We start from the raw sequence: 265,451 nt of genomic DNA on the forward strand, positions 1-265,451 counted from the left end.
GAAACTGTCTTGAGGTGAGCCACTTCAAAGTTACCAAACCAGACAAAGTGTTAACCTAAGCAATGGCAGAAATTGCTGGTGACAAAGTGTAGTAGAAGGCCTTTTAATGACAGTGTAGAACTTGTATTTTTAATCACGCTATCCTGATCAAGAATGCTTTTGAATACCCTCTTCCTGTCCTTCTATTGTGAGAAACAAGGTGGTGGCAATGGAGAAACTACAAATTCCAAACGATTTCTTTATTCAAGCTATAACATAATTTCCCTACTATCATCCATTGACAACTTGAAATAATAAGTTTTTGACTGAACTGCAAACAGGCACTGAAAAGGTTATTTCATAAAGAAGTCAGAAGCGTGGCCTATACGGTGCCTGCATAGAAGGCCAAGGAGAGGGCACATCACCTAACACAACACTGAGTTGGACACACAGTAATCAAACTCTTGTACTAAACTTCTTGGGTTTCAATGCATCTCCAAACCCCAATACAGTGCGCCAGTGCTTCTAGAACAAATTTGAATGTATTTTGAAAAATGCCATTCATGATTTTTCCTTAAATCAGATCACACAAACTCGGTGGAGAATAACATTCCACTCATCTCTCCTGGCCAAGCCCTGCTCTAACTCTGCAATCATTACTCTTCAGCCAGCACCATCTTGGTTCACAGTCAGTACAATGTGCAGTTTAACAAAGAACTATTACTACAAATGGAAAAATCACAAATTCCCAGAGGCACGTGCAATGTGTGTCTCACAGACCACACCCTTACTGACACAGTACACTGCGTTCAAAGGCTCACAACTTCCTCAAACACCATTTCCCCTCAGAGCACGCCAAAATGCTAATCCCAAAAAAGCCAACACCCACATGAACTTTTAAACTGTCTTTTTAAAAAGAGCATATTTACTACTAAGTTTTTTGTCTTGCCTATTTCTAATGACTGAAAAAATACTGAATTAAACCAGAATGCGAGAAGCATGACAAACAGGAACTATATTAACTGCATTACAAGTTTAAATACATAAGGTAAAACTGAACACCACTAATATCAAATTGAAATATTTAATACCTCAACACCTGCTTTTACCTATTTAGAGAATGTTACCTGTAAAAGTCTGCCCATCTTTTTTCCAAGTTAAACATCCAGATATATGGCTCTTCAAAGTAGTCTAAGGAAACTAGAAGAACCTTTCTGCTAAAAAAAAAAAAAAGGGCAACAAATGGGAACAATGTGGGTTGGTTGGGTTTTTATTTTACAGGGGAAGAAAGTAATTAATTTACCATATGCATCTACCTGTCCTTACCTTGTGTTGCTCAAAATAGAGACATAGGAGCTTGGGGAAAAAAAAAAAGAGACAAACAGCAATGAAACAAAGTGTGCTGATGACCTAGTTACACAAATCAGCAGAAAAGAGGGTTGAATAAGTAAAAAACATTAGGAAAGAAACAGCAAAAAGATTATCATTGTGCTGCTGGATAAAGCCAGAGTGTAACTGACACAACTGTGTACAGTTCAGGTCCCTACCCCACATCCCAAACTCATTAAAAAGATGGTAGAACTGAAAAGGTAAAGAAAAAAGCAACAGTGGCCAAGGTTAAGAATTATATTCTACATGAACAACAATAAATATTTTTTTTTTAAAAAAAGGGCAAAAAACCCTCAAAAACACTCACAAAACTTTACAGCATGGGAAAGAGCCACTGAAGATTCCTACAGTAAAGTTATATAAGTCACCAGTGGAATAGAAAAAGTGAATGGGAAGCAATTGTTTCCTGTTTCCCCAAACATAAGGCCAGAAAGTATTAAACTAAAGACAGCAGAAATAAAGCATATCACTTGTTTCTTTTTCCTCCTAAAATATGTCTTTTAAAAAAACATGTGGGATTCAAAGACATAGGACGTATATAGCATTTTCTCTCTATCAGTCCTTCCTTCTCACACTTTTCCTCTGTTCCAGCAGGAGTTTCCCTGAGTCCACAGTTCTTTGGGAAAAAAAAACAAACCCTGCTCCAGCATATGACTCTCCACTGGCCACAGTTCCTTCAGGAGCACCCACCTGCTCCTGCCTGAGTCCTCCACAACAGAGCACACCTTCCCCACATCCTTCGACCTTGGGAGTTCCTTTTTGGTTTGTTACTTTGGGATTATTTTCCCCTCTCCTCTACATTTCTGGCGTGTTCTGCCCTTCTTTAAATACGTTTTTGCAGAAGCACCCCACCTGTGGCTGTGGGGCTCAGCTGTGCCCGGTTTGGGGCAGCCCCCACCTCTCCTCACAGGGGGCACCCTGCAGCCCCCCCTCCCCCAGCACCTGCACACCTGTGCCAGGTACATGATGTGCCAGGAAACACAGACGTGTGCCTAATACTGATGATTTCAGTAACATTTTCACTAGAAATCTTAAAACCAGTAATAATTATTTGTGTAAGATACATGCATAGTTTTGAATTAGTCCTTACTTTTTTTGAAGTTTATAAATTAATCTATGTCATCCTTCCTTAAAAGTAATTTCTGTTTTAACAAATGCACATTCTTAATAGAAAAGGAAATTTTCCAATATTCCTGAGAAAGTCTGGATAAAAGATTAGAGCATTGCATATCAAAGAAGGGACAGTAGAAAGCAGCTTTAGTAAAAGCAGTACTTTCTATGGGAGATTCACAGAAAAGCAGTGATGAAAGCTTAAACAGAATGCAGAGCCTACTGTTACCTACATATGAAGGTCTTTAGAGAAGGGAAACACAAAGACAGCAAATTCTTTGATTCCCCAAATGAAAAAGCAAACTGTTACATAACCAGGACAACAACATGTACCAATAACAAAAGAACATGCTATACCCAGTTGCTGCTTATGAATACAACACGCTTGTCATAAATGGCAGAGAATTTTCAGAAGACATCACAGTTTCTTATTTACACACATAGGAAAAACTTACTTGAGGCTAGTGACAAGAACACTTGCCAAAAGTGGATCACAAATGGAAGTAATTTTGAATCAGACTGAGATTATGAGCTCATCAAAAATATCTCACTTTATAATTGTACTTTAACTCATTCATGAATCATGAAGTTAACATTTGAAGGCTGCTCATCTATGCAGCAATCAGATACTTAAATGAATAGAATAAACACTCAAAGATGCCTACCACCATCTTACACAGTACCTCCTGTCTAAAATTTTACATAAAAATCCTCTTAATTGCATAAAGGGAATTTGATTGTAGAGAAGAATACATCGGCAACCACTACAGAGTTATTAACTAACAGATTTCATGTTCATAACCTTAGATTGACGAAACTACCAAGGACAAGTCAATTCTATATGCAAATTACTGCTAATTATAGTTTACTATTTATACCTTCCATTTTTATAGACAATCTGTTTCATGACAGTTAATCATTCTTGAAAGAAATACTCACAGTTGCATTGTTTCCTCCAAAACCATTTTTAACTGCATTTCTTCCATCCCACACAAGGGCTCCCTAGACAGTTGGAAAAAAAGCCCAGTTATACAAACCATGTAAATGTCATCCTCAAATTTTTAATTCTCTTAAATCTTATGAACCTTCTCTCTTACTGAGCATCATGAATGGAAAATTACCGATATCTCTAATTTTATAACTGGTACATATATTCAATTGCAACATCTGTATTTTTACACACTCTCCAGGCCAAATTAGTACAGCAGAGGACTGTGACAGTGGTATTTGGTATTAATTACTGTGGAACCCTGGCTTTATTAAGTATCTGGAAGAACCTACACAACAAGAAACACTGTTGATCTTATGAGTGCATTTCACCTCTGAAAGATCATACTAATCATTCTGCCTACCCTGGAAAACAGCTCCAATCAAGTTAATCTCTCATGAGGCAAAAATGAAAATCAAAAGAGGTAACAAAAGAGGATGTTACAAGTAAGGGAAGAGTGCTGGTGAAGAGAGATGGGCCACAGCAGAGAAATTTTGACTATGGAAACGGCAATGATTCCAAAGCAGAATGAACATTCTTTAACTAGAGGAGGGTGCAAGGACAAAGCACCCTTTCTACCCGGCATGTATGGACAAGAAAATGACTCCACATGCAGTCCTGCATGTACACACACAAGAGCAACAGTAAAGCAACCCAAGAAGCAAATGCTGAAGTGGAAAACACTGCAGTTGAACAGACAACTGCACTTCCAAAACTGTCAGCTGCAAATCCAAGCCAGTTGCTAAAGCAAGCAGGTAAACCTCAAACAATAGATGCTAATGAACCAGAGAGAAGGACCTGAGAACGACTCATTTGCCTTCCTTTGCCACCTGTCAACCTCCAAAATCTCCCCAAAATACATGCATGCAATCAGTGCTAATTCACATACCTTAACCATTCAAAAATGCTTTTCTCCCTTCTGCTTCCCCTTAAAAGACTAAAAGATAAATTCTGTTCCAGAGGACATTCTCCAGCAGCATAGTTAACAGAGATGGGCACTCCATGGGAGTGGAGACCTCCTGTAACAACCTATTTTGTCAATGCTCAATAGTAACAAGCATTTCCTCCACTTCATTCGAATGGGCATTACTCCCACTTGCATATCTGCCTTAGCAGCAGCACAGCTATACCAGAGCTTGCTTAGATAATAATTTTCACAATACCAGCAAAGTTCTCCACCCTATGCTAAAGAAGTTCTAGCTGTAAATTTCAATTAAGCAACATATTGCACCATGACAAAGAGAAGCAGATACTCCTGAATAATAATGATCTACTCTCAGTTGAAGCACCAGTTATTTTGCCTCAAGATCTCAGTAATCTAAGCATTTAAGGAGAATATATGGGTTAATCAATGACCAGTATTTCCACAAATATTTTTGAGTTCAAAACTTATCATAAATTTCTCTACTCTACAAATTGCAGCCTGCTGAGGAAAATGGTTATGTATCAAAACAGTTTCAGTTCTGGGGAACTGCTAAACTGAATACAGGGCTTTATGGATTCTTCTTAAATAGTTACAATTGCGTGGGAATTGAGGAAGAAACAGGGCTCATGGACAGAGAACAGGGGCAAGCAAGACCACAGAGAAGCTCCTAGTCACTTCCTTTTTCCAGAGATGATAAAACTCTTCTGGTTGCATACACTAAGATGACAGGAAGTTAAAAATACATCTACATGCATTTTTCAAAATGCAATAACAAACATATTGTAGGTTACGTCTAAACAAGGAAAACCAGAAACAGTGTTTTGCCATCTTTCATGCAAGTTTAATGCTTTACCCCCTTTCTGAGCATGCTTTCAGGTTGGAATTAAGGTGTGACAAATCGCATTATACTTAAGGCATTACAAACTGGATTTGTAAACCAAAAATTGAATTAACTCTTCTTCTGTTCAGACTTGATAAAGATCAAGTTAGCCTTATGAGGAGAAGATTTAACAATATGCAATATTAAACTAAAGAAATTTCATGTTAGTGATCTCTTTTTTTTCAACCTCTATTGATACCGTAAAAGTCGGTCAGAGAAGAACTCTCTAAAACTCAGAAGTCAGAGTGTTAGAAAGCAGGCATTCTTTATTTCAGCGCTGGGTGCATGGGGGATCTCTCCACCAAACATGCACACCTTAAGCCAGTGAAACCCCGACCTAAATGCAGGTATCTCATACATATTCACAAGGTCTTACAATACAAACATATGTATTCATAATGATGTGTAATTAGTCCTGGAATTTCTGTATCAACAGTCTCTTCCGTAGGCCATAAATGTATCAACATTGTCATGCTTTCCTCCATCTTATCGAAACGTGATATGATGCACATCCTTGATCGGTGCCATCTTCCTTGGTTCTCGGTTTGATGTGTGATGCATATCCTTGAATGGGGAGTCATCCTTTGGGTTGCAAATCACAGGTGCCCCTTGTCTGCAGGGGGGGTGGGTGCAGGTGTCCTCCATCTCCAGGTATGCAGATCTCCTCCATCTCCAGGTGTCAGAGGCCCCAGTCCTTTGTCCTTGTTTTACAATTCAGAAATGCCTTGCTTTTACAGCTCAGAGATGCCTTGCTTTTACAGCTTAAAGGAATTTTAGTTTAAAGTATAATTTAAGTTTACTATAGCTAACTATTTTACAGTTATGCTTAACTTTCTTAATATACCTATATCACTATGAAATGCATGATTGCTTGGATCCTAGTAGCCAATCCAGATCATTCCACAAAACAATCTGAACAGAACTATGGATTAGAAAGCCACTTTTAAAGAAATACAGATATGAGAGTCAAGGGAAGAAAAAAACCTACCTCCCCCACCCCCCCCCCCCCCCCCAAAAAAAAACCAAAACAAAAATGCAAATATATTATAGGACCTAGTGGTCATACACAAACTAGACAGGAGGCAGACCTCACAGCAATCCAGTAAAAATAGAGAGAACAGGAAATGACAACAGTGTATGATTGTAAACAGATTTCACGTGGAAAATTATCTCTGCTCACTTTTATGTAAACAGGATTCTTTAAAAAAACAAGGAAAAAAGAAGAACATACTTCACTGTTCCCCATATGTGATATCCAGCAAAATAATATTGTCAACATTATTTTTAGGAGCAATCATTAAACCAATTTGGTACCTGGCAAAAACTGCCATATGGATAGGATTTTTACAGTACGTTCAGAGCCCTCAGACACAAAAGTCAAGTTGCATGGTAGGATTTGTATATGTTTGTAAGCATCCTTAGAGATTAACTGAATACATTACATTGTGGATTAATTTTGTACCTAAGAGTGATATTTTTATATACTCGATCTTCCAAATAAATAATCCTAATAACCTAAGGGCCATATTGCTTCTAATGTAAAAGGTAGTTGATACCCACAACAAAATGTAACCTGTGGCTCCTGGTTCTTTCCTAGCATCTGGAAACCAGATGCTAAGTTTAGAGATGAATGCAGACAAGAAACCAGTGCAAGTCATTTCACACTGTGAGACAGATCTATTTTAGTAAAACATCCATTACTGAGGAGTCTGGAGATTTTTTCAATCTGACACCAGGAGCAAAGACCCAAAAGACAAGTTCTTGGAGGATGCCAAAGTTGTAAAATAGAGTAAGCTATGTCAGACAGAGTGAAACTAGCTGTGGATTACATCCACAATATTTTAAAAGGAAATGAATTATTGAAGACCTAGGCCATAAAAAGGAAAAAAAAAATATATATAGTAGTCAATTGCAAAGAATATCTACTAGTGCTACACATAACCATTGCATTTTTTCCTCACTAGATGTACCAATATACATTCAAGATAAGCAGATGAATCAATACCAGTTTTTATTTCAGAACATCTAAGCCCCCAAATAGGTTTCTTGTTTACAAATAATGGTTACAAACATAACATGGCCTTACTACAGTGGACAGCATTGTCCAAAAAAGGAAAAGTTAGAATTGACACATGTAATAACAGAAAAACAGAAGACAGAGGAAGCTTTGCCCCAAAGAAAAATTAAGTATAAAGAACACCCAGATTAATCTCAACAAAACCAGATGCTGATAAAAATGAGGATCACAAAGGTTTCAGACTGATAAGTAATACAAATGTGAAACTCAACATCACATCAAAATAATTATCATCTATTTTTGAATCAAATAAGAACACATCCATCCACCTCTCTTTTTGAAATTAAGATAAAAAATTTTATTTACTCAACAGCAAATCAACTCAGCAGAAATTCCCTGGGGAAAACTTAATCAGACCTTTCTTGCGCATCAGAGGCTGTTATGCATTAACACTCACAGTGACTGGTAAAACTAGATACCAGCAATAATCAGCTTAACTCATCTGGAATTAAGAGGAACATATTATTGTTCTAATTATTATGTGGCTGTTGCATGACACGATCTGTAAGAAGGAATAAGGCTGCTCAGAAAAGCTGTCTATTCACAAGAAAAACAGGGATTTCAGATCTCAAAGTTCTGCTGTCCCCAAACGTACTCTTTAATTCATTGATCCAAGCATTTACACAGACTACATCCCTTCTTTCCACCTTCCTGGTAACACAAGCCTTTGAAAGTTAAAAAAAAAGGAAATTCTCAGTTTGGTTTTATCTGAAGAGATGCTTTTAGGAACTCAGAAGTATGGCTTGATATATGTAGTCTTTTATAGCTTTTTAATGAGGGATTGCAGACAATGGAGGACTAAGACAGCAACCTAAAGATATTATTTTTCATAATATTTTACAAATTTTTTATCTTTATAGGCCATGTTTGTAAATGGACATTATAAGCATATACCAAAATTACTTGCTGTTTCAGTCTAAAGACTAAAAACAATTGGTCTGCATATCAAAATCTGTAACAGATTGCTGGCACCCTCCTCAAAATCTGGGGCAGTGCAAGGGGAGAACAATACAGCCTTCTCAACTTGTGACTGAGATTCATGTGTTCAGCAGCACTAACTGCATAAGCTATCCTGATCAGTACAAAAATAACCAAAATAACTATCAAAGAGGAGAAAAAACGATGGTCCCTGTCACCTGTCATTACAATCTGCCAATGTTGATAACTCAGTTCACTTCTAAATTTAAACTTATTTATTACACAAACTGATTATTTCACTTCCTACACAGGAACATACACACTAGCTAATTTTTTTTTTTACATGTAATTAGCTAAGTCAGTAGACAAAGTCAATATACTTTATACTTTTATATTAAAGATTTCACTTATCAAATCAGAGAGGTGAAATACCTCGCTCTACTCATATCACCCTGCAGGAAAATAAGCAGAAGCAAAGAATTTAAACATTTTTTTTTTTGGACAGCAGTCCAAACATAGGTAAAAAACAAATAAATAAATAAATCCACACCAAAAAACCCCACTGTGCCAAAGCAGAGCTTCTAGACTCTTGAAAGCCACCTTTTGCACAATTTCCCACGAAAAGAATCACAATTTCTACAGTTGTCCCAATTCAGGATTAAAATAATTCTCAGAATACAGAAAATGTAGGCTTTGATCCACTTGATGGCAGATATAAAACAATAAACATATACTTTAATAACTAAACTACCAATAGATCAAGCACAACCATGTTTCAGTCCTTGGCCATGCACTTCATTTAAAAGATCTGTTAAATTTACATTATGCAGGACTGTCAGATTGCTGGTGGAATCCGCCAGAGTACATGGATTAGCTTCATTTTCCATTAATATGTTTTGCTGACTATGGCATTTGCAAGAAGATAGATGTGCATGAAGGTACACAGGACCTGTGAGAAGATACAGCAGAGAAGCTGATATAGAAAGAACAAATACAGTGTTAGTACAAGCTCTTCGCAGCACTACCTGTTTCACAGGTGAGCCAAGTTTACTGCCCAAACCAATTCAGCTCTTGATTACTTGGGAAAAGCTGCCAACAAAGATATCAGCACCATCAGCAGTAGTTATTTGTGCAGTTTGGAAAGCTGCCCACTGGGAGCAGAACTGATGCACATAGACATCACACAGACTATGAAACAACCATCAGTAGGCAGTTCTAAATATGAATCAGTATTTGCATGGGGGTACACGTATTTTAACGTGTACCCCCATGCAAATAAGTGCTACGAATGGGATTCCAACACTCCAAGGTGCAGTAAAGCAAACATTAATAGTTTATGGAAGTTCACCAGATATAAGCCAGTAACTGAGGAGGTTTAATTAGTCCAGTCTTCAATTTACAGCCATTAATTGTATATGAACTTCTGTGTTCTCCAGTTAATGTACTCTCTGTATCTATTGATCACGTCTCATTTGCTCTCATTAAAATAGATGTAGTTAACAATGTATGAATCAACTGTTAAGTTATTTTAACATTGTCTCAAAAACAGTGCACAAGCACTTGCATGCAAGCACAACACATAATCTGACTTTTACATGACAAAGTGGGGAAAAAAAGGATTACTGCCAAGGTTAGCCTGCAGAAAACTGCAAGTCTCTCAAAAGTTAAAGTCATCAAGGTCTTCAAAGACTCAAGAAGTTTTGACCATTGCTGGCACCATATTAGACTGTATCAGAGGAGTTAACCAGGACAGCCCTATCTGGGGAGTAAACTAGCTACTACAAAGCCGATTTAGAAAGGAACAAGTCATAAGAGAAGCAGAGAGAGAGGAAGCTTGCCATTAGGTGGTGAGCCAACAACTCTCAGCAGTCAGACATTCCACTTTGGGCTGATCTCTCGTCTTTCTTAAGGCTGCAACTTATTCCTTCAGGACTTTTTTCTATCAGTTCAGCATGTCAACAGAACAAAGTTTAGAGCAGTAAGAAATGGCCATCAAGCCTTGGAACCTTGAGTCCCTCCCAAAAGAAACAAGACCTCTATGTTATTTTAGGATTGCTTTTATAATCAAATGATTATGCAGCGCTAAAACAAAATTCAAAGACATACCTTAAAATTAAGGGAGCAAAACCAAACATAAAATGAATAATTTCTTCATTAGTTCAAACAATTCATAAAGGAAGTAGTTATGGTGACAAGGACAGTGTCCAAAAATCAAAAATGATACCCGATATGCATAAATCCATCTGACACCAATTCCTTCTCCTACCCATAATATCACAGTATTTCCAAATCACTGTTCATCACCATACCATAATTTCACTGAAAATTGAGTTATTACCTAAAATTGAGCATAAAGGTTTTGAAGCTATTTGAAAGCAAGTTGGAAAATAGAAAAGATGTCACCTCTTACTCTATTTGGAGCAGCACATTAAAAACTCGAGTCTACAAAGAATGGCAAATGTTATCATTCCCATGTGGGGCTTTTTTAGTGTTAACATCCATCAATTTCTTTGCCACAGTATGGCCCCAATTCTCTTATTCATATATTACAGCCAAAAATATTACAGGAGAGCCATGGTTCAATGGTTAGGGCTTCTTGAGGTGGAGTAACATGTTCCAAAATTCACCCTCAAAAGCACAAACTAAATAACATGCAGACTCTATAAAAGAGTAAGTTTTCTGTAAATTCAGCTTTACCATTCAATTCCAGCCAAAGGCACCAACTCTTAACAGAAAGAGGCAAAACCTATTTCTGTTTCTACAGAAATATTTCTGTTTCTACCATCTTTTTTCCTTCATTCTTTTTGTACTTCTAAACCCTGGAGAGAAGTCATTAATAAAATGAACTTTCTTTAATTGCACGTTTGTCAGCATCTTGCTCAGATGACAGTAATGTATGTACTGCTTTACAGAATGTCATTTGGTTAAAAGGGAATCCAAATGTAAACATAGCTTAGAGTAAATCTAACTACTGATTTTAAATAAAGGAAAGAAGGGAGAAAACCTAGTCCTTTGTCACCACAGTTTATATTTTGCCCCAAACATCATACACCATCTTTAGGTAAGAGGTATCAATACTGTTAAGTTTTTGATGTCCAAATGCCTTCTTACAAGAGACAGCAGCTGGTGAATTCAGCTCAAGTGTATTAAAACCATGAGGGTGCCAGTGTGCAGGATATTCTCAGAAGCAAGACAAAGCTCAGCAAAAGCATTAAAAAGAATCTTAAGATGACTTGGCTCTTTAACTATCTTCTCTATCAACAACTAGGACACGCCAAAGACATCAGATTAATCATCTGTACTATATTTGTACAAAAATGACTTCCCAGAGAACAGATGTTCTCTGTATTTGGCGCAAACTTTCTTTTCTGAATTGGCCACGTTATGTGTCAACAGATAAGCTGAAAGAGTTGTTAGAACAGCATAGAAGCAAGAAGGGCCCTTAGGTGTTCCTCATCTCTCCTGCTATTAATCCTTACAGCTTTTTAGAATATTGGATTTTAAAAAAAAAAGGAAAATAATAGTTAACTGGGCAAGATTTGTTTCCTCAGCAGCTCACAAAGGTTGTTTTACCATCTCTACAGAGGTTACAAAGCAAAATAAGTCAAAACTCTGAATAGTCACTAGAACAACAGAGACTGATCATCCCCTCATCACCCAACAGCATGTCTCCCCATCAAAAATTCATCATGTTGTAGGTATGCCACTATGTTGCATTTCTGTTGAAGCGCTTCTTGCAGACACTACTTATCATTTGAAGATCCTGGAAGCATGCTGCAGGCATTGAAAATCTAGTCAAGGTAGGCAGAGGGATCTTAACTGCAGTCTGCCACTGTACCACACTCTTGAAGAAAGCATGTTACATCATCTTAAGTGTAGCAACAGCTGCATTTGCACAGTTGTTTCTGTATTACTTCAGTCAGTGAAGCAAGATGACAGAAAAAGTAAAATCATGATCAACTTTTCAAAGATTTCCATTAGTTGAATCACTGCTGCTGGCTCTGCCTCAAAGCAGAGTGCCAAATGTAGAAAGTGTCCTAGACAGCATTGAAAATATTGTAATGCTGCCCTTACAAAACCTCCTTGCAAGCCATGCTAGATCAATTCTTCCATTTTAGAGCCATTTTAGAACTATCACAAACCACCTTCAGCTCTTTAAATGAATCTATTATAACGTTGTCTTGAGTATTATTTAAAGAAGGCATTCTGGCAGTCCTGTGATCATTTTTAGATCCCTGTAATTGCCTTCACTGACCTTATCATGTTGCTGCTAATAAATATAAGTGATCATCTTTCAAATTTCATCCAAGAAAGCATACCACAAACATCCTGAAACATCACTGATTAGTTTTAAGCAAGTGCAATGACATCTAGCAGTCTCCAGTTTCTTCCTGATGAGTAACTGAATAGACAACTCCACCAGTAACATAACCCAACTCCATGCCAGTCTCGAGCATCACTGTGCTCTGCCTGAATATATGGGCTAGAGGGTGAGCTCTTTCTCTTGGCTTCTTGCTAGTAGTTTTAATGGCTTTCTTGATGATCAGGGCAGCTAGAGAAACTACAGTAAAAAAGGCAGGAATGGGTCTAAGAGTGGTTAAATATACAACTTTATACCCATCTCAAAGGGGCAAGAAAAAAAAATGTTATAAAATTCTGAAAGTGTGGAGAAAGGACTATAATCTACCACACTGCATGGTGATTTTATGCTGGATCCATAGGAGCAACTGCTTAAAAGGGTATTGCACTGGAGGCCACATCTGCTTCTCCCACATATCACTAACCAACATAAACATGCTTGGTTTCACAACTGCATGGTAGCATTTCCGAGGTCAATTAAGAGCAAAAACCTTCCAATATTTTTAAAAGTACCCCAAAAGGCTCTAAACTCAGTTGGGCACTTTTTTTTGACAACTTTTGCAAATTTTCCAAAAATGAATATTCAGGATACAGTATGAGAGATGAGTTGATAAATTTAGAAAGTTTTCCCATTAAATTTGACTAGAATTTCTTTTTCTCTATAGCTTAGACACAGTTGTGAGACTGTTCAAGAAATAACTACGCTCAAATTATAAACCAGGAAGTGCAAAGTAGTTATGTCAGTGATGCACACAAAAATATACGCTGCTAGAGTAGGTATAAGATAGAAAAAAAAAAAAAAAAGACTAGTAAACAACAACAACTACAAAATTAAATATGAAAACTGTCAACCAAGAAGCCACCTCCTTTCATAGGATATCAGTCAGACCTGACTATTAATAAACAGCAAGTGTCCAGTGCCTCTTGCCAGCTGGAAAATAAAGGCCAGCATTATCCCACATTCTAGCTCTTAAAAAAAAAAAAAAAATAGAGAAGGGGTACAACACAACTTGAGTTGTTGCCCAATTAAAAAATTAATTCGGCTGACACTTTATGAAAATAATTTCACTTCACAAAGTTTCCTGGAGCAGCAAGCACATGTTCAGAGAAATCCTCTAAAGGTTAGAGATGCTAAATGCTGTGTAACTGTATCAGTTTACAAATGATAAGATTTCTTTCTACCATATACATCCTCAGGGTTATTACATTGTCACTGACAAGCACTTCATAGTAATTTTCTATGAACTGAGGAGGTCAGAAGAACACATCAGGCTTGGTGAGTTTTGCTTGGCTTCAAACCCAGCACACACACGCACAAAGCACCCAACAAGATTCCCATTAGGTCAGGAGACCTGTACTATAAACAGAGATTTAATTTAGTTTTAATCACCTTAGAACATATAATGTTCCTCAATACTAAGAGCAAAGAATACTAAGAAAAAAGATCTGTAGAAATTGCTCTTGCATGCTCCCCACTGGGAAAATATGTATTTAGTATATCTCAGGGACTTCATCATTCTTCATATAGAAAAATCTGCTGAAAAAACAGCTGCAGAAATTACAAGAATCAGTCTATCTTGTACGTTTAGAAGCAGCCCTTCAATAGCTGATTACCTTAAGGTAAGCCTTACTTCTGAAGCCCCAGTATTGTACTTCCTCGACCTGCAAAGGAATCTTGCTATTACAGGACAGTATTCATTTCAGCTTTACTTTTTAAAATAGATACAACTTATTGGCAATGACAGCTCATGCAATATTCCTGGAAAAAGAACTTATGACAACACGAAAAGATCACCTAATCTTGGATCTAAACCTGCTTTTTCAGAGTTTAGGTTTAACTCTGTCTAGTGATATTTGAAACATCAATACTTTCATTTCAAATCACAGTACATAAATTCAAGAAATTTTCCCTCTTGCAAGATCATTACTACTTATGATTTAGGAGGTACGTTAAAGCTATTCCAGCCATATTTCCTATTTTTGGCACCCATATTTCACCCTCCTGTATTATAACCTGTGCTGTAGGGATTTTCCTAATTTTTTTTTCTCCTTAGTGAAGCTGAGCAAGAAATAGATTGCTCATGTAAAGATGGATAAAGATCTTAGTATGTAGGGAATGTCACAGTTGCCCGAAACAAAGTGAGAGGAAGAAATTAAAGGTTTAAAATGGCTTTTTATTAAGACTGAGTTTTCATGTAATTAATATATTCTCAGAACATAATTCATATATTCTCAGAACATAAAACCAGGCCATAGCCTGTACATACTGAATATTCTGAGTATCACTGTGTATACTGAGTATGTATATTTCAAGCACATAATTATATCCTTACTTTTAATCTGAAAATTTTCTATCTGTGCTTGCCACCTAGAACCTAACTGTGGCCAGGTACCTTTCAGTTCCAAGAAAATTATAAAGAACATATGGAACTCTATATTCAGCAGCATATAACTCCTCAATATTCTTCTAGGTTTTTTCTCACCAATGATCCCAGTCTTGATTTGGTGCTGGCATATCTATGTAAGTTATAAAGTACACTAGGCCAAATTATACAATTTAGTTATTTTTTTTCTTACTCACTGTAAGGGACTGAAATGTCCTATGACTGCCTCAAAGCTTGCTTGTGTCTGTGCAAACCTCCAGGACAAGCTGCTGCGGCCTCTGGATTGGTCTGGGGAGCGTCCCCCAGCAAAGCGAGAGTGTATTGAAGGATGCATCCCCCCACTTCTTTACGGTTGCATGGTCCGGACTCTTTAGACAAGCCTCAAAGGGGCAGACGTGTACTGAGCTGGCCCCATAGTGTAGCCATTTGTGGCTCTATTGTGTAGGCCAGACACCATACATGCATTGCTAATGAACTGACAAGAGGCAAAGGTTTCTGCCCAGAAGCCCCATGCAACAAAACCTGTTGGACCAGAGCAAAAAAACCTAAAGGTGAGCAGATATGCTAATCAGCGGATACAATGAACTAAAAAGGCAACAGAAAACTTTGCTCGGTGTGCATCTACCATCGAAGCCAGATCCGTGTGCACCCACCACTGAAGAACTGAAGACTGAGGACCAATGGGACGCCACTGGATCCGTGGTGGTGACTATTCTTGCAGCCCTATCCTGCCTCCTTGCTTTATTTCTGCCTTTTCCTTCCATTCTGTCCTATTGCTACCCCTCTTCACTTTTTTTTAATAATAAAAACCTGTTTTGGGTATATGGCATTTGACCTCATTTGTGTCTTAATCTCGCTCTTGGGATCATCTCAAAACCTCCCCCGACATTGGATCAGGACACTCACCAACATTAGGAGCTCCTTCTACTCCACAGCTGTATCCCTGCCTTACAAGGAAGGTATTATTCACATCAGATTCTGGAATTGGGAAGAGAGATGGGAAGGGAAAAAAAAAAAAAAAAAAGGAAAAAAAAAGAGATTAAAGTACAAGACTTCCCTTAGAGCTTGGGAGCAATGGCACTAGCTGTAAAATCCTTAGATAAAGTTAAAAGATATGAATTAGACCCTTCACTCCTTTAGTAAACCAGATATTCTGGAAGCAAGGCAATTCCTCTTCCGGAAGACATTCTTGTTCTCTTCCTTGCTCTAACAAGGAAACAGCCCAGAAGAGAACCCAGCTTTTATTATTTTCATGGCAGAGACAGGACCACTTCTGCCTGTGTAAAACAGAAAGCCCCACCCTCTTCTCCAGATTCTGTCAGTCATTCTCCTTCCACTCCCCCAACCAAAAGTTCCCTTCAGAGATGGTGAAAATAGTGAGCTTGTGAGCAGTGTAGAATTAGAGAGACCATAGATTCAGAAAGAAAAATAATTTACAAGCTTCTCCCAACAAACATTAAGCTTGTTATATAGAATATGTGTCTGTTGCACTTTCTCATCAACAATGTCGTCTTGTGTTATTAGGTACTATACAGCAATTGATCACCATCAAAATGTCAAAAGTATTATAAGGCTGATACTGGCCAGAGGCCTGGGACACTAGACTCTTCTCTAGCTTGAATTCTGGTCACTGGAACAAAACGATGTTAAAATATGAATGTGGAACGTTATTCAGAGGAGGCTTCTAGAAGACCTGTGTTCTGTACTCACACAAGCTCTGGTCCATATACATAACTCCTGGAATATTACTTAACTGCCCCACTAACATTTTACAGTATTTCTGTAGAGGAAGTTACCAGACAGCCTATCGCATCATGCCACTACATACAATCCTGAGCAAAATAACTTCAAAGTTGGCTGTGTTCTGAGTGAGAGGTTGAATCAGATGGCTTCACTAAGGACACTTCTAGCATAAATTATTATATGATTCAGCATTTAGATGCAAAAGAGTCAAGAGGCAGCAGTGGCACAATTTCACGGAGTAAAAATAGTAGTAGTAAGTGGTACTAACACAAAATCAGCTGCTCAAGTAAAGCCATGTCCAAACTATCATTTGTCACTTGCACATCTCTGGCAAATAGTGTATTTCCCATAGATTACATAGCTGGTTTAGGTCATATTTTGCCAATAAATAGGGAAACAAAGCTTTGGAAGTTTATTCATTATCTTTCAGCCCATTTTCACAACTGGTAACTATAATGAAGTATTTGGACTGTCATCTTTCTGGAACAGGAAAGTGCACTTAAGTATACTATACCTTTTTTTCTGATAAACAGATTAAATGCAATTTGAGACAGAAATGAAATTTATCACTACTTCCTGGCAATTAAATGGAATTTATCAAACGGTTTGATGGCCCCTCAGATTTTTATCTACAATTAACAATGCTAATAATATTCGACCTCTATCACCCAAAGCTAAGAATTATCAATACACAACATTTGACCCAGCACTTCTACCAGTCCGGTGTGGAAATGGCAGATAGAACTCAGAATTAACTGCACAATATTTGAAAGATTTGATCAGTGACAACTTGTTAAAACCCAACTGTTTCAACGTGTTTAATAGCTCAACTGGCCAAACTACCAAATAAAAATACATTTATGGTGTTTGTTTTAAATGCTCTCATGAAATATTTTAAGGCAGAGGCCTAAGGGTTTATTTAGTCTATTTACAAGATTATCATGCTATAAACAAATTAACATTTGTATCCAGCATGACTTCTTCAGTAGTTGATAGCCTAAGACTGTGTTTATAAGCAATTTTATATGAAAATGCCTTTTTTTTTTAGGAGGTATGCCTCCTCAAATCCAATTGCATGCTTTGTATTCATTATAGTTACATTAACACTGGCCAGAAACCAACACCTATAACAACAGTGAAAGTAAAGAGCAACCTAGATTTAATTGCATGAGTCCATGGTTGCTTACTAATTAACTTCTGAGTAAGTATTTTATTAAAACACGTTTTACAGAATTACACTATGTGCTACACAACTTTCATCACAGTGTCAACTTTATTAGGTACACAAGGCTGTTAAACAGTGGGCTCACCTCTGACCCAAGAACTCCATGTTTTCCACGTGACAAAATAACTTGCAAAGAATGCCACAAAAAGGATAAACAGAAACCAAGAAGGGAAAAAAAAACCCCAACTTTTATTAACAAAAGTGCTATGTGCACCTTTATAAATAAGTACATAATTCTAAGTTAAAATACTGTGAATCATGTTCATTCAGTACCCTATTGTTAGAGCCAACAGCACAATGGGAAAACTCAACATCCCCTAGGACGTTGACTCAAAAGTAGAGACATGAATGGAGGAACAGATGAGTAGGATACATAGAGATGCCTAAACCAATAAACAGCAGCTGTTTTACAGTAAAGTAGAACTTTCATACACCTAACACTAAATTGCAGCAGTTCAGGCATGGCACTTACCCCAGTTAGTCATCCCTTCCACGTAAAAAGCATTTTCCAGAAAATGGGCGGGGCAGTGACCCCTTCAGCTGTTCATGCAGCACTGGAATAGATACTATTGGGAAACTAACAAAAACACATAATCCTAGATGATGTCTTTCAATGATTCAACAACAAAAAAAGAGGCCTAATTTGCAAGATGCTGTTCCTAGATATAGAATCAAAAGCCCATATAAACATGAGAAAAAGGGAGAGATATTTGAAGTAAGAGTAAATGAGAAGAGAAATACAGCCCTATAAACAAAACTGATGAGATGCTCAACTTTAGAAACCATAACTCAAATAGCCAGTAAAGAAGGAGACACAAGGCAGCTTAGGGATATGCTATATTACAGACTACCCATTATCAAGATAAACTGAATAAACTCTTGGCATACTCTAGCAGACAGAAAACACACCACTGAGTTCAGTATTTCTATCAAATTTCCTTACAAGAACTGTATGCAAACACAAAAGAACAACACTTTCTGCCTTTTTATTTCCTTCACCAGCCAGAATACCAAAACCACTCTCTTAGAACCAGAATCACTCCCACTTTTCACGCCAAAGCCTTTGAATTCTTTTAAGCTCTGTCATACATTCATTTTATACTTTTTCTCTTCTTTTCTATGACATTACTTTCATCTCATACTTGAGGAAATCTTGGATCAGGGAAATCTTGGATTCAGGAAAGTCTTGGATCCTCACAGTATAACAAGATCAAATTTTGTATTTACAGTTTAGTTTTACAATTTTTTCCAGACAGCCAGCTTTTGAGACCAAATACAGACTTCTATACTGAAATAATTTACTAAAACAATCAGAGAGATTTTATAGACTCTTTACAAATATTGCTATCCCCACACGCAATCATTGACTAATTTCATTCTCATTAGAGAAAATAGGAACCTGAAGCACAGGCATATTAAATCAGAACCTAAAGATACACTACAGTCTATGCTAAGACTGCCAACAGGCACACACACTCTTCTGCTAAAAAACGAATCAGGAAAAAAAATTTATGAAAAACACTACTGTTTTGGTCCCCAACCCCCTCCCCCCCCCCCCCCCCCCCCCATTCCCTTAATATCTCTGTATTAATAATAGTATTATATTCACTGCACTCATGAAGAAAATAATTTATTGGGATATGCATAAGTAAAGCCACTTAAGATCCAGCGTTCTGTGCTGTGATTAGTGGTTTTGAAGCAACTAGTTTTGCAATAGAGAAATCTAAGCCAGGTCATATGGAACTGCCACGAGGAAGACTGGATCTGGGAAAACAGCAAGATCATACAAGCTTTTATAAGCAAGCTTCTGTCAGAAACACCATGAAAACTCAGAGAACAGGGAGACTCCCAGTTAAACAACTGTAGAAAATCACCTTGAATATTTAAATAATTTTCAACTCATTTAATAGGATTGTTTCTACTGTTCGTTGTGTTTTGTCTGTATGTAGTATAGCTACAGGTACATTTTCTATTGATGTAATAATTCAAATAGAAAAACCTTTTCAAGAATTGCGTCAGTAGGTGCTTATAGTATACTTGGGAAATTCTGAACCCACTTGTTTTATTCCATATAGCTAAGTATTATTTATATTCAACTTTCTGAATTTCCTCTACTTTGAAATGCTTTTTTTCTTTCTGTTTTCAATGGTACTGAAGCCAAACTGTTCTTATTCCCAGTAGTGGCGGCTCTCTACGTTCTTTTTAGGACCACAGTTAATTTCCATTATGTTCCTTGTAGATAGAAATCAGGTTGAGTTTGAGATCTGAGCTTGTTGCTTAATAGCTGCTTGGGCTGGAGCAGAGCCTGGGGGATTTGGAAAACCCAACCACATTGTATGAGAGGTGAAGGGAGAAGGAAAATCAAAAAGAAAGAATAAAACCAGAGGTAGGGATAGAGGGAGGCTTATCATACTGGTTTGAAGAAGGAGAAAGAAAGATGATGCCAGGAGAGGAGACTTAAGTTTTGGGAAGAGCGAACTAAGTAAGAAACTAGAAGATGTGCCCTATGTGCCACCTGTTAGAGGAGTTGCTTTCTCATCACCTACTTGAGAGGCCTCTTTTCTTTTTAAGGTGTTTCAGGCTGTATTTTAAATTTGAATGCATATATGTACTTTTGCGATTGAAATATAAAGGCATATTTCTGTTGTACGTATAAAAAAACCCATAGATTTTTTTAAACTGTATTTTTCTTTTCCTGCCTGTAAAATATTTATCCAGGTTCAGTAGAAACTGTTACAAGAGTCTTTGAAAATAAGCTGTTACTCTATGATACATATTGCAGATCTTAGTTGGAATGCAGGTTCTTTGCTTGAATGCCTAAACAGGTAGTGTTTTAAAAAGTTGAAATATTGCTGTACACAGTGTTTAGAGAGTCTTACTTAAGTCTCATGCAGGTCACCCACATACCTGAGCTATTTTCTACATTTTTCTTTATTCGAGACCTATAGGGTTTTAAGAGTAATTGGGGGTTTATGAATTAGCAGTGCATTCTTTACAAAATCTAGTGAGTAAAGAGCATGTAGTTCTTTATTTAAATATTAATATACTGTCTTTTATTGCTATTCAAATTACTTAGAATATTTTATGTATTCTAAAAAAGATAAATTTGCTGAAAATATTTTCAAGTAATATATATTTAAATTTTATATTAAAATCAGTTTTATTCCAGCATCTTATGTGGAGAGTTAATGGTCTCTTCAAGTAAATTTTATGACAATTCACAATATGTAAAACCATTTCAAGTAGCTTTCTGTAATGAAAATTAAGATCATATGGAAGTAATCAAGATTTTATTTAGGTACTGTAGCGGTAAGGTGAAAGACTTGTGGTGTTCTATAGAAATTCTTCCTAGTGTATTTAAAAGCTCCACTGGCAGTATCTAAAGATAGTTTGATCTAATTACCACTGAGAGGCTGTAAACTGCAGGAAATTCTATTCAGCATCCCAAGTGGTATGGTCTCTGCCAAAAGAACTCCAGGCATAAATCAATAAATATTTTCTAGGACCAGTTTGGCATTTCCATGCCACCAGATTACTGTATCAGTATCTTGCTTAGAATTATTACCTTACCCAGTAAAAAATCATGGATTTCCTGGCTTTATGTTGCTACCCTATTATATTGTAACAAGATGCTTCTGACCCACGAAAAAGGAATGTGCGTGCAAGTTGCCCTGCTGAGATTAGCACTACGGTCAGGAAAAAGTCCAGCCAGAATTCTTGAAAGCCAGCCACACTTTCCAAGAAGTTAAAGTAGAAGTGAATAGCACATTTGCGCTTTTAAAAATCAAAACTTTGTTTTGCTTTTTAATATTCCTGTCTTACCTGAGCTGTAGATCACTTACATTCTTGAATGTGTCTTTTCTTTTATGCATCCTTTCTCTGCTATATATGTTCCCAAATGGCAAACCAATGAATGCATGGTGTCTGGTCCAGTATAAGACCAGAAACCTTCACTCTTGCGTGTATTGAGTTAAATTCTGATTATGCAGCTCTTTGAAGCCCCAAACTCTTATGATGCAAACTTATGCCTATAGTATAACAATTATAATTAGCCTCATTGTGCTTAATATACATAGATTTTGTCCATTGGGAAGAACAGAACTGATTGTCAATCTTCAGCATAGAAGTAATACTCCATAAATGTGATTTGCCTACCAAGTGTTAGAATTTTGCACATGCATTATAATTTTGCAAAGTTAGAATTTACTGTGATACCATATCACTGCAATCTTTGAATGAGGTTTGGTGTTAATATTCAAAAAAATAAGCTCTATTGGAGGCTTCAAATCTGTCTCTAGAATGCCCAAGTGTTAATACTTAGACTGGCAGGAGCAATCAACATACAAATTTGCAAACTGCTGATGATTTATGGTGAATGAAATACATTTTAGAGCAGAACAGCTAATGAAATTTACATTTTGGCTTTGTTACGAGTGCACTATGGTTGTTTTGTTTGAATTATTATTTTAAAGTTTTTCAGCTGTGAATCAAAACTGCACACAATGAACCAACATGGGGAGTTTGCAGATGTCTGCAAATGCTGATTCATTATGTATGAGCTCAAATAACCAATTTTGTATTTCTCTGAGCTTGTTCCTGTGCAAACTAAAAAGAATTCCCAAATGGGTGCAAGCAATTAAAATATCCCATGATGACAAACAGGTTAGGTGGCTTAACCACTCCAGCAATGAAGCTAATTCCCTTACCTGGAATTCTGAGAAAACTTCAGGGCTGAGCAGTTTCAGAGAGTTATTCACACAGAAGAATACTAGACAAATGGCCTACACAGCTTGAATATATCTACCCTCTATATGTCTGAGAGCCATTCGGATGCTTGAGTGTGAAGGTTTGCTCATTACTTGTCAAACTTGATGGTAAAACTCCAGAGCAAGGGGAGATTTGGGTCCAGTCTCACTTTGCTGTGACTTTCAACATGTCGCTAACCTGCTGTTCTGCAGTTCTTTCCCTTATAATATGAGAAAAGGATCACCACTGTAGAAGTGCTCTGTCGTCTCTATATAAACTGCTGCTGGATGCTTTTTTCTTCTCTTTTTTAATATGGCAGGTAAGCCTTTTCATTTGCATCCTGCTTTTCAACCACTTTGTCACATGCGTTAGTTTGTATCACAGTTCTGTTGGGGGATAAAACTTAGCCCATCTAATTCAGTGCAGGTTTTGGGAGGCCTCTTATTCACATGAATGCTTATGTTTTCACTGTTCTGTTTCTTCACTGTGATTTGACTGCTGAATGGTATTCTGAAAATGATTTGATAAGACAATGAGGTAATTGTCATAGTCCATTACTTTTCTGTGTCATGACACCAGCAAGAATTCCCTTTAAAATGTCCTAGAGTAAATCTACAGCCTGCCTAACATATTGATGTCTTACTGTAATCCTGAAGTGTTTTGAGAAAGTATGTATTTATAAGCTTCGTTTATGTTCTGAAGTGTCCTATTAGATTCTTTCTTTTGATCTAGAAGATGGTGCTCAGTATTTATTTCACGGAAACAAACATTGTGGTTACTCATCATTCTAACTTATGTTCTGATTTTAAATAGAGCAAAATATAACCTGAGAAATCACATTAACTTCTTAGAAGTTAGGCTTCTAATTTTATTTTTTTCCTAATCTCTTTCTTAGCTGTTAGGAATCTACATGCCCAAACTATCACCAAATATGTTTAGCAGAGAATGATGAGGAGAATGATTAAATACTGGTTTGATCTGAACAGTTTTCTGGCCATACAATGGTAGATGAACATCAGGTTGAAAAAGGCAATGTGGAAAGATTCCTCTGTCACTGTTTGCTGTTCCCATTTAGGTCTTTATGTGAAGGAAACGGACTACAATAGTGACTTAGGAGATTTATGGAAAGCTGTGTAACTTCAAAGGTAATTTAAAAAAAAAATTAAAAAAAACACTTTCTGAAAGTCAAACAATAATGTTTGCCCAAAAGTGTTAAGTAGAATCCTTCTTTAATGAACTGTTAACTACCAGTAGAGGCAACTGAGGGCATTTCCTTGAGAAGGGCAAACTGTCACTCAGTGAGAGTGAGGGTCTCATTGCAAAGGAATCAGTAGCACAGAGACTCCTGTGGTTTCCAAAGTAATAGTCACAGGGTCATAGCAAGTATGACTAAAGAAATCTGAAAAATATGTTCTCTCTTCTTACCACAATGTAGTGACATGACTGTATACTTGAGATACGTTCTCAGGTACATGTTCACCCTTAATGCTGCATGGAAATCCGTAAGAGGCAAAAATTGGGATTAGTACTCTGTTCTTCATGAATAAGGTCTTGTATTAATAGTATATAACCAATTGGTGTGAGATGAGACAAGAAAGAAAGGAAAAGAAGGGAAGAAACCAGCAAAAAGTTTGTTTTTGTTCTTGAAATGAGTGAGCAATACTGGCCTTTGAAGCTTGGGGTAAATATCCTAAAGAAAAAAACATTACAGTGTTATTTTGTTTAGTTTCAAACATTTTAGCAACATGTTCCTGTACTATATTAATGAGAATGCTTGAAAACTCAGTCCAAGTATGATAAAATACACAAGCTTGTTCAGTATCATTGGAGACAGCTGTCTTTAAAGACATATAAGGACAAATGTATTATGGTTAATAATTTTCTTTGGAAAGTTACCTAAATTGTACTAGTAAGTTTATTTAAAAAAAAAAAAAACAACTTACATCTGGGGATTTTGGATATTTGGCCACCATTTATTTTGCTGTTACTGCTTCCCTGTGCTCTTACATATCTGATCAGCCTTGCCCTGTTTTACATAACAATTGCTTTTCTCTGTTGGGCAAAACCCAGTGGAACTCTGTTCAACTTCTGCTTTACTTCACAGATGTTACCCCTAGAGAACTGATTTTTATATTTACTTATGTTTATATTCTGGGCTTAATGTCTTTTTCTCTACAGCAGGTAGCTTCTAAATAAGTTAGTAGAATAGCGTGAGTGTAATAAAGCAGAATCCAACCTTGTGCAATAGACCCAGCAGCTGTTCTCTGTCTACCTGCTATACGTGGTATCCACCACCTCCGAAGCACTGCTAAATGGAGTGATGCAGTACTTCCAATGTAAGGGCTGGAAACAACAGCAGCAAAAAGAGATTCTTTATAGGGAGAGTGTGCACGCCTGGCTGCTTTTTGTAGTCCTTTCCCTTTTACTCTGTCAGCATCAACAATTGTTGTATTAGGGATGTTGGAAGATAAATTCTTGCTTGATCCCTTTTGTATCTATTTATGAACGTATTTTCCATTAATCTGTGTAAGCTTTCTTGAATTTCCTGATACTGTTCACAGCTGTCTGTGTCAGTAAGTTCCAGAAGGTGACCATCTGCTACATAAAAAAGTACTCTTCATCCCTTGCCCCTATCTTACACCAGTCTTATTTCATTAAGTGCCTTCTACTAACGTATAGTGGGATTTGTTGAACAACAATTTTTCATTCACTCTATCTGCTGCCTTAATGGCATCTGCAAACCTCTATCATATTCCTCTCTGCCTAATCCTCTCCCAGCTGGGGTGTTCCAGCCATTTTAAGCCATCCTCTTAAGGTAGCTGCTCCATTCTGATTATTTTAGTTACCCTTCTCTAATTTCTCAATGTCCTTCTTGAACTATGGCAACGCAAAGTACACTCAGTATTGAAGATGTGGCCATGCTATGGTCATATAAAGAAGCAAAATGGCACACCATGAATTTTCCTAAAATACTATGGAAGTTACAAGGCAAAAAGGAAAGCACCTAGGGAAATTGAGCTTCCTGGACAGTTACAGCATTTGGATGTCTTTTGTCAGCTTAAGCTCTTACTCTGTCAGCTTAAGGTCCGAGAGTCAGGGTGTAGGTCTTGGTATTTCAGGCATCATAAGGTGCAGATCATGCATGTGAAGACTTACCTTGCTATGAAGGAACTAAGTGTACAGTTGGTGTAATGACTGTATCTGATGGTCATCTTTAGCATATGTCTCATTATTTTTCGATCTGTATCCTTACCTAAAATGAAGAAGAAAGAATTACTTTAAGTTTACTTACCAGTACTTATTCTTGGCAGATGACTTTGTTACATTCCACTAGACTTCTTTAAGTTTTATAAATCGTTTTTATTTTCCAAATTAATGCTCTGACACCAGTGATGTCTAGCACCAGTTTAGTCTAACAACTGTGTGGTTTAGAATTTAGACAAATTCCTCAATATTAAATCAGTTCAGAATTACTGAATTCAAAATGTTCCTGGAGGTGAGTTTTGCTGCTGTGTAAACTTGCCCCACTGACACCAGATCACCATTTAAATTTCAAATATAATTAGGCAATAAATAGTTTTCTTTTTCTTCCCGATTTCATTACTTTTCAGCTTCCTAATAAGCTTCCAAGCCAAACTCACCCCAAGTGGTAGAATCCTTAGTTTACAACTGAGTTCAAAGTTTATCTAAGATCATGTCAGTTCTCTTGAGCTGAAGCTACCTGGTATCTCAGCTAAACATAAATATAAATCACATCAAGCTAAATATTTATCTTCGGTATCTTTTAGTCTTCACATATTTGATACTAACATATTCTGGTTATGAGCAAGGATAACAAACTTGTAATCAGTTTGGGTTTTTTTTCCCTTCAGCATTGTCAATATATTGAGTGCACTTTTAATTTATGCGCTTCCTTCAATAAAAGAGCTAATGAAATATAACTGCCTTAATTCCTTGCCAAGTTTAGACTGGGCTAGTTAGACATGCTTGTGATTTTTAGCAAAGATGGGAAATGCTGTTGGGTATGACCCACTTTCACTTCTCTTGGGGTTCTCATTACTTTTATTTACAGAATGGAAAATAGTAAAATGATCATACATCAGTGTATAGGGCTTGCAGTTTGATAAGCCATAGAACTTGGGTTTTGCAGAATTGCTTAATAGTTGAGTAAACTTTATCTCAATTTTTTGACAGCCATGTAAATATGCAAGTAAAACAATGCAACCACAAAGAAACTGCAGTCAGATGGAAACTAGCTAAACTATACGGACCTAAGAAAATGTTAATATACTTATTATGTATACACACACATATGCTTTGAATTGTTATACTGTGTTGTGAGTTAGCTCACAACAAGTTTCTCTCACATTTTAGTTGCCATGCAATTGTTTCTTAAATAGCTTTTCCACATGGTCACTGTGTGTAGTTTGAGAGAAAAAATTAGAAAAGAATTTATACCATTCTCGCCACAGGTTCTGTTATAAAATAACTATCACCTTTTGGGAATAAGGAGAGTAATAAGTAGAAGCTTTCCAAAAACTGAAATATGCAGTGTGCAAAGCCAGTTTTCAGTTTTAAGTAGCTGCGTGTGTCGCATAAGATTCCAAGCTAATATGTGTCAAAGCAGATTTAGATTGTTATAGCAGCTGGAAAGACAGAGAAGATGGTAACTGTAAATAAACTGATCATACTTCCAGCCCAAATAGTACCTTCTAAAAATTTTAATTCAGGCATCAGTCTCCAGTGAAAAGACTTATTTACTAAAGGTCTTAAAATAAAATACCATTACGAAATCTTTTCCATTGCACTGTGATAGGCACTTTTGTAAGTATGATTGTAATGATCAGGAGTTTGAAGAAGCAGGTAGGGGGACTTGTTTTTTAAAACCATCTGACAATCTCAAGAATATGGTACTATTTGGCTTTAAAACACTGGTCAGACATTCATGGAACTACAGAGATTGTATATACGTTTTAAATCCTTCCCCAAATCCTTAGGTCTCTAAAATAGAAGCTCAGATTGCATATGAAAACAAAAGTACTCATGTTCCTCTCTTAGAAGCTTATCCTCATTTGCTTCGATGTACCAAGACAAGATTTGCAGAGATGTCAGCCACCTAAAGTGCTTTCACAGGGTTTCTCTGCATCACGCCACTGTGATGTGGGCTCTGAGTCTGCATCAGAGGAAAGAACAGCTGTCATAAAGAAATGGAAGTAGTGATGAGAACAGTGATGAGATACAAATGAAGATGCAAAGAACAAGGAATCACTGAACCTGGAACAAAATTGTTTGAGAAAGAAACTCATGACAGGAGAAAGAGCAAGAAAAACTAGTAGGAAAAAAGAAATAATGTGTATACTTAAACAATAATGTTTGACCTCCAGAATGCTTGGACAAAATACAAAGGTAAGCTGTAAAATAAAAACAGCACCTTTCTTAAAAAAGAAAAAAAAAAAAACAAACAAAAAAACAAACCAGAATTCTATATACTTATAGCATAGCTGAACAGCGAAACAGGCAAATTAAAGACATGTGCCCTGTTTGTCAGAGCAACACCAGACAGCTTCAGTAACTTGATGAGGCCCCCTCTTATTGCTTAAAAGCACAGTGCTTATAAAACAACTCAGTCAATTCCAGTATATGAGCTAATGTACTTTAAAAAAAAAAGTGTATGAAAGCAATACTACTGTTTATATTAAATGTAGTAACTACTTCTTAATATCCATTTAACATGTGTGGGTTTTTTCCAGCATTCTGCAAGGATGGTTTCAATCTGTCCACAAACCATTTTTTTTTCCTCTTGATTCTTGTATGCTTGATAATAGTATACTTGAAATTATCTCTTCTATCTATGGGACATCAACTATTGCCATCTATTGCATACAGTTAAGAACAGAGAACACACTCTGCTGAGAGGGAAGGAGAATGGAAAGGGAGGAACTAAGAGGGAAAATGACTGTTGCTGTATGAATGGGGAACCACAGTTAATAGAGGTTGTATTGAAATACTACCTAACTTAGTTTTTATGCTAATAATGAGAGCTTGAAAATTAGTGAAATAATACACGTTATTAACCATTAGATCTTGCAGGTTCAGTTACAGTAACTATAACCAGAGTATAGCTAGCTATGTGAGTGCTGCACAGGGGCAGATAGATACCAGAGGCAGTGTGCTCCAGAGCACAGGTTGCTGGAATGCTTTTGGCGTTTGTAAGTGTGACAGTGGTAATGATGCACTATTCAGCAGGTAAATCTATCTACAAGGCTCCCTTTGAGGGGATGAATCTAGAGAATCATTTGAAGAATTTATGCTTGTGTATATCTACTTACATAGATTTGTAGTGGGGGAGGAAGAGACACAATGGGGATTGTCTCTGCTTTTGAATCCCTTTGACTTTTGCCTTGTATGCTTCTGTAGCACATCCTGTCCTGATATGTTCTACTTCTGCCTACCTCAGCCCATAAGTGAAGCTTTGGGTTGCTTTCCCGTTCTGGCCCAGGTACAAGAAAGCTCTCCCTCGTATTAACAGTACTGTGCAGTAAACTCACAGTGGAGCTTGGCAAGCACTTTTAGTGGGCACCTGGTTATCTATCTGTCTTGTCATGGTCTGACAGGTAGTAGTGTGCTGTGAAAAGCTTAGAAATGTCATTCTGTAGATTTCAATTCCGTGACTGGCTCCAGGATTTAAAAGCAGCTGCATCTCAGATTGTCGTGATTTTTTTTTTAAATGCGGTTATAACTGAGTGACTTTCCAAATATAGGTCTCTAAACTTGTAATTAGGAAAAGTTATTTTTTTGTCTGTATGACTGGCAACCAGTAAAGAATTGCTGAATTAATATTGGTTCAAGAAAAGGTCTGTTTAACTAAGCCACCATAATTAAAATGTGCCATTGTAGGTGCTTATTGCAGTAACTTTTTTTAACAATGTCTAATTCACCCGTTTTCTTTATCAATGTATTTATGTATAGTACTGCCCTCTACAAGCATCAGTCAGCACTGCTCACATGTTTATGGTTAGCTCTCCCATAGGAGGCTGTAGATCCTAGGGCTAATAACTAATAAATACTTTGAGTCTGTTTATGGAAGTATTTTTGGTTCTGATATCCACAGGGAGCTGTAAAATGCAACCGACAGTGCTAATGTTTGTTTATGGGAAGATAATTTAGAGAAGATTAATCTGATTCCCTCTACTCAACCCTTAGATTAATAAATTGGAGGTCTTGCTGGATATACAGGCTGAAGATGTTGCAAATACTTGAAGGGAAACATTTTGAGCAATATTATTAAGTCTTCTGACCCTAATAAGCACTCTTTAGATAAATGTTTAGCAAAACTGTAATGGCTAAACATTTATTGATAATGAAAATTTATTTAAATACTGCCTATTTTTCTGTAGTGATACTTAACTAGTTTATAAAGGAACTAAAAGCAGAACTTGCAATTAGTTGACCTTGCAGAAATCTATTCCAAAATGGTTTAACAATCAACAGTTTATGTAAAATTGAGCTTAGTTACAACAGGAGAATAGACGAAGGAAGAGAAGACTTGGCCATGTACATATCTGGAAAAAAGTCTTGCACTAAACCTTATTGTTTTGGACAAAGGCAGTAAATGAGCATCCCATCTGGTATAGTTTTAAAGAAAAGCAAGCCCTATCTTTCCTGAGCAGCTGTACTCTTGTACTCAGTGGCAGGCACAAAAGGAAAGGAAGCAAACAAATGCAGTACTGGCAGGATTTTGGAAGAAGTAATGGAGATTCCAACATCTGCAGGATTTATTGAACCCATTAGGAATATGTATACTGTGCTTGTGTTGTCCTTTCACCTTCACTATCCTCTGCTACAGCCCTTTGTGTTCATTTGCCCTGACAAGTTGTTCACAGAAAGATGGCTGTGTGTGATCAAACCAGAAAAAGTGTTAGAAAGTACTTTCATTAGAAGACAGTATGATGATGGTAAATTTGGAAGACTAAGTATTTACCTTAGTACTGCTTTAAGTTTCCCCCACTGTCTGAGAAAGCCATTGTAATTAGGAAGTTTTAAGTCCTTGTTTTAAGCCAGTGACACTTTTGTGCCCATACAGAACATATTATCAAGTGTAAGCGTACTTACAAGACCAGTAGCCAATACTTGTGTTTTAACTAGCCTATTTAAGAAGGTTGATTTTATATGATGATAGTACCATAATTATATGATTAAGGATCTGACAGACTGTCAGAAGTGGATGGCCAAGTCCCAAGAATGGTGGTGAATGGAGTTAAATCCAGCTGGCAGCCAGTCACAAGTGGTGTTCCCCAGGGCTCAGTATTGGGTCCAGTTCTGTTTAGTATCTGTATTAATTATCTGGCTGGAGGGGATTGAGTGCACCCTCAATAAGTCTGCAGACAACACCAAGTTGGGTGGGAGTGTCGATCTGCTTAAGGGCTGGAAGGCTCCACAGAGGGATCTGGACAGGCTGGATTGATGGGCCGAGGCCAATTGTATGAGATTCAACAAGGCCAAGTGCCAGGTCTTGCACTTGGGTTGCAACAATCCCCTGCAATGCTACAGGCTTGGGGAAGAGTGGCTGGAAAGATGCCGGGCAGAAAAGGACCTGGGGGTGTTGGTCAAGAGCTAGCTGAGTATGAGCCAGCAGTGTGCCCAGGTGGCCAAGAAGGCCAACAGCATCCTGGATTGTATCAGAAATAGTGTTGCCAGCAGGACTAGGGAAGTGATCATCCCCCTGTATTTGGCACTGGTGAGGCCGCACCTCAATGACTGTGTTCAGTTTTGGGCCCCTCTCTACAAAAAGGACATTGAATGACTCGAGCGTGTCCAGAGAAGGGCAACGAAGCTGGTGCAGGGTCTGGAGCACATGTCGTACGAGGAGCAGCTGAGGGAACTGAGGTTGTTTAGTCTGGAGAAGAGGAGGCTGAGGGGAGACCTCATCCCCATCTGCAGCTACCTGGAAGGAGGTTGTAGCAAGGTGGGTGTCGGTCTCTTCTCCCAAGTAACAAGCAATAGGACAAGAGGAAATGGTCCCAAGTTGCGCCAGGGGAGGTTTAGATTGGATATTAGGAAAAATTTCTTCACAGAAAGGGTTGTCAAGCATTGGAAGTGGTTGAGTCACCATCTCTGGAGGTGTTTAAAAGACATGTAGATGTGACACTTAGGGACATGGTTTAGTGGTGGACTTGGCAATCTTAGGTTTACAGTTGGACTCAATTATCTTAAAGGTCTTTTCCAACCTAAATGATTCTATGATTCTAAGTGGGTTAAAATCAGACAGCTAAAAGGTATCTGACCCTGAAATACTTGTTCTAACAATCACTGCCAGATGCGAATAGTTTATCTTCCCATGTTAGGCTGAAAACTGTGGCAATTCAGGAGCATATCTATGACCCTCCATTAGCCTGAGGCTGACACCCAGGGACAATGGCAGCTTCAGACAATTCATTTTCTTTTGCTGCTGAGGGTCTGTTTGGAGTTTCAGGCTGTGGACAGATATCCTAATCCATTTGCTTCTATATTGGCTGAAGAGTTTGTTTTGTCCATAATGAGTTAAAGAGACATCTGACAAGCCATTCATTCAGCAGATTTGAGAGGACAGTGAAATGGAGTGGGAGTCTCATAATGAGAAGCTGGGGACAGTAATTTAGTTCTTACTGCATCTCGGCCAACAAAGACATGCCTAAAACATATGTGAGATGGAGAAGGGTTAGCACTGCCTCTGTTATTTCATCAAATATTATTCGAACACCTAGTAATTCAATAAATGTATTTTATTTTACATTAATAGCTAAGAGTAAAGGATAGTTCAGTCACCCATTGTGACCAGTATTCTTTCCAACTAACAGTACTTGGGCTATCCAGTGACTGATCTCGGCCAATATGCCATGAAAGTTTTGCAAAAGTGACAGTGGACAACTACAGAAATCTGTCTTGATTTGCTCATTAGATGAGTGATAATTCTTATATAGCTTTCAAACTGTAAGTACACAGTATATGTACTGTGGGTGAAGTCATCAGCCATTCTTGATGCAAGTTCCTAACTACATATTTGAAATACAGTGAAAAATACAAAACCTATTCCTGATGCCCCATGCAGGACTGTCAAAAGGACAGTTTAGTCCTTTCTAAAATGCTTAGTATCATAATGAATGATTTTGTCTTCATGACCTGTTTTCCTAATGTACTTCAGATTTCTCTCCTAGCAGTGGATTTGTTTTGCGGATGTAAGGTAAAATCATCTACCTGTTTTTCCCTTAAATCTGTTTTATCTTCTAAGACTTTATCCATTGTTTCTTTGACAGGAATATCCAGGAATGTAAAGACTAAATATAAAAACCCAAGGGCACAACATATATATATATATATATATATAACTTTTGGATCTGCAACTGTGAGCAGGGGTATGAAATTTTATTTTTGGTATCAGCAATTATTAGTCTATCTACAGGAGGGCTTTAGGTATTGCTCATATTTTACTCTTAGCACGGGTTAACTCTAGCAGTAAGATTGTCACTGACAGACTGCTAATATGTTGTTGCCTACTTAATACCTTGTCCATGCCAGAAAGGCAAATGCTAAGGCTAATTTAGATCCTGATTTTGTTAAATGAAGCTTAACTGGGCATCACCATACCTGGCAGGTGGATTTTATACATTTTGTAAAGTCATTTTCAGACCTGCAGTCCTATTCATCTTAAAAGAGAGATGTTTTGAAGCAGGCCAACAGGTTGCCAAACCCAGACTTTAGGCCTAAGCAGGAGATGAGGTCTGAAAACTAAAAATATCATTATGTAATACTGTGGGGAAGCTGTTTGGTCCAGCTTTTCAAATAACAGTAATTCCTTCAGTGTCTCACAGTAACTATTATCTTCAGTCTGTCTTTTAATCTTTTATGGCTTCAGTCAGACCTTCAATATGTGGGGTTTTTATTGGGATGATCAGAAGCTGCCTGATTTGTGTGGAGATTGGGACAATTATTTAAAATATAATTTCTAGATTGGATTAGAGAATAGATACACATAAATTGATACGATATTAATTTGTCTCTTAATAAGGTCTGCTTAACAGCTTTCTGGTCGTTTACAATAAATAGCTCAGAAAGTTTATGAAAAGTCATCTTTCAGTATCCATGTCTTTCCAGAAAGATTGTAGGATTTGAGCATGGGGATGTTGCACTTTGTTAGATGAACTATGCAGCGCTGACCCTGAATGAAAAAATTATTCCTGGCTACACAGAGCAATGACCAAACCATTCAAAATGTATAAACTGGGTCAGCCTAATTCAGAGGTTTTTTGTCTTTTTTTACTTACTAAAAGCCATTTTATGGAAATAGCTTTATTGACAGAAAAGGCTGTCCTTGTGAAAGTGTTGACTGCTTGGAATTTAATCTGGAAAGCCAGAAAATAACATTGTCAAGTGTAGGCTCAGCAACATGGTTTCAATAAAATGTTTGTACTAATCAAGCTAACAGCTACACAGGAAATTAATTTGAAAATTCCTTTGAGGCACACTTATGTATATGAGTAATAATGTGATTTAGTTCTCTTCAGGCTTACTTTTAAAACTATTTCAAGCCCGAAGTCAGGTAAACACTGACAGTCTGTGTGTTGGGTTTGTGTGTGGTGGGGGAGGGGGCTACAGCAGTGGCCCCCTGTGAGAAGCTTCTTGAAGTTGCCCTGGTGCCAAGTTGGCCCTGCCTTTGCACCAAGGCCAGGCCAATTAAGTGATGGTGGCAGTGCCGCTGTGATAACATATTTAAAAAGGGGAACCAGAAGAGGAGGAGTTGTCAGGCAGACATCTATGAAGACACTGAGGTCAGTTGAAGGAAGGAGAGGGGAGGGGGGTGTGCCAAAGCAGAGACCCCCCTGCAGCCGGTGGTAAAGGGCAGGCTGTGCCCTGCAGCCCATGAAAGTCACCGGTGAAGCAGATGCCACCTGCAGCCCGTGGAGGACCCCAGGCCGGGACTCTGAGGGAAGCCTGTGCTGTGGGAGGACTGCAGCCCATCGAAGGAACCCACGCTGAAGCAGTTTGTGAAGAGCTGCAGCCCGTGGGAAGGACTCATCTCAGAGGAAGTTCATGGAGGACTGTCTCCTGTGGGAGGGACATGCTGGAGCAGGGGAGGAGTGTGAGGAGTCCTCCCCCTGAGGAAGAAGGAGCTGCGGAAACAATGGGTGACAAACTTGCCACAACCCCCATCCCCTGCCCCCCTGCACTGCTGGAGGGGAGGAAGTAAATAAAGTGGGAGCAAAGCTGAGCCCAGGAAGAAGGGAGGGATGGGGGGAAGGTGTTTTTATGATATGGTTGTATTTCTCACTGCCCTACTCTGTTTTGATTGGTAAATTAGTGGTGATGGTGGTTTTCAAATTAAATTGATGTTCTTTTTCTTCCCCAATCTCTGAGGCTGATTTTGCCTGTGACCATAATGGGTGAATCATCCCTCCCTGTCCTTGTCTCAATCTCTGAGCCTTTTGTTTTTTTTTTAAATCCTCATCCCTGAGGGGGAAGGAGCGAGCAAGCAGCTGCATGGTGCTCAGTTTCTCTCTGGGCTTAAACCATGACAGTCTGTTACATCTAGACTTGGAATTGCACAGAAGACTGAGAGTACAATTCTGGATCTATTGGGTCCATTCTGGATGCATTGCATCCTCTCTAAATAAGGAGAGTAATGCCCATTGCTCTAGGCTGACTGTTGATACCTGTTGACTGTTAAGGCATCTTAACCAAAGTCACCATGCTGAAAAAATCTAGATTCTGGCTAAGTGAAACAAAACCTCAATATTGGAGTTGTGTTATTTGAAACCTTTGCAAAGACCATCTGTTTATTTTCTTTAGTGAAAATATAACTATGGAAAAGCTGTTTGCAATCTAAAATGACCTCAAGAGGATGCTTTAAGCATCTGAAATACCTTGAGTTGGCCAGGAATGGACTGCAGCCAGTGGACCCCTTAGTCCCAGTGCAGTGAAGGGGTAACAGATAGATAAATACATGGCTGTGCACAGCAATGATGCTGAATAGGCCAAAAAAATATGTTGGAATCTACTGATACCAAGGGAATTTTGAGATGCATTTATCATAGCTTTATCCAAAATCAGAAGTCACAGTCATTTCCTTCCTTGTCTCGTGGAAGAAAATTGGGTTAACTTGATATCTGGCTGTTCAAAAGGGATTACATAACCCCTATTGCTAGTGTTTTATAAGCAAACTCAGTATTAACTGCTTGAACTCTTGCATACTTCTAAACTTTAACTTCCTGCACCCACTCTTAAGAGTATTTCTATAGAAAGGACATAATGGTGTCTTAACTTTGGAGCTCAATGCCATCAGATAGTCATTATTATCTACAGGAATCTATGATATTTCCTTTTGGTTGCTTTAAAAATGACCAGGAATCACATCTTCAGGTATTACAAAGGTGTTTCGGAACAGTATAGTTCCACATCAGACCAAAATCTTTTGACAAGCTCTGTGTTTCAGCCATGTCTCCTGTCAATAACAATTAGAGGCATCTGTGTAAAAATAGAACTGAACTGAAGGTGCAGAGAATTTAAAATAATTGTTGTTTTAATCACAAGTTTATTTCAGAGAGAGCAAGTAGTGCTCTCTAAGAAATAATGTTTGGTGTCTGATGGATGATCAAAGTGCTCTAGAATCAGTCATGAGTCCTGTTGCAGTTTTACTTAACAGGTAATAGGAGTGTAACAAATAGATAACAGTTAAGAGTGTAACAGGCTTGCATTTTTATGTATTAAATTGAGGTGGATTTCAAAGCTGGTAAGCTGTAAAATCATGTATGTTGACAGAGTAGTTGCGTGCATGCACAGCCAGGTGAATGAGAATTAGTATTCATATTGGACATGCAAAGACTTGATATGTACAAAGGTGTGCATGGTAAAAAGTCTGGCCACTTGGGCTGGATCACAGATTTACTGACAAATATGTTTCTCTTAGTAATTTCTTACTGGAGACTGTGGGCATGTGCTCCCACTTTTATTATTGTTAGATAAGTTCTAGTTGCAGATTTCTTTTTGTGACTTTTAAGAGATGAGTGAAAAAGATCATAGCTTGACTTTCAGGGTCCTCTGCTGTAATTTTAGGACTGAGAGTTTAAAAAACTTGTAAACTGATCTAGTAAAAAAAGCCATTAAGCAGGGAAGAGTAATGCATTCCAGGACATTGTTCCAACTATCTTAGTAAAACCCCCTCAACTTGGTGAGGAGGAAGCAAGAAATAGCAGATGGGTTGCAGATGGGTTGCCAAACACTCCCAGATGATGCCAGCTCTGACTAATATCAGTCCTTCTTATCTTCCTAAAACACCCAATTGTCCTCGCAAACAATTAATTGTTTCATCTGTGACTGTAGCCATTTAATTATGTATTCATAAACTTTGGAGGTCACGAAACAAGTAAGTGGAAACTCTGAGAAATGAAAATAGGATTATACAGAGGGACTGTGTTTCAGTATGGAGATCACTTTTCACAGATGCTGTGCGGTAAGCTGTGGAACTTCACTTCAGTAACTAATGACAAGTCGAATACAGCCCGGTGTGGTGGTTTAGCCCCTGCCGGGGTCTGAGACCACGCGGCAGCTGCCCCTCCCCCACAAAGGGAGTGAAATACAAAGCCCCAAGACTGAAATAAGGAAAGGTTTAATACAACAATGCAATAGCAACACAACAAACAACAGCAATAACAGTAACAGTAATAGTGATAGCAATTAACAGAGCAAAATAGCTACCAAATACAGCAGTGGGAAGCACGATGTACAAAACCACGAGTGCACCGCGCTCCCGCGCCAGGAAAAATGTGACCTGCCAGGATGTGATGTCCGCATGGTATCTGAATAACCCGGCTAGAGCTCCCCCCCACTGCTGGGGAAACTTAACCCTATCCTGGTTAAACCAGGACATAATCCACCCCTTTATTCTATACCATGTGCGTCACATCCAGCTGCCACTTAGCAATTAGCACTGACAAAGAAAAAATTAACAAAAGCACAGTATAACTCACGGTGTGTTTTCACCCACAATCAAGTCCCCTTGTGGCACGCATCGGACCTCTCCATCCTTCTGCATCACCCACCAGGTGCACCCAGGTCCTTGAGCAAAAACAATCCCGTGGATGGGTTTGCCTTTGCCCGGCGCAGGACTAACCCAGACCATTTTTCCCAGCAGGTCCCTCATGCACACCACAGGGACTCTATCCCCGTCCACAACACGTGGGAGTTTTGACTGAGCCGGGCCAGCTCAATTGGCAGATCCTCTTGTGTTCACTAACCAAGTGGCCTTTGTCAGATGTGTGTCCCAGTGTTTGAAGGTTCCACCCCCCATTGCTCTCAATGTAGTTTTTAACAGCCCATTGTAGCGCTCGATCTTCCCGGAGGCTGGTGCGTGGTAGGGGATGTGGTAGACCCACTCGATGCCGTGTTCTTCTGCCCAGGCATCTATGAGGTTATTTCGGAAGTGAGTCCCATTGTCTGACTCAATCCTCTCTGGGGTGCCGTGTCGCCACAGGACTCGCTCTTCAAGGCCCAGGATGGTGTTTCGGGCGGTGGTGTGGGACACTGGATAAGTTTCGAGCCACCCAGTGGTTGCTTCCACCATTGTGAGCACGTGGCGCTTGCCACAGCGGGTCTGTGGCAGTGTGATGTAGTCGATCTGCCAGGCCTCTCCATATTTATCTTTCATCCATCGATCTTCATTCCGCTGGGGCTTCACCCGTTTGGCTTGTTTGATTGCAGCACACGTCTCACATCTGTGGATGATCTCTGCGATGGTGTCAATGGTGAGGTCCACCCCTCGATCTCGAGCCCACCTATACGTTGCATCTCTGCCTTGGTGGCCCGAGGTCTCATGGGCCCACCGGGCTATGAACAGTTCACCTTTACGCTGCCAGTCCAAGTCCACCTGAGCCACCTCAATCTTAGCAGCTTGGTCCCCCTGCTGGTTATGCTGATGTTCATCAGTGGCTCGACTCTTGGGTATATGGGCGTCCACATGGCGCACCTTCACAACGAGGTTCTCCACCCGGGCTGCAATATCCTGCCATACTTCAGCGGCCCAGATGGGTTTGCCCTTGCGTTGCCAGTTGTTCTGTTTCCATTGCTGCAACCACATCCACAGGGCACTTGCCATCACCCACGAGTCAGTGTAGATATAGAGCCTCGGCCACTTTTCTCGCTCAGCAATCTCCAAAGCCAATTGGATGGCTTTCACCTCTGCGAACTGGCTCGATTCACCTTGTCCCTCAACAGCTTCAGTGGTTTCTCGTGTGGGACGCCACACTGCAGCCTTCCATCGTCGATGTTTTCCCACAATGCGACAAGACCCATCAGTGAACAGGGCATATTGTTTTTCTTCCTCTGGCAGCTCGTTATATGGTGGGGCCTCCTCAGCACATTTCACCTCTTGTTCTGGTGACATCTCAGCATCCTTGCTCTCTGGCCAGTTCATGATCATTTCCACTAATCCTGGGGGGTCGAGGTTCCCTATTCGAGCCCGTTGTGTTATCAACGCAACCCATTTACTCCACGTGGCATCTGTTGCATGATGTGTGGAGGGAGCCTTTCCTTTGAACATCCATCCCAGCACCGGCAGTCGAGGTGCCAGGAGGAGCTGTGTCTCAGTGCCGACCACTTCTGAGGCAGCTCGAATTCCTTCATACGCTGCCAGTATCTCCTTCTCAGTCAGGGTATAGTTAGCTTCAGAGCCTTTGTATCCCCGGCTCCAAAAGCCTAGAGGTCGGCCTCGGGATTCCCCATGTGCTCTCTGCCAAAGGCTCCAGGAAGGGCCATTCTCCCCGGCTGCGGTGTAGAGCACGTTCTTAATCTCCTGCCCTGTCTGGACTGGCCCGAGAGCCACTGCCTGGGTAATCTCCTGCTTAATTTGTTCAAAGGCTTGTTGTTGCTCTGGGCCCCATTTAAAATCGTTCTTCTTGCGGGTTACGTGGTAGAGAGGGCTCACAATCAGGCTGTAGTTTGAGATGTGCATCCTCCAGAACCCCACAGCGCCCAGGAAAGACTGAGTCTTCTTTTTGGTGGTTGGTGGGGCCATGGCTGTTATCTTGTTTATGACCTCCATTGGGATGTGGCGACGCCCATCTTGCCATTTTATTCCTAGGAACTGAATCTCCCTTCCAGGCCCCTTAACCTTCTGTTGCTTGATGGCAAAACCAGCCTTCAGAAGGATTTCAATTACCTTCTTTCCTTTCTCAAAGACTTCCTCAGCTGTGTCCCCCCATACAATGATATCATCAATGAACTGCAGGTGTTCTGGAGCCCCACCTTTCTCCAGTGCAGTATGGACCAGTCTATGGCAAATGGTGGAGCTGTGTTTCCACCCCTGGGGCAATCGATTCCAGGTGTACTGGATACCCCTCCAAGTGAATGCAAACTGTGGCCTGCACTCTGGTGCTATTGGAATGGAGAAAAACGCGTTAGCGATGTCAATCGTGGCGTACCACTTGGCTGCCTTTGACTCCAGCTCATACTGGAGCTCTAGCATGTCCGGCACTGCAGCACTCATCGCTGGCGTAACTTCATTCAGGCCACGGTAGTCCACAGTCAGTCTCCATTCGCCATTAGGTTTTCTCACTGGCCATATAGGGCTGTTGAAAGGTGAGTGAGTCTTGCTGATCACCTCCTGGCTTTCTAGTTGACGGATCAGCTGATGGATGGGGACCAGGGAATCTCGGTTAGTGCGGTACTGCCGCCGGTGCACCGTCTTGGTAGCAATTGGCACTCGCTGCTCTTCAACCTTAAGCGACCCCACCACCGAGGGGTCCTCTGAGAGGCCGGGTAAGGTGGACAATTGCTCAACCTCCTCCAGGGCAGCTATACCAAAGGCCCACCAGTACCCTTTTGGGTCTTTAAAGTACCCTCTCCTGAGGTAGCCTATACCTAGGATGCACGGGGCATCTGGGCCAGTCACAATGGGGTGCTTATGCCAGTCCTTCCCAGTTAAGCTCACTTCAGCCTCTAATAGGGTCAGCTGTTGGGACCCCCCTGTCACTCCAGAGATGCAGATGGATTCAACCCCACTGTGGCTTGATGGCATCAAGGTGCACTGTGCGCCAGTGTCTACCAAGGCCTTATATTCTTGTGGTTCTGATGTGCCAGGCCATCGGATCCACACCTTCCAGTAAATCCGATTATCCCCTTCCTCCACCTGGCTGGAGGCAGGGCCCCTCTAATCCTGCTCACCATCACTCACTTGATCTAAGAGTGACTCCTGCAGGAATGATTTCCTGGTCCCCTCAAGAGGGTCAAGCATACTGTTGGCCATTCTATTCTGTCTGGGGGCTTTCTGACTAGACACTGGAGCTGCATCTCTCTTGGAAGACTCCCCTTTCATGGTGGTCTTCCCTTTCAGTTGCTGTACTCGTGCAGCTAGGGCGGAAGTGGGCTGTCCATGCCACCTTCTCATGTTCTCCCCACTGTCGCGGAGGAAGAACCACAGGGTGCCCCGTGGTGTGTACCTTCTACCGCCCTTCTCTTGGGTGGGGAAACGCCTGCTTCTAATGGCTGAGACATCGGCCCGTGCAGGCGGAACATAGGACATGTCCTGTTCCATTTTTTGGAGCCTCTGAGACAGTTCCTCTACGGCTGAAACCAAAGCATGTTGGGAGGAAGGGAGACTTCCCTCATAGTGCCAGAGCTGCATAGTCACTTCATCCACTGTCTGATTGTCTCACCACCAGGATGCTGCTGCTAATGCTTTGGAATGTCCCTCTGGTCCACTTTGCAGGAACTTCCGCCACATCAGCTGTGTGCAAGGGACCTGATCTGGATCCAATGGTGACTGCTCATCATTCAGATCACCATAGATCATATCAAACACAGCCATTTCCCTGAGGTTTTGGATGCCTTTCTCCATGTCGGTCCATTTGCCTAACCGACATAGAGAATCATCCTTGTAGGGGTACCTCTCCCTCACAGCGAGCAGGAGTCGCTTCCAAAGGCTGAGGGTTTGAGCCTATTTCCCTATTGCCTTGTCAATACCAACCTGCTTGGCTAAATGTCCCACCTGCTTGGCCTCTCTCCCCTCCAATTCCAAACCAGCAGCTCCAGTATCCCAGCACCGGAGCAACCAGGTGCAAATTTGCTCGCCTGGACTGCGGCTGTAATCCTTCCGCATATCTCGCAACTCACTGAGGGATAGAGATCGGATGATTACCTCCGGCTCTTCCTCCTGCTCTCGTGATGGGCCTGGTTCATTATCACCCTGTACATTGCGAGGGGATTTTTTGGTATGTTTGGTTTTCCGTATCGGGGCAACTGATACTGGTACTGCTTGTCCCTCCGGCTCAGCTGCTGTGCTGGTGGAGGCGACCGGTACTGGCGCTGCCTGTCCCCCTGGCCCAGCTGCTGTACCAGCAGGCTCACTTTCAGACCCTGCAGCTCTTTCGCCCCCTTGGGGGCAGTGAACAGTGTTAAAGATGACACGGTAAGCATGGGCAAGCCCCCAGCACATCGCAAGGATTTGTGTCTCCCGGGATTTGTCAGATTGGCAGCACACCTTTTCCAAACACTCCACCAGTTTATCAGGACTCTGCACTTGTTCGACAGTGAGATCCCAAAGCATTGGGGGTGACCACTCACTCAGGTACTTGCCCATCTTCTCCCACACACCTTGCCATTTATAACTATCTGCCCCCGGGGCAGGTTTCCGGGTGGTGCTATTGTTGGAGAAGTACCGCATGGCCCAAAACAAGATCTGGCAGACATTTAGAAAGCATTGTGCCGCGAACACAGTGGCCAGGAGGCTCCAGGGATAGCTGAAACTCTCAAAAACCGAGAGAATCTCCTCCCCTGGCTCACCCATAGAGGAGGTGAGACCCCAAACAAAAGACCAGGCAGCAAACAGGTAGCGGTGCACCCCCACAAGCAGCGAAACGAGGCCATTATAAGCAGACAGTAACCAGTAGAGCAAAATACAGCCCTTGACACGTTTTCCACCGACAATAAATGCCACTACTAGGAGCACAGAGTGGATATGAGGATTAATCCAGCCCCACCACGCAAGCAAATTGCCCAGCATTGCAAACATTTCTTATCAAATAATACAAGTAAAACAGAAAAATTACACCTAACAGATTGCTCTAACACACTTCTCCTTTTGTCCTTATTTCAGTCTTCTCCAGCCTCACGTTGGAGCGCCAAAGTTGTGGTGGTTTAGCCCCTGCCGGGGTCTGAGACCACGCGGCCGCTGCCCCTCCCCCACAAAGGGAGTGAAATACAAAGCCCCAAGACTGAAATAAGGAAAGGTTTAATACAACAGTGCAATAGCAACACAACAAACAACAGCAATAACAGTAACAGTAATAGTGATAGCAATTAACAGAGCAAAATAGCTACCAAATACAGCAGTGGGAAGCACGATGTACAAAACCACGAGTGCACCGGAAAAATGTGACCTGCCAGGATGTGATGTCCGCATGGTATCTGAATAACCCGGCTAGAGCTCCCCCCCACTGCTGGGGAAACTTAACCCTATCCTGGTTAAACCAGGACACCCGGTTACACTAAGTTGATGGTAGCGTGGTGAAAGACAGGAACAGTCAGTTGTGATAGTGGGTAAATTGAAAGGCAGCTCTGGAAAGTGTTCTCACCTTTCTCTCAGTTGGGTGCTCTTGTTACCCATCTGGTGCCAAACTAGTTAAAAGGCAGTGTGCACTTAATGGTAGTAAGCCAGTGGCAGCTGGTGCAAGCAGCTCAGCACTCAGCCTTTATCTATTTGTCTAGAAAGTCTGTGGCTGTTGCATGAAGGCAGTACCTTCCCAATGTTGTCAGGACTCTGAAGAGACTTGAAGATGGAGGACTACTTATGGCCCCAGACTTGTTTTCTTTCTGTCACAGATAGGTTCTAAATAAAAACAATGCATTTTTCAATATTGTCAGAAGTACAGGAGGAAGGCAAGTGTGCAACTCTTTGGTAGATGGAAAGACCAGAATCTTCTTTACTTGCTTATCCCTGTGGTTTAGTGCTTTAGTGCTCTGGAAACATGTAAGATAAAGATGAGATTCTGAAGGTTTCTTAAAAACCTTTGCTTGCATGAGTGGATGCAGGACTGTAGTCTTAGTGGCGGTTTCTCTGAAGCATGTGTGTGGTGAGGTTAGTTGCAATGTGCTAATAACAACCCAGAATTTCCCTTCATGTGCCACTTAATTTTCCTTTCCAATCTAGTGGGTGTTCACTTGTTACCTCAAAGGAAGTGCAAAATAAATTAAAATAATACAGATATACTTTTCAGTATGCCTGTGATGCTCGCTACTGAATCTGTATTGAGTTCATAGAAACAGCAGTAGTACAGAGCAATACTATACAAATAATGATTCTTCCCAGTAGCTTCTTCATGAGTAACAAAAGAGTAAGCACTACTTGCTCCTGTTCGATTCATTCATTCTATCGAATGGAGATACATTGTGAGATATGTTTGTTGCATCTTCCCTGTTCTTCCCCATCTGTCTTGATGAATTAGGTGCTGTCCTGGACAAATTACAGCTAATCTCTCTGTATAAATACAGCACATAGCACTTTGTGGCATGTAATAGGAAGCATAAAACAGTATATAGAAGGCTGTGAAGGCTTAACGTGGGTGAGTCTGTGAAATACATTTATACTATATTCTGAATTGGAAGAGCAAAATAGTTTAAAAACATGATCATGTTAAGCCTTATAACTATTCAGAGATTTGTTGTTGTTGTTGTTGTTTTGCCCAATTTAAGGGTTCCTTTTAAGGGCTGAGTAGTTTATCTCAGTACCCCCTCCTAACAAGGGGTTTATTTTACCTCCTTAAAGAGTACCAGGACTTCCTTAGAACAAAACCATTGCTGCCTTTTGGTAAAACTTAACCACAGAGTGGGGGTTTTTTGCCTCAAGTTTAGCATTATTAGTATTCTATAACAGCTTGTGCTACATAATGTTTTAGTCTCATAATTTTCAATTTAGGATAATGATACTAAATACAACTTTTTTTTCTATGTATTACAGGCCTATTCCATTGGGGTATGTCTGATTTTTGTTCGTGACTTACACGATTCCAGTTTTCACATCACTTTCTTGTCATGAATTGTTGTATAAGGATAAAAAAATCTCTTGTGTTTCATGCATATTTTTTGCATTTCATGCATTTCCTGTTACCGTCTAGTTTTGGTAGGCATCTCCTGTTACTTCTTTTGGTTTAAGTATCTGTTTTTAAACAGTAATGTTAACATGAGATGTTGAATGAAGAAAAAACTGAAGAATTAGGTTGATATTGCAGTGGGATTGGAGCACATCTTCTGTTTTTACTAAAGAAAAAATGGTCTTAAATTTCTATTACTGCTAAGTAAAAAGATTTCTAAACCTCTTGATGGAAAATTGGGTTTCTCAGATGAGAAAATGTTGGACAGTGTGATTATTATTTTGTTTTGTCAAACTCAAAACTTCTCAGGAAAAAAACCCTTGTTTTGAAAGGGTCTGATCCAATGGTATTGGTCTTTTGATAATAAACCGGGTAGCATAAAATGGCCATCTGCATTGTGAGATTTTTATTCAAGGTATCTCATGCCCGTATTTCCTTTTGGATTCTCAGCCAACTTGTGAGTTTATTTTGAGGCAGTCATTTCTGGGGGTTTTGCTTTTTTTGTCAAAGAAGTTGGTGAACAGAACGACAGGATTATTTGTGGTTTATAGTATCAAATTCCTGATGACTTCATGTCTGATCTCTGCTGTCTGTTTACATAGTGCTTTATACCCCAGAAGGCTACTATGGAATCCCTTCTATCATTGGAAGCAGTGTTTATCCACAGTTTTGACATGTGGATATTTTTGTTCATTTACTCTGTCTTGAGTCTTTCTGGATGTTACCTGTATCTCTTCTGTTTGATACCTGTCTGAGGTCTGAGATTCTGCTGTTAGCCACTCTCTTTCCTTCTCTGCTTCTGGCTCTTGCAGAATATTTTCTGCTTTCTTTCCTCACTACTTCAGCAAGAATTAGTTCTTTATGTTTTCCTTTCTTGCGTTCCCTTCAAAACAACACAAATTCTTTTGAGGTCTGCCAATACCTGGTTATCAAAAGTTTTCCTTCTAGAGAATATGCAGAGGTGATTAATATTTTTTAAGACAGCAAATGTCTTTTTACTTCAATATAAATGGTGGCTTGTATTTCATGTGCAGGAATTCTCTTTGAATAGGAAATTGAATATGGAATATCCTCTGATCAACTGTTTCTGAGCATCATGGCTGGCTATACAGAGCTGTATTAGCTGGCCTGCAGGAATTCATCTTCTGTCTTTCTATATACCCAGTGCCACTGGTTATGACTGTTCCAATCTGTTGTCTTCCCTTAGTGTTGCTGAAACAACTCTCAGAGAGTTTCCCATTATGTTTTCCAAGTCAAAATTCAAAAGCAGTGTTTTACTTTTCTCCTTTTCCTCTTCTGCTTTTAATACTGTCAGCATAGTGTTCCTGAAATGTCATGTTCATTCTCTTGGCTTATATGACTGTGCTGCTTGAATTTCTACATCTCTAATCACTCTTCCATCAGAGAATTGTTTTTTCTCTGACTAGTCTCACTTTCCAGTACAAATTTAGCTTCACCCTCTGATGACAAGTCATTACCTTTAGACCAGAGGTCTGTGTCCTTGTCAATACGGCAATCTTAACCCATGACTTTGTTAGTTTCTCATGAATGGGCTCCAGAAACATGCATAAAACCTGAGGTCTTTCATCCACCACCTCTCTGCTTACTTTAGGGTATCTGTGCTGTCATTCTGCCTGTCATTCACTTTCACAGTCAAGGTATTTTTCTTTAGTGAGAGCCTTTCCCCAGGACCTCATAACTAGGTGACATCTAAGAATTACTTTTTTTTTTTTTTTTTTTGTCTTCACAGCTGGCTACTAGCTATCTAGACCAATAGTGTCTGGCCTGCAGAAATTTGTCATCTGTCTTTTTATATACCCAGTCCCACTTTTTTGCGAGAGGCGAGCAATTACATAATTAGTTTGGACTGAAAGCCAAAATTGTTGTCTACTTGACATTTAAACACTGTCAGTTCTTTCTGTTATGATACAGCTTTCCTAATTAATCTGCACAGATCTGCTCTTCTCTAGGCTATTTTGTCTTAGTTAGAACATCCATTTTGCAGGCTCTGAGAGATGGGAGTCTTTTTGTGCTTATATTAATGGAAAATGCATCTTTAAAAACAATTCCTGAGGCCACTGTTTGATCCCATCATCCTTTTATTAGTGTTCTTCCACTTGTTCCCACTCTATAGTCATACCCAGGTTGCATGTTTTGGTTTTCATAGCCCTTTCTAGCTGGTTCTTTTGTGTTTCATTTAGTTTTTGAAGTTTCTGTTTCCTCCTATTGGAGGTGAGCTAGCATAAAAATACAGTGATACAAACCTAAATGTTCCTACTGGAGAAAGTACACCTAATAACTGTGCTAGTTAAACTTTTAAAAATGTAGACTAAGCTTAGGACAGAGTGGATTTGGGGAGGTGGAGGGAAACACAGGGAAGCAATTAGGCAGCACTGGTCAGCATGATCTCAGCATATTAGCTGCTGACTTGAGATGCCAGACACCTTATAATTCTTGTTGTTGTTGATTGTGGATTGGGTGTTTTGGCTTCATCATACAGACTTTTAAGGGGGTGCTTGGGTTTGGATATTTGTGATACACGAGTATGTGTTTTGGTTTTGCTGCATAGGTGATTGATACATTTCCAACAGAAAAGTTTCCTAGGCATAACTTTCATTTTCACAATATTGAGAATTGGCTTAAGGATTCCAGTAAGCTTTAATGCAAAGCATGAACTTGGTCCTGAGTTAGTTTTTTATACATCTGAGCTGGATTGGCCATGACTTCTACTGGAACAGCGATACTAACAGATGTTATCCCTTGTGTAATTTCCAAAGACAGCCACACTGGTTGACACTTGCAAATAATAAAAACAAAACCAGTCATGCTAAGATATTAGCCATCTTAAAATTGAGTGTAACACAGATATGTAGAGGGAGAGGGGTTTTCTTTAAGTGTGCTTGTAGAAACTAATGGGGAGTTATTACAGCAGTAAATTGCTTTGGGAACAATAATAATGTTTGCTGTCAGATGTACGGAATGACATAATAGAAGGTTGTTCTCAGTAGTCATTCCTGTTTATCTGGCAGAAATAAATAAATTATATTCTCATTCTATATAGCAGCTGCCTTACACTTCTACAGCTGTGAATGTACTTCTGACAGTAGATTTTTCTTTTTTCTGCCATAGTGATGATCTGTTACGACTCAGAGTAACCAGGGATCTGTGTCTATGTTGTAGAGTTTTTGCTGTTTTTTACTGTTAGGTCCAAATTTTACTGAAATATTGCCCAGATTTGATCTCCAAAATGTGAGGTTTCTATTGTCTTTTGCTAATTTTCTGATGCTAGCCATTGTCAGCCAAGATTCCAGATTAAATAGCCCATTTCTATATTTATTTGACTGCATTTGGTGTGGTATGTCGATCAGAAAGTAGTTTGGCTTCCAAAATACTATTCTAGCTTAGAAAAGAAACTGATCCTGTTCAGAGCAGACAGGATTTTATTTTTTTTTAAACACCAAGATTTATATATTTTTTTTTGTTTTGTTTGGCTGCATTACTTATCCATTGCACTTCTCTCTCCAAGCCACCACCTCAAGAACTTTAATGTGAACTAAATTCAAATTTTAGAGTTCACATTTTAATTCTTATCTACAAGGAAGAGAATGATTTAAATGCCAAGATCAAACATAGCAGTCTTGCCCTGCTTCCTATTGTGGGGCACACGACTTGGAGATCATTGCACATAAAGCACTGTGATTAGTGAGAATTGCATTTGAACAGAATAAACCTTGCAGAAAACTTATTATTCTGAAGTATTGCAGTAACTGGACTTGAGATTTCTCTGCAGTTGCTTTCTTAACATCTGTAGAAGAGGGGAAAGAGAGTAGTACATCCAAATGGCATGCCTAAGAAAGGAATGTAAATCATCCTTTCTGTTTATGTGCCTTTAAAGCCTGTCTGCTAAAGTTCTTAGCATTCAGATACCACTGTGAGAGGTGCATTATAAATAATATAATACCTTTTCACAGTTTTAGTCAAAATAGAATGTGTCCTCACTTACCCTTTCCAAATTTGTCCAAATGCTATTATTATATAGAAGCATAAAAGACCTAATTAACAAGAAAGACTTGGAAAGCTGTTGACTTTATCCATTTTTAATGAAAAGGTGGAGTTTTGTGTTTAGTAAAGCCCATTCCTTCTGAGCAAATGACATAGACAAAATCAAATTCAGAGGAAGAGCCTGGCTGCTGCTATAAAATATAGGTGGAGAATTTCCAGTTCATACTTACACTGATGCCCTCTGCATCTTGCCAGGCTACATGTGTTGCACTGGAAAAGGTTTATAATGGTTAATACAGGAACACTTTATCCACATGTCCCGATCCAATATCGGGGCAGGTTCTTAAATGATCCCAAGAGCGAGATTAATACACAAACGAGGTCAGATTCTGTACAACCTTGTGAACTTTATTTGCTGTAACAATTAATAATAGCGATAGGACAGAGAGAAAAAGAAAGTCAGAATCCCTAAGCAAGAAAACGGTAGGGATGCAGCTAATTACCACCACCACCAGGGATCCAGCGATGTTCCGTTGGCTTGGGCTCGGTGCAGGTGATGGTGCTCCAAGCTCCAAACTCCACCGAGGTCCCAGCTCCAAGTAACAAGTATAACAAGCGTTGAAGAAAGGTGCCCCCCGAGGGAGGAGTACGCAGTCCTTTTATTGTCCCAGTCCCCTCGACCTTTCCAAAGAGTCCGCCCATTTCGTGCCAGCCTGCACGTCTTACCCCGATCATGGGGCTCATGGTCCCGTGGTCCTCCATGCGCAGATGCCCAGGCGTTCGCGCTGGTCATGCTGGCCCGCATGTCTTCCACACCCCGATTTAGCTTCGAGCGGATGTCGTGGTTTCATCGGGGACCCTTCATCTCCTTCAGAATGTACTCCTCCATGGCAACAGGGTGCCGAGGCCAGGAAGTGGTGGTGGTGCAACAGCAATGTTGAGACAGATGCGGTCCAACACAGTCCCTTACACCACGGAAGTTGGACTTGCATTGATGTTGGCATAGTATACTCAAGCACACGTTGAATAAACTTAGCTGTGCCATTTTAACAAGCTACTGTCTTTAGATTAGCAAGAAATTAGCTACTTGACCTTGCTCGAATTGCTTTGCTATTCCTGTTTTTTCTAGTTTTGGAATGGAAAGAATACTGTTTGTCCATAAATCTTACAATATTCTGAAAGCTGGTAAATACAGTTATGCAGAACGACTCTTGTGGCCAACATACAATAGCTAGACATGAGATGAAGCGAAATACTGTATTATTCAAAGAGCCCGATTCCTCAGTTTTCCAACTCTTTGATACAGGCAACAAACTCAAACTCTGAGACAACCTGTGTTCCATTTGGGAGTGTAAGATAGCCCTCTGGCCACCTACCTCAACAGCAGGTCATATGGAAGTGAATGATTCATTGAGGGGTTTTATTGTGTGTGTAGTGGATTATTTCTTTTTGCAGAAAAGATGGCTAGTCCTTGGTATTGAATGTTTTTCTATCTGACTTGGCCCTTGTCAACATACACAAGTTTGTTCCTCTTGTGTTATAAATTTAAGTGGGATAGACCTCCCTCACCCCAGCACTGGTATAGTTACACAGCAATGGTGTATGTCCTACAGCTTATCTTTGCAGAGGAAGAGAAACAAGCAATGTCTTGAGGCGCTTGAGCTGTGATGATTGGCAGCTTCAGTCAGGAAAGGGGAACAGTCCCTGCAGTGACTCTAGTAGTACTTTCAGTAAGGATGGCAACCTTGACTGGCACCCGGTGTGTCTCTAAAGAGCCAGCACAGACTCTTCAGAGTGAGGAGGATAAGCGATAGGACTCTCAAGACTGTACCCTGAACTGGGCAAGGGAATAACTTTGTTGAACAGAGGAGTGGCAATTTAGTAAGGTATCCTTATTGGCCAAACTCGTGAAGTAATCTCTGACTGGTAATTAAGGATATCCGTTAGAGCACTTATCTATGAGAATATTTGTGTCTGGGTTGGTAACTGTTTTGTCATGGAGGGAGAGAACTATATCTCTCATGTGAGTTCTTCAACCACTACAGAAAAAAATACAAGTGCAGTGTTTTTGTCAACTCCTTATTGCTCACTTGGCTTTCTGCTCTATCCCTGACCAGTCTGAAAAAAGAACTAGTCTTGTAAAATCTGGAAAATAGCATCAGCCTACTGTCCAGGAAAGCAGCTCTTGTTTTGTTTGTGGGTTTTTTTGGTTGGGCTGGTTTGGGGGGTTGTGGGGAAAAGGAAAGAGGAGAAAGTTGCAGGTTTTCAAGGTTCTTAAGACAGACTTCCTCTATAAAACTGAGAAGGTGAAGACCCAAAGACTAAACTGTTTGTATGTTCAAAGTGGGATACAGTTACTGATTGTTGTAAGGTGCAAGCTGACTCTGCACAGTTTTCAACACAGTTACCATTTGAGTTAAAACTCTGCATACCTGTGGAAAATATGAGAGGTTACTAATATAGATTAATGAACCAAAATGTTAAACACAATCCACAGCAATTTGTCTTTCTCCTTACTCTTAGCTGGGGAGCAGCTAATGAAATGGAAGAGTGTTTACATCTGAAGCTGCACTGTATGCATGCTAATGGAGTTGATATTTTCCACGAAGTACGGAATGTTGGTCAGATTCTAGGAACCTGCCAGCATGCTAGGCAAGTGCATGGCTTTAGTTAGTTCCCAAACATCATCGCTCATAGTTTAAGTGTCTAAGCCTCTAAATTCTGGTCAACCACAGGTACCACAGGCAAATAGTTGCAGTTTATGTAGAGGTTAGGTCTCATTATAGTAGCAAGTTTCTAAAATTTCAACTGGAGTCTGTCCTAACATTGTACAATGTAATAGTAGGATAACATGTATTCTAATCTGTATTCCTTTCAGTCCACCAGCAGGAATGCAGTTCAGCTGATATGTATTGGCTCTCTTGAAATCTCTACCTATATTCTTTTTATGTTTACTCTGTAATTATATTCTGTTCCTCGTGTGTCTTGGACAGTGTAGTCCCTTTCATACCAGAACTGTAAAGTAAGGGGTCATTTGCATGGTATTTAGCAGGCAGACACAAGCTTGCTCTTGCCTGTGCCTTGTGCCAGGTGGATGCTGGCCAGCTCTGAGCAGAAGCCACGCAATGCAGAGATGACCCTCAGCTGGCACACTCTTCTGAGAAACAGGTGATAGCATCTTGGGCCATACAGGCACAGGAGGGTGATGCTGGCTTACAGCACGGGCCTGCAAACGCATGATGTGCTGTGCATAAAATCCAAGGTCTGAACTTAAATAACTCCTTTTTCTAGTGTTGGGGCAAGGCTAGTACACAAAGCAAATTCCTGCTCTGCCTCGTTTCAATAGATGTTAATCTTTGAGCATCCTCCCCTCCCTATTATAAATTCTTTCCTGGTTAAGTGACACTGTTGCTAATTTGAACTGATGTGACTAAGGTTCTTATCCAAGATTTAACATGTAGAATGAGTGTTAAGTATGGAAAACATAGCCTGTAAGTGACCAGCTTTCCAAAAGAGAGGTAGTGCAAGAACTATTAGAAAGTCTAGCTCAATTGCTTTGTGTTGTGTCCAGCCATCCTAATGCAGCTGTTTCTTCAGGTAAAGTGACAAAAGCCACCTTCAGTTCTTTCAATGCTGTCACAGGTGCAGACACAAGTGACTTGAGTCCCTTCACCAAATGAAGTTTCACAAGCAACTCAGTTTTAATTAAATATTTTCCATTTTATGAAAGAGTGTACATATAGCCCATGCACTCATCTGTGCGCACTGAGCTGCGGTGCTTTGTGTGCCTTTTGCAGAGCAAATTTTGTAGAACAAATGAAATAGAATTCTGTCCCAGACACAGAGCAACAAAGGTGATTAAATAGTGGTGACAGGAATATCATGAGGCTTGGAAGATTGAAAATACTGCAGAGAAGCAGGAATACAACCTTTCCAGAGTTGGGCAACAGAGAAGAGTGTGTGCAATTAGTGACCATTGAAAGGAGAGAGGAAATGTGTTTGCATGTCTCTATGTTGCAAAGACTTTTAGTCAAACACAAGAAGCAGACCTTGTGTTGATTTACTTTTTACCAAGTTCAGGTAACCTCTGGAGTTCAGTGCCATAAAACACTTGGTGTCAAAAGAGTTTCCTGGAAAAAAACTTTGCTCTGGAGCAGATGATACTGCCAGTTGACAGGCACGATAGGGAGTTCAGCGGGTTGATGCTTTGACTCCTATGAAAGCGTGATTTCATAGGAAATTATTAATTTCATACTAGTATTGCACAGTTAGGTGCAAAGGTTTATGAGAAGGTGTTTCAATACGTAGTTACTGTGCAAGCATTGCTGGTATTACCTTACTTCCATCAGGCAGTAGGTGCGGTACTTTCCATGGGAACGGATCGTTCAGCCCTGCGGCCGGGCAGGTGGCGCTCCCCGGCTGGCGCTGCGCCCTTCCCTGTGCCGTGCTGCCGGACCGGGACCCCTGGGCGGCCGGGCCGCAGCCCGGGGAGGGTCGGGAGGGGATCGGGGGGGTCGGGACGGGTCGCGGAGCGGAGCAGCCCCGCGGCGGCGGGTCGGGTGCGCCGACGCGGCCGCGTGCGCGCGCCCGGGCCTCTGCCGCCCTCTGGCGGCCCGAGCGCGGCACCGCAGGACGGTTCCGGCGGGCGCCGCCCCGGGGCCGGGCCGGACCCCCCCCGGGTGGGGTTTCCCCGTGGGCACACTGCTCCATTGCTTGGCCGAGGGAGGTGGCCGCTGCGGGGCCACTACCCCCCGCCCGGGGCGGGGCTGTTCCTGCCGGACAGCGCTGCAGCCGGCAGGCTGAGACTACCAGGGGGCCACAGCTTTGGTTCTGGCTCCGCCATTTGCCGGCGCACCTCGGGCTCGGTCTCCCATTCCGAGGACGCCACGCTGTTGCCCCAGCTTTGTGTGCGTAATGTTTCTGTTCCAAAGATAACCGAAGCAACAGTAATGAGGCATGCGCTTAGGTGATGAAAAGTTACATGAGGCAAAGGTTCCTCGCTGGGAGGGCGGTTGGTCACTGGAACAGGCTCCCCAGGGAGGTGGTCATGGCACCAAGCCTGTCAGAGTTCAGGGAGCGTCTGGATGATGCTCTTAGTCATATGGTTTAGTTTTAGGTAGTGCTGCGAGGAGCAGGGAGTTGGACTCCCTGATCCTAATGGGTCCCTTCCAACCTGAGGTACTCTGATTCCATTCCTAGTTGAAGTCAAAGGTGATTGTCCCCTCTTACAGCAGAATCGGAAAGAGCGCAATCACAAATGTAGCAGAGGTAACTTAGAGAAGGTTCCAGTGTTGGATGTGACTGGTGTAACCACAAATGAGTGGAGAGGTCAGATAAACTAGAAGGTTTTTGCATGGTTTTTGCATGATTTTTGCATGGCTGCCAGGTGTGCATTTGTTCTAACAAACACGTTTTTACCTGATAGCCTTGTGCATATGTGCCACTGCTCCATATAGAACATGATGAGAAGGCAAGCAGTAACTGGAACAGAAATTTTGCCAAAAGCAAACCAGTAGCCAGTGATACAATAACAGGGCAACAATACACACATATATTAGTATCAGAATCCCCAAGCACTTGTCACTCCAGCCTTTCTTAATCTTAAATTAAAGGAGGAAAAGAGGAAAACCAAGTTTAAAAGACTTGTTTAAGCTGTTGAGCTAGAAAGAGTAATCCAGGAGTCTCCTACCCAAGATTTTCTGGTGATGTCACTCACAGGAATGTTATGGCTGGGCAAGGGAGTCTGCTCAGCAGTCACAGTTCATTTGAGACTTTGTAGGTCAAAACTGCTAAGGACTTTGTAGGTCAAAACCATGTTGCACTGGTACTACATCTGACAATACTGTGGTAAAGCAACACTGTCCTTTTGACTTACGTGAAAGTTACAGTGGTTTGTGCTTCTATGCTGTGTACATGTTGGCTGAATCTCTCTCCTGAAATACTTAGGATGCACAGCTGACTTCATACGGCAATGTGAAGAGTGTTTCTTGGTTCTGTGCTTGCAAGTTGCCAGACATGTTGTCCTTAACTAGCTTACCGTTAAGGTGAGCCTTACTCAGTGAAGAACCTTGGTGAAAACAAAACAGGGATTCCCTGAAGTTCCGTTTGTTGGGTTTGGGTTTGGTGGGGTTTTTTAACAGAGGAAATGAAACTCGATCCATGCAGTATTTGTACCAACACACAGAGAATATTTTCATGAATGCAGGCAAAGTGAGAGAGTGATGGGTAATTCAGCTAATTTTAAGGGACGAAAACAGATGGCAAAGGCAAATGCTTTCTTTTATGGGGAGAACATGTTTGTGGTAAAATGGACTGTCAAAAATGCTACATCTGGTTGGGCTTAGTGCACTTCAAAAAGTTGTAGGGAGAACAAGATGCTGCTTGCTGAAGTGTGTGTTGAACACTTTTGGGTTGTTTTTTTTTTTTAAACAACTATACAACTATGGCATAATTAAGATCAATTAATACGAAGGAAAAGCACTTCATTTTATTGTGGGAGATGTTAGAGCTTTGAGTCTGCAGAAGACAGAAGCTGCGCCAATAAAGCCTGGAAAACAATTTGAAGCAAAGGCGTTTAACCTGCTTAACAGTCTTGGAAGCATAGAGAAAGTAGTGAGAACAGTGGTAGTTTTGAGAGTTGTAACACATCCCTACACTGTAGGGAGGGGAGTTAGTTGAAGGGTGGAACTGCAGGGAGCAAAAAGAGATGAGAGACTTTAATAGAGGTGGCAGGAGTGGACTTTGTCCCATTCTTACCATATGCTCTGTGATGTAGGTATTTCTGAAGTCTTAGCCCCTGTGTGCAACTGGATGCAGGTGGCAAGAACAAGTATGGGTTTGTTTGTTCTTCATGTGAAGTTTTAATTCGCCAGAACAGATTGTTTGCTTTTTCCCTGGAAAGCCTGTGCTTTTAATCCCTAATCCCAGGATCGGATTAAGACCTGAAGCAGGAGGTTTCTGTTCTTTCTGGTGCTTTGTTGCCGCAGGCTTTTAGCCGTGGGTACGACAGATATTTGGCGAGTTGGACCACAGCTTTTGAGTGCTGAGGCACTTTGTTTGCCTGGCACTCCAGCAGGAAAGAGTGTATCATGCCATGGGGGCACAGCGTACCTGCCCAGGCAGAGGCTGTACCCATTTTGGAGCTGGATGCACTGTGTCAGCACGCCATTAGCAAACCCCAGGTGGTACAGCTTGCTGGTGTGCAGCTCCAGGCTGTCTCTGTGTTTGGAGCAGCAGTCTGGCTGTGGTACAACCCCACTTTGTCCAGAAGTACCACCCCAGGTGTTTCTGCATTGGGCTTTGTTGGGCAGTACAGGCATAGTGAATAGTCCAGCAAATAGAAATCCTTTTATTACACTTGAGTACATAAAAATATAATTTAAGATTGGAAAAATGTCTTGGATCAATAAAAATGGGTGAAGCTTAAAGATGGGAGTAATTTTTAAGTGACAAAAAGGCGTTATGGAATCCTTTGTCATACTAGGATTTCTTGTTCTTTTAACTGGGATGTGCCAGCAAGATTTCTTGGTTAGGTTTTTTTTATGTTGTGTGTTTTTTAAATTATTTTTTAATTATTTGTGTGTGTGTGTCAGTTACAAGAACAATTTGGCTGCCAGAATCTTCAAGAAAAACAGCAGAAATATAACCAGAACGAGGTTGTAGAGCAGTGGTTGCACTGCTGTGTAATGACGTAGGAGCTAGGTGCTATTTCTGAGGTAATACTGGCTGTGCATGACCCACAGACATGTAGAACTTCTTGGAAAGTAAAGTAAGCCTTCCAGTTATCATCAGAAGCAGATCTGTGGGTCAACAAGGCATTATCTCAAGTACTACTTGCTTCAAACACATACTTTTGAAATAATGGCAAGTTTACCAATGGATTTTTTTTTTTTTTTTAAGCTGTATGTTATTTAATCAGGGGCTTATACATTGCCAGGATGCCACTTAGGCCTCCTAGGCAATTCTGTAGCGAAAGTTACTGAACTTCAGTTTCTTGCGTGAAATCTATAGCACCTCACAGAACGACCCAGGCTGACTACAGGAGGTGTTCCTTGTAATAGACCTTTTTGTCCAGCCACTACATTATGGTCACTCAAACTGAGGGGAAGAATGTTGGTGGCCAGTCAGTCCTAGAAGCTCGGCTTTGCATGAATAGGATAAAGCTCTCTGAATTGTTATTACTTGTACGGCCATCAGACACCCACTTTCCCCTCTCCTCTCAGTTGACTCAAGGCATATTGATGAGTGCAGCTTTGAGAGCTGATGGAAAGCACATCCCCCCAAAAACAGGTGCTGGAAAGCTCGCCTCCCCCCCAAAAAATAGGTGCTAGAAGAAAAAAGAAGAATCAGCAGTAGGACATGCTCTTTTTGCTCATGCTGCTGAAAGATGAGAACGTGTTAAGTCAACCACTCACATACCCTGTCGTCTTGGGCTAGAGACAGTTATGGCTCAAGTTCTTATGCCAGCATTTGCATTGCAGTAAATCATTCCAATTTATACTTGTGCAGGTTTACTCACATCACTTGTTTAAGTCCAGCATGCCAGCTCTCATCTCCCCCGCCATGCACACACTCAGCCCCTGCTATAATTAGCTCAGTGGCTACAGGTTTTTTGACCCTACATGTTCATTTGATCCTTGTCAGCACAAATGCAATAATTTAGTTTGACTGCATGCAGCGCCACAACTAGGATGAATAGTCCTTGCTGCAGTTAAAAGGAAAAGCAGCATATGGGTGAGCAGGAGGCTCCCAGCTAATGAAAAGTGTATACTATAATAATCCCAAAATTACCTTCCTTCTAACAGATTATTGTTTGGAGAAATGGGGAGCTCCCATTTTTGCTGTGATATGAGTGTCTCTTGCTCTTTACAGACTTTCCTCTTCTAGGCAGCAAAATGTGATTCTTGGAAGAAAATGATTGAGACTCTCCTTTTTTGTATCCGAATGTAAAAAAACGCATATGTGGACCAAGAACTAATCACCATATTTAAAAGGAAGTAAGTTCAAACTTTGCCTGTCTGCACTGGGATCTAAGGGCATATCCTCTGCAAGATCTGAAACATTCATCACTCAATAAAATGACATGGGGAGCAGGCAGAGTAGGGAGAATTTAAATTTAATATTTGTATCACACTGATCACTAGCAATTTGTTTGCAAAAGAATGTTATTGTTAGTTTTTAAAAAGCAGACAAGCAAACAAAACTTCCTGCATGGTGGCAAATGGGTTGTGCAAAGTAATTTAGCTTTTCTCAGTTGCAAAATTGTAAACAGCTTTGTCTGCCTTCTAGCATTCAAAGGATCAGTCAGTGATGCGGTTTCCAGTCATAATTTTTGTGTTGTGAAGTTTGAGTAGAAAGTGGCAGCTTTCCCTAAACTAATTTTGTTACATCTTGGAGATGTTTTTCTCTCCTCAAAGGCTTCAGTAGAGGACTGAGAGAGGCGTATTTTCTTTTATTATTCACATTGCTCTGAGAAACTATAAATACATGGTAGTTTTCTAGAGATGTGTCAGATTAGTCTTGTTGAGGACCATGACGTGTCTTTAAGAAATTCTAGTAATAATGGAGTGGGTGTTAGTAAAAGGAACTTTCTTCTTTTCACTCTTCCCTTCAGTGGGGATCATCATGTGACATAAATGAATTAAATGAATACTGCATCTCCACATTTCACTGGAAAACTAGCTTTTTCTCTCATATCTAATACAGCATTTGTTTACATTTTTCTTGAAAGTTATTGAAGTGGAGTCTTCCATAGTAATTTAGAGGTAGCAGTCTAGAGGTAACAGTCTAGTCTGTGGTCTGTCCTTAAGGCACTAGATAGTGACTACTTCCCTGACTTTTTTCTTCCCTGATATATCCAAGCTGTGCTATTTCCTAACTAAAATAATATGCTGGTTCTTTGAAGTGCAGGCACCCTGTCTAATGCACTTCTAGGGCACAATGATAACACTCAAAAATATAATACTTTTTACTATTATTTATAGAAGTATAGAAGTAAATTACTTGAAGCAGCATGAACAAAAGAATATTGCAATTTCTCAGTTAAGTACTACAAATTCCAGCAGAGAAAATTGTGTGCTGTAGGTTATCTGCTAAATACATTTGACATTGAAGGAATAGAAGCAGTGTTGGAAAGGCAGGTGAGTGTTTCTCTGTGGTCCAGAATGTGAAGTTCGGATAGTGAAGCATAACCTTTGTGAGTTATGCTCTGTGTATATGCATCAAAAATTTCTCGGAGATTATGCTTTAAAACTGTTAGAATTTGATAGTTGTAAAGTCGTGTTATTCTGAGCTATCACAGATTTTTTGTTCAACCTGACATAATAGAATAGATTCAAACTTCATGTCAGCAGAGTTGTTCTCACTTAACGTTTTTCCTCAGGGTTACTCAATTCAAAAGACTAAACTGATGAAGTATGTGTTGACCAGAAAGGAAGAGTCTCTTTCACTTCAGTTACTTTAGTACTCTTCCTAGCTTGTCTTAGTGACTGATTCAAATTATTTTTTTAATTTGTTTTAGACGTTTCTGTCAGTAAAACAAAAATACTCTTAATACTGTTAGGGTACCATAAAATATTTTACTAAAGACTTATCCGTATTTGTCCTATTACCTTCCTAATAGCCAACAGCAGTCATTCCCCTGTGCCAAACTGGTGGACTGGTATGCGTTACGTCAAACAGTCTTTACGTAGAAGTCTTTTAGGCCTCCTGAACTGTGTTTGCTTTTGAGATTGTTATTTTTCCCTTCTGTCCCAAAAAGTGAAAGGGGAGAGAGAAGCACAACACGTGAAAAGAAAATGCCATGAGACTTACTACACAGAACTCATGGAGAAGGCTCAAGTTAACAAGCTGTCTTTAAAATAGGGGAGCTGGAGTACAGCCACTCCAAACAAAAAAACAAACCAAACCCAAACCCAACAATGCTTGCTTTAATTTATTAAGTCCATTATTGAAAGAAGTCTCATGTACTTTCCCAGCAGCCCTAAGGTGTTGCTGGAAAGGCATCATCTGATTAACTAATATTCAGATCAGTCGCATTCCAGCGTATGTCTTTCAGTCTCACGGTTGCTTAGTCAGATGGCAGTCTATTTTTATCCAAGGTTTGTCGCCAAATGGGATAAAGGGGCTCATCTGACTGACAGGAAAGCTTAAATTTTTTCCAGGCCTGTCAGGAAAGCATTCTTGTAATAAGGGGAAACCTTGCAATATGCCATTTCCCAAATGCTGGGCTGACAGGAGATAAGAGTCTTAAGCTCTCTCTACTCAGAAGCAGTGCAAGAATGATAAAACATCTGCTCTCCTGACTGTCCTTAAAGGATAAATGAAAACTGAAGAGAATTTTGGTCAGGTTTTCTTGTTTATTCTTTCTAATGAGCTCCATTCCTGGTAGTTCAGCATGCAGTTTTTAAGATAACAATTATTAGTTATGCCACTTGACAGCTTGCTAGACGCTGACATCATGGTTAATGAGACACAAGGTGAACAGTATAAATGCAGAGAATTTTCTAGATATAACTTGGAGGAGAGGTAATACATGTCTAGTAGCTGACAGGATCTTTTGTAAATCTTTATTTGTCCTCCACAATTAGGGTTTGAGGTGTTTCTCTGCTTTGTTTTATGTTTATTGTTGGCCAGATTTGTTGGGTTTTGCTGGGTTTTAGTTTTGCTTTTTTACTGCAATTCATTTGTACAACTGTTGTGAACATTCCCAAGTGCTTATTTGCCCTCTTCAGCACCCAGATGAGGCACTAACATTATCCCTGTCTAATTATTAGAGGAGCAGAATTAATAGATTGGGAAACAGGCGTACAGATCAAAATTGTTTGCCTTATCATGAATCTGAAAGAGCTGAGTACTTATGTTGATTCTAGTGGAGAGGAACCAGGTGCTCCAGACTTACAGATATTTAGTAACTTAGTAACTTGACTAAGATAATATAGAAAACCTGTGACAGAGCTAGGACTGTGGCCCAGAGCAGAGAAAACTTTGAATGATTCTGAAAACTAAACGTACAAGGCCAGAGGTAATTTCAGAATATAAGAATGGTGTGTTTGTGTGTGTTGTGTATATTTATATATTCATATGTACTGGGAATGGGGTTTAGTTCCCTGTGTTTTTACAAAGAAGTTAAATTTCCTTTTCTTGCCTTCTCAGTGGTTTTCTTGGTTTTTGCTGAGTTTGGATTGGTGGGGGTTTTTTTAAGTTAGTAGCACTAATTGGATAGGTCTGGGGAGGTTTCCTACTGAGGAAGCATGTCTGTTTGTGGGGTTGGGGAATCACGATTAAAAGTGGTTTAAAGAGCAGATTGGAAGGAGGATAGGGAAATCTCTACAGACAGTTGTGGGCAAGAGTTTTCTACTGGGGGTAGCGCAGACAGTGGGGCAGCAGAGGATGGTGGCACAACATGGGCTGGAGGTGCAGTGAAGTAGTAAAAGGGAATAGCAAGTATGTATGTTCCTGGAGACAGAGGATGTGCCCCGATAGAGCTGCGAAGCTTGCGAGGGTGGCAGATCAGTGAAGGAAGCATAACTGAAGCTACCAGCTGGGGTAATTATCTACATAGTACTACACTGAATAGCTCTGAGGAAATGAGTTGTGTATAGAAAGGTCAGTGGTGACTTTAGCATCTGTCACAGTCAAGAGTGGTACAGGGTTGGAAGAAAAACCGATCAGGCTGATGAGAGAGATCACATTCTATCTGGGGAAAGAAATAGCAGGCATGGGCTGGAGAGGAGGGAGAGAGAGAGAGAGAAAAAGAAGATGTCACAAGTGTGGTATCTCTACAGAAGAAGAATCTGAGCTAGTTTGGGGCCATGTTGTATCTAAAACCATTACAGAATGTCTGAAAAAAAAATGTAGAAGTCAGGTAAGGATACAGGACTTGATAAGAGATTAATGAAAACCCAATTAATTCCTTTGTGTACAGTTTGTGTAATTCATATTTGAGCCATGTGAGTAGATACAATTTCTGAGGGAAGAAGCCCCCTTTGGACCTAACAGAAGTAAGAACCTGAGCCATTGGAGAAAATTCCAGTGTAACATGTGAATATGTATATGCATTAACTTTCAGTAGCTTTGTCCACTTTGGTCCTTGTTTTCATCTTTATTTCAGAGAACATGATAGTGCAAACTTGCTGGCTGGAATAGGTCTGTGTGTATACAAAGTTGTGCTTTTGTACATGTATTACACAGATATCCTGATTTTTATGCCTAGTAAACCCAGTTCCATGTAAGTGTTTCTGCACCCTGAGGTTCATCTATATCATGGTAGTCATGTATAGAATGTAAGGCAGAATTGCCAAAAGCAGGTGATGACAGATGGTGAAGGCTGAAGCACTGTATTAATTTTGTGTGGTCAGCTGCATTGCGGGTGCAGATGAGGACAAGGATGAAGTACATGCGTTCATGCCAAAAGGTATTGCTGTCAGATGCCTTCAAGAGTGGCCATCATATTTTTCTCTTGGAAGTTAAGTTCAGGTGTCCCTTTTTAGAAAGCTGGGAGGCAGAGTATCTGGGTTTGAGAACTCCAAGTGGGAGTGAGTCCAGGATCTGAGCAACCCCTCCAGAACAACTGTGTGATTAAACACAGGAATACTGCTTCTCATTAGTTGTCCAGTTCACCATCAGGTCACTGGATCTTGTTAAATGCCTTTGTAGGCAAGATGAAGATGCCTTCAGTTTGAGACAGCTTTTCTTATTACAGGTGAATAGCAAGCTGGCCACCTTTTTGTCATAGAATCATCACAGAATGGTTTGGGTTGGAAGGGACCTTAAAGATCATTTAGTTCCAACCCCCCTGCCATGGGCAGGGACACCTTCCACTAGACCAGGTTGCTCAAAGCCCCGTCCAACCTGGCCTTGAACACTGACAGGGAGGGGGCAGCCACAGCTTCTCTGGGCAACCTGTGCCAGTGTCTCACCACACTCACAGTAAAGAACTTCTTCCTTACATCTAACCTAAATCTACCCTCTTTCAGTTTAAAGACATTACCCCTTGTCCTATCACTACATACCCTTGTAGTACCTCCCCATCTTTCCTGTAGCCCCCTTTAAGTACTGGAAGGCCGCTATAAGGTCTCCCCAGAGCCTTCTCTTCTCCAGGCTGAACAACCCCAACTCTCTCAGCCTGTCCTCACAGGGGAGGTGCTCCAGTCCCCTGATCATCTTCGTGGCCTCCTCTGGACCCGCTCGAGCAGGTCTGTGTCCTTCTTCTGTTGGTGTCCCCAGAGCTGGACCCAGCACTGCAGGTGGGGTCTCACAAGAGTGGAGTAGAGAGGAAGAATCCCCTCCCCCGCCCTGCTGGCCACACTTCTCTTGATGCAGCCTAGGATACTGTTGGCTTTCTGGGCTGTGAGCGCACATTGCTGGCTCATAGTCAATTTTCCATTCACTAACACCCCCAAGTCCTTCTCCGCAGGGCTGCTCTCAGTCCACTCATTGCCCAACCTGTATTTGTATTTTAGTCCTTCTTTTCAATTATTAGCTCATGCTGTAGAACTTAGGGCATAACAATGCGATCAAGGAAAGACAACTGGATATAAGGGGACACAAAGTAGTGTTTAAAGTTGAGACAGCTGAGATGGGACATGAGAAAATCACATCAGGTGCCATTCAGTGTGCAAGGCTCATTCAAGTCCCACTTTCTGAATGGAGAAAATGAAAGGTTATACTCATACTGTAAGGAAGTTAGCTAAGGAGTGGGAGAAATTGAGAAAATTAAAGGAGAGAGCAAAGAATCAAAACCAAAGAGAAACTGGGGCAGGGAAAATGACAAAAAATGGAAAATATCCTGTTAGCACACACACCATTTTTCTGTCAGGGTTTTCTGGTATATCTAATAGCACTGCAGTCCGCAGTTGGTTGGTTGGTAGCTGTGTGTCATTTACAAAAAAAATCTGCATTTGAAGTTTTATTTTTTTTATTTATTTATTTATTTTCCCCTCCTCACCTGGAGACTGGGCTAAAAGGGTTAACTGGACATGTAAAGTCTAGGCATGCTTGTATCCATATTTTTGAGTGATTAATGACTGAAAAGATTTTGCCATCCTTCAGACTTTGTCTTCAATAACTAATAAGGAGGACGTCCCAGCCTCAAACTGTACATGAGCATGTGTGTGTGAAAGTATTTTTATTCCTTGCACTTCCTCTTCTCTGCAGAAAAGGAGAACACTGGATTTGGAAGTCTGATTGCTTTCCTCAGATATTCTGATAGTTTGTGGTAGGAATCCCATTTAGAGGGCTGGAAGGGAATATTGTAAGAAGCAAATGGGCAAATGGTAGTAGAGTTCGTACAGAAGGTTGGCTGTGTGGTTTGCTGGTCAGGTACCAAGCACCCACTGTGACTTATGCTGATTATGAAACTGCACCTTAAACATGTAGGTTGCTGCCAAAAGGAGAAGTCTCACCATCCCTTGTCCTCAGAAAGCATTCCTTGCCCCCTTCCCAGCATTGGCACCAAGGAGGCCAGATGGGCAACCAATTGATATGATACAGCTAAAATGCTTGTTAGGGCTTGGGCTTTTTGCTGCCTTGGGCTCCCTGCTTCAGCTGAGTACATAGCTATGTAGCCTCTAGCCATGACACACTGGCAGCAGAACCACCCAGGGGACACAGGAAGAAAGTGCAAAGCAGCACTTTTAGGTAGGTTTGGCCACCTCTGCAGTTTCACCTGTGTTACCCAGAGTGTCCAGGGTGGAGGGTATGGAACACTTGGGTGATCTGTTTTGCCTGAAGTCTCCACCTTAGCTTTGCTGAGGTGTCTTTTGTTGCATGGGTGCTTCTAAAGGCTGAGAATCTTCCTCTGAAAGTGAAGGTCCAAAAAGCTAGCATCTGGACCTCCCTGATTACAAAGTTAGAGTCAGTTTTCCTTGCCTATCAAGGTAAATCGAGTGATCAGCACCTGGGTCTGAAATCTGGGTTTAAGCTTGCCCAGAAGAGTGTTACTGCATCCATGGTTATGATGATGGATGCTCCTACACGGACCACAAGGCTTATGAGGGTTTACTGCAGGGGTCTTTGCAGTGTGCAGATGATCCAATGATGAGTTCTCAGTGAATTGTAAGAGCATCTCTCTGCCTTTTGGGAATCATGGTCCCAGAGGAGCTGGAAATTGTGGGAAGGCACTGGTAGCTTCGACTGTGCCCTTTTTGTGAGATGACAGCTTACCAGACCTCTTGGGAGCTTTGCTCTGGTTTTACGCAGCCTCCAGTAAGTCATCCTTGCCTTGCGAATGCCAGTGCACTCTGGTTTGACCTTGTTTTGTGGTAATGACGCAGAGTCCCTGGTACCTCCTGTAGCTCCTGGTTTACTTTTTGTAAGAGCAGCGTAAGCTTGTGGTGATGTTTTGTGGTCCCTTTCAAAGCAGACTTTGTCCCTTTATCTCTTTTCAGGAGTCTGTCTAGTTTCAGCCAGCTTGTAATTGCAATTAAACATGCGTCAAATGGCTGACTTTTTGGGGTTTTTTTTATGGTTTTCCTGGGAAGGCATGCTACAGTAGTGCACCAGCTGACAAAGAGAAGCCATTCATTTTGACGAGACAGGAAACCTGTCAGGGCTGACAAGAAAGGTGTCTGAAAGTCTCAAATTAAGCAGTCTTGCCTTCTGTCTGTGCCACAAATACGTAGAAGAATCTGAAGGACAAAGGCTGTGGATTAAAATCTTAAATGGATAAGTGCCAAGCAAATCCTAAAATGGGTTAAGCCCTTTTAGCAGGCAGTGGCTGACATGACAGCATCTGGGCCCCTGCACTTTCTGGTCCTTTGGAAATCAGTGAGGAACTATTTATGCATTGCACTTTAGTTTTGGGGAGAGCGCCCCTTAAAACCTTGTGTGTTAATTCTCTCAGGACTTCCACTGTGGTTCAGCAGCTGTATAATCAATAGCATACAAGAACTGGAAGTGAATGGAGAAGTTGTTACAGAGACCTAGGTGCACGCTGTGTTTAAACTAGAGCCTGGACCTTGGTCATTTTGAAGTAATGCAAACTGTTCTCTGTTGTACAGGGCCACTTCTGGCCCTGAATATTTAGCAACTTAGTAGTCACTGATGCTTTATTTTAGTATGTGTGTGTTTGGCAGAGTAAGGATAAAAGCTCAGAGATACCTGGAAAAGTCTAGCAGATGCATGAACATTTTCTGTGGGGAGTCCTGCCAGACAGTGCATCCAGACACAGGTGGTCAGACCAGGGAGCTAGTGTGACTGGTGTATGAAGAGACAAAATATGATTTGTAGGATGATGTTTCTGGCAGATCTTTGGTTTAACAAATCCTAGCTATTTCTAGCTTTGTCTAGCTTTGATGTGTGTTAATCATACTGATAAAACAGTCAAAGGAGGAATAATAGAAAATCTCTGGTCTGCATTACCATGCCTTTGATCTGTAGTGTTCAAAGTGTACATGGGGTAATGAAGTAAGAATACTTACTGGGTTTTTTTGATTAAGAGGCTACAAAACAACAGGTGCAGTTTTGCCAAGGAAACTTAAGAGATTTCGCTGATATGATTTGTGCTCCTCGTCATTATATGACGTGAAAGTAGCTGCATTCAGCCTTAACCAAAAAAACCACTGCTTGTTCCAAGATAAAAATAGAGCTTTAAAGAAGACAAACAAATTATTTTCTGACTATTCCAGTCCCGAGTTACTCAGAGAAGCTCCCATATGCCACTAACAAAGATAAGTTGTATTAAACAGCCAGTAAATTCTGCTATACAAAAAGTGATTTCCACATAAATTGAGAAGAGGAAACTCAGAGGATATTTATATATCTGTTGCTATTAAGTTTAATAGTAACTGCATGCATGTTTCATACAATAATAATTTTTTTAAGAAAACCCCTTTCTAATTGATGGGGAGAAGTTGGAACATGGGAGAGCAAATTTACAAACAAACCAGGTAACTCAAACTTGGACAGTACTCTTGAATCAAAAGGGTAATGTTCAAATGAGCTCACTGAGGTATGGATGGTGATTATTTCAGCCTTCCTTGTTAAGGCTGATATGAGGGCTGCTAAATGTGAAATATTTTATGGTAGTGCTGTCATAGCAGTGTTGGTCTAAAAATACAAGCAAGATAAAGCTTGTAGGGAAGGAGAATGTTGTCACACCTGCTGCTTCAGGAGGTGTGTGGGGAGGAAGGCAGCAGATGAGATTTCAGTTTGAAAGCCAGAAGTCCTCCTGTTCCCTGAAAAAGACTGTTGCTGGAAACACAGTAGATCATACTTTAATTTCTGATAGTGGGTGGTAGTAGTATTTGGCATTCAGCTGTCCTCACTTTGCACGTAAATAGACTAGTTGTACTGGGGAAAAGACTTTTCTGGCCCTCTTTGATCTCTCTACTGAGAAAACCAACAAGACTTCCAGTTATGGTGGTGGATTTTGTGTGTATGTGAGATATAAACACCTGTTTATTTTCCATAAAGTAGTAAGTCACCAGATGGTAAAGGTTTTTATCCATGCTGCTCTAGCTGGATTTGTACCAGTAAGTTGGAGGTGAAAGGTACCATATGGTACTGTTAATCCCTGAAGCATTCGTTATTCCTAAAATAATTTTCAACACTTTTTAGTGTTGACATCTCTCTTTCATTAATGTCTGTGCTTATTTATGTGGACAATGTCCAGATGAAGTATAATGTAGAGTATCTGGGTTTGTGTTCTTTTTATGTGAGTGTTCCTGACATTCAGTACCAACTAGAAAATTAATTGTCCTTGGATAGCAGGTTGGGGGCTTACATGAAATGAGGTGGTTGTCTCACTGCAGTCTCCAGTGGATATGGACTGTCACTGGCAGCCTCAGCAGAGAGACAAACTGCAAATAAGTGTGATAACTTGGGAAGTGATAGGTGTTCTGTTGGATAACATCTAATTATTACTACAAAACATGTTTTATTGTGAATGATGGCCAGTGCTTATTGTCACTGCTGGCAAGAATCTACCAGACTGGGATGAAACTGTTCTGAGGTTCTGGGAGCTGGGCTTATTTAAGATACAGGGAGGATATTAAAGATTGGACCTTGGTGACTGGGTGGGTGGGTGCCAGTTTTAGAAGGAGATGCTAAGGAAAAGATCAGTGTTGAAGGAGTTTACCTAGACCACAAGATTTTGAGACTGGCCCGTGATCAACTCTGGAGCTGTAGGACACACTTAGGGATTCAGTGGCTGGATGTTCTTCAGGCTGGTAAGTGTCCAGAGGGGGATGTTCAGGCAGCTTCCCGCAGAGAGCACCCTGATTGCATCACACTGCCTCTAGAATGGGACTGAAGCATGTTTAATTTGATCGTAATGAGGAAATAGGTTTAACATGACTACATCACCACTGAAAGAGCTTCTGCTTCAGTACAGATATTGCAATGGTAGGTGCAAAACACTAGTGCTTGAATTAAGGCTGTTTGGCCAAACAGCTCTGTCTTCTGAGAAATGTTTTATATTATAAAAGCATGTCAGTAAATACCATTTATGTATAAAGAAACAGAACCAGAAGCTTTTAACCTTCAGAAACACCTTGCAGCAGATTTTTCAGAAATGTGTCAATATCTGAGCTGACAAGTTGCTTATTAAAAGTGATAGGTTTAAGCATTCCAGCATGATTTAAATAAATAATTTCAGAGCAAGAAAAGTGTCAAAGCTTGTGCTTACACTTTGAATAGGACTGCATTTATTCAGTCTTCCTTTAAGAAGCAAAGACTGTACCAGTAGTTAATGTCTTCTGCAGAGCAGTCATTCATGGAACCAGTTTCTGTAGTAAGCTATAAGGAGAGCTGCCCTCAGACCACTTTTCTCTTTGTGCTTCTGTCTGCTCAGGAGGCACTGGAAAATGTCAGCTTGCAGCTGCTTTACCATCCTTGGAAGTGAGCAGTGCCCAGCACCCCTCCAGCCTGCCCTGTCTGGAGAACAGCGCAGCGCTGTGTGTATGCCAGGAGTGAGTACGCGCAGATACATAGCACCCACCAAAGCTAGCACACCACTTCTCAGCAAAACTGAACTGTCCTGTGGTCCCTGGAGGAGCGGTCCGTGCAAAATAGCTTGCCCAGGAAGGCAAATTAACCTACACTGAACTTCCGTCTGCACTACCCTGCACAGCAGCTTTACCTGTAGACCACTGGCTTGAATCCAAGCTAAGCTAATAGTCTTCCATTTTAGCATGATGTTGACTGTGGTCCACATATTTTATGGCAGCTTTTCTGAACTGACAGTTGCTTGGCAGGCTGTGATTGCTTTTGGCTTTCTTACTGATGCTCAGGGGAACCACGTGTGTCCATATGGTATTTTGAAGGCAGCTGCAAATGAGCTTTAGTCAGTTGGAGTCAACCAAAAAACTTGTAACTAGAGTAGGCTGATACATCTCTTCTTGCTTCTTGGGATGGAGAATGAGATTCCAGACATGACTATTTGGTCACCTTTTGGTGCGACAAAAAGTGGAGAAAGTGTAGTATCTCTGCCCTGCATCAACAAGGTATAGAGGTGCAGACCGTCAGCCATGCCCTTGAATTGGCATGAATATGAGAAGGGCTTTATACATCTGGCATCGTAAATAGTTATCAATAAAACAATCCTGTATCATAGGGAGATCCTCTGCTGCATTTTGATTTTAAAAACAAAACAAAACCCACTACAACTTGCTTTGGAAAAAAGCGCTTGCAATATTTAATTACAGAAAGATTGAAAATGCTGACATGACTGGAGTGATAGGAGGACATGCTGTTCTCAGCCTCTGAATAAAGGAAGTTTAGAGTTGGAGTGGTATCTGGAAGCTGCTACACATAAAAGTTTTGCCATAGTGGCATGCAGGATTGAAGTTTGGGGCTAGGTGTCTGAGTATGCAGTAATTGTGGATAAGGGATAATAAAAATAGAAAAGTTCATTTGTAAAGTTAAGGAAGGACAGCCTATGTTTTGAAAAAAACTGAAACAGTGTTTGCTTTTTCTTTATACATTGGTGGAAAATATGGGGGAAAGTAGAGAGATTTCAAATTGTGAGTTTTGGAAGGAACTCAAGTTCTCATCCCCTCAGCCGTTCCTCCCCCAGTTTGAAGGTATTCTTTGCCTTGGCTGTAGTTCATTGCACAGTTCATTTCAGAGGTTAGATTTTTAACTCTGGTTTTACCATGCTCTGTGTGTGGAAAAACAGAGCAGATGTTTCAGTGCACATACCAAACAGACACAAAATTGAAATGAGTATTTCCTAGAGTGTCTCATGTCCCTCCAGGCTTCCTCCAGAGCTCAATGAATTCTGCTCCTTTCACTCCTGTTGTGAAAATACATCTGTCCTTTGTCCTGCCCTTAGGAAGGAAAAGCCTTTAAAACCAGAGGTGGACAGGACTGTTTGCTTTCCGTTGCTACAGTTTCACTTAGAATTTTGTTTCTGACTTGTTGTTGCTGACCCAGCCTGTAGCCAAACTTTGTCTTTTGTCTGTTTTCCTTCCCTTCTTTTGCCTCTTCCTCCCACCCCTAGAAGCATCCTGAAGTGGAATCCAGTTGACACAGCAGTTATTGCTGTTGCTAGTGGGCTGGGCTGAATGCTTCTTTAATTTGAACCAAGTTCTAATTAGGCCCTTCTAAGCTGAAACCCTCTGATACTGTTTCCACTAACTAGAGGGTAGAAAGCTCAAAGTGGCAGGGTTTTGAGGAAAATACCATGTAGATCAGCAGAAGTCCTGAAAGGTCAAGTAACTCCAGCTGCGTGAGACAGCTGACGATCTTAGAAAATCCCATCAAAGAGCAAGTAATTGTATTTTGCTGTACCAGGTCTGTTTTTCAGAATTAATTGCATGTGGATTTTTGCATGGTCTGACATTTAAACTGGTTTTCAAATTTGGTCCCTGAATGCATTGTCAGTTTTCTGACAGATCTTTGCTAGATTTGAGGTTTCCCATTTCCCAGAGCAGAACAGAGACTGTGCACAACCATTTTGACATCATACGTCAAGAGGCTTAGTTAACTAGAGCTGGTTTTAAAACTGTTCATGAGAGATTCACATGAGGGTGAAAGAATTCACATATTTGGTTTTCTATATTACAGGGCTGAATAGCACTCCTATTTTTGCTGGGTTTTCTTGTGTTATTTTTCCCCATGATCTGCCAGCTCAAGTTTTTCATGTTATAAAATCATCTGCTTTTTGCACACAAATAATTAAACAGTGGGAAGTTTTGTTTTATGTTTATGGAACATACTGGTCAGCACAGCTACTCAGGTTTTTATATCATGACGTGGGACACTGTGCAATGCTCCATCTGGAGAGAGGAACGGTTGATGGTTTACAAGCTTGTTCACAAACAGCTGAGGGTACTTGATATAAGACCGTTCTCAAACAGGTGCTGAGCAGTGAAGCTGCAGAACCTCAGCTATACTTGGTCACGCACATCCATCAATAATATTTCAGAAGTAAAATGTTCCAATTAACCTGCTTTGCTAGATGCATATGCTGTAGTTAATCCTTCCTCCCTGATTATCTCTGGCTGCGGCAGCAGCAGGTTGCAGAGGGCCTGATGGGGCAAGACAGTCAGAGTTCTGCCCTCCCCTTTGCAAAGCAATATTAAGGATATCTGGCCAGGATCAGCTTATTGAATTGAAGGGGTATCAAACCATAGTGATTATGGGATGTTTCTCTCTTCCTTATATAGAAAAAAAACCCTAAAAATAATAACCTGTTCATTTACTTTGTTTCTCCTAGCATGACTTTCTTCCTTCCAGGCTAAATGATCCCTTTTTGGAGACTGGTTTGTGCTGCCTGCAGGCCGTGGACTGGTTCTCTGCTTCAAATGCCTCACCAGCAGCTTCCATTTCCTTTTCTTCTTGGCAGGAAGTGTAAAGCTCTTCTGTACTTTGCCCTTTGAAAAATCGTGTGGTGTGCTGAGAGATGGCCCCAAAACACTTACCAGCAGCCTTACTCTTAAGTCATCTACGCAGCGATTCTGCTTTCCACTAGCTTGGTGTATTCAGTGTTGCATTAGACATGATGTGTCCCATCAGGAGCCATATGCATAATGCAGAAGGTTTGACTCTCTTGAAAGGTCAATCTCTGCCATGTACGAGGCTCCCAGTGGTGTTCACTGCAAGCCTTGGGGGGGATATTTCAGTGTGGGGTTGGTTTTTGTGATGTTTTTACAGTGGGTACACGAGCTAACATTATAAATGCTGGTGTGGTGGGGAGAGGGCAAAGTGAGAACTCCTTATGGAGGAGCTCTGTAGAATCACACTGCCTTCTCACCATGGCTGTGGGTTTCCATCTATGCCTAAGGGGAGCAGGTAGAAAGCAAACCCTGAAAAAGTAAGTGTGAGAAGGTTTTTCTGATTATTTTTTTTGGTGGTGGTTGTTTTCTTTCGGTCTTTTTAAACAAAACTTTAAATAAGAAATAACAAAAGAAAAAAACAAAAGCGATGTAGTGGTCTCTGGTTTACTGGAGAGCTGTATAAAGCATTTTTGTGGATCAAAACCCTCTGATCTTCCCATCTGAAAATAGGGATGGGAACAACAGCCACTCCCTTAACTGAGCAGATGACTGGAACTGTGAAGAAGGAATCTCAGCCAGCAGTTACCTGTAGGTCATGCTAGGAGACTCCAGCCCTGCGCTGCTGCTAGAAGAGCTTTGCACCCCCCTTCCTTTCCGGGAGAGAGATCAGGTAATCACTGTGTAATCCTCTGTAGGTGGAGCTGAGTGAATTTCCTGGTAGCCCTCTCCTGTGAGTAGATGAAGGTCTTTCACACGTGGGATTGCTTGTATGCTCACTGCTGAGAGTCTGCATCTTCCCTTGCCCTCTTTTATCCAGCCACATGCCCATGAAAAGTTTTGATGTATGGCCGTATCCATTATTGTTCCTGCTTTTATTTCTGTTCAAGCTACGTCAGCCTTTCCAGAAAGGCATAGTTTCCCCATCTGGTAATCAGCTGTGGAGATGCAATTGCAACTCCAGTCAACACTAACTCTGACTTGTGTTTAATATGAGACTTTTGAATAACATTTCAACCTCCAGTGATTCAGGACAGAGAGTATTTTTCTGTTGTTTAGGTTGTATAAATGAGAGCTGGTGAGGGGGGTCCCCTTATAAAAGGTCAGGCTTTAAGTGTAGTTTACTCCAACTTATATATTTAATACAGAAACATAGTCCTCAGATGTGCTGACAATAGAATTGTTTTTTAAAAAAATAATTATAATTTGGGATGTGTCCCACAAAATTCCAGTACCGAGGGTATTTTTCATCCTGAAACAAGTAAGAGTCAAAATCTGGTTTTGTGTTGAATTGGAAACACTGGAAGACAAAAAGTACAGGTTCTGAGGTGGTGTTCAGCTGGCTCCTTCTGAACAGCTGTAGCACCTCAAGCAAACTGTCATTTTAGTCCTGCAACCTGCTGTCATCCTCCAAGCAGAGCTGCCTCTGGGGCGTGTGGTTCCCACTGCAGTGCAGGGGGTGATCCAGCAAGGAGGGTGAGAAGCAGCACAGGCAGGAGCCCAGGAACTCAGCTAAAACTCCTGGGGATCATTAATAATCTGGAATAGGAGAGCCAACTAGTGTGGAAGGTGGCAAAACCAAAACTTTCCTGCTTGGACTGACAAACAAAAAAATTTCCTTTCCTGGCCCAGTGATAGCTTTGGCCTTTTGTTGGTTTTTTTTTCAGTTGAGAAACCAAAGCAAATGGAAGGATGCTATGTAGAACATAAAGCGTCTGTTCCCAGACTTGATCCGGTAGTGCAAAGACAGAAATGCTGCTGGTGTTATTATACACTTCAAGTAAACAAAGTATTTAAAATAGTGACAATGTGCCATCACATTTCCTATGCTATACAAAGTCAGTCTGTGTCTGTCCTACAGTGCTTACAGATAGAGAAATTGGGTTTTGCTTTGTGTTCTAATAGGATGACTGTCCCTGCGCTGGAGTTCTAGCACCTGAGCATGCCTGCTGTCCCCAGACTCCACGTGGAAGAGTGCTCAGAGTCCTCTCATGCTCCTTCTGCAGCCTTTCACAAGGACCAATCCAGTCTGTGAGTGAAAGTCTTGATTTTAAAGGCTTTTTCCATTTTAGCAATTAAGCTGTAAGTTCTTAAAAATCTAAACTTTATCCATGCTTCCCTCTTTTGGAGGAGATAGGAGAAACTTGTAGTTTCAGCTGTCTCTGAGGACCTGAAGAACTCAGTTTTCTGTGACCAAATTGTCTGTCCTTTGCTAAAAAGCTACCAAATAAAAGGCAGGCACACACTTCCTGAAATGCCGTGAGCCTTGCACCTCTGAATGCTTGTTCTCTGTTTGAATTTCCAGCCCTGGTAGAATTTAGTATAGGCAGAATAGACCAGAAACAGTATAGGCAGAACTTAGACCCAGTGGTTTTCACAGTACATGGCACTGTGGTCCGAAATGGGTTGCTGTATGTTTGAGATCCTCTGTTACAGGGGCAGCTGGCAGAGTCCTGCAGGGCCTCATTTTCATCTGTGTTTCAAGCCTTGAGGGGTGTCTGTGGTGGTGCAATTCTCAGCCCTCCCTGCCCCTCCTTGTTGGGCTGCTTGGTGCTAGGTGTGATTCCGCCCACATCCCCCAAGCTATAACGTTAAGGTGCCCCCTTAAGGAGCCTGGCTCCTGCCCCTCCCGATTGCTCAGAAACTGTTAAAACGGCCCATCATCTCCTAAGGGCCTGGCACACCTGTGCCTAGGATTTGGTCAAATGGGAACAATAACAGAGTTGCACATTCATCAAATTCTTGTGCAACTGCTGGAAGGCACCAGAAGGTATCTGACAAAAGTCAATTATCTTGGACCCTATAAATGGCGACCACAAGGGAGACCCTTTGAGCTCTCCTGGATCGCAGTGGGCCTGTGACCAGCACCTCCCCTGAGCTGGGACGCCTCTCAGGTACCAAAACCCTTCAGGTGTTGTCTGCTGCCAGAGCTGACGGAAGGCCGGGGCAAAGTCCACCCTCTCGAGTCTCAATTATCGCCCGTTGAGGAATGCCAAGGCATTGTGAGTATTTGCTCTAAACTTGAGAAGAGGGAAATTTTCTTTGAGCTAGCTTCTCTTTCACCCGTTCTGTCTCTGTTTATTGGTGTGTGGGTATGTACTTCATTCTACTGGATCCAAATACTTTTGCTTCTGTGTGTGTGTTTGTATGTTTTGTGTATGCACATGTATATATGTATAAATTAAGGTACCGTTAAGTAAGTTAGTGTGAATCTTGTCATTTCAGAATCTGTAAATAAGTCACTTTTCTTTCTTTCAACATTTCTGAATTATTTTGTAACGATAAATTGCTGTTAGTTATTAATAAATCTAGATTTCCTGCTAAATCATTACCGTGTCAATACTTTCATCCACAACAGGGTCACAGAAGCTGATAGACCTGTCAGTGTTCAGGAAACAATAACTGATTTTTGTCCATGTTCTTAAATCAAGCCAAGTCATTCAAACCCACACTTTTTACTTCTGGCAAGTGAAAAACTGCATGTTAACTGATAAAAAGTACTGGTAGATTTGTACACAGAGCTGGTTTGGATTTTGGTTTGGGGTTTTTTTTGTTAGGCTATTGGGAGTTCTGTGTCTCTGCCTTGGATTGGGAAGGTATCAAAGAAAGGAAGTTCATTATTAAGTCCTTCTTGGGGTGTTGTAAGATACATCATTAAACAGTTTAGATGAAGAGGCTTGAAGGGGAGGGTGAGTGTTTGTTTTTAAGACTTCAGGATCACCTAAGTAAGAACACATTTTGGCTCTTTGATTAGAGACAAAACATCTTCAAAATGGGCAGAAAGCTTAATGGAAAGCAAAGCACTCATGTGCCTTCCAGCATGAATTTTCAGAATATAGCCTTGCATACAATAACGAACTACATTTGGCATACTTGTTAGCAAAGGAGTTTAACGATTCAGTCAACTCTGTTTAAAAAAAACACCCAAGCTTTCTGATCCTACATGCACAAATCATCATGGCTAAGATACTTTCTCTCTTCATATCAATCTCATAGTCTCTACATTAATTTTACAGAAAAAATATTTTGGAAATAATTTTTTATTGTAGTGAAAGTAAGATACCATTATGTTCATATGTATACACACACACAAAGAAAAGACTCACTATATATACACTGAAAAACCTCATACTCAGTGTAACCAAGACTCTCCTCAGCTTGTGCACAGCAAATAGCAGAATACCTTCAAAACGTGCCTGATCCCAGCTGCCATCCACTGCTACGCTGAGCCAGAGCAGCACCAAAGCTCCCAGGGCTGGCAGCCCAGCTGCACACAAACAACTCCCAAGCTGATGCCTGCCCTGAGCCCAGTACTTCTCTGCATTGTACAGCTACCATGATCCCAAGGCCCTGGTGTAACAGGATGGCTCAGCCGTGCTGCTGCCAGGGCAGGAGGGAGGGGGCTGTGCAGGAATAAACATGGTAGAGTGCTAGCACCATGTCTTCTCCTACAAGCTCTTAAGAAAATGTAAATCATCACAGCCAATGTTTTGACAGTCCTGCTCAGCTCCCACTGAAGTTGGGGACTTTCACCACTGACTGTCAGGAGCAGAGCCTCTCCTGTGTGTAAACTTCACTGAAGGGAGGGTATGTTGAAAGCTCTACAAGTGTCTCTGTCTCTTTTTCTACTCTATAGGCAACTGGTAGCCTTTCCCTTTGAGCTGTATGGACACGTAGCACTGATGAGAGTCCCCAGGGATCAGTGGTTATGCCCTAGTATTATGCAGCATACAGAGCCAAAACCTCTAGTCCCTCTCTTCTGTGTAACATGTAAAAAAAAGAAAACCCAAAACTGCAGAGAAACAGATTAGTCCTTTCTTCTACTCCATTTTCTATTTTCACCTGGCTATGTGGACAGCCTACTGAGAGAGGGAAAAAATAACTGAAACCTTCAAGAACTGGTTTCAGACTCTGGACCAGCGGCTCTGAGAGCCCTTGGGTCACCCAGCAGGATGGGGCCTCTGTCTTGTCACACCTGGTCACAACAGTATTCAGCAGCACCATATTATTTCCTTCTGTCTTGTGTTCCTTGGGCTTACAGTGGTTTATGTAAGCATTTCTTTGATGGATATGTGGCTCTGATACCCATTCCCTGCCACTCACGGCAAGAAGATACTACGCACATGATCCAGTGAGGTTCTCCAGAACATGTAGAAGAATTGCATTGAAACATTCACTTGTGTAGCTAAGCTGCCTATAGACAAGTAAGTAATTCTCACTCTCACTTAACTCTAAAAAAAATATCAGGTGGCTGTTGGCACATGTGGGCCGAGAACTGCAGACTTTGTAGAAATAACAAATAACTTGGCCTTGTTTGCTAGCAGAAGCTAATGTGAGACTATTAGTGCCCTAACACTGACAGCCATGTTAATGCCTTAAACAAGAGACACTGGCTGACCCAACAGAGCCCCAGCACACGTTAACACGTAGTCAGAACTTTCTTCATCACTTGGAGATAAAACTCCATTTCTGTACCTTGGATGTCCCCATCTCAATTCAGCTATTTTAAAATGCTTCAGGCTGACGACTTCTGTTTAAGGAATTCTACACTGTCTTCTACTAAGCCAAGAATACTCTCATTTTTTCCCTTTCCCAGAGGAAAGTGCTGCCATCTACCAAATACGCATGCACTTAAGTACCACAGCCTGACTTTGAAACAGAGCTGATGGCAGGCTATCGCCCAGTTCAGTAAAGAAAATTCAAATATTGTTGGCTGAATTCAACATTGAGTAAACACTAACTCTTTTTTTAAAAAGGATGGGCACAAATGCCACGGTAGTATTTCATCATTAAACTATTCATCTTTCTATTTCAACAATTAAATCCATTATGAAAATAAGCTGGTAGGGAAATACACAACAAATAAATAATGCATATTAACTTATAAAATATCAAAACAAATTATCTACATACCAAAACAGTCAATGTTAGTCACTTAAGCTTCACAGAACGTTTATATGATAGAAGCCCTTGTGTGTCTGCCAGGAACAGCTGGAGACCCAACCATCCTGGCTTTACAAACACTGTACTGCACTGCAGAAACGCTGCCCTGCCTTGCCAAGGCGCCCCGGGGGCGGACTGACAGGCAGGGGTGATGCTTCGTGTTGGGGAGAGCTTTCAGGAGGCCTGCAGGCTCAGGGCTGTGTTCTGTTTTGCTAATGCTAGGTGACAAAATGTACATCAGGCAGCTGTACAAAAGAACAAGTTTTCCAGCAGGGTTATGTTTGCATTTACAATAAGAATGCTTTAAAATAATGCTAACATAATTTTAGCGCAGTAGTTCTCCCCTACAAATCATTTGCATGCAAAGCAAATATTTGTTTCCACTAGTGCCTGTGAAATCACTACAGTAGCCCCCAGTGAGGGGATAAATGCCAGACAGGGATTTTAAATGTGCATTTTAATTTGGTTGTGCATGTATAGTCTCTTACCTGAGGAGATTTTTTGCCTTGCTATACAAACTTTCACTGTCTGTTTCAGAGTTAATGAAAAATGAACTTTCATAACCCCTGCCACTTCTGATCACCTCTTAAAAATGTCACAGAAAAGCCAGAAGTAATTGAGATAAACAGACATCTGTACATTTTAGCCAGTCATTTAGAAAACATCTGTATCCATCCATGCAATGTTAAGACTATAAGTAACTTTGCAGTTACATCTGAGCCCATTGCTATGGCAACAAGGTAGTCTTTATCTCCCACATGCATTCTACTAATTTCTTTTTTTCTTAAAGCAGCTTCCTGAAATGAAAAACAGAGAAGCAATGATTAAGTTAGTCTCTTTCAAACATTGGATTCAAGGCTTATATGAGGCAGCCCTTACTACTTTCCAGCTGTGGAAAATTCAGGCGCTGATCCTTTTCAAAATGAAAAAATGAACAACTGACATGGAAAAATGTGAACTGCTGTTATTTTCAATTTAAAAAAAAGAAGGATAGTTGATGATCTCTGACCACAAGATTTTTGCTACTGTAGCTGTTTTTAATAGGGTCCCAAGGAATAGTACTACAGTATCTTTCAAACAAACCCAGCTAGCTGTAATTTGCTGCTTGCCATAGTGAGAGTACAGTTCGTAGGAGTGTGTATGCTAATAACGAATTCCTTGATGGCCTTTCTCGTGGTTAGCTTTCATCAAAGCACACAACTCAGCCTGGTCAATTGTTTGGAATTGTAAGCTTTCTATTATGGTAGGTGCCCACCACACCAGACAGGATTGTACTAGTGATCTCTTAGGTTTTGGTTAGTTGCCAAGTCTTGACAACTCAAGACAAACTAACATGCTTTTTAAATTTCTATTTTAAATAGAACACTAGGCCATAGTAACTACACTAGAAGAGTTAAGAAGGTTCTCTCTGTGCTTTCAGATGTCAGTGCTAAACTGATGTCAGTGCTTCTCTGGCACCCATAAACTTTGGGATTCCTCTTCACTGCTTTTAACATACCTTCTGGGGCTGTCTACTTTTGACACTGATTATTTTAAGTACTTAAAAGGGTTGAATCTCTTCAGAAATAATCTTAACCTCTAGTGTCCCAGCATTTCTAGACCCTTTATATGAAAAATACAGTAATATAGTAAAGGCCACATGAGAAAATATCAAAGGAGTTAGTTATGCAGACAAGACATTTCACTCACATTTGATGCTGCCTAACAAACTCGGCAAACTGACGGTCTTTAGCGTAGAGCTCTATAATTCGAATTCTGTCCTGAATTTCCTAGAATACAAGAAACACAATTGTAAGTACATAACAGAAATTAGAATAGTACTGAAATAATTGATTTCTGTTTTTTGGAAAATAAAACTCCTATGCTTTGCTATTTTGAGGAGTAGAGCTTGAAATTGGGCACTCCAATACTTAAATTTATTTATGCCTTTTTTTTTTTTTTTTTTTTCAGCATTTCATTGGAATCCAGTAATACTTTACTTTTTAATCAAAACCAGGGTTTGGACAGACTGTGGTATTACAGCAGGCTTTAACAAAACCATTTATCTGTCATAGATACTTTGCGTATAAGCCCAGCTACAGGCTGGATTCACACCTCTCACAGTTGTTCCTGGATGTAAATCCCTTCTCTTTCCCCTTAGAGTGTAAACCCTGGATACCATGCATACAGGAAGAAAGGAGAAGGATATGATCTAACTTGCACATTAGAGAAAGACCGGAACTTTAAAAAAAAAAACCAACCCTGTTAAAAGGCCTGGATGTGCCAGGCTTTCACTGTATAACTACTCTTACATAAGGTAGTTGGCATTAAAAGCTAAGGGCTGTGTCAAGCAATATAGCAAACCTCCCCAACTCCCGTGAAGTCACTTAAGCAGTCAGCTCCTTTATCATGTGAAATTCATTATAGGTCAGAACACACCCAGTCCTTTCTCTATGCCTAAGAGCAAGCAGGGAGAGAAATCCTTTCCCACTTCTCTTAAGCAGTTGCAGCAGCCACAGTTGCAACTTGTTTATCTAGAGCACAGACACTGAGGAAAGTTTGCGCCCACCCTCTCAGGTTACCAGTGTGGAGTAAAGTTATTGTTTATGTGATCTTTTCCGTCCCACTGTGAAAACAAGGTCGTTTACCTCCTTAGTAAGCTCACTGTTTTCATAAATGTGCCTGATCTCTTCGCTGCTGTAGTCCGTGGATGTCTCCGCACTGGTAGAACTGTAGGACGTTAGCTGAGGGTATCTCCGATAATAATGGCTGTAGCCAGTTGTATCACTTTCATACATGGGGTTGTATTTAACTGCATTCTCAATGGATGAGAGGCTGCCACCCTGCCTGGGGAGCAATAAACAAACTGTGAGCTTCTCTGCAGCCTGTAAGGGATTAAGGAAGCCTGGCATTTGGAGGCGCCTGTACATCCTCTTGCTCGCCAACTGCGTGATACAGGACTTGTGACAGAATTATCCTTATTGTAGCAGATGTGCTTTAAAATATTAGATGGTGTCACTTACCCCTGTGAGTACTCGGTGTCACTCTTTGTGTACTGGTCTCGAAGGGTCCTGGCCAAGAAGAAGATGACAGCAGATGCCACAAGAAGGAATCCCGCCACAGAAGCAATTGCAATACCCACTACCAGTGGCTCAGACACATATTCTTCACAGTGCTCCCCTCTGTACCACCAGTTCTCTCCTACACGACACCTGCAACAAAGAAACACGGGGAAATCAAACACCAGCAAAAGCTCTGCTTACTGTAAATGTGTTTAACTTCCTGTAGTGATGTGCCCTCAGTTAAATCACCTCAATATATACCTTTGCATGTTAAAACACCAGCTTTCTTTTGTTATTATTATTGTGAACAGCCTTTTTGGTATAGAATCACAGAATGGTTTGGGTTGGAAGGGACCTTAAAGACCATCTAGTTCCAACCCCCCTGCCCTGGGCAGGGACACCTTCCACTAGACCAGGTTGCCCAAAGCCCCGTCCAACCTGGCCTTGAACCCTTCCAGGGAGGGGGCAGCCACAGCTTCTCTGGGCAATCTGTGCCAGTGTCTCATCACCCTCATCATAAAAAAAATTTCTTCCTTATATCTAGTGTGAATCTACCCTGGTTTTGTTTAAAACCATTACCCCTTGTTCTGCCGCAACAGGCCCTGCTAAAAAGTCTGTCCCCATCTTTCTTATAAGCCCCCTTCAAGTATTGAAAGGCCACAGCAAGGTCTCCCCAGAGCCTTCTCTTCTCCAGGCTGAACAACCCCAATTATTGAATTGAGTGAAGATAGGTAAAATAATAAAAGAACAATGCATTTGTGATGGAAGAAGCCTATGGTTTTTGCAATTTAGAGTATCCTGTGATGCGTTAAAGCTGGAAGGTGTTAGACTAAGTAAAAATTTATGCCTCGATTGAACCTTGCACATGACATATCAAACACTGTAAAAGGTAGAAAGCAGTTGTCTCAATTATATTGTAATGAACAAATGAAGGTGTGTTAAACGAGTAGAATGTTTATAGCATAGTGAACTCCACAATGGTTAGTTAAACAAATACATAAAATAAATTACTAGAAAGAAGTATGTGTCCAAGATTATATCTTTGGAAAGGTTGCTCAAACCAGCATTCAATATTTCTGCCTTGCTGTGGTTCTGAACATGAGAACTTTAATGTTAATACTGACTTTAAATATACCAGTAAAGATAATATATTTGCGGTATATGTGTTTGGGAGTTCTTGCTGTAAAAACCCAAGGAATTGTAAGGTTCACTCAAAGCAGTGAACCTTATTAATAAGAAACATCAGTAAATTAAGTCTTCTAACATAAATCTCTGAAATAGTTTCTGAAGGTAGTAAGCAATACTTTAAATTTTTCAAGAAGTTCTTAATAAATACTGACCAAATCATGCCTGAAACAGATACTTGCCTGTTTCTAGTTAACGCTATTATACAACTATGATAAAATTTATACTACATCTGTGATAGTATCCATTTTTGTAGCTTTAAAAACATTTTTATTTCTCCTGTTGACTCCTAGGAGTCTAAGTTTGACTTCAGAGACATTCTAGGTAAGCTTTTTTTTAAAAAAAAAAAATCACTTGAAATAACATAAATAATAACTACTAGTAGTCATATTCTTTTTTGCAATAAGTGTCCTTTTGTTGATAGGTATATTTTGTTTTTAAAGATAGACTGTTACGTTGCTTGAAAAGGGAAAAACTAAGTGCAGTGTCAGAGGGAGCATCAGTTTGTCTATCTTGTACTAAGTCTTTCCCATTGCCTGTAAAATACAGAGATCCTGTTCAAATGCATCCTTATCTTTTTAAAAGCAAAAATTTGAACCAGGGGGCCTGTGCCTTGATCTCTTTATGAACTACACATGATTATTCCCATATGACCAATGATTTATGACTTTTTCTTAACCAAAAGTACTATTTTTAATATATTTATGCTCTATGAATATGCCTTTCAGATACAAGTTTTTGTGATGGAATTAATTATCTCATATGTTTTATGACATTATTTAACACTTTTCTACTTGAGAAAATCCCTGGAGATCAAATCACCTTCATTGACCTCTGGGGACAGAATTTAACAACTGAGTAAGTTCCATTACTACTATTTTTCCTTATTAGTTTTATTTTCTGATGTTTCTATTTTATTACAGAAATTTGTTCCTGTCTGATTTCTTATATTTACAAAGGAAAACTGATGTTAATATTGAGACTTCCACTCAGCAGCATAACATGAATGATAATCACTTGTAACACATTATCTTACAGAATTTTGCACAAATCTCATTGAATGCTACAACAGAGGAGACAAGGGTTTCTCATAGAGGAAGCCTATGCTTCAAACAGCAGGATGACCTACCTACAGATGGCCCCTTGCCCAGGGCTTACGTCGCACTTCCCGTCATTCAGGCAAAAGTTTGGTTGCAGATCACAAATGCTATTGCACGGCAGCCCATCGATGCTGAGGTAGCCAGGATTGCAGACGCACTCGGCTTCCCCGCTCCAGCGATTTACTAAGCATTCGGAGAACTCATTGCAGGCCTGGAACTTGCAGGGATCTGCTTGCTCACCTGAGAATACACAGAGCAGAAAATATTCATGATGGGGGAGAACCTTAACTGAGGCAAAGTGCTGGCTGTCTGCTGCCATTTTCTCTAATGGTCTCTTAGTTAAAATAATCCACAAAAATCCAGCATGCATCTTTCCTGAGTAACAAAAGGTTCTGCTGAGGTGAATAAGCACTAGGGAGTGTTCCTCTGCACAGTGCATTTCAGTGCTATGGCTAAGACCACCCAACAAGCCAATCGAAAAAGCAAGTATGAAGTGTTCTTTTTCTTACTGGAACGTGCAGTACCTCAGATTTCTCTTGCCTATTGGAACTATGTTTTGCAAATGAGTAAAACACAGCTATCTCCAGTATTTCTTGTTGTAGAAAATCTAGGCAGTGTACAGGGGAGGGCAAGGGGACTTCGGGCACTCAGCACCTGCTGTGAGGTGATTTGCCCCTCTCTGCAAGGAACACAAGCTTGTAGCATTTGAGATATCTCACCTGTATCGAGCTTAAGAGGGCTGCTGTACAGTTAAATAATCAATATCTGATTTGTAATGCTAATTAGACCATCTTTATAAGAGAGCTACCTCAGAAGAACAGCTACCATTTGCCAACCGGTCATTTTTCTCTAACCTTTAACAGGAAATATTTCCAAGTTGCTTCTATGGTAAACTACTGGCTAACCTGGACAGGGAGAAAACTTTCTCCCTGTACCAGAGGATTGAACTAAGGCAGCCTGTAACTTTTTAGTGCAACCAAGACCTTACCACAAGAGTGAAACAGCAGTTGTTACCTGTGCAGATACCTACCTGGCAGCTAAACTGGCTACCTACCACCTGTGGAACAATCACATGCACCCCGTTCTTGCCTCCCCCCTCACTCCCCTCACTGAAAGTGCAGTGGCATTATATAGACTATTACATTAGCCAGTTTTGTCCCCATATTTCTATATAGGCCCTATATAGTTTGCTCAGTCTGGGTCCCACTTTGATTTTCATCTCTTTAGTCCCTTAACAGACTTTTGTTTGTTTGAATTCTGTGAAAGACTGCCCTTCTAAAGCCCAGCCTGTGAAAAGCACGGGGCAGTCTCTGAGCTGCTGGGATCCTTAAATAAGTTCTTAAAGTTGCTCTAAATTCCTTGCTCTAAACTGCATTTCCCTGCCATTCTTACCCGATTCCACGTCGAGGGAGTATTTATCGATGGCCAGGTTCATGGTGTGATATGCAGTGTTGCAGAAGTCTTCTAGGATCACATACACGGCGTTGGTGACATTCCGAGGCACGGGTTTGGCAAATTTCATTCGACTGTTCACCACGATGCTGCCATTTCTGAAGTTCAGGATTTCCAGATTCTGGAAGCCTGTCAAATTTGACTGGAGGTAGGGCACCAGCTGCAACACAGGGGACATGACAGAAAAGTTGATTCTTTGAATCTCTACTCAAGCCAGTTGCACTGTTACTGCATCAGACAGTGGGAGTCTGAATTATTTTATCCAAATCCCACAGCAAGAGCATTAAAACTTTACCCAGCTGGGGCCCATGCTGACAGCCTCCCAGGAGCCTGAGTACTTCAGGCAGTTGTTAAGAGTATACCAATTTGCAGACAGTTTGCAAAAATCTGTGATGCAGAAACGCAATTCTTGGGACATACCAGATGCTCTCCCTTGATCTAAGCACCAGGCATACTCACCATTTCACAGGGGATTTCCTTCAAGAATGTCCCCCCTTCCCTCTCTCGCCTTTGCTCCCTTCATCTCCCACAACAAAATGGTCATTTCAGTCAGGAGAGGGGAATTTCCTGGTTAAAATTTGGCAGTTCTTGCTCTATACCTCCCGTGAGGCTTTGCTAGCCATCAGTCAGTTTAGGGACAGCTTAGTTCCCTGAACTACCTCTTTCTTAGAATGGGTTGAACATGTTGCAGAAAAGTTACCTCATCACAGCCCAGATTTATTTATTTCTCTCTCCCTATAGACTAAATACAGAGCACTCTGGAAGCAAGTAAGGGGAGTGTCGTAGTGACTTCAGCTATACTGATACATTTATTGACACCAGCAGAGCATTTGGCCCATTAGCCTAAAAAGTTACACTTCAGAGAGACTACTGACTGAAAGACAAATGTTTAACACACCCCACCCACCCCCATTTCCAGACAGAGTTTTCCCAGGGAGAGACAATATCTATAAACACCAGTCCTGAGTTGCTCTCTGCAAAGGAGAGCCGACAAACTATTATTTACCAACAATTTTTGTGTATCTAGTGGTGGACATTTAGCACAGAAGTGATTCTTACCAGTTCCAAGAATCGCTGCTCCAACGCTTTGTATTCAGGAGAGTTTTTATTAAACAGGTCCTCTGAAAACATCATGTTGGTAACCCGAAGGCTGAAAAACACAACTAGAGCTCGTGATGGGACAAGACTATTACTGCGATTGTCATGTGTGGCCCAAGCCACACTGGCCATCTCTGTGGACTGGACACGAGTTGTTAGGTCCACGTGACTTTCAGTCATGCTCCTCCCCTCCTCAGTCAGCTCAGGAGGAAAGTGGACAGTGCTCACATCATCCAGGTCCACTGAAACATCCAGGGTTCTCGTTTCAACTCCCACCCTTGTTGAGGTAGCCACAGACGATGACGCCGTGGATCCCGCAGGAGGGAAATGGGATGGAAGCTCAACAGTGCTTGTTGTTACGCTCACCGTTACATAAGAGTTCATAAGAGTGCTGAAGCTCATGGGAACATGCATGTCATGGTCTGTACCACCCTGATCAGTGAAGGCCTCTAGAACAGTGGTCTGATCCATTACAGAAGGAACTGCAGTTGAAACCTGAGTGGCAGTTGGCATTGCTGATTGCACTGTCTGATCTAATGAGTTTTCTAGTGCTCTGTCAGTGGGCCAAACATCAGCTGGTTTCATCACTGCTGATCCAGTAGCGTCTTGGCCTGCCAATGATGAATCGAGGGTTTGCTTCTCTTCTGTGGAAGCATCAGGGTTTACTGTGGAAGCAGAAGTATCAGAGTGTATCATGGAAACATCAGGGTTTAATGTGGAAGCGTCAGAGTGTACTGTGGAAGCATCAGAGTTTACCACGGAAGTGTCAGAGTGTGCTGTGGAAGCATCAGGGTTTACTGTGGAAGCAGAAACATCAGAGTGTACTGAGGAAGCATCAGGGTTTACCGTGGAAGTGTCAGAATGTACCGTGGAAGCATCAGGATTTACTGTGGAAGCAGAAGTATCAGAGTGTACCATGGAAACGTCAAGGTTTAATGTGGAAGCATCAGAGTGTACTGTGGAAGTGTCAGGGTTTACCATGGAAGTGTCAGAGTGTGCTATGGAAGCATCAGGGTTTACTGTGGAAGCAGAAGTATCAGAGTGTACCATGGAAACATCAGGGTTTAATGTGGAAGCGTCAGAGTGTACTGTGGAAGTGTCAGGGTTTACCATGGAAGTGTCAGAATGTACCGTGGAAGCATCAGGGTTTACTGTGGCAGCAGAAGTATCAGGGTGTACTGTGGAAGCATCAGGGTGTACCGTGGAAGCATCAGGGTTTAGGGTGGAAACATGAGAGTGTACCATGGAAACGTCAGGGTTTACTGTGGAAGCATCAGAATGTACCGTGGAAGAGTCAGAGTGTGCTATGGAAGCATCAGGGTTTACTATGGAAGCAGATGCATCAGGGTGTACCGTGGAAGCATCAGCATGTACCGTGAAAGTGTCAGCATCAGGGTGTACCGTGGAAAGATCAGGGTGTACCATGGAAAGATCAGGGTGCACCGTGGAAGGATCTGCAGCCAGAATACTTTCTGAAGAGCTTGTGTCCAAACCACCTATTGTAGCAGTTTCAGTTACATCCAACTGCTCCACTGTGAATAGTTCTTCTATCATAGTCCTGTCTTCATTTTGGTATTCAACTGCTTCAGAAATGATGTTCTGACCTACACTGGACTCTTCAGGTTGCTCCATACTGACGGTCCCTGTAGATGTAAGGAGACTGTCATCCACAGACAGACCTGTATTGTGTGGTGAGACAGGGGCCTCTCCAGTTGGCACGTCTACGAAAGAATGATCCACTGAAGGCTCCAAAACCAACGGTGGTTTAACAAAAGAAGAATTGTACACGCCTGATGTTTCTGTCTGTGTAGATGGTTCCACGGATGATGGTTCTTCTGTCTGTAACAGAGACACCTGCTGAGTTGTAGTCTCCGGAAAGACAAATATTTCAGACTCATCGAGGAAATCTTCTTTTGTGTTGGCCATACCTTCATTCCCATCTTTAGAAGGATCATCATCTAATTTATTCCTAGAGTTAAGAATATAGTCTAAGATCATGCCTTCAGGAATGTCCTCAGTTCTGATTAACAAAGACTCATTGTGATCTTCAAGCCAGCTATCAGGACCAGGGTATAAAACCGGTTCCAGTGTTGCTTCTTCCCAAGGCCAAATACTTGATTCCATTGCTTTTCCTGAACCATCAAAAGCTGAACCAGACCCATCATCATATATAACTCTGTCTCCAAGGTATATATCAGTTTCATCTTCCATATGGTGTACTTCGAAGGGAAAAGGAAATTCTTCCATAGACTCATGCAACACAGAGTCTGCATCATTACCGCCTGCAGGACTACCTGGAGTTACTTCTTCCTTCTCTGCAGATACTATTTCTGTAACATCAGTCTCTATGACTGATGAAGAGGCCACTGTTAGTGCAGAAAGCAGAGGAACTGCATAATCATCTGTAGCTGGAGGTTCTTCAGGCACAAGGTGAGAAGGACTTGAAGGCAAAATGTCTTCAGATAGTCTAGTATCTTCAAACACTAAAAATAAAAATAAATTTCCAGTTAGTTGTTGTTTATGATAAAAAGTGTCAAATTACATTCATTTTATTGTCTGGAGATCTGTATTCAGCATGTTTCCCATGATATATCCTGGCCTTTGTATGCCAAAGTCAGAAGGACCCCTGTTGACCTCTCCCACTTTTCATTCAAGATATTCTACGGGTCAAGTCAAGATGTACAAAAATACTTCTGTGCAATTAAACAAGTATCGTGTGTGGACCATTTCCTGAAGGGATAAACAAGTAGTATGAGCCGTTACAAGCATTTTACCTTAGCATATTGTTCTTGGATACATGCACACAGGAAAGGTAAAAACTGTCAGAGAAGGATATCCAATTTTTTAGACCTTTCTGAAAAGTCATTTTAGTGAATTATACCTTCGGTGAGTATCAGGAAACACTGGCATCCAAATTTAAGCTTCAGTCAATGGCATTAACTTACCATCTAAAGAATTTGAGGCTGAAAGTCGTTCCAGATAGTCCACAGAATCACGTGCTGACACTGGTGCAGTGACCAAATGAGGAGTCCAATTCCCGTCCTCAAAATTCAGCCCATCAGGCAAAGAAGTGACATCAGCCTCTGAGAAGAGCGGAGCTTCAGGTGCCAAACTGACGTCAGAGTTCAGATTTTCTGGTCTTGGCTGGATTTCATTGTCATTGGACTGTTCAGTATCTGAAGTGGAATCTGGTTTGGTGAAATCAAAGGGCAAGGTATTGCTGACAGTTGACTCATCTGCTGAAGGCCGTTCAGCTAAAAAGGTGCTGTCCTGGAACATAAACCCACTATTAATATTTCCACTATTGCAGGGGAAGCATTGGCTGTCCACGTCGGGCTGAACACATAGAGGGTGTTAACAGCAGCCAACAATAAAATCTGGTACTGCTGCCTCTGTGAGGCAGTAATGCAGCAGGGGCCACACTGGGAGGGCTGGAAAATATATACCCTTTGCTACTCATGTGCACTCTACATGTAAAATGCACATCCTTGTGACATACATTTCATGTCCAGCTGTGTCCACTAAAAAGGGAAAGAAGCCATTCAGATGGTTTGGAGTGCAGCTTCACTTATGGTATTGGGAAATTTACTGACTATACCCACCCAGTCTCCTTTCCTTTACTGAAAAAATGGATCTGTCCATTTCTAATTAAATCAAAGATAAATGTGCACAGTACTGCCTGCCTTCCTGAAGCATGAAGAGGTCTTAACAGCTGTTAATCATCAGCTACATAATCAATACAGTAATTATATTATCATCATTACTATGATACATAAAGCAGTGTAGAAACTGAACTTGAATGCATGCATGCCCTATGGTCATTTATTGCTGTATTTTAGTATGTGGGCAGGAGAACCCAGGAGGGAAACAAAGACCATAATGTGAAGAAGAGCGTTTAGAACCTGGGATAACTTTAATCTCAAAGCCAAGATGCCTGTGCAGGGTTTAAAAAAAAAAAAAAAAAAAAAAAAAAATCTATCAGCAGTAATGATGTACAACAAAGAGTATGCACAATGAATTTGCAAATTGTTTGAAATGTGAAGAAAAAAAATTGGGTTTAAATCTCCAATTTGCACACCACTTGCTTACTACTTCATACCCCAATCATTATTTGGTTTACAGTTAGAATACTTAGCCCATTTCATCTTTGAATATTAATCTACTACCACGGTGTCTCATGAGGTAAATATATTGGGAAAAGCCAACAAAGAGATTAAGTTATTTGGTCAAGGCTACAAAAGCAAGTTGACTGCCTAAACCCCAGAAATTAGTGCTTCACCCACATATCAATGCTGTGCAATAGTCTGATATGGACAAAAAAGCCCTGGGGGTATGAATAACTGCCAAACAATTTCAAGAAGAAGCAATTTACTAAGAACTAACCAATTGCTGATGGTGACTAGTAAAGGTAAGTGGGCAGTGAACACAGGTTTCTGTAACACATATTACGGTTCAAAACCATTTAACCATTTCTGTAGCTCACCACTCCTGCCTAATCTCTTCCTTTTACTTGACCAGCATGAATAACAGGAAGATTCTAAATACTTTTCGTATTGAAATTTTACTCCTGGTTGAAACGTGGGTGAATTAAATTTTCAACTTCATTCAAACTGCATTTGAATGCTTTGGAAACAAGCCAGTTAAGGTATTTTTATTAAATTATTTGTCTACCTGTATTGATCACATTTTTATAGCCAGTTGTTATACCACAGTCTCCTCATATTTTTTAATTTATATGGTAACGATCAGTTGAAAAGTATATATACCATAGACATGCGCTCCAGCAATTATATTTTTTGGCAGAATTGACCACTATAAATAAAGCTGTAGAAAAAAAGTTACTGTGCAAGATTAGAAACAAATTACACATACAAATTCCATAAAGAACGAATAAGGACTACCAGCAATAGCCTCTCAATACTTTCTTTTTTTATGTGAGCATTTAGTTGCCAGGGATTGCACTTCATCATTTATATGAATGTGGATAGATGTTCCTATGACAACTAATATTATTCAAAGATTCTTGTTACAGTGCAATATATAATATTAACAAGTTTAATATCATATTGGCAAGTTCTGGTTTTCACTAACGGCTTTTGAAAGCCTTACAAATATGACAGATGACTGCAAACACAGAACCTCCTCCCTGATTTTCCATTTCCTGCTGCCAGAAAGGCACTGTATTCAGTAAGCCAGAGCATTCTACCTGTTACAACTCAACAGAAATAACAAGAAAATACAGGTTTTAAAAACTAGACTTGATTTTTTTTTCTTCACTTAAGAGAGCTGTAAAACTCAAAGAAAAGAATGACTGATTAGTTGGTACCATCTGCTAGCAATTAGATGGTGAAGTCATGGTAGTCCCACATGATGTCATGAGTATGGATGATAATACAAATCCAATTTATTTTCAAATCAGCTAGGAAAAATAGCAGCAAAATTCTTTTTCATAGGTAACAGTTCTACTTAACAGTATCTACTTGAACCATATAAAGCTTTGACATCTGTGGAAGTAATTGACTAATTGTTTCAGCCTTGTTTACTGTTTAAGCATGTTTATGATTTTCTTAAATTTATCTGAAGTTAATTCCCAAATTATCTGTGTATTGCAGATTGTACTCAGCTGGTTTTTGGATATAGTCAATATCCTTTACATAATTAGAGGTTTTGACTGAAGACATAGATGACATTATTATTCATAGTCCATGATTAGAGAAATCTAACTTCCAGAATTTTTTCTTGTATATACTATTCCCTAAAACTGGTTTAAAATTTATTATTGCAAAGCTACCTCTACTCTAAAATCTTCTTGCCTGCACATCTGTCAGGGTGTCTACAGATAGAATGTAAAGATGGCAGAATTCTTTGTCTTAACTAAAATAAGCATCTGCAACATTTTAATCTAGTTAGATAGTTCTAGTAAAGGAAAGCCCTTTCCTGAAAGTTAACTTCAGTTCATGTTTGTGCACACCTTGTTTAAGGCATTTATGGCAAATCCATTTGCATTTTAGACATCAATGATTAGTTTTTAAAACTCAGGGAAAACTGGCATGAAATGAAGGATATTATCCCTGTGACTGTTCTAACAATAATATTTGGGTTCTGTGAAGTGACTACAAATTTTGCTTCTGTAAAGATTTCAGAAGTTGGCCTGAAATTAAATGTGTCTGTGTTCAGAACACTATCTCATAATGCACTTAGTGAAAACCTACCGTCAAGCATAGGCGGACCTGGATTTTGTGGCACAAACTGAGCTCATTTCTTCTTGGAAGGCACATCTGCGTTACACAACAGAGTGCAGAGCAGAAGCTACTGGATAAATCCTTAAGCCCACACAATGCTCCACCATTCAGAAATTGTATCTGCCGGCAGAACTAACTGACTTAATCTCAGTGCCGCTGGCACCTGACTTGGGATCTCTCCTTAAAGCCCCTTTGCACTGTACAGACATGGGCCAACAGGGAACTTCAGTCTGTGTTCTGGGTTGTTCCAGAAGTAATCAGAGAAGATAATTACAATTTCAAGAGGGAAAAAAAAGAAACCACTGCCTATTATTTTTCTGTGTTTCCTTTGCTGGCATTAAGGGGATGGACATCATTTTAAAACTGAGAATTTTCAGTGAAAGAATTTTCAGTAACAAAAGGAGCACATGAAACTTACCATTTTCTCCCTTCTAGCAGCCAGCTTTAGTGCTCACATCTATTTCTTGCTTTCCAAAGAAAGATAGTTTTGTGGGAAGAATCACGTCTTTAGAGCAATTTACAGTCTAAACGTTATGAAAAAACAGACAAAGGAAACCTAAGAAGCAAGGCCTGACTGTACAGCCAGGAACACGGTACTGCCATGCAATATAAGATGATCACAGAAAACTTGTGCAACAGATACCAAACCATCAGATGAGAGATTTCACCAGGTATAAGGTGTGCCTTCATTACTACTTATTCTGCATGAAAAACAGGATAGAGAAGCTCTGGATGCTGGTTGCAATTCCACCTTGCTGAGTTAAGTTGTTCAGATGTGCCTAAAGGCCACCACTCAGAACCATACTCACATCAAACTCTGGGTGCTCCAGCACAACTGGATGCTCAGTAATCCAGGATGGGTCTTCTGGTGTAGGGCGTAGTAATGCTTTCACTGTGGAAATAGAAATACTTGGGATCTAAAGGCTGCAGTAGCAGTGTGAGGAAGTTGTTTGGAAGACTGAAAACCCCTCCCTCATCTCAGATTTGTGAGCAAAATCTTTTCAAAAAGTGTGCCAGAGAGATTTTGTTTCTGGAAATGCCCCCAGATCACTGACAGGAAGCACAGAGGAAAGATGAGAACAGAGGAGTGGACAGCACTCCTTGCCACCTCTAGCGGGACTGTTAAATGTTCCACAATAAACCAGGTATTTCCTTTGTGCTGCTCAAGGGCAACACAGGGCTACTAAGCTGAAAGTCATCTTGGTGCAATGTGTCTCATGTGAACCCCACTCCCCCTTCTATTCCTGTTAATTTTTGGAAGTATTACTGAAATTGCACACCACAAACCTCTGTGTCAAAGGAAAAAAAGAGGCTAATCTAATGGATTAAGAATGGGATACTACTGCTAATGACTTGGTTAAAATCAGAGCAAAACAACCTACAACACAGTTGTTCTTGTTTCTTTTTAATTATTCAGAGGGCAGCTGAATAATTCACTCATCTGAGATTTATTTTTTAAAACTTCAGATGTGTGGACCACAGATGCATCATAATTAATACCCACCATTAGTAAGCTGGAGAGAGTTAGGGTCTAAAGACAAGGAATTGTTTTCAAGCAAGGCATTTTTCTGAAGGATTTCAGCAATATAATCTCGGAAATCACTGATGGTGTACACCACTGTTGGATTATCCTCTATGCCTGTAAAAGAGTTGTCCTCCACCTTGTTGGAATGAAGGTTAATCAGGTCCCAGGTGGCATTGCTGATGGCTTTTCCATCAAATGTGACAGCATAGTGAACTTCCACCCCACTTCAGTTGTACAAAGAGAAAGAGAACACGGATGAGAGATGCAAGGTTCTCCAATGTATACCAAACACTGCGATATTTTTTTCCCAAGAAACTCTGTCAAACCCTTTTTTAATATAAAAATATATTGTTTTCAAGGATTCTAAATAAAACCAATTTAATTCTTTTCACACTTGTATCTGCCTGCCTGTGTTTTCCACCTCTGCAAAGTTCTCAAGAAAAAGGCTACCAGAACCTGACATCTGGGCCCAGACCTGTATTGCTACTAGTGAATGGTAGACAGACCATGAGCAGACCAAAACATTGGCTTTCTACCATCGTTATTAATGGGCCCACCAGCATGCAGTGGTGTGAGTGATGACTTTAAGATCATGCCAGTGATGGGAATGGCTCTGAGGTACAAAAACAGCCAGGAAAAACAGGCTGTATATAGTAGCAATCTGCAGTAGCAACAGGGAGCCCTGATCACTGTCACTGTGCAGCATCAATATGCTTGAAATAATGTCTTTAATAGCAATAAAATGGTATTGAATACATCTTACAATTGGGAATACTTTTCTAGACTCATTTATCATTTATTCTTTAACTAAGCTTTGAATCAGTGTACAGTTGAGCTTTTTTCATATTAACTCTCCTCCATTTTCTTAATTTTCTTTTCCTGAATATGTCTGGATGTCCTTTCCCACGTGACAGCATAGGCAGCAATCAGATTTACGTACAGCGGGCATAAGCACAAGGGAACTTTAGAAAATATAGCATATTTTGGCTGTACACAGGGCCCAGCAAGAAAGTGAAGTAATCTATGAAGTGTTAGAAGAATGTGCTCCAGAGACAGGTTTTCCTCAATCCACAGAGCTGGGCTGGATTGCTAAAGTAATGGCTCTGTTCAGAGAAGTCTCTAAAACCCCCGCGCCAGATAGGACAGAGACGTAAACACACTGACTAAAACCAGGAGCCTGCTGGAGTTCCGCTGCTGACTCTATCATTGACATGAGCCTGCCGTAGGCTCACCATGGGCACTCGCTGTCAGCAGAGGAAATAAAACAGGACACCAGTAGTGAAAAGGCACAGCAAAGATGGAATACAGTATGCTCCTCAAAAGTAACATTTAGATTTAATACAACTGTGCTGTCAGTTGCAGTTAATAATTCCTAACTAATAACTACGACACCATCATCTGGAAAGGGCTAAAACATCTGGTGCTTGGAACACAGCCTTTGTGAATAGTTGCATGCATCTTAGCCTGCAGAAGTGCAGAGTAGTAGAGGATGGCTTTAAGTCACTATTGTTTGTAAAGAGATTTGTGTTTTCTAACCTTTCTTCTAAAATTAAAATGTTTATTCTCTGTAAAACTGCTCGTAGAAACTGGTTACGCCTTTGCTGAGAAACAAAAGAAAGTAATAAATCTAGTAAGTTAAAGGCTGCAGTTCATTTTCTGTCTTGTGAAATTCTTAAAATATGAAAGGAGGAAAATTTTGGATGCCTAACCTGCGTATGCCTGATGAAAACCAAGTCCAGACTGATCCCATCTTCTGCTAAGGAACATTTATAAAACTACTGATAAGATGTGCAGCACCTCTGGCCTTGAAGCAGCTAAGGCAGCTGCCTTTGCTGAAGAACTATGGTTTTCTTACCTACTTTAATTTCTATAATAACAATCATCCCATATCTATGCAAGACTTTCTGCAAAGTATAAAAACCTTGAGTCATCATTAAGCAATTTTGTTTTCTTCACAAAAGAGATTCCTATACACAAGTTAGCCCAGTAGCTGACTTGTGTTTAGGAAGATTTTCCCCAAAGTAGATTTTTATGATTAGGACTTAAATAAGAAAATTGGGTTTATCTGTAACCAAAACAGATCAGTTACTTGCAGTTTCTGGTAAAACCCCCCTCACATGATATTTATGCTGGATAACTATCTCGTTCTGGAGCCAAAACTACAAATCCCCAAAACAGTGTCCTCCAGCTAAACAAGTCTTTCCATCTGTACTATGACAATATCTATCAAATTGTCTTTACCTGTCCTCCTCAGGAAAGCTGAATATAGAAACAAAACAAAACACAACAGCAAAACCTGTTAAATCACTGTTATCATTTCCTTTAAGTCTCCTAACTTTAACAAATTTGCTCTGGTATTCTACAGGGCACACAGATTTGAAAAAGCATACAGCAAAATAGTTATAGTTACTCTGCTACATAGCAAACTGTTCTGCTTTTACTGAACTGAGATATTGATCACAAGGAATCAGTAAAGCAGAGCCATCTCACCTTATTGCAAATAATGCAGTTAAATTGCTGTCAGTACCAAGAAAATCAAGACTCATGAAATTCTACCTAAAGGTTTAGTTTACAAACATGGTTTTTTGTCATGCACAGCAGAGCACAGAGCTCTGGTGCTTTGCCAGAAATACCAACCTTTTATTTGTCTTCTCAAATGAACCAAGAGCTTTCAAACATATTAGACTGGAAGGTTTTGCTGCCTTCCAGGCTGGAAACTGAACACAGTCTAGGGTTCCAACCATAAAACCTTTCTCACTATAGCTGCTTTGTTACCTGCATGCATTCTAGCTAGAATATTCCAGCCAATAAATTCTAAGAAACACAGCTTACAAAGTCTCAAAAAACCCACAATTTAGATTAACTCATGAATAGTCTTATTTGATTCTGAAAGTTATATCCAGTCCATTCAAGAAAAATGGTAATTTGTGATCCATGTACCCCAAAACTCAGACATCAGATGTTTGATTCATAATACGCAGGATCCCCTTTTTCCTCAAATTAACTTAAAACGTCATTCCGAAGCACAAATTGATTTGAGGAAACTAGTCTTTAAAGAAAAAAAAGAATAGAGTTAAAACATTGCATATCATTTATCAAACTATTCACCCACCTTTGCTGTGATCAAAGGGAGAAAGACTTCTTCTTTACATATCTCAAACACCAAACTTTAGAGTCATCCCAAATTAACATTAAGAAGTTGAAAAAAAGAATTTAAATACACCACATTTTTCCAAAAAGGTTTCTGTGTTCTTCCTTGTTTCATACTAGGACATGTCAACAGTACTGAAGAAGTATCAGATAATAATTTTAAATTAGAAAAGATATCTTATAATTTTAGAACAGAATTTTGAATAAGAATGCCTTGTCTTAAAATCAAGGCAAGTATATCATGTGAGATTCTCTGGTGGATGCCAGGAGCAAAGAGATGATTACATTTACATACAGTTCTGTATTTCTATTTCAAGCTCTGTGTATAGAGGTACCAAATATGAAAGCACTTGTCCTTTGGTTACTACATCCTAGGAACTCCCACGCACATGCCCGACAGTCTTCCAAATGTGGTGCTGGCACGTAGCACCAAACATCATCAGTTTCAATCACCACATACACATCAGTATCTTTTTACCTGTAATCCAGGACATGGATGCTTTTGTATCCAGGTAGTCCTTCAAATACACTTTTGATCTATTTTGAGGGGAAAACAAAAAATTAACACAGATTTACTCCACCCTCCTCATTTAGTGAAAAATCAGGAAATATTTTCAACATTTTCTAAAAATGTATCTGAGCTGTTATATCTAATAGGAGAAAAATGATTGAATATTCTCTTTCTTTATGGAAGAGTTTTAGTGACATTGTTTCATTATTAGAAAAGAAAAAGTATGAAGAACAACATCCAGCATTCCCCAAGAACTGTACAGAAACATTCAAAGGGGGAAAAATTCAAACAGACTCTGTAGAGATCTGCACTGCCCATAGCAGACTACATTCTTTCTCTTATTTATGCAGCACAAACCCTTCTCTGCCCAAAAGGCTTCCATTACTTCCCAAGCCTATCTGGATTAAAAAGAATTCTGAAAAATGCTTTGGACCTCAGCAACTTAAACAAGAGGAGCAGCGGCCACTGTAGGAACAGTCTTAGCCTCCGAAGTGGCACTAATGCATTACATAGTGCAAAACATGGCTCATCTCCACTGCCCTCAACATACAAAGGGCTCAGGAGTGATTGACAGTGCTACTCAAAAAAAAAATAACTGAGAGCAGCAAAATAGCAGCACATCCAGGCCTAATTCAATAGTCAACTGCATTACACGAGACAAAAACAAGAAATAGAATATTGAAAGTTCATGACAGTTTGGGGCTTTTTTTCTTCCCAAAAGATCCTTGCCATTTGAGGATTATTTTTACTCCTCAAATTCTTCTCCTCCCCAATCTCCCTATTTTTAAACTGTCTCTGGTGAGACTTAAACAATCGAAGTGCTGCCGACTTTCTTTCTTTCAAGAGCTTCTTTATCCAAGCACAGAGAAAACCAGGCAAGGGATCAAAGGAGTGGAACATCTATGTGCCAGGTGGACCCTGTCCCATCTGACATTTCTTCCACACACACACACACTATGGCATTGCTACTTGGCCAAACAACTAGGAAAATTAAGATGTCTAGCCTACGCTAGCAACTTGTGACAGTTGTGGTGATGCTTTCTGGCTGCAGTGAAGAGTACATCTCTTTCCAATCTGGCACAGGATCTGGCACAGGGTTAGCCCCGGTAAAAGGGATTCAACAGAGAACCCCAACTAAATGGGACTAAGGAGGAAGCAAAGCTAGAGAAAAGATAAGCCTCACACTGCGCTGCTGAATGGCACCCTAGATGTCTCTCCCAAGAGAAAGGAAAGAAAACTCTCTGCCCCAAGAAAATGATGGCAACAAAGTTACCATCATTATAGACAAGAAAAAATATTGTAAACAACAGGGAGAGGAAGCTTAGGAGACAGCAGTATGATCATATTTCAAATATGCATTTGTATATTGGTCGGCCAGTAACTTTATTTGTAGCATACAAATTAAAACATTAAATTAACTTGAAATCAAGTTTTAATAAATCATGCATATATGTGTATATTTATATGTATATGCACACATGTGTTTCTCCTTTGAAGTAGGTGCCTAACAGTCTAAATCATGGTTCACTCCCACTGACTCCAATGGGATTTAAGCATGTGTTTAAGAACTAGCTGGAGGGTTTTAAAATGTGCTCACGTGCACTGCTGATTCTGGGCATAAATGAGGAGCACGAGTCGTCTTGGCAGCCTCGATTTCAGAGTATCTCACTGCAGTGCACAACGATTCATTCAAAGAAATGTCGCTCCTGAGCAGAAATAATGAATGAGTTCTGCTCTTTGAGACTTGTTCCGATTTCCCCATCTATCACCTACTCTGCATAGACAGATTCTCTAGACTGATGCCAGAGTTTCTGCTACAGTCCAAAATCTGGACACTGTGTAATTGTTACGATATTCTATATCCCATTTCACTGCTCAGCCTCTTTAGGAGGCCCGGAGCATGCCCACGTAGGCAGATGCTGAGGGACCTGCACGCCGTCTGCCTGCACTCCACGTTAGTGCTGTGCTACACCCCAATTACTGGGGCTGCCTTCCAGCACTGCCTCAGCACAGGTTGATGGCTCTGAACTGCAGTTGATTCATGTCCTGCTATTTGAGAGGGCAGGTAGGCTGGTTTGCCAAGACCCTCTATTTATCTTTTTCACTCCCCAGTTTCAAACCAGCTACATTATGGAAGAATTCAAACTGGACGCTGAGATCAGTAAGCACTGAAATAAACTCTAGGCAAATCGGTCACTAGAGAAATGTTAAATGTATCTTTAAGATTTTCAAGTCCTAAAACTCTAAGAACTAATGAAGTTGCATCAAGAGGCAAACAAGAATCTTGTCACTTCTCTAAGAGTTTAAAAGCTCTACTGCAGTGACACTGACAGGGAGAAGTACTGAAAAATTCTGAAAGGGTGGTAAGGCCAAAGTTAGCCCTAGTGGAAACAGTCTTTTAAGGGACTAAAATAAGTGGAAATGCTTTTCATTTATTAATAACATCTGGCTTAGTTTCTTTTGCTAACGTAAGGCAAAGTAAATTAAGGAAATCAGAAAATGGGGGGAGAGAGAGCAGTCCCTCAAAAAGGTCCTGTTTAGAGTATGTCCCCATTCAAGGGTTCAGCATAATTTTATGATCCTCCCGAAAGCACACTTTCACCTCTTTTGCCTGCAAAAATGATCGCAGGCTACTTCATGAGAAACACAAAAAGAAAACTAGAGTAAGTGGTCTTTGGCAACCAGTATGCTACACACACTGTATGACACTCTGCTGCTTCAAAAAGGCAGCACGTCCAACAGAAGAGTGTATTCTCATGGTGGGTGAACACTTTCCAGCCTGTCTCAGGCAACAAAAGCCCGAAGCTGGTTCTGCAGAGCTCGCAAGAAAAAGGCAGCCCCAACACAGGTGCCAGGTGCTACTATTGCTTTGCAGAGCCAGCAAAACGAGAAAGGAAGTGAGGGAAGGTAATCACCTGAGAAATGAATTGTTCAGAGAGCAGCTGACGCTTCACAGCAGCTGGGTCACTCAGCTCCTCACTGTACTTTTCACCAACAATCAAAATGCGGAACTCGATCATCTGCTCAGTTACAGGCTTCATTAGCTTCTCATCCTCCTTCTTTATCTCATTATTGATCTGGAAGGGAAGGAAGAAGGGAGGAAAAAAAAAAGAGATGATTTAATGCCTTTTTTTTTTTATGTTTTGCCCTTTGGGTTTTTTCCAAGAAATAAATCCTTGTTACTCACCACAGACCAGATTCCCTATCCTGCATTTACTCCATGTAAAAAGCATCCCTAGATACGTATATGTACATATGGTCTGCCATCTGTCAATGACACACTATATTCCTCAGCTTGGGTCCAAACATCCTTCTTATGTGGGTCAAAAACTCCTCCAGCTGCTGCAAACTTTGAGGTTTCTCTGGCTCGTGATGGGGCAGAAAACCCAAGCCCTCTCCATAAAATGCTGTATGGACAGGAACCCATCAGGGCACTGTTGGTGGGCCACGCAGACGGTCACGGACATGCTTAACGACATGTGAAAACTGCAGCCCAAAGCACAACTTGCTCACTCGAGCCATCAGCATACCTGTTTGCCGTGCACTGTAACAGAGTGCTCATGGAGCCTCCAGGGACAGAGGCGGCAACTAATGAGGCAATCTACTCAGCAAGAACATTTTTTGAGAACTGTTGTATTGCAGATAATTCTATTCTCCTTTTGCACATCTTTACTCTAGTGCAAGGCCATCTAGTTGACCTCAGCTACAAACAGAAATCCAGTTGCGTGGGATGTTCACGAGGCAATTTAAAGTGCAACCATGGATACACAAACAGCTCACTTGAGCCCAGTCACCGGTTGGCTGATTTACCCAAGATCTACTCATTTTTCACAGGGCTCCTACTAACTATGTCACCTGGAAGACAAATTACCTTTGCCAAGTTCTACGTTCACCCTGTGTTGTTCAGCCTCAGTAAGCGAAGGATCCTCACAGATAAACAGTGGGCACTGGGAGATCTGCAGGGACCCCTGGGGAGCTAAAGTGGTGGGCCCAAGAAGGCCCACAGCAGTGGCTGTGCAATGCATCAGGGAAGTGTGCAGCTATCATGGCTGCCACGGGCAGCAGTGAATTCCAAGTTTAATCTAACCTGAATGACTGAGCAACACAGGAAGAACACTTTCTGCTTAGTTCCCTAGTATTTTACAACCAGCATAGTATCCCTTGTGGTATACTGAAAGACCAGATCTTGTTTCATGATTCTGTTCTAAAATAAAAAATAGAGATTTGTGGGGGAGGGAAGGGAAGGCTAGGCTGGGTTAAGTTACCTTTAACCAAGTAGCCAAATGTCTTTGGCTATTTACATGCAGTTGTTGCTTTTTCCCCATTAAAAAGGAAAAAAGAGAGCCAACAAAACAGACTTTCCAGCAAAACTGCAGCCTGTGTTATATACGGTGCAGGAAATGGAAAAATCTTTCTCCAGAATGTTTAGCTGCCACCAGCGTGCAACTTATACATTGTTTAGGGACCCTCTAAAAATTTTTAGTTAAATTCTCTTCTTCCTCTCCATCTCTTTTTTACTAGATAACTTTGTTAAGGACCATAATGACTGGTACGCTAGTTAGCATTTGAGATAACACATACCTAGCAGGCATATATGTGCTGCTACTATATGGCTGTTTACAACACCATGTAGTTTCAATCATTTATCAGTCCCCCAAAACCAAAAGTACAGTCAACATCTGAGTGCAGAAGATGGGCTTTGCTCACTCTTGTTCTTGTAATCTGTGATGAGTTTTGGCTGCACAGAGCAATGATGAGGTGTGATGTAACTGTATAGAGTGAAAACACTGTGGCAGCAGCAATCTAACCCTGGTTTCTTTCTGATTTACTGAGAGGTCCTATTCTCTGCTCAGGCAAAAATGCTTCAGGCAGTTCTGTTTCAAAAAAGAATAATGGTGTATATGGGACCAAGCCACAAGTGTTCCTGGTACATAATATAAAGTCAGACCCTAGATTTGAGTCAGAAGCTGTCTGCCTATGTCATATTCAGTATTTATTCTTGGAAGCACAATATCAGAGCTCCACAGTCAGCCCTGAAAGCTCTAGAAGAAAGTACAGCTTGGCCCAGGTTTGTTTCACGGCCATACTAGGTTACAGCACAGTGCACAGTTAAACCCAGTACCAGAAATCAGCTTCTACTTATATGGAGCATGTGCAACTCTGTAAGCTTCTCAGTAAATCCACTGAGAGTTTCATTTATAAGAAAACAAAAGCCAGCTGATTCATACGCAGAATTTTCTTCAGTCATGTAGGCCCATGAATACTGCACTTGTATTCTAGACTTTGGGCTTAAATTTTAATCCAGAGGAGCTGTTTCCTGGAAGCAAATACCTCCCTGGGACCTATGTGATGGTCAGCTCTTCTGAAAGCCATCTTGCTTTTACAGAGACATTTTAAGTATTTGATGTAGGCTTCCCTGTGTCCGGAGTTTTGTTTAAGGATCAAGGTAAGGGTGACTGTAAAATGATAAATAAAAGTTCATCTATGTCAGCAGAGGAAAAGGAGCAGAGAATCAGAAGGGATCTTCAAGATTACCCAGGCCACCTCTCTGCTGTCCTACACAACTGTACCTCGAAACACTACTACAGCAGTTTAAGGTGTATTGTGTTTCCGTAGGAATAATAATGCTCCACATTCTTCTTGGAGCTCTCAGAAGCCCTTGGCATTCCCTGTCTAGTCCTATGTCACCAGCAAAATCCTGACCTGATAGCTCAGCTGATCTGTTCTCTCTCACTGTCAGGGAAGTGGCACTGCAAAGCTTCTGCAAATGAAAAAATACCTATCCAGGAAATTATTTTAAAACTTTCTAAAGCTCATGCCCTGTTTTTATGAAATCTTAATTTCATAAAAATAATTTCACTGTGCTAACACCACCTTTAAGTACTAGAAAATGCAAATGACCACAAACAATATTATTTAGGAAAGGCATCAGAATGCTGAACCAAATGAAAACCACCACTCACAGTAATGTCTGCTTCTTCAATCTCATGGGTGGTACCACCTGCAGGACTCTCAATGGAGATCTCATGAGGGGGAGGTACATTGGCAGCTGCATCTGAGTTTGAAAGAGAGCAGTATTATTTTGTTTGGGTTTTGGGTTTTTTTTTTAATAGCCATGTAGATGTAGATACACACAGAAGCAGTTCAGCAAGTATAAACCAACAGTAAAATTTGATTCCTATTCCCATCATGATGACAGAAACAACACAGGAAACACCTGAAGAGCCTGAGGAGATGTATCAAATACACTAATCAGAATAAAATGCTAATGTTCTGTCTAAACAGATGTATTTTGGGGAACATGAAGTTAAGTGCAGTAAAAAGTGCAGAGAACTAATTTCTCAAGTAGAATTTTCATGTTTCATACAATAACAAAATAATGTCAGCCTATAACATGATCTCCAGATCTCAAACAGCATTATTCGAGATGCAAAAATTCAGAGTTCTTTCTGAAATCCAAACACCATTGAATTTCTCAATTTTCTAGTAATTCAGAATCAGCCTTGACAGGAGTTAGATGAAAACTGACCTCTCAATGTGGTGACATCAGCATCTGGAGCTGGAGTTGGAGTTCCACTACTGCTAAATAAAAATAAAACCAAAAATTGAAGTTGGAGATGGTGAGATAGATTTATTAGTTTTTGAGTTATCTGTGATTCTGCTGCCACACCAAAAAGTATGTTTGCAGAAGAAATTTCTCATGATACTACTTTGCTGATAACTTCATAAAAATTAGGCTTTGCAATATTTCAGTTATCTTTTGCAACTTAGATATTGGGTCAGTTGCATCACACAATGCATTGGGTGCCTTTCCAGATGGCTAACCTCCTTATATTCCAACTGACTTGGAGTCCCGCCCAAAAATACATTTTGCCTTCTAGCAGCTCTGTAAAGGAAGTGTGAAGACCAAAGATAAAACACAAAGATAACCTGTAATATTTTATAAATGCTCAGTTTTTGAAATATTCTTCAGTGCACTAAAACATTATAACTGTACTGAAATCACTGCAAGAAGATGGGTTCTCTTCACCATGACTTTTACTCTGCTTATTTGGAAATCTTCAAAAGGCATCAGTTTCCAAATCCAATTATTGCATTCACACACACATAAAACAACTCTAGGCCAAATGTGAAAAAGAAAAACATTTCAGATAAAAATCAGATTAAGACTGTCAGTCTGAATTAAAACTAACAACTTTGACATGCCTCTTACAGTAAACCCAACGTCCTTGGGGCCAATTCTGTAAGACCTGAGCAACTGTCAAGTTACCAAGAGTGGAAGACATGCTCTGACAGAAAGAAGTCTTTCCTGAATGAAGAAAATTTTTTTCAGGTTTGACATATTTTTAATATATACAGCCCAATCTGTAAGATTGGAAGTTTAAGTGCTGGAGAGAAACTGAATTTCAGACTTCAAAAAAATCATTGAAGTTCATTGCATTGAGATATTTCTCTCACTTCTAAAGGAACTCATTTTTTATTGGTGGTCATACTTGTGCCATAAAATAAGCACTGCATCAAGGAGTCTTCATTGTAATATATGCAAGCACTGATACTATGTAAGCCACGGTTCCTAGCCTTGCCAAGTTTGATTTTTGATTCACATACTAGATCACTGGTCTTGCCGTCTGTCCTCAAGCAAAACTTCTCTCAAAGTTGATGGATATTTTCCCTCCTTCAGGACATATAATCCGTCTCTGTATCACTCAAAAAAACAAAGGCTTCCAGCACCAGCCAGGTAACCAGATCCAAAGTTACATACTAAAGATACTGAGGCACAAGCATATGATCAAATATATGATTAGTTTCACAGAGTTAACATCTCAAACACTGTTTCTCCCTCTGCCTCTCACAGACACATAACACTCACCAATAAACAGACCTGAAAACAAATCTGTTGAATTTGTAAGTTCAAGAAATGTTAAACTGAGAGGGTGAGATATACATAACAATTAGAAAATATTAATGAAAAACAGAAAAATCTCCAGATGAACAAAGCAGAAAAATACTTATTTAAGAGTTTAAACAGTACCTTCATGTATTTTCTTGAACAACTAAAGTAGATGAGCAATATGCAGGCTTTGATATATACAGTTATTTGTGTCTGCTTCCATCTTGTGGACACTGGTACCTGTTCTCAGCCACCACGGTGCAAGATAACTGTACTGATTCTTTGACAACCTCAATAAATCTTGGAATGATTGCTAAGACTGGAAAGCCAAATTTTAGTAGCAAGTATAATTTAGACAAGCTATCCTCTATTATTCTCTCCGCCATTGCCATCACACATATAAAGAGCCACAAGTAACTTATTCAAAAACATCAACTTCTTTCTGCTAAAAAACAAACAACAAAAACTCACATTAAAAGGATTTAGATTTTCTTAAGAATGCTGGTTATATTTTAGAGGGATTTAGTTTCCTTACTTGTTTATCATCTTAGAACTGAAATAAAAACTATTGCTTAATTGGTCAGATGAAATATTTTCCAATTAAATTCACCTAACTCCAAGGATGTATTACTCTTACCAATTTCAATAGGCATTAGATTACATCTACAGCAGAGTCTCACCAAATTACAGCATCAGTAACTAAAGCATTTTAGTGCATCATGTTTAATGATGGTATGTTCAGGAACAAATATGATTCTACTTTTCAGGAGAGGTGAAATATGGGATTTTACTTATTACAGACTGTTTAGTGTAACTAAGGCCAGAATAAAAACTCAACAAAAGCCAAGTGATGCGCAGTGGAACAACTCTGCTACAGGATTTGTAATGTTCTGTTCAGCTGAAGTGCTCAAATCCATATATAAACATTAGCTAAGCCTTGTATCACTCCCCTTTTCTTTAGAAGGGGACAGCGAGAAACATGACTTGCTGTGGTAGGCTCTGAGCTCAAACTGAGACTCCCAGGACTCAATCCAGCTGCCCACGGGTGGGTGCCTAATATTTTTCAAGGGGCCTCCAGCACTCCTGACCTCCAGCTGCTGCCCCAGGAGGCACAGGTCACCCAGGGGTCCCACATCATCCCTGCCAGCCTTCTGCAGGTGTGTGCTGTAACTTAGGGCACCTCAAAAGGACCTAAATGACTATCCAACCAACTGAATTGAGCACCCAATTCTGCAGCGGGTTAGCCTCAGCTAAGGGCCAAACGCACGCCCGCTTGCTCTCTTACTCCCCCTTCTCTATGAGAGGAGAGAAAATAAGATGAAAAAGCTTCTGAGTCAAGCCAAAGACAGGAAGATCACTTACCAACTACCTCCACAGGCAAAATAGACTCAGCTTGGGGAAAATTAATTTATTGCATATTTAAATAGGTTTGGGTAGTGAGAAACAGACAAACGCTAAACCATCACCGATCCTCCACCCTTTCCCAGGCTCAACTTATCTCCTGAGTCCTCTACCTGGTGTGGGCTCTCCAGGGGCAGCAGTTCCTTCAGAAAATGTCTACCTGCTCCAGCATGAGTCCTCCCTGGGCTGCAGGGAATACCTGCTCTGCCGTGGAGTGCCTCCTCGCCCTTGGACCTTGGTGTTCCCTATCCCGCCACTTCTCTTTTTTTTTTTTGTTCCCTCCGCCTCTCCCTGTGCAGTGTTTTTACCCTTTCTTACACACAAGGCACCACCGCCATGACCGAGGGGCTCAGCTGTGCCCTGCGGTGGGTCCATCAGAGCTGTCTGGAACCAGCTGTACCCAGTTTGGGGCAGCCTTGGCCTCTCCTCACAGAGGCCACCCTGCAGCCCCCGCCCCAGCACCTGGGCACCCACACCCAGTACAGTTGTGTTTGCCAACAAGATCAATTTAAACTAAGTTGCTTGAGTTTTAAAGGAAAAATCCTCAAAGTAGACAAGAAAAACCAGAGAGAATGATATGGTACAAACCACACTTTCAAAAGAGGAGCAGTTCACAAGTGGAAAAGCCTAAAATTAGCGTTCTAGACTAGAGTACTAATTCTAGATTAGATTACCATGATAGACGTATCAAAATAAAATTCTCCAAGTTTCAAAGGTCCCAGAGGACTCTCTCGGTCACTGACTCACATGAGTGGCAGCTCTCCAACAGGGCGTTTTGCTTAGTAACATCAGCTTAGGCACCAGGTTAGCCATGTGTTGGCAACCACAGACCAAACCGGGCCACGGGGCAACCGTGAGAATGCTGAAAAGCGAGGTGAGAATAAGGTCGCTGTCATTTACAGCGTAGCAAACCCGTCACCTTAAGCAGCAACAGGCCACACTCTTTGTCAAGGCCAGGTAATGCATTCTTACTGGCACTAAAGGGCTTTTAAATACAAGCCCCCAAGAGTTAACTGATTTTCTGACAAAATTCTAGCTCACATCTGGCTGAAAATTAAAAGCTAAGGGCTTAAATAACACCTAGTGAAACCCTAATCAATCTAACCAAACAAGACCAGTCAAGTACTGAATTTGTTCAAATTAATTGTTCCCACTTTTTCTCAGGAGGATAAAAATACTGTTTTAGGAAACTTCTATAATCAACCTCACTTAATGCACAACATTGTTTTTTTCATTGCTTTACCAGAACAGTAAGGTTTGCTTTCTTTTTGCATCCATTTCTTTTTGCCTTCTACTCCCCTTAACATTTTAATTTTTCAAAATGCCCACTTTATTAATGACCTAAAAAGGCAGCAATAGTGCTAGGTACCTCTAAGGAAGTCACTCAAAATGCACAGGACAATGCATATACTGATTTGCCTGAACACACTGCTTTTCAAGATAAACACAGATTCAAATTTGCCTTCAGTAACACCATTTAAAATATAAGTGATTTTTCTTTTTTTTTCCCCAGGATTAATCCAGGGCCCAGGCTTTATTTTTAACTATGCCTACACAAGAAAGCCACTCCAGGTGGAGGGACTGTATTCTGGCAAGAGCTTTTTGTGAATGAGACACATATATATGAAATGTCATTTCTATTGTCCTACCTGCATAAGTGATGCTCTGGACCACCTTGGCTGAGCAGTAAGCAAAATATAAAAACATACACATGTGTATGGAGAGGCAGGAAGGAATATACACAAGCAGATGTCTAAGCAGCAGAACGAACAACACTGCACTGTGTTTCCTTGGCAGAAACAACCCGTTTCAGATCACACAGCTCTGTTAGACACCAGGATCTAGGCAGGTGTAAGACAAGACCCATAAAGGCCTCAGAAGTTGATCTGAAACAAACAGTGCTTATGAACAACCTATATATATTAATACAGCAAACACAGCTCACAAATACAGCCTATGTTCCCCTTTTTCAAACCCCATGGTACGTACTTCTGTGTGATATCAGTCATGTCAGGAAAAGACTCGATAGGTTCCAGTCCACCAAAGCATATACAGAGTCCCATTGACTCATAGGCAACTGTAGAGCCTAAGCAAGTTCTTTATGTGCAGCCATACTGTGTTATTAAGGAGAAATACCACACAGGACCTGTCAAATGGGGCATTGGTGATACCATTTCACACACACCCCACCACCTCCCTCTGAAATTTTATAGAGGTATTATTTGCATTTTTCTCTACGTTGCTCCTCAAGGTTTAACACAAACTCAACTTTGTGGTTGAAGAAGGTAACATCTTCAGATTTGTACTACACATTCTAGACATCCATCAGTTTATCAATGATTGATATCATTGTTTATCAGTTTGAATGTCCTTACATTATTTCAATGGTCTTATTGCACAATGAAGGGAAAATCATTTTATGGCCTGATTTTCTCCTTTTTAAATATTTTAATCACACATTGTTGAACTATGCAAGACTGAGCCTTGTATTAAGATTCTTTTCCTTTTAAATTGTTCTTGCATTTATCCTAATTTTCATTTAGGTAGTTCTTGAATTCTGACTTCTTTTGGTTTTAATTAAAGCACGACAATCCTTTCATATTTGCTACCTGACAGTAGGGAGCACAAAAAAAAATACACAACTGAAAAGGAGCAGTGTGGAACTCTTCACATGGGGTGCAGATGCTCAAAAATTTTCTGAAACGAGCGATATCATTGCCAAGTCCACATGCAGACAGTAAAGGAGCTCAGGTATGTTTCTACTTCACTGCAGGCAGAAATGCTGAACTGTTGAATCCCAGCACAGAAGACAAACTCTTTTTCTTTCATGAAGCACATTTAGATAAAAGGTACAAAATCTGAGTGGATACATCACCAACCATTGCTGCCACCACTGATGAAATATGGATCCTAAATTTGCCAATGTAGTTCGAAGCAGAGAACATTGACAGAACAGAGGTCCAGACATAATTTATTGTGACTAATTTCAGCAAGTACCAGTCAGAAAGGACACATGCTTCTATTTATTTCATTTGACATTAATAGCCATTTCTGAAGAAGTGAAAAAGTAGTGCATTATACTCATCCTTTTCAACTATCCCATACTCCTTATCTTTTCTTCAGTATGTTATTGTGTATGCATGACTCAAGCAAGGCTATGACCTAAAAGCTCTAGTTTTCTACTGCAGCGATTTTGTGCTTACTCCTTTGTCTTCATTTGCGTCTCAAGATCTGACTTTTGACCCTCCAGGAATTAGATAAAATGACTGTGTTATTGTCATGAGACATACTCCATAATATTAAGAGAGCATCATGCAAAGTCCCAATGGCCTACTGAATAAAGCAATCATTAAAAGTCTTTAGCTAATGTAGTGCTTCCACACTTCCAACTGGTGCAAAACTCTACAATGTCCAGTGGGCTGCTCTATACACATCTGGATTATGTCCCATATATTACTTTTCCTTTGAGGTTTTCTCCTCAGTGGTACTTAGTTTAATCCCTCAGTTCCTTAAAAGGCCGGTCTAGCTGAGCATTTAACCTACATGAACGCATGCACGAGCCTTACAGGAACAAACTTTCATCCCGCTGTTACGCAAGTGTCAGTAAGGCCAGATTGCGAGTTATTCTGGGAAGTAAATCACACAAGTATAAGCCACCTTTCTGTAGGATACACAAAAACTATCCTAGCATTAACTAGCTGAAACCAGCTTTTTCCAGCTAGACAGAGAGACACAGTATTGACATCTATGTAGGATTATGAGATGCATTAAATTATTTAAGTCACAGCTTCAATTCTACAGCTGTTCATAGTTCAGCACAGTTTTGCTTTAATCTAGAAAGGTAGTGTAGTTAAAACTACCAACAGATATCAAGGTCCTGTCTTCCACTCCAGATCAGCCCCAAATTAAAAAATCATTGCACAGAAACAATTGTTGCACAGCAAAAAAAGATTGGCCAAAGCTCGTAAAAAGAAAATACTTTTTTAGTTTCTTGTGCCTGGGCTATGCTCTAGAAAACAAACTTACAGCAAAATTTTCTATGGTCTTATCAGTGGGAAAACAGACAAAACAGGCCTAATGCTAGGCCTCCAGCTGAAATGACCGCTTCTGCACATTCATCAGAGAAACTGGAGTTCACCAGAGGACGAGTCAGAGCACCCCTGCTAGATCCCTGCCTCAAGGCATCCTCTGGAGAAGCCTGTTCCTTCTCTGGCAACGTGGGAGCCTCACCTGATCATCTAGATACCCAAAGCTGGTGCTTTAGTGTAGCCCTGCCATCCCTTGAGACATGAGAAACAGTTCCCCGTCCTGACACAGATGGCACAGCGGGGAGGTGAGACAGCCACATTCAAATCATGGCATCACCCTGCACTGGATCAGCCTCACCCTGCACGACAACAGCTCTGCCCAGGAAACGGCAGAACCCGCTCACATCTCCTGTGCAGGAGGGATGTGACGCTGGGTTTCCCACACTGGGCCTTAGGGACTGGAGGTGATCCTGAGTTGGGTACTTTGTCTTCTTACGGAACATTTTAAAAGGTCTTCATTTTATTCTGATGTGTACTGGGAGGTCTAGTATATTTTTGCAGGAAATAATGACCTTGCCTGTTGGCAATACTGAGATGGCTTGCTCACTCCTCTTGATGGAAGATGTCTGAAGTTAGATGAGACTTCTTCTACCCATGGCAGCCAATCATGGCTGTGTTTTTATATGACTCTTGCTTACAGACTTCACATCTTTAACTACGAATACTCTAAGATGTCCAGAACACTCTTAGAATAATTTTGGGGTTTTTTATATTGCCAGAATAATTTATATTAATTTATTGCTGATGCTCCGTTATCCAGAGCAAATCTGCTTGCTTCTGTCTCATTGATTCAGTCCCATATCACTCTCTTCATGCTATAAAACACTATCATATCCAAGCACAAGACAACTTTTAGAGGAAAAGATACAGTAAAACCAAAGTTTAAACTGACTGTGATAACAAAGATCCCCTCCTAAAGCTATGAACAATCTGAAGTAATATATACTGGGATAAAAGCAGTGTATTTTTGAGACAGATGCAATAACAGCCCCACAGTGAATTAAGTTGGATGAAGTTTGCCAGTTGTTGACTGGAACCCCTTTAATGCCTGTCACAAAGCACTTGATAAGATAGCTTTTGTACAGAAGTACAACACTAATCACTTCGATCCACCTCTCAAACAAATGTTGAGCTTTTTGCATCGTTAGGTTGTTTAGTCCAGTGCATGCAGTGACTCTAGATTAATTAGTGTTTACTCTAATTCCTCTCTACATTTACTAGATTTCCTGAATGATCACATAGAGGGATACAATAGGTTTTCAAACCCAAACTTCTTCAGAAAGATTAATTTTTTCAGTCTTCAACATTCAAACTGAGATAACTGTATCTCTGAATTCACACTTTCTAATAAATAAGATGTGGTTCCATTTGTGTAAAGAGCCATTCTAGAGAATGACCGGTGCTAACAAGAAAGAATCAGACCCACAAAGTTTACAGGGACAAGATTTTTATCATTTGTTTTAATTTTCTCTTTGAAAAGAAAAGCATATAAAAGTTTAGTCAACGCTCTATTCTCAACAGAGAAAGTTCTGAACAGATGTACACTACCCAGTTGACCAGAAGGCTTTGGGGAGTGCTTTTGTTCAGCTCAACAGGACAGAGAGAAACAGTCTCTTAGGAATCATTTTTGCCCTTATTGTCTCAACATTATTAATTTTAACATACAATGTTGTGGTTATGAAATCATTATGAGCATACCTAATTTGGGAAGTTGGGGGGGTTTTTAAGGTCTGTTAAGTGATTACTCTTCCCTGTAAATGAATTACTCATATTTATCATAGCTTTATGTGGCCTGTAATGCAGGGAATTGAACCTGCCAATTTTTCAGATGAGTTCAGCACTCGGTTGTTTGGGTTTGAATTGCTCTAAAAATAACAGCTTAGATTAAGTTCTGAGTAGGAATGGAATAATAATAATTTGAACTGGTTTTCATTTCAAGTCAAAGACATGAAAATAACAGGTCAAGTTCAGGTTTGCTTTGGTAAAAAGAAGCCACAATTCAGACCAGTTTTCATTTTTATTGCCTTGTTAGAACTGTGAGGAGCCCAAGCAGCCAACTCCCTTGTAGCTGTTTTTAGAACACCTCTCTCAAAAAGTTTTTTTAAAAAGCACTTCAAAAACATTCCACTTTTTTGATTTTTGTAACAATGACCAGGACTACCTTAAAGCCTTTGGGTAAGGTTCTCAGGATAACCAGAAGACAAGTAACTATGGACATATCTCTCTCCCAAAATAGATTTCCCCTCTAAACCTGTTCAGGTAAACAGCTTGCATCTGTGCCTAATGGCCAACAAGGTGGTGACATAAGCAAAAGTACAAGCCCCAGACTTGCTGAGATATTTTGAGCATGCCAAGCATGCCAGGACAGAGGTTCCCATGCTAGAAGCACAGGATCTCTTCACCACACTCTTCTATATGCCCTTTTGCACAAAGGTGAATTTTGTTCATCTTAGGTGCATGAATCAACTCCAGCAGCAGCAAGAAGTGGAGAAAAGACCTATCAGGAGCCTTTAAAAAGGAAAAATTACTTACCCACATGACCAATCAGCACAGGAGCTGACAAGAAAAAGAGAGAAAAGGTTACAAAATGTCACAACTCAGCCCTGTTGTTCTCTCCAGAGAGAATAAAAGGCAAGGCAAACACAGATACTCACCTGCCCATTGCTTCCTTTGTATAGGACTGTTTCTAGAAAACAAACAAACAAATCCTAAGTATATTTGAGTATCATAAGGTGAAAGGAATTAAAATGCAGTTTATACCAGTTTGCTTCCTCCCCTGTGACAAAACAATTTTTTGTTCTATGTACATTTGTTAAGTTCAAAATTTATTAACAAAGTCCCTGCTGAAAAGAAAGTGTGTCCTGCATTTCCCAAATACAACTAAAACTCAGTAACAGGTGCTTGTAAAGAGCACTAGGTTTCTCAGAAAATGCTCTGCATTTCTGCATTTTCCTGCATTGTTCTGCAGGAACAATGTTCTCTCACCTTAGAGGAGGCTAGCAAAGATCCTTTTAATCAAGTGGTCTTAAGAAATAGAATATTACTTCTGCTACTTGTCTATAGATTTAAAACAATCTTTTTGAAAGTACAGTTGCAGCTTAAAGTAACATAGCAGGATTAGTCTGATGACTTTGTTTAGGGTTATATAAGTGACAGGGATGACATTTTTTCATTTATTGGTGTATAAAGGCTAAGGCAGGGCTACACAGTTCATGTTTTTTCATCAAGATTCTTGTGATATTAGTGCTATTGGTTCTCGAGAGGAGTCACGGGAGCTTCTGTGAGGAACCCCACAAGAAGTAGAGAATAAACTGAGCAGTTTGCAGCATGATAGCTGTTGAGGAATAATGATGTATCCTGCTGCTGTACCAATGCAAACAGAGTATAAAATATTTGTAGATTATTGACCAGCCACAACATTTCTGTTTCTCTCTGGTTTGGGGAGAAAGGGATTATTTGGTAGTTTGTTTAATGGCCTGGCTTTCTTTACATAATCAAGGCAGATATATTTTTCGGTAGAAACACAAAGTAGATCAACTCAAATATCTTTGAAGTTAGATTACAATAAACTTAACACACACTATTTCCACTTTGAAAGTTTCTCTGCAAAACACCCACATGTATTTAGTGACCTAAGGGTTGTCACTCTAAGCTATCCTGGTTATTCTTTTTGTAAAGGCGGGGTAAAAAGGCAAAAGAGACTTTTTGAGCAGGTTAGCCTGCTCATTCTCTTCACCTGTGTTTCTAAGAAAGTGTAGAAGTTCGGTCTTTATTGATTTGGACCCACGTCAATGACCACCTTTCTCTTCTTTCCAGGACATCTGTGGACAGTAAGTGTGATCACAGTTAGAACAGCAGGCAGCCTGGATATCAGCCTGAGGAGGGCTTGCCAAAATACTAATTTCAGTCAGTTTGCTTTTCAGCATGTCCTTTGGCCAACCTTTATTGTACAAATCTATTAAATGAAGTATTTGGAGATACTTTAGTATGAAAAACTAAGACACAGTGAGACCCGTTTTAAATGACAAAGAAACTAGTAAGACTAGGTAGTCTACAGCGAAAAGTCTAACCCAGGGCTGCTAAAACTGTACTGGAGTTTGGGGGGGGCGTGTTTTAGGGACTCATTACACTGCTCTATACTGTGCTTGTACTTAGGTTTAGTACTCTGGGATCTGCAAGGAACAGAGAGCAATTCCATCTCTACAAGCTTTTGGAAAGTTCTATGTAAGTAGTAGACCACATAGGAAAAGTTGCTTGCTCATTAGAAAAAGAGACTTTCTTCCCTATTCAGTCAGTCAAGGCAGTTTGTACATGCTATTAAAAACAAACACAGTTATTAGGGGCCCCACACATCTTTTTAGTACCACCTGGTAGTTCATACCAAGCAGCTTTACTCACTGGTCCACAAAGGCCATTAACAGCAGAGGTCAGCATAGTCCTGATCATTTCACAGAGCAAGGAAACAAGGATGCCCCAGCGAGGAGTGCCTTGGCCAAAGCTCTGTTGCAGGGCAGCCTGAGGAGCTGGTGGCATGCAGCTGTCCCCAGCCTGGGTCCCAGGACTTAATCAATGTGCCTTGCTATTTCCAAGTCTTCTATTCAATAAATTACAAGAAGAACTTATAAGAACCAAACCTGAAATGCCAAATTATTATTTTAATGGCCACATGACACAGTCTCCATATCTACATTTCAAAAAAAAAAAAAAGCATCAAATTACTAAGTACTCATCCAATTTTGTAGTAAACTAGCAAAGCCTAACACTGTATAATTAGTTTTGAATGACAGCCTCTGCGTAGGGTAGCTGTATTATTCCTTAATTCACTACTTCGGGACAGAATATTCTCTCTTCATTGCAAACCACATCTGTTGTGAAATAAAATTATTTTAACAGATTACATGTTTTAAATGACTGCTTAAGTGACCTGACTCTTCACCATGCTTTCTCAGACAAAATCTCCCACTGGATTCAACAGCAGCTTTGAGAAATAATGGTAAAGATTGTCACCCTTACATTTGCTTGCTATACAATGCTGCGAAGCTATTGCAAAAACAACAACAAAAAGCATGAACAGTAAATTACAAATGAGTTGATGAAAGAATTATCAGTCATCCATTAAAACCCATATGCCAATGCAAAGCTTGCACAGAGATGATTAGCATCTTGCAGCTTTATGTCACAGGTAAAATTTTAGGTTTTACAGTAAATTCAGAAGGAAAGTATGATCTTCATACCCAGTCTTCAGTTTCTTACAGTCTACAGAGGGCTGAAAAACAGACTCACACATTTTGGATCAGTCCTACAGACTGAAATATGTGACTTGGATTTTATAATGCTGAACGTGTGGGGTTTTTTCAACTGAGGATGTGAAAACGAAGCATCCCGCTATTGCTGAGCTGACACAGTCTGCAATAGTTTGTAGTGTGATTGCCTTCCTCTCTCTTAAATGTCTAATTTGCATTGCTGTCTGGGGTGAGGGCAAGCACTGACATATTTGAATTTCATGGCAAACAAGCACCTTTTCGCTCTAATTAGAAGCCAAGGGCTCTAGAGTTCTAATACTAGCTTGGTTTCTCATTTAGTACAGAACAGCATTTGCCAGATCACCTCACCTCCTTGGCTTGGTTCCTTCATTAACAAGATGGAGTTATAAACATACCTACCGCACAAGGATCTGCAAGGATTAATTAACATCGTTACCCTTTGAATACTTGATCTATAAATAGTTCTACATAGCAGCAGCAGCAGCCACACCAAAGCTCAAGGGGATGGCTTTTATTCAGTGAAGCTACCTCTGGCAGATGCTTTGTATAAAATTAGTTTTCTTGAAGCAAGACCTTCATAACATTATTATACCAATTCTTCTACAGCCAGGAGCTGAATTTTGTGTCCATTGCACTAGCGCTTCCTGTTGTTAACAGGATGCAGTTAGTTTTATATAGTGCAAAATTATCACAAATTAATAAGAGTCCATAGCATTAAATACAGGTTACCACAATACCACAAATCACATAAAGTACCAACTGGAGAGATGAGCTGCTGTCAACTCATGAGCTTGCAGAAAAGCAATTATATAGGATACTCTTGTCTGATCCTGAGAGACTATCGTTATACACAGAAGACAAAATATCTTGGAGATAATTCCAGGCAGGAGAAAAAGGTGGAGGAAATGTCAAGGAGATCTTAAATAATCTCATATTAGGTTAATCCCATCTGTGAAGGACTGTACCAAGCATGTTTGACTTAACCCACCTGTACACATCATTTCCAACAGGAAAGTTGTACTGAGAAATGATTCTCTCTCTGCTTGTCCTGATTCCCCACCCTGGTGCATGACAGAACAATGCTCTCATGGAGGCAAGGTCAAAGCACTGGGGGGAATTCAAGGAAACAGATGACAATGTCTGGAACTGAAGCTGGAGGGAAAGGCCAGGATGGAGAGCAGTGCTCTGAGGCACAGCTCTGACAGGTAAGGTGAAAATATGGTCTACAGTGAGTAAGAGGAGAGACAGCAGGGAAAGCTTAGTGTAACAGAAATTGTTTTAACCATGTTCCACTTGAAATGAAGGCTAGAGATCCATGGAAAGGTGTCAGAAACAAACTCAGGGTCCAGTCTGTCCAGGAGGAATCAGCCCCACAGCAGAGGTGAACTCATAACATAGAAGTGATTCTTCAGGGCATGTTAGGCAGTACTATCTAGAAACAAGGTGCAAAACAGGGAAAACAAGGAAGAACTACAGGTTTGCAAAGTAAAGGAGCTAATCAGACAAGGATGATGAGGATGAAGCATTGGTTCTGAGCTCTGGCTGGAAAGAGATGAGCACAGGCTTCACAGATGACAGTTTCTGTGCTGTGTCAGGTGTCAAAGAGAGACTGAAAAGGAAGATTTTGGCTCAAATTGGAGGAGAGTGACCAGAGAGAATTAACACAAAGAGCTTAAGAGATGAAAAGGAGATGAGAAGCAACTGGACCTAATTAATCTACTTGCATATATGTGGTGAAGGTTTGGTTTTTTTTTTTCCGAGTCAGAGGAGGCTAAAACTTGCAATGCAAAAAGAAAGAGCCAAAGTCAATAGAAGAATACTAGGTGTGGGGGTAAGAAAGGGAGTGAAGGAAATCTGACATAACGGCTCAAAGGAGAACAACAGAAGACATTTTTTTTGCATCCATAAGGGGGAATGGGGTATATGAAAGAACAGACAAGATCTGCTTTTTTCCCAGATTTAGAAGAAACCAGAGATGTTTCTATGCAAAGAAAAAAAAAATGTTAAGGTGTCTAAGTCAGCAATCAAAAAGATACTGGAAACTGTGATTAGGACATTTGATTAAACAAAGAAACACAATGGTTAGTAAGGAAGATCACAGAACAGGAAGAGGAAAGACAGCAGAAGAGGTCTTTCTGCCTCGGGAACCTTAGGAAGACAAAACCATCTACTTTGTGACGTGGTCCGAAACTACAGCACCAGGAGTAAGTGGTTACAAATGACTCACACCATTGGGGTGCTACATCCTACCTTTAAACACAGCTCAGAATTCAGGCAAAGTCATGTATTTTACATCGCTCAGTGCCCATTTCAGCATGCTAAGGAGGTGTTTTTTATGCTACCCATTAAGGCATCCTAAAACAGGGTTGCCTTCTGCCCCTGTTATGCTGGTCTCTGTCACTAAGCAGTTAGTCTGTGCTCTAAACACACTGAAACAGATAGAGCTGCTGATGGGTTGAAAAGTCAATACTAAACAAAAGTACTGCTGAGTCAACACACCTGCAGGTTTTGTATCTTGCCCCAAAAGCTTTTCAAGTTGAGTTTTGGTAGGTAAGCACCTCCTGTCACAGTTTTGGGGATTCCTGGGGAAACTGTCTGCCATTTGGTTCTCAAAGCTGTACTACAAACTCCTTTCCATGGCTAACTCTCAGCTTAACTCTTGGCTCTCAGCCCCACAAAAAGGCACGCACAGCAGAAATCTCCCTCTCACCAGCAACCAACAATCACACGGACCTGCTTACTTTGGAAAGGATTCATGACCTAATCCATGCTGTCATGTCTCATTTGCCCAACACTGTCCAGATATGCTTTGTTATACACACGGGGCTGTATACGAGCCCTCAACAGCTATAGCTGAGTAGATACTCAGTGACTTAAGGTACACGAGCTCCCTTAATTCTTCATTTCTCACAACAGCTTTTCTCAATATACCTTGTTGTTGTAGATTGTCATCAGATCTACAGGGAACAACAACCCATTAAAACTTTGTCTAAAATTTGATTGGAGAAATAGAGATTGGGACATGTAATCTGCCATAAAGGATGGATTTGCCCTATATTACATGCCCACACTGGAAATGCGGGATGCAGACAGAATTTTACAATGGAGCACTGCCGTATCATGCTTTAAGCTGCATTTTGCTATGGACTCGGGAAGGAGATTCTACTTGTATTGGAAAGATGAGGGTCTACCTCCTCCAACTTCCATTAGAGTCTCTTGGTAAAAGCTCAATTTCCTGAATTCTCCAGGAACTGTAAAACATCAAGTTTCAGGATTTTGATGAATTAAAAAATGGCCCCAAATTAACTGACCAACAGAACAATGACAAAGCCATGCAAGTTGGTGGGCCTCTTTCCTTGCTTTAAGCACTTTGATGAACAGAAAGGTCACAACCGTTATCTCAGCCCACCATGACGTAAGGGATGTGTGGTAGTTAAACAGGTAAGTATGACCATTAGTATTTTAGGTGCTTTCCATCCATCAAGGAATGCTATCAGACCTATTTCATGATATCCACTGAACTAATAATTCTTACAGACTATCTCCTGCAGCTCTTTGTGGTGGCAGGTACTGCTGAGGCACTGTGCTTCGTTACGACATGGGAAGAAGCCCTGTGCAAACAGAAAGCAGGGTTAAGCAGCAGGCACGGCCCTGACTCGTGTCTCTTGCTCCAGCAGGAAATTATCTCTTCACCATTATCTACACTTTCCATTTGCTTAGGTCTTTTCTCTCTTTTGGAAATAAGGTTTTCGAGACTGCCACAAATAATAAATGTTCAAATGCTGGGGAATCATGGAGTTTGGAGATCCTCACGTGCCAGCAGAACTTGGCAGCTACACAGCAATACCCGATGTATTCTACATCTTGTTTGTCACTTTTTTATTCCTCTAGACTATACACACAGCAGCCTATCTACTTGTTTTGCTGAATAAAATATATTGTTTGATAGACACACCAGCATGGGTTAGGCTCAGAGCACACTGACAATCAAAATGGTATTAAACAAGAGGCTGTAAAATTGCTCAAATTAATCACACAAGAAAATCACCAACACTTCTTTTTTCTCCCACAGCCAAAGGCCACCTTCAAAATGTCAGCATGTGCTGAAGCTTAATGTTATAATACAGTTTCTATTAAAAAAACAGCAGAAGTCCTACTTTCAAGATGCACGTGTGTCCTATTCCCTTGTTTTCTGTTATATGATGTCAGGTTAATTAAAAAAAAAAAAAAAAAAAGAAAGTAAAAACATTTATAAACATTAAAGATTTTTTTTATTCCATAGAAAAGAAATGTATTTTTTTCCTCCCCCTCTAATCACAGTACATCTATGGATTATATTCATAACAAGACCTGACATTATTTCTTTTTATATGAACATACATACTACTAGTCAATGTGGAATCACCTGAGGCTCCATAAAAAAATGTAAGCAATCAAGGTATTTGCAAGGTAGCTATAAGGTAAAGAGTACTCACTCTAGTATCTTTCAGCAGAAGCTGAATGTTTACAGTGTATTCTGCACATTGTGGTTTTGGGGGTTTTTTTGTTTGTTTTAAGGAACCACAGACTATATAAGGATGTGCTTGACTTTACATCTACTTTTTCAAACCTCTTGAAAATATCTTTGTTCTTAATACCACTCCACATTTTTCACACCTTTATTTTTTTTAACTTTGTTCCTTCACAGTTAAACATTCAGTGCAGCATCTTCTGATGTAATTTGTACAAAACATTGCTCACAGGATAGCAGATGTCAAAACAGCTCAAGCAACTACTTCAGATCTGCTGCATTATTTCAGTAATTTATAGTCAAAAAATGTGCCCAGCAGCTATGTGGGCATCTTACAAAGAAGATCATATGCCAGCTGTAAATACTCCCACAAACAGCACAGATTGCACTGGTTTGACAGCAGCACTTCAATCTCATAGCAAGAAGTTCAAGGGTCCTGGGAAATCAACAGTTACTTTTGCTTGTGTTTCTTCCCTCTCGGATTTTTAAAAAATTATCTAGCACAAGTGTGAACGCAGCCACAGTCACAGGGTAGAGGCAGGGCACGTTCCAGCAATATCAGAATCCTCGACACACATGTCCCAATGTGTAGAACGACCGCATGAATGGAATGAATGAGGACATTCTACATAATAGAGTTATACTCCCCCTGAAACACAGCTACACAGTAAGAAACTCAAGCTATGTTAATTTATATGAAGGAAGGTTTTTATGAAGAAATATACGGCAAGCAAATCTTCCCTTTGGACTAGAATTTCCTTTTCCATTTCTGACAAGATTTGAAAAGTGATGGAGAGATAACATAATCCCACACTTTGTAAATCAACTTAATATGCAAAGAAATTAGTTAGGCTAGTATTCTTCCTATGTAAAGTACTTTCATTTAACATGATCAGATGGAAAGTAAAATTAAAGAATTTGGGGGAAAAAGAAGAATATTTAAAATTATTTTTTATGGTTGGCATAAATCTGTTCATCTGCTCCTTCTGAAAATCTGTGATTTTCATCACATCTTAAAGTGATTCACTTTAAGAATTTGATGAAAAATTAATATGTGTATTATATCTTACTGTAGAACATGCATATATATACACACACATGTACAGGCAATCACACGGAGGCAGGCCTCAGTTCTCCAAAATAGCATATGGTGCATAGCTTGCTTACCCCACAGCAGCAAAAGCACTGCCCTCTGATGCACACCTCCTGTACCAGTAGAAGCCATGTGATGGCAAAAGAGAAAATTCCAGCTATGTATGCCTTCACCTCCACCAAATCAGTTAAGTGTTTTTGACAGACTATTACAGACTGAACAACATTTTTCCCGAAGAAAAAAGTAAGAGAGCTGGGACCAAAGCTGGTCTAAGCTCCATTTGATATCCAGTAAGAAAGTGTGTCAAAAGCAAGAGAAATAGATTTTTTTTCTTTACATGAACTAAGCCATGCTGGAGCAGACATTGCAACAGGTGTGTCACAGTGATTACCAGGGATTAGAGGAAAGGGTAAGAAATAAAACCAGGAAGGAAGGTTAATAAAAGTGTCATTTAATTACACTGCTCAAAAGAGAAACTCCACACTACAACAAAAGAAGCATGAAAGCAATCATGCTGTTATTTTTTACTGAAAGCAAACCCCACAGATTTATTTTGCCTAATTTTCAGATATGCTGAACTTCTTTTGAGAGACGGAAAAATTCATGGCATGCAGCATTTCTAAAAATTGAATTTCATGTTGCTATCTACCAAAAAGTAATACAGAAAGGTACTCTAGAGTAAGACTGCCAGAAACTGCCAACACGCACAAAAGAAGTGGTAGATCACCGCTATGGCAGTAATAGCCAATATATACCAAAAGAAAAGCAGAAATACTTTGATCAGCTGCAGGCTCTAAACTAAACTCTTGAAATTAATCACAGATGATTCACAAACACTGGAGGGCAGAGGAAGACTGGAAACAAGTGGTATTTAACGAAGCATGTCATGGCCAAAGAACTACTGCCAACCATACAGGCTGCTTTTCTACAGTGCCAGGCAGAAGTGAGTCTTCCTTTTAAGCAAGTAAGAGTGTGGACTATTTACATGTATCACACATGCACACTACAGAGTATTGTGCATGCTGTGAAATGATGGCAGCCCTTTGCTACGAAGTGCTCAGCACTTTATAGATCAAACCTAAGGAATGAAAACAAAATATATGGCAACAGCTGACCATGAACAAATGAATGAACATGCTGTAACGAGAGAAAAAAAAAACAAAACACAAGGGAAAGGCTTAGCATGCAACTCAGTCAACTTAGCTGGTGAAGGTGGAAAGAACAAGAGGACAGGACACAGTGCTTTAGAAAGTGTGCTCGGTCCCACAGGCTGAGCTCCAGGTCTTACCACCACATTAGACTGGAGCAAGTAACTAGCAGGAGGAAGGATGTTCTTAAAAGCGGAGTCGTAATCGCTGCATCTGTTTGGACTTAATGTTCTCAGAGCTGCTTTAAAGAGGTTTCACACTCTGACAAGCATTTTGTGCGTGAGCACATAAGAGAAAGAGTGAGTCAGTACTAGAGTTAGCAATTAAATCCACACTCTGACCTATATTCAAAAAAACAAGCTGGCTGATTGTGGGATGGGATACAGTGCTCTTGACTTCAGTCTTTGGCTCAAATTTAAATTGAGTTCAGGCTTGTATTTCAGAAGACGACACCTGATAGATTCATGCCCTTTTATGGGAGCACAGTGGTGACAGCATTCAATCCCCTTTAACACAGACTACTCTCCCATCAAATCAGCCCAACAACTGTCACCTTTTACCAACTGTGCTGAAAGCAAATGGAAGGATGAACAGTCTTTTTCCATTGCAATGCTGAAGGGAATATATCCATCTACAGGAGAGAGGAAACCCAAATTACACATAAACCGTCTGAATAAATCATCAAACACAGAGCACTTTATCTGACCCTATTGTAATGCCGAAGAGCTATACCCAAAAAAGTAAAGCAGCAGTGGGAAGTTAGATGCATCATCCCGCTTCCAAGAATCATCTTGATTTATTTTAATAAGCTCCCACTATAGATCATCTCACTGCCAAAATCTTACATAAAGCAATGATACATTCACTGCACACATAAAAAGTTCACGTTAATTTCATTTGTCTCCACCTTTTTGCAAAGTCTTCCAAGGACAACAGTACCATCAGACATCACAGAGGCAAACTCTGGCTAGCATCCACCTGTGAAGACTAACATGCAGGCTCAGAAAACACCCATCTCTATTATCCACAACAGTTTTCATACTCACATTTCCTAATGCACATTCCTAGCACAGGAGTCCATAAAGCAGAAAGGAAAAATGTCAGCATATCCATACTAGCGGAACATTACTGATTCTACAGGGTGATACATTTAAGACATGATAAGTTTCATAAAACTACTCATCCATTAGCTTGCAAAAATAGAAGACATTGTAATCTTAAAGAAGATCCATAAACCACCATACATTTTAAGACAGCCTTTTATCCAGAGAAATGAAGATATCTACTGTATCTTAGATGCATACAAAGCACTTAATTTTAAAATTCACAAGCTCCTGAAAAGACATCTTCATTTTTCATTTGAGATAGGCTTCTTTAGTTGAGCTTAATGCTCCTTATATTTGCTTTAAGCTAAAATAAGCTTGCTTCAACTGAAATAACGGCAAATATACTAAGATTTTCAGCAATTTTTTATTAAATTGTTTCACACTCATACTCTGATTTTAACCTCTGCAACTTCCCATGGTGACAATGTTATCAATCGCCTTCATAGGACACCAAAACATTTTATATTTACAGCCACACTCATTTCAGTCAGGCTGCAGTGCACAGACATCACAAACCTACAGCAACATAAAACATCAGACTGGTCATTTTGCCATACGCCTTGAGAGCATCAGAAATACAGCTCAGAACTTCACGCTTTGAAGTGCCACTCGCACCGAAGGCATCTCCATGTGGCAGCGGGAAGGCTGCTGCACACCACAGGGGGCAATGAGCCACAGCCTGCCATGCTGCTTTTTCAGACAAGGGGTCTTAGACATCACCTACTGTCAGGAACATACCTATTTGTCCTGGTTTAACCAGGATAGGGTTAAGTTTCCCCAGCAGTGCCGGGGGAGCTCTAGCCGGGTTATTCAGATACCATGCGGACGTCACATCCTGGCAGGTCACATTTTTCCTGGCGCGGAGCGCGGTGCACTCGTGGTTTTGTACATCGTGCTTCAAACTGCTGTATTTGGTAGCTATTTTGCTCTGTTCATTGCTATCACTATTACTGTTATTGTTGTTGTTGGTTGTGTTGCTATTGCACTGTTGTATTAAACCTTTCCTTATTTCAGTCTTGGGGCTTTGTATTTCACTCCCTTTGTGGGGGAGGGGCAGCGGCCGCTTGGTCTCAGACCCCGGCAGGGGCTAAACCACCACACTATTGAAGACAATGTTCTCTTTGTCATCATTGCTTTTCCCTCCATCAGATCAGCTACAACTTTGGTTTTGGAACTGATCTCAGACCTATGGATCCAAGAGCTGGGATACTCATGCCTGTCCATTTTAAGGGCTGCACTCCTGTGATATGCCAAGCTGTGTGTTGCAGTGGGACATTATGCCCTTGCTCATGAGAAAACACCAACCGGGAGCTGCACACTCACCTTTACAATCAGACTCCGGTGTTCCTCAGACTGACTGAAGTTCGTGCCTATTTCAAAGATACTCATCATTCCTTCCTCACACAGGTTCATCCAGGTGCGATATTCTTCACGCTCTGGAAGCCTATCCCAGAATATCTTGAAGACCTCCCAGACTGTTTCCTGACACACTGTAGGCACAAGAAAGGTCTGGTGTTAGTACAATAGGAGTGCTTCCATGGCATGGGTGGCCAGGATAGTATTGTCCATATATTGTATGCTTTTCAGTAGATTAATATATAGAACACAATGACTAGACACCAACATGTAAATGTGTAAGGCATCAGAGAGGCTGACAATGAAGATCTGGTGGATCTTCCACACTCACAGTACTTCCCTCCCTGCTTTTTTCTCACTGAAGTAATTAATTGCTTCATTAAAGAGAAAAAGAAGAGAGCAAGAGAGATCGCACCTGTCTCCTAACAACCATTAAGAACAACAGTATTTTCACTGAGTGAAACTGCACTTGATCAGCGGGTCAAATTTTCAGAAAATTTAGAAAACCAAAATAGTATGGCAAATGTCCTCACAGAAAGTAGAGCTGGAGCTTCATTTGTAAGAATGATGGTGACACTGATCAAAGTTTTCGAGGCTCAGTCTGTAACAATTCCTTTAGACTCACCTTTACATGTAATTTAAAGTAAGTTTCAGAAATTATAATTGCATTAATAATTTGAAAAACAAGGCAGGATGATGACAACTTAATATGCCAAGAAATAAGTCAATCTCTAACCCTACTGTAATTATGCACTCAGAAAGAACTGGACAACTCTGACTGAACAGACAGTCTGCGAATTAAAGGTTAAATTATTCTTTACTACACCAGCTGCTTTAACCTCCCAGTCTTGCATGTGCTTTTTCCCAATCAGAGCAGTGTGTCACCTAATGTTCAAGCAAGAACCTCTCTGTGACCCGGGTTATCTGGAAGAGAGGAAGATTTATAGGATTCTTCTTGTGTCCTGGAAGAGAACAACGTTAAAAGGAGAACAACTCTAAAAATCACTCGCAGCAGATACCAGCCTGGAATAGTAGCAGACAAACCTGCTTTTGGGCCTTAATTGGATTTCACTACTTATATAGACACAGTTCAGCAGAGGAACGCTTTGCATTCAAGGGAAGGCCTTGACATCATAAGCAAGACCCAACAGGAGACTGACCATGAATCTATCTTCAGAAAGTAATTTTCTTCAGTCAGCTTAAAAATAAGCTCCAGGCTGCCAAAACCATTACCTTACTGCTATTTCTTCTTGATGCTCTGTATTCTGAATTCCAAAATCATTTAAATGTACTTGTGTAAAACTTAACACACAGATCACATACAGAAAGATATCTTCATTCAATAGAGAGATGGGCATTTTTCTTAAATGCAGAGGCTTTATAAATAAGAGCCTTAAGGAACTGTTTCACATTCAGTTAGCACTCTTAAAGCTTCACTGATTCTGGCATGCTGGATGGTACCATGCAGAAACAGCTCTTTTCTCCACCCCAAATTTCAGTTTATCAGAGCAGTTGAGACCATTTCTTCATTGTGGAACTCTACAGATACACAGATAGCTCTCATTTCCATGCCACACTGCTTACTGATACCCTACACAGAGATTAGCCTTAGCTCATTGATATGTATGACTAGAGAAGAGTCCTCAAACTCTGCATTATTAACTGTCAGTAGTACATGACTGCTCTAGCACCCCTCCAGCTTCCATGTTGTTATCTGTAAGACACAGTAATTGGGTAAGGAGTATTGGAGATGCTTCCAATCATTTTTGCTTATGCATCTTTATTAATCAGAAATAAACAGCCAAATTTACAAGCATCCACGCACCCTCTCAGGTTTCCCCTCAAGCTGTGCTCGCTTCCTCAGTGGCTGAGGAAGCAAACTCTTTGAGGCAGGGACCACTTTTCTATATGACCTCTGCACAGACCTCAGGCAATGAAGCCATAATCCTGCTCTGGGATTTCTGCTGTAGTACTAATAAGCTTCCTGAAGCAGAATGACATCTGTAGTATCCTCTCTACCATCCTACTCAGAAGAGTTGGGTATCCAGGAAAAGACCAAAGTCCAGTGTCAAATCCAGACACCTACACTAAGGAATACGCTTGCTATCATTTCTTTTGGCAGTACTTGTATCCTGCATTCTGACTAATGGATCTTTCACTCCAGGTGCAACATTCTACAGCAACGATCCTGCAATGAAATTATTCCCTGTGGCTGGGATAAGTCTTCAGCAGGCTGAAGGTAGGAGCTGAAGCTATGGCAATAGCGTGCAAATACATTGCAGTGACACTGTCTAATTCTACAGTTTTCAAATGGCAACAAGCAAAGGACTGGCTTTCCAGTTGCAAGTAATAATTGGCAGTAATAATTGAAGGCAGTTTTCCTTAATGCTCTTAAATAAGTTTAATCTCTTTTTAAAATAAATGTGATGAGACAGTGTCTTGCCTGAATACAAGCTGCTACTGTATGAACAGTTGTCCCAGTCACCTCCCAGTAGATCAAGGATTTGTTGTGTGTCCTTTCATTTGGAATTAGACATCCCACGGAATTCTAGTCCCAAAGGTTTCGTGCCATCTGTGGGTTCCAAGCCCATTAATGAGACCTAAGCTGTCAGAACAGGGTCACATTTTCTGTGGAAGGAGGAAAGGGGATGCAGATAAGGAGTCACATTCTGTTCTCTCTAGCCTGTGTCCTATCTCGCCATTTCCACTGCAGTGAGCAGTAACAACTTGGACAACATGGTACAAATTGCTTCCTCATTCAGAAAGAAAAGGCTGGCCCATGTCTTCCTCCTGGGTAGTCTGAGAGATGTTAGTTCTGACACACAGGGAGGGATGAAAAACTCCAGGCAAAAATCTACCAAAACTGCCCTTTAAACACCTCTGTCAGCCTTGCCCAGGAAACTGCATCCTCAGCCACGGTGAGCTGCTTGCCACACACAGTCACCCCGCAACCTTGTTGACACGCAGTCTGTCTTGTCATTGTCCTGCTTATTCCAACTAGCCAGTTTGTAAAGCAGGGGATTGCTCTACAGGATAACCCAGGCTGTAAGGGCTCAGCCTGAGAACCAACCCCAGGCATGCTTACCTATACGGTGTTCAATTCATAGCCTGGCTAAGAAAAGGAGCAATTTTGTTTCAGTCTTTATTTCTCATACACCTTTTCAATATTTTGTAGTTAGATGAGAGTTGCCACTCCAAGCACAGAAAAAGAACAGCACAGTCTCTTCAGTGTGGTTCACATCATGCTCATGTAAACAAAGAGAGAAGCATGACTATCTCCCATCTCTCCTTCAGGTATGTCAAAGAGGGAGCCAGTTCTTACCATGGCTTCATTGATGTGGCCACCCAGAGAACTGGAGAGACACCACCTTCACAGTGCACTCAAGTTCTCTAATAAATGTGATTAACCTTCCTTTAACTCGAAGGTGGAGCCCAACCCTGTGGCGGGTTTTCGACTATCTGCTGGCAAGGGAGGTTTTTCAAAGTTTCTTGTTTCTTATCAACAATTCCCGTATAAGAAAAACATGTTTTTCATAACTAGATTATAAGCATTCTGGCACTCTGTAGACAACAATTGGAGACATAAAAATGTAAACAAAGTTGAACAGGACTTAACTGGCAGCTTCAGTAAATGACTGTATTTTACTGTATAAAAATAATTCACTATCTTTCCTTTCTGACCTTCCAGCAATTTACCAGTGTCTGTGTCACATATACTATCTATATATGCTGACAATAAATGAAGAAACTTTTGACTAATAATTAAAATAGCAGCTCCTTGAAACCAAAATAGAAAATAAAGGAAAATGAGGGAGTGAGGGGGTGGAGAACATGACAGGGCAACACCAAACAGTTTTACCAGTAAGCTGTTTGACTAGCAATGTAACTTCGAATTTTAAATATAAAATGTTCAATGTAGATAAGGAATGGAAAAAAATTGTAGCATCAGAGCTTACAATAAATTGACAGTTCAGAGTTATGACTGAAGCTGCTTACTTAATACAATATGCTGTGTTAACATACTCCATCTATTAAGTAAAATAAATCTGCTGTACAGGCTTTGCGTTATGATCTCTTCCAGGAATTTGGTTTCTAAGGCTAGCTACAAAACCCTTAAAAACCAACCAACCAAGCAGCCAGCGCTGCCAGGATCTGGAAGGAACTGCTGAGCAGACCCAGCAGGGCTGCCACATGCCACCCGAGTGGCAGATCAGCCCTCAGGGCATGTGAAAAGAGCCTGTCTTTATGGCTACATCTCATGGCAGACTTTCACTAGCCTGCTACAGGGGTAGCCACAGGCACAGATATATGGGACAGCATTAGCAACACCAGGCCCGGGAGGAGACAGGATTTGCGATGAGGCCTCTAATCCCTGGCAAACAATGCTGATTAAAAGCATCATAAAATCGAGATCAAGCTTTTAAGGCAGCAAGCTAAGAGCCTTGAAGGTACACGTGGGTAGGAAGGTAAGCTCCTCTAGAAAATTACTTCCTTCATCCCATGGCTGCAGTAATAAATAACTTGTATTTTAATGTTAACTGATCTCTTGGCTACTTTGCAGTTTTCCTCTGAAGAATTCAAATGTTGGGAAAATCAAGACTTATGAGATAGAAAGGCTCCCTGCTACAGAGATGTGATCATTCCAGCTGTCTACAGGAAACGAAGGAGGTATACAGAAGACATATAACTGACTGACACCAGAATTCAAACCAAGAATGCGACCCAGATGGCTTATTCTGTAGTTTTTCTCCAAAGCACATTTTGCATGCATATACTACATTTTGCATGTAGTCAATCCTGAAATGCTTCAGAAATTAAAGTCACTTAACTCATCCTTGAGATAATCATCTTCAAGGTGAGAGAGGAGATAGGAAAAATTGGAAGATCAGCATGTTGGGCCCATGCCCTTGTGCGAACTTCCACTTGAGCAATGTATCATAGGCACTTAGAGTAGGCAAGTCTTGACTTTTCAAGGCCGTAACAGGTATCAAAGGCTGCCTCAGAAAGCCAGACATGTAGTGGGACTGTATGAATCCCAGCATATCTATCCAGAAGCCAAGAAGCCCAGCCCTTGGGAGCTTACCTGCTTTAAATGCAGCGTTTACACTCGATACTTGATGATAATAATAATAATAATAATGGAGAATATCCTGAAAAGCTTAAAATAAATCTTTTCAGCCAAAAGAAATCCACACAGGCAGGCACAAGTTCTTTTCAGTCCTATAAATCTGCAGGAAGGGGTGAAGTAAAAGTTTATTTGAAGCTTCCTTTCCTAAAGATTTCTTCATTGTTTTTAAAACCTCCAGCTAAGATTTGTGATGAGATGATACCTCTCCCTCGCTCTGTCTCTCAGAAATTCTCCTGTATGGCTTCCTCTCATGCACCTGGGTAGGATACAGCATCTCTGTGGCTCCAGCTTTACCATTCAGGATGCATTTATCTCTCAAATGGGAGACAATTAGCCTATTGCACTCAGTCTGTACTCAGGGATTTCTCAGGTTAACAGAAGGGGCACCACATGACAGCACTGGGCACCTAAGTAGGGGGTAGGGTGGCTTTCTGGTCATTTGTAGGCAGTGCTGGACTTTAATCCCAGCTAAATCCCATTAGTGCTTCTCAGGAGTTGAATTGTGTACGGTGGCTAGGAGCACTGAATCAGGCTGAATATTCTATTTTGAGGCAACATGAGGCCAATTCCTTCTCCTCTCTAACAACTTCTGCACAGCTGAATGGCTTAATTGCAGTGAGTTTTGATAAGGGAGACTGACAGACACCTCCTAAGAGATCTTTCCTGGAAAGACTTCCTTAGCACTCACTAAACAAATTAATATACACACGAGCAGAAAATCACCTATTGCTGAAATGCTGCTGTGTATGGCCTATAATATAGCAACCCTTGAACAATACACACAACAATCAGGATTTTAAATTAAAATATTTGAATGTCAGTTAGCTAATCCACATGAAAGACTTTTTCTTTGAACACTAACATACTAAACTCTAGCACATAAACTACTCTCACCAGTAATATTTCAGTAACTGCCAAGGAATGTCTTTCATGTGAAAAGTCAAACTTTTTAGAAGCATATGCTGACAGCTAAAAATTCAAATGTAGAGGGACATAGAACTAGACCTTCTACAAACACACTTCAAAAATTTATTGGCTGAGTATGAGCAATGCATATTATGTGTCAGGGATGAAGGGGAAACATCACTCAGCCAGACATGTTATTTATTGTAAGCTTGTTTAGCCAGATACTTTTTATGACTTCTGACTGTTTGCTTTCATCATTATTCAGCAAGATTTGAATTCCTTGTAACATTTAGGATTTCAGCATCAAATTAATTCTGTGTGCAGAACATAGCATCAATATTTCTAACGCTTCAGTAAACAGAGTTGAAATTACCCAAGAAAGGGGAAAATGAGAAAGCTCAGTGCTATGACCAAGATTACCAAATCTAGGGATTATAATCATGCATGGAACTTCATTCCTGAGAAATACCTTTTTTTCTTCCCAAAGTTCCAAAATGTCTTTGTCTCTCATCAGCTATGACACACTAGAATACAGTCTACTTCCTTCTTTGGTCAGTACCTTTAAACACCCTCTTTAGATTTGCAGCTTTATCTGAAGCTCTGGCTGACAAAAACAGTTCTGGCAGAGAGACTATCTGATCTACTGCTGTGAAAAGAAGATGTACTCACTGATGAGCATACACTGAATTGTTTAAGACAGTGGATGACAGTAGGAAAAAATGTAAACAGAATTTAGGAAAGGTAGCCACCAGAGTAATTACATCTCGGAGGTGGCAAAGAGCAGCAGTATTAATCCTGAGCCATGCTGTCAAAATCCAGCAGCCTTTGTTTTACCCAATTAACAGGCAAAGGATAGGGAAATGGTGCAAGCCACACTACCTTGCAATCCTTATCTTGTTTCTCTTTTACTGGCTAATTCAACTTCCAAGTCTACTACCCTTCTGTACCTCTATCACGGATAACTGAGGGGTGACTGCAGTTAAAGCACATACTATGGATTCGTTTTGAGCAAAACAAAGAACAATTGAGTGTTACTGGGTGGATATAAACAAGAAGCTTGCAACGCCTGTCAAAACTGTCTGCATGACCATCAATGTTGACATCCATCACAAGCTGGGTACAATTCATACTTGAACGAGGCTCTGATCCCATATAATTCCACTTTTTTCTCCAAATACCGTCTTTTATGTTTACTTTTATGCAGACACTCAGCAACTCCCAGTTTTAATTGTTTTTCACTGCTTTAAGTGAATAAATTGAGTTACCAGTGGGAGTTTCTTCTATAGGCAATCCAAAAAGTCTCATTAAACATGAGTCTCTGAACACCTTTCCTTCTCCTTTAAGTGACAGCAGCTCTTTCCCATTTTTACCAATTATGTGCAAAAATGTTAAGACACTATTGTTTGAATGCTACAATACAGAGACACAAAAACACCAGAAAGTGCTGCATGACCTTGGATGCCCCATTCCAATGGTGTCAGACAGAAAGGTTTGAAATACATCATATAGCTGTAATATTTCATCACATGAAAGAAGCCCTTACTGGGAATATTTCAGCTTTTCAGAGAAAGCTCTGTCACACCAACATCTACACCTTAAAAGAAAGGCTTCATCTCTATTGTACTACAGCCTGATACACAGAGATTGGCTTTCTAGACAGAAGACACAATGCTTTGCACAACAAGCCATAGCTAAAAGTCACATGGCTGAGACACCAATGTCTCAGACTTTAATCTTTTCTGAAAGATCCCTCACTGAATTCTACTAGAATTTGAAGAACACTAAACAAAACCAGTAAGCTCTGTCATTTAGCTAACCTGTACATAACACCTATTTTTCTTAGCATTCAAATTTTTCTATGAGAAAGGATTAGTAATTATTAAACACTAACTGTGGTTTTAGGGACTGAGAGTTTTTATGATATACGAGTGTAACCAGAAGGTGTTTTTTTAGTTCAGAACAGCTCTCATAAGGAAGATTATCATAGAAAACTAAGTTTCTTGGGTGATAGTGTATTTCCTATGGCCTAATACTTACGTTTAAAAGCTTAATCTATTTTTTTTCATAAATAGGTGTTCTTTGTCAATTACGCATGAGATGTACATTCACTTACCTCTGAGTCTGAAATATTTCAGATGGTTGGCAATAGCCTGTTCAACAGATTCATCAGGGCAGATCTTAACTCCAGTGGGAAACAGAATGGACCGCTTCCTTCGTAACAGCAAAGGCTTGTTGACCTGTTCAGCCTTCACGATGCCATTAAGCTTTTTCAAATCAGGAGGCAGAGAAGGGTTTGCTAACTGCCAGCTACTGAGCTGAGGGGTTGGTGAACCACCTTTAGCCTGTCCTCCTTCTGTAGCTGAATAACCTTCTGCTGTAAAATTAAAACCACACATAAATTTCTCAGATGAGATAGTGATGCAGTCATATGTATCTTAATACCATTGCTCTGGTCTCTTAAGGATGTAACTGTGCTTTTTTCTGTTGTCTATATGACTGTATTATTATAAACAACCTTAAGGTCTTTACAGCATCCCATCAAATGGTAAAACAACCTAAAGCTCTAACCCTTTGAATGCTAATATTTTGTGTTTAACTTCCCTTCTGTGATTTGGCTTAAGTCAGCAGGACTGTATTTGTGAATAAGCATGTATTTAGAAACTTTCAGGGCCAGAAATTAAATAAGTAATTAATTAAGAACTCCCCTTATTCCATACTTTCTTTCCACAAGAAACAATTATATCCCTTGCAAAAGGAAAAAAAAAGGCTCATCAGCTTTAGTTTTTTTTAAAATTCCCTCTTAAGTTAGTTGTCCCACATGACTCCAGAGGAAATGTTACAGCTAAGGGGAGAATGTGTCTATTTGGTTTTAGTCTGACAGTCTAATTCTCTATCCTCCACAGTCAGCAGTCAGCTAATCTGAAATTAGTTAATTCAACTTTCTTCTTTTACTTTTTCCCCAGAAAACACGCCTGAAGAAGAATCACAATGAACCATTTATTAGAGAAAAAACAGTAATAAGTATTTGTCATTTTTCATCCCACAGATTATGATCTTACTCTGAAACTTCAAAGTCAATAGCACCTTTTGACTTTGATGACTGAAAGACAAAGAACGTGGCTATTTTCATGGTATATTAATAGTCATCTCTAGTGTAGAAGACCACCATCAGAGGGAGAAAAGAACATTAAAAAAGGTCAGTAAGGCAAAAGCCCCATCTTTACCCAAACTGACCCATCTTCAGTGTCCATAAGCAAGAGACAGAACTTCACTTTTTAAGATTTAATACAAAATTATTAAGGAAAAAAGTACCAAGTAAAAAACTTATCAGTATTTAATGTCTCTCAAAGTGGGAGAAACTTGCCTCCTGTAGCTACATTCTACACTTAAACCAGCATAAATGTACAGTAATACCTCCTAGAAATCACACTAAGTATTCCATATTTACACGGATATCATGGCACAGATTTGACCAAACATTTCTCTGTATTAGCTCCCTTTGTTATAATTAAAGCAGAGAGGTACTTTTATTTCTACACACTGCCATAGGTAAACTTTGAAAACAAGAATATAAACAAGATTTCTGCATTACCTGCAACTATTTGAAGATCGCTTTTAATCATTCCCAAAACCAGAAGGCAAAGAAAGATTTTCCAAATGAAACCAAACATACTTATTAGTGTCAAAAAAAACAACATGCAAGGGAAAAAAAATAAAAGAAAATCCCTTTTAGCAAGAGAGCTGTTGTCTTTAAGGTATCCTTGAACCAACCAAGAGCATTGTCCTTCTTGAAAATATCTTGACGTCACATATAATTATCTTTGGAAAAAACATTAGGTAAAAAAAATCAACCAAGACATCCTAGGAATGTTCTTTTCAAAGGCAGTATTCTGCTTTAGTGAAGAAACAAGAAAAGGTGATGGAAGTAAATTCCTTGGAGCTAGCAGATGGACTGACACAATTTTTTAATTTTAATCTGGCCAGTTAAGCTCTTTACCAGAGCTGGTCATACCATTAACAGACTCCAAACAAGGACAGCACCTTTCACATTTAATTAACCATGTTTTTTCACTGGCCTTTCAATTTCTGCCCTTTTTTAAAATCATGCTGACCATAAAACATCACAGGGAGCATGCTAGTCTCCAGTGGAAGGTCTCAGTGTGTTTTATCTTCTGCTTGTACAAATATACGTATCTAAAAATGCACCGACTCACTTAAAACACCAATGCATATGTAGATAACATCAAAGCAACCTTTCTGTAGGACTGTTTCTTCTGGTGACAGACCTAATATAGCCCTTCTGCATGAGTTTGTGCTAAAGGAAAATTTCTTGTGCTGTTACACCACTGTCCCTCACATCCCAGAAGCGGTGCTGCCCCCAAAGGTAAAGCCAGGGAAAGTTGAGATTCTTTCATCTCTGTTCAGGTATTATCTAAACGTGAGCAGTAGGAACAAATTAGTACAGATACCTGAAGAGATGACCAGCTAAGAACAACTGCAGAAAGAACAAAGTGCAGGGGAAAGCAGGAGCACTCTCAGCTCCCCTCCTGTCCAGGGTCAGCTCATTGTGGAAACGTGTATGGAAGCTGTCTTGCAATGGCAGACTGCATCCAGACCACTAAAAAACCCCGCTCCTGGGTGGTGTTACTCAGGACTTGCTGGTTACTGCGTTGAGATCAATCTGAGCAAACTGCTGGTTTGTCTGGAGTGACTATTTTTGGGAGTGGTTTTGCATGAGTATTTCAAAGCTGGATTCCCAAGGCTTCTCAGATGATGGTCTGCAGAGTGTTTGCACAGAGCTCCTTAGGTATACAGACACCTCTCTTCTAGCTGCTCTGCTGAACTCCCAGCAATTCAGATAACACTGGTAATTCCTGATATTACACAGAGGACACTCACAGAAATCAAAATCACCTTTGTTTTTAGGCTCTGTCTTCTGACATCTAACAGACTCTAGTTGTTATTTTTCAGAACAACAACATATTTTCCTTGTTTTTTTCCCCACAAAACTACTCAATTACACTTTAAGTTAAACCACTGAGCTGCTCTAACACTCCCAGTTTTCTTAGAATCAGATATTTTGGATCTATCAAACCAGCACTGTTCACCCAGGCTGGCTCTGTCAAGCTAACTACAATACTGGCAGCAGCACCAAGTGCGGTACACCACAGTGGAGCTGTAAAGTGAACAGTCCTGATGATCCGAGGTACAGGAACAACACTACACTGGTGCCCATAAACTGTTTCAAAAGTTCTATTCAGCATCTCTAGGTAGACAGAGCAACTTTTGAGGCTGGATTGTGATCCCGGATTCAAAACAGCCCAGCCTTTTTTTTTAAATCCTCTGCAGAGACTGGTGCTTTCAATGTTGTGAACGTTTTTGATTGCATTACCCTGCAAAAATGCAACTGAATCAAGATTAGAAATACTATACATGCTTATAAAGGCAATGGCTAACTTACCTCAAGAATCATGACAACTAATCCTTTTAGAGAAAATTCTCAGAATACACGTGCTTCAATAAGAGCATGAAACCCAGTTAGAAGTTTTCCTGGAGTGTCTTCATTTTATGGCATTGCTGTTTTTTTCATCAGCAAACTACTCAGGGGCACTCAAAGTGAATAGCATAAAAACTACCTGCTTTATATCTCTGTCAAAATTTGTTTTCTATGGTATAGCTATGTCAGCTTCCGTGTGATAAAATATTTTAAACATTTAAATTCAGTTCTATTAATATTAGTCTAAGCTATCAATTTTAAATTCAACACTGATTTCAGCACTAAAATTTAGACTTGCAACAGCTGAAAATCTCCTACTTTACAATAACAAAAGGCATAACTAAAAGCACAATCGTCATTTAAAGTTTCCTAAAACAAGCAAAACAACTCTCACAATAGATTTAAAAAACAACTTTGGAAAGTTAACTCCTCTCTTGATTTGACTAAAAGCCTTTACAATAATACTTTGCATCAGAAGAGGCATAATTTTTCATTTCCAGCAGCCAAATTGTATCTGTTGTATTCAGGAAAAATATATTCTTGCTGGGGAAAAAAAAGGTGACGTAACACGCCAAGCTCACATCAGTACCTCCAAAAAAAAAAAAAAAGGACAATTTTCTTCCAATTTGTCTTTCTGAAAAGAAAGGACATGCACTTTCATATAACAAATGTGATAACCTGAATTATGGTTCTCTACAAGGGTAATGGTCGCTGAAATTCTGCTACAGCACACATACTGTTCTAAATAACTGTTTTTCAAATGTAATTTGTTCAAAAAGCTAAATCCATTCATCTGTAACTAAGAAAAATGCAAAATAAAGGTATACTTTAATGAAAATGTCTCTAATGAAGAACCACATGATGGCAGGCACTCCCTGTCTCCAAGCTCACACAGCTTAATACCACCGTTATAAATTGTCTCCTGCGACCGGACTACCGCAACTGACTTTATGGCATTTGACAGGATTCACCAATAAAATTCCCTATCAGTTTAACTGAGACGATTAGGTTAGACAAAGCCTTTCCACATGTTCAGTTTCTGTGGCTGCTGTTCCCAACCATTTCACCATTACCACTTCTTCCCTGTGCTCCTGGAGAGTTCTCTGGTGAACCTTCTGCCAAGAACAAGCAAGGTCTGAGGCTGTTCAGCCTTTCCGCTGAGCAAATTCAGCCCACCATAGCCTGTTGTACTGCCATCTCTTCCATCATGCAGTATTGTAAAGTATTCGGAGAAAAAAAATCAGGAAGTGAGGTCAACCCAATTAATCTAACATTTCATTATCTACTCTGTCCATGTAACAAACCTGTTCTCAGCATTCCTCCTTTTCTGAACTGTTGATCAGAGAAGTATCTCTTACCTTGTTCAATGGCCAAAGATGATCCCGGTGCACGTGCTTCATCTTTAAACAGTGCTTCCAACAGTGTTCCAACTTCAGTTTGGTTGGACAGAATTATTGCTATTGATCGTGGTTTTATTCAACCATTAACAGAAACATTTTCAATCCTGAGACCTTTCAAGTCTGATTCTACAATTCCTGCTTTTCCATCTGGAAACCAGAGTCTTTTTTGGGGTCAGGGTTGCCAGAAGCAATATTCTGCTTCCCTGCCATCATCAAGATAAAAGTGTTACTATTGTGGCTTTTAAGTCTTTATTATTTTGTAAATTGTAGTACTTGCTGAGTACTGCAAGCTCATTTCACGGTCAAAATCGAGGAGGTAAGTCCCACAAAAGGACAGATGGACTGCAATGAATCTATGCCTGCAATTTCAGAGGAAAAACACAGTCCACAGATACTTTTAAAAAAGCTCACTTGGAGTTTCATGATTCACTTCTCCAGCTCTTGATGAAAACTAGGGGTTTTTTATATTTATCCTTGAAGATTTACTTCCTACAAGTTACTTCTCTTCCACCATGCTGCTTGTGTCATGCTTCCCAACAGTACCTGAAATGGATCTCCATGACTCAGATTTCTTTATAGAAACCAGTTTCTGGTCCCACACAGCCAGAATGTAGCAGTTTCTTTTAAAGAAACTGAGAGCTACATTTAACTCTTTTAGTATAACTCATTGCCTTGAAACCAAAGTTACAGTGTAGGGTAAAGAGCCTCACAAAGATTGATTTGCTTTGAAGTATCACACCACTCCACCATTTCAACTAAACAGGGATTAATACAGGAAATGGAGATGCAGGAGATGTGCAAAAAGGTCCCTGAGTCAGTCTGGTGCCTTATAGATGTTAAAAGTTATCTTGGGGTAGTTCTAGCAACTAAAAAGGAAGCATGAGGGTACCTGGCTCATCACTTTATCCACAGACACTTCCTAGCATTCACCACATATCTGCTAAATGCAAATGGATGGAATGGGGTGGGTTGTGGCTAGTGGTCTAAGGTATTTCCCAGCCTAGTCAAGACTCTTAGCCTAACTACAGAAAATAGTAACTGTAAGGCTCTTGAGTCAAAAAGCAGCATTGCTTGCCACAAGAAGCTGTGAATTAACTGCATGCAGAGTTTACAAGGACTGGAGAACAAATAATCACTTTGATACAAATTTGGGTTAAGAGCCATATACTGTGTATATACCTTAAAAGCAGTAAGGTGGCCTATCTTACGTTTAGCTCACTGGCTACTTGTGACAGCTGGGAAAAGAATGGTAATAATCACATTCAGCAACTTCTGGAGATAATTTTAATATCAAATGTATTGGCATTCTCATAGCACATGTCTAACAATTCTACAAAGGCAATCCTTTAACCTTATAAAACCAATTTAGAAAAGTTTATACATAACTTTTGCTTTTAAATATCTATAAACTAATCTAAAAAAAAGAACAAATTACTTTATGATAAAAACTATCTTTACCATAAGAAAAAGACCAAGCTATTTTTCATAAGGGAACACTGAAAATATTCATCACTTAAAAAGGTGTAGAGAAAGGGCACATATTTCCACATTTTATCTTTCATCTGTCTTACAATAAATACAGAGAATATCCCTGTAAGTAATGCTGATGATGTGATTTAGGTGAAGAAAGCCACAAAATCTCTGGGATGAGGGGGACAGATGGCGAGGGGGTAGTGACAAACTACAGAATTAAAGTAGCAACAAAAGAGAAAAAAAACATACAGTAATTGTACTAGGCTGCTCACAGCTATACAGAAGGTAACTGTGTTACAGCGAATTATTTTGTTTTAAAATTGCCTCCCTTCTCCAGAAAGAATGCTTCCTGGTTTGAGAAACAATGGTGGGTTCTTTTTTTTTTTTTAATGACTGTACAGAACCTGAAGTAATAACTGGACTTTCCAAATGCTAGGTTTCAGAGTTGTCCTGAGGGAAGGGGCCCTGAGAATTCTGCAATGACATTAAAATGTTCGCATCTTTAGGTTGCCCTAAGTTTTTATTTAAACTCTCTAGCCTAGTTCCAGCTTTAAAGGCTCTGGTTTTGTAGATATGTTTATGACACAGGTGGTTTTGGTGGTTATCTGACACATGGTCCCTTCTGAAGGGTGGGATGACACTTAAGTTTACTTATGGTGGGGACCAGGAGAAAGCATCCTCTTAAAACAGTCACCTTCTATTGTGCAGCAAGTACAGAAAAAAAGTCTGCACATGTTAAAATGTTATTAAAGTTTTATGTGATCACTGTTTGAGGAAAAACTACATAAATACATACTAAGACAACGATAGACTTGTGCTTGTTTATCAAATCAAGTCTGAGTTCATACACTCAAATTCAGGCATCTTTACTCAATTCTCCTAAGCAAAGTATAAATCCTGTTTGTCTTATATGCAAATTACATATCTTAAAGACATATTATATATAACATAATGACCTTTTTGAATTAAAATGGCCTTATTTTTCAGTAAAACACCTCAAACTTTTGAGGTTGTTGAGACACAACCTGCTTGCTTTTCTAATGCAAGTGATGCCGTAAGATTCACAGGAATAACTCCCAAAAATAAGGCAAATAGGATTCAAAATCTACTGTCTACATGTATTGTATTGGCATGTACTTTGACAGCAAGATTTCTTCTAAAATCTGGTAAGAAAAAAAAAAATCATAGAAAATACTTTAAAAATATCCACTCTTGACTTTAAAGGATTTCAATGGTCACTCTCAAGCAAATGTCTTCCACTCGTGGAAATAAATTTTATGATGAAAATGCTAGGGAGGGGAAAAAAATTAAAGAAATCAAAACTCAGTAGCCTCAAAACTTGGCAGAATTTTCTGACACATGCAGACTACTTCTGTATATAATCAGAAACAAAACAAAAAATACATCTCTAAAGAGAGTCAATATTAGATCTTAAATTAAAACAATACATAGTATTCATTCTATCTGTATGAGCTGCAAAATCAAGAGACATAGTATAGGGTCAAAATCCTGTTTCAGGCATGACTCCTACGTGATCATCTGTGTTTATGTAGAATTGTAAAGAACAGGATCCAAATATTTTTATATCCCTGTGGCACATACCTGTACGCAGCTTTCATATTCCAAGTAAAGAATCCATTAGCGATCCATATGTATTAACTTTAACTTACATATTTACACTTTATCTACAACCTTCTCCTTTCCTCCCCACAACTGCATTCTATGACTACACAACCCAAATGAAAAAAAAATTCTTTGAATAAATACAAACTGAACAAACAAAATACTTCTTGTGGGGTTTTTTGTTGGTTGTTTTTTGGTGTTTTTTTTTTCTTCCTTGCAAGGCAGAAAGAGCCCAAATGCTGCTAGGCAGAGTTCCAGTTACTTTATACAGCAGTGTTCTTTGCCAGGTCTCATTTATTAGATCTATTAGCTGCTGCTGCCACTATGCTGTTGAAAGTGCAGTTGCAAGATCAGGTCTCGAATTTCTTCTCTTTTGGTTCTGATCACCTGACGAGGGAACCAATTCTCCAGATGCAGTGGCTGTTCAAAGTTAACTATGGGATTCTGGTAATAGAAAAAAGAACATTGACAACATGAATTTCCTAAAGTAACCTTCAAAAAGAGTTTCAAACCCTTCCATTACTGTTGAGATCAAGGAAGCACAAACAAGTTTCCATGAGACAGTGACAGGCTTCAAAGTCAAATTCCAGTTCTGCTATGGTCATCACGTATATACATACCCACAAGCTACTCATGGTAAACACCAAACAGGTTATCATCACTTCTCTTAAAGATACATCAGTACAAACACATATTCAAGGCAGATTCCATGAGTTCTGATACAATTAGTCATACTCTTGATATCTACCACGGGACAGACGCACTTTGGTCACAAAACACACAGGTACAGTCACACTACAGGGAAGGATCAAGTATATAGCAGTTAAGCATGCTGAGGTTTTGTTGCTTCAGGCATGTGTGTTTATGTCATGAGCTGGTCAGTCTGATAGAAGACAACGAAAAAGCAAGAACACTGCTAGCAGTTTTAGCAGGACATGAGAAGGGGAGAATTCAGAACAAAAGAAGATAGCAAATTGAAATGGCTGAGAGATGCCGGCAGCTTTGGCAGTAAGACCACATATCCACATCTGATTTGCCAAAGCCAATTTTTTCCCCTTTCCCTCTTCATTCTTTTGCCATGCATATATTTCACCTTCTCCTTCCTTTGAATAAAGCAGTATATAATAAATTGAAAAAGCAAAGTGAAAAACACATCATGATTTGTGGTCTGTGAGCCCTGGTATGTTCAGGACAAATTACAACCACCATGTGCTGGCCTTGCTTCTACAAGCAGAACATGACCCCAGTGTTAAGAGAATGGGCAGTTCAACAACATTGGTAAAGAATTTCATTTTCCACCTACACAAGAGCGCAACCCGTCTACCACAGAATCACAGAATGTTTGACAACTGAAGGAACTTCTGGAGGTCATCTGGTCCAACCCCCCTGCTCAAGTAGGGCCACCTAGAGCCAGTTGCCGGGACCACGTCCAGACAGCTTTTGAACATCTCCAAGGAGGGACACTCCACAAACTCTCTGGCCAAACTGTACTAGCATTTGGCCACCCTCACAGTAGTAAAAAAAAAAAAAAAAAGGCATTTCCTTATGTTCAGAGGGAACCTCCTGTGTTTTGGTTTGCACCTACTGCCTCTTGTCCTGTCACTGGGCACCTCTGAAAAGAGAGGGCTCTGTCCATTTTGCACCCTCCCTTTAGGTATTTGTACACATTGATAGGATCCCCACCGAGCGAAGCTTCCTCAGTCTGAGCTTTCTCAAACTTTCCTCACAGGAGAGATGCTCCAGTACCTTAATCATCCTTGTGACACTGCTGGACTTGCTCCAACAGCGCCAACTCTCTCTCGTACTGAGGAGACCAGAATTGAACACAGTACTGAGGAGAGGGGAAGGGGAAGGATCACCTCCCTCGAACTGCTGGCAACATTCCTCCCAACACAGACCAGCATACCATTAGCCTTCTTCACTGCAAGGACACACTGCTGGCACTTGTTCAACTTGGTGTCCACCAGGACCCTTAGGTCCTTTTCAGCAAAGCTTCTTTCCAGCTGGGTGACACCCAGCATATACTGGTGCCTGAAGTTGTTACTCCCTGGGCGTAGGACTCTACACTTCTTATTGGAGTTCAGGAGGTTCCTGTCAGCCCGTTCTCCAGTGTCTTGAGGTCCCTCTGGATGGCAGCACGACCCTCTGGTATCAACCACTCCTCCCATTTTTGTGTCATCTGTGAACTTGCTGAGGGTGCACTCTGCCCCAACACCGAGATCATTAATGAAGATGTTAAACAGAACTGGAGCCAGTATTGAATCCTGGGGTACGCTGCTAGTTACTGGCTGCCAACTAGACTACTTGCCTCTGAACCCCGCCTCAGGACCCATCCAGTCAGCCAGTTTTCAATTCAATTCACTGTCTGCTCATCCAGCCCATACTCCACCAGCTTCTCCGTAAGGATCTTACGGGAGACAGTGTCAAAGGCGTTGCTGAAAACCAAGTAGACAATATTCACTGCTCTCCCCTCATCTACCAGGCCAGTCATTTCATCATAGAAGGTTATCAGGTTGGTCAAGCATGACTCCCTCCCGCCTTTGTGAATCCATGCTGACTACTCTCAATCCCCTTCCTGTCCTTCACATGTCTGGGAATGGTTTCCAGGATTAGTTGCTTCATCATGTTCCCAGGGATCAAGTTGAGGCTGACCAGCTTGTCACTCCCCAGGTCCTCCTTCCCGCCTTTTCTAAAGATAGGCATGAGACTTGCTTTCCTCCAGTCCTCTCCCGATTGCCACGACCGCTCAAAGATCATCAAGAGTGGTCTCACAATGATATCAGCCAGCTCCCTCAACACTCATGGGAGCATCTCACTAGGGCCCACAGATTTATGAATGTCCAGTTTTAAGCATTCTGTAGCCTGATCCTCTTCCAGCAGGGGTATGTCTTCCTTGCTTTTCCTTTTCCCTCTTCCTTCCTTTTCTCCTGTCTCTGGGGCCCAGGACTCCTGAAAGCCAATCTTGTCAGTAAAGATTGAGATGAAGAAGGCATTCAGAAGCTCAGCCTTTTCCATGTCTCTGTCATCAGGGCCCCAGAGCATTCAGCAATCAGTCCACATCTTCCCTAGTCTTCCTTTTGCTGCTTACAAAATTATAGAAGCCTTCCTTGTTGCCTTTGACATCCCTCACCAGATTAAACTCCAGTTGGGTTTGGCCTTCCAAATGATGTTTCTGTATGCTTGGACAGTGTCTCTATATTCCTCCTAGGTTACTTGTCCCTGCTTCTGTCTTCTGTATACTTCCTTTCATGTCTGAGTTTTGCCAGGAGCTGCTCCTCTATCCATGCAGGCCTCCTGGCATCTTTGCCTTACTTCCTGCTTGCTTGGATGAACTGTTCTTTAGCTTGGAGGTGGTGTTCCTTGAATATCAACCAGGCTTCTTGGACCCCTCCTTCCACCAGGGCCTCATCCCATGGAACTCTTCCAAGAAGATCCCTGAAGAGGCCAAAATCCAGGCTTGTGATCTTGCTTTTTGCCCTGCTCCTCCCTTTCATGATCCTGAACTCTACAATCTTATGGTCACTGCAGCCAAGGCTGCCTTTGACCTTTACACCCCCAACCAGACCTTCCTTGCTTGTGAGTATGCGGTCTAGCAGAACACCTTTCCTCACTGGCTCCTCCATCACTTGGGTCAGGAAGCTGTCATCAATGCTCTCCAGGAACGTCCTGATTGCTTATGTCCTTCTGTGTTGTCCCTCCAGCAGATGTCAGGGCGGTTACACTCCCCCACAGGGACCAGGGTAGGTGAACATGAGGCTGCTTGTAGCTGTCTGTAGAAGGCCTCTTGTTCTTCCTGATCAGATAGCCAACAGCAGATGCCCACTACTACGTCACTTGTGTTAGTCTGTTCTTTAACCACTGCCCATACACTCTCAGTTGGCTCCTCATCGAGCCCTAGACAGAGCCCCATGCATTCCAGATGCTCTCTCACATCAAGGGCAACTCTACCTTGTCGTCTGCCCAGCCTGTCCTTTCTAAAGACCCTGTATCCATCCATCACAGCACTCCGGTCATGCGAGCTATCCCACCACGTTCCTGGGATCTCAACAAGATCATAGCCCTGCAACAGCACACAGATTCCTCACATTTATTCCCCATACTATGTGCATTAGTGTACCCTTTAGAATGGCAATCTGTTCTACTACAGAAGAAAAATCTGTCCACTGCCTAAGGCCCCAAGACTTTCCATGCACAGGACTCTCAGAGAGAACATGGACAGCACGTATAAGCATCAAACAAGCAGAGACATTCAAAGGACAGAGCAATAGGCCACTGCACTGATCAGGAGTAGGAAGAGTTGGGACACCCTAGAAGACAGTGCCCGAGGCCCAGCATTTGCAAGTGTTTAAACATATGTGCTGAACAGGAAAGAGAGGCTCCCTTAGCTCTGGGCATTTCCTGTCAAGGATTTCCCCTCCCTCTCTCTGCAGAAGCTGCTGCCTGCAGAGCCCCTGAAAGACCAATGCACAGGCTGACCAAAGTTTTAGAGGCTACAAGAAGAGACACGCAGAAAAGATGCCTCTGTAACATCTGAGGACAGAAATGTGTAAACTAAGTACATCTGAATAGTTAGAGATATTGAATGTGTCAATATAAAAGCAACATTAAATTACAAGGTCAGAAATGTCTGCGAACAAACACAGATGAGAGACTGTCTGTGCTCCAGATACAAAGACCCCTGACACTACTTGAAGAATGGGTTTTATCTCCTCTTTTTCAAATGGCTTTGACACTTTTGAGGCTGAATATCACAGGCTTTTGTGTCTGGCTATTTCCCTCAGAAACAGTTTTTTGGGGTTTAAGGTGATTTTGGGGAAAGGGGAAGGTAGTTCCCATTTGTACCTGGAAGAAGCTTTCCACATATTGCAGCAAATAGACCCCACAATCACTACTGTTATCTTGTTTAGGCACTCTGGGACACAGGTCAGTCATTGTTGATTTATTGAATTCTCGATGAGTTTTTCGTTTAGCTTCCCATTCCACTTCAAGGTACCTACAAAAGAAAGCAAATAAATTAGATACTTGAGAAATAACTCCCAAGCTCAATGCATTTTGGGATACTACTAAACATAGTTCTGGAGCTGGCCAAAAAGCTAAAATAGCTTTAACCAATTTCTTTCACATGATCTGTTAAACAACACAATTTCCACTGCCCAATATTCTATCACGCTCAGAGGCATCTCTACCACATGATATGCAATATACAAAGCAGAAAGATGCATGATGTTATTTAAAAAGTTATTTGTGCTGAGTTTCTTCAAGCTATTAGGATACCAGGACATTTTCAAACCTTAACCAAAGGAAGCACTCAAGTAATCTTTCCTGGCTATCACACAGATTTTTCCTGCCTTTATCCTAAGAGGCCAGCAGTGTTTTTTTAACCTAAAACTTAGAATTCACCTTACAAACAACTTCAGTTACAACTCCACCAATATAACCCTTGCAACCTACTAGTGTAGAAGTATATAAAGACTTATTAAAAACCTTAAGGGATCACTTCTTTAATGGTTATGACTTACTTGTTATCAGGCTTTTCTATTGTTCTTGTGCTTCAGTAGCTACTCACTGACCCCACATTCTGGGCTGGCCACTGATTTTGAAGATGGGATTGAAAGTATAAGGGTCTGACTTTCAAAGGCAACAGTTACCTATACTTTTCTGCTGACTTTAGTCAGAGTTGCGAAGGCTCAGAGCTTGTGAAAATCAAACACAGGGTCTGACAATGTATATAATTTTTATTCCCTAAAGTCACACCTTGCGTTTGATTTCTAAAAGCCCCAAGTCCTTTCAATTCTGAGAATAAAAATGGATATAAACCACCCAACAGCTTTTGAGAAAAACGGCAACTGTGAAAAGAAGGCAAACATGAGGCAATTCAAAGATGAAGACGGTTCAATGAGGCACCTTCCCTAGAAACTGCAAGAATCTATGACTTTATAATTAATTTGTTCGAGCCTGACCACTGCCCAAAACACAACAAAAATGAACCCAAGGAAAGAAGGGGTCATGGAACCCCTGCACTGGTTTCCTTAAACTTCTGCTTTCAGGGTGTAACTGCAAATTGAAGGAATAAGAGGTGGGCTTCCCAAACTTCCCTGATCTCACAATTCCATAGATCACCTCTTTTTTTTCTGACTTTCATGACATCTCTCTGAACTCCAAGAAACGAGCCTCTCTGGAATTTCAACCCCCACAGTAGCTCAAAGCATAGAGTACTATACATCCTATAGAGATTTAAAAAATAAATAAAAATTGCTATTTCATTCTTCCTCCCAAGACACACATGGTGAGGAGGCCTTTCTACCTAGGGAAGAGATGGTTTCACAAAAGTTTCAAATTCTCATCTAACCCTCACATAGTATTTTGAAGAATTTACTTTTACAAGGTACTATTTGGTTTACAGATTTCTGTTCCTTTCAGTGAAGTACAAGGTATATAAAGACTTGTTAAAAACCTTAAGGGATCACTTCTTTAATGATTATGACTTATTTGTTATCAGGTTTTTCCATTGTTCTTGTGCTTCAGTAGCAACTCACTGAACTGGCCACAGATTTTGAAGATGGGATTGAAAGCATAAGGGTCTGATTTTTACAACACAGAACAATACAACAGAGATCAAAAAGAACAATTCTGTTTAGCTTCAAATATTTAATATTAGCAATAAAAAGTTGGTGATAGATGTTAAAGTCATTGGGAATGTGTAAAAATAGTGACAGTTTGAAGATGTTCTTCCAACACTAACATACTTACCACACAGAAGACTGAATATATTTTTACTCTAACTTTTCAAAATAATACCATTCTAATATAACTATACTGACACATCAAGCTTTTAGACAGCTTCAGTCTAGTTTCTACTTTTTTGCACACAGATAGGAGAGGATTTACCACTGTAATTCTGTAAGCTCCACCAAAAAAAAAAATTAAGATCAGCCCTTTGGAAAGTTAAACATTTAAATTTCAAGCTATTAAGAATCTGGTTTTGTACCCTTAAAAACACCCTCCATTACTGAATTGGAGGGGATAAAAAAACCAAAACACCCTCTAATTAACTTTTTTCCAGTTTCAAAAAGACCATCCACTTTACAATTTATGCAATACATGTGGGCTGCAGAACAAAGACAGTCTTTTCACACAAGCCTCTGTATTGCTACTGCAATTTTCTTCGTCGTGACTCTTTATGGGTTTTCCTTTAGTATTAGAAACATACACCTTTATAGAGAAAAGTATTTTGAACACAGAAATATGACCAGCAGAATCTCTTGCTAATAAACAGAAACTGTAGTTACTTACTCTCTTAAAACCTGAACTGTTTTCTGCACGGAACCAGCTTTCAAAGAATCTAAGATGAGTATACAAGGCCTGTACACAACAAAAACAAACAAATTATTGTAGTCTTTCATTACCAACACTACTGAAGCTAATTTTTGTTTGATTACAGCTTAACAAGAGCATCAATATCTGAACAAACATGGAAAAAATGGACAAGTCCCTACAGCTGTGGCTTTATAACAAATAACTGAATTACTGCAGAATTTCTTAATATAATGACATAATATTAGTATGAAAACAGAAACATACCTTTTACAAATCTGCCTTTTGGAATTACTTAGGGAAATCTGCGAGAAGAGAAAATAAAAGTAACCTTAAAAAAACCCTAAAGCAATTATGAACTCAAATGTCTTCACAGATTTAAAGGTAAAGCCAGAGGCGCTCCCATTTCAGAAAGGGAGAAACAGACAAATATTTTTTTGAAAACATGAAAGCACAGCATAGACAACATAGGTTGGCAAAGGAGGACTTTAGGCTAATTCAAAGTGCCTTGCACATGCTGCAGGCTACACAAACATCAACAGCTGCTGCAACAAAGATGATGCAAAATCACTTGGTCAAGTCTCAGAGCCTTCAGACAGAGTAATACGTGTTCCCTCTGTCAGTACAAAAAGGCACTTACTTTAGAAAGACATGAATCCAGGACTGAAGCAGAAGCAGCAATTTCACTGCCACCTTCTACAAAAGAACAAATTAACAAGTCTTAAGAAAGTATTTCCTAACTGAAATATTTTCATTTTCAAATTGATCATTATTAGTATATGATACTGAAGTATATTTGCTTCCCTTCTGAATGTTCAAATAGCAGAGTTACTGAGGGCCTTCAATCCTGATAAAATTCCTACTGAAATCCAAGAACTTTCCACTCATGATGGGATTTGAGTCACTGATTTTACATGTCCCCTCCAGTATTTTCCAGAGTTGCAGACAAGAATGCAGTGCAGTCCTTGCCATGCATGGTAATATAAAAACATATTACATCAATCTTGATGTGAAAGGTACTTTTTAAGACATCATATCCCTCCTTCAAGTATTATGACACTATTAAAACTGAACATGGCGTGCCATAATTTTCTTCTAGATTACCTACCTTTTGAGAATAAACTGCTGTTAGCATCCATTTCTTCTTCATCCTTACAGTTGCCAGGAAAGGCCAACACTGAACCAGGTCTAGTGTTCTCACTCTCTGACCAAAGTGAAGACTCTTGAGGCTGGTGATATAATGAGTTCTGATGGGGACAGTCCTCATACATAGCTTCTTCTAACCAAGGAAAACAGACAACTGCAATGTACCAATGAGACCTGCCCAGCAGCGGGGAGAGGGGGGGGAAAAACGTCAAAACTACGTAACATTTGGTTCTGAAAAGGATATGAAAAGTTTTTATAACATCGAGAGCTCACAGACAACTGTTCTGTGGCACATAACCACCATTCCCATGTTTCTTCATGGCATCTCATACTAACCCTCTCATTCATTTTTCACTTTGCATTGTGGCATAACAGCAAAAGTATCAATTCCTTTAAAAACAACCCAAGAAACCCACCACAGAAATATATCAGTGTCTCACCACCCATTCCACGCTGTAAAAAAAAAAAAAAAAATAATTATAAAATAAAATAATCTGTGATGGTGATCCCAGATTTAAATATAGCTGAAGGTATGGCATGCCTCTAGCCTCATCTCTTTCTACAGCTGTTTTGCATACGTAACTCTCAATGACTATTCAGTTTTACTGGAGTTTCCATGTGCAGGTCAGTTATTCAACCAGCCCAAGGCACAGACCATGTAAGTACTACTCCTGATCCATTAATACTATCAGTTGCTGTGATTTCTTTATAGAAATATTACTTAAGTGCACCGAAGTCATCATAATGGCACACAAATTATTTTGAAAAATACATAAAAGCAATTTTCAGTAAACCAAAAAAAGACGCAAAGTTTACTGAAGACAACTAAATAAAAAGTTTAACTTTTGAAGAGACTTCAAAATTACTCATTCCACACCTGTTACTTCCTCAAAATCTAATGTGTTCATTTCCAATGATCCAAGGTTACAGATATCACCACAACATTCAAATGTTTATATCTTTAAATATCAGAAAAGGTGTCTAAAACACATAGACTTACTCCTCATTCACAGGCACAAAGATATAATCTTTACTGAAGATGTTTATATGACGAGTCCACGTTCTTACTCTTCTGTGTCTTCTCTGTGCTGCTCTGCAGAAACCAAATGACAATTGTTGTTTGGATTTGTTCTTTTTAGTTAAAGCAAGGTACAGTGATTAGTACTCCTACATCCTTCCAGTTCCTCAATGGGTTTTTCATTCACTCTTGAAATTTCCCCACAGAGAAAAAATAAATCAGGACATCATTATGCCCAAGTGACTAACGAACCATTTCTGAGCCATCCTAAACTCTTCTGGAAAAAAATCATGCACACATTTGAAAGGATTTCTTGCAGTTTTTTATCCAGTAATTATTATTTACTATACTAAATGCAAAAATATCACCTAAACACCAGCCAGTGTAAAAACAGATCTATAGCAATTTACAAACATCCATGAATTAAACTTCACAATACCACTTTTGAAGACCTGTCTGAACAACTTTATCTTTTGAAGGAAAAAGCTAAATGCCTTGCACAGGGTCATGCAACACAACTGTAGCAAAGCCAGAACTGAGACAGATTCCCTCCAGTCCTGAGCTTTAAATGCTGGAGCGAATTTCATTTCCAGTCCTACAGACAAAACATGAGGACAGAATACTACAAGAATAAGAAAAAATTAAGAAATCTAAATTTAGATTTTCAACTTTCTTAGTTTGCACAATTTGAAATAGAAACCAATGGTTCACAGAACTTTGTTCCAATATGATCTGAAAGCAAAATTAACTCTACTCAGGAGACATCCCTATTACCATTCTGATTCCATCCTGATCTGTGGTCAAGAAACATAACATCAGTGTAGGAGGAACGGGAGAAAAGGAGCGAGGAATGGAAAAACAGGCTACTGTGGAACTCTGCATGGACCAACATTAAGTGATGACTGCAAACTTCCTCTGCTACATGACTCTAAAAGCACTGGGAACTTCAAAAAGGGAAGGCGTGTTTGCAACCTGGGAAAGCACCTATAGAAGGAGCTTTATCAGTCTACTGCCTAAGCAGTGGGAAGAAAGGGAAGCAAAGGGTCTTTAAGGTAAGTAGCTATATCAATTGATATTAACTTCAGTTACAAGAGTACGGAGCCCAATTTTCCACTATCCATTTATCCAAAAAAACCCACAGAAACAAACAAATAAACCCCAAACTACCTGTAATCACCAGGTAAGTATCTAAGCCCAAACACAACACTAGACTTTCGAAAGCTATCTCCTGATCCAGAGCAGCTACAGTCCTTGAAATATGAGGAATTAAGAGTGCCATTCCAGTTCCTCAAGAAGGTTATGGACAGTCCAGCCTTGTAAAAAGGAATCAGATCAAGACACAACAGCATTCTTAACATGGATAATGTTGCCTCCACCTCAGAACATTCAGGGTCAGAAGACAGTAAAATGATGGAAAACATTCTCTCAAGCACAGCTCCTTGAATTTTTGAGACATCTTTGAGAATATTACAGAAGTTGATGTTTTTTTCCCTTTAACATAGCTTTTACCCAGCAGTGACTGTAACACAAACAAGATGGCACACCTCTTTGTGCAGGTGGCCTTGTTTGCCAGCAGAATGAAAAACCTGGGGACTTCATGGATAACAGCAGAAAAATCACTTCAGAGAGAAACAGAAAAAAACTTCAATAAGCTGAATGATAAAAACAGAATAAAAGTTGCTGGCAGATCATCACTGTAAAGTGAAATGGCAAGGCAAGCTCCACTCTCAAACATCAGTGTTGAGAAGGAATAGAAAGTGTGCTAGGGATGGTCCTACCCTTTATACAGTCTTAGCTGGGAACACAAAGTTATACAGGGTTCTAGAGCTGTTAATGATACCTCTTTGTGAAACTCTCCAATTCCAGTGTGCTCATGTATTAAAAAACAAATGTGTAAACTTGGTAAGAAAATTTTCTTACTAAAAATGTGGACAATAATTTATTACCACTATGTAAAATAAAAATGTGGTAAATTGAAAAATATTTTTAGAATGTAATTTCTTAAAATGATGCATGCCTTGCAAAACCTTGAGTTTATATTAAAAAGTTCAAAGTACATAAATAATTGTCTGAAGGTTCAGATAAAGTTGAGGAAAGGTGATAACATTTTCATTCATATTCAGTATGAACCACATGTAGATTTTAGTGAAAAAAAGCAGTATGCTTAAATTGTTATTTACAACATTTAACCACTAAACCTTTGGAGAATATTGATTACTATTTTATGTGCTAATTAGGAGATGATGCAGAACTTCCATGTGGCACCATTATTTCTGGTCATAATCGCATCTAAAATGAACTTACGAAACTTTGAGATCCCCCTCAGAGTTTTTTTCTGTCCTGGTCAGGCACTTATAGAAGAAACTGCTAAAAATGTGTGTACGGTCAGCAAGATGTTTCGGTGCCTTCTCCAACAACAGGTATCTACCAAGGAAAAAATAAGGAAATTAAATTTCTTTTCTAGAAAAAAGTACCATTACTGATAAAAAAGGACAATTATTCTAATGACTTATCGTACTCAGGCTATGCTTAGTATCAGTTGCCTTCACAGCCGCTAATTACGCCAAACTTTTCTCTCTACTCTATTTTCAGTATGCACATGGGTGGACATCATCAGAGTATGTAACAGCCAAGCAACTACTAAGAAAGCAGTTATTTTTTTATCTCAGATTTGTGCTCCAGTATTAATGCTTCTGATTTTATTTTTAGAGTTAAGTTTCTAGCCCTTCAATTAAGACAGGCTTCGAAACGTAACCAAGTACAAACCTATGCAGTGTTATACTCCTGTGTATACAAAAAGCATAGAACAACTTTGTACTATAAATTGTCCACTTTACTTCTACAGGTTATGCATGTGAAAGTTAAGACAAATATTCTACAAGTGCTCATTCTGTATGATTTTACTGTTGATCATTTTACTATAAACATCAGATTGAGTGTTTATTCTTTCTTCCTAGAAGGCCAAAGCTCTCATAATTGCAGGAATACTACACAAGGTGCCTCCAGCTTCACCCGATGACTTGGGCACACAGTCATAAATGATACAGCTTGCAACACAATGAAAACTGAGAATGTGGGAAGTCTAACAAATTTAAAAAGCGGTGGGGTTTCTGCAATGATTGCATTAAATTCCTTTATTCAAATCCTCCTTTCCTGGCAACATGAAGCTACAGCTATTGAGAGGACCATGTAGCATGCTATATATCTAGCTTAGAGCAAAATACAGGGGGCTTTGCTGTAAAACCACATCAAAACACTCTGGTACACATTTCCTTTCCCACTCCTCTAGACAAGAAGTTTTAACTGGCTTCCTAGGTATTCTTGCAGACAACCTTCAAAAGAGCCAGAATTCTGCTTAGGTTTAAGTCAGCACAGGGAAAATAAACCTCATCTTTAGGGAATGGAGGCCCACAATGCCAGTTCTGGAAAACTTGCTTTCACAAGCAACTTTAGCAGGGTGACATGAAGCAGGTAAGCCAAGCACAACTTCCTCAAGAAGTATTAGCTGTGTTCCTTTCTGCAGGAGCTGTGCATCAGAAGAATTCCTGAATTTGCACAGAATAGCAGAGGATGCTCCACTTCATGCAAACTTAGTAAATAAACTACTAGTACAGATCCTCTACTTTGTTCAAATGCCTGCTTAAAACTGCTCAGCACTGTTCTGTGAGGTTGCCAAGAGGCTTTTCTCCCACAGCTATTCTGTCTGGATTATATCACAGCCCTTTAGAGGGACAAGAATGAAATTGAAACAAATGAAACTGCTGAGAAAATACAAGAGCTGTAAAAAGAGTCCAACTTACAAATTCATCATACTGTTACTTCTGAAATTGTTGTATCATATTTAGTGACCGACATTTACAGTAACATTCAAGTCCAGATCAGGTCCCAGAAAGAAGGGTACAATTAAGGCTGTGATTACTTACTTAAGATAGAAATCAATGATGACATCATTGAGAAACTCTCCATATTCTAAGCACTCTAGGTCTTCTCTTGTGACTCCCAGTCCTCCTTTTGCAGGTGGGGGTGGATAAACAATTAAGCTGGAAAACACAAATCATAACAGTGACAAACTGTGTGTTACTTGACATTCTTCTTAGTATGGCTGTTCCACATGTAGAAGATTTTCTAGAAATCCTGTTAAAAGTGGTAGTTCTCAAAACTGTTGACTACCTCAAAAGTCCTTTACCATTTCTTCCTCCAATAGATAAGTGTTATGAAAGAAATATGTACCCCAATGCACACTGAAATTTTGAGAAAAACTTTTGAAAAGGAAATTATTTTTTACCTTCATCTTGGCTTTCTATTTGTGATAAAAGAATTTGACAAATGGCTATATAAAATGGGAAGAAACACTAGGGGACATATTCTCAAATGGTATGAATGAACAGTGATTTTCTAGTCATTGAAACTCCCATAAGGACTTCCACATTTCCAAGCAGGAAGCTGAGTTTACACACCATGCAGCATAGGTACTCTAAATGGTTTTAAACTGCCCAAGTTACCTCTAACACTAGTATTTAAAAAGCTCTAGATTAACAACCACATTACTTAACTGGAACCAACTGCTATACTGTCAATAAAAACAGTGACAGCAAAAGGCAAGAGTTCTTAAGAGCAATTTATTTTGCTAATCTTTGCCATACTAGAAGTATGAGGACTAACAGGCTAGTGCAGACAGAACTGAGACATGTCAGCACTCTCCTAGTATCGTGCTGCATTACATATTTGCGTGTTCATATTTTCTAATGTCTTTTGTTAACCAAGCTCCTGTATTAACTAGTACATTGTATGACAAACTAGAGTGTGACAGAACAGTGAAAGAAAACAGTTTCGATTTTAAAAGAAAGGCTCAGCTCAAGTTAGCAATAGTTTTGCTGTGATACAGACTTAGACGGTCACTCACAGAAGCCATGAGGTCCCTACCCTCCCATTCATGCATCCATGATACGAGCTTGTAGTCACAGTTCAAGTATTCTCTAATTTCTGTGAGATTTTTCTGTCATCCTGTAACACGTCCATTTTGTCTGTTAACTATTAGGATGGAAACAGGAATAACTACATTCATACTTGGTGATATTATTTTAGATTTCTAGAGCATCTTTCACACAACCCTTTCAAATCAACTAGAGAATCATAGTTAAGCCACAGCTTTTATTCCAGCAATTTGTTTATTCAGTTTGTTTTATTTTCACGTTCTTATTTATATGAAATATACTTACTTCTTAACTGCTCCAGCTTCTCTTACTTCTTTCCATTCTTCATTCAGTGCAGAGGACAGAGAGATAGAATAGAAACCACTACTCTGCTTATTTGCAAGGGCATAACTGGGCCTGGCCACTTTTGGTCTCGATTCCTATCAAAAAAAATCCAAACAATAATAATAGTAAAAAGCATCATATAGCTTAATATGTAAAACAGAACACACAAAAGCCAAGCCTGAGGCCCACAGGAGTATCCTGCATCACTGAAGAGGAATCTGGCTGGAGAGCCTAAGTATAAACATCAGTATTTAGGCAAACATGCCACTGCTCAGACAATAAAAAGTTATGTCCCTTTTAAAATGATGACAGGTCTTCATCTGCTTATAACCTCTCTCTAAAACTGTTTAAGCATTATTCAGCCAACTGACACAGAATTGGTTTTGGAGAAGAAATGGGACCTGAAAGGATGGAGACAAGTATCAGACTGTCTTACTAGGAGCTGTGTATGCTTGGAAGGTTTGAAAATCTAGATCTTAATTTGCCTAAAAACGATACGGATTTGAACTGCCTGGCTCAGTTTTTACATTTCCAGTTTCACAACCAGATTGATCTGTTGTCTCTGTGCTTTCCACTGATGGGAACAAACATATGTAATTTCTGAAGTGACAATGATGTGGAGTTGCGTTGAGACATTTACTCCTCAGAGGGAGGTGTATTAACACATTAACTTGCACAGCCCCATCTCCCCAGCAGCCTTAGGAATCATTTACCATTTCAAGCTGTGGAGCCCCCACAAGAATGGTGGGGAACAAGCAAGGTACAGAGCTACTCCTCTGCTGCACCCCTTCTGTCACAAACTGTTCATGAACAAGAAACTGTGAAGAGAATGTCTCAAACAACTCGAGTGGGATGCCCTGTGGGGGAGAAGCAGAGCAAGTTCTGCAGAGGTGGGGTGGTGGGCCATTTCTCTCCGATGCCCAGAGACAGAACTTTCCTAACTGCTCAGGTACAAGCCAGAGAAAATAAGATCCTTCTGGAACAACCTACTGCATATGCGCAAGAAAGATTCTATAAAGGCAACACCCCACGTGTGTCTTTGTCAACCCACCGCCTATGGACCATGCTGGCTACTCTGCAACAACATGGGATCCAAGGGCGGTGATTCTCCTTTTTCCTATCCCCTCCTCCTCTCTTTTCTCTTTCCTCTTTCTGCTCTCTCTCTCTCTCTTACTTATTCATGTGTATAAGTTTTGTAGGAGTTAAATTGGGATTGGTTGTTCATTGACGGGTTATTAGGAAAATAGTCTCATCACCAAAGTGCCTTTATTAGTTCTCCTGATGATTACCAGCTGATTGCTGCCAAATTGCCTCCATTCACTTACTAAAGCGGTCAGTTAATAAAGTCACCAGCACAATTGTTCCTCTGAGTCATTGTGGTGACTCGGCCCGCCCTGCGGCTCTGCCAAGCAGAGACCAGCTCTTTCACCCGCACGCAGGCTCTGGGGAATTCCAAAGATTCACCCCCCTCGTAACCCACTGTGTGGGATGAGACATCTTCACTTCCAGTTCAACTGAAAAATGGATCCATCACTCATTACTTGATTACTGCCAACTTGCTGCCCTGAAGACAACACAAGGGCAGGAAATCCCTGTGGTTCTAGGCATACACAACCATGAATCAAGCTAAAGTTTCAGTATTTGCCACTTACTGATGAGGTCTATACACTATCCCTCCATGGACACAATCTAGTTTACTGCAAATCTTGCCCCACTGTGGGAGAGAAATAACAAACATGACTGGGTTTTTTGAGCTATGGATTAAGAAAGAAGGCTGATCTAAAATTTACTAGAATGTGTGAATGCTAACAGGTGGTGATGAATCAAGTAATAGCTACACACTAACCTGAACTGCAGGCTCATGGGCTTCTAAGGTACCCTCTTTTGGCATACGTTGCTTTAGTAGATCCTTACTGTAACTCATGAAAGAGCTCTCTTCAGGAGAAAGGTCCTTCAACAAGGGTAATGCTTGCTTCAAAGACAAAACCTCAGAGAGATCTGGTGCTCTGTTCTTCTTGCTCACACCAGTAATCAATGCAGTCAGTCTGTCTTCTTTCCATTCTGTGAGTGGTTGGGATAGTTCAAGAAAGACAAATTCACTAGATTTGGCTAGAAAAAGGAGAGAAAGGATAGCATTAACTATTAGGTTATGTGATAAAAACTTTTCTGCACACCCACAACAGAGCATAGAGAGACAATGGCAGGAGGAAGAGACCAAATAACATCCTGCCACGTTCATTAGAGGCCACCAGGCCACCAAAGACCCACCTCCACAAGCCCAGAGGAGCACAGGGGCACAATGGCAGGCAGGAACCCTAATTAAGGGCTGGGAGGAAGGGACACCCCCCCCCCCCACCCCACCTCCCACCCCGGGCCCTTCCCAGGGCTGTCCCAGGAGAGCCTCAGCCCCAGGGTCCAGACCTGAAACCCATCAAGACGAGTCAGTGCCAGAGCACCTTTTGGACTGAGGAGGTAGTGCTGCTGAGGTGTGTGGCACACATGATGGGATGCAGGGGAAGGACATTTTGAGATTGCACAGGACTTATTATGGGGTGTTTAAGGGAAGAACCAAAGGCAGGCAAAGGGAGGCATTTACGTGATTTGCGGGGGAACAGATGTGGGAAAATAGAGGGCTAAGGGCATAAAAAGGACCAGTCATATCTAAATACTTTGCTGGTTAATACACTTGTCTGGCTGTGCCCTGTGCATTCATCAGCACACTCTGTCCTGCCATCTTACTAAATCCCATTCTAAGTCTCTCCTGGATGAAGGACTCTCTATTTGATGTGTGTGTATGGGGGTATGAGCACAGCAACTGGAGCAAGTGCGTGTGTGCAAGCGAGCATGATTGCTAGTGAAGAGCAAGCCAAACTAGGTGAATGGGTGAAGTGCCCTGGGAGCCAGGAGAGTGAGCAGGTCCCTACGGGACAGCTCTGGCTGTGAGACTGCCTGTATATCTCTAAGGATGAGAGCACAGCAGGGTCAGCTACTGGGACCAGGAGAGTCCTGGCCAGCTGTGTGCCTGCGTGCACATGACAGTCTGTACCACCAACCGGCACTGGCCTCAGTGACTTGTATGTCCAGGTGCCAGCAACTGGGGAGACTGGGATCCAGGGTCAGCACCTAGGCAGACTGAGCATCTGAGCCCAGCTGACAGAGGCATTCACCTTGTACATATGTGTGTGTGTATATATATATATATGTATTTTCTCACTAGTAGGTCTCCATCCTGCTCAGCCAGAGAGGGGAGCAGGATGAGGCTGTTGGTGCCATCTGTGTTTGTGTGAGTGCTGTGTGTCTGTGTTATCTGTGGGGCAAACTACGCATATATGTGGTGTATGTGAGTGCTCTGTGTGCTCTACCTATTGGGACTACATCTTCAGCCTTGCTACTGGTTGGACCTGGGGACATGGAGCTGCAGCAGCCTCACCCCTCTCAGGCTGTCAGGCCTGGCACAATATATTTTTCTCTAATATTAACACACTAAGAAGGTAGAGCAAAATCATAGCAACCACTTCCACAATCTGTAAAACCATCACTGATTTGTTTCAACAAGTCTCTACATACATTTCAAAATATTTACATTACTAGATATTTAAAAGGCATAAAACATTCAAGCATAGAAATTTAATAACAACTTATGAAGGTTCCTCCTACAACAAGAATGTAATCAAGGTAAATAAAACTAAGATTAAAGAATGCCTCACAGCTTCATACTCAGATTCCACTCATTTCACTGGGAGCTGTGTCTATAGAAGCTATCAGTAACTGATAAACTTATGTCAAGTAAAGGTAAGTCACTGCTAAAATTTTACTCAGTATCTCACTTCAAACTACTTGTGCTCCTTATGTAAAGTTAACATTACTTAAATTTTTCTTCATACAGGTGGTGATTGTACAGGGTAAACATACTGTTAAATTTCACATAGGCAACTCTGACATCATCATTTTGCAATGATTTTACCAATGTAGAAACCTTGTTATGATAGTGCCACTTTGAAGACTTAGGCAAAAGTTAGACTCAGTTTTACAAAGCTTCACACCAGAAAGAGTCAGTCCATAATACCCTACAAACTAAATAGCCCATTTGGCCAAACTAAATGGCCCCTCACTACAAAAAGGACATTGAATTACTCGAGCGTGTCCAGAGAAGGGCAACGAAGCTGGTGCAGGGTCTGGAGCACATGTCGTACGAGGAGCAGCTGAGGGAACTGCGGGAGTTTAGTCTGGAGAAGAGGAGGCTGAGGGGAGACCTCATCGCCATCTACAACTCCCTGAAAGGAGGTTGCAGAGAGCTGGGGATGAGTCTCTTTAACCAAGTAATAAGTGATAGGACAAGAGGGAATGGCCTCAAGTTGCACCAGGGAAGGTTTAGACTAGATATTAGGAAGCATTTCTTTACAGAACGGTTGTTAGGCGTTGGAATGGGCTGCCCAGGGAGGTGGTGGAGTCCCCATCCCTGGAGGTGTTTAAGAGTAGGGTCGATTTAGCGCTGAGGGATCTGGTGTAGTTGGGAACTGTTAATGTTGGGTTGATGGCTGGACTGGATGATCTTCAAGGTCTTTTCCAACCTAGACAATTCTGTGATTCTGTGATTTGGAAACCATCTCCAATAATAACACAATGGACCAATGCAGTCTTGTCAAAGCTCACATCAACCTTCATCTGCCAAGCCATTCGTCTAGCATATACATTACTCAAGAGTAAGGACACTTAAAACATCCAATTTGTTTTAAAGGGAGAGATACTTTATACACGAGCCTAGTTTCAGAAGGCCTCCTCACACAGATTACAACTGAACTGTGTTACAAGATCGTTTTATTAAATAGCAGCGGGTTTAAATCATTGTTACCTTTTTCTTCCAAATACAAGTATACATATATAGTGAGGCATTTTAGAAAAGCAAAACTGACCAACTCTTTAAAAAGCTATAGACTTTCCTCAGTATTCCAGAAGCACAACTGTAAAATAACTGCTTTACTGACATGCCATATATTAGACCTTTTCATTGCATTCAAAGGAAAGAGATTACTCACATGGCTTGCCGGTAACTAACTTTCCTAATTGGGTTTCAATCTTTTCCACATAATCTACAGACAACCAAAGGAAAATGATCATTGTTGAAGAACTGCCACCATAACCTCTCCACAAGCCAAACCTTCTCAGATCCAGAGTATCCACTGTCAGCTTAATATTCTTATTAAGAGCCACTGTAGAAGAGAGAAGTTAAAATAACCATAACTTTCACAGCCAAGGATAAAGTCACACATCACAGTAATTGCACGCTAAAATGTAAGTATGATCAGAGTGTATTAAAACAGTACTTCTAGGTTTTATTCCTGGCATTACATAAAATGTGTTGAGAATTTAATACCTAAATCAGTTACATCAAACTATGTAAAACAAAGTTAACAAATTGCAACACCAAAAGTTAAACATCTAAATGCAGGATTCTTCATGAAAGAAATTATATTTTTGCTCAGAATAAGCACAGTCAGTACCTACAAATGTAGAAAAAAAAAAAAAATCGCAAATCATGAACTCCTACTAGCTTTCATTCAATCCAATTCAGACCTACTCACAAACCTTCTCCTATAAGATACAGAAACCACACATCACCTTCGGAAAATGGACGGAATGCACATCTACATTTACATTCCTCTTAGCTTTAGTCAATTCATACATTTTTGTTTAATAAACCTAAGGGCCTAAACCCTTATCTGAAAAGATTAATGTTTCACCTCAAAAACATGTGTAGTCATATTCACTGTAGTTCAAAACTTAATATATTCAGGAATGCAGGAGGCAAGGCCATTAAAACTGCAAGTTCACCTTAAAAGTTAAGAAGCTGCTAAGTTTTTAATGCTTACACTATAGACACTGATACTTCTATTTATTGAAAAATGGAAATTTTAAAAATTATTTAATGTCTTTCTGAAAGTAAGATTAAAAATTATTCATAATATAAATATATACTGATTATTTTAATGCAATATTTTAAAGATATAGTTGAGAGAAGGCTAAAGGAAGAAAATTCTCTTACCCTGAAATGGGATCGTAATATACTTGGTTGTAAACTGAAATAAGATTAAAAATGTATAAATTAGTTTGGGGTTTAGCAATTGATTAAAACAAAGTAAGAATTTTTAATTATCTGCACATTTTCTTTTGCTTATAGACAAATAAACTGAAAATAGTATTATAGAATCATTTTGCTTTGAAAAGACCCTTAAGATGATCAAGTCTAACTGTTAACCTAACACTACCAAGTCCAATAGGCCTAGTTTGAGACTTAATATTGCCTATTTTACCTAAAACAACACTCCTAAATACATATTGCAGAATCTAAATGACAGCAAAGTGAGTCCCAGAAGTGCTAAGCACTGAGAAATAAGAAGAAAGATGTGAAGAAAAAAAAAAATTATGAACACTTGGGACAAAAGGGGCTTAAGCACCCCATGATAAAGACTGTCAGCTGCACTATATGAATTAAGCACACTATATAAACGGTCCAACAGTGGGGTGTTACTTTGCTATTTACATTAACCTTTGAATTAAAGGCCTTTAAACTTCCACTTACACTGCTGCTATGTTAAAAAGACTTTGCTAAATAAAGAATGTTTTATTGTCACTTTGACAGAAGGTTGTCACATACACTGAGAGAAGAGGTTTCTCTTACATTACCACAATAAGCACAAAGTTGTTTTTTTCCAAGGAAAATTTTCACTTTCCACCTAAAAGCACTGATTCTAAAAATATTTCAACTCATCCCTCAAATTATTTCAAAGTTAGGAAATTTTCATGAAATGTTTTCATCACTGCATGAGAACTGAAGCACAAAAAATGGTGTTTTGTAAAAAGCTGAAATTATTACAATCCAAGATTTCAAAATGTCTCACTGTAAGCAAAAAGAGATATACATGTTCAAACATTTCTTTTCCAATTGCAATAGAATGAGTCTGGTCAAAGACCTGTTGAAACTCCTGCAGCTGGTACTCCACTTGAAGTACACCTCCACTTACATTTCTACACCCTGTGAGTAGGATGTTGCCTATGCACTAATGCTTTTAGTATTGCTTTTATGCTCTTTAAAGCTACAAAACAAGAAATTTTCTGTTTAAAAGGCAAGATTAGTGCATAATATATATCTGAACTCTGATCACTATGGATTACTTTATTCTAATATCTGTACTATTTCTGAGAAAAGTAACTGGTGTTTATTTCAAGTGACATTAACATGGCCATTATTTTCCATTAGATTTCATGAAAAGCTTCCTCAGTATGATTTCTGTTCCAGTACAGCATTTATACAGAACCTTTACCTCTGAAAACTGGGGCCACAGAAAATCCCAGTTAGCTTCTCTACTGACAGCAATCCAAACATACAAGGTAATGGACTATACACTCCATCGTTTAGCCAAAGCAATCAGATGCAACAATAATCAAAACTCAGTGCTTCCACACTAAGTACCACTAGCTTTTCTCAACCAGAATTTTAATTTTATATATTCTCAAAATATCATCATAATAGAACAACTTACCCTAGCAGGACCTGTTGATAACCATTTAAATTTCCCAATGTACAGATTATCAAATTCAACATCCAATCCTGGGGTCATCTGTTTTCTAGGTGTGCTTCCAGAAGGTAAACTGATAGGACATTTATCTTCAAATGACTCTGTTAAAAACTGGAAAAAACAGTATATTTACTACAGGGCTTTAAATGAGATAAGTCCCTGCTGTAACCTTAGGAGTTTTCTCTTCATGTTTGTAAGAATTTACTCCCAAAGTCAACTCCCATATAAAAATTCCATATTAAAAAGCTGTAAATGTTATTACAACCATTACTGACAATGTCCTTAAGGGCCTAACAGTATCTTGCTCCACCTCTAAAGCTCCCACTGCCAAGAAATAACCTCTGCTCTTTACTAATCTAGAGCCAAGTGAAAAATCAAACAACAGAGCAACAAAAAATACACCTCTTGATATCAAAGGCACAGGATCCAATTCAATCCTTAGGATCAAAATGATGCACCTGTAAGAAGAGGCAGCAATGGCCCTTCTGACTTGTTTCAGGATTACAGAGGGAACCCAAATCCAGGTCAAAGCAAGCAGCACAAAGCTAATCAAGTCCAAAACGGGGCAACAATCTTTATGGCTAGTTTTAGATTCAAATTCTACCACTAGCCACACAGGAAAGGGAACTTTACCCTATCTCTGTCTGCTGTCAACAAAGACCCTTGAACTTCTCTATGCACTGAATTACAACAGAGGACTGGACAACACGAAGAAACTACTGGCTTGAACTATGATGAATATAAAACAGTGTGAAAAAAGATTTTTCACAGACCTATCTTCATCATGTCTACCTCTAGCTCAGGTTACTACTTGATCCTTTCTGTTTCATAATATTAAACATTTCCAAATGCTTGTTTTCAAAATGTGAAATACACTGTATGTTGCAAAAATACTGAAGCTTCAGAGCCAAAGATCTTCTCTGAAGGCTGTCCAGAATTATATCTGTGAAATAAATTACTGCAGCTACTCCTTGTTGCTGGAACTAATTGTACCTGCTGTAAGCATTTCACTTTTGTCCTAATATACAAGAAAAAAATAAACATTGCAGAAATAAATTAAATAGTTGGCATAACAATACATAGGCCAAAAACTGGACTACCTGCTCTGTGTGACTTTCCATGTTGCCTTCCAATAGCTTTGCTGAGAAACAGAAGTCAGGCCGTTGGTCTGTTTCTTTATTGTCAGTGACATTATCCTGCAGCAGCTCTGTGCGTTTTGATTCAGAAGGTCCATCCTCATCATCACTGGAAAGGACAACTAAAGAGGAAAAAAGAAGTATACATATACTACAGGACGCAGACTTGACAATATTTTATTGTGGATCTCAGACGAGCAAAGAATTCTCTCTTGCAGTATGCAATATCAAAGTACATTGCCCAAACCAGTCAAGGTCTACATGCGTGAAAGTGTATGCAACAAGCACTGCTTTGTATCTTTATTAACACTTTTTACTCAAGATCCTCAAAATTATCTGACTATTAAAAGAAACAGGACACAACATAGCTGCTTCAGAGAAGAGAGAGTATTTTTTTCTCAGTTTAAGCATCATTAAAAGTACAAAGTTGATTTCCCAGAGCCACAAAATCAGCTGAAAAAATAAGGATTGGAATTTGAAAATCCTGATGTCTATCTTGTTTCTCAAGTGCAAGACCCTCTATACTCCAGCAGAGGACACTGGCACTAAGCACTGTTCTCTAACCTGCACAATGCGTTACAAACAACACGATCTCTGTCTTCAATCTTTTGTTCCATATGTTTCAACCAGTTAGTCACACATGAGTTCTAGTACCTAAACATACTAATAGTAACTGTCAGCAGCACAGATCAGTACATACTTGGGTCAACTGAAGCAAGTTGTCGATCACCCCTGCAGATTCTGTTACGCAGCTTGCTCAGGTACTGCGATTTGTCCATCTTTAATTTCCTGATGGTACTAACTTGTGCTGAAATCACATCCTCACTGGTGGCAGAAAGCTGTTTCTCTGACAAATTTCTGGGAGGAGACTCTGAGCCAGGTTCCTCTGTGCAGCTGTGAGCAGGACTTAAGTGGTTGCAGGTGGAAACGTCTTTATGGTCTCTCTCTAATGGCTGGGGAATACAATCCAGCACCAGAGTTGTATTAGATCTGTGACCCTGTTCATCCTCACAGGGTGTTCTGTGGCAAGGAGACTGAGTTGAACTCAATCTTCGCTCTTTCTATAAAACAGGAAACAGTGACAGGTTATATGTTTATTTCTTGACGTTTCTATGATGGTTCAGATCAGTGATCACTGAGACCTACCTCTGTGCTAGACAAAATAATTACAGCTTAATGCAGCTGCATGTAGAGCTCAAGTGAGGGTAATTTCTCCCTCCTCATATTCCAAAGGTTATTACATAAAGGCCTGAGGGACAACCTTTTAGAAGTCTACTATGACCCCCATTCAAACTTGCCGTGGTTTCAACCCAGCCGCAGCCAAACACCACGCAGCCACTCCCTCACCCTCCCCCGCTCCCGGGGATGGGGGAAAGAGTTGGAGGGGCAAGGGTTAGGAGACTTGTAGGTTGAGATAAAAACAATTTAGTAATTGAAATAAAATAAAATTAAAATAATAGTAATAATAGACAATACAAATGGATAACGCACAATGTGATTGTTCACACCCTGCTGACCGATGCCCAGCCTGTTCCCAGCTAGTGATCCCCAGGAAGAGAGAATCCTGAAACCACCATCCCGAAAATCTAAGTGGAGCTTCCCAATCCACCCTTATCATATACTGAGCATGACACTGTATGATATGGAATATTCCATTGGCCAGTTTGGGTCTGTTGCTTTAGCTGTGCTCCCCCTCCAGCTTCTTGTGTACCTGCACACTTGCAGGATATGGGAAGTTGAAAAGTCCTTGATTTCTTAGCAATAACTAAAAACATCAGTGTATTATTAACATTCTTCTCATATCAAATCCCATACTGAATCCATAACACAGCATTATTTTAGCTACTAAGAAGGAAGGGAAAAAACAAAAATCAACCAATTAGCTCTATCCCAGCTGAAACCAGGACAAAACCGAACAAGAAACTACTTCTGATTTTTTAGCAGCACTCTCACTGTCTGACACTGAAAGACCAAGCACCAGTGATGTTCATTACTTTGCAAATGTGTGGCTTGGTCAACTGGGTGAACAGGACTCAGCAACTATCTGCTTTTGTGGGGTTTTAATCAGAAGGTTACAGAGATGCCTTTATTGTATTCAAATGCTTGAATATAAATCACAGTTTGTACTGACTGATTCCATCAGTCTTTTTTTTTTTTTTCCAAATCTCAATGACAGACTAGAATAAAACTTTAGGGAAGGGTATGCTAGACTGAGAAGGCAGAAAGGACATCTGCAAGTTTTCAATAACCCGAGGTATACTTTGCAAATTTTGTATCGAAGTCCCTAATTAGTTCTGTATCATCTGTGAAAGAAGCCTCACTTCAGTAGCTAGATGCCTTATTTCCAAAATCGTTTTACTCCATGCTCCTGCCTGCGGGAAACACTGTCATTCACCTCTCACAACCTTTATATTCTGATATCGCCAACAGAAGTACATATACCTCACTGTTCTTTATGCACCACTGAACTACTTTCCCTCAACAAGTACAACAGGATCCCTAGATACCCTACTTATTAGTATAATTCTTTCATTTTGGATGTTGCTACTGCTGCTACTTAAGTGTGTGTGCATGTGTGTACACAAACACATACATTAAAATTAAGTGCAACTTACAGAGAGTAGAAATGATTTTTCTGGAATGGGTGCACTACAATAATCAGAAATATGGCCACTAGATCTTCTTTTCCTTTTCTCAGAATCAAAAGAGCTGGATTCCTTCTGACTGAGAGTGGTGCTGTTCATGTTTCTGCTCCTCTTTCCCAGTTCATCATAGTTCTTGTTTTCTGTGTCAGAAAAAAGTAGTGATTTAATGGGTTATCCTTAAAAACCTTTGTATTTCTTCATATCTGTTACATCTTAAATAAAAATGCATGGAAGCAGATACCTTCCACGATAATTCTTTCCTCTTTTAATCGTGTGTGGCTGCCAAAATATATTCCCTAAAATAATTAGGGAAAGATTATTATTGCACGATTAGTTAAGATAAGGGCATAACCAAATTCACAGTTCCCTTCCAAGTAAGAATTAGAAATCCATACTTCACAGCCTTTCTTTTATCTTCTGCTGGATGCAATATTCTCCATTTCCTGTTCTAATCTGCAGATATTATTAACCAGTATTAAAAATATAGTATATTTGTCCTGGAGAGTCAGTATAGAGCTCATAGTTTTTCAGCAATAAATACAAATATAGTCATATAGCATAAACATTTTTGCAGAGTTCACAAACCATTTGAACATGCTTAATGTATTACATTGTTGAGTATAAAAGACTTCTATAAAATCATATTGTAATGGTGCAGTGAGGCTTCCCTCAGTTTCCTTTTTCTTCCACAGATCTGATTCACCATAGCTTTATTCCTATTTAAAAACAGCTATTTGATATATTTTACCATATCTGTAAAAAACTGCATTTTGAGGAAACATATGCACTGCATGCAATGCCTATTTTATTTCTGTGCTCTCCTCATAATACTAGAGTAAAAAAAGAAAATCTCCCAACACTCTCCAAAATTCATATTTAAATCACTAACAGCATGGCCAGCAGGGACAGGGCAGGTGATCTGACCCCCGTACTCGGCACTGGTGAGGCCACACCTCGATGACTGTGTTCAGTTTTGGGCCCCTCTCTACAAAAAGGACATTGAATTACTCGAGCGTGTCCAGAGAAGGGCAACGAAGCTGGTGAAGGGTCTGGAGCACATGTTGTACTAGGAGCGGCTGAGGGAACTGCGGGGGTTTAGTCTGGAGAAGAGGAGGCTGAGGGGAGACCTCATCGCCCTCTACAGCTACCTGAAAGGAGGTTGCAGAGAGCTGGGGATGAGTCTCTTTAACCAAGTAATAAGCAATAGGACAAGAGGGAATGGCCTCAAGTTGTGCCAGAGAAGGTTTAGACTAGATATTAGGAAGCATTTCTTTACAGAACGGGTTGTTAGGTGTTGGAATGGGCTGCCCAGGCAGGTGGTGGAGTCGCCATCCCTGGAGGTGTTTAAGAGTAGGGTCGACATAGCACTGAGAGATCTGGTGGAGTTGAGAACTGTCAGTGTGAGGTTAATGGTTGGACTGGATGATCTTCAAGGTCTTTTCCAACCTAGATGATTCTGTGATTCTGTGAAATGCCAGATTATTGCTCACTACAAACCTTTCTTCTGCAGCTCTCGTCTTCTAAAAGTGAAGACATTATTTTTTTCTGGTTCTTTAGAAGCTTTGGTCAATTTATACACATCATCATCTGTTTTTCTCAGGCAATGCTCGGACCTGTAAAGAGTATTAACTATGACTTATTTTTAATTTTGAAAGAATATTTAACAAAAATCCCAACAGAAACAAGAGTTGGTTAGACCACAAACTTCTGCCTCTCTTGTAAGCGTGGGGGGCTTGGCAAATGAAATACAAACTAATTCAGTTCCCATTGTGGAGATACACAGATATTCTAACAATAATAATGAAACAGATGTTTCTAAAAGGTGCAAAGTATGAAAATCTGACATGCTTGACATCAGACACTGAAATATTATTTTGCTGTAAAGCATGACTGCAACAAGAACACATGAGAAAACAAAAAAAAAGGAGAACAACAGTCAGTTAAGTATATCCTTGCCTTTGTCATGAATGCGGTGGGAATGAGGCAGTGTAGTATATTTTTAATTTAGATTTAGAACTGCTAATAGCATCCACTGAGTAAGTTCCTGCAACAAGAAAGGACTTGAAATAGAAATCCCTGCTCAAAAGGGCCTGAAACAGTAACTTTGAAGGAGATGGGGGAGACAGGACATGAATGAGGAAGAAACATAAAAGGATTACAGTATGAGAAACTAGGCAACCTACAGTTATTCAGTTGAGCTTGCAGTTTCATTCTAAAAAGAAGGACATGCAAGAAAGTAATCATATGTTTTGTTTGTTTGGGGTTTATCAGCTTTTTTTATAAATAAGAGAATGTATTCAAGAGGTACTGAAAGACTGAACAGTATGACATCCTCACATTTGAGGTCTGATCCCATAAACATATTCTGAATTTCTCTGGAGGCTACTTACAGCTGACAAAAGTCTACATAACTGTATTTTGGTTTCTAGTGTATGCATTAGGATAACATTTAGTTATCCTAAATGTGGTATTTTCTCACATTAACTTAATTACATTCAGTATGCAAGACTTCTCCTCAGGGTTACCAAATAAAATAAACTAACCTTCGTGACCTCTGCTTCACTTTCTGTGAGAGTTGGAAAATAAAGAAAGTAAAGAAGATTTCATAGATAAAGCAATTTAATGCTGCTCTGGAAAATCTGTTCAATTTCTCCTTTTGTCACCTCACTTAATGCAAAGGGATTTTGTGTTCATTGTTTTATAACGTGCCTAACTCAGAATGTTGCAGTCTCCAATTTGCAAAGAGTAAAGCGATCATCACAATGACTGAAAGCCCCGACAGCTGAGCCTAGACTCATAAAGAACATCACCAATCATGGGACATTCTTGACATCTTAACTAGACAGTCAAAACTGTTGGACACTTCCTGAACAGATGCCAGTTCTTCAGTGCCATATCTGTAGATTATTGTTGCTCTTTGGAAATACTGTAAAGACAAATGAAGATTTCTGGACTGCTCTGATACTACAGTGATGAACAGTATATAAGCACCGTGAAGAAATTACTGATTATCTTGCCATTCATAAAAAATCACGAATTGGACCATATACAGAAAAAGTGCTTGGTAAGTGCTATTACTCATCTGTATATTGAACAAGACAGAGTCTTCCACGCAACAGGCAGCTCTAGTTCTGGAACTACAGCTCTAGTTCTCACTACAGAAAACTTGATTTTGGAACCCACAACTCTCTCGCAACTCAAATATTTGTATGACTAAGAGCTATATAGATTTGACTGCCTTAAAAGACAATACAAAACCATTGTTTTCTAGCATTCGTTTTACACCAACATCACAATTCAGGCATTTCAACAATAGTAAACATTTCAATAGGAACGTTTCAGCTAATAGGCTTCCCTAAACACATTAACTCTATACAAATTCTGGACATTTTATTTTTACTTCCAATCTCTGCTGTTAACTCAGTTTAAAATGTACCTCTTAACAGATACATGCATAACCTAAGAAGGTAGGGCAGTATATACCAAAGTGCTCTCAACAGCCGTGAGAGAAAAACACTTTAAAACCCTAAGTTCCTTTAAAACCCTAAGTTCCTTTACATTTAAAACCTACCTCAAATTTGTTAGTTATAGATAGGTCAGTGGTGACTTACACAAATGCATTTCACACAGGTTTGCAGTGCACAAACAATGCAAAATCCACCAATGCTGTAATACCAAAAGCAAGAAAGGTAACAGGGAACTCACAGCAAGTTCTAGCTGATAGAGAAAGGTTAACTTATTACCACTCTGTTCTGATCACGCACAATTCTCTGACTCAATCTGAAATTTCCATACTACAAAACTGGCACAATTTTAGTAAAACAGCATCCATTTTAGCTACTCTGACGACACAAGAGTCTCTATGGCCATGTGCATACATACACACAACCATTCCAAATGGGGGAGCTTTTACTCTCTTCTGAAAGAGGAGACCCCAAAAGAATCAGTGCCAACTGTATCTTATGCATAGACCTTAGTTACAGAGAGGTGACCAGGATCAAACCACGTCTTTGTTGAAATAACTCCTAAATTCTCCATTTCCCATGTGATATCTATTACAACTTGCATTAACATGCTAGTCACTGGGGAGAGGTAGAAAATCCTCCTAATGTTGGTTCCTGACAATAACAAGCCTTTTACTTAATACATTAGAAAAATAGATCACAGAAACAGAATATTAATCCCTCAAACAACAAACCACTCCAAATCTAAAGCAAGTTGAATGCATCACCTACCAAAAAACCTGACTAGTTCAAACCATTCTTGTGCTTAACAAAAGTCAACAGCTGTCCTCCAGACATGAGCTTGAAAAATTAAGCAAGATTTTTCCTCAGATTTAGAGTTATATATGAGAGTTCATGTTTTCCTCTCTATGAACCCACTACCTCCCATCATCAAAAACAGCACCAAGTGGAAAAATCAGATACTAAAAATTACAAATCTTAAAAGATTTTGTAGTAAAACAAAAAAACCCCAACAATCAAAACAAACTCCCCACACTTCAGTCAGCCTAAGCTTATGGAAAACTATTAGCAATGAATATAATAATTCTGAAATGAGACAGTCTAATAAACTAAGTCCTTCATTTAAATTGCAGCTTTGTCAGATTAATTTAAGCAGCAATGGGGATCCCAACAGAAAAAGAGAAAGGAATTCTTACTAGTTTAGGTTTTTTAAGATGTTCATGGATCAGAATAAAGAATTTGCCTTACTTTATCAAAAATTTTAAAGATTTCTTTAACCTGGGAATTGTTGATTATTCCTGCCCTCACAAATCATTCTTCTCTTCCTTCCTCTTTCTATTTTCTTCCCCCAAGTTTCCTGCTATTTGTTCTTGTGGATACTTTACTGTTGAGCAAAGAGGCAGCCATAAAAGACAAGAGAAAACAGCTTACTCTGAATTAAACTGCCATCTTAGACCAAAACCAAAGTTACATAATTCTAATATCTTATTTCTGCTAGTTTTATATGTCAAGCATTACTGTGATGTTCAGTCAACCTAAATGTAGGAAGAAAAGAAGAAAAATAGATGTTAAGCAATGAGAGGACACACACACAGCCCTTAAACAATGGCACTCTGTTGGGATTAAGACCACTAGTGGATTAATGTGAAAAGAAATGAATTATCACAGAGAGGAATTTGGTGAAATTTTGCAAAATAAATTACTTGAAATCATGCTAGAACACATTTACAGCAACAGGAAAGCAAGATTTTGGTTCTGGACACAAAACCAACATAAATGTGTTTGAATTACTTGGCCATCTTCACAAATCAAAACACTGATCTATTGCAAATTCAAACTCCTTCTATGAAAGAAAAGTAGCCTATTAGGATCATGTACAACAAATCAAAATAAATGCAATGTTAAAACAGCTCACTGGAGCGGCATGTTAGTCTGCACTCAGGAAACCAACCTCCTGCTTCAAGACAAGAGTATAACAAAAATTGTTTCAGGGAAATTCTTTTCTATTGTGAATCTATGTCATTTCAGGAAGACTGGCAAAATCAGCAGTGAGTAACATACCTTTCAGACAGAAAAGAACTTTCATGAGGAGAACTTAATATTTGACATGTCTGTAGGCTGGCAACAGATGATGAGAGTAGTTGACCCGACTGTAATTTGTCAGCATCAGATAAATTTGCATCAATTATTACGTGGCTGTCTATGTATTTTCTTCCAATTTTCGTCCTCAGGACATTCGTCAAGATAACTTTGGGTTGCCTGCCATATATATATATATAACAGTAAATCATAAATACTGCACTGAAATCTAGAGAAAGAAACTTCTTGTTAAATTGGTGTATCTTAGAGGCTTGCTGATCATCAAACATCATTACTTTCAGTTCCTTAGAGACAAATCAAAATCCACTAAGGAACTTAAAATCCCAGGTAAGCAGAAAAACATGAAAAAGCAACAAGAGACCAAGGTAAGAAATGTTAACCATATAATTTCACCTTAGCTAAATAAGATTCACACTGCATTGCCTCTAATGCAACACCTAAATATTGCTTAAAAACTGGTAAACGTTTATTTCTAAGCAGTTTTCATGCAGTATCTGTACACATTTCTCAGAACTACAGAGCAAACAATCTTGATTTTCCTGTGAACAAGAAACCTCCAGTAAAATAGACTGAATTTTCTCAAGTGCTTAGTCAACAGGTAGCAAAATAGCATAAAAAGGTAGCATTACATTTTGTTCCCCCCCCCTCCTCGACTTCCAGGTGGCATTCTGCAGAATAGCAATAGCAAGGCTCAGAAAAACACCTGCAAGCGTTTGAAGAGACAAACATCAAAAATAAGCTAACCAGAAATAGGAAGATGCAACTGCCCACTTGAGCACACATGTGTAAGAGCAGCACAAATTATTTCATACAATGCCACTGCAGCCAGCTTGTTGTATAACCCTTGATTTACCCACTTAGTTTCTCCAACTGGGATTTAAATTCTACCACTTCCATTGCAATTTATTTTGGATTAGGATGTAATGTCATGGACTTTTTTGAATCTGTTATGAACAACATTATCTTTTCTGTATCAACCAAATAATTCTCCCGTTGTCTGTATTCATCCACAAAGCACACTCCAGCACAGACTGCGTGATGTCTCGGGAGCACTCAGATCTCCTCTTGCACGGAAATGTAAATTTGCTTTTAATCAGGTGACTACCTTACAGACAAGAAGATGCAGAGGCACACAGGTGATAAGCAATGAGGATATGATTGCGTGGAAAAGTCTAACAGAGAAGACTGCAGTCTGGATGTAACCTCCAATAAAGGAAGTCCCTAAACTGTTTGCCATCAGGAAAAAAAAAAAAAAAAAAAAAAAAAAATCAGTGGAAAAAGCATTCACTCTAGCCATACTTTTCCCTGAGTATCTGCAGTTGACCACTGCTGGGGTGGGGGAGAAGCAGCAGGGAAGATACTGGACTTGATATGCTTTTCTTCTGACCCTTTAGGCCAGTTCTCCTATTTTCATGAGTAGTCTGAAACAGCAATAGTGAAAATACATAGTAATACCTTCTCTGAGAAAAGAGAGCAGTTAAATGGAAGTTCTTCACAAGAACTTCACAATATTCTTCACAAGAATAAAAACCCCACATTTTGGGAGTCCAATAGCTGAATCAGAATTAACTGGTCTTGTCAGTACAGGATCATCTAGAATCCATCTGATCAGAAAACCCACTACAGTGTGCTTGGCACCATCTCTGTCAACAATTACCAAAAGGAACCAGGTACAAGGGAATTCAGTCAAGTCAGACAACATGAGAATACAGTTCATGAACAAGACAGCTATGGTACAACAAAGAATAGTTTCTCATGAAAAAACAACTGCAAGGAAAATTATTTTGTTTAGTGATATAAGGCAAAGACAACATACCTTTTAGACAGAAAAAGGCTTTGGAGAGTAGGGTTTAAAATCTGCCATATCTTTAGGCTGGCAGCAGATGATGAGAGTGGTTGATCTGACTGCAGCTTGCCAGCATCAGAAAAATTAGCACCAGTTTTAAGTTGCGCCTGTGTATATTTTCTTCCTATTTTCGTCCTCAGGACATTCGTCAAGATAACTTTGGGTTGCCTGCCATACATATAATAATAAATTAATAATAGGGTGCTGAGAACTTCTTAAGTCACATGAATTCAACAAAGCTTTTCTATGAGTTTACTGTCTCTGCACCATACCGTCTATCTTCAGCAGAATTAAGTTCACTTCCCTGACAATTTACAAAGCAGATTTCTTTGGAGAAGAATCACAAACTCATCTTGTGATCAGAACAGACTTTCAAAGCTGCTTCTGGCATCAATGACTAACACATCCATCTGTGATTCTGAAGAGATAAACCTTCAGTGCAGAAGCATGGAAATTTTGGTGCATCTTTTTATGACAAAATGTTGGAAGTGGTGTCACTGTGGCCTTACAAAATATTCTGAAAGTGTACACTTAAGCCTTTGGAGGATATGAAAACAAGCACTCATTGTGGCATCTTATTTTAGAACGATTAATATTATTCGTTCCTATATCACAGATTATGAGCTTGCTGACGAAAAAAAAAAAGTAATCAAAAAGCTAGTACAGTCTCCCAGTTTTGAAGCTCCAACTGATTGCTATTCAATTTCACTGAATCAATTACATACCATTATGAATTACAAAATTAGTAAAAACTCCCTATCCAAGTTCTTCAAATACGCATCTCTATTTTGCTGATTCTGCCAGATTGGTACTGAAATCTTCACATAAAGAATTAATTCTGCAGCACAGCCAGTAATTTGGACAGTTTCCTTATAAACCAATAAGCATTATATATCACAGAATGATTTATCAGGATTGACCTTATTTTCAAACAGATCAGAATTGGACTTGTTTTCCAAAGGCTGGTCCTAAGACAACACTGAAGTTCAGGCTCAGTTGTTGGCTTTAAAAGATCACTGAGGCAAGAATTCCTTTCTCTATTGCACGTCTTGCACAACAAACTAAATTGTGCACATTGTAGAGCAAGAATCCTTCTTTTATAGCTACAGAAAACCTTTTACTACTTACATAGCTGTCAAATGCATGCGACAGTGACATTTCTTAACCAAATGGCTGCTATTCCTCAGGGGGTTGACAACTGTGCAAGCAGCTTTTAGGAAACTACAGCTGTCCCACTGACATGCTGCACTCAGCTCAACAGCATGGTTACATGGTACCTAATGGTAAACAAATATATAGGTGTGGCATGAAAACTGAAAAATGGGTATTGAACCTAAAAAAAAAAAAAAAAAAAAAAAAGAGAGATCTGGAACTGCCATGCTAGTGAAACATGTTGAACTTGAAAAGACAGTAAGGTTCCTATGCACCGCCTGGAGTACCTGCATATAAGCCCCAAATGCTGGCCAACTTTGAGACCTCTGCATCACTGAATGTTGTAAGGTGTACGCAGTGACCTGCTTTCTCTTAGAGCTCTGCTATGCATTTCCTAGACCAGCGGTCTCCAAACTTCTTGCACCCCTATCAGTAAAAGTATTCTGAGCACGTGTTTATTAACCTTCAACATGTTTATTACAATTTCTATAGAGGTACTAATATCATGTATATTATAAAACACAGAAATAGAAATTTTTAAAAGGATGCAATAAAGATTAAAAAACACTTACTTATTAATTGTACAAAAAAATATTTCCTTCCTGCACCCCAGTGGCTTGTCTTGCACACACCACACCTTGTAGGCCACTATCTAGACAATGGACCATAAACCTGAATGGTTCCCATTCAAAGTTAAGTAACTTAAACTCAAGTGAAGGCAGCTTCCTCCACTCTCTGGCCTTCTCTTAGTTTTTCTTTGGGAAACTTCTAAGAGGTAAGGAGCTAAAGTTTTGCCTCAAAAAAAAAAAATGCTGAGGGATTACAACCCCCCAAATTAAGGCACTCTGGTGCCAAGAATCTGGACAGAGGAGAAAGTGTGTTATGTAAGGGATTGGTCTTAATTAGCCATTGGAAAACCAGCCCAGGGTTTCTAAAGTGAGAGATTGACTCTGTGAAGGCAATGAGAAATCGTATATACAAAGGCAGCCTCAGAAGACTGACCTAAACCACAGAAATGCTCCAGGATATTTTACGCAGGGTCAGGAGAAGGCAGGTATATATTTGTTCTTTTACCTAGACCTGTATATACTCTATGACTACTAATGCAAAGAACCGTTGTTTCTTAGAGTCTGAGCATGTGCTTCAAATACTATAGACCTAAAAAAGGTTTGTTCTACACTCCAAGGAATTGGAGTTTCATTTAAAGATATGCTTTAACAACTGAAAAGCTTAGAAAGTAAATACAGGTCATGCGGGACAGTTTAGTAACACAAGTGTCTTACATGGTGGAGCCCAACTGTAGCAGCATAGTCAGCATATACCAAGCCTGCAAAGTGTTCTCAATTTAGCATAGGAAGAAGAGACTTATTTTCTACAGAAGTCCCCACTAAGTCAGAAGGTCTAGCTTTTTTCTGGGCTTCTCAAATATTCAGAGTTGATATATTAACCATAGTTTAATATGTCAGAAGAGCTTACAGTGACCAGACTTATACATCTTTTATTGTTTGTCCAACTGTAAGGCATATTACAAACAAGGAATATATAAGCAATATCTAAGGAAATAAAGAATACATACATTTAAGAAATGTGACAAAAATTCAAAATTCAGCTACATAAGAACCTATTAAGACTGTTAAAATTTACAACTACTAAAGCAGTTAAAGACAATTTCAAGGTAAAGGTTACCAAGTAATTCATGCAAATTCATATTATGAAACTAGACATTTATTCTCGTGCTTCAAGGTCCTCCTTAAAGATAAGGAAGGCCCAAACTACTTTAGAGGTCCAGTTACTAAAGAACTGTAGTGGAAAGACATTTCATCTTTTGAGGTGTCAGAAGAGATAAAGCAATGGAAGACTGTGCCATATACTTCCCCTCTTCCTCTAACAGGACTTGAAATTACAAATCAAACCTTGAAGTATCCAAGGGGCAATTTTCCTCCAAATACAAAACAGTTGCAGAAGTGGGCCTTAGAAATATGAAGATGTGAATCAGAAATTGTTTCTCCTTAAAAAAAAAATAAAAAAGTTTTTAATTGTTACTGTAGAGCACCATGAGACAACATAAATGTGTTCTCTATGGAGCACTTCAGTTCTCCTGACCAGAATCACACCAAGCCTAACAGCCTGTTTCTCAGATCTAAATTCTTTCACTTTTCATTGTTCCACCTTGTAGAAATGCCAGATTTTTTTTTGTTTCTATTTGTCAAACATAAGATATCATAATGAAATTTTACTAAATTTAGCCTGAACTTGCAAGGTAGTTAGTCCAGTGGGAACATACATGGTCACAGAGTCTTTATTTTAATTGTATGATCAGGACTTGTAAAGATAACAGAAAAGACTCTAACCTGGTCTTTAACAATACCATCATGACAGAGAAAGCCCTCAGCAGGAGGTAGTCAGAAGCAGAATTTCCAGTGAAACTGGATTTCATTACCTACAGTTTGTTGGGCATGTTAGAAACTCAGGTCTGACATCCTTTATTCACACTCATGTCAGGCTAGACCTTGACAGGCTCCAGGTCACTCCATAATTTGGTGTACTGATTGTTACTAGGTACAGAATTTGTAATGTTTTCCACTCCCTTGATTTAAATGAGGTTTATACATTTTAAGCAAGTATCGTTGTAAAAATGACCTTACAATTTAAAGCACACACGCACCTGTGCAACTAGCTTTGCACTGGAAATCCGTGCAAAGGAGAGGAACCTTCGACAAACAAGGAACAAAACAGTACACATTTGGCTATTGTTAAAGATGTCAGTGCCAGGCTAAGGCACCACCTCTTATGTGGTACCAGTTTTTGACTGAAGACCTTGACGGACAACTGGTTATGACCTGATCTTCAGAGCTGTACAGTTGCAGAGCTTTCAAGGGCCTCCCTTTCCAAAGGAGGAATGGCATCCCATGGCATTTCTTGGAAAATCATGGGCATAAAATAGATTCAGGAAAAACATATACACTTAAGCCAGCCTGAACATCTGTAAACAATGTTTGGGACACAGATCCCTAAATTACCTGTTAAATTGTCCACAGAATAAAGTCAGCAAGTCATGCAAAAGACATTTCAAAAGATAAAAATTAGTGTCAAGCAGAAAAAAAGCAAGCAAAGCATACATTAAAAGCAAGTCCCACCAGCAGACCCAGCAGGTAACCTGCACAACAGTAAGACTGGAGGTATCTTGGTGAAGGAAAACCAAAAGTGACTATTTCTGTTTCTAAAGCAAGCACCTATTGTACCCCGTCTTATCTATCTCCACAAAACAAAAATACATAAGCAAAGGTAATGAAAACATACTTACACATGTAAGGATGGAACGGACCAAAAGAATATATTATGAAAAATGCTGTTACCTGCTCCTGGCAAGTCTCACATCACTTTTCAAATAGTGCAAAAGAGGATTATCCTACTTTACGAAGTGCAGGACCAAAAGCTATTACTTGTTTGTACCCCTTTGGGGAAAATGTCTGACCTCTATTTCACCCAATAATCAGAGCTGCTAGATCCAGTTCCTTTCTCAATGATAATATTTGTGTACATATCAGTGTTGTGACCACTGGCTCAAATTTGTGTTAGAAAGTGATCAAAATAAGACCTGGAGGCTACCGACTCCTTTTGGAGGAAATTATTATTGTCTACACCACCATTTTCACACCTACATTCTTCTACTATTAAAGCCAAATTTTGGGAAAGAAATATTTTGACAGTGGGATACCACACACCATGCAAGGGTCATCCTATCAGGTCCCATAAAAGCTGAGTATCTGTCCTGGGTTTACAGAATAAAGTCACTGATAGACTTGACGTGTATTCAGCCATCTGAGCTTCTGCAGTACATGCACAGCTAAGGAGGTCCTTGGCCTTTCAGAGCCCAAAGGAATAACGTGATGCACCATCATCAACAGGAAACTCACTGCCACATTCACTGACTACACCCTGCTGAGAAGAAAGCTTCTGCCTGTCGTCCTCCTACTTCAAGGCCCTGACTTTTCATCAGCTGATTAGAAGTCAGTGTTTTAACAGCAAACATGAACATCCCTACTAACCTCCTTGCTTTGCTGGACCAGGAAGTTATTGCTGCCAGAATGTGCTTGTCAGGATAAGTGGAACCAGTATGTAAATGATCGCCACAAAACCCTGACTGCTACAGGGCCAGTACTTGATTCAGCCGTGACATGTATTTCAATTAACATTTAAAATACTGAGCTGAAAGAATCACCCACATCTTATTTAAGTACTTCTCCCACCCTCCCCCTAAAGAAAACTTGACAGACCAGGATGAGAAGCTTGAATTTCAGAACAGTGTTCTATTTTGTTTCTTTTTGTTTTGTTTTTATTTCTCTCTATTTCCCTCTTAGGAGAACGCAGGAATAATACTGCTGAAGTAAGTGGATGCCTCTAAGCTCTACTGCCAGGTGGTGACAGCTACCCTTGAAATCATCTTATCCACTTCCTTGACAATAAAGAAGTTTCTTAAGTGGGATACAAAACATTAATTGATCAATTACATAAAAACCATACCTAACTTTCCGCAATGACACTAATAAATTAAATTATTTGTATTTCATGACAGTCCTAATCTGTTTCGTGACACAACTGGGGGAACGTGTAAGAGACCTCCATCTTATGAGAGGGACTAGGGAACTAACCTGCCCCGAGAACCCTGTTTGGGATCACAAAAAAAAATCACCTGACAGTGACCTTGAGCAGGCCATGAACAGAACTGTTCGAGTGAGAGCAGCTGTGGTTGCTGCTTCCAGTCCCAATGGTCTCACATCACAGCAGGACTGACAGAAGCAATCAACTACCAAATTTTGTAATCCAGATCTTCAGTTAAAAACACACGTGAACATGGGTTTGTGTTAACACATCCACTTCATCCTTTCTGACTAAAATTAAGCGGCAATAACAATGCTCAAGCAACACTTTAGATGAGACATGCTTCCCTAAACATTTGAGATTAGCTCCTATCAATAAAGACAGTTTTAAATACATCAGGAGCTAACAGAAGTTTGTTATTAAGACTTGTTTTCTGCATTTCAATGCAAATGAAAAATTCCTCACTAGGAAGAGGGAACACAGAAACTTTTGCATTAGAAAGATTCTCAGCATGCCACTTCACTCTTCCCTCTTCCAAGTTTTGTCAGTTCTCGGACTTTTGCTCAACAAACACCACCTCTTTAGAACCTGTGTGCTCTTTCTACTTACTATGCAATGAGGTCAGTGTGTTGATTTTGACTTACTGAGAAACACCAGGTACCCAAATGGAACACTTAGAACAAGCTTTATTGCAGACAATAGATTGAGTTTATTTTACAGAGAACCTCCAGCTAGTCTCTAGACACACACCTATTTTGAGGAAGTGAAAAATGCACAGGTTTAGAATCTGAGTATTTGCTGTCTCTTTACAGTCTAAATAATGTCTCACTAATGTGCTGGTAAGAATTTTGGTAAAAATGATGGAACATCTACAAATGCTACTTGAAAGTCTCTCACATATCAAAATGAACATATGTAACAGAAAATTAACATATGTAACCGATCCAAAGGTAGCTTTTTTTTTTTTTTAAGTTCCTCAACATTGAAAGGTCAGTTCAAAGTTTACTGAAAGACCTTTAGAGATTCATATCAGATATCAACCATTTCACAGCATAACTAAAACTCAGGAAACTGCAAATAACATAGCTTTTAAATTCTGCTAGGTTGACCCTGTGAGCCAATCCCTCAAAGTTACTGAGAGAATCATTTTGAGGTAACTGCATGTAAAATGACAGCTATGCCTCTGAGGAGGTATGAAAAATAAATTCAGAATCTTTTACAAGTTCTGCTCTTCCCTGCAACAGTTTGAAGCATGCTGAATATGAAGACCAGGCTAAACAATGACTATTCACAGGTCACAAAACCACCAAATTCATCAGTGTCAAAATCATCTGCTGTCATTAAGCATTTTCATTACCTGTGCACTTTGTTTTAACACCCTCTCCTGACAAGAAATCACTTATGGTCAAGTTAAGTTCCCGTCAGAAAATGGGGCAGAGAATGCATACTCTTATTTGTTTAGATTTGATTGATTTGTGGAATAACAATTGCTTCATTAAGATAAATATCATTCATTTCATCATGAAGTCATTATGTTTCCTAGTTACTGTTAATGAATCTAATTCTACATTTTTACTTCCATTTGACAACTATGGCACTCACAGCTTCAAAATTTTCTTGGATAAACAATTATCTAGCTGACAGCTTCACAGAAGAGGACTTTAAATAATTTGCCATAATCTCAAAGAACCCAAGATATTTGCTCTTGGTCACAGAGCATAAAGAAGTGGCACATCAATAGTCTTATTTACTCTTGACTGTAACATAGAGACGGAAAACCTAGCTTTCTACTGTCTTCCCCTACTTACTAATCATCATATTGCTTGGGTTTTTGGGTTTTTTTGTTGTTTTGAAGAGTTGATGAAGACAAGTTAATGAGTGTGGACTACTGACCAAAAAGTGACAAGCAAAAGATAATCTGGGAAACTTCTTAAGTATCTAAAATATCTAGGGCAAGAATGATAATTTACACTTAGAAGTAATGAACACCTTTCAGGATTCCAAGCAGGTCAACAAGCAGTAATTTCTCTAGCAAGTGTTGCACTCCTATTCTGATGTCACAGTCTTTTCTTTGTTTTAACGCAAAACAAAAGTTACAGTTGCCATTAAATCACTGAAATATGATTCTCTGAGGGTGGGCTACCTAACAGCTTGAAAACCATCTCTTCATGACACAAATAATTAGCTAGAGACCAGAGATACCCATCTTCAAGAAAGATTCTGAAACCCAAACATACAAACATAGAAGAATTATTTTTGAGATGACTTCTTACCCAACTGATTCTTCATCATTAGAGCCGTGTCTGTCACAGTCCTTTTGCCTTCTTCCTTTTGTGGAAGGCTCTCTGTTGTTGGCACTTAATTTCCACTGAAATAAAACAAATAAAATTGGCAGGTTCCAACAAACATATCATAATGGATACTATGCTAGAAAAAGGGAACAATGCCAGACATTGAAACCATGCAGCTGATCAAATAAAGCAGACCTACAAAGAGTATATACAACAATGTTGCAAAGGGTTAATTTGCTTGATTTAAAGCACCCACGTACCACCTGATTTTGAATGGAACTGTTCTCCTCCTAAAGAAATCTGACAACACAGGACAATTCAATTATTTCCCTATTTAAAGGAGGACTACCACAAAAAGGGACTTAAATATTAGGCCTGCTTTACATAATCACAAATATGCAAGATAACCTCCACTTTCCTTAACTCCATGCATTTCACCCCAAGTATATAAAATAGATATAAAATTCTGAGAAGGAAAAGGAATTTGAAGGTTTGGTACTTGGGTGGCAAAACACACAACAGCAAGACTTCATTTTTTCCAAATTCTCTTACCTTACCAGAACACACTTATATTTTCAAATTAAATAAATGAAGCCCCACCAAAACATATAGTTATTTCTGCAATTCAGGAAACTTATCTCCCTTTGCCATTACCTCCTCCTAATCTCTACTCACTTTTTCTAATGTAAAAGATAATAAGCGAAACAGACATTCGAAAATTATGCCAGTCAGGCTGAGAGCAGACAAACTTATCCTCACTTCTCTTTAAGCATGGGGTGAAAGGGCCTCTGAAAAATTCATGCCCACGCATATTTTACATACTATAGTGAAGTCTGCAAGGTACATCCCAAAACAATCTTTTCACTACCAAACGGGCTGACTCTAATGGAAAATACCTTCATCATTAAAACAGTTGGCAGCAAGAAATTGTCTTGAAGGTGCTCTCCCCTCCTCCTGCCTTCAAACACTTCTAGTTCACCTCATATCACTGGTCTTCAAGCATCTTAAGAGACCTATATGGCCAAATCACTGAAAGCTGCACAAAATTTCTCAAAAATGGAGCAAACTCTGGTAACACTAAATACAACCAGGACAGACCTTGTATGGATAAAACAGTTTATTTTAATTCTGATACCTCATGAGCAATCTTTTATTTTAAAGTAGAATATAAAGACTAGTCAGTGTTTAAAGCATACAAAGCCCTCTACCACATGGAAGAAGTCTGAAATAGACAGACACATGTAGGAAAAATAAGAAATGGAAAATTAGAGAATATACAGGAAATAAGAAAGGAAAAAAACCGATTTTTTTCAATTCACCCAGTCTAATCACTGCTTTTATAAAGGCAGAGAGAAAGACAAGAAGAATTCCATGCAAGTGCTGTCTGGCTCCGCCTAAGAGGCTGCTGCTTGTAACCACTGGAGACGTTACTTCCAACTTCAAAACCTGACTGTAACTGGATGCTCTGCTCACTTAAAATTTTAACAGTATAGCACACAACCACACAGTGAGTTTGTACTGCAGAATGCTCAAATGACCAGGCCTACTAAGAGACCTGGGTCACATTGTCTACTGAAAGTCAAAAAAATTCCTAACATCCCTCACTAGGTTTTTAAAGCTTGTATGTGGGGGAGCCTGTTTGTCCAGCCCCACGATTCTGAAAGCACTAAAACCAGCAACAAAATCTCAATGCTGAGCTGAAGGATTCAAGAGTAGCAAAATATGTTTCCAAAACATGGCATCTTAAAAACGCTTACTAAATTTGGAACAGATTTAAGGAAGCAAATATTTGCTTCTGTACGTGATGGAGATGATCAAGACAGTCATTTATGACAAATGCCATATAAGTACTCTTATAGTCTTTTGCTCTTAATACTGAAATCAGTTATTTCTATATTAGCACCTAAAATTCTGTCTATATATAAGAAACCTATATAACATTCTCCTACTCACTTTACACTCCAAAGAACTTCTCTTTACCTCTTTTAAAGGGTAGTCCCAATGGTGGTAGCCTGGGAGCCTTGCCAAAGGGGACTGAACTTGAACATCCTCTGACTTGGTGTTTGTTTTCTTCTTTGGTATACGAAACTGAAAATAGATGATGTTAGACACATGGTAAAACTAAATTATCCACTGGAGCTGATATAATTCCATGTAGAAAGTTTTCTTAACTGTCAGAGTTAAGACCTGCGACTTTAAATACATTCCTCATTGATGCTTGATCCTAAATCATGTGTCATACCACATGAGGAGCTAGTTTTAACACACAAACTGTCTGAAAAAGCTCTTCCTATTTCATTAACTTTACAACCACTGCAAACGTGTGCCCAAAAGGTGAGAACCAACCTACTGGCGCTTACAGTTTTCTTAGTTCCCACTGATTTGCTTACACTCTAGTTTAATCATCTCATCTTAGAGAATGATAAAGAAAAAACAAAATAGCTGAATGTCATGATGAATGTCACACCAGGTTTGTTCTCAAAAAAAATAATTCAAGATGAAGAGCAATTATATCTTAGAACAGTACAAGTATTTTGGTATGATAATTTAGCATCAATACACTGTAACGTACTCAAAATGGTTATCAGCTATTGTCACTGTCAACCTTTGCAAAAATGGAATCAACATTTTGAAAGTAATTATTGAAAGATAAAGCATTTAGTAATTCATAGAAATTTGCCAATTCATAAAAACGTGTAGGAAATAATGTTTATTCATTGAAATTCAAAACAAAAATGGTCAAACTAAATTCCTACCAGTTCATCAAGACAAGGAAAGAGGGTAACGTTCCCTATCAGTTAATTAAACCAGTTAAAATAGTATCGACTGAAAGAATAAAAGTACAAGCCTTGCCATTTCTCCAGGTATCCTGAGAAGCAGAACCTTACACTGCAAACACGACCAGATTAGAACGTATCATACAGGGAATACAACATTTACATCTTTCAGACAACTAAGTCTATCTCAGCTGGGAAAAAGCTGAAGCTTCTCCATATGATGGCCACTATCAAGTGTATTATGAACTCAAATTTGTAAGTCACCAGATGCCCTACCGTGTAACAGGAAATTACAAGCAATTACTCTAGAACAGCATCACAAACAACTTAATAATTAACACAGAAACTGCGTTAGCTCTGTAAGTAGTCCTTCAGACAGAACATAACTGAGCATACTGTACAATAATGAGATAATTCTTCAGTTTGAATTTGCAAGTGCTCTTATTTCTTCTCTACACTTCTCTGAAACACAGATTTATTTTTTTAGTAATTACACCTGAATTTCTATGAAGTACCTCAAACTGCTTTTGCTGGTCAAATGTTGTAACAACAAATATCCTTTTAATAACAGATTCCTCAAATTATAAAGGATGTATATGTTACATACAGGCAGTAACTTCTAATACAAGTACCTCCCTTCCCTTTCAATCAACATTTAAGGATCGAAATAGACATTTTCTTATTCAAGAACATCTGCAATTAGATTGTTCAATTTTTATTTTATTTTTTTGAGAAGTGGCCTATAAACATGTGCTATCAGTCAAAATGCATTATTTTGATCTGTACCTTAATGGCCAGGTACAAATTTCTTACTTCAGAACTCCACCTGCTGCCTGACTATTGGTTTCTGTTATGAGCTTCCTAAGAACAAATATTTATCTAAAATTTGAACACGCATTTAAAGTTACAGAGGTTCAGATAACCTCTGTAATACCATCAGACATTTGAGAACAGGTAAGGTCAGACTCAGGAAACAGAAAGAGACAGATGGACAAACAGAAAGGGATAAAAAGCACAAGATACGTTCATCAGCAAAATTTCCACCTCACCATACAGTATCTTCCCAATGCTTGCATTCATTAAGAAGATGATGGTTTGCAGTGCCTATAATTAACTCACAGAACAAGCACAAAGTCAAGAGGTAACCAACAGAGGTCTGTACGAATGGCAAGTGCAACATAAGCAGTTGCCTCAGCTTTTCCCTAATATAAGGTGACTAACACAACACGTATATGTGCACATGTACTTTACAGACTCCTCATCTAAACCAGCAGTACTTTTCTGATGTTTCCTACCTGTAGGATCAAGGGTCAGAGAAAGTGCATGAACAAGGTGCCAGAAACAGCTTATTTCTAAAACACTAGACACTCCAGACTCTACCCGACCAAATCAGTTGCTGTGCCTACAGTTCGCTTTCACTAGTGCTTCCATTGCTAGAAACTACTACTAACAGGGATATTTTAGAAAAAATAAACACTAGCATAAGCAGTCTCTGAACACAACTCTGTAGATAAATAAATATTATGGAGTTATGCAGTTCCTCTACTTATGAGAGTATTACTCAATATTTTAGATGTTAGCTTAGGTCTTAAAAAATCCTCGAAAACATGGTGTTTATGTGAAATCAAATATTAAGCCTATCATGTATAATACATGTTCAACAACAGACATTACTATTGACTGCTACCAGCATAAACTGTTTCTCAGGAAAGAGTGCTCCAACAAAGCAAAAACTGGACCACTGGAGAATGAATTTGGTCGTGCAAATACATGAAAACACCCTAGGACGCCCACAGCCTCAAAGTAAATTGTTGCAAATTGTAGGAAGACTTACACTGACATGACTTGAAGATGATCTTCTTTCCATTATTTTCTCTACTGAAAAAAAATACAAAATAAGCTTAGCAATTTGTGTGGTATTTATTCAGAGAGAATCAGGAACAGAGTCATAGGTACTAAGCAAGAACAAGCAAACTATTTTTGAGGAAGCTAGCACAAAGAAAACTCATTCATCAAATGGTTTGGGTTGGAAGGGACCTTACAGATCATCTAGTCCCAACCCCCCTGCCATGGGCAGGGACACCTTCCAGGTTGCTCAAAGCCCCGTCCAACCTGGCCTTGAACCCTTACAAGGAGGGGGCAGCCACAGCTTCTCTGGGTAACCTGTGCCAGGGCCTCACCACTCATTGTTAAGGATTTCTTCCTTAGATCTGATCTAAATCTACCCTCTGTCAATTTAAAACCATTGCCTCTTGTCCTGTCACTACAGGCCTTGGCAAAAAGTCATTGACAGCCATAATACACGAGACATGTGCTTGGGCAAGGGTCTGGATTGTCAGCATGAAGAGAACTGTGGCCGAAATTTTGACTAAAATTTATCTTCAGTGGGGGCATTTACTGCTTAACTCCACCGCCTGGCAAGCACACAACTAAAAAGCAATTCAGGCTTTGATTATAAAGCGAAAAGGAGTCACAGAAGACATCTGCAACACTGCAGGAGCTCCAAGAATAAGTAAAATTCAAGGATTCCTGTTAACAGATAAACTTCTTCCTCAGTGGAAGGACACAACTTCAGAGCTTCCAGCATCCATAGGGGTTTAATTCTCTTTATAAGCACCCTGTATGACTCTGGCGTAAAACCTTCAAACCTCACAGCTAGTTTGAAGCCTCTCAAGAAGAGCTTTAAGTTCACATACTTCCACTTAGCTCGGCGGTTTTTCAACTTAGGGCCCCGGTCCCCTGGTGCGGGGAACACCACCACGCACAGGCTATTAAAGAAAAGCCGAACTACCGCCTATTCGGACGCCCGCAAAGGCGAAAAGCTGACAAAGGGCGGCCTTCTGACAGCTCTGGGGGGAACCGAGGCACCGCCAAGGGGTGGCACCGCCCGGGCTGTCACCGCCTGAGCCCGCCCCCGAGCAGGGCTGCCCGCGGCCCCAGCTCCTCACCCGGCCGCCGGCTCCTCCCGTTAGGAAGGAAATGGGCTTCTCGCCCGCAAACGGACAAGCGCCGCGGGTCAGCAACGCCGCGTTTCCACACGCACCAAGGAGCGGCAACCCCGCCACCCCCTCCGTTCCCCCGGTGTCCACCCACCCGCCCGCCCGCCCTCGCTCCCAACCGACAACCCGTGCGGCGCGGCCAGCTCGGCCCCGGCGACAGCGACCGCGCGGGACCCACCGGAGCGCTGCCGGTCGGCTTCACTTCAGCATCCCTCTCCCCTTCAGCGGCTAAATGGCGGACAGCGAGCGGTACCAGCAGCAGCAGCACCCCTCATCGCTCACCGCCACTGCCCCACCGCCGCTGTTTACCCGGGCCCAGCCGCCGCCTGCGCAGCTTCCCCGCGTACTTCCGGGCTGGGCGCCGCCTCCGCCCAGCCCCTCCCTCCCGCCCGCTACCGCCTCCCCGCGCGCTCTCTCAGGCGCTGCCCCGCGCCTGCCCGCGCTACCCTCCGCGGCATTCCGCTCCCCGGCCTCTCCCGCCCGCCTCTCCCTCACAGTCGCGACCCTCCACGCCCTCTCGGTTTTTTACCTCTCTCGGGTTTAGCCCGATACGGAGCCGCCGAGGGGAAAAACGAGGTGGAGCAAATGATTGTGTCCCAGGTGCGCTGGTGCACAGGTTTCCCTTGCACCTGACAAGCTGATGATGAGTAGTAACAAAACCAGGAGTTTGTGAAGGCAATAAAGAGTAGTCAGAGGAAACAAACGCTAGGGAAAGGGGACGAACACAGAAACCTGGGGAAGCAGTCAAGGAAACCTCGGTATTTTTAAGGATGTAATATACAACCCAGGCGGGTCGGGTTTAAAGGGTACCTTGCTAATCACCCTTCCCCTCGTTAGACTTCACCCTCGTTTCCGCCAGGTCCCGGCGGGGGGGTGGGGGGCGTGGTTATTCTCGTGGGGGCCCCTCGGCATCAACGAGCGGGCAGCGCCCTCACAACCCCCCGCCGGCCCCGCGGGTTTCAGCCGCTGGTCCTGGAAATCTTCCCACAGCCACGCGGAGACAAGGAGATTTATCAGTTGGTTTTTGTATTGTTGTGGTTTTGTTGGGGTTTTTTTGTTTTATTTTTTTTTTCAGAGTAGCTTCAGAATTCTAAGTTTGGTGTGTCGCTGTTTTGTCCTCTCGGTAGGGCCTGTATATCAAGTAATGGGAAGCTGTGCAAAACTAGTTTAGACAACTTTTTAGTTTCACGCTCGAGGTTTGGCTTTAATTTATGGTCAGGTGTAAATTACAAACGTGAGATAATAGCTTGTAACTTGGAACTATCTGAAATGCTTTAGATGGCCTTATCAGCAACTCTTATAGATACACCCCAGAATAAAGCACATGAAGTAATGAAACCCAATAAGATGGGTTTATTTTAGTAATGAAACCCAATAAGATGGGTTTATTTTCTTTCACACACAGAAATTGTCTACAGTCCCAGAGTGAAAAAGATTTCCGTCTGTGATGATGGCAGATTTTACAGGAGAGCATACGGTAATGTTGGGCTTTACTAGAATAGAGGAAACTGTTTTTAAATGGAAGATCTCATAAAGAGTAATACTTAAACTGCAGTAGCATTTCAAATATGCCAACTGCTGTAACAAATGTGAGCCAAATTTACAGCCAAAGAATCTTACAATCCAAACAAAAAAGTCGAGGAAGGGAAAGAGGGATTTTTTTTTAAATTTAAATTTTTAAAATCAAAATAGCAATCATAAAGGCTGCCAGAATAAACATTCTTGAATATTGCATTTATATATAGACAATGAAACACAAGTCGCAGTCAACACTGATTTAGAATGTACATTTTCCAAAAAGAAGTAAATACATTATGTAGCTATATCTAGAAAAATCTATAACTGCAGCTTTTTCATTTTATAAATGGCATTACAATAAAATCAGTCTTTCAGACTAAGAAGTATATGATTCTAAGGTGCTATCCAGGTCAACTCTTAAGTGATAACCTACTATAAATTGCTTCAAAACTTTTCACTTCGTACCTTGAAGGCAACTTTAGGAAGGGAAGTCATACCTGTGTCTGATGTAAAACTGTATTTTTTTGCTTCTGCTTCCTGAAATCTTCAGAAACCTTTCACAATGCTTTGTCAAGTAGATATTTAAGTAGATGTTCAATATTGCATACACAGGGTTTCATTTGGAATCACGTATCCTTGTTTTGGTTTGGAATTGAAAAAACAATGCTGTTGCTAGTAGCTGAAGTGAGAGCAAAGTAACATCCTGTTCACAGTATGTTGGGAAACTAGTCTCCAACCTTCTAGGGGTGAGGAGAGAAAGGGACTGAAAGAAGTGCTGCGCAGCATCCCACTCTGTGAGGGAACTGCATTTACCTATTCTTAATGGTTATGGAATGCTTCCTCTGTGCTTCACCTTTCTCCACAGACAACTTCCCTTAAACCATGTTCATTTTTCTCCCACTTCATTGTGTATGGAAAACAACATAAATAGGGGTAGCTTCCTCCCTACTAAATATGATCTCTTTTGTGTGAATTGCCCATGTTTCAGTAGTATAGCAAACAGACTGTCCTCCCATCTCCTCAGTGTCTTTCATGTCTTCCTGCAGAATGAAAAAATCATAGATGAATCCATGCACTTACAACTTCTTTGTGCTGTTTCCCTTCCAAGAAACTAGCAAGACAGTAACTGGTTTATATATCATAGAATCTGATTGGTTTTCCCTTTTCCATGTGTGTTCTATTCTATGAGATAAAAAGCAGAAGGTATCATTTCCTAGCCTACTCTCTATTAATCAGAAGACCCTGAAGAGATGACTTAACAACTCTGACCCAATGGAGATTGCTCAAAAGGAAAATGTATATGGTGTTGCTCTGTTAAAAAGCAAAGATTTTTTTTTTTTCAATTTGGAAGTGTAATAAATAATTTTCAATATGCTAAGCAGCTTACTCAAGGAAAACTTGCATTCCATGAAGGAGTTGGGCTCCAACTCAAGTTGCTTACATGAAAATTTTCAGATCACTTTCTGTCCTAGTAATTGGCTTTATCAGATGGTATAGTGAGTTTTAACATAGTCAGAATGTAATTTACTGTGTTCTAAAAACCTGTGAGTTCAGCAAGAAAAATCTGAAGGTATATAGTAGCTTGTACCAATGTATTTGCCAAATATAACTTCATATAAGCCATTTGCCAAAACAAAGTTACTGTGTTAAGATGATAATTTCATTTTTTAAAATACTGATAATAGTGGGATATAAATACTGATAATAGTGGGAATTTAATGCTTGCAAATCTCTGCTGTTAGGACAAAAATCCCATAAAAGTAGGATTCTAACCACACCAAAGGTTACCCCATGTTTACCATTCTATAACTAGTGACAGTCAGTAGCAGATTGAAGAGTTATTAGGAAAATAGAAGGTTATGATAAGCTTAATTTTTCAGTTGCATGGAAACTACTTCCTGATATAATTTTTACCAGTCGATCGGTCTTATGAGTTGAAAAATGATCTTAGCTGAAACTAGAGAACTCAATCTAATCTCATGAAAGTTTGCTGCATGGATTTTCTTCTCTCCTGTTCCTGGATCACAGTGGCTAGCTTATTCTGTCATCCGTTCCACAATTTCCATGTGGCAAGTGCTTGCAAGAATGAAAGAGTAATCGGAGAGATTAGTATTAATGTACTGCTGTTGGAATTTAGCAGCTGAAATGTGTGAGAGGCTTTACAAGCAGCTGTTTTACTACAGACTGCCAAGAGATAGTCTGTATCAATGAGTATTTTGTTTGTAACCACTTTTAAATCTGAATTCTGATATAATAGGGTTTTTTTATGTAGGTGTTGTGGAGGTCTATCACTACATTGACATAGTCTTCTTAAATTGTAGTGGTTGCAAATACAGCGTGAACTAAGCTTGAGGAAACTAATAGAGGGTTCAGAGTATCAAGAGGAACTGAAGTATGACTTCAATATAAAAGGGGAGCTGAGGCATCTGGATACAAACGAGTCCTTTGTTTTCAATTACTACAAGAATGCACATGAGCAGAATCATAAACGCTATCAAGTTTTGGGACATTCTATTACCCAATATGTTTATGAGCTCCTGGAAAGAGTCTGCATGCTGCAGAAAGTTTATATTCCTACTGATGCTGCAGAGGATGAGCCAAAAAGTTTCTTTTTCATGAGCGAGAATGCACTAACAAGTTCCTCTAACTTAATTGTCCTTCTTCAAGACAGTGGAGTTTTCCGTGCCGGACAGTGGGGGCAAAGGACGATTGTCAGCAAGGGCCTGGGGTGTGGAACACAAATACCGTTCATCAAAATGGCCCTTGAAAGCCACGGGGGAGTGATTGTACTGAATCCCAATGACAACTTTGTTGATCTGAAGACTGAAAAGGAGAGGTTAAGCTTTTCTACCAGGGAAGAATCACTGACTTCTACGCAGTCCATCCCCAAGAGGGGCAGCAGCAGCCCCGAGGAGCATGCCAGGTATGTGTGGGATCATTTCATTTCAAAGAGTACAGTCGTGAATGTGGCCTTCATTGCCCACGGCTATGGTGGCCTGGTGTTTGTTGATCTGCTGGTGCAGAGAAAACAGGAGGTAATGAATAAAGTGTACTCTGTGGCATTCATCAACTCCATGCACAACACACAGCACCAGACTAGAGGCGATCCACAAATACAAGAATGGATACAGAAATACTGCCGTGAATGGGTGTCAAACAGTAAGCCTCTAGATAAAGCTGTGGGTTCTCTCATGAAAGTCAACTGTCCTACTGTCTCTGCTGGAACAGAAAAGTATGGTTTGGCACCCTCCTGCTGCTTACATGCCATCTTTAAGTACTTGAAAAGCATGCTGAAAGCCAAGACCACAACAGCCTCTAGGTATTCACCTGTTGCAACCAGAAGCAGCACAAGTAAGAAGAGAGGCAATATATAAAGGTATACTGATTTGTTCTTGATAGTAGTCTCTTCCTTTCATAACTGTCCCTGCACCTTTCAGTCATCTAAGGACCTTCATCTCACTGTGGAGCAACTTACAGTTCCAAGTTTGAAGCTAGTTTGTTTGTTTTTGAGAAACACACAAATACAAGTTAACTATTAGGAAAGAAGTGCATTGTTGAAAGCTTTAAGCCACAACCCTTCAGCTAGCTGTGAAATTTAAAGTTGCACAAAATAAAAATGTTAAGGTATACCAACTCTCACCTGTATCATTGTTTAAATAAACATTTTGCAGTTATGGCTCTGTAATCAGACTAAGCTATCAGGAAAACACTTGTTTCTTATGGGCATAGCTTTCATTAAAAGGACAAACTGGAAAACAAAGCATGTAAAGGATCTATTTCCTCCCCACTATATACCATAAAATCTTTCAAGAACTGAAACATCCACCTTCCTCTTTGAAATGTTTACTGCTAAGTTGAATGATACTTCAGGGAACTATGTACAGCTGCCTTCCCTCCAGAGATGGAGTGCCCCAAACATGATACAAGGAGCTAAAGTAACTTCCATTTAAAGTCAGCTAAGCCAGTGAGGTTACTGGGCATGAGCTGCTATAGAAATACAATACTCGAGCAACATGCAAGTACCAAACTGATGCAAAAGAATGATACTACTGTTTTCTCTCAGCTGTTTAATTTCAGAGGTGGGAAATAGAGACAGCTTTTAAATGTCCATACTCAAGGTTTGCAAATTATACAAGCAGAAGGTCAAACAACCTTTAAACAAAACGGTTATTCTGAATTTTCAGTTTAATCCTGTGGGAATTAAAAGAGCTCAGTGCCTGCAAAAGAGCTTTGAAGGATGACAAAACCTTGTCCTACACCTTCAGTTCCCATCTCAGTCAAAAAAGTTTGTTGAACTGGGTACCAGATAAAAGAGAGAGTCTGTGGTGGTGCAATCCTTTACCCCCTACCCCCCCCCCCCCCCCGCCCCTCTTTGTTGGGCTGCTTGGTGCTAGGTGCGATTCCACCCACATCCCCCAGCTATACACCAGTCTGTGGAGATAAGGACTGACAATGTTAACGAGCCTGGCTCCTGCCCCTCCCGATTGCTCGGAAATGGTTAAAATGGCCCATCAACTCCTAAGGGCCTGGCACACCTGTGACTGGGATGTGGTCAAATGGGAACAATAACAGAGTCGCACATTAATCAAATTCTTTTGTAACTGCTGGAAGGCACCAGAAGGCATTTGACAAAAGTCAATTATCTTGGACCCTATAAATGGCGACCACCAGGGAGACCCTTTGAGCTCTCCTGGATCGCAGTGGGCCTGTGACCAGCATCTCCCCTGAGCTGGGACGCCTCTCAGGTACCAAACCCTTAAGGTGTCGTCTGCTCCAGACGGAAGGCCAGGGCGAAGTCCCCCGCTTAAGTCTCAATTATCGCCCGTTGAGGAATGCCAAGGCATTGTGAGTATTTACTCTAAACTCAAGAGGGAAATTTTCTTTGAGCTAGCTTCTCTTTACTGTGTGTGTGTGCGTGTGGGTACGTACCCTTGTTTCTGTGTGTGTATGTCTGTTCTGTGTTCATTCTACTGAATCCAAACACCTTTGTTTCTGTATGTTTGTCCATTTTGTTATGTGCATGCACGTGTATATATATATATAGGTACCGTTAAGTGAGTTAGTGTGAATCTTGTCATTTTAGAATCTGAATAAGTCGCTTTTCTTTCTTTTAGTATTTCTGAATTATTTTATAATAACAAATTGCTGTTAGTTATTAATAAACCTAGATTTCTTACTAAATATTACCGTGTCAATACTTTCATCCGCGACAGAGTTCCCTTTTGTGTTTATATCCATTTCAGATTTCAGTCACCTCTAATGCTCTTTGAAAAAGCTCCCATTTTGTTATCCAGTAATGGGTAAAAGTGTAAGATTCCATTGGAAAGGCACAGTCAGTTGAATGCCTCTGAGAGCATGCATAGCTTTTTAAATAAAGATAAGTTTACTGTTATTACATCCGAATAAAAGTGGTACTAAATAGACAATTAATAGACTATATAGTGCCTTAGTTCACTTAAGAAAGTTGCAGTGGAGATGTCGTCATTGAGGATGCATACAGCCTGCCTGTTTTCTAGGTGCTGGTCAGCATGCAACTCAAAGAACAGTCACTTGTGAGAATTCTACGCGTGAGTATGTAGCTTTATTGATGAGAAGTGTGAGATGGCAGAATGTCTGTCTTCAAAAGGAGACCAATATGAACCTTCAAAATAAACACTCAAACTGTCCCACATGTGAAGGTGTCCCATGGTGTTAGAGGTGGCTAAAAATCCTTGAAGAGAAAAAGGGATCTAGAACATCGGCCATTTCCGTAATTCTTTTTCTCAGGTCAACCCATTAAATTCCTTGGTAGAGAAGGTCGTATTTAGGAATGTTATTGGGATCAATGGGACTTCTCACAATGAGCTTTCCACGCATTGCTCCACGATAGATCACTTCAATCAGATCTATAAAGTCTTGCTTTGTTTTGAAGCTTCCTACAAATTTGGTATGATCTGGAGACCTAAAAATAAGCATAAGATAAAGGCAGAATTGTAACATTAAAGTGTTAAAAGCAGAACCACCTAAAGACAAGAAAAGATGTATTAGGGGTTCTGATCTGGTCATTCTGAAAGAATGAACCACACTGGTAATGGTATAACCAAGTCAGGAGTATGCTGTGACCTCCAAAGTCCCAAAAGGTGCAGTGTCATGTCTAAGACTTTAACTATACTGTATTTTGCAGAGTCGGGCATGTTTCACAGCTGACACCTACTTATTGCATCAGAGCATATTTCAAAATACTTCTTAATTTTACATCCTCCTTGCTCCCAACAGTGTTCTCAATGCAGATGCTGCTAAAAACATTATAGTTTTCAAACATTACCTTCCCTAGACACAGTTACATAAAGAAAGACTGATAATTCTTACAGATATCATACGTAGTGCCAGGTAGGATGACATACCCATAATCAACCTTCATGTGTTGTCCATTGAAGAAAAATACAGTAGAAGGAATATAACTGATGTCAAAATACTGGGTGTACACTGGAACCTTGTTCACATCCACCAGGTAAATGACTGCCATTTTACTTAGGTCATGAGCTGTCTTTGCAAGCTGAAAAGAGTGAGAAAGGTGGATGACAAATGGATTGAGGCACACGAGGAAAAAGGGTGGCAGGCTTTATAAAGCCCATTTCTCCTGTGTCTTATCAGTTTAAGCAGGGCTAGAATGTCATGTCTTATCTACTTCAAGCACTTTGTACACCCACTATAATAACATAAACATTTGCTGAATATTCAAACTGGTTTATGTAGTATTATTTCATTTTACATTTGTCACCAAAATTTTCATAAGACATCATATTAGCCAAAAGCAACATATGACGCTCTCTTGTATGCAACAGGTATACTAGCAAAGATCATTTAAAAAAAAAAAATTTAAAAATTGTTCTTACAATATCATCGAGCTGCAGACAAACAGAATCGTTATCTCTTCCAAACCGCAGAACCAAAACCTTCTCTGCCACGCTTTTTATTGCCTGATCCACCTCCCTCTTACAGGTCAGTTTGGGCAGCAGAAAACTCATCTCGACACACCACGACTTACACTAAAATCCCTACCTGACGGTTAGAAAAAAGAAAGAAACCTGCGTCAAAAATAAGCGAAATTTCTTCATGCTATTGAAAGAAGAGAGAAATCACCGACCGCCACACCGGGCTGACAAACCCCCCGGGCCCCAGCATTTGCCTCACGCCCCAGCCCAGCATGGCGGCGGGCTCAGGCCCTTCCCCGTCCCGCAGGGCCTCGCCCCGCACCAGGGGCAGCGGCAGGGCCCCACCGACAGCCCCCCCGAGGGCTCCCGGCGAGGTTCGGGTGCAGACCGCCGCCCCGGGCCGGGCCTGCCCCGCGGGCTCACCGTACCCCGCAGCGCCCTGAGGTGGGGGGAGAAGAGCGGGCCGGAACCTTGGTGGTACAGGTGCGGAGCCCCGGGGAGCCAAGGAGCAGCGCGCCGGGCCCGGGCGGGAAGGCGCGGGGGACCGGGCCCAGGGGCGCATGCGCGAGCCGCTCCGCCTCGGGTGAGCTGGAGGTGGCGGAGCGGTCGGCGCCTAGAGGCCTCGGGGAGGGACGGGACGGAGCCGAGCCGAGCCGAGCTTAGGCGAGCTGGAGCGCGGCCAGAGCTCGGGCAGGTGCAGGCGCAGCCGCTGGAGGGGGAGGCCTTTCCAGCCCCCGGTTTCCCGCCGCCGGGGGCTAACGGCGAGAGACTCGCCCGCGGGCGCGGGGTCCTGAGGTACCCCGCCGTGCTCCCCTCCTCGGCCCGCCGGTGGCCTTGGGGCTTTCGGCGGCGGGCGCGGGTCGGGCCTGCGGCGCGGTGTCCCGCAGGCCGCGCTCCCCCGCCGCAGCAGCGGGGAGCGGGCCGCGCCGGTGTCCCCGCGAGGGCTGTGGGGCGCAGCGGGGTGCTGCGAGGTGTTACCCAGCTTGTAGCGTCTCGGTTCGGTTGTGGGCTGGTTTAGAAGTTGTTCAGGAGCGGGGAGTGCCGCGCTCTCGGGGGGAGCCGCCCCACCGCTTACTGCGCGGGCCGGGCGCCCTCCCCGCGCCGCCTCTGCGCCGGGCTCCGGCCTGCCGGCAGCCGGGGTTGGCATCTGTGCTGGCGAGGTAAGGCCGGTTATTCACTCTCTGTAGTATCTGTGAAGGGCCTTTCTCTTCCAGGGATGAGTTACAGTGAAGTCAGGCCAAAAAAAAAAAAAAAGTATCAGAAAAATACTTTTCAGTCCTACAAATCTAGGTTGTTCAAAGAGATTTAGAGTAATTCTTGCAGTAATGATGTGGTGGTGTGCACTGAAAGGTAACTTGGCTTTTATTCAAAAGCTGTCATCAAGTATTCAGATTGTGTCAATCTGCCTTCTAACTATTGACTTAATTGGAGCTCCAGTAATGTAAGTTAACAGAGGAACTGATCCCTTGATTTTTCCAAGCTGGACAACATACTCTTTTGATTATTACCTTTGCAAGTATGTTTAATGCTTAATGCGCTTACTGTAAAATTATGAACACCTCTATTCTAACACTCATTTTCTCTTAACTTCTCATTATAAGGTTGGTTGGTTGTTTTATCTTAATAACAGCCAAAATTGAAAGGTCAGCAATTTGACCAATTACATATTGTAAAATGCATGCCGGTTTATATGATATTTCCTAATAATACGCTACTATTTCTGTGGCTTTTTATCTGGGCAGGTATATATAACACCCAAAAATTAGATTTAACTTGTTCTGTATATCAAATTATTTTCAAGTGGTAAGTTATTAGGGAGATTGTGAATTTTGCTTTCAAAATTTGGAGCTAATTTTTATGTTTGGGCTGAATCATGTTTTCTCAGACAGTGAAACTTCACTGATTTTACTTAAGTAAGTTTGCATAGCACAGGGAAAACATTAAACAGTCTTTGATGGTTTTCTTTCTGCAGACTTTTTACATTTAAATACAAATGTGTATGAAATTAATGGGACTGTGGGTTTCATGTCCTCAGCTTTATGTGCCATCAGCTCCACAGGCAATTTGCCAGAAAGAGAAAAGATTGTCTTTTTCTATACTAGTTGTTTATTCTTCCATCTCTTCTTTCTAGGTGTCTGGTGAATCAGGCGTGGAAACTCATTAGGGTGGGTTTGATAACTAGCTTTTTCTCCTTTTTCCACCTTCTGGTTAGCTGTCCCTAAGATCAGGTCTCTGATTTGGCTCATAGTGCAGCCATGCGAGTGCTTGCACTGCTGAGGGAGCCAGGAACAAGGGGCTCAGGGGATGTAGGAGTGCCTTCAGTGGCAGTAGTGTTGGCTTAGTGAAACTGGCATTGGGTCAGTAGTTCCAGTGGCCTGCAGTGTGGAAATGCACAGAAGAGGAAAAACTTTAGTACTAACGTTTGCAAATAGAGCTGTCCCAAATATAATGGTAAAAGCAAAAATGTGATTTTCCATGATACAGAGTTGTTCCAGAAAATGTTACAAGATGAAGCATCTTGTCCATTTTCACAGTGTGGGTAAATTAGGTAGGCACCTCCGGAAATAAGCATTTCACATATTTTGGTTGTGGAGGTTCTTACTTCTCATATGATACAGATAATTGAAATGGATCTCAATATTTAAAGGTTTTTTGACCGTATTTTGGATTACAATAAGTAAAGCTGTTCTAAGGAGCAGAGCTAACCATGTGTGTTCACAGCAGTGCCACATACGCTGTTTTTGTGTGGAAAATAGTAGAAAAGTAATAGTGGAGGTAGGAATTTCTAGTATTCTCCAAGAGGTAAGTTATTGTCTGTGCATGTTACTAAGGATGAAAGTCTGTGTGTGTTTTCTTTATGATTTCTGACAATTTTTTCCCCTTTTATTGGTGTTTTGCAGATAAGTGTTTGAACACAGCACATGCCTAAGTATGCAGTCTGCTAATATGTTTCTGAAAAAAATTTTAAGAAGTCCTGTCCTTCCGTTTGCTGCACAACATGGGATGAAAAAGGATTTGCTTCCACTCAGTAGAACTCTGAGTTTATCACTTTGCCTGAAGCAGGACAATTCATGCAATCCCAAAGAAAAACTAGATTTAGATGCATGGAAGAAAGTAATGAAGTCTGGGTTGCCAGAAGTCGTCGGTGAGACGGTCTCTGAGCATAAGGAGCTTTCCACTTTGGCTGCTGCACGTGAGACTGTGGAGATGTGGAGACTAGCTGGCAGATTGGTTCCAGAAAATATCACCGAAGAACAGCTAAAAACCTTTATGGAATGTTCTTCCAAGTCAGCCCAAAAGAAGTATTTAAAATTTTTACATGTCAGAGAACTTTACAAGAGAAATGACAAAAGAAAGATGGATGAGAAAAGGGAAAGGAGGCTGGAAACAAAAGAGCAAGCTTCAGAAGCTGATGAGGCCAAAAGGAATTCATTCATATGTTTGTGGGCCAGCTGTATGGATAGAGCATACAGTTGGAGGGCTGCTCAGTCTATGATCTTTGGCCAACCTCTAGTGTTTGACATGTCTTATGAAAAAGATATGTCCGCCCGAGAAGTGGCAAATGCAGTGAGACAGATGGTATTCAGCGAAGGCTGCAATCGAAGATCTGCGGATCCGTTCCACATCCACTTCTGTAACTTCAAAGAAGACAGCCTCTATCATAAGGAATTTATCAAGCATTATAGAGAGGCATGGGGCAAATTGCTTATCACTGTGACAGACCAGTGCTACACAGAAGTCTTTCCAAAGGATAAGCTTATCTATCTGACTGCTGATTCTCCTAAAGTTATGAAAACATTTGATCATGATAAAATCTATATTGTTGGGTCAATAGTTGACAAGAGCATAAAAACAGGAGTCTCTTTAGCACGGGCAAAGCGACTGGGGCTGGAGACTGCAGCCCTTCCACTGGAGAAGTACTTGCTTTGGAATATTGGTGCCAAAAATCTCACACTGGATCAAATGATGCATATTTTATTAACCTTGAAAGATACTGGAGACTGGAGGAAGGCTCTGGAATTTGTTCCAAAAAGGAAATATTGTGGCTTTGTAAGCAAGCCTGTACATGAACTGAAAAAAACCTTAAGCCTGGTCAACATGCTTAAACTTGGAAAGAGACATGAAGAATTAGAAAAGCAATTTGCCAAGAACTACTCTAAGAAGCTAACACGAAAGTAGAGTGGTGGGAACAAGAATGATTTTTTTTAATGCTCCGGTTTCTTGGGACTTCTGCAGATATGTTCAGCTTTTTATCTCTAACCTGTCTTTGTTGGTTAAATTTGAAAGTACTGTTGTTAGGGATTTTTTTTTTCAATTACTTTAGTATTCCAGCTGTTTAAAATTATTCACACATTATTGAAATTGTGTATGAGAAATGAGATAATCTGTTCTAAAAAATTACTCTGTACAACAAATATCCATCTGTTCAGTTGAACCATGCTGGGACAAGGGTGACTGCAACTGAACGTGAAGGTTGTTCTTCAGAGAACGCCTCAGTGCTTTGGGTTTGCAATGGATGGACGCCACCCACACTCTTGTTCTGAAAGGTGAGCCAAGATGAAATAAAAGATATTTCCCTGTCACTTCCTAAATCCTCTTTTGGTGTGTAGATGAATTGGCTTCTGATAGCTGAACTAAAAACAAATGGTCAAAACCTAGCATGGGTTTGGGGGGTTGCCCAATTTGTTTGTTAGTGTTCTATATCTGGAACAACATCAGGACCCTATTTGAGAGGAATAAGCCAAATTTCTTGACCCTGATTTTTATCCTTGAGGCCTGTGTAATGTAGATTTCCCAAAGTGCTGGAACTTTTGAGATGATAAACATTCCTATTAGTAAATACTGAGAGGGGCAGGGAGCCTTTTAATATTTCTGACAGCTGAAAATGTATTGACTGGCCTCTCTGGGAAAGTCTGTGTCCTGGCTGCAGAGCTACAAGGGGCATGTTGCTAAATACAGTTCTTCCTGCTGTCTGTAGGATGAGGAGGGATCTCTTTGTGGGTGGTTAAATCTTTTTGATTTAGTCTAGTTGACTACCCTGATGCTTCAAGTGAGTGATGGTAAATGGGGGAGCTTTGTTCTGAAAATTCAAAAACTAGGAGCGGGGCGTGTAATTTTTGAAGAGTAGACTTCAAACACACCAGGGGTTGGTGGTGATGCTCTCCCTGTCTTGCCTCTTACGTGTCGCTGCGAGGAGGGGTTGGAAGGAGTAGACACGCTACCTGAATACTGCCCGTGAAGCACGGGGGTACGCGTGGGGAAACCCTGGCTTGGAGAAAGACCCGTTCCTTTCGGCAGCGCGTGGCTGGGCAGTCGGCCAAGCTGCACCCTGGGGCGGTGCTTCGGGGGCGCCGAGGGCGCCTTCCAGCCCCCGGTTGAGCCCTCGGGTGCAAGGACCGGCCGCCTGGCTCAGACAGCCCCTCTCTCTTCCTCCTGTGAGGAATAGAACGGGGAGCTGCGCGCTGCCGGAGCGTGCCTCCTGTTCGCCGTTTCTCCCATCAAATAGCCATTTCTGATGAGTGAACTGGTTTGCGCTTTGGGAGGGGAAAAAATGACGTCATTGCTCACTTGAGCTCACGTTGGTGCAGGACGGAAGGGGATTTTTAAACCGCGAGCAGGGGGGAGGGCGCGCCAGTGAGCACGGCAGCCGCCCGCGCCGCGGGTGGACGTGCTGCTTCTCAACACCAGGGCGGCGGGGGCTCTGCGTGTGATGTCGGGGGGAAGCGGCGGGTGACGTCGAGCCTCCAGCCCCCCCCGCCCTGCGGGAGGGAAGCGGGGGCCGCGTGCGCCGCGGCACTCGTCGCTCCCCCGCCGGCCGTGCGCCAGCGCGGCACCGCTCCCGGCTGTCCCACCCTCCCCGCCGCGCCGAGAGCGAAGTTTCCGCTCGCGTCACTCCCCCCGCGCCGGGCGAGGCGGGGCTGGCCCGGCCGCTCTGGCCTCCGCCCGCACTTTCTCTATGGTCGGGGGGAGGGCCGGGGGGTGGAAGAGCAGCGGCGGGGCAGCGCGCATGCGCGGCGCGGGAGGTGGAGGCGGGGGAAAATGGCGGACGGCAGAGCTGAGGGGGAGAAGGCGAAGCGGCCGCAGCCCGGAGGAGGTGAACATGTAGCGCCTCTCGCCGCGTAGCTGCGGGGTGGGCAGGGGGCCCGGGTCGGTCCTCCAGGGGTGGGGGGGGGTCCAAGGGTGTCGCCCCCAGCTGGGCCGGCCTGGGCCGTGCGGTGCCTGGCCCTGCGGGGAGAGGGGGCGGCCTGGGCCTGAGGGGGCTGCGCTGGCGGAGAGGCCGCGGTCTGGGCCCGCTGACCTCACGCCTGAGGATTAGCCTCAGCCTTACAGGAGCTTTTTAAAACAATCTAACAGCTTCTCCTTGTCCGTGTAACTGCGTTATTTCTCTCTTTGTAAAAAATACATGGAGTGCTTCTGCCGTGTACAGAGAGAAATTTGACCGTTGCTGCTGGCAAGGATGAAGACAACTCCTTAAAGATTAGCTTTTAACAGCTGTGGTACCTTTTAAAAATGGGTACTGTGAATATCCTTTATCTGCTGTTTTAAGCATCCTGGGTTTTTTGCTTGATAGCAATCTGCAAGTTTTTTGTTTGGTTTTATAGTATTTATATTAATACTGGACATTCCTGTCATCTTCTGTACTACTTACTATCAGTTCTTCAAAAATTTTTTGTCATGTGTTTCTTTCCTGCTTTCTTCTCCTGACTTAAAATTCAGAAGACAGTTTTTGCAAAGATAAAGCTTTTCTTTCCTGCTTTTTTTTTTTGTTTAAGTATATCTATAGGAAGAAGGCATTTCTCTGATCTATTGAAAAATTAAATTAAGCTTGTAAACCAATTACAGTAGCCTCAACAGTGATTGTTATTTCTGATAATCACTAAAATATGAACAGTAATACTTGATTTTAGGTAGTTCTTTGACTCTCGTTTCTCTGGTTTGTGTGGTTTTTTGGTTTGGTTGTTTTGTTTTGTTTTTGTTTTTTTTTTGTATTAGTAACACGGTAACTGGACAGCATCAGTATGTCAGTTATCCATGCTGTCTTGTGTACTCTTTGGTGCACTGGAACATGATTTTAATGGATTATGGTACACTGGCCCTAAGGAAGGATAGTCACTCCCTGATGATTTTTAAAAGCACTTTAGAGTCTTTAGCTTTTGCCAAGATCAGTGGGATGTACCTTAAAGTTAACTTAGCTGTGACTGGTTTGTTCCCACCACCACCAATGGTCATGCTTCCAGGGGCAGGAGATCCTGAAATGCTGCGCAACTAGCACTGTTAGTCTTGTCACTTAAACCACCTAGGTAGTGGAAGTTGTCCAGTTACACAGCTGTTGAGACTCATAAGGAAAACTCAACTGTGAGGTAGGACAGCTTGTTATTACTGTGATCCATGAAAAGAGCACTGGTCAGACTCGTTTTTGAAATAGTACTGATGCTTTCTGTAGGTGAAGTATGACCTCCTCGACACCTCTAGGAAGTAATAAAGAAGCCTTAATGTCTTGAAAAATATATATGCATGGGAGATGGGAAAGACCTGTCTAATGGATAATATATGTCTGCATTTCTGTTTCCTGCGGAAACAGAACAGCACAATGGCTCCCTCCCCACCTACCCTAATCGTCCTATGCCCTTTATTGCTCCTTCAGCAAGTAAGAGCATTTCTTTCAGCAGTCTATAGTTCATCCTAAGTGGAGCCTAGCAGAAGTAACGTTCAGAATACAGTGGTGATAGGAGCTAGTTTTGAGAGAGAAGCTATTTAATATTTTGGTGAGAAAAGAGATGTGGTTAAACTTTGTTAGGCTTTATCTTGTGCTTAGCAATATTCTAGAATTCGCAGTCAAAGAAGTAAGCTGTAGTGTAATTAGCTTCAAGCTAGCATTAGCTTAGGAACCTGGACTGCTCCGATGTGCGCTGAGATTTGGGCTGCTGTGGATTTTGTGTCTTAAGAAAAAGAAGACTTTTAGGCCCATGGTTCCAGTACTTTTAAGGCTAATGAATCTTCTACCTACCCTTGAATCACCTTACAGTCTCTAGTGTACCTAGACTGGACTTGTAATTGAATATTCTGTTTAATGTGATTTCATGGACTAGCTGTAAAGAGTTTCTCGTAGCCTTGAAGACTGCTGTCTGGGAAACTGTGCTAAGACAACAGCCAGTGCCCAAGGTCACTTGTGTAAATTTTGCTTGTTTCTCTTTCCTCCTTTGTTTTTCACTTTTATATCTATACTTTCTGCATCAAATTTCTTGTGGTACAGATTAGTAGCATTTTTTAATAGAGTGAAATTGATTACAGTTACTGCTTTTTTTTTTTTTTTTTTTTTTGGTGATCTGCCATGTTTCCAAAGGTGAATAATCCATTTTTGTTCCAATTACTTATCACCTTGATAGCTAGAAGAGTGAGGTAGAAAGGGTATATTCTGCTGCTTAACATTTGGGAAATAGCAGAAAAAAATACATAGACAGTGTCCCTAGTTTTTCTTTTTCCTGATGTTGTTTGCTTCCTCTTTCTCAGAGCTACAGTCTTGTTGACCCCCTGTCCAGACTGGCTTCTCTCCCATTGCTCTATCTTACTTAATAGCTTTTTGCTGTTGGAGAGCAGTGCGAAGAGCTTTCTTCCCTGATGGTCTGAATACGCTGTGCATGGAGGGGCCTTTTCTCCACTCGATATAATGAGGAACTGGTGCTAGCTCCAGTTTTTCTTAGACTGATAGTATGAGTACTTCCCTGTCCATTCACCAATGCATGTTTTTTTTTTTTTTCCTTCTGCTACTGCAGTGATTATCTTATTGCAGCAGCAGAGAAATGTATTTTTGCTGAAGCATTTACTATGTTCAGTACGAGTTTTCCAAGGACAGTTTTGTCTCTTGGTGTAGCTGAAGAAGCCGAGTCTGTAGGAATGAAAATGTGATTTTGAGTGTTTTTTTTCCTCTGTGGATCATTGTTCAGCTGCTATGTTTTCCATGACTTTATACAAAACCAGAAAAGGTGAAATCTATATATATGTTTTTCTAGTGCTGATTCCTTCCTCAAGCAGAGCTTGGCAGATTTATTACAGATGAGATGCGGACAAGCAGTGACTTGAAACATGATTGAGACAGCCGGCCTCACTGTAGTCACTTCCATGATTTTAGAGTTGTGCCAGAGAAGCCTAGAGACTGGCATGGACATGTTTTTGTAGAAATTTAGTAGAATTAATTTTAACTTAGGTTATCTACTCTAGATTTGGAATTGGGATTCCAGTTATGAAAGCTTATCTATGGCAACTTAAACCCTAAAAAGATTTAGTCATCTACATTTAATTTACTACATGAACTTTGACTTCCATACTAAATAAAGAGATGGTGCTTCAAGATTGTTTTCCTGGCTCGTATACAAGAAGTTCTTTACAAGTAGTGGAGTGCTTGCAGTTTCTTCTCCTCTTGTGTTTTGCTGTCCACTAAATGTACGTTGGTGGAAACTGCTGTCACTAAAAACACCTTACCTATTGCACCCAAAGTATAATGCTTTTTGAGGTTGCTGCTCCCATCAATCTGCTCAGTAAAAATAGCTCATCTTGGTAAGTTGTTTCGACTTCACCAGGACCTGAAGAAGAGGCAGAAAAACCTGTGAAAACTAAGACTGTTTCTTCCAGTAATGGAGGAGAAAGTTCGAGTCGCAGCGCAGAGAAACGAGCAGCTAATGAAGAAGCTGAAGACTTCACCGCAAAGCCTGCTCCTGCCAAAATGTCCAAGTTTGGATTTTCCATAGGCAGTCAGACAGCAAAGAAGGCATCTGCAATATCCATCAAACTAGGAGCAAATGTAAGTTGTCTGAGGGCTTTTAATTTTAGGGAAAGTGAGGCAAAGGGGGAAGTATTTTGGGGAGGCTTCCTTGCAGAAGGAAAGCCTTGAATTACACGAGGGTAACTCGAATAAAGTTTAAGAAAGCATTGCAGGGCCAGCTAGTCGTGCATGTGTAAGTACTTCAAGGTGATTAATCATCGGGTCGGTTGTCCCAGGAAACATAAGACTTGATTGAAATGAACTGTAGATCTTTGAACATACAGAATAATTTTGTAGTGAGATTTGATAAGTCTGGAATAATTTCCTGGGGGAAATGAGCAGACTTGTTAAACTGTTCGGGTTACTTTGAAATGAGTGCTGGGAGCTTCATTGCATGGAACGCTTAAAGCTACAAGAAAGCAAGAGCTCTCCTAGGTGGCTTAATAGGTCGTCTTCCACTCCAAAGATCTTATTTTAGCATGAGGAAGTATAGTTTATTTTCCATGACTTTGCCTGTTCTTTGCAAGGTCAGTATGATTCATTTATACTGTATGCAAGAGGGGAGGCTTCGTTCCATAGGTTTCTAAGAATTCTGATCCCCTTATCGTCCAGTACAAGGTATCCTTGTGCTCGTTCAGATGCGAGTCTGACGCCTCTCCTTACTACCGAACTAATCCTCTAGTAGCTTGGGCAAGGACAAGCCAGATGCTGCCTCTCTGGTTAATACGGTTCATTTACACTTCCCCCGTACCACTGTGATGGATACATTATAAGTCCTTGTCTGAATTAAATTCAAACTGTAAGCATGAAAGGCTTGCACCTGCAATGCCAGCATTTTATGGATCCTGCAAAAGATGAAGAGGGGGCTCTGTTATTTTGAGATAGGAGGGAGATGTGGGCTGACAGCGTTCTAGGGTATAAAGCCATCAGGTCAGCTCAGACTTTGGAAAAAGCTGCCTTCTCTGAGCCACTAGCAAGTTCTGATTTCTCATTCAGAAAGATACATACAGCGGCACTAAATTTGGCTCAAGATTTCTGGCTCACTGAATTTAGTGGGTGACTGGCAGTGTACCACATTGGACAGTGCTGAAACTTAATCCTGTTTCTTTTTAGTCAGTTTTACTCCCTTAGTATGTTACCTGTTCCTGTGGAGCTGATGCTTTAAAAAATGTCACAGTATTTATACATTACACGCTATTGGTGAGGAATAGCTGTAGACAGTTGCATAAGGACTGTTGCAGTATCAGCTTCAAAACTATGAGTGTATATGAAATAATCACCCATAAAATCAAAATGGAGGAAGCACCATATATGATTTAGATAATTGGTAATACTGTCACAGCAAACTGTTACTGATGACTCAGTGCTTTCTTAGTGGTCTCAAAGTTAGTTTCTGTGTCTCTGTTGTATGACATGTAACAGTTGTGAGTTTGATAGCTTCTTAACATTTTAAATACAGGAAGGTATTTACTGGAAATGAAAATAACACTTTTTAAAAGAGCCCTGTATTAATCAGGCTGTGTGATGCACACTGATGCTAGTTTAAAAGTATGTAATTTTTTTAAGCCAGAAGGATGTTAAGTTTTTAAAAGACAAGAAAGTAAACATATTTATCTTCCTGGCATTGATGGATAAGAATACTTCAAAAGAATAATGGAAAGGGTGACATAGTAAAATTTTGAATATCACAATTTATTCAGGTTCTGATTTAATTGTTCATGTCATGCATCAGTGGCTGCGTACCCCTGCAGTGTGCTAGAAAGTTAAGAGCTGCTTGTGGGGAATTGTAATATGAGAGGGCTTGGCTTGCCTTTTAGAGTGTATCTCACACAAATGAGCAGCCATTTTCCTTTTTCATTAGAGAGAAACCTTCATCTCCTTGATTCAAACAAAACCACTTTTCCCCCCTCATTGCCCATTTCAGTGAAGATGTTTGACTTCATTTTACCAAAATATTTAAAATTCCAAGGGTAGGTTTTTTGAGTTGGTGGACTTACTTTACTTGTGCGTTTGGTCTTTTTCAGAAGCCTAAAGAGCCCGTTCCAACCCTTGCTCCAAAAACCCTTTCCGTAGCAGCAGCTTTCAATGAAGATGAAGATGTGAGTAATAAGCCAGTAATCAACACAAGTTAAAATACCGTTGGTGTGGGTTAGAGTTAGGCAGAGGGAGTGGGTCATTTAAGGTTCTTCAAATAAATGTCGGGGATTTTCAACCTAGAAACATCCCTTGTGTTTGTTTTAGAATGTATAACTTTAGCTCGGTGTTGGTTCAAGAAATCATGAAAGCGTTGATAACTTTTCCCTGAAAATGAGATGCACAACGTAATTTGAACTAATGGTTGCTTTCTCTGAGCTTGATAAAGGGGAGACGAAGAAAAGTTGGGCTTTCTCTGGTTTGATAAATATTTTATTGTCATGTTACTGCTCCTTCTTAGACAGAGGTGAACAAAGGGCTTCGTATTTCTTTCAGTAACCTTGTAGAACCTCTGTTTTGTCCTAAGTCACTTTGCTTTCCTGTAGGGCTGTAGTCTGTACTTTATCTTGTCAGGCATTTGAAATGTTCAAAAGGTGGTACCCGGCCACACTCTAACCTCCTTTCTCTCTGTAGAGTGAACCAGAAGAAATGCCTCCAGAAGCCAAGATGCGCATGAAGAACATTGGAAGGTAGGTCAGCTCTTAACTGTGGTTTGGAGAAGGGTGAGTGTGTGAGAATACCTCCTCCAGCACAGGTCACGTCTTGCAGGTGGTTTAGAAATATAGGAAGATAGAATATGTTCAGGAAGTTTTTCTCCAGAAACATGAAAATTTTAATACAGATATTTTCAAATGTTTCAGCTGTAGGTTAAAAGTAATAAATTTATATTTGCACTTTGAATTTTATTTGCATCCTTTCTAAGGAAGAAATTGATTCTACATTAAATAGAACCTAGTTTTCTTCCTGCAAAGGTAATAGGTGGGAGTTCCTGCTTGCTTCTAAACTTTGTATCTGTCTAGATCTCCATTTTATAAGTTGCCCTGAAATAGGGTAGTCATGTCAGATTTTTAAACTCCCATGCAGGGGGAAGATAAGAATCATCTCTTTCAGAGTCAAAGAATCACTTGTTTGCTTTTGAAACAAACATATATAATTCTTCTGCTTGCCACAAATTTGAGACAGCACAAGGCTGATAGGGACATTTTCAGAGGAGGCTACACTTAAGTTAGGGATGAATTTTGAGCATGTATATTTTAAAGATGTTTATCATGATAAAGCACTCTTAAAGTCAGTCCTCTGGAGGCTCACCACTGTTTAGTGGTGTTTTTTCTCCAATAGCAAATTTGGATCCTCAGTTTTGTAGCCCTTGCAACAAATTCTTGACAGCTGGCAGCAGTGACTGCCACTCCCCCCTCCTCTGCTGCCCCATCTCATTGCTCTGTCTTGACATGCTACTGAGAGATCAGTTCTGTGGCCAAGTTACAGTTGCTAATAGTGAGGACTCCTGATGTAACAGAAAGAAATGTGTGATAGTTTCTGGTGGCAGGTTGGACTTGAAATTGGTGATTTCAGTGTCATTTTGCACAAACTGCTGTAGCTGAGCTGACTGTCTCAACTGATCTTGTTTTACTTTTCACAGGGATACACCAACCTCAGCAGGACCAAATTCCTTCAATAAAGGAAAGCATGGTTTTTCTGACAACCAGAAGCTATGGGAACGAAATATAAAATCTCATCTTGGAAATGTCCATGACCAAGAAAATAACTAAATGATGTGGATTGAGAGTTGGGTGTTTGGGGGGAGGGGAGGGTGTAACGTTAAAGGAACAGTTTCCTTTTTTAAGAATGGTATAAGACTATCTTTGGAGCCACTTTTTTAAGATTTTGAGTGGTACACTAATAACTGAGTTTGAAATTAGAGGTAATTTATGTTTTGTATACAGATTTCAAGGCATTTGCTAATTTTGTAGTTCCATGTGATTAGTTTCAAAAGGTTACAGATAATAAAGAAATTGGAGTGGTACCTTTTTAAGATTATTTTTTTTTTTGGTCAGTGGTTAATTAAGGTGGATGAAAAAGGTTACTGTCTCTTTAATGAGGTTAACATTGAATGCTCTTGCATTCTCACTTCTGGCTCCCTCTTCATAACAGGAGAAACAGTTGACTCCTAGGAATACTGCTAAAGAGAGTGAGCATTGTCTTGTGCTAGAAGTGTTTCTGGACTATTACTTCGAATATCAACTTATGCAGGAAATAATAAGAATCTGGATTTTTTTTCTCCCTGCAGTCTCCTTTTGTTAAGTCTCTGCAAACTAGGCATTATGTTGCTCTGAGTGGCTCTGGTAACTTAGCTCTAATTTTGTTCAAAACTTCATGTAGGATGTGTAACCTTCTGTGGCCTGTTTCATCCTAAGGGAATGGGCCTTGTCTGTATATTAGATACAGTCTGTAAAGAATATTCACTACAAAGGTAAATCAGTATTTTCAGTGTGCTCCTCTTAAATCATTAGCCTTGAGTAGTGCTTGTTAGCATTTCCTTGCAGTACCCAAAAGCCACCACCAAGAAGACAAGCTAATGTACATTAAGCTTCACATTTGGTTGAAAGATTTTTCTTTACTATGCCTAGAAGGAATAAAAGCCACACCAAAAATCAGTAACTCACTGCTTAAGTATGAAAAATCCAAGATGCACTTTCCCTGTCTTGCCATTTAAAACAAAATGCCTTGATGCCTGTGACCTCAGTGGATGCTATCAGGTTAAAGAATGCTGTATTTGCAGTCCTAATGGTTTGAACAAGTGTCAACTTCAGAATTAAACTTGACCTTTTCCTACGTGTCTGCCTTTTGCAGTAATTTTCAACAATGTCATTGTTGAACTAATTAAACTATGTGGTCAGTTTAATTTCCGAGCTTTCTTGCTGCGGAACAGTGCTGTAGGATTTCAAACCTAGTAATGACTGTCTAAATTTCAGTCTAATTTAGATTGCTTATTTTTAAAACCTTTTACTATCAGAACTGGTTAAACAGAAAGTTGTCAACAGCAACTCCACCCCCGCCCCTGACCCCCCTCCCCAAACAAACATACCACTCTTTTTAAACTCAAATACCTGATAGTGTCGACCACTAAATTAATTTCAGCCTGGAACTGATCATAGAATTCAATACATTAATTGTTTTCATCCTGCTTCTGAAACCTTTCTTCATGTTAAAGTTGAACCTGCAAGTGCAGAAAGGAAAGTGCATCTTGACGTGTATTTTTATTTTTATTATTTTAGGAAAGCTCTGACCACTTAGACTTTTGAGTTTGTAAGTTCTAAAAAATATTTTTTTGTATTTTTGTATTGTATGTGTAATCTTTCTTCTTTTGAAGTCTGATGCAGTTGAATACCTGTAACTATTTTCTTTAAAAGCCTTGTTATAAACGTAACATAAAAACGTATACCTTATTTTTTTTCCATAGCAGAATTCTTTGGTTTATTTAAAACAACACACTTCAAAACTGACTTTCAGGACTTTCAAAACTGGTTTGGGCATTACTGGAGCTAGGCAAGGCAAAATGAAGCATTTACTTTTCACTTACTTTTATCACACGTGGTTATGTTTGTCAAAATAAATCCCTTTAAGATAGTGGTGATTCACAGTGAATAACTATTTTATCTTGCTCCTTAGTAGTTACTCGATACTGTCTTGGTCACTTGTATTACGAAAAAAGCGAAAGGGAACTTTGAATAAGAGGATGACTTTGAGACCTATGCTTTTTTTGCTAAGCTGCCACCACCTCTGTCTTCCACATCTGTGGCTGAAGTAGACCTTCATTTCAACAGAATTTCCTGGTACTTCAAAATCCTTCAGGAAATCACTAGGCAGAACAGCAGTCACACTAGGCAATACCTTCCATGCAAGTGGGAGAGCAAAAGTTCTGTTTATCATACTCCCATAGTCAATAAATGTAATCCTAGACCTTGTGAGAGACTGCAGCAGCTTCTGGGTCTTGGCTGAAGGTGAACAGAGATCCTGCCTCCCTCAGTGTATGAGTTCTGCTCCTTCTCACTGTTTCACGGAAGAAAATCGATCAGGGTGGCCTAAATCCACTCAGGACTGAGCAGCTGACAAGCTTGATCTTGTAGCTACAAGGTCATCTGCTGGTGTTTAATGTCTGACGCTTGCAGGAAAGATCTGACCTGGAGAGTATCGTCAAGGCAAATGTTAGCTAGAACTTGTAATTCTAGGCTTTTGTTACAATAATCATGGTCTGCGCCTGAAGATAGTTGGGGGGAGGGGGGGGGTAGTTGCGTGTGATACTTTTTTTGTTCTTTTTCTAGGAATATTCAGGAATCTTAAACTCCTGGTAAACTACCTGATCTATCTTAAGTGTTTCCTGGAGATATGCTGAGAGCTTTAGGTGCTTAGTGTAGCAAGGTGTGTATACCTACCTATCCATGGTTGAAATGTCTGTCAGCGTAACTTGAGCAGTTTTATCTCAGAAGGCTTACGCTTGCTTAGCAGTAAAGCTTTACTGAGCACCTGAGCAGGTTGCAAAACACTCAAGACGTTAGGTGAAGATGTAAGTAGTTACCCAGTAACCTTCTCTGTGCTACCCTCAGCTAGGCCGCTTTTCAGCCTGCTGGGTTGTGAATGGATCCAACTCATCTAATGCTACCTATGTTAAAATAATAATAATTTAAAAACAAACGAAGCAAAAAACCAGTGCAGTCAGCTACCAGTGACGGTGTTTCGGGCAATCCCGGATGTAGCCCCTTACACACCTAATTTCATCCCTTTAAAAGCATAGGAGGTGCCCTGTCCATGTTGTCAGCCTGTGTTTCGTCAGCAGAAAGAAGTACGCAACCAGCCCATCTGTAAAGTAATCCGATGGATGCTATTTTAATTTCACGGGTTTACTCCCGTGTCATGGATAACCCAGTTAGAGTATTCAGCCAACTGACAAATCGTAACTATCGTGTCCCAGCGTCTCCACGGTGGCGACAGGCAAGTTGTGCTTGATCTCTGCATCTGCCTGATCCATGGAGCACCTCCTTGTCAGAACCCACCGACTGGGCCGAGTCCTGTGTGCTTGGGGTGGCTTTGCCAAAGATTTCTGTGTGGGGAGACTTGGAGGAAAAGGCAGCTTTTGAGAGAATGGCAGCTTCTGCTTCCTGAAGAGGTTGTAAGCTACTGGAAATCACAGGTGTAACTGGAACTCTTTCTAGGCTGCTGTAAAATAAGAAGATAAATGCTTGCAGAAGCAACAAAATTTCAAGAAGACTTTGTATCTGTGTAGTTAGTAGCCTTAAAAGGTGTTCTGCAAAAAGAGGTTGAGTTTTTTTGAATACATTATAAAATTACAAATTGAGGAATGCTGAGTAGTTCTGCCCTTAAGCTACAGAAGGGAAGGTTACATTCTAAAATCACCATAATTTATCTAGTTCCTCTGCCAATAGACACAAGAACACCGTAAAAATCGGACAATTAATTTGTTTTTTTTACTTTATCCTATTAACACCTTCCTTATTTCTTCTATTAATGAAGGGATCTCCTACTGTGTTCTGATTTTGATATATTGGCATCTTAAAAACTGTTTAGTGCTTACTTAGGAAAGCTGCTTGTGTTAATGATCTGGAGCTGTTGCCTCAGGGCAGATGCATAGTTACCCATAGAATTAAAAGCATGAAACATGAACTGTTACACTCGAGCGCTGTATAGAGTGTGCTAAATTTCTGTTCATGAAATTACACTTAAAGGTCCAAGCAAGATTTAGTTACTGAAGCAAACCTGTAAACCCTACTTTGCGGTATAGGTATGTCTATGGCAGCTACCCTTTAGGCGAGGCAGAGTGGGTGAGCGTGGCAGGGGCTGTCACAGCGAGCAATCAGACCGTGTGCTTTTTCATTCAGTGGCATATAGTGAGATCTTAGAAAGCTTTGCTAATCTTGTGATTAGTTCTTAAGTTTGGGATTGGATATCCCGATGAGACAGATGCACAAATAAAAGTGTTTGTGGTTCTGTAGCAGGAACTCTGCTGAAACCTGATGTCGTAAGCCTCTGTTTATGTTTTCCTTGCAGTACAAGCTTATTAATTTAAGGTGATGCAAGTCATAATAAAAACATAATTATCTCTCCTCTCCTGCAGCTTTCCATAATTTGTAGGCATAGTAGTTGCATATAAAGCTGATGCTCTGTATCTTGTTATAAAATCATAATTCTGCCTTTGCTTTTGTGAAAGAAGTGTAGCTGTGGTAGCCTTTCATATTCATACATGCACCAACCTCCACTATATAGAATTGCAGGCACTGAATAGAGCAGTGTAGTGTAGAGTGATTGAAAAACTAGTGCGTATCTTAGGCTGTGCTTTATTTTTGTTACTCAGGTGCTTGTTTAACATGGTCCTGTTCACATGTGAAATCTAAGGCCAGGCAAGAAGAGCTTGGGCTGCTACACATCTAAAAGCACTGAGTAAGTTAATACTGACATTACCATCTGTAAGGCAGGGCACTTTACCTGAGACAAGAAATACTGCCCTCGGGACAAAACTTGTCATAGGGGTGCAAGACAGACTGTTACTTTCTGGAAGGTCCGTTCAAAGCCTCACGAGACTTGTAAGCACATTCCCCAACGGTCCTGTGCCTGAGGGTGGCAACGGTGGGACCCGGGGCCTAGCTGGAACGCCTCTGCAGGAGAATGGCTCACGGTAAAGAATCGCTTGGGAGGTGCTGGGTTCCTGCTGCATTGGCAGCAGCAGCAGCTGTAAGACTGGCTCCTCAGTGTTACTGTATTAAACACACACACAGTGCCAGTGCTGTACAAATTCACAGCTCTTCCTCTAACAGCCAGGAACGATGTGGTTCTAGCTCCAGTGGAAACAAGCCACGGGAAATATCACCCACACAGCACTTTCGCAGCTGTAGCTGTGTCCCTGTTGAGCAGCAGTTGTTCAGTGGTCGGCCACATTACCCCTTCAGCACTCAGCCTTTTGAAACCCCTGTTTTTATTTAATTATATACTCCCCACTTTGCTTGATTACTCACATGGGCTCATAGAAGAGTTAACACGCTAAAAAGCTCCCAGCATTTCCTCTAGGAATCAGGATGAACCACAAAAGGTAATCGGGCTTTCTGCAACACTGACGCTGCCTGAAAGTTGCTCTAACAGCCCGGGGAAAGGCACAGGGTGCCGCCCATTCCGAGGCCAGGAGGCAGCTGTACAGCTCATCCTTCAGCCAGGAGGATGACACTGGAGCACAACTTCCGAGCCACAACCCCTGCTCAAACACTCGTCCCAGAGCAGAGGCCAAGGCAGAAGTGCTGTGTGGTGCTTGCTTTGGGGGGGCAGTTGTACAGAAACCCAAATCAAGAGAAGTAACATCTGAAACAAACTAAAATGGCTACAGCTGGGTACTGGGAGGCTGGGGCAGTGCCTCATCCACCAAGAGGTCTTGCAGCCAAAGTGGTTTCAGTATAAATATACACTGTATTTTGTTAACGTTGTGTTCTTGTACAGCCATGTTCTGACACAATTTAGGAGGGCAGCGGGTTTCCTTTCCTTCTGAGCCTTAAGCAAAACTTAAAAAGTGTTACTAGAACTGTACACATCTATCTATATATGGAAGGTGACATACTGAAGAGGAATAATTCAGCAACACTTTTTTTCCCCCTGAAAAAAGAAAAGTTGCTTGAAAGAGTAATTCATGGCAATGCTCAGTTTATTTGACAGAGATGACCATAACTTTATACATCTAACACTAAATAAAAACAGCAGAATGTACAAATCAAATCAATTATGTACAGGAATTCACTAGGAATACTTTAAAAATGGACATTTCTCATGAACTTTATTTTTTTAAAAAAAATCAAATTAAATAGTATCAACTGCATATTTGCAGTCTGACTTCAAATAGATAAGGGTAGTGAACATCTTAAATTAAGAGCTGAAGTCTAAAGAAAAACATAAGGCAACTTCAGAGATACAGGAACAGCAAAGCTCAGAGCGACACTCCCTACTCACCTCCTGCCCTTCTGAAAAGGTAAGGCACAGTGCGTTAGGAAAGGGGTGCCGCAACACCCAGCTTTGGCATTCCTGGCTGAGTCTTGTTTAGGAAACAACTCTTCATGAATTTTTGCTTGTTTGTTTTTAAATGGCAGGCCATCACGTCAGTTAAAGCATTTTTACAGTGGGTAACAAGGCTCCTAAATTCAGATTCACTTCTTCCATAGGTTGGGCAAATAAATAAATGCACCAAAGATTAAACTAAGGTGCTAGTAATATTCTTTTTATAAGGTAACACACTAAATATACAAATAATGTTCTAGCACTATTTACAGCTATTTTTCCTTGAACATTTCATCACTTTAGGAATACATAATTCTTTGTAAGATACAAACATTGAAGTACATTTTAAAGTTTACCTAATGCTCTTTTAAATCTTCTTCCATCATAACGGCAGTATTTTAATTTTAAGCAGCATGGCTATCTCCAGATTCTTGACCATACAAAAATTCAAGAGTTACAGCTAGCAGGTTGTTGTTTGGTTTTTTTTTTAAAGTATTCACTTTAGTTTTACTCCACTTGGTAATTAGAAAATAATACAATTGTAAAGGGCTGCAGGATGTATAAATAACTAGATTATTTCTCTGCAGGAAGACTGTAACCTTTGAAATAGTCATCTATAGATTAACTCAGATCCAAGGCAGGAACTAAAACTACATCATATTGCTTAAAAAAATTTCTACAACTGCTTATCTACATGCTTGCAAAGTATAAAAAGAACAGTCCATTCTGTACCTTAGTAGACAGATACTCAAATAAGATGAAAGGTAGAAATACTAATTCAAATGAGGTGGTTACTTTGTCACAGAGTTTGCCTAAATTTTGTTCAGTGGATCTGTTTCACAGGTAGTACTGTTGTATGCATGTAACTTTATCTGTGAAGTTTACTCTGAAATATTACAGGCTTCTGGCTCCTTGGCTATCTTGCTGCTGTCAAAGTTGGGAAACATTTGATAATACTATAGATTGAGAAAAATTTAAAGAATAGAGTTCTGATTGTTCATGGGTGTAGCACATTCAGTTACCTCAACAGGCATGTTTCTTGCTTAAAAAACACCTAAACAAGCAACAGGGAAAGAACCCACACCTTGTACAGATGAAGATGGGCACTGTTCATGTTATTAAATCAGGGACATTAAAACTTGGGCCACTTGCAGGAACAACCCAGTAAGAATTTTTCCATCCATGTGGTGTAACACTGGGTAATTAGCTTGCCCTAGAAGTATTTTCTTACAGCAGCCATAATAAGGTCTTCTGGAGACTGGTAATTTCGAGACACATTTAATTTTTACCCCATACTTAGATTTTGATAGTTCTCTATCCTGATATTGCTAGGTGTCCTGTTTGTGAATTAGCAGGGCTCCTCCTTTCAACACGATACAAGACGAGATCAGATCGTAACTAGTTGGACTTCTGCAGTATATTTGTATTTCTGAAGAAGTGTGCCATTAGACCTTTTTCATTTGAGAGTTTCTACATCAAATGTAATGCAAAATTAGAAACATCCATCATTAGGCTGCCTGCTTTGGACACATACAACGATAGCTTCCTTTACGCAACCAATCATCGTTAACTAACCATGGCTGTGCCTAGAGGCTGAAGCATAAGCTCCCTGCTTACAAATAAAAAGCAATTTACTTCTCTAAGCAGGCTCCCTGCAGCGGGCTATCCTCTGGCCAACTTAAGTTCACAATCCATCTCAGAGAAACACTTCCTCAAGACTTCAGTGGACCCCTGCCCATTACCTGTAAAACATTTTACAGCTTTTTGCTGAACTTTGGACCTGCCACTCACCAACCTGGAATTTAAGTTCTTCAAAACCAGGATTCACTAACTGCCGATGGTGTATCTACCCAAAGAAAAAAGCCTCAGATTTTCTGTATGTTGCATGAAGCACATGCTGCATGAAGCACTGTACCATCCCCTTGTCTTGGGGAGTAAACAGACAGAATCCAATACAGGTAATTTGCTCACAAACTTGATGAAATATACTTAAAAACAAAAGTAAAAAAATGCTACCGATAGCTGTGCATTTAGTGCATCTTCTATTTTTTTTCCTTTTTTGTTTTTTAAAAGTTACAGCATGATACTTACTCCATGACACAGAAAACATTATTATTCCAACTTTTTTTTTTTTAAATTTTATTTCAGTTATGGCCAGTGCAGAAATCTTAGCCTTCAAAGCCTTGGCCCACACTGAAGCATGTTAACTTTTTGCCTGTAATGCACGATGCAGTATTTCATCACCAAGATGTTCAGTACTGGGGATTAACTGTTTGAAAACAGGCATCACTGTAAGCCTGAGACATCCAGTCGCTCCCACAGATCGCAGGACCTCACCCTTTTTGCTCTCTCATGTACTGCATTCAGTCTGTCTTTGTAACATGGGCCACTTCCACTTCTACAGTTTCGATGGCCTGTGTCACTTCAGCCATTTTCTGTCCTTGCTGTTGAGCCAATACATAATTTACCACCTGCATGATGCTTTGGTCAGAAAGAGTAGAGACTGATGTACATTCTTCAGTAGTTGCAACTGCTTCGATGGCTTCAAGTGTCTCTCCTGTCACTACAACGGTCTCAATCTCGTTATCATCAATGCTAATCTCTGTTTCTTGTTCCTGCATGTCTGCCGCTAAAATGCTGATGGCATGCTCTACCTGTGTCCCCTGGTTATGAAACTGAAGAGTATCTTTTTCCAGCATAATTTTGCAGGGTACATAGTCCCTATGGAACTTGGTCATGTGTTTCCGCAGCGTCCGGGCGTCTATGTAAGCTTCGTTGCACACCGGACAGACGTACGGCCGCTCTCCGGTGTGCGTCCTCACGTGGCGCTTCAACGAGCGTGCATCAGCCCAGGCCACGCCGCAAGTCAGACACTCAAAGGGCTTCACACCTGCTCTCACAGGGAAGACAAGGACAAGATGACCGTCAGTGTTCGTAAATATACATGAGTGATGATGAGAAGTGACAGGGAGAACAGCAGTATAAAATAACAGAAGAAATACTGTAACTTTTTCCACGTAAGAAAGAGATCTTGCTTACCAATTTTCTGCTCTACAATATAATGCAAGCCTAATACATTCAGTGGTCATATTTTCCACAAGTGCTCTGTCCAATCTAACATTTTACTTCTAAAAAACTTTTCTTCTCGAAGTTCCTTTTAATGCAGTTTCTCCCCTATTTCAAGTGCATACCGCTTAATAAAATTCTCAGTATTTTTGGCCAGCGATGCCTTTCTGAAACCATGTTTTACTTCACAGAATTTGTCACTCACGTTTCTAGTCACCCTTTATTTTTGTAAATCCCTTTATATACTTCTCATCAAACCAGCACCTATTCTAGTTAGCTGGTAATGCCATCTACAGCTTTTTCCCTCCTCCTCCACACCACATATGTTCAAACACTGCACCTGATGCTCGTATGATCTTATTCTCCCTTATAACATCTGAGTTCTGTGGTCTGTAGTATCTAATGGGGCCTGTGGGTACTGACAAACACTATTTCAATACTGGCTTTTCCTCTGTAACAGTTACTGTAGATTTAGGCTAAGCACCTATTACAGGACACTTCCTCTGTTTAGAAACAACACAAAATCTCTATTTCAAAAGTTAGACAGCTATTAGATTTACTGATAAGAGCTCTTTTGAAGCATGTCTCCTTTTAAAAAGTGTTTTTTGCCCTGAAATAGAAGTACATATAGACTTCTAACAGAGCTGGAATGTCCAAATGCTCAAAAATCATACTTCACATCTAAAGTAAAAATGCACGTACTTTTTTTTTTTTTAAAGTATAAAATGTTTTCATATTTTCCCCCCAAACATCATATAGTTCACTGCTTGTTATAAATTTGTTATAAATAAAGTTGACCAATTTCCAACAGTGGTCGTTTTTTAAAATTCAGGCCAATCACTCTCATGTTTGAAGAATTTGTTAACCGTGTGCACCTTTCAAGCTGGACAATGTTTTACTATATCCAATTCTTTGCCAGATATACAGCTTTTAATCACTTCTAAAAAAATCCCCTTCCATTAAAGTTCTGAGAAGGACAAGTTGTCACTGTCCCTGTGTGTGACTGCAGTTTTAGGAAGATCCCAACAGCCACTTCTGGGAATAGCTGGAAGCAAGTTAACAAACAAGGACTAGCATAAAACCAACTGGAGAATCTGTAAGAATTTCTATGCGTCTTGCAACACAGTACATACACAGACTCAAAGAAACAATTACCCTTTCCTCCATAATGTTTTTAGGGGTTGAGGGATGTCATGACTACTTGTTTTCTACATACCTTCATGATTGTTCATGTGTCTCCTATATTCTCGGAGTTGTGTGAATTTTCTTCCGCAATGCTCACAGACTCGTTCCAGATTTTGTTTTGCTCTTCCTTTTTTACCATGTGTAGCTTTCTTTACATGTCTTCTGTACAAAGCTTTCTCATAAAATTCTTTACCACATATATTACATCTAAAATGTGTTAAGTGAGAAATCTATTGAAACCATTGTTCTATGCTTATGTTACACTTTTTAAACCAAAATGCACTTCAATTATGGTAGGCAAAGTTTAATGGGAATACTGTCTCATGAGACAAGCAATTCCACAATTAGAAACAATATTGTTGGACCGAGCTACATTTTCTCTTATTCACAGCCACAAAGCTTCCACTTACCATTCTAGAGAAGTGAAATCACATACAAAGCATATCTAACGTCATCAATTATAATTATCTTCTTACAACTTCACTGTAGTAGTTCCAGGATTGTGTCAGCAGGTTAACAGATGGACCACACTATCTGAAGCCACCCATCCATTTTCAAGTACTCAAGACCCCAGTCAACATCAATAAATTGGTACTTTAAGAAAGGACTAGGCAGTTCCTTCTTAACTGCCTGTGGATCTGTATAACCTCATATTGATTAGTACATTTCAGTTGTTAAATTAATTTCCTCTTACCTATAAGGGTCTGTGACAGAATGAGACTTTACATGAGAATACCAGTCTTTCTTCCAACTGTAACATTTTCCACAGAACTGACACTGAAATGGCTTCACACCTAAATGTTTATTCATATGCTGCCGAAGATCTCGTGCTTCATAGAAACTCTTTTCACACCTGTAACAGTAAAGGTTTTAGCATCCCACACAAGAAAGATCTTGTCGATCCTGATTTCAAAGTCACTGGAACCCTCTTCTTTAATGGCAACTGAAGACTGATAAGACGACAGCTATTGCATCATCAGTATCTATGGAAAGCACAATCCCTTTCCAAACTAGGGAAAATTAAAAGAAAAAAAAAAAGCAGCTTATCTGAAAGTCTGGAATATACTTGAGGAGCTCTGCAACACTTTTATTTGTTATGGGTAACTATATTCTTTCTGTTATTTTCATGGGGAATAATCAAAGGCAAACCAACTGGAAGAAATCAGAAATCTGTATTATACCATATGAACTTATGAGGAGAGTAACAGCTGTTTCTTCCCTTAACCAAAGAGGATTAATTATTGACACAAAGATAACTGGGATTTGTTGTTTGTAATGCTCTTATGTGGTTTTTTCAAAATTAAAAATCAAATTCAGAATCCTACAAGAAAGCATCTGGAAGTAGTGATACTCATACTTTAGCTTGCTGCTTGTATACATCTAAACCCAGGCAAATTCCTAGTTGTCCTTCATGTATACCCTGTCATAGTGTGACTATATATAATTACAAATCACTAGCTCCTCTCCGTATGAAAACTACAGAGGTCAGTCTAATCAAAGACATACTTTTTCCCTTTGAAAGAAATTCTGCTCTTCAGACACCTTTCCCTGATCATCTGCATCTCTTCCTCATGTAACATCATATACCTGTACGACTCAAGAAAGGACAGAGGGAGAAAAATGCCAGCAAGCAAAGGTGGAGGGTTCACTTTCTAGAGCTGATCAATCTCTGGAATGAGGGAATCTCAGAATTTCCAACCTCCAGTGGCATCTGAAAAAAGTTTCCATACAGGAACAAAACTTTTACATTTCCTGAAGAATGGGCATTCTGGAGAAGGAAAAAGCCTTCTCTTGTTTTCAGGGAAAAAAAAATATGAAAAAAAAGAATTAAAAAAAAGGAAAAAAGGAAATAAGAAAAATTAAACCAGTGATGGTCCCTGATCCATCTGAGCAACTTCCTCCTCCTAGGCTGGAAAAACTGACAGCTCCAGTTCAAATGGAGCTCTCAGGGATCCGGGTTTGCAGATCCACATCAAAAAGTACCACAAAGACCCCTAAAGGTCTTGAATGGGGTTGGCACTTGGTACTCTCCCCTCAAGGCCTGCATATTTGTAAAAGCCAATAGAGAAGTAAAAAACTCATTCAACCACTACCACCACCCTCTGACACTCTCAGGCACTACTGCAACTTAATCAAATACCTACTTCACTGGAAAATTTCCATGAACATTTCAGGAAAATAACTCATGTTCAGCTTTGTTCAACTGGGCCTGAAGCTCAAACTGGCTGGGAGATTTGAGCCAGACTTGAAGTCTGACAGAGAGATTTACATACCAAGCCACTGAACCAGAAATCTGAAGTCTGGTTATTGCTTAGTGAAGCTCTTGAAACCATTTGTGACAACATGAATTATATTCTTAGTATACATCTTTGCTGTAGAAGAAACAAAGACTATGTCTGTTTTGAAGGAGTTGGGGCATCAAAATATCTTCTCTGTCAAGGTGATCTTTTTCATCCATGACTGTACTGCCTTGAGTAAAACATTTTTATTTTTAAAATATAATTCTCCTTCAAAACCAAAATTGCCTTCCCTAGTACACTTCATTAAACAGTTCCATCCCTGTTGTGGACCCTATTAGCTCTGTTCTTTGTGTTTCTAAGATTGATATTCTAAGCATTAAAAAGCACTAAATAAAAACATTGGTGACAGAGTTAAAGTGAGTTTTCAGCAGTTAGAAAATATTATTTTTGCTAGCGTGCAGCAGCACTACCAGAGAGACTTTAAATAATACTTTAGAGTATAGCTTTCATTAAAGCCATGAGTTGCATACAGGCAATCATATAAATTGTGCAACTCCTCTTAATAACTGAGAGAGTTTTCCAGAGACCTAATTGACACTCTGGAAATTAAGCACCATTTGTGCTTTTGCAGGTCACTTGAAAGGGTTCTCCTATAGTCTGCTTGGTCATGGAAAAAGTATCCACATTTTGCTACCACAGTAGGAGACACGCTCTTTCTGGTTACAGTTTCTGCTAAACTGAAGTCCATAATGCAAAGATATTTAAGTGATCATGTAAGTTTTATGGTCAAATTAACTGAAATAGTCAGTGAGTCCTAATTTATGATGTTCCTGTAGAGCTGTTTGATAAACACGGTCTATTGCAGTGCATGCAAGTACATGACATCATAGACTGTATAGGAAATTTTTAAATTAAACTGAAATCAAATATTGCAGTAGAAGAGGGCAAGAAGAGGCTGAGGGCCCGTCACCTCTGACAAGCATACCGCTCTTCTATCTGTTCTACAAGGGAGCTTTAGAACCACATAGCTACTGAGTACAGTTACAAGTGCCAACACACTCATTAGAAAACAACTCTATGAAACTAGAGCTACGTAACAGTTAAAAACAGTAAAAAACAAGCTTTTGCTCTCCAATGCATGTATTAACAAAAGTGTGGTTTTTACTCTTATGCTTTAAAAGTCTTATTCTAGGCCACTGAACAGTTTTACACTACAACAAGGAGCTGCTTTTAATCTTTAAAATTACTAGGATCATTAATGTTAAGAAAAAAAGCCCACCAACCAACTTACTCGGTACACTGATATGCACGAACTTCAGGCTTTGGCTGGTGTTTCTTTATGTGTTTACTGAGTCCTGATGCCCTGTGGAAAGATTTTCCACAGATGGAGCAAAGATACTTGGATTCTCCTGACAAAAACAAAACAAAACATGTTACAAAGCCAAGCCTCCACATCTCTGGAGTACTTTGTGAGAGTTTTTTTTCTTTTTATATAATTTATCTTAAGTAATCAGAGCAGTGATACAAATATAAGTTGGTTTAATTACACACAGATGGAATTTTTAAGTGTATTTTGTATGTGCCAATGTAATATCACACAGTGGGAAGTAGCAACTCTAAATTACTTTATTACATGTTTTTAAACACAGGTATAACATTGCAGCTACTAATTAGTCATGAAATGCAAACAGCCTAAAAAATTGCCCTCTTGTGTGAAAAAAAACAAACAATTGCCGTGCCCATGTAATATGAAACTTCTCCAGCAACGCAGCATTGCTTACAGATAACTTATATCTTGAATTTGTGGAACACCACCTTAAAATAAAAGTTTTCCACTCCAATTCATCAATTTAGGGAGTGCTGCATACTAATATAAATTCCTTCCTTTCTGGAACAAATGGTCTTAACAGAAACAGTCTCTTGATTCTGCCCAACTTGGGAAACAAGAAACACAGACAATTTCTACATGTTACAATTCTAAAACTGCTTGTATTAAATTATTATATTATCATCTTTCACATGCTAAGATCTTTCAAGATACCAGGTTTTATAAAATTTCAGTATTAGTACAGCAAGTCTTGTAAAACATATATGGAGATTCTCAGAGAATTAACGTGGCATGTTTTCCTCCACAAGGACCAGCCAGAAGTGTAAGTGCTCCAGAACATTCCAGCCTGTTGCCTATCTTTGTTGAATTGACATGATACGGGCATTAAACACGTGCATAAAAACATAGGAACAGACCAACCATGATTCTCTGTTCTTATGTAGAATATGTGCATAACATTACACTATGGTCAAACAAGCCCAGAAAGTAAATGTAAAATGACTACTTACCTCTATCTCAGCTGCCTGACCAGTAGAAGAAAAAGGAGAAAATACTCTTTATTTTTTTAAACAGTTCCTCTGACACTGAAGAACAATGTTAAAGTTCAGCAGCACACAATAGCCAACCAAATTAAAAGGATCCTCCTTCTCATCTCTTACCTGTATGAATGCTCATGTGTTCCTGAAGACTTCTTTTTGTGACAAATGACTTTTCACACAAGTCACACTTGAACTGTTTCTGTACTTCATGGAGAGCTAAGTGCATTTTTAATCCATGCTTATACGTAAAGGTCTTTCCACAAGCCTAAAAAAAAAAAAAAATCCAGATCCAGTGGAATAGGACAAATAAAACTCATTATGTAATAGGTGTTTAACTTCAAACACAACAAAACCTCCTGTGTTTCCTGGGAACCAGGATGGCCAAGCCTGTGATTTCACACCAGTGGCAGAACTGGTCTGTTAAAAAAAGACTACTCAAGGGAAGGCATTCTTCTAGACACAGGAATATGAACTTTCATAATTCGACTTTATTCTAGTTTTCTCAGTCTTGGACTATAAGAATTTTCATCAGAAATGTTACAGTAGCTTTCCCTATTCTGAAGTGACCTAAATTAATCTAAATGTTAGGGCAGAGTACGAATACTAAAATATCAAGAAAACGTTACTAATTTGATTAGAGTAAAAGGACTTTACCTTGCATGCGTGTGGTTTTACACCTGTATGTTTGAGCATATGTATTCTGAGAGAATAGAGCTTAGGTAGAGTTCTCCCACATATATCACATATAAATTCCCGTTTAGTTCTCCCTTTCACCGAGGACACGCTTGTCTCTTCTACACTAGCAGCTGCTGTGTTCACTTCAGTCTTCCGAGTGTGCCGGACAAGATGGGCTCGCAGGGACGCACCATACTGGAATTCTTTTTTACACAACTGAGGAAGAAAGTATTACAACTTCACTTTACATTTAATATTCCAGAATTATTTTAAAAAAAAGGTAATAAAAGGTTTTAATAATATTATTAGCTAGGTCCATAACCTGGCTCCAATAGGCATTTTATCTCAGGTTGACAGTTGTATATTTTGAATTTTAGGGCTGATAGCCTCATTGGGAAGTGATCAGTGGTTCTAACTACCAGGCTAAACTAATCATAGTTGCAAATTTACTGGTAAGGTTAAAAGTAAAGCCCACTCCAGCACTGTCCTGAGCAGGTAGTGCGCTCCCATGTCACATGGTGCCATGTGACTGCACCACATTTCACCCCACCCCACCCAGATCAGGGCTGCCGCTGTCTCTGAAATCCATAAGGTAAATAATATATGTACAAAAAGAGGCAAGAAAAATAATTACTAATGTCATTACTGGATGAATTTTCATAAAGAGGGAAGTTTGCAGAAAAACAAACAAAACCCCAAACCAAAACTTACTGGGCATTTATAATCTTTACACCTTTCATGTTTCAGTGTGTGCATTATAAGTGCATAGCGCCGCTGGAACACCATTCCACACTCAGTACATTTGTGCTGAGCTTCCACTTCATTATTTTCCGTGGTCTCTCTTTTGGGCTGTTTCAATTTTTTCCCTCTTTGTACCAGCTTCATGGCAACCTAAGTTGAAGAAACATAACCCGCAAATGAACTTTACTATACCCTATTTTATATTTCCTATGCAATCTGATGTTTCTGTGTGTTACTATAATACCACCAAATTTTGCTCAGTTTACTTAGCTGCTAGGAAGTTACCCCCTTTGGGTTCACTGCAAAACTACAGATCTCATAGCAGATCTTGTTTTAAAACCATAAACTGATTATAATTACAGACAGACTATGACTTACCAGTTCAGAGACAACAAACTATTCCGCCCTGAGTAACTGCCTAGGCAAGAGCTAAGGGATAGTTACAGAGGAACCACAAAGCACTGCCAGTCACAATTTCTATCAAATGTTTCCAACTCTTTCCTAATCTCCAACTTCCCTTTTCAGGATTTACATTTGCTGTACTACAAAAGTAATTAGATTTTTTAAAAAGCAGCCTGATTAATTTTTACCAGCCAGCAAAAACTGAGTTATTAATAACCTGTAAAAAAGTTTAGAGTATTTAAGAAAAGTTCTTTCTGGTTAAAAGCATTCCAGCTTTTACACTGAAGTGGTCTTTTTGTTAGGCAGTAGTGTTTTTTGTTAGGCAGTACTGGCAGTGCTACCTGGAGCTGGTAATCTCATTTTCCTTTGAAGAAACTTGCTGTCAAATTCTTTAAAAGCCAAACTGTAAGTAAGCAGGCTGAAATTTCCTGTATCAGGTATCTCCCCTTCAGGTTTCTGAGAATAAGGCAATGGAAAAAAGCACAATGCATCCCCATTTCTTCCTCCTGTTCTCCCAACAAGTGAGGTATCTAACAGTTTTTGAGAACATGCTAGCCTTTCCACGTGTCTCAGAAACAAACTGAAACTCAACACAGGGACATTTTTTTTTTTAATTTTGCTGTTGCTCTGAAAATTTATGCAAACTGGGCTAAATCATGACACCACAAAAAAAAATTTGTTCAGTAAATGATTAGTAAGAGCTTGGAAAATAATCCATTCATACACAGCATGCTTCATCCCCAACATCTCCATGCCAACTGCAATTACTGTAATTCAGAAGTCAGAGCAGTTTGCCTGCAACCTCTCTTTCCTGTTATTCTTCCAGCATCAAAACTGGGAACTCAGGAAGGAGTGTCTCCTTCCCAATGCTTACATCATATCCAGTGCCACGGCGGCGGGGTGGGGGCAGAGCTGAGGGATGCATGAGATAAGAATGGTAAAAGCTATGAAAGGAGTTAGGAAAGCAGAAACCTACTCCTGAATCCAATTCTGAGAAATTATTTAAACCAGTTTCTGTTTTCCATAGGTGGCCACTGTCTGAAGACCTCATCTGTCAAGGGGCCAGATTTAAAAACTGCAAAACAAGTTAACGGGAACTGTTCCCAAAGCTAAATATTCCCCCTCCCAAAGCAGAACAAAAACTTGTCATTCTCCAACCATCATAAATAGGTTGCTCAATCATTTTGGCTGTGCTAGTATTCACATCTGGGCTTTAAGTTCATCTGTAAAAGGAGACTAATGCTAAAATTTCTATCTACAAGGGTGCTGTAATGGTAACAGATTATCCCCCTGCATGTGGGACTGGTGGCTCTAGTAGGTAAATGTCTCACAGAACACCTCTGGAAATGAACAGTTCTTCCTAAAATGCAGTCAATGTGGAATGAGTAAGGCAAAGTGTGCTCTGTCACAAAAATGAATGTATTAATGCTCAGTGAGGTCGAATGTCAGCTATCCATAGGCACTGAAAGAGAAAAGGCTCCTGAAGGGCAAAGAGTAAGACCGTTTCATTTAAAAAAAGATAATAATTGAAACAACTAGTTCAATTACTAAACATTTAATATGTGTGAGTGCTAGGATTTTTAATACCAGTGCTCTCTGAACCTTTTTTTTTTTTTGAACTGACCCCAGCCTGAAGGTAGCAGGACTGCATTATCATGACATGACTATGTCTCAAGATCTACACAGGATGTCAGATTTTTCATCCCCAATCCTCTGTTTTCAAGTCTTAACAAATGTAGGGTCTCACTTCTCTGATAGATAAAATACATTTGTCTATGACTGACATACATACATGCTACTTAAGAGTTAAAATTCCCAGATCATGAATAATTTTAGGGAGAAGATACACCTTTTGTTCAACCATAAGAAGCTGTGAGAAGATACTCAAGCTGGGCTAAGGTCACTGAGCACTCTAAACATCTTCAATATGGAAGGAATTTTGACACCAATGTTTGGTTTTTTGTTTGGTTTTGGTGTGTTTTTTTTTTCCACAACTGTCACATCTTAGAAGTTACTTCAGTTTGCGGTAATGTTAATCGCTCAAAAAAGAAAAACATTTGACAGACAGTGCTTGGAATCAGGAAAGTCTTTTCAGACTGGTCTCGAAACACTGGACGATTACAGACAACAGGCCTAAAGACAGATAGAATACCTGTTGTATTGCAGATTTAGGATTTGTCTTTCTATTTTGCAGTTTTTTGTCAGTTCCTTTATGCAATTTGATATATCCCCCTTCACTAACAGAACGCTGGCGCAGCTTGCTTTTGTAAGTATCGTCCTGGCTGGAAGCTAGGCTTTCCAGTTGTGAAACTGAAATGCTCTGTTCTTCAATTTGCTTGTCACATTTTAGCTTGAGTGTTTCTGAGGAGTCTTCGGAAGCACTGCCCACATTTGCTTTACCACTTTCGTTCTGATCTGTCTCAATTGCTGTTTGACTTTGTGTGTCCATGGCTTCCACAGCTGACGGCTTAGCCTCTACGACAGACACAGTGCTATCTGAAATACTCTCCAGCAGCTGCATCTTGACGTAATTTTCGGTTGTTTCACACTGCTCCACAGGCTTCGGAAGACCATCTGGAGTGGCCTCCGCAGGCTCTGGGGGCAGCAGGTCAGGCTGGGGTGCTGCAGCCTCCTCTGTCCCAGCAGAGGAAGGAGCTCCATTCACAGCGACTGGCACTTCACTGGCTGCGAGCTCCGGTTGCTCAGCACCATCCACGGGCTGCCTCTCAACTTCAGTCTGCTCTGCTAAATTTTGAGTTGACTCTACTGTTTGAATATCTCCCTTTTGGTACACCGTAATTTGTTTCTCTTCCATCTGTTTGTGCACATTTTCACAGATTTCGATGACCTCTGACATGAAGAGATGCCGGGCAAGCATGGCTACTTCTGCCATACTACAGAAGTCAAAAGTTAATTCTGAAGTATAAGCAAATTCCAATAGAGGCAGGAAACTGGATTTGCAGAACCCTACCAGGAATAAAACAAGAGATTAGAGCAAACACTGATGATCCCAAATTACACCAAAATATCCCATGATGGATACAACAGTTCACCTTTGATATGGTTAAGTCTGAAATTTAGAGTGAAAAGCACTTGCAAGTAACACTGAAGCCTCTCCACTGGGACTCAATTAATTGTCATATATGAAAAAGCGTCTTTCTTGTGAATTTTCTATGTGGAAGTCAGCTCAGACAGCTTTCCAGTAAGTAGAATTGAGGTAGTTTCACAATACAATTCTTTAGAAGAATGTTTCAAGATGCTGGGAGAGCCACAACATTTTTGAAGCAGATCATCCCTAATTTAACCCAAGTCATTCTGGACCTGCTACATTCAGAAAGTAGTCAGGACTTAAGTAACAACTGCTGTGGCAGAAATATAAGACAAGAAAGTGGCTAATGAAAAAAAGAAAAAAGATACGGATATATAGATAGAAATGCTTATTTATAAGCATTTGGTATAATTTTCCACAGTTCTGTAAATCCTAAATAAAATATTTAATTTGGGGGACCTTCCAGAACATCATACCACAAATCTATTGTTCATGCAGACACAGACACATTTAAGAAACAAATGAGAAAGCAATGCAGTAGGTGTATGTTCTGTACAGTATTCTTCATCACTACAAAGCTATTTTTAGAACATTTATTTTAGGATCATCTCCAATCTTTAAGGTACCAGAAGGTTTGAGAAATAAGCAGAAACATGTATAATAGTGTTTCGCACATATAACAAACAATTTAGTATTTGTTCAGCTAAACAGCTGAGAAGCTGGTCAACACTACATCTTGATGTATTCAAGCATTTGATTATGTTCCCTTTTTTAATGTTTGTGACTAATACAAGGAGAAAACACGCCTAATCAAAGTAAAAATCAATCCAAAGCTTCTCAGAAATTTTAAGATGAAACCCCATAGTCCTTTCAATATGGAAAATCAGATTATGCAAAACTAGAGCGATCACTTTAGCATTAAAATCCACACAAAATACTTTCAGATTAAAAGAAAGAAAAATAGCAAGATGAAATATTTAGTTGTCTTGAACACTCAAAAAAGACTGAATCAAATACTGTACACCTTACTTAGGATACTATGATTTCTAGCTTTGAAACCCACAACAATTCACCTGACAGATCCACTACAGCTTCATGACTAGAGACAGCTCCCTTTTCAATGAAGAGCTCTCGGAAGTACTCGCTGTTGGCTGCCAAGACAGATTTGTGAGCTTTGTACTCCTCTCCTTCAATCAGCAGAGTCACATCACAGAACTGATTGGAAAGCCTCTGCTGATTCAGTTGGTTTAAGACTGACAGACAATGTTTGGAAGATGACTGCTTCACAAGGCCCTTACTGTCAACCTGTCATAAACAACATTACGAGAACTTAATTACATTTAGACTGTGCCTTTTTAAACATTCACACTGAAATACAGAAAAGGATTATTTTCTGCAACTGTACAATCAGTTCAAGCCTGTATAATATACAGTTTAACTTTACCATTGTTTTCTTTCTTTAAACGTGTCCAGTTTCACCCTCCCTCCAAACACAGTTAAAACAGACAACCGGAAAAATGGGAAGACCCAGATATTCAAGCAGTTCTTCGACCATATTTTTCCATGCTACAGTCCAAAATGGTTTCTAGATTCAAAAGCATTTATTTACATGCATATGAACCCCCAGTTACCAACAAGAATTTTATATATAAATATAGCATCATTTATTAAGGATTCCATGACTATCTTGTATGTGATGCTTTACTACTTCTACTTTTGACATTCATTTTCCCTTGGGTCCTACAGGCATAAATAGGAGTCAGGGTGATTTTATTTTCCAAAGGTGACATACTAGAATTAACTTCATGCCGTATATACCAGTAACCCGTTACCACATATTGAATATCTCTGGCAAAATTTATATTGTCTTATTATTACAAGATTATCACAGCAATGGAAAATAAGTATGTGACTAAGACCGCATTAACAAACATCTTAAATACATTCAGATGTAAACAATGGTACTTACAAATACAAGTTCATGCTTTGCTATTGGCTTCTTCTTCACAGGCTTCAGGGATGCAGCTGGGATTGATGCCGTATTACTCAATTCATCATCTGTTTCATTACTGTCTTCATGAGATTTTACATCCAGTCCTAGCTCCTCCAGCATTTCAGAAGGATCCGACAGAGATCTAGAGCGATCTAGCTTCTCCTGGCACTTGCTGCATTCTTTAATGTAATCTTTAACCTGCTTAAGAATACCTAAGAAAAATTAAATGGAGCTTAGTTAGGCTTCTAATCTTTGTTCAAGTTACCTTAAACACATAATTAAACATGTAGGTGACTAGCAAAACAGTATGACACACTTACCGAGAAAAATTAAGTCAGACACCTACAGTTTCCTTCTCTGACTTCTTTTTACCAGTTCTGCTTCTCTCACACCACTGCATGATATGCCACTACTGTAATCCGTCATTAACTTGAGATAGTACACTTAGAACATCACTATATCAAGCCAACCCTCCTAGAAAGATTTTTAAGGCTAGAAAAAACATTTGTATTTATACATTCTAATAATCCCAAAACAATGAAAGCTGTAACCTAATCCTGCATTTAGCCCACACAAGTGCATCCCAGCTTGTCCTTACTGAAGGGGACAAGAATTAGAAAGCTCACCTAAGGACTTCTGCAAAATTGGGACCAACTGTTTTATATGCAATGACACTGATATGTATTATTAACACCATTTTAAATATTGCATATGATTTGGGGATTTAAAGAAATTAACTTCCCACCAGTACTTTAACTGGTGTAACTAAATAATTTTAGATACTCAATAGTTCCTAAGCCCAGGGTCCTCTTCTAGGTACCAAGGCATTTTCAGTGTATGGCTTTCAACCCAAATTCATTTTCTTCACTAGGACAAAATAAAAGCATACATAACAACAGCCATGTCTCTGTAGCTCAAAATCTAGCACAGCTCAAAAAACTGGCTGACATAGAGTTAGACTTGCACCGCTCACACCTTCTCAGAGCGTGAGATGCACTATCATTACATACATATCTCTGTAAGGACAGGGAAAACACAGACTTCAGGCAACCCAAGACATTCCAACTCAAGACATTCATGCCCATTTCAAGCATTTTTAGGTTTCCTTGATTTTATCTGTCCACTTCTCAGGACAAAAGGTTTCTGGTCTTCAGATCTCATATCTAACACCCTTCCTGGCCACTGGACCACACTACAGCCCATTGCTTCCCAGTTACAGAGCAGACACAACAGACTGGCACCCATCTGAAGATGATGACTGGGTCAAAGCTGCTGCCCACTAGCAGCAGAAGAGCATTATAACGGCAGGGGAAACCAATGTTTTCAAGGAGACACAGATAAGAAACAAAACACTTGAACTGAAAGCAGGGTGTGAATTTTAGTATTCTCAGTGCAAGAGAAATAAGAGAATATAGGTTGTACAAATAAAGATAACCAATAAGATCAAAAGATGCAGAATACAGAATGTGCTCCTCTGACAAACAGAAGATCTACTGATGTCCATTAAGGAAGTTTCCAGCATAGGATGACAGCAGATGCCAGAACAGTCCAATATTGGGCAGACGATGAGAATCCAGATAAAGGCAAGATGACCATCCTCCAGAATGCATGTATCAACTTCCAAATCCTTTTTCACATCAAAGATCTTCATTCAAGTCAGTGAGATCTGGACTGGAAGGACGGGCTGCAGCTAGAGCAAAAAGCCTCCAAATCCAGATAGTGAAACTAAAGCTGAAATGACAGATGTGCTGACTGATGGACCAAAAAAGCATTAACAAGAGAAGCAGTACAAACAGAAACTGGGCCCTGGGCAACAGAAAAGTGGGATAGTTGTTCAATGGATAGGTAAGACTAAAAGTAGAATGCCAGATCCAAAGGGAACACAGATAGCAAAATCACTGGCTCAGCCAAAAGGCAGCCCTGATTACTGCTGTTCATACGTGACCATTTCTAACAGCTGTGACATCACTCAGGACTCAGCTGAGGATTAGTTTGGTCTTTTCGGCTTCTCATGGGAAGAAAGAGACAAATATAACAATGAGTGCAAGGACTAGGAGCCACGGCTGGCCGCTCTGCTATTTAAACGTGAACACCACGCACATGCTCTCTGGTCACAGAGAATGGATGAACGCCCTGTACAGAGCGTCCAGGCTGAGAAATCGCTACTTTAAGCGGTCCGCATGCAACACCTGGATAGGGACAGCCGTGCTCTGCGCTCCCATATATTCCGAATATCGCTACTGACTAAGAAGCCGCGGGACAAGTGGCCGAGCCAGTTGTAACTCGCACAGCCAGGCCTGCCCCTCGAGCAGTGACCCGCCGTCGCGGCTGGCAGCCCACGGCGCTTTGAGATGGCGCGTTTCACGGCACCCGTCACTCAGGGAAGCGACAGCCCCCTCCGCCCTTCTCCAGGGAGGGGACACAGCCGCCCTCTTCCCGAGCGGGGACCCGGCGCCGCAGGGGCTGTAACCCCGGCCCGCCGCTGCGGGGTGTCCCCCCCGCCGCCCCCCGCTCACCTCGCCACCAGTACTTCTGCGAGAGCCCCTGCCAGGTCTGCAGGCGGGTGCGGTGGGCGCCGTCGGGCGCCAGGTGGGCGGCGCGGATGAGGCGGGCGCGGCGCTCGGCCTGCAGCACCACCTCGAGCTCGGCGAAGCGCTGCTGGTCCCGCTGCCGCCGCTGGTAGTAGAGGGTCCCGCCGCGCACCACGTAGCAGGCGGCCGCTTTGCGGATCTTCCGCTTGGCGTTGCCCTCCGTCCCCGGCGCGTAGGGCTCCCGCTCGTTGGTCAGGTAGCGCAGGATGGCCAGGTAGCTCTCCTCGCTGGACATGGCGGGGCCGGGGAAGGGGGGAAAGGGGCGGCCTCCGCGCCGCTCCCCCGCGCCGGGCTTCCCCGCTGGCCGCCGGGCAATGGCACGCCGCTCCCGGAGGGCGGGCGGAGGGTCCGGCTCTCGCCCCCGGCGGGGAGGCTGCTGCGGGACAGAGTCCTCAGGCGGGACCGGGGCCCGCCCGGGCCAGTCACATGCGGCGGTGCAGAGGTGCCCCGGGGGGAGGGGGTGTCCGTGGGGCTGCGGAGGCGCCTCCCGGAGCGGGGAGAGCGTGCGCGGCCGAGGGAAGGAGGATCGGGGCCTCCCGCGTCTCTGCCGGCCCCTCGCCCCGGCGCGGGGAGGCCGGAGAACGCGGCCCGCGGGCGGCGGGTCCGGCGGGAGCCAGCCCCGGGGGGGGAACTGGAGTTTCGCAGCCAGCGGCGGCGGGTGGGAGGGAGAAGCTCGGGCAGCAGGAGCAACGGAAAGACAAAATGGCTGCTGCACAAGAGGAAGTGAGGTCAGAAACCCGCGCGCATGGGAGGTGGGCGGGGAAGGGGCGTGTGCTCGGGGAAGTCGCAGCTCGGGGAACGAAGCTGCCATCTTGGAACCGGGCAAAGGAGAGGCCGGGCGGAAGGCGGAGGGCAGCCATCTTAGAGCCGGGAAAAGCCTGTGAGGGCGAGCACGGCCGTGGCGCTGAGCCGGGGACGCTACTAAATAAATACCTTTATAGCCCGAGCTCCGAAACGAGCTGCCTCCACTTCAAAATTGCCTCGGGAGTAGGAGCTATGAGAAGATTAGAGGCGTGATTTCACATTGCAGTGTGAGCATACCTAACCAGGAGCAGCACAACTGGTGACAGCTGCACCCGCGCGGGCAGGGTGCCATGGCAGCTATGCTTCGGGGTGTTGAGTGAGCTCTTTTTTATTTGTAAAAGGAAAGAAAGGAAATTTTTTGAAACGTCAGCTGATGGTTTTCCTTGTCTGAATTCTGACCTGATTTTGGTTTACACCCTTAACAGAGACATGAGATGCAGGAGCCGCAGGATACCCATGCCCCAGGCAGGAGCGTAGCCAGCAGCAACCCTTCCGTTGTGCTTAGTCCTTGCAAGACGGCATCTGGAGTACTGTGATCCCCCCAGATACAAAGATACTGACTGGACAGAGCGAGTCTGGCAGAAGGTTGCTAAGGTGGTCAGGGATCAGAGCATGAAGGATGAGGCAAGGCTCAGAGGCTCGCCTTTTTCAGCCTTAAAAAGGGAAGGCTTTGTGAGGACTTTGCTGCTGTCCACAGCTACCTCACCAGAGGATACAGAGAAGATGGAGGCAAACTCTTGTCAGGCACAGGTTAGAACACAGGAAATTCTGGTTATGTACAAGGATTTCTTCATTATTTTTTTTTTTTTTTTTAAACCACGGTGGTGGTCCAATACTGGATCAGGTTGCCCTAAGAGGTGGAACCTCTGTCTTTGGAGTTGTTCAAAACTCAGCTGAGCAACCTAACTAAATGAATATGCTCTGAGGAAGGGGTTGGACTAGGTGATCTCTAGAGGTCCTTTTCAACCTAAATTCTTCTGTGGGTCTATGAAAAAGTTAAATGTTCAATTTTTCATTATAATTATTTAATAGAGGATCAATTACGTTGCATTAGGTAAACACAAGGACTTAATTTCCATGTTAATTAATTGCATTATAGCTATGTTTGAGCTGAATAATGTGCACCCTGCTCTGAACAGCCTACCTCACTCCCTTCAAGCAGAGCTTGTGATAGGAGTAACCTGATGGGCTGTTACTCTTTACTCTGTCTCACTGAATCAGTAGGAACTCTAATAACAGCAACAATAAGTAATCCTAAAGCATTTCTGTGCACCTCTGCACTAACGCCAGGGAGCCAAAGCCTGCAAACTTCAAAGCTTTAACAAATACTAACTTACTAATTTGTCATATCTGACAATCAATTCCTCTATATCATTAATGGTATTTCAAGGAGATTGTTTGTAAAAGCTCATCTTCACTTTCAGCATTTTAGCTGAAAACCTTCACAAGCATGAATAGTGTACCAGGTGCTTTATACAAGACACTGATATAATCAGATTTCATACAGTTGTCAGTAGCATAGATGACTTTCAGTGGTGGTTTCAGCCTCCAGTTTTAAACGATTAAAAATTCCTTTCCCTATAACAAGCAGTCTTCCTTCCCCCCTCTCCCCCTCCAGTTTCTGGCTCCTTCACTTTCAAGTGTGTTAACCAGTTTAAAAGCCTTCAATTCTGTATATGAGTAGCTCCTGTGATATTTTTTTTTTTTTTTACTGCAAAACACGTAATTGTTTGGAATGGTGCAGATTCCACTAACATAATCAAAGTAGGCCTATTTTTTTAAATGGGTTGCACCCTTCATTCAGACCCATATCTATTTCATTAATAAACCCAAAACAAAGGATGATACAACTCAAAATATAATCCAAAGTGCACATTACAGCCATTGCTTTTGAAGCCCAAAAGAAATGCAGGAAGCAAAACTATGAGAAGACAGCTGCTTTCTTGACTAGTATAGTAACAAAGCAAGCCCTCAAAGCTAACAGGCATTAAGATGTGGCATGAATAAATTGAGAAGTAGCTGATGCAGAAAATAGAGAAGGTGCATTTTCTCCTGTGCTTCCAGTAAGTCAGAGGACATGGCTTTGCCAAGGCTATTACTGGCCATCAAAACTACAGCAAAGTTTGGGCACGCTGTCTATGCAGTGTAATTACTAAAGCAGACAGATACATACTTCATGAAGAATTTAACAAATGGCCACTCCCTCTAGAGACGGGAGGGTGGGGAATTACTAAGGGAACCCCTACCTGCATTTTGGAAGTTAAATACAAACCTAAATGGGTTTGAAATAAGTGCATACCATCAGCTGCATTTGAAGCTCATTCAGCCTTCACAGCCATCCTTTTCCTGACGACAGCCTCCAGCAATCCATCACTCTGTTACTTCCCGACACAGGAGTTGCACCTGAACCTTTGCACGCAACAGCCCCGTGGTCCCCGAAACCCTCCATTCCCTTTTTTCAGCCTGTTTCTCCTTTGATCCTCCACATCTCACTACATGTGTTCAACAACACAAGTGCATTAGACCTCTTAAATCACTTACAGACTGTACTGCTTCACAACCCCTTTAGTTTCATCTCTGAGCTTAGAAACCTCTTTTTATGCCATTTGTCATAGATATGGAACAAACTTGTATTTATGTGCTGTTTTGTCCTTCAGGCAAGAACAGCTCCTCAAACAGCTCCATCTTCCCTGCCACCTGAGTCATTCATTAAAGACTTATGAAATGTGTGCTAATACAGCAGATTGTCTAAGAAACCAAGTGTTTTATGGCAAGATGTTTTTCAGCCTGCAAAACCAGACATGGTTATTTCGCAGATTGATCCTCAGTATATCTCACACAGTTGAGAACATGGCACAAGTTATCAAAGTTAGTCAGATGTTTATTCAGGATGACTAACAGTTTGGCAAGTTAGCGCTTTCCACCAACACGGGGAGCAGAAACCTTGACTGGCTTCACAATCTTCTGCTTCGGTGCTGCCTTTGTAGGAGCCTGCAGAGAAATAATAAAGTATGAGCAAAGAGAAGCAATTTATCTGCAGTCCTGAAAGTGTCCCTGTGTATTTAGGATTCTTGACAGAAATGAGGCAATTTAAATCAAATCAGGTTAGAATTAGACTAGAATTACAATCTATCAGATTAGAATGATATGAACAGATGGTTACACAGATATCACTGTAAGCCTACAACATGTATGATGCCAACATACAGTATCAATTCATAAATAATAATGACATACATACTTGCATTCATCAATATATTGTTACCAAGTTCCTAGATACTAGACACATCCAGACAAGCTTTTAGCCATCAAGAATCTATGACATATATATGGTCGGAAAGTTCTTTTACTGTAATGTTTATTTCTGCTGTAAAAAAGGTTCAATCTATTCAGCTGTTTGGGTATATTTAACTTTAGTACACAAGTCTGGTCAGGGTGCTTCCAGATCAAAAAAGATAAGCAAATGCTTCTTCCAAACACAAATGGGAATTTCCAATTAAGTGCTGCAACAGAATGTTGTGTTACAACACAGTATATTTCATTTCATTATTTCTGTCCACCCATTGCATCTTACCTTTGCAGCAGAAACAGCCGTTTTCTTGGTTGCCTGCTTAGCCTTCTTGGCTTCTTTTGCAGCCCTGTTAATTCACAGAAAAAGTAACTGTTATCCATGTCTGACATTCAGTTTCTTTGTCTCAGCACTGGAAAAACTCCCTGAGATCGAGAAAGGAATGCATTATTTCAGGTTTATCCTCTGCATTCAGTACCTCTAGGGAGACTATATTTTCACAAAGAGAAAGGCCAAGAAGAGACCCTTCTCTGCTACTATCTCTTGCTGAGATTTACTCAGTATTACCTCTAAATATACTGATTTTACAAAAAAAACCCAAACCATAAAAAGACTTGTAAAACACAGAGCTCATCTAGAGTTTAAGCTTTTGTATGAAAAGCATTAATAATCTTTGAAAAGCCTGGGATAGCTCCACTTATCTCCGGTTTCTCACCTAATAGCTTGTTCCCTCTGTGCCTTTCGTACTTCAGGCTTCTGATTTCGTTTAGCCATAATCTCAGCTAAAGATGCACCAGTGATAGCTCTCTGAAACTTAACAGCACGACGTGTGCGCTTCTTTTGTATCTCTTCCTAAAATGGCAGAAGATGAAGACAGACAATTAGTATCACAAGATCTTAAACAAAAGGCTAAAAACAATTATAGGAACAAGCTGCTATCAAGATTGAAGCTATTATAAAACTCTATACCGAAGTAGAATTTTACTCCTCGCTTTGGAGATAACGGATTTCTTGATTTACCAAAGCAGATCAATAGCTAAGAAAGAACAATGTATTCTCCCTTCCAAGGTATATAAAAAAAAAATCCTTTGGAAGGATGTCAGAAGTTCAGTTTTCTGTAACTCCCCAAGAAAAAAAGAAAGGGGGGGTGGGGATAAAGTCCACTTTGATGGAATCTTCTGAAAGAAAGACACTTCCCACCTGTTTAAAGTGGGATCACGGTGCTGGGCAGCAGCGTAAGCCATGGAGCATCAGCTTTCCTTCTCCAAACAAACTGATAAAAACATTGACTTATAACACATATGTAAGCCTTTCAAAATGCTCTTTTGCCGTGCATGTTTAAACAAGAGCAGTGAAAACACATTACACGCCTTTTCATCTTTTTCATGCAATAGTGACTACATAGGAAAGACCTCCTACTAAGTTGCAGCCCAAAGTTTTCAAGAAGGGTACACGAAAAGCTCCCCCACCCTTTAACATCCAAATCAGCTCTCTATGCTATCACCATTCAGGAAGTTTACAAGTCCAAACTTTTAGAAAGCCTGCATAGTAAACAGCATTACCCACCTACTCTAAAACTATTTTTTTAAAACATATGCCATTCATACAATTGTTAAAATCTACTGAACCTACTGTGATTCTGAGCAGTCCCTCAGAGAAGTGACACAACTCAAATGCAATGCTTTTGCTGAACTGGTTATCTTTCAAACATACAGCAGCATATAAACTCATGCACATTTTCAGCAGTATTGGCCAGTCTTCATGCTGGTTATATGGGTCATGCTTCTGCTAAACACCAGCATGCTCAAGTTACCTCTATTCTAACAGACCAGTGACCACCTCTTTTGGTAGAAAATTTGAGAGTGCTATTAGTTGGTATATACTTACCGATTGTCCTTTCTTGTGTTTCCGCCTGTACAGAACAGTCCAGTTGATTTGACGGGGGTTTCTCTTGGAAAGGAATGCAGACTCGCATTTTGCATTCAAAAACTGAAAAACCTGGGAAAGTATTTTGTATAAGCTTTATTTCTATGAAAGACATTACCACAGTTTAGGTTAACACAGCAAGAAATTCTTTGATCCAGTGTTCTTCAACAGTGACGCTTTTGTATTTCTTCACAAAGCTCTGACAATTAAAAATTTTAGAAGATAATTTTAAAAATTTAGAAGTTTGGAATTTTATTCCCTTGATCAAACTGATCTCTTACAAGGCATTCTGAAGCAGCTTAATTTTTCTGAGGAAAGCTCAAATTACCGCTTGCATCCACTGCTGCACTGTATTCTAGGCACAGCACGGAATAGCCTCATCCAGCACTATCCTTTTCAAGTGTCTCTCCTCAAGTAACTGTGAGCTTCCTATATGCATAAGCGAGTCAAAACTTGGCCTAAAGAACACAAGGAGAACAATACTCAGCCCAGTTCCTTCTCGTGCAGTTACGCTAACCTTCTTGCCTAAAGTAACAGCAGAATTAGCAGGCTGATTTGTTATCAGCTATACAATTCAATCTGAAGTATAAGCTAACTCCCAGAAGAGCACTTGAGGGTTCAAGCAGTCGATTTATTTGGCTGTCATTTCCCAGGAGCTTCTGTACAGCAAGATGACTACTGGGATACCCAAAAACCAAATGCTCCTTTTGTAGATACAAACAGTGTATTTCTGTTTAGACAGTGCTATCTGTATGAGATATGAGAGCCTGAAAGGGCTCTCCTCCCTATTTTATCCCCGTAATCCATACCCAACTTACTTGCAAGTCCAGTTGTTTGCTTCAGCAAACCTCAGCAATAGAGGCAGTACGTCTAAACAGCATTTTCTACAGAACTCTGGCACTTCTGACCAGATGCTTTCAGACACCCCAAACCACAACTCAAAACCCGACTCCGAACCCCGGGTTACAGCACAGTTCTCCCGCGGACCAGGTCTGACGGTAATCACGACATCTGGACACCGGCGGGAGCGCAGCGATGCCGTTTCTCATTCTCATGCCGCTCAAGAGGCGCGATTCAGGCGGACGCCACAGCACCGCCACCAGAGACCCCGGGCAACACCGAGCTCCCCACCGCGCGTCCAGGGCGAGGCCTCGGCTTCCCCCGGCGCCGTGCCGGCCTCTCTCCGGCCTCCCCCTTCTGCAGGGCCCGCTCCCGTCGGCCCCTGCCGCCCGGCCCCACGGCTGCCCCCTCCCCACGGGGCTCGCCCTGGCCTCCCCGCCCGCCCCCAGCCTCACCTTGCCGTCGGTGCGGGCGTAGCGGCGGCCGTGGCCCGGGTAGATCTTGTACCCGCTGAAGCTGCACAGCTCGACCCTGCGCGGAAGAGAAGGGTTAAGGGGGGGGAGAGCGGGTTAGGGGAAGAGGCAGACGCGGCCTCCCCGCGGCGGATGGGCCCGGATGGGGCGGCGGGGAGCCGCCGAGGCGCTTACTTCATGATGGCGGCGGCGGCCGAGGAGGAGAGGAAGCGAAGGAGGGCAGGAGGAAGGCTGACGGGAAGCGGCGCGCAGCACGCCGGGAGGGCCGCGCCCGCGCAGGGCCTGACGGGAGGGCAGAGGGGACACCGGCAGAGGGGAGGGGCGGGAAGGGGGGGACCTGCGGCAGCGCTCGCACCGGCTGGGCTGGTCGCTGTTCGGTTAAAATCCCGCCGTGTGGCTCCACACGCGGGACGTTCCGCCCTACCGAGAAGAAAAACGATTTCCCCGTCGCGGAGCAAGGCAGCCAATCGGTGCCCGGCGCTCCGTTGCCTGGCGGCGTTGTCAAGCGGGAAGCATGGCGGCGGCAGCGGCGGGGGTTGCGGCGAGGACCGAGACTGTCTCGCCGGCTGGAGGGGGTAAGGAGGGGAACCAGAGGCAGCGAGCCTACCGGGGGCTGCGCGGCCGGGGTGCAGGTGCTGGGGGCCGGCGGGGGTTGGTTTGGGTCCCCGGGTGGGAGCTGTAGTGCGCTCGGCGCGGGAGCGGCGTTCGGACTACAGGTCCCGAAAGCCCTCGCGGTCCTCGTAATGGGGCGTGCGGGGCTCGGCTGAGGGGGAGCTGGGGCGGGGCGAGGGGGGCGCCCCCTCCTTTTGGGGGGTGAGGGGGCAGCTTGGCGGCTCCCCGCTTTCCTCCCCGCTCACGGCCGGTGCCTGAGGTGCCCCAGTGGGGTTGGAAGCGGCCAGGACAGCAAGGGGCGAGGAGATCGGCGTCGGCGCGGCTTCCCGCGCTCGGGCAGCCCGCCCTGAGGAGCGGGGGTCGCCGCCCAGGAGCGGGTTTGGCTCTGGGCATGGGCGGGGGGCGCGGAGAGGGGCTGTCCGTCCTGCTGAGGCCCGCGCCCCTAAGGAGGGATTTGCCCGCAGCCTTGTAGCAGATAGGCCAGGAGTTGAAATAAGGTTCTCTTTCCTGCAGCGGAGGGCAGAGAGGTCTTGGCAGGCAGCACCTCCTCTGAGGGTGCAGTTTTTTGCTTCCTGCCTCCGTCTGAAAGGACGGTGCCTTATAATAATGCGCATCTGAATCTGAAGGCTTAAGGGCTCAGCGAGTGAGCAGAGGCCTGAGCAAAAATTGTGAACTTCTGAGGTCCGTTAATGTGCATAACTGCCAAACGAATAATAAGCAATTCTGAAATGTTTTACTGGGTACTGAGAGCTTGTTAGGAAAATCTCATTCCTGAGGTATTATACCAATGAGTCCTTATAGTATGAAATCCTATTAACTTTCTTAAGACATATATATATAGTTCACACTGTATACTGAATAGTCATGCTTAAGCAAGCAAACTAAAGGATGCCAGCTTGTTGCAAGGAGGAGGAGCACAGACCTCCTTGAAATAGGGACCTTTGCTTCTCTGTATCTTAAAGCTACCCACAAAGGATAAAGGATACTCCCAGACAGCTGAGATAGCACCAGCATCCTACCTTCTCTAACACCTCTGTGAAACCCTCCCATTGTCTGGCAATCATAGATAAGTAACTATAGCAAGACTGACTCCAGGGACATCTAGATCAATAGAGAAGCAGGTGGATGACGATGCCATAGAAATACAGTTTCTTTTCAAATGGTAGCGTGCGTGTTAAGTAGCAACTAGTCAAACCATGTTGTACCCAAATGCTTGAAAGGTGTAAGAACCATGTGTAAAACCACATTCTGGGTGCCCCAGTTTGTATGGGACACCTGATGTGAATGATTAAAAGGATTACTCTTGTAATTCTATACTGTGGCTCCTAGCCTTTCCCCTTGGTTGATATGGGCCAGTTGTGAATTTTTGTAACAAGCCCCTGGATAAACGGGCAGATGCAAACTTTCTCTGTTTAGTTAAAGTGACCAAGTGGTTGTAGAGGTGGCAACTTAAGTGAGAAACATGGAGTACCTTCTCCCTGAATGTGCAAAGACAGGAGTGTGACTGGTTCTGTACTGCTGGCTCTGCATTGCTGCTCTTCAGAGGTCTTTGGGTGGCTGTGGATTTGAGACACAATGGAAATGTAACAAATGTCGTCAGAGATGCTTCTTAGAAAAGCATATTCTTGAGTTGACAAAATGCTATGTCAAAAGCGTTTCTCTCCATCCTTAGTATAACTAAGCCCTAAAAGCTGGCAAACTGTAAGAATACTAATATATAGTACACGTTAGGGTAAGAGCACTCTTCTGTAACATGCTGCTGAAAAAGGCAGCTTTATTTACTGAGCAGATAGTAAGAGAAGACCAAGCACTAGAATGGTGTGTGAATGTATGTAAGACAGGCAGCAGAAGCTTAATGTATGAAAATTATTATTAGCGGGTGTCACCATGCCCAGTGATTCAAGTTCCCTGTAGATGGCAAATGTTTTCCTTTTAACTTTATATAGTAACAGTTTTTGCATGGAACGTTTTGTATGTTCCATTAATTAAATGGTATGCTAGCCTACTTACAATTTGCTCCTGCTCAAATGTCAGCAGTACTGTGATATGGCTATATGAATGGGTTCTTTGTTCTGACATTTCACTAGGTACTTTGCTGGAATATGGGACATTTAGCCTATCAATACAATTTGGGGGCACAAGCACCAAAATCCCAAGGCGAGATGCACTCGAGGATTTAGCTGGTGAAGTGCTGGAGTGGAATCTTTGGGTCTGAATTAGACACGTTCCCTACCCAATAAGTTAACATAGTTAAATACTTAAGATTAGGTTTTGTAGCAGCCAGACTGCTAAAAGGCAGCATGTCATAAAATGTCTGATAGGAAGCTTTAAAGGGAGGATTGAATATTAAGTTTGGTTCTCCTCTGAAGTTTAAGCATCCAACTTCTGCCAACAGAGAGGTGTCAGTTTTGGTTTCACGGGTTGAAACCTCTGCTTTGAGTTTGCATTGAGAGTGCACTTTCAAAAAAAAAAAAGGTGTAGGCTAATAATATTTTTCCTTTGAAGTACAGGGAGGGGAGGAAAGGAAAAAGAGAAAGCTGTGGGCTTTTATTCAATGGTCTAGCTTTTTCAAGACTTGTTCATGATAAGGCTGTTTATTTTCCTCTGGTTGAAGACTATCACATGGGTATTTCACATTTATGAGTTAAGCGCCCTAATCTTCAAATCACATTTATGAGTTAAGTGCCAAAATCTTCACCTTTAGCAGGGTGTTTGATGCAATTCTGCAGGAAGGTAAGGTTTTGAGGTTTACATCCTCATCAGGTTTCCCACATTCTGATTGATGAAAGAATGGATACTGCTTACCATTTTTCCAAATTCCTCCTCTTTTAAAATTTATTTTTTTTTTTAGTGACACCTATGGTTGCTGTTTGTGGAGTGTGATCCTACAGATGTGTGCTAGGCATGTTCTGGGTTTGCTGACAGCAGGAATTTAGATAGGGTGCCTACACATAGATGGGTAGTTGTCAAGCTGCTCAAAACTTGAAATCTTTGAAGAATTTTAAAATGTAGGGGCTTTTTAAATTTGGGGGTTTTAGGATCACACCTTTAAATTCAGCTATTGAAATTTTGCTCTGCTTCCCACTTCAGAGAATCTGTTACTGACTTTCCCAGAAGTCTACCTGAATTCTTTATTGGGACGGGACCTGGAATGCATAGCTTCCAGCACCTGAATCTGTTATTCTAATATGTTTGGTCTGAAGTAATTTGCTTCAGTTTTGCATGGGAAAGAAGGTGAATTTCTATTTGCAAATAAGCTGCATGCGTTATAAAACAAATTGTTTATCTTGCTTTGCTTTTTCAGTACACGTTCTCAGATATAAAGTGTTGACTTTGGGGCTTTTTTATCTTTTTTTTTTTTTCTTCTAAGGTTTGGTAGTCAATTGCTCAGGTCAAGGATTGCAAAAACTGGGTCCAGCCTTACCCTGTGATGCTGATACTCACACTCTGATTCTGGACAAAAACCAGATAATTAAATTGGAACACTTGGAGAAATGCAGGAATCTGATGCAGGTCAGTGATACTTGACTTGAATTTGCTATGAAATAATGGTACTGTGATGCTAATTAAAATACTTCTGCTTTAAGGCCATATTGTGTATAGGAAAATAAATGATGGCTAACTAAAATAGAAAGCTTTGTTTTCAATGTAGCTCTACAGTTGATAGTGGGGGAGGCTGTTTTGCTAGTTACCTAGGTAACTAAAAATGAACCAAATAAATCCTAATGGGGAGTGTCATAAGAACATGTAGAAAAGTCATTGATAACCCAGATTTTGACACTACTTAGCTTTTGAATACCTGAGCTTTGTAACCTTAAAAAAACCTTTGTTTTGTCTTTCCTCTGTGTAATTGTAAACATAAAGACATACATACCTTTCATGTTTCATAGAATCACAGAATGGTTTGGGTTGGAAGGGACCTTAAAGTTCCAACCCCCCTGCCATGGGCAGGGACACCTTCCACTAGACCAGGTTGCTCAAAGCCCCGTCCAACCTGGCCTTGAACCCTTCCAGGGAGGGGGCAGCCACAGCTTCTCTGGGCAACCTGTGCCAGTGTCTCACCACCCTCACAGGGAAGAATTTCTTCCTTATGTCTAATCTAAATCTACCCCCTGTCAGTTTAAAACCATTACCCCTTGTCCTATCCTGACACTCCCTGATCAAGAGTCCCTCCCCACCTTTCCTGCAGCCCCCTTTAAGTACTGGAAGGCCACTATAAGGTCTCCCTGGAGCCTTCTCTTCTCCAGGCTGAACAACCCTAACTCTCTCAGGACTCTCCTCTCCATTTGGGTTTCAGAACTCTTCATAAAGGAAGAGGATTAATAGCCTTAATTTACAAGAAGAAAAAAAGCTGTGTGGATTAGTTTGAAATAGAAATAGCAAATAAAAGAATGTGAAGGGGGAGGGATCTGTGTAGTCTCGTTAACATATCAATTCATGTAGGCCCTGATGTTGCTAGTGCTTATCCTTAATTTTAATACTAGCAGCAGTGCATTGAGGTATCAGTGGTAACAATGTTAAGACTGTCCACAGTGCTTGCAAAAATCAGAGTGTTAATCCCTCCAGGGCAAAGCTGTACAAGTCCATCTTAATTGTCACCCCCAGACATGTGCCTCCAGATAGACCTGATGTCACCTAATAACTTCTAGAGACAAGTTAAACTGAGATAGGAGGGGTGGGTTTTGTTGCTACAACAAACCTTCACCAGTCTGCCAGCTTGTTGGTCATGTTTTTAATGTGTATGTCTAATTAGGATTTATCCTTCAAAAACTTTGTGATTTACAGTCCTGTTAGCACACAGGACCTTTTTGAGAATCACGTGAAATACGTTTTGTTGTCTGCTCTATTGACAGTAGGTATGATTTTACACGAAGAATAGTGCAACAGTGATTTGGCAATTCTGATTTTAAAATCTTATTTTCATATGACACGATTCCTCATTCATTTTCCTTTATTTAGCTATTGCTAGGAGGATTTCCTCTCAAGTTTGCAAAGTGAGTTGTAAAGGCTACTTTGATCAGTAATTTACTTCCTGGCTCTTGCAGTTTTTTGTGTCTATGTTATTTGCTTGAAAATGGAATACATAGATTGAAGAAGGTCCTGTTGGATTAGATTTTTAACCATTAAAAGTAAAATCCTGTTCTGTCTGTGCAGTTTAATAGTTAGAACTGTTTCTTTTATTTGTGTGTCAACCTGCAGCTCTCTGTAGCCAACAATCGTTTGGTGCGAATGATGGGTGTAGCAAAACTGACTAAGCTCCGGGTGCTAAACTTGCCACATAATAGTATTGGGTATGTGGAAGGGCTGAAGGATTTGGTGCACCTAGAATGGCTGAACTTGTCAGGCAATAACCTTAAGGTAAAGTATTTAGTCTTTATACATTTTCCAGAATCTAATGTTGTAGAAATTTGTAAAATGCTACAGGGAAATTTGAATATATTTCTGGTTTTGATTGGAACAAATGGTGAAGATTTGCATCTACTGGTTTATGAAATAGAAGAGGTCAACTTTTGGACAAGAATTGTCTAGGAAAAAATAAAAGGTTTGATATCAAAATGTGGAAGTGGAAAATAGTCCCCAAAATAAGAAAAGAATTACATCTTTAAAATGAAACTATGTAAAAACATGGGGTTTGGTTTGGGTTACTTATCCAGTGTTTTTTAGCTTTCAAAATAATTTATAGAGGATACCTGGTTTTATTTAATGACTAAAAGAGAGTTACTGTGAGTAACTGACTTCTTTATTTTTGTAGGCCATTGAACAAATCAATTCCTGTCTGTCTCTTCAGCATCTTGATTTGTCAGACAATAACATAGCTCAATTAGGCGATCTCTCCAAGCTTACATCGCTGAAGGTAGGTGCTGTTTTACCTCTGGTTCTGTTGCATTCTTTGCATAAAGAAATTTGGTTTGAAAATTGCTGCTTTTTAAAGCATTCATTATTCAAGCACGAGCTCTTAAAGCAATTTAATTAATCACTATAATTTCTAGAGGGAAGCACGTAAGAATTCTTTGCCTGGTTTTCAAGTTGCAGGAACTGAGGCAGTGATTTTTCTGTAATGACTGTAATGATTTTGATAAAGATCACATGGTGAGATCTTGTTCATAGCTCTTGGTTCTCTCCTCATGTCACAAATCAAGACAAAACCTAGTGTTAACTCTTTCAGCATGAGCGCTGTAGAGAAAAAATGTTTCCAAATACATTATTTGTAACTGACTATACTTCAGTTCTGCATCTTAAAATGAGAAGAATTTGCTCTAAAACATACAAATCTAAAATATAAAAATTCCTTACTGGAATAAAAAATTTTGATGGTACCAAAAAGCCTTAATTCTAGTTCTTTTGTGTGTATTGTACAGGTATTGCCCGAACAAGAAATATGGGGGTTTTGATGAAACATATATTTCATCACTGTATTTTTATTTTATAGACTCTTTTGCTACATGGAAATATTATAACTTCACTTCGCACTGCCCCCATTTGCCTACCTCAGAATCTGACTGTTTTTTCTTTGGCAGAAAATGAAATCAGAGACTTAAATGAGGTAAGATATGGAAGATATGTCGCCTTGTCTTTAGGTAGACTGAAAGCAGATAGTTGGATAATTCTTCTGAGGCTGTAAGTGAAAATGGGCTCTCTTCTTCAAAACCACCCATGTTGATAGAAGCAATTTTTAATAGTTTGTATATAATAACAACTATACTTGCATTAGCTGCACAAGCTTAGGTGATACCTTTTAAAATTTATCCTTGAAAGAAACTTTGCCTTTTTTATTTTATGTCTATATATTATTCAAGGTTGTCAGAAGTATACTTTAAGGAGTAAATTCATAGAGAGGTTTTCATAATTGTCTGAAGATTAAAAGCTGAGCTGATTAACTACTGCAGAGGGCTTCTGCAGCTGCTGTGTTTAGAACAGAGGTTTGAATTGTGCTTTTGCAACTGATGAGTTTTGGGCCCATGTCTTAATCTGTTTCTCAAACACTGTATAAGAGAAACACATTCTGCCTGGGATTTTTGTCTTTATTGTTTTGTTTGGGTTTTTTTAAATAGAAGTAGCAGCCAAAACTGTCAGTTGGACTTCCATGTTGGAAGAAAAATCTTATTTTGGTAATACATTTCTCTTCAAAACAGGACAGTGTTTCTACAGCTTTTTGGCTTTTTTTTTTTGTCAAAATCTCAAATTTTCAGTGAACTGAAATTATAGAAATACTATACCTTTCTATACTTAAAGCCTCATTCCCAGATTTCAAGAGAAGCTAATACTTTCCAAGGGCTATAGTACTTACAGGAGAATTAATGGGAAAGTGGCAATAGTTTATAGAAGGTCCTTTGAAGATGTTCATGTTCAAAAAGCAAATGTGATTTTTCAGTGTATTTATAGTTTTGTTGTTTTGTGTGAGATGTCTAGCTGTAACTAGGAGAAATGTGGTACATTCTGTAAGCATTTAATGGGTTCTGTTCAGTTAACAAACACATTTTGTTTTCTTAGGTTTCTTTCCTGACCTCTCTTCATCAATTGGAGCAGTTGTCAATTATGAACAATCCTTGTGTGATGGCCACACCTTCTATCCCTGGCTTTGACTACAGGCCGTATATTGTCAGCTGGTGTCTGAACCTTAAAGTTCTTGATGGATATGTGATTTCTCAGAAGGAAAGGTGACATAATAGTATTAAATCTCTAAAATTATTAAATTAAGTTTGGCTAAGCTGAAATTGCATTTTTATATAATAAAAAATTGGAAAAGTGCTAATGATCTGAAATTCTGTTTGTCTTGCTGATGGCCATATGAGATATGGGCCAATTAACCTTGTTGCTTTTGCTAAATTTTTCATCTATTACACTGAAATTATTATGTAAGATCACAAGTTTATTTAAGTAGAAGCATGAAGTAAGCTTTTCTTTTGTTACTCAACTCGCAGTCGCACTTTCACAAAGCAAAACCGTGGTAGCAATTTATTGATGGTCTGTTACCCCTTCCAAGCTTACAGCCTATTTGACTTTGCAGAATGGGACAATCAGCAGATATTAAAGCTGTTAGCTTGGGGGAAGCTCAAATATGCCCTTTTACAAAGGGCCTGATTTGCATGTGCATTTCTAGATTTGGCATTTTTTGTATCAATTAGTGAAATACTATTTTGCTCAAATGACTTGTTACTGTGTGATTGTGGTCATTATATCACTATGATATCTGTATGAGAGTAGAGATGTCGTCTTAAAGTTTTTGACATTGGAACAGTCCAAGCATAAATACTATCCAGTATAAACATATTCCAGTCTGATACTTGAATGTATTCCGGGACATTAATGTCTTTTTTTCCTCCATTACTAAAATAAAAAGCTGCCTTTTTGTTCATAGGTAAACCAATTCTGTTTCTGCTTCACCATAACATAATATGACTTTCTGAAAAAGTTGCCTGTAAGAATTCTAGAAAATTTTTTCATGACTAACAGGGTTTTCTGTATTAACTGTATAATTATATATAGATATACTATAGTAAATGTTCTCAGAGTTAGGAGCATTTATTTTAAAAACAGATTTCAGTTGTTGAGTACTTTCAGCAAGATCTGCTCTCTACACCTATTCTGCATGTCTGTGTGAGCTTTTGTATTTCTGTGAAACCTTTGCTGATAAATTTATTGATACAAATGTGTTTTCAGTGCTCAAAAGACTACACACAGATAAAGCAGAGACTGCATAGTTTCGGTCAGAGGGTTTCTTTTGTTTCATCGATGCTTTTGTGAGGGAATACTTAGTTCATTATTCTGGTAATGAAATTCCCAGTTCCTCTGGGCACTGAGCATGTTCCAAGTTTTGATTAGATTTGTAGATTAGCTCTTAGGTACCCAACAGAAGAACAGTAATTAAAGGAGAGTTAGGGGTTTTATGCCATGCGTTAATGGTGACTGTTTTCCCTCTTCCTAACAGTTTGAAAGCAGAATGGCTTTACAGTCAAGGTAAAGGAAGATCGTATCGACCTGGGCAGCATGTTCAGCTAGTCCAGTACTTGGCTACCGTTTGTCCTCTTATATCTACATACGGTCTCCAGACTGAAGAGGATGCCAAACTGGAAAAAATACTGAGTAAGCAAAGGTCAGAACTTCTTGTTTCTCTGTTGTTAAGAAAATGTAACTGAGAACATAATTGTATGTGTTAGATATAATAAGATTTCCTTTTAAGTATTTCAAAGCAATGGTGAGGGCTGGAGATAGGAAGAGTAGTGGAGGTACAGGATGTGTCCCAGAGGGGAATGGGAGTGTTTTCCTGCTTGCTGTGCCATCTAGGACTGTGATTAAAATAAACAAGGTCCCTACTGAGATTTTTTGCCACAGAGAAAGTGAGGAAAACCTCAAAAAGGAGCTTAGATTAACTTTTGTTCTAATTGTAAATGAAGACTATTGTGGTACACTGATGTATCAGCCACTTTTTTGTTGTTAGTATATTCTTTCTTGGTTTTAAAGTTGAGGTTGTCCGTTGAGGGACAGTGTTCCCAGTGATGCAGTTGACAATCGCTGCATCTGGCACCTCGGGTCTGTCAGCAGAGGCCTCTACAGAGCCTGCTGGCTCTGCCAGCAGTAGCTGTTTTGCTGAGGTCTGTGCAAGCAGATGAGGAGAGTTACCGTGGTGCACTTTCCTCCCATGAAAGGGTGAACTAATTGAGATTAAAAGTCAGAAAACGTAACAATACAGGTATCCCTATTCCCCAGGACCCATTGACAAACTTTTTTGTAGAAAGATCAGAGCAGAAAACTCAGCTCAAAGGAGCAGGCTATGTATGTGGCATAGTGTGGGTAAAAGTTGGGAAACAAAAGTGTTGTGGTAAGCAGAAGGGTGGCATCTCATTAAAAGGGCTGGAAACTTGGGAGCATCTGGAAGGAGCTACTGTATACTTTGTCAGCGTAGCTTGATCTCCAGGAGGAAATTACAGAAGTGTTGGGGCCATTTTGGAGGAGAAGGTACAATTAAAGCATATTGACAATGGAATTTCCAGCTAAATGCTGTGACATTCACATGGTGTTACTGGGGAAAATTCATGAAGTTGGCTTGTAAAATATAACTCTTCAAAAACTAAAAAATCCCAACAAATGAACAAAAAACCTCACCAGAAGAACACCACCCCAAAGTCCCCACCATAAATATATATGCACACACATACATGATTTACAGGGCAGTTTGACTTTCTGACCTCTACTTCATGATCTTTGAATTTAGCTGGACTGAAACAACCTGTGTGTTTTCTCAGTTTGTAAAGGATGATTTTATGTTTGTGGCAATGTTTCTTGATTTGTATTAGGCTTTTGTCCCTTTAACAAGGATACCCTTTCCTTGATTCAGCCATTTTCAAATGTAAAAGACACTTCCTCCTTTCCTCAGACTCCTTTACACATACAAGCATAATGTGTCATGCAGTAGACAGGATACCTGCAGACTTTCCTTGTGTCTAGAAATACTTCGTGGCTTCTAGTCTATAGTCAGAATTGCATGTTGGATTTTTTTTTTTTTTTTTTTTTGATACACGTATTGTAATGAAGAAAAAGGGGCAGGAAGAAGGGGAACAGGAGCAGTCTGTGCAATCCCCTACTTTGTGAGTAGTCCTGTTAGTGTCTTGTAGGTGTAGGGCTCTGCATAACTAGCCTCTTGTTTAGAATGGTTTGATCACTAGTTTCCTCTAAAGTAGTTGATAGTTTCTTTTAGATGTCTTCTGCACCAAAAAAGTATAAAATAAATACAAAATCTGTTGGAACTCTGCTTAGGCTCCACCAGCGGCAGTTGATGCATCAAAACCAAAATGAAGGACCACCTACATCATCTACTCCCAACAAAACCCCACCAGTTACTTACGAACACAGCAGTCCAGCCCAGCCACCACAGATAGTTCTTGAAAGTGGTAAGAAGCTAATCTGCACCTGTGATCTAACCTGTGGAAATAAACATTTTTTTGAACACAGATAACTTTGTGGAGAGAATTTCGGAACGAGACCCTGTTATTATTGTATTCTACTGATTTTTTTTTTTTTTTTTTTTGTAGATTTTTCAACTGAAGTTATACTTTTTTTCTAAAAACATATATATTGCATGTTTTTCATGTCTTGAAATGCAAGTAAGATTGTTAGATGAAAAACACAATCCCATAAAATAAAGAGTTATTACTTTGTTCTATCTGGTAAAAGTGTAACTTCTCTATGGGGAGGCAGTTTGTGCAATTAACTGTACCCAGCGTTTGCAAAGTTTGTGGATGTTACTGTGATAAGTAGTTACTGTCCCTATTGTTATACAGAAATAATGCTTCTCATTGCTAGCATTTTAGATTTTCTTACACGCTCAGGTTCTGACTATCTAAACCAAATTGTGAATCTCTATGAATTAAATGAAGCTATGTTATTGAAATAATTTAACACTTTTGAACATGGCTTTCTGCCTGTCTAGAACCTATCATCCAGAAGAATTCCTGGGTTGGACAAAGTGCAAATGATGATCATTCCTATGCAGTAAAGAACACTTTTCTTCTTTCAAGAAGTTTTCGCAAGGAGCTGTACCTTGAAGATATACAGACAGATGAAGACAAACTAAACAGCAGCCTTTTATCCTCAGAGTCTACTTTCATGCCAGTTGCTTCAGGATTGTCTCCGGTATCTCCTACTTCAGACCTGAAACTACATGGAATCAACTTGGGCCTAGAAGATGATGATGGTACAGTGATTGAATGTGTGAGAGATGTTAATAGTGGAGAAACAGCTAACAAGCAAGAAGCTTCATGTGTTACAAGAGAGCACTTGAACAGAGCAGTGGGAAGTTTGGAAACTCAAGAGAGTATCAAAGAGAGTGTGCTGTTGCCTTCTGATCCAGTAACAGCTAGCCTGACTGCTAATACTGGCAGTTGTTCAGCATGCTGTGAAGACCAAACTCTGCATAGTCACCCCAGCACCTCAATAAGTACCGAATCAGGAGTTACAACTCTCTGTTCTGACCAGATGACAGGAGAGAGTTCTGACTCATTAGCTGTTGTCGATCAAGGTGCAGCTGAACTGCAAAGAATGACTAACGCAGCTACCAAGCTTCAAGCCTGCTGGAGAGGATTTTACACGAGGAACTACCATCCCCGAGCCAAAGAAGTGCGGTATGAAATTCGACTGAACAGAATGCAGGAGCACATCATTTGCTTAACTGATGAAATAGAAAAGTAAGTTGAGGTTGCACTGTGTATTTTCAAATCTGAATAAGTATAGCTACTGCTCCAGGATATTTCAGAACAGGTATAAATGGGTCTTGATATAACTACTCACAGTAGAACCTAGCACTGGTAATACAAAACTGTGATTACAGTAGAAGATTGCTTCCTGTAAGATATGCACAGTTACACACATAGCCGTTCGTACGCTAAGTGCCTTCTATGAGTGGGTTGGGTTAGAATACATTTTTCTATTCCTCTGTTAGCATGGCATGCATGTTTCACTGCATAACCAAAATAGAAATTGCTAAGTGTGATTTTTTTTCTTTTTTTGTTTTTTACTCGTCTCCTAGCAATTACAGACTCTATAAATGAAGTGTCCATATTGAGAGTCATTCCTCTGTTACCAGTGAAAAGAAGAATTCTCTCTGCCTTGCGTGATACAATTTTAAAATGTCATTCTGTGCTTGGTTCTGGGTTTTTTTGATCCTATAAATCCATGTTTGGAGGAGATATTATCACAGTTCCTCAATTTGTAAGATATAGATTGTGGATTTAGTTAATATCTTTCTGGATCAGCCTGGGAACTGGCAGTCGAACAGGCTCTTTTCCTTTACTATCGCAAGTGACAGGAGTTCTGTAAATCAAGTTGAGCCCTCAGTGAACCTCTAGAAACTCCCAGTGCTTACACAGCATACCAACATCCAAATGATATCAGCTGGGAGAGCATAATTTGAAATGAAGAAACCCTATTTTGTTTGGGGTTTTTGTGCAGGAAAAAGAAGCATGTCTACTTAAAATGAAGAGTTCAGGTTCAGTTTACAAAAAGACACTTAGAGTATTGGCAAGTCAATAAATGTGCTGCAGCAAAAGGAAGCAGAATCTTAATGTGACTGAAAAAAAAACTTGAAGTCAGCAGCTGGATATTGATAGCAAGCCAGACTGCGGTAATGTCTTAATGTTAGGCTCTGTTGTATCTTTCAAGAGTGCTGTTATATAAGTAGGCATTTTTATGTTTTCTTGTTGATCCTGTGGCCCAAATGTTGCGTATTTAAGCTGCATAAATTTGGATGTGTGCTCTTGCAGACTAAGAAAAGAAAGAGAGGAAGATAAAATTCAGAGGCTTGTACAGGAGGAAGCTGTCAGGTTTCTTTGGGATCAGGTAAATAGTTTTAGTCCTCTTATTTTTCTGCTTGCATATGAATTTGAAAGGCATTATTTCGTGCTGTAGATCCTGAAGAGATAGTCAATATGGTTCATTTTTTCCAGTGATGACTTGGGTGGCTTATTAGAATCTAATTTCTGTGTTGTTTGCTATATTAGTATTCTGAGGGAAAATAACATTCAGAAGTATCAGTGCAAGAACACTGGTTTTGTTACAAAAGGCTAAATTACAGCCTGGTGTGAGAAGGAGGACAAAATGCAAGGGAAGTGAAATAAACATAGCAGGTGTGAAGAATGATGTGACTGCTAGATGCCCAGGGCAAATGGAATGGTGTCAAGCCATGTTGCTTGTCAGCAACTCATTTCTAAAGTAGAGAAGTTATTAATAGTAATAAGCTATTCTTCCAGAAATAAGACTTGACTGTTTTCTTAAGAATGGGTTATTTCATAAAGGTCTCCATCCTTTCTGTTTTTAAGAGCAGATTCCTTTTTCTTCAGGTACTTGAACTGGGCGGCTTGTGTGCTCTGTCAGGGTTGGGCATCTAGGTTTAAAAGCCCTTATTTAACAGTGGTTTTCCCTAAAGGTATAACGAACCTCTTGTTAGTTTACCTCAGTCTTAAATTTTATACTAGAGCTTTGTTGCTGATGGCAAGAAATACTCTAGAAATCGAAGTACTTTTAGTTGCATTTCATAATGAAATTCTCTCTATACTTTAACAGGTTAAATCCCTTCAACAGTGGCAGCTTTCAGTGACAGAAAATTTAGGCGCCGCTTGGCAACCTGGGATGCCTTCAGCCAGTACTGTCTGTCCATCCAAACCATCTATTCGATCATCCACACTTGAGCAAGAAACCCCACCAGATGTTCGTTCTTCTTGGTTAGTTCCAGCTAGTGATGTTCATCAGGAAAAGTCTTTGTTGCAGTTCCCAGATTCTGGTTTTCACTCCTCTGTGGCTGATCAGACTCATGCCAGTGACTTATGTAGCTCTGAAAAGAGTTTAACAGAAGCAACTGAGACCTCTCTTTCAGTGGAAACTGTCAAACAATGTGGCAATTCTGTTTCGGCATATTTCTCAAATGTGGAGGATGGCCATGGGGAATGTGGGCAAAGTAAAGAGAGCTCTGGTAATGAGCAGGACAGCAGACTAATACAGCAGTATCTGGAATCTGTTCAGCAGCTGGAAGAGGCTGATGAAGGGGCAAATTGCCATAATGATACAGAGGGTAGCTGGCCACAACTCGCTCTTTCAGCAGAAAGCCGAGATTCTTCATCTGACACTGTCTCTGTAGATCTCCCTCAAGATTCATCTTCCCCTGCCCGAGGTGAAATCAGTCAGACACCAGAAAGCTGCAAACTGAATTCAGGAATAGTAGAAGGGAAGCAAACAGACCGCGATTCTTCATTTCAGATGCTGCATGTTGGGATAGCTGTATAGTAGGCTCGGATCCACAAAGGACTAGGAATTCCATTTCACTTTCCTTTCTCTTTGTTTTTCCCATTTATGTAAAACTTTTTTCATGTGTGCTGTTTCAGATTTTGACTCATGTTACCAATTTATGTTTTAATTAGTATTTTACTGATGTTGCTGAGGACTGACACTAACTACGCTAACCTGAAATCAGCAAAGTTCTCAGTGACAGTCATTATGCACTTTATTTTCAAACATAAAACTGATATCCTAATAACTGGCTTCCATTAAATTAATTCTGAAGATTGAGGGTGTTGGGAGTGGTGGTGTTTGCTGTAAATTCACTTCGGTGAATGTGTTAGTAAGTCTTTGAATTTTTTTCTAAAAAGCGGTATTGAGTTCTTACTTTGCAAAGAGAAGGAAACAATATGGGAAGAAACGGGGTCAATATAGGCAGTGAGTGTGTATATGGATACAGCCTGGTGAGAAAGATGAAAGCAGTTGCCTTTCAGACTTCTTTTGACTTTAACAAGAGCAGTTTGGTCCGTGTTTCAAAGATGCATTCCGTGAAACTAGTGTCCAAGTCAGTGACTTCTTTTTGTCCTTTCCTTGAAGCTGCTGGCTAGGAATTAGATCATTTACATGTGCACTGAAACAGGGACTTACAGGACTGAGACCTTAGGGAGCTTCAAGCAAACTTCGACCTTTTTTTGCTCTGGGGTTGAATTTCCCTCCTTTCTCAGGTAAGACTCAAAGCGGAACCAGTAGCAGCCTTTGCTAAATAAGAATTTCAAAAGGATGTGTGATTTGGGAACATCATTTCCAAGACTGCACAGCTGGGTTACAGCAGCAGCCTTGGTGACATATGTTTTGCTTCCAGAAGGATGCTAATGTCACTGTGGGATCTGGATCTGCGTGGCTTTCAAGACATTGGCGCCTTTGATGGATCACAGCTACTTCTATCTACAGGTGGAAATATTAAAAGCAAATGCCATGACTTAAAACTATTTCTTGACATCTCTCTTGGGTTTTTTGTTTGTTTTTCTCTGTGTCCAGTATTTGATTATTAGATGTGGATAAAAAGCTCTGTTTCTTCCCTGTTGGCAAATGTGCTAAGATACCTAGGCTATGCTTTCCACTTAAACACTGGGGAAGCAGTAGGGTTTGTATCTTGCCTAGCCATTGCTGTGTTGGTTTTTTAATGGAAAAAGATGAGGTATGTTAGTGTACCGCAGAAGTGACAAGGGAAATCTGTTTTGCCATGCGATTTGTGATGGACACTAGTAAAATAAAAGTTGACATCGTGACTTCTAGGGGTCAGTTCAGTTTGCTGATACTGCATTTTGCGGTGTGTACTGGAAGGCCAGTGTTTCAGTAGTTTACCTATATTAACTTCTCAGATATAAAGACACGTGTATATTATAAATCTTTGAATCCACATGTTAACTTCTGGTGCTATGGTGGTGTTAAAATCAAGTAGTGCTGTTTTAAAGTGACTCCTATGGCCATGTTACCATGTAAAATAGTTGAATTTTTGTAAAAGCTTTGGTTGCTTGTCAGCTTTAGGTTCTGAGCTGAAATTTACAACTACTCAGGAGTTTGGCATGAGGCCAGTATCCGCTTGAGGCCTCAAAGTAGCCTTTATTTAGAACATAAATGGTGTATTGGACTTGTACCAGCCATCTGCCCAGTGGCGAAATTCACCTTGGAAGAATAAAGCTTGCCTCTGTGTATGGAATAGCCATCATCTCTTTTTTCCCACCCCCAAAAAAAATAAGTTCTAGGGCTCTTAACTTCTCAAAAGAGCTGTCACTGCAATCAAGCTGATATTTGACTGTGCCTTGCATACATGAGAGCACTGAAAAAACCTGCCAGCAACTGAGGTGGTAGATTCTTAATGTGCTATCTTTCTAACTCCGTCTAGTTACAGCATGTTTGTAGCATAACCATATTCATAATTAGATCTTAGAGCAGGAATGTGCTTGAGTATTGAAAGTAGTACAGGTGCATTAATGTATCACAACATCTAATTAAAGTGTGTAGTCTTACATGGTCATACCCTTGTCCTCTGAAGGTTCTCAACTTGGATTTAAATCTGCCATGCTTGGACATCTCCGCAGTTCATAGGATTTGGCTCTTTGGCTGTCAGTCTGTTATTTAAAAAAAAAAAAAAAAATTCTCATGTAAACCTTTGAAGAGGCTTACTTTGGGTTTTGAGAGAGAAATTGTTTCTGTCTGTAAAACAGTGGTTAGGTGTAATAAAATAGTAACTTCTCTTTCGTGACAGAGTGCTGTATTAGCATATTCAAGAATTTTCAATTAGAAAGAGGAGAAACAACTTTAATTTTTGAGGTGTCCAAGGGGAAAAACTGGGTGAATCTTTAAATTTTCATGGAAGCCCTAGATGTTTCTTGACGTTTCCTCTGTAACAGAGGAATTAGAGGAATTAGAGCTTGCAAACACAAACACAAAACGACTTATTTTAACCAATGCCTAGGTCAACTGTTGGCTTTTTTTAACTTGTAACCTGTGTATCCAAAAGTGATTTTATGAAGGTACAGCAAAGTGTGTACCGACATATAATCAGTTTTATCTTACTCTTTTGGGGAAGCTGTGAAATATGAAAGATTTTTTTTTTTTTCTGATGTTCGGAAAAGTATCTTGCGTGTATAGAAGATGGGCTGCCTGAATATACAGAAATCACAAGAAATGGTGAAGTTTTGGATTAGTTTTTACAGGGTTAAATGTAATTAGTTTGTATATACACAGTATTTCATCCTGACCATTAAAGTACATACAGGGAAAGACATAATGGGAGATAGAGTGGAAAAATAAGGAATCAAACTGGATGTATATTTAGAAATGGCTTCTTTCAGTCTGTTTTGAGCTCTTGAAAAATCATGATATGGAAATGTCATAGTTTAATATATGGCTTAACATTTACTGTTCTTTGTATAAGTTTTCTTAATTTAGGTATGTAATATTGTTTTACCTGGATAGAGATGCACAGCTCCCTTTAGAGATGATGGAAATTTCATAAAGGAATCGGAAGGCCTAATATATGAAAATCCATGTCTGAAATTTTCCTGTATTAATATGGTATGTTTTACAGCATTTTCCTTTTGCAAGGCTTCATATTCAACAGAATAATGTGCTTTGTAGAAGGAAGGCTTGTCTGTGGTACTTTGTCCTGGGCTGGTCCTCCAGTATTGATGGAAGAGATTCCTAACGGTTATTTGTCAGGCAGCATTGTCAGCTCTTCCGTGAGTACAGTTTAAGCGCTTCTTTGATTTGTTTCAGATAAATTGGCTAAGTATAGCTCAGACTAACGATTTAAACTGTGCCACACAAGTAGTTTTTTCCCCAAATGAGGTGGTTGGCACATGCAAACCTTTTTCAGCCAGTCTGTGGCAGAAATTACTCTTTTGCCTGCTTTTATGAAGGTAGGGAGAAGGAGGAAGGTGGAAAAGCATTTATATATGTTTTCAGGTTTAGTCTGTAACGGTAACACCAGCTCTTTTATGATTGCAGGCCTGTTGACATTTTATATTTCAAGGTTTTTTTAAGGTATTTGGATTGTATTGATTCTTCTCTGTTAGATAACTCTGTTAGATACAAAAGGGAAACACAAGGTAATGACTCATTAATGACAGAAAGTAAATTTCTGTTTCTGCCTTCTTCCATGAACTGAGCTTAATGGTCACAACTCTGGTTTTAGTACCTAAAACCATAATTTAAGTGAGTGGGAGATTTAGCTGCTGAATTGATGCAGCAACTGTAATGGTTTGGGGTTTTTTTTGTGGTGACTATTCCTGTGTGGTGCTATTTTGTAAAACAAGTACGTGTGGCAAGGATGGAATTTTTAAAAGGTACTGAACATTGGCCTAACTCTTGCTTTTATTTCCTTAAAAGAAGCGGGTCATGCTTAAGTTGAGTCCTTGTGAACTGGCTGTCTGAATTGGGATTTTGTCATATTTGCATCCCCAGAGAGTTCTTACACCACAAAGCAAGAAGGCATTAAGACTGCAAATTATATTTTGTTGCTTCTAAAACACAAACATCTTTCAGCAAATACTTGAGAAAGTCCTTGTTAAACTAAATTGCAGAAGCCTAACATTTTGTTTATAGTTAAGTTCCTTAAACAACCATAGATTATACTATTTGCATGCAGCAATTTCAATAATGCACTTCGCAGCCAGTCTGTATATAAAAAACAAGTTTCATTTTTTTCTGAATAATGTTTGTATGTCATTGAGCTTGCAAATTGTTCCTGGTTTTTATGGATTTGTATATATTGTCTTAAGAACTCCAATCTTAGTTTTTACTTGTAGCAGGTTGTTTGATGAACGAAAATGGAAGATACATTTCTTTGAGACTACCTGGGTACTTGTTATTGGACTGGAAGTTACAGTGTGTCTCACGCAGATACACTTTTTCTTGAGAGGATAGAATTGTAGCATTTGGTGGAGACTGATGGAATGACAAAAATATGTAAAAACTGGGCAGTTCCCCTGCTTTTAGCAAGTGGAAAAGAGATCTTTTTTTTTTCCTGTTGTATTAACTTTTTTTTTTCCCCTTGAGGACTGTGCCACCCAAATAAGTAAGCATTCAAGTATTCATGAAGTCTTTCACAAAGTCTTTTTTTCATAGTTACAAGGTTTTTTTTCCCAGTTTGGCTTTCTAGGATGAGTTACTGAGAAACACTTGCTTACTATATGCCTGCCAAAAAGTTGGGACTTTCTGTGTATTTTTAAATGCTTTCTTTATGTTAGTAATGAAAAAAGCACAGGATCCTTTACTTGCAAAAGCATAAACCAGTATTTATCAGGAAAGGTGTTTTATCTCTTGGAAAGTACCATGCCAAATTTGATTGTATAAGAGCTCTCAGTAAGAAGCTTCTTTTCTGGCTTCATTACATTTATAAGTATATGGGCCAAATTCACTTGTAGCATAATTCAACTGAACTAAATTTTGTTGAGTCTTTCACCGTAGTATTCTACCTCTAAACTAGAATCTGAAAAAAGAACAATTAGGCATTGATTTGTCTTTCTACTTCTCTCTATTTTTGTGAAGAATGGTGGGTGGTTAAATTGGTACAGTTCGTATATTTTCTATAAGTGTTTACATTTCTGGATTTATTGTTTCTTAAGTATTTTGTTTGTACCTCTGAGTTTTGCATTTTAAATAAATGATTTGTACGTTTATTGAAAATGTTAATTTGTACTTGATCCTGACTCTTATGGCTAATCATCATTGCCTATGATTAAAGGGCTCTTTTGGAGACAAAAAGTTTAGAAATGCACAGCAGTGGTGACAAGGTAAGCATTAGCATTCATGGCTTGGTACAGCTGAGGCATCTAGTGCCCACCATTTTAGTGTTGAAGGCACTAAGAGTGTGGTAGGGTGCTTGAAATTTTTATGCCAATTGATTAGTAAATGCCACAGGAATGGGTATTCATGATTTGCAGTCCTTTGTTTCTATCAGTTGGCCTCTTGTTGGTGTTAATTCCCTACTGTGTTTAAATTAAATGGCAGTGTTCTGTACAGAGCTTTCTAGAACGAGAATTAAGGCTATTGGCTTATCAAGAGAAATACAATTGCAAAGCATGTTGTTCCCTCTCCTGTTTTGGTTTGGTCAGATACTTGCTGTGTGCTTTAATAGATTAAGACTACTTAAACATCTTGCAGGCTTTGACAGACAAACAGTCCAGGAGCTTGGACATGTATGAAAGTAATGTTTTACTGCAGGACAGTCATCCCAAAGGTAAAAAAAAAACCCAAACAACGAGACAGAAAACCAAAAATAGTTTTTGCTCAACTCTCATTTCGCAGATGGAGGTTAGTGGGCATTTTTTAATGCTTTGCTAAGTGTTTCCACTTCATTATACTGAAGACATTAGCTGAGGTTTTTAAGTGAGACTCTTCTTGCTCTTCTGTGAAGATGTTTGAAAGACAGAAATAAGCATAGCTGAAGTGACTTCATTTCAAGTCTTAGAATAGCAGTGCTGTTTTCTCTTGGAGTAGAGTTAAGACCTTAAAGCTGTACTGTGAAGTTTAAATGCTCTGTGTTATAACCATATAGTAACCATAACACTTTGGGAGCTCAGCTTGAAGGTCCCTCTTGTTCCTGTTTTTGATTCATATTTATAATAAGATTGGACATTAAAATCTTTGGCTTGAGTTGGAAAATAAAGGGATAAATTACTGACTCGATGGCCAGGCCCAAAGAGTTGTGGTGAACGGAGTTAAATCCAGTTGGCAGCTGGTCACAAGTGGTGTCCCCCAGGGCTCGGTTTTGGGGCCACTCCTGTTTAACATCTTTATTGATGATCTAGACAAGGGGATCGAGTGCACCCTCAGTAAGTTTGCAGATGACACCAAGTTGGGTGGGAGTGTTGATCGGCTCGAGGGTAGGGAGGCTCTGCAGAGAGACCTGGACAGGCTGGAGCGATGGGCTGAGGCCAACTGTAGGAGTTTCAATAAGGCCAAATGCCGGGTGCTGCACTTCAGCCACAACAACCCCCAGCAGCGCTACAGGCTTGGGGAGGAGTGGCTGGAGAGCTGCCAGTCAGAGAGGGACCTGGGGGTGTTGATTGACAGCCGGCTGAACATGAGCCAGCAGTGTGCCCAGGTGGCCAAGAAGGCCAATGGCATCCTGGGTTGTATCAGAAATAGTGTGGCCATCAGGGACAGGGAAGGGATCTTACCCCTGTACTCGGCACTGGTGAGGCCGCACCTCGATGACTGTGTTCAGTTTTGGGCCCCTCACTACAAAAAGGACATTGAATTACTCGAGCGTGTCCAGAGAAGGGCAACGAAGCTGGTGCAGGGTCTGGAGCACATGTCGTACGAGGAGCGGCTGAGGGAACTGGGGGGGTTTACTCTGGAAAAGAGGAGGCTGAAGGGAGACCTCATCGCCCTCTACAACTACCTGAAAGGAGGTTGCAGAGAACTGGGGATCTTTAATCGAGTAGTAAGTGATAGGACAAGAGGGAATGGCCTCAAGATGTGCCAGGGAAGGTTTAGACTAGATATTAGGAAGCATTTCTTTCCAGAAGGGGTTGTTGGGCATTGGAATGGGCTGCCCAGGGAGGTGGTGGAGTCCCCATCCCTGGAGGTGTTTAAGAGTCGGGTTGACATAGCGCTGAGGGATATGGTGTAGTTGAGAACTGTCAATGTTAGGGTAATGGTTGGACTGGATGATCTTCAAGGTCTTTTCCAACCTAGATGATTCTGTGAAATGTATCTAGTGGATAGACCCAATTTTGTTCAAATAGAAATAGTTTTAATTTTATGGACTGAAATCCTTACATAAGCTAGGAGCTGAGTTTATTTTGTGTGTGATGGTGTGGTTTGAAAAACTCCTGTTATTCTGTATAACATTATGTCCAGATAGTAGGTGAGGTATTTTTCCCCTTCACTTGGATAGGGACTAATTTGTCGCTACTGTGTTGATACAGTTGCAAATGCACAAACCACTGTGTCCCAGTATAGCCTGCCCCACTACTTCCTTGATTTCAAGCCGTACTGCTGCGTTTGTGAAGGATATGTGACGGTACAATGTGTCAGTCTGGGGTACAGGTAGAAGGAAGTATTATTTTGGCCTACATGGGACAGCATGCAGAGATCTTGACAGACTTTAATACATTGGCTTCCTCAACTTCATCCATGTGACCAATGGAGCTCGTGCTCATTTTCTGTCTATAGCTTGGCACAGGATTTGCCTATACATAAGGGTATTTTCAGACATGTCCCTTGTGACACTCCATCATAACCTGTGGGTCTGGAAAGGTGCGTGCGACTGCAACAAGTCTTGCAAGTAATCCAGAATGTTCCCTGGTCCAGGAGCATCGGGGCCAATGGAGTTAACATGCCACCCTGGGAGATGGCATCTGTTCTCCCTGTGGGGAGTCCTTGAGGACTGCTAGGACCTTTCTGGGCACAGCCCAAGTAGCTTCTGGTAGAATTTGTGAATGTGAGGGCTTTGGGATTGCTCAAGTCTATCCCCTTT

General features: G+C 40.4%; 9 protein-coding genes and 1 long non-coding RNA gene across 29 annotated transcripts; 5 read left to right on the top strand and 5 right to left on the bottom strand.

Moving 5' to 3' along the window:
• Positions 1-75,798: 75,798 nt before the first annotated feature.
• IMPG2 (interphotoreceptor matrix proteoglycan 2) lies at positions 75,799-139,012 on the bottom strand. Of its 7 annotated transcripts, none has more exons than XM_074856026.1 (21): positions 134,505-139,012; positions 133,026-133,283; positions 124,846-125,012; positions 113,056-113,087; positions 112,934-112,957; positions 103,551-103,603; positions 102,985-103,076; positions 99,937-100,098; positions 96,989-97,047; positions 95,602-95,619; positions 93,340-93,584; positions 92,645-92,727; positions 91,806-91,871; positions 88,539-88,863; positions 85,555-88,076; positions 84,436-84,655; positions 83,073-83,283; positions 80,720-80,908; positions 80,345-80,543; positions 79,407-79,486; positions 75,799-78,514 (listed from the first exon to the last, which is right to left on the bottom strand). In XM_074856026.1, exons 1-21 carry the CDS (start codon positions 134,608-134,610, stop codon positions 78,502-78,504), a joined length of 5,124 nt encoding a protein of 1,707 aa, XP_074712127.1. In that variant the 5' UTR covers positions 134,611-139,012; the 3' UTR covers positions 75,799-78,501. The 7 variants fall into 7 exon arrangements, with proteins under 7 accessions (XP_074712127.1, XP_074712134.1, XP_074712121.1 ...); XM_074856033.1 differs by having other exon boundaries at positions 113,056-113,081; positions 133,026-133,286; XM_074856020.1 differs by having other exon boundaries at positions 103,551-103,600; positions 133,026-133,286.
• A 67-nt stretch (positions 139,013-139,079) lies between these two features.
• SENP7 (SUMO specific peptidase 7) lies at positions 139,080-188,568 on the bottom strand. 6 transcript variants are annotated; one of them, XM_074856075.1, is made up of 24 exons: positions 188,409-188,568; positions 187,066-187,106; positions 184,435-184,542; positions 182,437-182,531; positions 174,380-174,577; positions 172,525-172,722; positions 168,497-168,612; positions 166,970-167,139; positions 165,055-165,415; positions 164,319-164,476; positions 163,183-163,329; positions 161,685-161,718; positions 160,678-160,851; positions 157,488-157,750; positions 155,603-155,736; positions 154,307-154,423; positions 152,688-152,807; positions 150,366-150,458; positions 149,328-149,539; positions 148,860-148,915; positions 148,487-148,524; positions 148,199-148,267; positions 145,748-145,898; positions 139,080-141,349 (listed from the first exon to the last, which is right to left on the bottom strand). In XM_074856075.1, exons 2-24 carry the CDS (start codon positions 187,096-187,098, stop codon positions 141,212-141,214), a joined length of 3,183 nt encoding a protein of 1,060 aa, XP_074712176.1. In that variant the 5' UTR covers positions 187,099-187,106; positions 188,409-188,568; the 3' UTR covers positions 139,080-141,211. The 6 variants fall into 6 exon arrangements, with proteins under 6 accessions (XP_074712176.1, XP_074712168.1, XP_074712193.1 ...); XM_074856067.1 differs by having other exon boundaries at positions 187,066-187,109; XM_074856092.1 differs by lacking the exon at positions 184,435-184,542.
• On the top strand, positions 188,463-193,407 carry LOC141939981 (putative protein ARB2BP). The gene is made up of 2 exons (XM_074860754.1): positions 188,463-188,750; positions 192,070-193,407. Exons 1-2 carry the CDS (start codon positions 188,463-188,465, stop codon positions 193,120-193,122), a joined length of 1,341 nt encoding a protein of 446 aa, XP_074716855.1. The 3' UTR covers positions 193,123-193,407.
• A 1,900-nt stretch (positions 193,408-195,307) lies between these two features.
• TXNL4B (thioredoxin like 4B) lies at positions 195,308-197,738 on the bottom strand. 4 transcript variants are annotated; one of them, XM_074855872.1, is made up of 4 exons: positions 197,641-197,738; positions 196,624-196,789; positions 196,132-196,283; positions 195,308-195,689 (listed from the first exon to the last, which is right to left on the bottom strand). In XM_074855872.1, the coding sequence occupies exons 2-4, from the start codon at positions 196,753-196,755 to the stop codon at positions 195,524-195,526; spliced, it is 450 nt and encodes a 149-aa protein (XP_074711973.1). In that variant the 5' UTR covers positions 196,756-196,789; positions 197,641-197,738; the 3' UTR covers positions 195,308-195,523. The 4 variants fall into 4 exon arrangements, with proteins under 4 accessions (XP_074711973.1, XP_074711951.1, XP_074711957.1 ...); XM_074855850.1 differs by lacking the exon at positions 197,641-197,738 and adding an exon at positions 197,091-197,200; XM_074855856.1 differs by lacking the exon at positions 197,641-197,738 and adding an exon at positions 197,086-197,179.
• TRMT10C (tRNA methyltransferase 10C, mitochondrial RNase P subunit) lies at positions 197,128-201,254 on the top strand. Of its 5 annotated transcripts, none has more exons than XM_074855834.1 (3): positions 197,128-197,145; positions 198,794-198,827; positions 199,563-201,254. In XM_074855834.1, exon 3 carries the CDS (start codon positions 199,594-199,596, stop codon positions 200,839-200,841), a length of 1,248 nt encoding a protein of 415 aa, XP_074711935.1. In that variant the 5' UTR covers positions 197,128-197,145; positions 198,794-198,827; positions 199,563-199,593; the 3' UTR covers positions 200,842-201,254. The 5 variants fall into 5 exon arrangements, with proteins under 5 accessions (XP_074711935.1, XP_074711926.1, XP_074711917.1 ...); XM_074855825.1 differs by lacking the exon at positions 197,128-197,145 and adding an exon at positions 197,303-197,356; XM_074855808.1 differs by lacking the exon at positions 197,128-197,145 and adding an exon at positions 197,693-197,822.
• A 1,424-nt stretch (positions 201,255-202,678) lies between these two features.
• PCNP (PEST proteolytic signal containing nuclear protein) lies at positions 202,679-211,842 on the top strand. The gene is made up of 5 exons (XM_074855885.1): positions 202,679-202,756; positions 206,241-206,461; positions 208,447-208,521; positions 209,030-209,085; positions 210,036-211,842. The coding sequence occupies exons 1-5, from the start codon at positions 202,702-202,704 to the stop codon at positions 210,163-210,165; spliced, it is 537 nt and encodes a 178-aa protein (XP_074711986.1). The 5' UTR covers positions 202,679-202,701; the 3' UTR covers positions 210,166-211,842.
• A 4,235-nt stretch (positions 211,843-216,077) lies between these two features.
• On the bottom strand, positions 216,078-235,464 carry ZBTB11 (zinc finger and BTB domain containing 11). Of its 2 annotated transcripts, XM_074855907.1 has the most exons (12): positions 234,677-234,714; positions 232,481-232,572; positions 232,137-232,372; positions 231,241-231,472; positions 229,271-230,085; positions 226,687-226,866; positions 225,955-226,191; positions 225,421-225,565; positions 224,225-224,342; positions 221,388-221,546; positions 220,725-220,900; positions 216,078-219,332 (listed from the first exon to the last, which is right to left on the bottom strand). In XM_074855907.1, exons 3-12 carry the CDS (start codon positions 232,278-232,280, stop codon positions 218,806-218,808), a joined length of 2,733 nt encoding a protein of 910 aa, XP_074712008.1. In that variant the 5' UTR covers positions 232,281-232,372; positions 232,481-232,572; positions 234,677-234,714; the 3' UTR covers positions 216,078-218,805. The 2 variants fall into 2 exon arrangements, with proteins under 2 accessions (XP_074712008.1, XP_074712000.1); XM_074855899.1 differs by lacking the exon at positions 232,481-232,572 and having other exon boundaries at positions 234,677-235,464.
• Positions 235,465-235,527: 63 nt separating this feature from the next.
• LOC141937784 (uncharacterized) lies at positions 235,528-238,941 on the top strand. The gene is made up of 3 exons (XR_012627064.1): positions 235,528-235,782; positions 235,981-236,305; positions 238,213-238,941. It is a non-coding gene; the product is annotated as an uncharacterized LOC141937784 (long non-coding RNA).
• Positions 238,416-242,381, bottom strand: RPL24 (ribosomal protein L24). Its single transcript, XM_074855937.1, has 6 exons — positions 242,258-242,381; positions 242,066-242,141; positions 240,732-240,842; positions 239,560-239,696; positions 239,130-239,193; positions 238,416-238,546 (listed from the first exon to the last, which is right to left on the bottom strand). The coding sequence occupies exons 1-6, from the start codon at positions 242,260-242,262 to the stop codon at positions 238,466-238,468; spliced, it is 474 nt and encodes a 157-aa protein (XP_074712038.1). The 5' UTR covers positions 242,263-242,381; the 3' UTR covers positions 238,416-238,465.
• Positions 242,382-242,387: 6 nt separating this feature from the next.
• On the top strand, positions 242,388-262,651 carry CEP97 (centrosomal protein 97). The gene is made up of 11 exons (XM_074855923.1): positions 242,388-242,658; positions 246,066-246,208; positions 247,895-248,053; positions 248,448-248,549; positions 249,126-249,239; positions 250,187-250,353; positions 251,625-251,789; positions 253,451-253,584; positions 254,124-254,877; positions 255,952-256,027; positions 256,751-262,651. Exons 1-11 carry the CDS (start codon positions 242,598-242,600, stop codon positions 257,465-257,467), a joined length of 2,592 nt encoding a protein of 863 aa, XP_074712024.1. The 5' UTR covers positions 242,388-242,597; the 3' UTR covers positions 257,468-262,651.
• The last annotated feature ends 2,800 nt before the right edge of the window (positions 262,652-265,451 follow it).

This window comes from Strix uralensis, chromosome 2 (genome assembly GCF_047716275.1).
Source record: "Strix uralensis isolate ZFMK-TIS-50842 chromosome 2, bStrUra1, whole genome shotgun sequence".
Taxonomy (NCBI): Eukaryota; Metazoa; Chordata; class Aves; order Strigiformes; family Strigidae; genus Strix; species Strix uralensis.

Bases quoted from the DNA above. Each gene is read 5' to 3' on its own strand.
- IMPG2 (XM_074856011.1), bottom strand. From the start codon at position 134,610: ATGTTGTTTTTTTTGACACTAATAAGTATGTTTGGTTTCATTTGGAAA. The intron at 103,604-112,933 runs GTAAGTAATTTT...ATTTTTATTTAG, and splicing joins TGTGCTGATTGGTCATGTGG to CAGTAGTGGAACTCCAACTC. The intron at 80,544-80,719 runs GTAAGTGACACC...ATTGCTCCCCAG, and splicing joins GACACCGAGTACTCACAGGG to GCAGGGTGGCAGCCTCTCAT.
- SENP7 (XM_074856075.1), bottom strand. From the start codon at position 187,098: ATGGAAAGAAGATCATCTTCAAGTCATGTCAGT. The intron at 184,543-187,065 runs GTAAGTCTTCCT...ATCTATTTTCAG, and splicing joins CATCTTCAAGTCATGTCAGT to TTTCGTATACCAAAGAAGAA. The intron at 154,424-155,602 runs GTAAGTATATTT...TGTGTTTTCCAG, and splicing joins GAAGCTGGAGCAGTTAAGAA to CTTAATTGTTTATCCACCCC.
- LOC141939981 (XM_074860754.1), top strand. From the start codon at position 188,463: ATGGCGGACAGCGAGCGGTACCAGCAGCAGCAGCACCCCTCATCGCTC. The intron at 188,751-192,069 runs GTTTTTTACCTC...CTTAAATTGTAG, and splicing joins CGACCCTCCACGCCCTCTCG to TGGTTGCAAATACAGCGTGA.
- TXNL4B (XM_074855872.1), bottom strand. From the start codon at position 196,755: ATGAGTTTTCTGCTGCCCAAACTGACCTGTAAGAGGGAGGTGGATCAG. The intron at 196,284-196,623 runs GTAAGAACAATT...CACTCTTTTCAG, and splicing joins GTCTGCAGCTCGATGATATT to CTTGCAAAGACAGCTCATGA. The intron at 195,690-196,131 runs GTATGTCATCCT...GCTTATTTTTAG, and splicing joins CACATGAAGGTTGATTATGG to GTCTCCAGATCATACCAAAT.
- TRMT10C (XM_074855834.1), top strand. From the start codon at position 199,594: ATGCAGTCTGCTAATATGTTTCTGAAAAAAATTTTAAGAAGTCCTGTC.
- PCNP (XM_074855885.1), top strand. From the start codon at position 202,702: ATGGCGGACGGCAGAGCTGAGGGGGAGAAGGCGAAGCGGCCGCAGCCC. The intron at 206,462-208,446 runs GTAAGTTGTCTG...GGTCTTTTTCAG, and splicing joins CCATCAAACTAGGAGCAAAT to AAGCCTAAAGAGCCCGTTCC. The intron at 209,086-210,035 runs GTAGGTCAGCTC...TACTTTTCACAG, and splicing joins CGCATGAAGAACATTGGAAG to GGATACACCAACCTCAGCAG.
- ZBTB11 (XM_074855899.1), bottom strand. From the start codon at position 234,986: ATGTCCAGCGAGGAGAGCTACCTGGCCATCCTGCGCTACCTGACCAAC. The intron at 224,343-225,420 runs GTAAGAGATGAG...TGTTTTTGTCAG, and splicing joins ACACATGAGCATTCATACAG to GAGAATCCAAGTATCTTTGC. The intron at 220,901-221,387 runs GTAAGAGGAAAT...AACACATTTTAG, and splicing joins TCTGTCACAGACCCTTATAG to ATGTAATATATGTGGTAAAG.
- RPL24 (XM_074855937.1), bottom strand. The intron at 240,843-242,065 runs GTGAGGCTGGGG...ATACTTTCCCAG, and splicing joins ACGCCCGCACCGACGGCAAG to GTTTTTCAGTTTTTGAATGC. The intron at 238,547-239,129 runs GTAAGATGCAAT...ATTTCTCTGCAG, and splicing joins CGGCTGTTTCTGCTGCAAAG to GCTCCTACAAAGGCAGCACC.
- CEP97 (XM_074855923.1), top strand. From the start codon at position 242,598: ATGGCGGCGGCAGCGGCGGGGGTTGCGGCGAGGACCGAGACTGTCTCG. The intron at 248,054-248,447 runs GTAAAGTATTTA...TTATTTTTGTAG, and splicing joins TGTCAGGCAATAACCTTAAG to GCCATTGAACAAATCAATTC. The intron at 251,790-253,450 runs GTCAGAACTTCT...AACTCTGCTTAG, and splicing joins AAAATACTGAGTAAGCAAAG to GCTCCACCAGCGGCAGTTGA.